Source organism: Scyliorhinus canicula, chromosome 16 (genome assembly GCF_902713615.1).
Source record: "Scyliorhinus canicula chromosome 16, sScyCan1.1, whole genome shotgun sequence".
NCBI lineage: Eukaryota > Metazoa > Chordata > Chondrichthyes > Carcharhiniformes > Scyliorhinidae > Scyliorhinus > Scyliorhinus canicula.
In genome coordinates this window covers 118,912,568-119,200,925 of record NC_052161.1, presented here as the reverse complement: position 1 = coordinate 119,200,925, position 288,358 = coordinate 118,912,568, and the positions used below count along the sequence as shown (strand labels likewise).

At 47.4% G+C, this 288,358-nt stretch overlaps 5 protein-coding genes and 1 pseudogene across 15 annotated transcripts in view; all 6 read right to left on the bottom strand.

The window, feature by feature from the left end:
* Positions 1-50,897: 50,897 nt before the first annotated feature.
* Positions 50,898-145,548, bottom strand: c1qtnf12 (C1q and TNF related 12). 5 transcript variants are annotated; one of them, XM_038821919.1, is made up of 9 exons: positions 145,273-145,548; positions 111,276-111,413; positions 102,513-102,629; positions 100,781-100,883; positions 92,930-93,111; positions 83,172-83,280; positions 75,699-75,789; positions 65,272-65,350; positions 50,898-51,966 (listed from the first exon to the last, which is right to left on the bottom strand). In XM_038821919.1, the coding sequence occupies exons 1-9, from the start codon at positions 145,411-145,413 to the stop codon at positions 51,868-51,870; spliced, it is 1,059 nt and encodes a 352-aa protein (XP_038677847.1). In that variant the 5' UTR covers positions 145,414-145,548; the 3' UTR covers positions 50,898-51,867. The 5 variants fall into 5 exon arrangements, with proteins under 5 accessions (XP_038677847.1, XP_038677848.1, XP_038677849.1 ...); XM_038821920.1 differs by having other exon boundaries at positions 102,519-102,629; XM_038821921.1 differs by having other exon boundaries at positions 111,276-111,398.
* A 13,382-nt stretch (positions 145,549-158,930) lies between these two features.
* On the bottom strand, positions 158,931-196,479 carry LOC119979712 (putative beta-lactamase-like 1). 6 transcript variants are annotated; one of them, XM_038822275.1, is made up of 7 exons: positions 196,243-196,479; positions 183,636-183,777; positions 182,587-182,696; positions 177,688-177,845; positions 168,122-168,369; positions 164,553-164,658; positions 158,931-160,438 (listed from the first exon to the last, which is right to left on the bottom strand). In XM_038822275.1, exons 2-7 carry the CDS (start codon positions 183,739-183,741, stop codon positions 159,466-159,468), a joined length of 1,701 nt encoding a protein of 566 aa, XP_038678203.1. In that variant the 5' UTR covers positions 183,742-183,777; positions 196,243-196,479; the 3' UTR covers positions 158,931-159,465. The 6 variants fall into 6 exon arrangements, with proteins under 6 accessions (XP_038678203.1, XP_038678201.1, XP_038678204.1 ...); XM_038822273.1 differs by having other exon boundaries at positions 183,636-183,780; positions 196,243-196,478; XM_038822276.1 differs by having other exon boundaries at positions 183,636-183,780; positions 196,260-196,471.
* On the bottom strand, positions 184,929-185,051 carry LOC119951103 (annotated as a pseudogene).
* Positions 196,480-204,858: 8,379 nt separating the features above from the next.
* Positions 204,859-244,370, bottom strand: ube2j2 (ubiquitin-conjugating enzyme E2, J2 (UBC6 homolog, yeast)). Its single transcript, XM_038821721.1, has 7 exons — positions 244,160-244,370; positions 234,075-234,205; positions 227,699-227,739; positions 222,338-222,440; positions 214,913-215,051; positions 207,891-207,971; positions 204,859-206,726 (listed from the first exon to the last, which is right to left on the bottom strand). The coding sequence occupies exons 2-7, from the start codon at positions 234,203-234,205 to the stop codon at positions 206,448-206,450; spliced, it is 774 nt and encodes a 257-aa protein (XP_038677649.1). The 5' UTR covers positions 244,160-244,370; the 3' UTR covers positions 204,859-206,447.
* Positions 244,371-256,123: 11,753 nt separating this feature from the next.
* Positions 256,124-263,151, bottom strand: mrpl20 (mitochondrial ribosomal protein L20). Its single transcript, XM_038773390.1, has 4 exons — positions 262,934-263,151; positions 262,665-262,775; positions 259,324-259,401; positions 256,124-256,520 (listed from the first exon to the last, which is right to left on the bottom strand). Exons 1-4 carry the CDS (start codon positions 263,018-263,020, stop codon positions 256,347-256,349), a joined length of 450 nt encoding a protein of 149 aa, XP_038629318.1. The 5' UTR covers positions 263,021-263,151; the 3' UTR covers positions 256,124-256,346.
* A 20,960-nt stretch (positions 263,152-284,111) lies between these two features.
* The window catches only part of LOC119950702 (ankyrin repeat domain-containing protein 65-like), a 10,826-nt gene continuing 6,579 nt past the window's right edge, over positions 284,112-288,358 (bottom strand). For both annotated transcript variants that reach the window (XM_038773361.1, XM_038773360.1), the window contains one exon: positions 284,112-284,976. In XM_038773361.1, the coding sequence (XP_038629289.1) occupies positions 284,584-284,976 (393 nt within the window). In that variant the 3' untranslated portion in view covers positions 284,112-284,583. The remainder of the gene's footprint in view (positions 284,977-288,358) is intronic.

The window sequence follows — 288,358 nt, the reverse complement described above, 5'->3', positions numbered from 1 at the left end:
ATCGGCCTCGTGCTGTTCATGGGGGCAGCCATCTTCAAGCCCGCACAACATGTGCGACTCATGGAGCCGCCATCTTGGCCATCCTCGCCCACGCGGCCTGCCACGTGCGACTTGTGGGGGCCGCCATCTTGGACACCATCTTCCTCGCCGCCTGACACGTGCAACCATCGGGAGCAGCCATCTTGGGACCACCCCAGCACCTCCGACCACGCCGGCTACCCGTACCTCAGCGTGGTCACCCTGGACCATATTCCCTCAACGTTATTGACGAATTCTCCCGCTTCCCCTTTGCAATCCCCTGCCCCGACATGACCGCTGCCACCGTCATTAAAACCCTATACAGTGTCTTCACCCTGTTTGGTTTCCCCCACGTACGTTCACAGTGACCGGGGCTCATCGTTCATGAGCGACGACTTCGTCAGTACCTGCTGGGTAAGGGGATCGCCTCGAGCAGGACTACCAGTTATAACCCCTGGGGAAACAGGCAGGTGGAGAGGGAGAACGCGATGGTCTTGAAGGCCGTCCTCCTGGCCCTGCGGTCTAGGAATCTCCCAGTCTCCCACTGGCAGGAGGTCCTCCCCAACGCACTCCACTCTATTAGGTCCCTCCTTTGCATGGCCACAAATGAGACCCCTCATGACCGCCTGTTTGTTTCCCCCAGGAAATCCACCTCCGGGGCCTCGCTTCCATCTGGGCTGAAGACACCGGGGCCCGTCCTACTCCGCAAACACGGTAGGAGCCATAAGTCTGACCCCCTGGAGGAGAGGGTCCAGCTCCTTCACACCAATCCCCAGTACGCATACGTAGAACACCCCAACGGCCGACAGGATACGGTTTCCCTCCGGGACCTAGCGCCCGCAGGTTCCACTACCACCGCCACCCTAACTTACCCTGCCCAACCTACGCTGACCAGTGCCCTCGCCCCTACATGGCACCCACACCCCCTCCCGCCCCCATTCCCCCACCGACCCACAGGAATGAGGCTCCAGAAGACATGCTCCCGGAGTCTGTGTCTGTGCCCGGACCGGCAACTTCACTACCCATGCCCGCACGGACGAGTTCGACACATGGGTCAGCTGCAATATCAGAGCTTTGGCGATCACAGCGCATGATCTGGGTGCCGGACAGGCTGAACTTGTGAACCCTTCACCCCCGCCGGACTTCATTTTTTTAACAGGGGGTGAATATGGTGAACGTATTGCTGTAGCAATTCACCATGTATGTGACTGTACCATGCTGTTGCCCATGAGGGCTCCACCTTTAGACCATTGCAAGGTATTACCTGTGATGTGTCATATTGGTGCCTTTGTGGGCTCCGCCCCTGGCTCCTCCCCTTGAGGAGAGGTATAAAGAGCAGTAGCCCTGTAGGTAGCTCTCAGTAGCAGAGCAGTCACAGGCAGGCACTGTTCTAGTCGATTAAAGCCACAGTTTACATCTGCTCTCTGTTTCGCATGAATTTGTGGTCGCATCACACAGTTAGACATAGAGGATAAAGGTGCTGTTCAAGGCCAGATCTTTGGAAATGCAGGCTTTTCATTAACAATGGGCCAGGCCAAGGTTGGTGAGAAATAGCTTGCTGCAAATTTCTTTAATATAATTGGAGCGAGTGCCAAACCAGTTGTCATAGAAAAGGCATACAGCAGGATTTTACTTACGGCGGGGCTTCCTACACTGAGGCTGAAAAGGTTGCCATAAAACGCATCCCCAATGTCGTTTACTGCTCTGCGTGTTAATTAGCTTGAGACGAGCCTACCACCCCCCCCCCCCTCCCCCACTCCCCTCTGGGGAAGTCCCGCCGCTGAGAGCTGCCGGCCAATGTGAGTGGCTGGGATTTCAGCAGCATCACCGGGGCTACATCCAATCTCTGAAGAAGAGGAGCCAGGAGTCGAACGGCAGGTAAATTGGGGGGGATTCTTTGGCAGAGCCTGTTTCGGAGGCCCCTTGGGGTTGAGGTGAGGGGTATGGTGGCTGGGATGCATAGACCAACTGGGGGAGGGCACAGGAGACCTGGAGAGGAGGCCTCCAATCAGAAGAGGGGGCCTGGGCAGAGCAACAGCCACCCCCCCCCCCACACTGCCTTTCCTGACTAACCCCCCATGGAGATATAGACTTCCCACCCATTGCCAATGTACGCCAAACATTTGTGACTAGGCAGAAGATGGCATTTAAGAGGAGTGGGTGCGTTTCTTTAGGCCTCACCCGTCGCCCGTTAAATTGTGGTTAGATTGGGGTAGACGGCAGGAAAGGCACCCATCGGGCCTCCCCACCACGTGGAAACCCACCCTCAGGAGACCATTGAATACTGCCCGACTGAGTCTGACCACAGATATTGTCATTCCAAACTGCAGGAGGTACCTGTTCACTTGGGTCCACCACAAAATCTTAGGACAAGAGTCACACCAAATTATCTGGGGATTTTACTAATCGCTGCTATTTAAACAAATGTTCGGAATAAACTGACAGAAAATAAACAACAGCTGAAAATCCTCGAGCAGATAGTGCTCACGGAAACCGGGTCAGGCTTTGAGACTCGGTCAGGTAAAAGGTTGGAGGGCCGTTTTCTTTGTCAGGACAAAAAAGGTATTGGAGCAAAAGGAGGCCAACAGGGAGACACTCTGGTACCGAATCGTGCATTGAACAGGATGTTCAAGCTTCTTCCAGTCTGTATACCAGACCATTGAATCAAAGGGCGAAAATGGATCTGTAGCTGTTGAAGCAAGTCGTTGAGGCAGTCAGTGAAAGGAAGGCAGTGATAATGGGCTTCAATTATCTAGTTATATGGCAAATAATTGAGCAACAGATAGAAGAGATGTGAGGGCGCCCTCCCACAAGCAGCCCCCACCACCCCACAAGAAGCATTCATTCCTACTCTGAATGGTTGCTTCATAATTGAACACGTGTGTGGGCCCGTCCTGGAGAGGATAATATCTTCGGCTTAGTGAGTCACAGTTGAGAGGTGACTGAGGGGTGATGGGGTTGGGCGTTTTGCTGAGTTGGGCCACCCTAATGTAAGGTTTGGGATGTGGGGTTGGAGACAGTTTAAGACGGTTATGCATTTGCATGAGGCTGAGTTTAGCTGGGTGAGGATTACCGCACCTGGCAAAGAAAACGAGACATATTCACACAAATCCTGCAAGATTGAGGGGTGGAGTAGTGGTGACATCGCTGGGCTGGTATTCCAGAGTCCCAGGTCAGAGGGTTCAAATCCCACCATGGTAGCTGGTGGAATTCTAATACATTTAATTAATCTCTGGGATTAAAAATTAATCGCAGTGATGTTATAATGTGACCATTGTAGCTGTCATCAGTTGTTGTAAAAACGCACCTGGTTCACTATCCCTGGCCTGGCCTACATGGGACACAGGGCCCACACCAATGTGGTTGACTCTTAAATGTCTGAGGTAAATCACTCAGTTGTGTCACAGAATCCATAGAAACCCTACGGTGTAGAAGGAGGTAATTTGGCCCATTGAATCTGCACCAAGCCTTCGAATGAGCACTCTGCCCATTTACGAGTGTCCACCCCGTCCTATCCCCGTAATCCCATAGCCTAACCTGCACATCCCTGGACATTAAGGGGCAATTTAGCATGGCCAATCCAACTAACCTGCACTACTTTGGACTGTGGGAGGAAACCGGAGCACCCGGAGGAAACCCACACAGACAGGTGGAGAAGGTGCAGACTCCGCACAGACAGTGACCCAGCAGGGAATCAAACCTGGGACCCTGGTGCTGTGAGGGCACCGTGCTAGCCACGTGTGCTACCATGCTGCCCAACATCTGGGGGTTTGTGCCAAAACTGGGAGTGCTGTCCTGCAAACCAATAGCTTGACTTGGTCTTACACAGAATCACACCTTGCAGACAATGTCCCAAACACCACTCAAAGGGAATTGTCCTGGAAGTCCTCAACATTAACTCTGTGCCTCATGAAGTCTCATGGCATCAGGTCAAATATTGGCACAGAGACCTGTTGGTTGCCACCTCCCACGGTTCAAGAAGGCAGCTCACCACCACCTTCTCAAGGACAATTGGGGATGAGCAATAAACTTTATCTATCCCTCTGAGGGGGCAAATCTACAATAGTGTAAGGAGCCTCCTGTTTAAACCCTGTTTGTTTCTTGTTTTCCCCTTTTCTTTATTTTTTGCTGTTACAATTTTTATCCATGGATGATTGATGGGCATGTGGCTTCAATGCAGACTTTGCCTTTAATTCAAGGAAGGGAGATCAGCGATGACTCAGTTTGACTGACTTGGCTGGCGAACAATGAACTGGCTCAAAATGCTGGGCTTTGCTGGTAACCAGTGGTGATTTGACCTGATTTATCTGGAATGTCTCTCTCCCCAGTAAGGCTGGGTTGCTTTTAGTCTCATTTTCGGTTCAGAAGCTGGGAGAAGCACCTCTGATTTTCTCTTTCAAAGACCTGAGGGATTCTCTCTAAAAATCCAGTGGAAGAACACTCTTTCCCCAGTCAGGCTGAATGTCGTATTAGTGAAACTGCAAAGCATTGAAATTAAAACTCGGGCTGGAAGCTCGGTTTGATGTGAGACAAAGAGTCTAAAGAGAGAAGTGGACCTTTGAGTTGAAGGCCCAGTTTTGCAAAGGCTAAAGTGACTCTCCAGAAGAAATCCTACTTTCTGCGGGTACTGAATGAATGTTGCTGCTAGAAGACCATCACCATCTGCACACTGATGGGCTTGATCAATCAGCATACTGGAAGGACAACCTGCTGCAAAAAAACAAATTGAAAGCATGCACTCTTATTTTTTTAAAAACTTAATCCTAATTATTTTACCCCTTTCCACCCCTCTGTGTTTGTCTGCCTTATGCGTGGGTAGAGAGTGGGACAGCAAAACGGGGGTAATCGTTTCCTTGCCATTATTCCATTGTAATTACTGTATATTTCATTTTTATTTTGGTAATAAATGAACAGTAATTGTGTTTCAGCATACAAACATGGCAACGATAATTATTGGGCAGCCAAGGGCCAAAGATTTAGAGAATTTTTATACAAAGTATTGGTTAATTCACTTTTGTTGGGGCTCCGGGGCCTGTGGAGCTGGAATCGACCATGGTCTAGCCCAGCGATGCCACAGTAGCACCGTGGTTAGCACTTCTGCCTCATAGCGTCAGGGACCCGGGTTCAATTCCAGCCTTGGGTGATTGCTTGTGTGGAGTTTGCATGTTTTTCCTGTGTCTGCGTGGGGTTCCTCCGGGTGCTCTGGTTTCCACACAAAGATGTGTGGTCGGCACGGTAGCACAGTGGTTAGCATAGTTGCTTCACAGCTCCGGGGACCCAGGTTCGATTCCCGGCTGAGTCACTGTTTGTGCGGAGTCTGCATGTTCTCCCCGTGTCTGTGCGGGTTTCCTCCGGGTGCTCCGGTTTCCCCCCACAATCCAAAGATGTGCGGGTTAGGTGGATTGGCCATGCTAAATTGCCCTTAGTGTCCAAAAAGGTTAAGTGGGGGTTACTGGGTTATGGGGATAGGGTAGATACGTAGGCTTGAGTAGGGTGCTCTTTGTAAGGGCTGGTGCAGACTCGATGGGCCAAATGGCCTTCTTCTGCACCGTAAATTCTATGATCTCTGATCTATGATCTTCTATGTGCAGGTTAGGTGGATTGGCCATGCCAAAATTGCCCCTTAGTGTCCAAAGATGTGTAGGTTAGACAGGGTTGAGGGGATAGGGTGGGGTAGTAGGCTTAGGCAAGGTGTTCTTTAGGACGGTCAGTAGAGACTCGATGGGTCAAATGGCCTCCTTTTACACTGTAGTGATTGTATTCAAAGAATCCTAAGGGTGTAATCGGGACTGAGTCAATTTGCACTCGGATGGTTTACAAAGTGACTAATGGTCCTGGCTACTTTCCATATCCAGCTACTTGGAATTGTGGTCCAGAAATCCCACCAATATTCTTTTGAAGTTACATCAGGAGATAGAGGAAGCCCTGCAGAACTTCCTGGCTCACAGCCTATTAGGAACCCAACATGGTTTCAGAGAACATAGGTGGCAAGCTTCATCTAGTTTTCTGAAGCTGTTCCTGGAACTGTAGCTGTCACCTTCCTGAATTGACCACAAACTTTCAATGACGTCCCCAATGTGCCCCCCACCCCCCCCCCCCCCCCCCCCCCCCCCATCCCCACCTCAATAAGGTCATTATGGCTCGAGCGAGAGTGAGCGTCCTGAGATGTTACATACTTAAGGTGCGATGCCTCTGAGGCGTGACACTAATGAACGGTGCGATTGTATGGACGAGCTAAACACAAGACTTTTAATTATATAGATTTATCTCAAAAGCAATGTGCTAAGAGAAAATGTCACCCTACGGAGTTGACTGCTATGGCAACCACAATGTGATAAAATGCCAAAGTGGTTTAATGATAAGCTGAACAAGAGATTATTCTTCCATGTACCTGATTAAAAAGATTTTTAGAAACATTTCCAGGCTGCAGACAGTGTAACGCACCAGACTGTATTTAACAGCACTTTTATCAAGATTGGTTCCCATGCCTTGCTACTCGGAGAGGATTAAAAACAAAAATTCAGAGTACCCAATTCTTTTTTTCCACTTAAGGGGTAATTTAGCGTGGTCAATCCACCTACCTGGCACATCTTTGGGTTGTGGGGGTGAGACCCATGCAGACACGGGGAGAATGTGCAAACTCCACACGGACAGTGACCTGAGATCGAACCCAGGTCCTTGGCGCCGTGAGGCAGTAGTGCTAACCACTGCGCCGCCGTGCCGCCCTGTTAGAGAGGAATTCTCAAGTGTCAGTTTCCTGCTTGGATTGTATATGAATAGCGTTGCAAAGGTGAGAAAAAATGGAAAGGCAGCAAAGAGAGGAAAAGGAAGGAACAGGAAAATAAAGGGAGGACGGAAGAAATCAGGAAGGAAGGAATTGAAGCTGCCTTTCCCAATCAGCTGGTTAATGTATTAACAAGAGGGGCCTCCAAAGTTCAAAGCATTATAATTAGTTATCCCTTATTAATTCTGATTTATTGTGCTTATCCCTCCTCCATTCTTTGAGCACACAAGTCTCTGTACTGCTCCTGAGTGAGTCACGACACAATATGGTGACAGAAGGAAGTTTTATAATTGACATGGAAAAATGCAGCTCAATTGAATCTTGATAAATATGGTTTAATTTTGGACAAGAATGTTATGCTTGGATAGGGATTTTGTAAAATTAAGGTAAAATTAGCCAATTATGGAATATTTGTATTACGGCCCATTGAATCTTTCGTCCGGCTTTTAAATGTAAAAAGAAATCTTATTTTTGCACAAATGATGCTGTCTTTAGCTGTAATTTTAAATTGGAACAGCTGCAGTAAGCAATAAAATGAAATATTGGCAAAACAAGAGCCTGGAATAAGAAATGCATTATTATTAGAATGAACGTCCTGTATGGTGGTCATAAAAAGTTATTTGCAACCTTAAGAAACAAAACTAGACCAATAGCTTATTAATTTGCAATTGGCAATATGCAGCTACAATCTGCAAATGGTTCAGTCTTTGTATTCCTTTCTGTAGCACCCAGGGATGGTTCATTACCCAAGTTCAGCAGGGGGAAAAAGGCAATGGGTTCCCATTATGTCAGGTCTCTGCTTCCTTCAGGATGTTCAGGGATTCCTGGGGCTTCCCTGGATAAGGAAAGCAGACCCAACACCAGGTTCCAGGTGAAGGCAGCCATGGGATTGAGGCAGAAAGGAGGGTTCCTTGATATATTGCAGGTCATTTTCTCCTTCACGTGTTCAAAGTATCTGCAGGGTTTTTATTTCCATGGGACATGGGTGTCACTGGCTAGGTCAGCATTTTTATTGGCCAACCTTAATTGCCCTTGATAAGGTGGTGGTGAGCTGCCTTTTTAAATCGTTGTCATCCAAGTCATGTTGGTACACCCACAGTGCTGTCAGGGAGTTCCAGAACTTTGACCCAGAGACAGTGAAAGGACAGATATGTGGATCCAGGTCAGGTTGGTGTGTGGCTTAGAGGGGAACCTGCAGGTGGTGGTGTTCCCATGTGTCTGCTGCCCAGATTATCCTTCTAAGTGGCAGAGGTTGGGGGTTTGGGAGGTGCTGTCGAAGGAGCTTTGCTAAGTTGCTGCAGTGCATCTGGTAGATGGTACACATGGCTGTGGTAGAGGGAGTGAATGCTGAATAGGGTGCAAATCAAGCGGGCTGCTTTGTCCTGGATGGTGTCGAGCTTCTTGAGTGTTGTTGCAGCTGCACTCACCCAGGCAAGTGGGGAATATTCCAGCAAACTCCTGACATGTTTTGTCGATGATGGACAGGATTTGGGAGTCAGGAGGTGAGTTAATTTCCACATAATTCCCAGTCCCTGACCGGCTAATATGAACCTGTTAATATTTTGTAAGGTAAGTCACAAAGCACAGGATGCTATTGGAGTTGGATTGATTAATCCTGACAATGTGCAGGCAGCACATTGAATCAGTGTTCTGAATTGTGTTTCAGGTGCAGCGAGCACAGCCTGTGATATTCATTGGCTGCACATATCTGCAGCGGACCCAATATCACGAATGGCTGGTGCCACTGATGAAACAGACCTACCAGGTGAGAAACTGAGGAGTACTAGGTCGAGGGAAAGGATGAGGAGTTGGAACTGGAAGAGGTGGAAGTGCAAGAACAAGAGGACAACCGAGAGGAAAGGAAGATATGATGAACACAGCCCCTTTCTGTCCGGACTCAAATCATTTATGTGCGATACATGAAACCTCATCACAACATATTGATCAACAGTCCCCGTAGGGCAGTACAGTAGCACAGTGGTTAGCACTGTTGCTTCACTGCTCCAGAGTCACAGGTTCGATTCCCGGCTTGGGTCACTGTCTGTGTGGAGTCTGCACGTCCTTCCTGTGTCTGCATGGGTTTCCTCCGGGTGCTCCGGTTTCCTTCCACAAGTTTCGAAAGACATGCTGTTAGGTAATTTGGACATTCTGAATTCTCCCTCTGTGTACCTGAACAGGTGCCCGAGTGTGGCGACTAGGAGGGCTTTTCACAGTAACTTCATTGCCGTGTTAATGTAAGCCTGCTTGTGACAATAAGGATTATTATTATTATCTCCCATCATTCACTAACTAGCTCATTGTTGTAAGAAGCATCAGCAAATTTGCATTCTAATCCGATTTCATGAATCAATCATTAAATAATGTATACAGAAATAAACAGATTAGCTTTCTGAATTCTGCCTGTTGCTCTTTCTTGTGCTCCAGCAAGAGGTTTCCCCAGTGATTCCAGTGTGGGTGGTGGAAGGTTACTGACCTTCAATTAAAGAGATTGCAGATGACCTTAGAGGATGACCTTGGGTTGCTGTGGGCCTGGCTTCAGAATGCAATATCTCGGTACGCACAGCCTGTGAGGGCTGGCTGGCAACGATAAGGCCACTGGTGGGGTGTCAGGGGTGGAAGCAGGAATGTTGTCATCCCAGGAAAGGGCATAAGGTTTCATGGAGCGCCCCATGCAGGCACTCTCTGCCACTCTCCTGCAGGGGGCGAAGCCTCAGCAATGCCGCTGATCTACCGGCGGACAGACTGACTGCCTGCTTGGATACCCAGGAAACCCCGTTGAACAGCCACAATGACAGGAACGTGCGTTTCCGAGGCATGGGTCTAAGGTTTCATTACCGCACCCAGACCATTGTCGGAAGCTGTAGGTGCTGTGATGGAAGGTATTTTAACTGGAATGCAAGTTGTGATACCAGCCATCAAATGCTGCACCCCGATGGGTTCCACACTGTCTCCCAAAGGGCGTGACTCCAATGTAGCTCACCCATCAAAATCCTCACCTGTTAAAAAGGAGGTGCATTGGGATTGCAAGACGTGGCGGGAGGTTTTTGAAAAATTAGACTCTTAGAAATGGCTGAAAGTGCGAGCACCAAGGTTATTGACAATGCCTTTGAGGTCTTTGTGCAAGATGTGCAAAGCAGCGGCAGATGACAGATGGCGAGGTTGTGCAGCAAGTGTATCCCATCACAAATCTTCATAACCACTCAGCTGAATACAAAAGGGCTCCTACAGAGTGTAATTTGAAGACACCAATGCTGTGCTCCATAATGTTGCTTGCGGCAGCATGGTTTCCAGTGATTCCAAACCAGAGTCATCAGCCCTGTCTTGAAGTAGCTAATCCTCCTCGTCCAGGACCCAGCCCTTTATTTGCTATGGTAGGTTAAATTGAGGGGGCACAGAGGACTGCCATGTATCATGACTATTACCAAGATTATGAGCATGTTCTGCTGTGGTGGTTTGAAATTACCTGGATATTTATGCAATGGAATAATTTAGAATACAGAGTTGCTAAAGGGTTATTGGGGAAATGTGGCATTAATGAAGGTCTGTATGTTTGAGAACCCAGCAAAGGATATAAACACTGGCTCTTCTCTAGTTGCCCATCCTTTCCCTAGGGACGCTAATATGCATTCTCCCCTAGCAACTAAGGCATCATGACTTGTCCCTGCCCAACCAAATATAGGCCTTCCGTATCATCAGCATTGACCCAACCTCCTTGAAGATTGGTCATATCAGCTTATCCTCAAATATTGACCTTCATTCTCTCCAACCTCTCCTACTGTCCCCGCTCTCATTAATCATATCCAAAAATGGCTACTTGAGTAATTGTTGCCATAGCTTTCTGTCTCTCTTCATTGTCCCATATACATCTGCTCTTTCAGCAGCAATAAGCTCTCTCTGCTCCTTCTCTATTGTCAACCAGCTCCCTGGTACCACTCCCTCTGGGTTCTGTTTGTCTTCGCTGGTTTCCCTGCTGCCCATGCAGTAATCTTCGGTGTGACTTGGGACAGCGTCTTGGCAATAACATGCAGAAGCAGTCATCGTCCTCAGGCCTGCAACTCTCTGTATCTGGACAAATCCACTATCGGTGGTTGCTAATGAATGTGCACAGTCTGGATTTGTGCCAATTAACGTAGGCGAAAGGTTCCTGTCAGTTTACTGATTATGCTGTGAGTAAATGTATGACAGCAGCCAGAATTAATCTTTCACAAGTCCCCAACCCCACTTCTAACTGTTGCGAAATGTTTATGGAGATGCTGAAAATCATGGATTAGTCTGGTTGGAATGGTTGCGGCAGGTTTAATTGGCCATTAAGAGAGTGCATCAAACGACCGGTTTCCTGTATTACAAATATGATTCATTGTCATGATCCACAGGCATTGTGATTTGTGATTGAATCATCACCCTTGTGCTCGGTGACATACACTTGCTGCTGAGCTACCAACACCTCGATTTTAACATTATTTTTTTGAAATAAATTTAGAGTACCCAATTCTTTTTTTCCCCAATTAAAGGACAATTTAGCGTGGCCAGTCCACCTATCCTGCACATCTTTGAGTTGTGGAGGTGAGACCCGATTTTAACATTCATGTTCAAAGCTCTCCATGGCTTTACCCTTCCACATCTCTGTTACTTTCCTCACACCCTACGGCCCTCCTTGATGTCTACATTCTTCCAGCTCCAACAAACTCAACCGTTGAACTCCAGTCCTCATTCACTCGAAAGTCTGTCTCCCAATTACTGAAACTGCAACGCTCATGTCCAACTCCATCTCTAGCGATGGTTGTTCATCTGGATGGTGATCCGAAAGGGGGGTCAACCCGTGACGCGGCAATGCAATTCAATGGCATGCATTCCTCATCATCAGGGTGTTCTAAGTGGAGGGTCTAGGCTCTGGGCTGGCGTCTCCCTCGGGTGGGGTGGTGGGTTTGGTGGCTGGCCCGCAGTTTCCTATCCCTGTGGCTTTGCCGGCCACAAGTGCCGCACCACCCTCCATCGATTCTGGCGAGATGTCCCACCTAGCTGTAGCGGACCTTGATCAACGGGCCTGGTCCCAGTGATGCTTGGGTGAAGGCGAGGTTCTGGGGGTTCCAGTTCTAGAGGGTGCTATGTGCCGGAATGGGGGGGCGTCCTATGCTGTTTACCTCCATCCCTGATATCCCTGGAGTTCCTGGACTCCCTTCTCCACCCTCTCCCATGAGAGGTAGATCTCAGCGGCCTTTTTTAGGTCCAGCAATGACTCAGTCAGCAATTTCCGCTGGGTCGCTGTCGCCATATTATTTACAGCGCATACAAGACAGTCGCATAGCATCTCGGGTAGGGATAGCCCATAGTAGCAAATCTTTCCCGATTTTCGCAATCACACCAAAAACTCGGTAACGGATTCCCCTGGGATCCCCTTGACTATACTGAATCGGTACCTCTGTATGATAACTGATGGCTTGGGTCGTAATGGTTTGCCATGAGCGCCACGAGGTCTTCGAACGTCTTGGGGTCTGGGGCCACGGGGTACATTAGGCTCTTTATGCAGCTGAAAGTGGGGGTCCCACAGGGGTCAGAAGTATTACCATGTGGCGATCATCCCCAAAGGTAGCATTCGCCTTAAAAAAAGTAACGCATACGCTCCGCGCACTGTGTCCATTCGCCTACACCCGCATTGAACATATTGACATTGCCAAAGAGCCGCCTTTTCAAAATGGTGCAGACCTTATTCTGCCGTGAAGAGAGGTGGCTGTGCTCCAAATGGTTAGCAGCGCCGTCTGTCGTTCTGCTTTTTCCTTGTCACCAATTTAGTAGTCACAGAGGAGTCTGGAAAAGAGAGTTAAAACAAATGGTTTATTACCAAAGTAAAGTATATACAAATAATAGTCCCAGTCCCAGCTGGGACTAATCTGCCGCTCAGCTCCTACCTGGGCCAACCTTTAATGTCCTGAGTTAACTATCCTGCAGATGAGCCTCCGTCACTCAGCAGGGGAGCCTGTACTCCACGATGCTCACGGGAGATTAATCAGTTTGTCCATGCGAGTCTTGTGGAGGCTATAACACTAGGACAGCTAGCTGTGACCTCCCAGTGCCGGAGCAAATAAAATAATGTTGAGGTGTAAAGATACAGCTTGCGGAGACTTCATTAATGAACAGAAACAGGATTTATTAATAAAGATTGTACAGCAGCCTCCCCCAACATGTCTCTGCCTAGAAGCCTGTCTCACCATGAGGTGATTCCACTCTCCGAGTCCCGATCGCTCGCACTGGCCATGTGGCCCTTACTCTGCTGTGTTGCCCTTAAACGGACAACCACCACACGAACATAAAGGTTTGGTGAGAGATATTTCACGTAACTAGGCAAATAAGGATTTGCGTTTATATAGTGCATATCATGACCACTGGACATGTCAAAGTGTTTTAAAGCCAATGAATTACTTTTAAACCATAATCGCTGTTGTCATGCAGGGAACACAGCAGGCAATTTGTACACAATAAGATATCAACAAACAGCAATGCGGTATTGACCAGATAATTTGCTTTTGTGCTGTTATTTGAGAGCTAAATATTGGCCAGGGCACCAGGGATAACTCGCTTGCTCCTCTTCAGAATAGTACCATGGGATCTTTCGCAACCTGCAGAGCAGGGAGACGGTTGAACATCCCATCTGAAAGTCAGCACCTCCAACAGTGCAGCACCCATGCAGTACTGCACTGGGGCGCCAGCCTTAATTTTCGTGATGGAATTGGACTTGGATCCACAAGCCTGTGATTCGGAGTTGAGAGTGCGACCAACTGAGCGACGGCCGACACCAGTTAACGGGGCAGGAAAACGTCCTTGCAGGTCAACAGAATTGAGGGGGGTGGATTGTGAGCTCGATCTTCCAACTAATGGCCTAACCAATTCTAGAACAGATTTCTTTCAACGGTTGGTTTCGTCGTAAATGACGCTTTTGACACAGCCACAGAAAAATAGGAGAACGGTGTCTCCGAATATATAAACAAGGGGTTGTATACTGGACTGCACAAAAATATAAAATTCCCTCTCACAAACATATCTCTTTGACTGCACCCTTTTCATCCATTCTCATGAGCTGTCCAGCAGAGTTTCCTTGGTTACGCAACAGAAGCAAGAGTCATTGACAGATATTCAATTCTATTAGGAATACTGACAAAGTATTTGTTAAAAAGAAAAGAGTGAATCTCATTCAGTCAGTTAACATTACAATATGTATATGGAACATTAGTCATCTGATATGTGTGACAATTACTGCCAGGCCCTGTTCCTGAATTTGCTATGTCGTCCTGGGTGTACCAGAAGGTTGTTGTAATAATAATGTTTATACTGTAGAGTGAATCATTCTGAGTTTGCTTCCAGAAAAGTTCTAACCTGCTCAGATGGAGCACTGAAATTCCTGTCGAAGGTGCTACAGAGAATGGGGGGTGAAATAAACGGTTCACCACCCAAATTATTCTGTATTAAGAAAGTTGTTGTGTGCTTGCTGTCTGAATGCTTTTGTTTAATCAACCGTATCAAATTCTAGAAGAGGCATTGTGGTGCAGTGGGTAACGTCCTTCCTCTGATAGAAGCTCCGGATTTGAGTCCCACCCCAGGACTGGATGGCGAAGGGAGGAATATAACATGGCAAACAAGTTGAATGACAATCTGCAAAATCCTTGCAACAAGTGCCAATGGCGGGCTGTAAGAGCAGGAGAGACTCCTGGTCAGCCATACCTGGCGTGAAGTGGTGCCCTTCAAGCTGGAAGCCTCTGGGGGCAGACCAGCAACCTGTTCCAGTAAAGTCACGCCATGGGAACAGATGAAAGTCAGCCCAGTAGGTGCGAGAAGTGAAACAGCAACAAACAGTCAAATTCGAGAAACTCTACCAGTCCACCATTGTCGGACTTCTTAAGGACCTAATATCTTGCAAATAAAATAGAGACTTGCACCATCGTGGGTAGGGATGGATTATAACTGAGATTGCATGAGTTCAAAAACTTGAGGAAGTGAAAGAGTGTTAATAGCACTCTAAAATGTCATTTACTCCTATAATTTACAATCCAGCTGTAAATATGTATCCTCAATCTACCTCATATCAATTGAATTGGGAGGACACCTCACAATATTAATACATTTTATTAACCTTTACATTGAGGTTCGGGTGTGTTCGTCACTGACCCTTCACTACGATCGTAAATAGATATTTGAACAGCTCTGCAGTTCCCAAAGGAAATGTAGCTTTAGGATTTCTTTGGTCACGGGTTAGAATGCAGGTGATCAGGAAATGGATAGCGAGCCGAGGAATGCGCAGCGATGAGGATTGGAGAAAGGAACAGGCTCTGGGGGAAAGTGGATGGACGAGAGAAGAGTAAAAGGAAGAAGAAGGTGGAGGCCATTATTAATGCCCTACCTTCCAGAAGTTTTCAAAAAGGGCTGCCCCAGCTCAGCTCACTACTTGGTGATGCCAGATAACCCAAATTCATTGATGTCCACATTTAAAGAATGCAACGAATGTCAAATGACTCACTTTGTCACTTTATAACAGTGGATCAGTCTTGCCTCTGAATGAGAAGGGTTCATGTCCTGTCATAATATATACCAGTATATCATGGTGCAGACACACACTGATGCACACACACAGGGACCAATCAACATGTACAAACACCGCAGCCAATCACCAGTTAGAATACACACACTATAGAGGCAGAGGGCGCCATGGTTCCCGCTCATTCTGGCGGCTGCCTCTGAGTGTAACAGGAACGTATTCAGCCCAGCACGGACTCACAACACGTGCTGAGAGAATCAACTCTTAGGCGGATATTAAAGCACTATTTGGCAAAGGAGTTCTTCTCATTGTCCTGGCCAATATTTATCCCTCAATCAAAATCACGGAAAAACATTTCTGCTCGTTATCACAGTGTTATTTGTAGTATCTTGCTGTGCACAAAATGGCTGCAGTATTGCCTACATCACAACAGTGACCACATTTTGAGAATTATTTCATTGAATGTAACGTGCTTTGCGACATCCTTGTGGAACTCACCATGCAAATGTAAGTCTTCTTTTTCTTTTTCAACAGCATTAATGACTGTCACAGAAATACGCACAGTCTGAACCAGCTGAGGGAAGTTGTTTCTGTGAGAGAAAGATAAAGGCAGGAAAAAGATGTAGTATAAGGGTATCTGGCACAGCAAGGGTTAATGTTGGACTGGAAAACAGTAAGATGTAAAGAGACACATGACCTGAGGCTACAGCCAGTTGTGAACTGGATAGAGACCTGTGTAGAAGCAAGCATTGAGTTAGGTCACCACCTGAGCTGTACCCTGTATATATATATAGCGACGTGTTATCCATAAACACTTAATGTTCAACTATTAAAGCCTCAGAACCTTTTAGTGAGACCTACTGAACAGGCGTACAATACAAAATGTATTAAAAAGATACAAGAAAGGGCGGCATGGTGGTGCAGTGGCTAGCACCGCTGCCTCATGGCGCTGAGGACCTGGGTTCGATCCCGGCACTGGGTCACTGTCTGTTTGGAGTTTGCACATTCTCCCCGTGTCTGTGTGTGTCTCACCCACACAACCCAAAGATGTGCAGTGTAGGTGGATTGGCCACACTAAAATTGCCCCTTAATTGGGAAAAACAAAGAATTGGGTACGCTAAATTTTTTTAAAAGATACAAGAAATTTATTTGTAGCACAAACACAATAATATTGAGTAACACCTCGCTTAGATACGGCATCTTACCACATTCCCAGGATATCTCAAACCAATGACTAATAGACCTTTTTCCTCTCAGCTGGTCTCTATGACAACCAGTTTTCACAGAAAAAAGTGGTTCTAACAGTAAATGCAAAAAACAAAAAGCTAACCTGCCAGATGGTGCCGATTCAGTGGTAACGTTGGACAAGACACCGATAGATCTTCTAGCAGTGCTTCAAATAGTATGATGGGATACTGTGTACGGTTCTGACTGATTGTCACACTGTGCAACGGAAAAGGGCAACCAAACTGGTGTCTAAAACATCCGTGGTACGGGATTGTTTACTCTGGAGCAGGAACAGTTCTGGGGCATTAGTGACAAAGGTCACGATTCTTGACAAAATGATTAGATCGAACCATCAAAATATTTCGAGATTGTCAGGAACTCTAGAATGAAGATGGTCCATGAGCTCAAGCTAAGAGGCGTGACGTTTCACAGACTTGAGTGTTTGCTGCTTTACACACTGGCTGGTGAACGTTTAGACCAGATAGCCTTGCAAAGCAGTCAAGCCGACTTGAGGGAGAGTCGTGCAGCAATTTTCAGGAATGAGCAATTAGTTTAAAGCACAGATCTATTTCTGTCATATACTTACCTATATTCAACAAGGGCAGCACGGCGCCACAGTGGTTAGCACAGTTGCTTCACAGCGCCAGGGACCCAGGTTCAATTCCCGGCTTGGGTCACTGTCTGTGCGGAGTCTGCACGTTCTCCCCGTGTCTGCGAGGGTTTCCTCACGTTGCTCCGGTTTCCTCCCACAGTTCAAAGATGTGCAGGTTAGGTGGATTGGCCATGCTAAAAATTGCCACTCACTGTCCAAAGATATTCAAGTTAGGTGGAGTTAAGGGGATAGGGTGGGGGAATGGTTCTGGGTAGGTGCTCTTTCAGAGGGTCAGTGCAGATTCGATGGGCTGAATGGCCTCATTCTGCACAGATATCCACAACACTGCAAGAAAAAACATTTTTTTTCCCTAATCCTTGCTGTTGTTTGACGATTTTGTAATTATTTTCCCCATTTCTGCGATTGGTTTTGGATGAGCGAAGAGAGATTATGTAACAATCTACCAGAAGAATCCAAGCCTAATCATTTTTGTTACTCAGGATCCATGTCGGATAATTTCTGTGGAATGCTATGAATCATTCCCAATGCTATTTCTAATGAACCTGACAGCACCTAAAACCTCCACAGCAGATCCTGCAAACTACCTGAGGATAGAACTGAAACATCCAGTCAAAATAATCAAAAAGAAGTCCCGAGTTGTTTGAAAAAAAGCTGTGTGCTGATTGTAAAACTGTCATTAGTATCTAGGCAGCTGTGCACCTGCCTGAATCTGGGAATGTGTTACCTGGAAGTAGATTCGACAGTAGCTTTCAAAACGGAATTGGATATTTATTTGAAGGGGAGAAAATTGCAGGGCTATGCAGAAAGAGCAAGAGAGTTGGACTGATGGGTAGCTCTTTCAATGAGCTAGCACAGACAGGATAGGCTGAATGGCCTCCTTCCGTGCTGGAAGACTCTTGTCCAGTGGAACATTGACTCCGTGTATCTGGGCGTCAAATTTCAGCAACTAAGTAAGACGTTCATAGAGTGAAGCTTTGCTGCGAGAATGTAAGGCAGTGCATTCTGCCTTAGCAAGAGTCGCACTAAAGTTAACTGGGAGGCTGTTTTGAGAACTGTACAAATTGTCATGAATTGTCTTTTGACATGAAGTTTGAGGGGGGTTGGTGGCAGGCAAGAAAGTGCAGTTGAGGACACAATCTGACCAGCCAAGATGTTACCAAATGGTGGAGCAGGGCCAAGGTACCAAATGGCCGCCTCCTTCTCCTAATTCGTAGGTTCAAAATATTTTCTGCATCCTTTCATGGGTTGTGGGCGTCATTGGCAAGGCCAGCATTCGTTGCCCGCCCCGAATTGTCCTTGAACTGAGTGGCTTGTTGGGCCATTTCAGAGTCAACCACATTGCTGTGGGTCTGGAGGCACATGTAGGCCAGACACAGTAATGATGGCAGATTTCCTTTGTGAACCACAAATGGTGTTTTACAGCAATCGATTCACAGTCGCCGTTAGTGAGGCTACTTTTATATTCCAGATTTATTCATTGAATTTCAATTCCAGCAGCTACTCTGTGGTGGGATTTGAACCCGTGCCCCCACATCATGGGCCTTTGGATTACCAACCCGTTGATGCTACCACTGCACCATGGTCTCCCCTCATTGTTACCACTGTAGAGCTTTTGGAAGAAGAGGAAGCGGAAGACGAACAGTAGATATTTATTGAAGCCAGCGATATGAAGCACCAGGTTACAAACTCAATATGGGCAAGTCATTGTTAAGCTTCCTTCTTCAAGTTTTTATTCACCTGATTCAATTCTTCACTCGATTTGTTCTTATTTTCTACTTGCTTTATCATAGAGTTCAGCTTATTCTATATTGTCTCATTGAGTTTTCCTTCTTCTTAACTACATTTTGTAGATTTTCGCAACTGTTTTTTTCCAAGTTTGCTCTCAGTCATTTTATCTTGTTGCTTTAATGTATTCTCCAGAGCTTCTATTCTTATTGCTGATTCCTCTTTATGTTCAATAGTTCCTAGTTTCTTTTGAAGTCTTTAATTTTAGCATTTCTTCTGAGAGGAATCCATCATGGACATATACATTTCACAAATGGAACCTTCATTTCTACTTGTCTTAACTTCAGCTAAACCCTATTTGGCTGCACTGTTGGTTGGAGATGCCTTCAAGGAAAACCCCAGGGTGACTGCTGGCTCTTGGGGGATGAGAGGTACCCGCTGAGGTCCTAGCTAAAGATGTCAGTATGGAGGCCTGATATAATGAGGCTCATGTGGCCACCCGTGTTGTCATTGAGCGGTGCATGGGCCACATGGCCACATGCGCCTCGACCGCTCTGGCGGTGCACTCTGAGAGTCACCTGCTTTGTGGTGATCTGCTGTGCCCTCCGCAACCTGGCACAACAGTGAGATGACGTGTCGGAGGTGGAGGAGGAGGAGAGACATGCTGTCTCATCTGAGGAGGAAGGGCCAGACCAGGAGGGACTGGCGGGTGAGCTCAGGGAGGAGCTGAGGGATGGAAGACAGGTGGCGGCGGCGAGGGCCTGGCATGCCCAGAGGACCAGGGAGGCCCTCATCCTCATCCTCGCCCACCATCTCACCCCCTCTCCCTTTCCACCCATCCCACCCTCCCCTTCATCTCCTCTCCCCCCTCCTGACCCACATCCCCCCACCCAACCATTCTGCCTCCCTCCCCTCCCCAACCACCCTGTTCCACCCCACCAGGGTCTGTGTAAGATCACTGCAGGGTGATGGGTCTGTGTTGGCAATGTCAGCGGGTCATTATACAAGGCAGCAGAGAGATGATAACTCGCTGTGAGGTAAGCTCGGGTGCACCTCAGTCTATGCCATAGTCTGACTCCTGTCTTTCTGCTGACAGTGCGCTCATACCCATCACCGGCATGTGATATGCCTCGGGGGGGGGGGGGCCTTCGATCTAGGAACACTGTGCCCGGGGGGCTGGGGCCGAGAGAGAGCAGAGGGCACCAAGGAATGGGGGGGTGCAGGCTGGCCCACAGTCCGTAATAACGTGACAGCGGTTTCACATATTTCAGGTTTAACGCATTTTAATGGTGTACAATTAAAACCCTAACTACAAATGGTGCCCCCCCCCCGTGCCCTCTCAGTGATTCTCAATCTTCCTAGCCCTCCGTGATGCGCCGCTACATCTGGGTGTGTCCCCAGGAAGCACATCAGAGATGGAGACAGCCTGCTGCTTTCCGTGTCCCTTGATACTCCTGGCGTGTGTCCTCTGGAAGGCTTTGGGCCGGATGAGCCCGGTCAACTAGTCGGTGGCACAAGCCTCGCCATGCCATCCTGTTCTGCCCGCTGACCTCGCTGTTGTCAGGAGGGGGAGGATCTGGAGAGCTGGAGACCACCGTCATCTGCCTGGTGGAGGGCTCCGGGTCAGCCTCCGGTGCTCCCTCCTCCCGGACAGTGGGTCTTGGGGGACACCTTCGGATGGAGGGGCACCTGGACTGAGCTCTGCCAGCCCTGGTGGCTTCCCATTGTCTACGCCATGGTTTCAACCACCTTGGCAATGCTCCTCCACTTAAGTGCCTATCAGGTGTTACTGGCTGACCTGTGCCTGACCCTCTGACCCCCTCTGGGGGGGGGGGGGGGGGAGTGATGTCTGGGGTTTGCTCAAAGGGAACTGTTTAAGAACTGCTCCCCCTCATTAGCGGGAAGCTGTCGGGCATGATCCAGGTGAATTAGCTGACGGGACAGCCATTTCTGACATGAAGTCCGTACAGCCCTAATTGACGTTAGATACCGGTCGTGGTGTCGCTAGGCCAGGCGTTGGAAAGCACCCGGCAAGTCCCACTCGCCACCAGACTTAGTGCTTCTCCTGTTAGATCGAGCCATTAGTCCCCCAAATGGAGAATCCTTCCCTAATTGTCGGGAAATCCGGGGAGAATCCTGCCGGCGTGATTCCCATCGCAAACTACCCACATATAGTCATTTTCTTGGAGCTTGGAGTGATTCCTGCTGGGAAAGTGGTGAATAGGACCAAAGATGCCAGTCAGTCCAGCTTCTTGGAGATCAGGGTGCCTTTTTTACAGAGCGCCTGATCTCCAGACATCCCTACAGCTACCCCGCCCCTCCTACCCATTGACAGAGACCCCTCCCCCTTCCATTGCTGGTACCATTGGTCAGTCCCAAGTGACTGACACCCGGCTATGGGGTCGCCAAAAGCCCCCCTTCATGCTCCCATAAATCCCCCCCCATTTCATGGCAATGCCTTCCCTTAGTTCCCACCCCGTGGCACCCTGGCACTGCCCACTGGTGAGGGGGGGGGGGGAATGGATCCCAGGAGCCGGGTGACTCCGACTAAAATCCGGAAATGCATATTTAAATGAATTCAAATACTCCTTTAAAAATGTGAGTTTGGCTGATGCCCAGTGAGGGTGCGTACCAGATTGAGCCCGGTGTTGTGGGCCGGGAGCATCATGCTCCATTCGGTGCATGGTGCGAACCCTGTTTAGGGGCTCTCCCGCTAATCTCTAGGAACAGCGGGAGAGCAACGTGGGAGGAGAATCGCGCCATTGCCTTTTTTTCCAAATATGTTCCACGGTTCCTTGTACTCAAAATCACAGCTCTTGCTTCATTTTTTTCTCTACATATTTCTAAGCGTTTGGCTGTACCGGCCAATCCAAGCTCGCTCCATGTCCGTTCCGCAGGGTCTGACAATATCGCAACATCTCACTGGACCCACTCGCCCAAAGACAGGTAGTCGGGGACTATTTTCTCTTCTTTGGACTTTCATTCAAATTGAATACTACACGTGTCGTCCCCTTCCAGTAGTCGTTGTCGGATGGAGTCCGACGCAATCCCTGTTACGAACGCGTCGCGCATCAGGAGATTAGAGTGTTTGGTGGCCGCGATGGCCTGACAGTCACAGTCCTGTACGAGTGGGATTAGGGCCCGCCAGAAGTGTTCGATTGACTCACCAGGTAGTTGAGAGCGAGTGGCGAGTACGTGCCTGGCGAAGATCGTGTTTGATTTCTGCACGTAGTTCTCTTTTAGGAGTGCCATTGCTTCCGCGTAATTCGGGGCATCCTGGATCAACAAGAACACGCTGGAGCTCAACCTGGAGTATAAAACCTGAATCTTCTGAGCTTCTGTCTGCGTGGTGATCGCAGCGTTGATGGAGGCCTCAAAACAAGCTAGCCAGTGATTAAAGTCCTTTCTGGAGTCAGCGACTGCGGATCCAGCTGCAGGTGATCTGGTTTGATTCTGATATCCATGTCTGAGAAAATCTGACTGTAATAAATTGATGCACGATCAATTGCATGAAAGACTCAGATTGGTACAACTGTGGCTTTATTAAAGTAAGATGTGTGGCCTCCTACTGCAGCTGGCGAAATGGCTGATCAGGAGGACACGCATATTTATACGCCTCCTTGTGCCGGAGCTAGCCTTACATCCCCTAATACAGGTGCACAGTGGTTCACCACAGGGTTACAGGCAGTGACATCATTAATCGATGGTTGCCTTGGCGCCAATGTAATAATTTCACGCTGCAGACTTTGTCAGGAACACAAAGGTTATTTATTAATAAGGAAAGACTCTACAGAGGCCGACAGGCCCTAGGTGGCCTAGAGCAGCCCACCACCAGTTGCACCAGTCTCTATGCATCTTCTGTCTAAGAGAGGACATCCCCCCACACCCCTGGGGTGATTACCTGCTCTCAGTCCCAATTGGTCCCTCAAGCCAGGCCTCTTCTACTGTGCCCTTAAAGCCTTAACAGGACAAACGGCACAATCATCACCGAAGAATCTGAGGACTGTTGTCGAGACGCCAACACCAACACTGATCAGCCATGACCTTATTGGATGGCAGAACAGGCACGAGGGGCCGAGTGGCCTAATTCTGCTCCTAATTCGTCTGTTATCTGACCAGCTGTCCCATCATTCTTTGGGATTTCAATGCTCCATTCTGTACCAGCGGCTGCCACTGAGAGCTACATTCGCCTCTAACCCATAAACACAAGTGTGCACGGGTACCAACAAGCGGGCACAATGCATGTCGCATGTGGCCTGAGCTGTCTGGCATGCCCAGCCCCCCCCCAACCCCCCCCCCCCCCCCAGCCCCCCGCACTTAGGTAATCCTCTTGTTCCATCCACATTGTCTGATCGCTATGGCCACCCATAGTTGTACCGGGTGGCGAAAAGAAAATGGCAGTATCTGGTACAAAGGCTTAAGTTGAGGGTGGCGGGGAGGGGTGGGGGGGGGGGGGGGGAATAAGAGACAAGTGAAGAAAATGGCTAAAATAAATAAAACTAAAACCTTTACATTGCTGCGACCTTTCCATGACCTCTTAGAGTTTCCTATTACCATAACAACCATCCAGGCAGGCATTCCTAACACCAGAAACACCAGAATTGAAATGCAGGGCCTGCCGACATACCCAAATGCTAATTAAAACAAGACGCAGCCAGAATAAGGCTGACGGTTATACCCACCAGAAGAGACACCGGGGAGCATATTCCCAATTTCCCCCTCTTCCCGCAACTGAAAACTAAGGGGCGGTGGGGGGGTGAAAATCCTAAATTCCTCATTTGTGTACAAAAGATTCCAATTCTATGGAGGCCTAATTGCTCTGGCAGTCGGCCAGAAGTGTCAGTCAGTATCAGACGGATCCTCTGTCATCCTTCTCCTTAGTCTCCGCAGCATTGTCAGTGTTGGCGCCTCGACAACAGCTCTCAGATTCTTAGGAGCCCCACTCTGTCTGTCTGCTAGACTGTTAGAGCATCATGTGCAGAGCCAGGTAGAGAGACAGCGAGCGGAATTGGATTAAATTGTAGTCAGAGACTTTAATGGTGCCCTGTCCATGTCTGCTGCTCCAGTCCAATGCTCAGCTAGCTCCCTTCACACCAAAGCACATTTCAACCAGGCCACTGACCCCGACAGTAATACAACAGCAGCCGATACTTCATTATACACTGACTGGAGCAGGAGGTGGAGGAATCCCGTACTCAACTCTTTTGCTCCACGATAGAGATGCAACCCGAGCGAGACAAAATTCTTTCAAACTTTAACTTTTAAAAAAAACGCAAGAGTACAGGCAAGCTGCCAAACGAGGCAGGGTCCAGGAACTCAGGCTGGGATCCATTTCACCAGATTGCACCACTCAGTCCTATCCTGTAGCCCCAGGAGAAGCCATTTGCATCTGTTGATCTGCACAACTTTATCAGTTGACAAGTGCAAGTTATGCAGCAGACAGACCCAGCAGATAAACCCCAGCCCTCTATGTAGAGGAGGACAAATAGGAGAATAAGGAAAGAAGTGGCTCCGATTGATGCACTATTGCGCTGAATGGTGCAAGAAGGACGTATTGGCCAGAGTTCTGGAAAAGAACAAGTTTATGCCTCATCATGAACAATCCTCTGGTCTTCTCCCCCAGATCCATCACTAATGCCCGCTAATATAAAAGCAAAATACTGCAGGTGCTGGAAGCTGAAACAAGACAGGGAATGCTGGAAAAACCCAGCAGCTCTGGCAGAATCTGCAGGGAGAGAAAACAGAGTTACCGTTTTGAGATTCTTCAGAGCTGAAGAGAGGGAGGAATGTGTTGGAGTGTGTACTCGATAAGAGGGGGCGGAACAGAGTAGAAAGCCAGTGATTACTGGCAGCTGGAAGAGATTGCAACATAGATGTGGCAAAACCTTAGAACAAGTGACAGGTGGCCCAGTGGGTTTTAACTTTGCACTGGGACAAAAAATGTTTGGGATATGTTTAAAAAAAGGTCAAGATGGAGGAGAAAGGTCACAGTCCAAAAGTTATTGAACTCAATGAGGGCTGTAACATGGCTAATTGGAAGATATGGGGTGGGATTCTCCGATTGATGACGCTGAAATTGCGTTTGGCGATCGGCCGGAGAATCCCTTCTTACGCCGAAATCCGGGGCGGTGCCGTTTTTCCGATGTTCCGTCCCCTGAAAAACGGCGTACTCGAGGGGTCCGAGCGGCCATGGACCCCATCATTCTGCGTCTGTATCGGCAGGTAAAGCCTGTGGCGTGGCTGCGAGCCCCCACCGGATGGAGCATCGGTGACCTTTTTGGTCGTAAGACCAGACGCATTCTCCGGACATAGCCGCAGAATCAGAGAACCCAGCCCAAGGTGCTGCTCCTCCAGTTGGTGTTGGCCTTCCCTGGGCAGTGCAGTAGACCAAGGATGGACATGCGGGCACGAGAGTTAAAATGGCAAGCAACAGGAAGGTCGGGGTCATGCATGTGGACTGAGTGACGGTGTTCCGCAAATCAGTCACCCAGTCTGCGTCTCGTCTCCTCAATGTAGAGGAGACTGTTACATTAACTATACCCCCTACATGTTTTCCCTCAATATTAATAGTCATAGATTTGATTTTGGGCAACAAATTATTCCCAAATCTCCCAAGGACATTGCAATCAGTTTCTTTCTCTGCTGCACATTTGCGTTCCGATGTCATTGTTTCAGGGCTTGACCTTGATGATATTGGAAGGAGAGATGGCTGGGCCCTAATCTTAAAATGCTAGCTCAGTAGACAGACCTGGTGCAGTGTCACTGCTCAGTGGGGGCTCACGGACTCGCCCACGGTGAATGTCCTGTTTTTTAGTCAGCACTGTCAGCACTGACTGCCAGCTGCCAATCAAATAGATTATTTCATCTGCAGATCTCTGGGGAGAGGGGCGAGCTGGAAGGAACAGATTGGTCTTCACCCTGTCAAAGTCGATGTCCTAACAAATCCATTATTGTATTTTCTTTCAGCTTGGCGGGGGGTTGCGAATGAGTAATGTCTGGACTTGGCTGCAGATATATGACTTTATAATAAAGGAAACTTGCTCTATTGCTGTTGTTGTGGGATTTTTTTAATGTTGAACTATTAAGCTGCTCATTATGCCAAGGATTACTAATTAGTGATGACTGAGAACATTGCCTTAGCCTCACTTTCAGAGTGCGGAGACAGAAGCAGCCTCGTGTTTTTGATCCCCTTCGAAATCTGACACGTGTTTCCTCTATTCTTTAGCAATGACCTCCTTACCTAGCTACAGTATTTGCCTGAAATTAGTCAGAAGAATGCTGTTGACTATTGATGTGACCATCAATTTACTCGAGACATGATAGGAAGTAAACTGTGGTTTTAATAGACTTACAACTGAGCCTGCCTGCGACCAGAAGAACTGAGGGCTGACTCACAAGGCTGCAGCACTTTATACTTCCGGTAGTGAGAGGGGCCATGGGCAGAGCCATGGGCGGAGCCAAGGGTGGAGCCCTGTACAAGCTCCTCATCTCCCCCTGTGGGCAGAGCCGCGCAACGGCTCACAGACAGAGCCCACAAGGACACAATGCTATATAGTGTGAATGCAATACTATACAGTGTGAATTACATGATGCACATTCACCACAACTATATTGTACAGTCCAGCCTTTCAACGCGGGCAAAGATAAAACAATCCAGCTCTGAACTTGGAAAGCTTTTCTGCGGAAAGGTGAATAATCACTTGATCTCCCATTCAGTAGATGCTGAAGGGACATGAAGCCGCATGCAGTGGGTTCAAAGAGGGAACGTTGGAATAAGAATAGGTCTTCACACTCTCGAGTCCAATCAGTGATTCGATTCGATCACAGCTGACCTGTATCTTGATGACATCAACCCCCTTGATGCCCTTGTCTAACAAAAATCCAGCTATATCCATTTTGAAATTTTCAATGGACTCTCTCCCCTAATAACTTTTGTTTTCTAGAAAAGGCTTCCAGATTTCTCACTATCCTTTGTGTAGAGAAGTGATTCCTGATGTCGCCCGTGAGAGGCCATGCTTTAATTTGAAGGTTATTCCCCCTTTGTTCTGGACTCCTCTACAGGAGTGAATAGCTTCTTTCCATCGAAGGTTGTCCAATTCAGGGCACCAAACCCGAAGGGCATTTATGGCAGCAGAAAATAAGCAGGTTCAACCACCGTGATCATGACCTGTGTAAAGTAAAACAAGAGACAAAGATGGCAAACTAAGAAAACTAAAGAAGAAACAGCATCCAATTACATTGTTACGAGCTCAAAGGTGACAGGTTTTCTATTGTAATGCCTTTATTGAACTGGATGTATGGCTGACTGCAGAGAGTCCCTCATGGCAGAGGTCACATGACTACACCAAACCATATAGTACATAGAGTCATAGTGTTTTACAACACAAATCGAGGCCCTTCAGCCCATCGTATCTGTGACGGCTATCACGCATCTATCTACTTGAATCCCATTCCAGCACATGGCCTTGTGCGCTATGGCGTTTCAAGAGCTCATCTAAATACTTCTTAAATGTTGCGAGGATTCCCACTTCCACCACCCTGTGGGTGAAAATGTTTTTCCTCATAGCCCATAAGTTGTTTGTATCCATGTTTTATCGATTCCATCTCACCCATTCCAAGCCATCACATGACCTTGTAACCCATTCTTTGCATTTCAATGTGCAGGATACGACAGCATTCAAGAATTCCACGTTCACATGTTTTAAGGCCACAACAAATTCTAGAGGAGCCTCAGTTGGACAGTGTCACAGTCACTCACCTCGTCCCAGGAGTGCGTGCAGATTGACCACGTGCGGGATTCTCCGTCCGCGATGCCTGAATCGCGAAGCACGATTGGACGGAGAATTGCCCGTTAGCCAAAAACCGAGGGCAGCGCTAGGTGCCCAATGGAATGCTGCATGCCGGCGTGGAATTGTACAGTAAACGCCATTGGCATATAATTAACGGGCCCGACCCAACAATTTCCAGCCCCCCTGTCTGTCTCCATCAGGAGGAATTATCAAAGGCGAGGTTCACTTGAGGTATGTAAAATCGGGAAACAGGCATCATGGCTGCTGAGGGAGAGAGAAGGGGTACAAAAAGTGTCCAACGCTGCTATAGTGTGCTGACAGTTGTGCCGTTGGCCGGTGAGTTTCTGCCAGCGGGTGGGGTAGCGGGGGGGGGGGGGGGGTGGCCAGTAGGTAGGCTGAGGGGTCGGGGTGGATGGGCATGGACCACCATTTTCACAGCCTGCAAGGCAGCCATGCAGCTGTGCACATTACTGACTGCCCACTGTTAACTTAACACCACTGGTTGTATGGGTGCGTCCCCAGGCCTCACCCCGAGGTACCCTCTGGCCCCAGCTGACCCATCAACAGCGCAACCAGTGCCATCTTCTTGGCTGGGATGAGGGTGGTGTGGGGGGTGGAGTGCCTATGTGCAGCCCCTGTTTCTCAGGCTCTGGAGTGCCAATCCTGACCCTGGCAAATTACACACCAGCATTTGTTGGAATTGCACTAGTTCCTCGTGACACCGGTGCTAGTTCATCCGGACATTCTGAATCGCTCGGGACCGGCACCGCTTTTGGGGCTGTAGAACTCACACGATTCAGTCCCGGTCTGAGCTCTTAGGCTCTGAAACAGCAAATCCAGGCCCACATTTCTATCAGTGCCCCATCCTCTCCAGAGGACTTTACTGCTGTATAATCAGATGCCACAGAGCGATACAAGTCACCACCTGGAGAACAGCTGCCCTTATCCAGTTCCAGGTGACATTCCCAAAGGTGTTGTGACAGCTTCTATGGAGCAGCTCACTGGGCCATGATGGATCTCACCAAGCACCATCGCCCCACCCCCAACCCCAACCCCACCATATCAGATCCAGCAAGAAATACCCATGATAAATCCCCTGAAAATCTTCAGGAGGGCAAGAGAAATTCACTTCTGTTTGTCGCCTGTTGCAGTGAAATTTGGTTGGGGGATGGTAATGGATTTTTAAAAACCACTCAAAATCAGCAAGCATTCACGCAATCCCCTTGAGATACTTCTGACGGGAGATTGATGGAAGGAATCCAATTCTGAAATTACCCGTGATAAGCTACTGTCATCATAGATTATCATAGAATTTACAGTGCAGAAGGAGGCCATTCGGCCCATCGAGTCTGCACCGGCTCTTGGAAAGAGCACCCTACCCAAGGTCAACACCTCCACCTTATCCCCATAACCCAGTAACCCCACCCAACACCAAGGGCAATTTTGGACATGAAGGGCAATTTATCATGGCCAATCCACCTAACCTGCACTTCTTTGGACTGTGGGAGGAAACTGGAGCACCCGGAGGAAACCCACGCACACACGGGAAGGATGTGCAGACTCTGCACAGACAGTGACCCAAGCTGGAATCGAACCTGGGACCCTGGAGCTGTGAAGCAATTGTGCTATCCACAATGCTACCGTGCTGCCCCTATCATTCAGTCATTTTCTTTTCATTCTACCATAACTAACCGTGGGCATTATTCTCTGTCGTTTCACTGCATTTAAGCCGTGAACTAACAATTGCGATACGATTTATTGTACTACTCTCTTTCAATCGAGCACTTAACTTTTCTTAACTTTCCATTTCTCACTCAATATTTTCTTCATTTCTAAAGATGTGAGTCAAAGGCTCTTTATAACTTCCTTCAACCCTCTGACCCATCCTTGAACCTTTGGATGGCTGAGAGGGGAGGTTAAATACCTTCCATATTATCCAGGAAATCCCACTTGAGGGGACATGACCATTCATGATGAAGCCTGATGACATTTTTAATCACATGCACCCTTTGCCAAGGTGTCATTCAACTGAATAGCCAGACGTCAGTGATTCAAATTGCCAGATTGTAATTATTTTGACAAAATACAGGTCTCTGATTCCATTTTATGCTCATTTTCACTTTGTTAGTGTCCAACAAAGTCAGCCCTCTAAGTTCAATGCGTGTCTTGGGTTTGCCTTATGCAATTAACCTTATCTACCCAAGGATGGTGTTCCATTAATCAGTCTGATGCTCTGAAGGTATGAGGCAAATCTTACTTAAGCTGCTAAGTAATAATTTTTTTTAAAAATCAGGCAATGCTAAGCTGTATGGGTCTTTTCTCCAGCATTTATCAACATGCAGACATGGGGTTTCCTTTAGGTTTGCGGTGAAGAAGGTAACTGATATCTATTTAAACATATAAAACACTGCTATTGAAAAGCTAAAAGCAGGCCAAGCTATCTGTAACGATATGATCAATTAGGGAGCTTCTGTGAACAACGGGCTAATGTTGTCTAATTGATGAAGCTCAGAAAGAGAACACAGGTTAGGGCTACGAGAGAAATGGAAAAATGACACAAGACTGCCAATGTGAGAAATGAGATGGAGCCTCAGTGAATGTAGCCAGCCATAGACTTAATGAGTTTACAATATTACAGTTACAACAGATTAAAGAGTGGTTTTAATTTTCCACCATTACTGCTCTGCAGTCAGTTAGTTCTCAAAACTCACAAAGGGGCGCGATTCTCCGCAAATGCGGCGAGTCGTAAAGGCTGCCGTGAATCTGGCCGTGTTTCACGGCAGCATCCGCGCCCCCTCCCGGGACCCGATCCTCCCCCCCGGGCGGGGCTAGCAGCGGGGCCCCGTGAAGCACGGCATCGCGGTCTTAGCGACCGTCGCTAAGTCCGCGCGCCAAGCGTCATGACGGCTGACGCGAACAATGACGTCATCACGCAGACCTAAAAAACGGCGAGCAGCGATTTGTGTCGTGGGGCGGCCATGGGGGGGGGGGGGGGGGGGGGGAAATAGCGGGAGGGCGTGTGCGTGTGTGAAAATTGTCGGGAAGGCCCTCCCGCTATTCTCCGACCCATAGTGGGCAGCGGAGAATCGCGCCCGTTGGGCAAATGACAGAAATTGGCCACCTTCAAAAGAAGACCCAAGAGGTGCTGAAACATGGTAGAATTCATTACAACACCAAAACCCTCACCCTACTTGAAGATTTGAGGAGTGTATTTCACCTGCCCCCCACCCAGTACCTGTGAATGTGTAGCGCCCAAGACAGAGTTGACTTTAAAATCAGTTGATTTTAGCTACTCCCTTTAACTGATGATCCCACGATTCAGAAGGCACTACATAGAATAATATCACATTGGATTTAAACTTCGGCCTGAATTTCATGCTCCTCTGCTGGTAGCATTTTAGGGCGGGGGAGGTAACGTGAAATTGAATGAACTGGATGCCCTCCAGGGAGGGCCCTCCTGATCGGAGCACTGCCCAAAAATAACAAAGAATAACGGGAACCTATCAACATCAAATCATAATGTGAAAAGAAAGGTTGAGAAAGCAATCCGACCCCTGCGGTGCCCACCAGGCACGGAAGGTCTCGATGGTGTCCGTGGACACTGCATGCTCCCTCTCCAGGGACACCCGGCCATGAATAAAGCCACAGAAGAGGGGCAGGCAGTCCAGTTGGACAACCGCCTCGGTCGCCTGCTGCTTGGAGGTGTTTATGGCGAGTTTCTCCAGGCCCAGGAGCAGCTTCACAAGGAGGTCCCACACTTACCCTGCCCCTCTCCCCCAACCGCAGTAACCCAAAACGTGTCTGTACTTCCGAGTTCAGGGTGCCCGTCCTGGCAAGTCCTATCATAGGCCCGTTCGCTGTGAGTGTCTCACCCTGGAGCCGGGGTGGGGTGGGAATACAACAGTTGTTACAGGAATGGCTGCCTGCCATAGTGACCTTTCTGCTATTTAAATTTAATGATTTGATTCTGGCCTGACAACTTCCATGACCTATCCAACTCCAATCCAAATATTCCAAGCTTTGAATATTTCTTTCAAGTTTGAAATCTTTTACTCAGCTATTTTTGCTGCTGCATGTTCCTGATGTCCTTTTTGTTTAGATTTTCCAGATGAAAAATATTATGATGCAGAGGAGACTGATGGTAAACGTAAGATAGATTTACTTACAAGTATTTACAATGGTCTGCATAATGCAGGATCTCACCCCCAGTGCAATCCTAACAGGGAGGACTTATCTCACCAGGCCCTGATGTGGGCCTGCTTTTAATCTTTGCTCATAATGAGCCCCGGGTGGTAGGCTTCCTGGCGAACCTGTGCTGCACGAGTCCCACTGGGAGATCAATGAAGGTTTCTCCATGGTCCTCGTGGAGTTTATGACAAAATTGCTGTCAGGTGAGACCAGGCCAATCTCTGATAGGAAAATTTAATGCCAATAACATTTTGCTTCTGGCACTTGAAGAGTTAATACCTCATTAAGGACAAGAACTGTCATAAGAACATAAGAACATAAGAACTAGGAGCAGGAGTAGGCCATCTGGCCCCTCGAGCCTGCTCCCCCATTCAATGAGATCATGGCTGACCTTTTGTGGACTCAGCTCCACTTTCCAGCCGAAACACCATAACCCTTAATCCCTTTATTCTTCAAAAAACTATCTATCTTTACCTTAAAAACATTTAATGAAGGAGCCTCAACTGCTTCACTGGGCAAGGAATTCCATAGATTCACAACCCTTTGGGTGAAGAAGTTCCTCCTAAACTCAGTCCTAAATCTACTTCCCCTTATTTTGAGGCTATGTCCCCTAGTTCTGCTTTCACCTGCCAGTGGAAACAACCTGCCCGCATCTATCCTATCTATTCCCTTCATAATTTTAAATGTTTCTATATGATCCCCCTCACCCTTCTAAATTCCAACGAGTACCGTCCCAGTCTACTCATCCTCTCCTCATAATCCAACCCCTTCAGGCCTGGGATTAACCTAGTGAATCTCCTCTGCATACCCTCCAGTGCCAGTATGTCCTTTCTCAAGTAAGGAGACGAAAACTGAACACAATACTCCAGGTGTGGCCTCACTAGCACCTTATACAATTGCAGCATAACCTCTCTAGTCTTAAACTCCATCCCTCTAGCAATGAAGGACAAAATTCCATTTGCCTTCTTAATCACCTGTTGCACCTGTAAACCAACTTTCTGTGACTCATGCACTAGCACACCCAGGTCTCTCTGCACAGCGACATGCTTTAATATTTTATCGTTTAAATAATAATCCCGTTTGCTGTTATTCCTACCAAAATGGATAACCTCACATTTGTCAACATTGTATTCCATCTGCCAGACCCTAGCCCATTCACTTAACCTATCCAGATCCCTCTGCAGACTTCCAGTATCCTCTGCACTTTTCGCTTTACCACTCATCTTAGTGTAATCTGCAAACTTGGACACATTGGCCTTGGTCCCCAACTCCAAATCATCTGTGTAAATTGTGAACAATTGTGGGCCCAGCACGGATCCCTGAGGGACACTACTAGCAACTGATTGCCAACCAGAGAAACACCCATTAATCCCCACTCTTTGCTTCCTATTAATTAACCAATCCTCTATCCATGCTACTACTTTACCCTTAATGCCATGCATCTTTATCTTATGCAGAACCTTTCGTGTGGCACCTTGTCAAAGGCTTTCTGGAAATCCAGATATACCACATCCATTGGCTCCCCGTTATCTACTGCACTGGTAATGTCATCAAAAAATTCCACTAAATTAGTTAGGCACGACCTGCCCTTTATGAACCCATGCTGCGTCTGCCCAATGGGACAATTTCTATCCAGATGCCTCGCTATTTCTTCCTTGATGATAGATTCCAGCACCTTCCCTACTACCGAAGTTAAGCTCACTGGCCTATAATTTCCTGCTCTCTGCCTACCTCCTTTTTTAAACAGTGGTGTCACGTTTGCTAATTTCCAATCCACCGGGACCACCCCAGAGTCTAGTGAATTTTGGTAAATCATCACTAGTGCATTTGCAATTTCCCTAGCCATCTCTTTTAGCACTCTGGGATGCATTCCATCAGGGCCAGGAGACTTGTCTACCTTTAGCCCCATTAGCTTGCTCACCACTACTTCCTTAGTGATAACAATCCTCTCAAGGTCCTCACCTGTCATAGCCTCATTTCTATCAGTCACTGGCATGTTATTTGTGTCTTCCACTGTGAAGACCGACCCAAAAGACCTGTTCAGTTCCTCAGCCATTTCCTCATCTCCCATTATTAAAACTCCCTTCTCATCCTCCAAAGGACCAATATTTACCTTAGCCACTCTTTTTTGTTTTATATATTTGTAAAAACTTTTACTGTCTGTTTTTATATTCTGAGCAAGTTTACTCTCATACTCTATCTTACTCTTCTTTATAGCTTTTTTAGTAGATTTCTGTTGCCCCCTAAAGATTTCCCAGTCCTCTAGACTCCCACCAATCTTTGCCACTTTGTATGCTTTTTCCTTCAATTTGATACTCTCCCTTATTTCCTTAGATATCCACGGTCGATTTTCCATCTTTTTTTTTTTTAATCGCTTATTGTCACGAGTAGGCTTCAAATGAAGTTACTGTGAAAAGCCCCTAGTCGCCACATTCCGGCGCCTGTCCGGGGAGGCTGGTACGGGAATCGAACCGTGCTGCTGGCCTGCTTGGTCTGCTTTAAAAGCCAGTGATTTAACCCAGTGAGCTAAACCAGCCCCTACCGTCTTTCTACCGTCCTTCCTTTTTGTCGGTATAAACCTTTAGCACTGTGAAAAATCGCTTGGAAGGTTCTCCACTGTTCCTCAGCTGTTCCACCATAAAGTCTTTGCTCCCAGTCTACCTTAGCTAGTTCTTCTCTCATCCCCTTGTAATCTCCTTTGTTTAAACACAAAACACTAGTATTTAATTTTACTTTCTCACCCTCCATCTGTATTTTAAATTCCACCATATTGTGATCGCTCCTTCCGAGAGGATCCCTAACTATGAGATCATGAATCAATCCTATCTCATTACACAGGACAAGATCTAGGACCGCTTGTTCCCTCGTAGGTTCCGTTACATATGTATATTGACTGGGATGTAAAGAGTTAACAAGTTAATGATAATGATTCTTACCACTAGAGGGAACCACAGATCAGTCATATAAATATCATGTGATTAGGGGATTCTGGGATTAGATTGGATAAGAGTTGGAAGAGAATTAGATGATTAGGAGTTAAGAGTTAGGAGAGAGCTGGAAGAGTGTCAGGCATAGAGAGCAGTTGTATACTTGACAGTTCTGTAAGTTAGAGATAGCATAGTTTTATATAATAACCTTCTACTTTAGGAATGTGAATGAATCGAGTCCGGGAGAAGCGGTGCTGATATCCAGATCACAATCCCACCTAACGGCCAGCTCCTTCAACTCGGCACCGACCGGCAAACCCAAAACTAATATGCCCTGCAAGCCGGACCAAACATCTACAGTACTAAGGAGATCATCACGAGCCAGATTGTCCAACCTGCAGCTCCAACTAAGAAGGCACCAGCCAAGAAAGCCAAGAAACCGAAAGCAAAGGCCGCTAAAGAGAAAGCGAGTGATTCGAGCCAGGAGCCTAATGGGGAAAATAAAGAGGCATGAGAATTGAAGAATGCTGGTGGGCATAAAAGTCTTGTCCAAGTCTGGAGAGTTTGCTAATCTCCTGTCACTTGTACAATTGAAAGGAATATTTTTATCAATTTTTATAAATGCAACATTTTTGTAGGTTGAGTGGATGTTGCGCATTTTTGCAGTGTGTTTTTGCTTTCTGGAGACTTTGCATACTGACATGTATGCTGAAGCTGCTTGAGATTAAACTTTCTTTGCTCCCTAAACCCCTAAATTCAACCATTTTCTATTTGTGCTGTCATTTGAAGATTTATTAATGTTGGTAGCTGTTCATGGCATTTTTTGCTGTCCCTGTGAAATAAATCATTATTCTTGCTTGACAATTGGAGAATGTGAAAAATGTAACATTTTAAAAATAACTGTTTTAAAGTGAAAATGTTATTTGGAATGTGTTTTGACTCCATTTACTGAATTCAATCCTATTTTGCCAAGTATCATGAAGTTTTAAATTTGCTACTTGAATAAAATTTGGATACTGTTGTAGCCACCGAAGTTGGCCATTCCCTCAATACAAAATGGAGGAAAGCAAAGCTTGCAGGGTAAAATGGACAAAGTTTGCAGCACAAGCAGGCTGCAACAAGCCACTGTGTATTCTGTCTGCTAAGAGAGCAGACAACACCGAAACAAACATTCCGCATACTAATGAAGAAATCTCCGGGACAGTTAGCATAGTAATGGAACGATCCCAGGGACAAAGGACACAAATAGGGAAGTGATTGCAACATTGTATGGGAAGCCAGACACCCCGGCACCAGCGGGGTTCGAAGACAAAGCACCTGAAGGCCCGCCCAGTAGTCGAGGGACAGCCTCAGTATTGGGGGGATTCAAACAAATCGATTGGGAAAAGACCCAATCGATCCCCAGCAGATAGAGGGTCCGCCCAAAAGGGCGCGAAGCCCTGGGACCTATAAGAGACAGGTCCCAAACTCAGTTCATTCTTCTTGACCAGCCCTCCTCTCTTGACCAGCCCTCTCGACCAGCCTTTACCGAAGAAGAACTTGACCGAGAGAGAGGAGAGGTTCGGACAGCAGCCGCCAGCAAGTAAATGTCTCACAATGATCGCTACCAGAAATAGACACTCCTGACCCCTTTTAACCCATACCAACCTGAAGTCTGTGGACCCAGTGCAGAGCAAGAGGCCATTGTCCCCCTGATCCGGCAGTTCCTTATTCAGATAAGTATTGGTCTATTTAGTGGTAGGAATAGTTTAGTCATCTTAGCGTGTGCATGAGTAGTATATAATTATATTATAATAAACTCATTTGTTTGAACTTACTAATTGGTGTATGGTTTTATTACTTTGAACTTGACCTTGAAACTTGTGGCGGTATCTTAACGATACCTGGCCACTCCAGAGCTAAGGAACGAAACAGAGCCAAATTGAGTGTTAAGCACACTCACCCAGAATGAGCAACACTGTTCTGTTTGGGGAATAAAAAAAGGAAGTGAAAGAATCTTAGTTAGTAGTGTAATACATTTATAGTTTGTTTGTTTGTTAACAATGCTTTGTGTTCTTTATTCAACACTATGCATCCGAGCTATCCAGGTAAAGCAGAATAGAGAATACAACATGGTACAAGGAGTGGACAACTTTAAATTTTAATGTACCACATTACAACAAGAACCTCCCAAGAAAAGGGCAAATTTAGATGAGTGGCTCCGCCATTGACATTCAGCATATCAATGATAAATTTTGGTAGGGTCAAACAAATGTGAGGTAATGCATTTTGGTAGGTCTAACATAGAGGGGAAAGATACCGGAAATAATAATAATAATCGCTTATTGTCACAAGTAGGCTTCAAATGGCAAAGATCTTAGGAATATAGAAAGTCAGAGAGATCTGAGCATGCAGGTCCACAGATTTTTGAAAGTGGCAACACGAGTGGACAAGGTAGTCAAGAAAACATACGGGATGCTTGCCTTCATTGGATGGGGTATCCAGTATAAAAACTGGCAAGTCATGCTACAGTTGTACAGAACCTTGGTAAGGCCGCACTTGGAATATTGCGCGCAATTCTGGTCGCCACATTACCAGAAGGGTGTAGAGGTATTGGAGAGGGTGCGGATGAGGTTTACCAGGATGCTGCCTAGTCTGGAGGGTGGTAGCTATGCAGAGAGGCTGAAAAAACTCGGACTGTAGAGGAGGCTGAGGGGTGACCTGATAGAGGTCAACAAGATTGTGAGGGGCAGGGATAGAGTGGATGGGCAGGCACTCTTTCCCAGGGTGAAGGGGTCAGTCATCAGGGGCACAGGTTTAAGGTCCGTGGGGCAAAGTTTAGAGGAGATGTGCGAGGCAGGTTTTTTTATAAAGAGGGTGGTGAGTGCCTGGAACACGTTGCCAGGGGAGATTGTGGAAGTAGATACATTAGCGGCATTCAAATGGCATCTTGACAAACACATGGATAGGATGGGTATGGAGTGATACGGCACAAGGAATTGCTGAGGGTTTTGGCCAAGGGTGGTATCATGACCGGTACAGGCTTGGAGGGCTGAAGGGCCTGTTCCTGTGCTGTATCGTTCTTTGTTCCTGTCCACACCTGGCCTGGTCAATAGCTAATGAGGTCTGATGCTCCCTTCCAATATCCAGTACTATCTAACCAGGGCTGGTGCTACTTAACCAGGTCTAGTATTGTATAATGAGTTCTGTTACCAAACTCTGGTACACTCTAACCTGCTCTATAACTGTCCAACGAGGTCTGGTATACCTAACCAGCTCTGGTGTGACATAGCTAGGCCAACTGCTGCCTGACCAGCTCTGGTACTACCTAATGAGATTGGATATTATGTAACCAGCTCTGATACTACCCGACCACGATACGAGTAAAAAAATATTTTATCAATGTTTTATACTTAGCGTGATGCTGCAAATTAACTAAAGTAACGATGCCATGACAAATCCAACATTTGGATTTAATTTCATGTTTTAACTTGATTCTAGGGAATTGAGCCTCTGACGCTCCATTAATATGCAGCCAGCAATAAAAAGATTGATGTCTTTGCATAGCTTCACACCTCCTAAAACAGGCTTAGTCCTGTCTAGTATCAACCGAGTGTGAAGGCCCCAAGTGTATCATGTTACTAAATATTTTAATGTGACAGCACGAGCCTGTCTCATATTTGCCCATTATAAAAATATTAGTTAGAGTCAGGGAGTTGGTGTCTGTGGACTAATTCAAGTTTTCTGGGGCAATTTTTATTCCCCCCGCCTTCCACCCCCGCCCCCATTGCTGGTTCACCCATGATTTGCCTGTTTTCGGACCACAGGTAGAACTGTTGGGATGTTGTTCAGCACAAGGGACCAGACACGGACAATGACATCTTAAATTCAACACGAGCTGCAGGAAGGAGCCAGTTAAAAAAAATGACCAAAAATGACTTCTCGGCCTTTTGGCTCAGATTGAGCGTGAGGTCAGGTGTCATGCCTGGATCTGGTACGTCTCTCTTGTGGGGACCAATTTGAATTGGTTTTCGGAGCAGGCAAGGAGATGAATTAGGGGTTCGCCCCTGTCCACGCTCTAAGCTTTGACTTTGTAACTCTGATAAAGGAATTAAGAGAAAGGACCATAGCACCGGGGTGTGCATAGTGGATTTTCCCAGACGGCTACGGTTACTGCATCACAAATCGGCAATATTGCATGGAGAATCCTCTAGGGAGGTGGCACAGATGTAATGGCCTCCTTCTACAACATTTTATCACTCAAAATGGCAGTTTTTAGCTACTCGCACCAGTTTTGGGGGGGTGGGTGTGTGGGGTGGGGGTACGGTCACCACTGCTGGAGTGATGGCAGATCATCAATAAAATGCCCAGCAGAGTTTTATTTTTTCCTGGAAGGGTGACTTGGGCAATCCTGTGGCTGTAGTCCATCCCTACACACGCATAAAGATTCATTGAGTCCGGGGAAAGGTAGCATTCGCCTATAATGTGGATGGAAGCTCAAGGAAATGGTGAAGAGTGGTGTGTGTGTGTGTGTGTGTGTGGAGTGGGAGAGCGATTCCAGTAAAAGTCTCACCGAGATTGGTCTCTCTTGGCCCCAGCTCCAACTCCCATGAGGTTAACCAGGAGGGGAAGCCACAAATTGCTTCCCTGCTCAGGCCCTTGGGTTAAAATGGCAGTTGTTCCTTGGGAGCCTGATCTGCAGGTTGGGAATCCCGATGGTTTCTGTTGGGTGTTGCCTTGCCTGCTCTGAACAGCAAGTCAGAATCGACACCAGTGGGAATTATAGGGTACACGGATGGGTGAGATCCTGAGTGATTTTGTCAGACTGCCACATGGTTTCCAGTCAGAGGACTAATTAATCCCTCCTCCAATTTAAAATATTGTTCTAACCTTTGTAAAAGTTACTCTCCTTCTGCAGAAGCACCATGTATACTGATTGCTCTGATGTAGCTGAAATGGGCTGCTAAGATATGAGGTTCTGTCGAGCCTTTCTAAGCACTTTTGTCAGGCGAAAGCGAATGCCAACTGATGCTTTCTGATCAAATCTCAGTTAGGATCCACCCTCTCCTTGAGGCTGAAACTGAGACGGTGCGAGCTAAAGTGTTCATCACATCGGGAGCCTAGCCAAGGGTGGAAAATAGAAATTGCAAATCCTAATTCCTTCCAAAAGATCCATTTGCCGTTGGTTAACCGGTCAGTGCATCTCACTGAAAATTGCAAGGGGTTAGGTCTTGCATCTTAACAAGGCATGTGGTCTCCCTGCTCACTGGGAAGAAGAGACATACTATGTGAGTCAAAAGTCATTAGGGGATCCCAGTGGTTGACCCATAAACCACTACGATGAAAACAACAACTCATGTTTATTTGGCACCTTTAAGCAGAGGAAAAAAATCTTCCAATGTGATTTGCAGAAGCACACAAAAAGTCAATGGATGTTAGGTCAAAGAAGATATAAGATGAATGCCCAGAAGCTTGGGTGGGCAGGTTTTAAAGAGGGTCTCAAAGGCCAAGATAAAGGTGGAGAGTTGGAAAGCTGTCAGGTGGGAATTCAAGAGAGTAGAGTCTAGATGGTTGGAGGATTGGCTGCCAATGGTGGGGAGGTGAGAGGTGGGTGTGAAAACAGACTGGAGTTAAATAAAACCATAAGACACAGGCGCAGAAGTAGGCCAATCGGCCCATCGTGTCTGCACCATCATTCAATGAGATCATGACTGATCTGGCAATCCTCAACTCCACTTTCCCGCCTTATCCCCATGACCCTTGATTCTCTTACTGATTAAAAATCTGTCTATCTGTTAAAGGAAGGGGTTGACGGGATGGAGGATGTTACAGAGATAGGGAGGAGTGAGGATTGAAGGGATTTAAACACAGATGGAACTCCTTAAAGATTGTAATGCATTTCACAAAAGACTTCCATGATACAATTGTCTCATATGTCATGCACTGTTTTACCCTCCACAGTGCACTGCAACCAGAGCTCAGCAAAAACCTTGCAATTATTTTATTCGTTCGAGAGATTAGCATTTACAGCCCATGACTGGATGCTCCAAGAAGATTGTTCAACGTTTAGAACCACTAGCAGTTTTATACAAACTATGGTTTGCTCAATCATTTCGGAGGACAACTGAGAGACAACTATAATGGTCTGGAACTGGAGTCACACATAGGCCAGATGGGATAAGGACAGCGGGTGTCAACCGAACATACAACATTGACAGACAGGGAAATACGCTGGATTGTCCATCGAACCTGTCCCTCAGCTCATGGTGGCTGGAGCATCCTGACTGCACACTAACCCCGCATTGGTGCATCTTCCCCCCTCAACCCTACCACAGTCATACAATCGCTTGACAGAGGCAAATCAAACTTCTGCACTGTAAATTCTATAGAGAGAAAAAAAAATCCCAGGACCATTAAGAGAAAAAAGGAATTAGAAAATCTCCCTTCAGTCTTCTCAGGCAATAATGAAAGAACATTAATGAACTCGTGGGGTTTTCATGTTTTACCTTTCAATCTCCAGAAGAACATTTTGAACCTGCCCAGAGGGTCAAGTGGATGCAAATTTGACTGCTGTTGTCATCAAACGTCAAGCGAACAGAAGCACGCCGATTTCGCCCTTCACTTCCAGCTCCACCCCCTCAAGACTGTGTTTTGCAGTTTTTCCTTATTATGAATGTAACAGACATCTCCCAAATAGCACAGACATAATGCTGACATGGGGGGGGGGGGGGGGGGGGGGTGCAGAATCCTACATGACACCTTCTCCTCTACTCCTGTCTCTACGGTAAATACTCCCAGGCCAGGAAGCACATCCTGGTGAGTGTGGATTTCGTAAGATCTACCCAGCTGAAAAAAGATACATTGTCAAAGCATTTTGTCTCGCATTTATTAGGATAATTGGCAAGAATAGCCAACAGTGCCGATTGGTTAGCAAGTGGACTCTGATTGTTGGAGGCATTGCCATAGAGGTTGCCCCAGTTACTGCTGACTGACATCTCCCTTCAGAGTTTGGTGAAAAGCTGCTGGAAATACTGCCATCGAAGGCACAAGACTTAATTTGTTGTGGAGTTTGGTTCCTCAGCATGTATTTATTTTTTGTCCCTTTGCGCATTTTTCATGATTTTGAAGCTTACAGTTTACGCCGAGATTGTGTTGTTTTCATTCAGGTTGGAAAGATAATCAATTGCTGCACATTTCCAATATTATTTGTTCCAATTTCAGCAGATAATCAATTACTGTTGGGGGGCGGCGAGGAGAGGAATTGGTTTTGTAGTTGCTATAGTTGCTAAAAAAAAAAAATCAAGGATTTAACTCCACCCTCCTGGATCATTCCAGTCAGTGATGTAGGCAATTGTAAATTGTCCACATTCCCGACAAATGCTGTCACCTTTCCCATCCTGGTGTGGCAGGGTTTGTAGGATGGATCCAAAAAACAAGCTCCCCAAGAACTTTGACATCAGAAGTAAAGCATGTTTGTTCATCTGAAATTATATTTATATTTTACCGTTGATGCGTTTTTAATATAAATTTAGAGTGCCCAATTAATTTTTTCCAATTAAGAGGCAATTTAGCGTGTCCAATCCACCTAGCCTACACATCTTTGGGTTGTGGGGCGAAACCCATGCAAACCCATGGAACCTGGGACCTCAGCGCCATGAGGCAGCAGGGCTAACCCGCTGCGTCACCGTGCTGCCGTTGACGCATTTTTAAACCAAAGGACTTGACAGGGTGGATGTGGAAAGGATGTTTCCTCTTGTGGGACAATTTAGAATGGTTCAAAAATAAGGGGTCGCTCATTTAAGACAGATGCTTGGAGATATTTTCTCTGTTAAAGGATTGTGAGCCCTGGGAACCAGCTTCCTCCAAAGGTGGTGGAAGTAGAGTGCGCAATCTACCGGCTGCGCTGCGCCAGAGCGAGTGTGCAACAATGCGGGGTGAGGCCTCTCCCGGGCTTTCCGATGGCCGCTGCACCTCGAGAAATCCGGCCAGATGGCTGGCATGGGCATGGTCTGGCTGGCCGTGCCAAGGTGGCATTTTGCCCACACCGGGGATCAGGCATGGGGCTGCTCTACCCATGTATGGGCCTGAGGACCCCCGACAGGTGAGTTGGGGCATTGGGGAGGGCCCAGGTGTTGCATTGAGAGTTCAGATCGGAGCATCATTTAAAAATGGCATCTTTTCTGCACTGAGGACCTCCGCTCGCTGTAGCTCCTCATTGCAGCAAATGCAGCTAAGTGTGGCCCTGGGGGAGGGGGGGGAGGAGTTTCCCACCAGGGCATGAAAACAAGACAAGAGTGCTGTAGGTCGCGGGATTGTTCCTTGTAGTGCCAGGAACAATCCCGCTAATCCCGCCCAGAATGACACTGTTTTATTTTGGTTAGATCGCGCCCACAGTCCTTGGAGATTTGTTAAGGCAGAGCTAGACAGATTCTTGATTGACAAGGGGGTGAAAGGCTATCGGGGGGAGGCAGGAATGTGGGGTTGAGGTTACAATCAGATCAGCCATGATCTTATTGAATGGCCGAGCAGGCTCAAGGGGCCTAGCAGCCTACTCCTGCTCCGAACTCATATGTTCGTAAGCAAGGTCAAAGTGACAGCCTTTGACATCAAGGCAGCATTTGACCAAGGGTGGCATCCTCGCAAAGCTGCAGTCAATGGGAATCAGGAGGAAAACTTTCCACTGGTTGGAATCACACCTGGCACAAAGGAAGATGGTGGAGTTTGTTGGAAGCCAATCGTTTGAGTTCCAGGACCATTGCAGGGGTTCCTCAGGTTATTGTCTGAGGCACAACCTTCTTCAGCTGCTTGATCAATTACCTTCCTTCCATCATAAGGTCAAAAGTGGGGGATGTCCACTGATGACTGCACAATGTACAGCATCATTCACTACTCTTCAGATACTGAAGCATATCCAGATGCAGAACACCTGGACAATACCCGGGCTTGGGTCAACAAGTGGCTAGTAACATTCACACCACACAAGTATGACCACCTCAAATAAGAGATTGAACCATTGCGCCTTGACATTCAATAACATTAACATCACTGAATCCCCTACTATCAACATCCTGGGGGGTTACCATTGACCAGAAACTGAGCTGGACTAGCCATATAAATACTGTTGCTTCAAGAGTAGATCACAAGCTCAGAATCCTGCTGCGAGTAACTCAAGTCCTGAGTCCCCAAAGCCTGTCCATCATCTACCAGGAACACGTCAGGAGTGTGATGGAATACACCATCCAGGACAAAGCAGCCCATTTGATTGGTACATCAAACATTCACTCCCTCCATTACCATCACACAGTGGCAGAGTGCACCACCTAAAAAATGCACGACAGCAACTCACCAAGGCTTCTTCGACAGCACCTTCTAAACCCACAATCACTACCATCTAGAAGGACAAGAGTAGCAGACACATGGGAACCACAACCTGGAAGTTCCCCTCCAAATCACTCACCATCCTGATAATATATCACCGTTCCTTCATTGTTGCTGGGTCAAAATCCAGGAACTCTCTCCCTAACAGCACCATAGAGTTGTTGGGAGTGAAGGAGGTCAATCGGCCCATCGAGTCCACACACACCCTCTGAAAGAGCACTCCTCCATCCCATCCCCGCAACCCCACCTAACCGTCACATCTTGCGTCACTGAGGGACAATTTAACACGGCGAATCCACCTGACCTGCACATCTTTGGACTGTGGGAGGAAACCGGAGCAACCGGAGGAAACCCACGCAGACACAGGGAGAAAGTGTAAACTCCACACAGTCACCCAAGGCTGGAATTGAACCTGGGTCCCTGGTGCAGTGAGGTAGCAGTGCTAACCCCTGTGCCATCGTGGGTGTACCTAAATCATATGGGCTGCAGCAATTCAAGTAGACAGCTCACCACCACCTTCTCAAGGGCAATTCAGGATGGGCAATAAATGCTGGCCTAGCCTGCGATGCCTGCATCCCATGAATGAATTTTTAAGAAACGCTTGACATTTGATTTTCCGACAAGCCAATCAGCTGAAAAGTTACTTCACCACTCATTACTCCATCCAACTCGTACAATCACCCACTCCAACAGTTCACGGATATTTTAATTGTGCAGTGTCCTAGTCACAGATAGGTTGAGATAACACTGTGAGCAGTGGTGTACTGATAGAGCTCGCTCTTCCATTATTGTTGAAACATGAACAGGGTTCATCCTGTACACAAAGCAGGTTCCTGCGAGTGTTCTGCACACTCAGAGGAATCTGGTTGCAGAATCTTGGTGATCTTGCAAGATTAGCGATGAGAATGTAGGCCCCTCTCATCTGGGTTCCCAGAGATACTTTGCCCATTCAATGCCCCTCTGGCTTTTTCTCTTTCAATTGAACCTGGCAAAAATATAGAGTGCAAGCCCAGGCATTTAAGATGTTGAGGCCTCAACTTTAATGAGACAAAACAAAATACACTTCAATTGATACATTTAATCACATTGTGAAATAGGTATTTTTGGAATTCAACCCTTTTATTACTTAACCTCCTATTTTTGGACATTGGAAATTTCAGTTACAGAGAAAAATTATTTTAGTCGACACCATGTCCTGAAAAGATTTGAGCGATTTTGAAAAAGTGCCACCCAATGGCTTAAACTGACAACTACATGTTAAAAAGCTGGAATGACTTCAATGGCGTCGAAGATCGAGAGGGTGAAATTAATGTCTGCCAGTCTTGCGAAATGGGATCAACATGAATCAGCACTCATTTTACATCACCATTAATTTTCTACTCCATTGGGATCAATGAGCCTGTTTGGACTGCTCGCATATGCCAATTTCATGTCAACCCTGGCGCACCCCCTCTGGCGCAACCCCAACCCCCACATGGCCATGAGATTATTGGAATTCCAGCTATAATGCCACCTATTGGAACCAAAGGGAATAGTTACTCAAAAGTGGACCAGTTCAGTGTGGACATTTTATCATGACCCTTGCGTAGGAATGTTTACATAGGATTTTCAAATGAAAGGGGTTGACAATTTTATGGTGTAATGGAGGATACATTATCGTGGTGGTATACTGTTTTGAGGCTGGTGGGGATAATTAAAGAACTGTAGTGAGAAGTTATTTAAAACTCAAAGAATGTGAATGAAAAATAGGATAAAACCGCAAAATTGGAAAATTTTGTACAATTATAGAAGATCTTGAATAAAGCAAATGGAAGTTAAAAAAGTGAAATATATAAAAGTGGATTCAAATGAATTTATATATGTTTGTATAATGCAAATATATATATATATGTATGGAATAAATATATCTATCTATAATACATCAGTAATCTTATATGTGCATGCACGCCTATTATAAACCTCCGTGTGAACAGTTATAATGGAAAATGCTTGTCATGCAGTAACTATGCCCATTTGAATCAATATTGCTGTTCCTGCTCACCAGCCTGTACCACAGAGAAACTGCTGCACCCCAACCAATTCTATCCCCTCCCATCCTAAATTGCCATAGGTTTGCTAATTAACCATAAATAATTACCTAATATTTCTTCATGTACCATGGTCCCATTATAGCTCCAGCAGAACCCATTAGCAAATGCTAGGTCCCTGTTCTGTCAGTTTCTGGCTAGCTCCAGTAGTACGTCCCTATAAGAAGTGAACCTCAATCCAGTCCTTAGATGCCAAGATGTGTGTGGGGTGGGGGGGGGGGAAAATGGATGTTGGGGACTCACTTCGCTGGGGTTCCTCCTACAGTGTCTCCGAAGAGATCTGACCTAATACTGGACACTACAGAGCGGTGGTGAGTTGTGCTGACCATCAGAATGGCCTGGGTGAGTGCTCACCAGATGTGGGTGTCTAGGTGAACAAAAAGAAAAAAAACCTCTTGTTTACATTAAAAAGCGCATTTATAATGCTTTTTGCAACTTTAGAACGGCCCAGCCAATTAAGTACTTTTTCAAAATGTAGTCATTATTGTAAGGAAGCAGAGCGCCATTTTGTGCACAGTAAGCTCCCACAAACAACAATCCACTAATGACCTGATAATCTGTCTCACTGATGCTGTCTGCGCAATAAATAATGGCCAGGACAATAAAGGAGAACGTCCTGATCATCATTAAAACAGTGCCACAGGAACCATTTCCTCCACCCGAGAGGACAGTCAGGAGCTCGGCTTAATAATGGCTTATTGTTACAAGTAGGCTTCAATGAAGTAACTGTGAAAAGCCCCTAGTCGCTACATTCCGGTGCCTGTTCAGGGAGGCTGGTACGGTAATTGAACCCGCGCTGCTGGTCTTGTTCTGCATTACAAGCCAGCTGTTTAGCCCACTGTACTAGCTTAGCAACTCACAGGAAATCTTCTCAAAGACAGTTACATTTTTAGGTCTCCTTACACAGGGGCTCAAGATGAGCTGGATGGGGTCAGCCTTTGCACCCTGTAGTGATCCACGGGAGGCAGGAGTTCCGTCACCACACCAAAGGGGCAGCACGGTAGCATGGTGGTTAGCATAAATGCTTCACAGCTCCAGGGTCCCAGGTTCGATTCCTGGCTGGGTCACTGTCTGTGCGGAGTCTGCACGTCCTCCCCGTGTGTGCGTGGGTTTCCTCCGGGTGCTCCGGTTTCCTCCCACAGTCCAAAGATGTGCGGGTTAGGTGGATTGGCCATGCTAAATTGCCCGTAGTGTCCTAAAAAGTAAGGTTAAGGGGGAGGGGCGTTGTTGGGTTACGGGTGTAGGGTGGATACATGGGTTTGAGTAGGGTGATCATTGCTCGGCACAACATCAAGGGCCGAAGGGCCTGTTTTGTGCTGTACTGTTCTATGTTCTAATATTTATTTACAATAACGATATTACAGGAGCAGCTACAAACAGTGCTGCTAGCAGTCCAGTCAACTTAAGACTGCTCACAAAGCCTACACAGGTGATTATATGGGCCCCCTCAATGAGCTATCATTGAGAGAGCTCATACTCCAATTGGCCAACCAATAAAGCCAATTGGAGTTCATTACACACCCAAAAATAGCAGATTGGTATTGGAAATTCCAAGAAGCCATGAAGCAGGTTGCGGCCAGATCCACCCTTAACGACACCGTTGCTGCTGACCACAAGCTAAAAGGTGCTTCTGCTGACACCCAGATTCTAGCAGGCCTGTGTCAGGTGCCACCACAACAATGAAATCAATAAGATCCAAGTATTACATAAAAGGATAGAATGTCTACCTTTAGAAAAGGGGCAGTGCACAGTAGATAGACAACTTGTATAGCTTGTTCATCTTCTGTTCAATATGCAAACATGGATAATTGAATCCTCTTGTGGAAACAGCTGCCTGTAACACCTCCAGGCGAACCTTCACCCAAAATGCTTTCCCACTTTTTCACTGTAACTGAGATGTAAAAGGTCCAAAGTAAGCTTTAAAAGCAAGTTTTCTAAACCTGTATCCTTTGATTAAAACTAACCACTGCAATGTCTTTTGTGCCTCGTAATACTTTGATTAAGGTTTGAGTTTCGAGACCTTGGCCTACCTCAAAACCCTGGGCTACATACAGTCTATTTTTACCTCACAAAATTTAAGTGCTTTCTGTGTTTGTTGCAGAGTTTCACAGTGTGCAATTAATGGATCAGCAGACACTGTTCCCTCATCCTGGAAGAATTTCGAGTGTGTCTTTTTTCTTCCCCAAAATCGCTTTGAAAGAAACAGGATGTGGGAGCAGTGTGTGATTGTGTGGTAGCTGTGGGAGGCTGATGCTGCAACTGGAAGAAGTGGATAGTGGTGACGGAATCTTCGGGCACCGGAGGTAGTTTTAGTGTGAGGGAGTTTTGGGGAGATAGGGCATTAGAAGACAATGCAGGGTGGTAAATAGGGGTCCTTGACACGGAGGCCTGAGCGGGAAAGGAGGGGTGGAATTTGAGATAGTTGAGAGCCAGAACAGACAACAGAATGAAATGCAAGCAGCAGAGAGAGAGGTTTAGGAACAAACAGAGAAAAGAACCTAAGAACAGAGAAATGGACTTAGAAGCAAACAGAGACATACAGAACAAACAGACAAAGGACTTAGAAACAATTAGAACAGGGCCTAAAACTGCAAACAACAGAGGGGGGCTTGATAATTAAAGAAATAATCCATTCAGCAGAGCGTGATTTCTCTTCCACCCCAGTCCCTGCCTCAGTAACACCTCAGACAATGAACGCTTGTAATTCCCAGTTACAAATCCAGAAAAACAAAAATCTGTTCAACAACCTTCACACTCTGTACAGACAGTGACTTGGGGCAAGGCTGGTTCAGAGCAGAACAAATTTTAAATGCTGTTCCCAGCTTGGTGAACTCATAGTTGGGACCCTGGGCATGAGGCCAGCTCACGTCCAGAGGGAAATGGAACCTCTTGTTTCTAACTGGGAACTTGCAGGCATACTAACTGATGACTGAAGATAAAATTGAAGCTACTGCGCTTGGGGACAAGGCCAGCATGAAGTCGACAATGAAACTGAAGGTGGATTGCCAGCTGGAATGTCAGCACACAGTCATTTTATTTGCAAAGTCACTGCAGAATCTGGGCGAAATGGTTTTCCTATTGCATCATTACTGGAGGCACCATCGAAATGCAGCTTGATCATGGTGTCAGGCAGGTGGCTGGGGTGGGAGAGGCTAAAGAAAACAAATGAGTCGTATTCTCCCCAGCAGGCCACTGGAAATGCTTATGGGCACAGACCAGCTCGACAGAGGAAAGACATTTAAAACATTCATCGAAGCCGGAACCTGCAGATTGGCCATTGAGGGACGAAGCAGAACTTAATTAGGGTACTGTTAGGAGACAGAATGGAGCTGAATGGTCACCTGAAAGGGCCAATCGAAGCGTGTACAAATTGCGAGGTAGAAAATGAAAGCCCAATTTTAACATAACCTGTCGAAAGCGAATGGGAACCTGCCCAAAGGGAATGGGAGCAGATTTAGCTGGTCGGATGCCCGCTCTAAACCCTTGCCCAATTTTACTCTCCAGTCCCACTGGACTCTCTGTGGCTCGGTAAACGTGACAAGAGGAGGCTGTGCATTCAACATACTTTTAACATATTATTTGGTAAATGTTGCATGCTGAGTCAGAGGGTTTCATGAGGTTTCTGTACAAGATTGGAGCAATAGATTACACCACCCCTCCCTCCTTATTCATTAACTGGGTGGCTGATGGTCATTTTGAAAACGAGACAAAGTTACAGAGAAGCAAATGGCAATTTACTTTAGGGAAGTGGCAACATTGGGCGGGATTTTCCACCCACCGCACGGCGCGTTTCCCAGCGGCGGAGGCAGCTCACCATTGGCCGCTGGCAGTATCTTCCAGTCCCGCCTATGGCTATGCCGTTTTACGTGGCTCGCACATCCCACTGCTGGGAAACCCGGCGCGGGGGGGGGGGAGTTGGGGGGTTTTGCCTTCAGCCAGACTGGAAGATCCCGCTAGCAGGAAGGATCGAAAATTCCCAGCCATTATTTCTAAAGGCAAAATTTGGGGAATTTATGTCAATCGTTCCTCCATTTATATAACAACATCGCTGTCTGGAATAAAAGCTTTGGGAATTCGATTGTTGCTTTACAAGGTTTTTAAAAAAAAATCAATCAAATATGGTGACGGGTAAACCTTCTTTCAACTCCTGTTTACATACATGGCTATATGTTGGGAAATCGCACGGTATTCATGTTCAGGATGAGCATTTACAGGACAGAAATAAGTTGTTCGACCTTATTGGTCTAGCCCAGTGGTTTCTGCTCCACAGAATGTATCAAACAGCTGGGAGGTGACCTTAACCAGCTGTTGAGGTCTTGAACAAAGTGGGGAAACTATCATAGTGATTTAAAACATTTTCCTTTTTTAAAAAAAACAATTTTGTTTGCTACCTTAGTGTGGACGTTAGTCATTTCAGGTAATCACAAAAAACGGCAGTTCTTAAACTTGAGTGATTTGTGGGGCAAAAATAATGTAGCGGCACCTAATCATGTAATAGAATGGTATCTTTTAGCAATGGAGTTTCCACTCGAGTACCATCGAGTGGCATTACAGGCAACAGTTCTAGGTTCATGTAACATTGGCGTTCCCATTGTTAATTGTTCACATAACAAGGTTTCAATGGAGTACACACAACACAAGATTTCAAAGCAAATATATATGGATAACTATGTGTAATATATCAAAATTGTACTTCAAAAATATTTGAAATTACAGCAAAGTGTCACAATTCTAAATTTTGGAGGGAAATGCCGAGAATAAAATGTGCTTTGCAACTCCACTTCCAAATCCAGACATTTACCCCTTCGGTCTCCTCAGCTCCTTATACTCAGCTGCACAACTAGTTTCAGATTAGTCTCTCTCATTGTTCAAGTCCTCTTTCGTCTGGACGTTTGCTTCGCAAGCCATTTGCATTGTGCCTCCAGCGTGTAATGGATGTTTTGTTCAGGACTCTGTGTGAAATGTCCGGTTTCTCTCCTCCATTCCCCAGGTGCAGCGTACCTCCTGCCTAGAGCTTCTTGTACCAGGTGGAGGCCTGCTAGCGGATCCAAAGGCCGCACCAGCGACCGAGGGTCCACTGAAACATCTCAGAAACTGCTGGGCAGCGATGAATTAAACCAAAGCCGCAAGATACATTAATCGCTGAGCGTTTAAAAATGCAGAATCAACGTTCCAATATTAAAATGCGATTTAATCAATAAAATTAATAGTTCTGTTGTCGCGAGGAGCTTTTTAAACACCATTTACAAGGCAATAGGAGCTCAAATGTGCATCCCTTGTGTAGCCCTTCTACTGTCATTTCTGGCTGAAGTTAGGTACAATAGCTTGAGCATATTGCAGTCCAGTGTTGCAGATGAAAACCTGCCACTGAGGGTGACATTGTGCATGTTTTTGAAGTAAAAGTTCTAATGAAACACGGATTTCTAAAAGGCTGATTGATGAAAGGACTAGATGGGCAGGGTGCAAAGTGAGCAGTTGTTGAAGGTAAAATCCCACCAGTGTTTCTTCACATCAACAGTTATATGAATCATTCCATCTCTGATTTGTTGTTTTTAAGAAAAGGATTGAGATTCTAATAACGTTAAAGTTGGCATCAAAGTTAGTTTCTTCTCAACAGGACGCAACTTGCTATACACCAACAAGTATCCCCATAAAATCTGATCCACTCTGGATTGAGATTGGGGCGCCAGCACTGTTGTCCACAAATATGGAGGTATATTGTCCAGCCTGAAAAACACAGAAAGATACATTAAGCTGAGCCACGGTAAAGCTTCTGTCCGCTGCAAATAGGAGCAATCTTTCTCTGAATAAAAAATGTTTTTCACCATTGATTTAAAAATATATTTTTTTAGGGTACCCCATTTTTTTTCCCAATTAAGTGGCAAATTAGCATACCCAATTCACCTACCCTGCACATCTTTGGGTTATGGGGGTGGGACCCACGCAGACACGGGGAGAATGTGCAAACTCCACACGGACAGTGACCCGGGGCCAGGATCGAACCCAGGTCCTCGACGCCGTGAGGCAGCAGTGCTAATCACTGCGCCATCGTGCCGCCTGATTTTAACCATTGATACTTGAATCACTGGTTAAATGATATGCATGTTAATTAAGGGAAATTTCCAGTTCAAGTGAAGTTAACTGAGAGAAATTGATTGGTGTCAGACTGCAGGCAGAATCACAGAATTGCTATGATGCAGAAGGAGGCCATTTGGCATTGTGCCTGCACTGGGCGTCCAAACTAGCATCATGACTTTGTGCCATTATTTACCTGCATGTTCCCCTATACCCTTGCTCACTGTTTCTATTCCAGTAATCATCTAATGCCCTGCTGAATGCCTCGATTGAACCTGCCTCCCCCACACTTCCCGTCAGTGCATTCAAGACCTGAACCACTCATGTGAAGAAGTTTTTTCTCACATCGCGTTTGTTCTTTTGCAAATTACTGTAAATCTGTGCCCACTCCTTCTTGATCCTTTTACGAGCGGGAACAGTTACCTCTATCTACTCTGTCTAGCCCCCTCATGATTTTAAACATCTCTATCAAATCTCCTCTTAGTCTCCTATTCTCCAAGGAGAATAGTCCAAACATCTCCAATCTATCCTCATAACTGAAGTTTCTCATCCCTGGAACCATTCTTGTAAATCTCAAAAGTCTCTCCAATGCATTCACCTCCTTCCTATAGTGTGGCTCCCAGAACTGCACACAATACTCCAGCTGAGGTCTAACAAGTGTCTTGTATAAGTTCAGCATAACCTCCTTGCTCTTGTACTCTATATCCTATTAATAAAGCACTAGGTACTGTATGCTCTATTAACTGATCTCTCCACATTTCAGTGGTACATCCGCCACAGAGGTCTTCAGTTCATGTTTAAGGGCCTAGATTGTACATACAATAATTATCTTGGCATTGAATGGTCATGTCTGTTGGTGACTGTCACAAAGAGGCAATAAGCCATGGTTAAACAGGGTACTCTTCAGGCAGATCCTTCTGGTTGAAAGGCGAGTGTAAGTCAGGACCATTTCTGGAGATATATGTCAGGACATTGAGGCCTTGCAGGCCCTCCTGGCCAACAGCCGACAAACCACTTCCAGAATTCCCCCTCAGTAGGGGGCCTGTCGGCTGCTAGGAAGATTCTACTGGCACCCCAATCAGTCTACAAATGGACATTTAATAAGCTGATTGGGGACCCAACGTTGGCAGGTGAGTAGCCTCTGCCAATGCTGGCCCACCTCCAGAATGATCACCTGAAAGTGGGGACACATCAGGCCACTGACCTGACAAAGAGGTACATTGCTCAGATATTCCTCCCTGTCCCGCCTGTCCCCACAGACGTGAGCCTCTGTCCCAGGGTCCGTTGTGTATTGTGGAGGACTGCAGCTAGGAAGCACGGAGGGTCAAACAATAATGGAACTTTATTTACAAGGTGTGTTTCTTCACTCTGGCAGTTTTCCCATGCCAGCGACCGGTGATGACATGAATATATTAACACACAGTGTTTACTGGGCAACTATCAAGACGCAATATGAATACATAACCTTCCTCCCCCTTTAAATCAAACGCTCCCAACAATTTCAAACAAGTGTACCATGAACAATAATCAAATCACAAAATTAACAAGTCAGATGGTTTGGAGGCCGTCGCCCTCGGAACGGTTAACAGTGAACCTCTGGAATTTGCTTCTTTGCACTAGTTGTAACCTCTACCGCTTACATCTGTGTACGAACGTTATCAGCGGTTGATTTTACTGGTGTCGATGTTGCAACTAGAGGTTGACTCTGTGCTTGGTCTGAAGATGGTGCTGTCTTCCTCAACAGTGTCTGTTGTTGTTAGGGTTGTAGGAAGGTTCAGGTCAGGACTCTGGACAGTTGAACCCGAATTTTCAGCAGGTTCCATTTCCGGTAGATCGGTTTTCTCGCAAACCGCTGGTCCGCATGCCTCCTCCATGCCATCAACTCTAGTCTGGACAGTTGACGAGACAGATCCAGTCTGTGCAAGGATTGTGACAGGAATCCATTCATCTGCTGTGGAGTAATTCCTGGCCAACATTCCTTGTCCTTGGTGGAAGATACGATGAGGGGTGTGATTTAACAGAAAGGAAACAGAGTTCCATGTCATGCACATTTAACTGGGTGCTTCCAGGCGCTGGCAACGCTGAGGACGACCACCGAGGCCACATTTAGTCCCACTTTCAGCTCTGCTTGCTAGTGGAGGAAGAAATCAGGGTGCCATTTAAAAATGGATCCCGATCTGTACTCCCCCCCCCCCCCCCTCTCCCAGCCCACCCCGGCCCCAGGACCCTCCCAATGCCCCAACTTACCGACGGCGGGTTCCTCGACCGCAGCCACCTGACAGTGTCATCTGGGCATTGCCAGTGTGCCCATGTAGCACTGCCAAGGTGTCAAGGTACCTCCCTGCCCTAAGCCCAACCACCCGGGGACCCCCGATCCCTCCCCTTCCCCCAAGTTCCATTACACCTAGTCCACGTTTCTGGAAACCAGTGTTAAACTGCGCCTGCTCGGGGTCTCCGAGGTGACGCCGTTCGATCCTGGGCGTCGGATAGACCCGGAATACACATATTCAAGTAAGGCTAACTCCCCATTTGAATATGCAGATCTGAATCCTGACCTCAATGGATGGGATCCAGTTCGTGACACCTCGCGAGGCGTGACGACATTGGTAAATCTTGAGAGGCCTCTCGCGCGATTTACTGGTGCCGTCACGTCCCGTGCGCGATGAGGCCAATAGACCACACCCATCGGTGTTTTGCTTTGCTTCCCTGCTGTGCTATCTGTCTTTGTTGTTTCTGTTGAACAATTCCTTTCATTTTCAGAGGTTTCAACAAATTGAATATTGAACGTAGTTGTCTCTTCATCATTAATAATGCAGGAGAGATTTCAGTCATTGAATGAGGGGTATTCTTAATACATCAGTAGGAATTGATTAAGGCGTTTGATCAGCGAACCTTGTTCCCTGGTTGCTCTCAATGTCATAGAACCATAGAATTTACTGTGCAGAAGGAGGCCATTCGGCCCACTGCATGTGCACCGGCCCTTGGAAAGAGCATCTTACCTAAGCCCACACTACCATCTATCCCCGTAAGCCAGTAACCCTACCTAACCTAACCTTTTTAAGACACTAAGGGCAATTTAACATAGCCAATCTACTTAAGCTGCGCATCTAAGGACTGTGGGAGGAAACCGGAGCACCCGGAGGAAACCCACGCAGACACGGGGAGAACGTGCAGACACCGCACAGACAGTGACTCAAGCCGGGAATCGAACCTGGGACCCTGGAGCTGTGAAGCAACTGTGATAACCATTGTGCTACTGTGCCGCCCATTCACCGTGCTACCGTGCTGCCCATGTGTGTTTCATGGTTTGAACAAAATATTCTGCTGGTCCGTTCATAGTAGCTTGGTACAGTGCTGACCTCATATGTTGAGTACCATTCTCTTTCAAAAAACTTTCAAATTCTTGGGAGACAAATTGAGGTCCGTTGTCGCTCACCAATTATTCAGTGAATCCAAACTTACTAAAGACTTCTCCTAGCGTCTTCATAATCTTTTGTGATGACGTTGACTTCATTATGGGGACTTCTGGCCTCTTTGAATGAGCATCGACCGTTACCAAGAACATATGTCCTTCAAAAGGTTCTGAGTAGTTGATGCATGCCCGTTGCCAAGCTTCTTCCGGCCATTCCAAAGGGTGCAGCAATGCTAATGGTGGCAAGTTTCGTAATTTCGCACATGAAGAATAGGTTCCAGCTTTATCTTCAATATCCACATCCAATCCAGGCCACCAGAAATAACTTCTGACTATTTATTTCACGCACACAGAACCGCAATGGCCCTCGTGCAATTTGTTTAACACGCGGTCTTCACAATGGTGGTGAATGATCACTCTGAGTCCCCAAAGAAAACATCCTGACTGCACAGCCAGCTCCAATTTTCCAGTGGGGATATGGTTTCAAGTCAGGTTTCAGTTCTTTGGAGAGTATCGGATCGTTCCTAGTATACTGCTTCACTTGTCCTGAAGTGGCTGGTGTATGGTCTACCTGATCAAAGCAGAGGATAATTCTGCTCGATTAGTTTGACAACTCTTTGACAGAGAGAAAACCGTGGCACCTAGATGAAATCCACACAGACACAGGGAGAACGTGCAGACCCACACAGACAGTCAGCCAAGGCCAGAATTGACTTGGGTACTTGGTGCTGTGAGGCAGCAGTGCTAACCACTGTGCCACCATACTGCCCTCAAGAGATGTTCCACTTTGTCTTTTCCAGTGACTAGGATGTCATCTAGGTAGCATTGAATTCCGCTTAGACCACTCAGGATATGATCCATTGCTCTTTGAAACTATGCCAGAGCTGACAAAACACCAATAATATGGTAATCTTTGATACTGAAACAAGCCTTTGTGCATCACAATTGTCAGAAGTTCCTGTGACTTCAGGTCTACCTGGCTCAGGTCAATTTTGCTAGAATTGTTGGATTCCTGCCAATCCCGCAAACAGCTCATCAATGTGGGGTAGTGGGTTTTGTTTCACACTCAACATTGGATGAACGATGACTTTAAAGTCTCCGCAAATCCTTTTTGATGACTGGTATTATTGATGTAGCCCATTCACTAATACTGGCAGGTTCCAAGACTCCTGTTGTTACATGTCAACCTCCACTTTGACCTGATAGCATAAGGTACCAATCTTGCCTTTAAGCATTTTGCTTGGCTTCCTTCTTTACTCTTCAATTTAACCGTGATATCTTTTATACTCCCCAGTTCTCTAACAAACAAAGAGTGTGCTTTAGTTTTGGTAAAGCCTGGTTATTCATTAGTCATCAAGTTGACTTCGGCATAATTCAGTTGAATCTTTTCTCACCATGTTCGATCCTTCAATGCTGGATATTTGCCCTTCACTACATGGAAAGACAAATCTGCTGTTTGCCTGTTAGGTTGCACAGCTGCAAATGTGGCCCTTCAATGGAGCCACTTTGCCAGTCTATGTCTTCAACACTATTCTTGAAGGTTACAAGGGAATGTGCCTGTGTTTTTCATTATAGACAGTCTCTGGCATCAGCAAGACTGTTGCCCCAGTATCATAGTCATAGAACATACAGTGCTGAAGGAGGCCATTCGGCCCATCGAGTCTGCACCGACCCACTTAAACCCTCACTTTCACCCTATCCCTGTAACCCAATTACCCCTCCCAACCTTTTTCTTTGATCATGAAGGGCAATTTATCATGGCCAATCCACCTAACCTGCACGAGTTTGGACTGTGGGAGGAAACCGGAGCACCCAGAGGAAACCCACGCAGATACGGGGAGAACGTGCAGACTCCGCACAGTGACCCAGCAGGGAATCAAACCTGGGACCCTGGCGCTGTGAAGCCACAGTGCTATCCGCTTCTGCTACCATGCTGCCCAACGTCCATCCTTACTGGCTGTCCATCTAACAGTGGAGTGACCAGCAATGGCTATCACATTCAGTGACAATTCAGCCTCCAGACTGCAGGTCGTCTCATTACTCTCAATCCTTTTGCACAGCATGAACACTTTTTCTTTTGTTCTGTTTTGCATGCTGTTTTGGTTTGCCTTGCTTTTTATTATCTTTGCTTGTAGTTTGCTTTTTCTTCCAACAGACACGCTCTATATGACCTTTTTTCCCCACAGCTTCTGCATATTATATCTTTGCACCAGCTGAATGCCTTGGTTTCACGTATCAGTGACATGAATGAGTTTCAAAACCCTTAGCTGTCGATTCACCCAACACTGTGTGTATTTGAGTATTGAAACTTAGTTGCTGAGCTTCTTTCGCAGCCAGCTCCATTGAAACAGCAATTCCCATGGCCTATTTCAGAGTAAGGCTAATCTCAGCTAGCAACTATCGCTGTGTTGCTTCACTTCACACACCATAGACCAATCTGTCCCGAAGTGTATCATTCAGCACATCACCAAACTCACAGCACTCTGGAAGTCTTGTTAATACTGCCACAAATTGTACAATTGATTCCCCCTCTTCTTGATGTCTTCTGTGGAATTTGAAGTGCTCTGCAATCACCAAAGGCCTCAGCAAATAGGGTGGTTGCAGGATCTCTACAATTTGTTCATATGTTTTACTGGAGCCCGGTCACATCAAGTGATAGATAGATAGAGAAATACAGCACAGACCAGGCCCTTCGGCCCACGATGTTGCGCCGATCTTTTGTCCTAGGTTAATCATAGAATTTTGGACAATTTTTCATGGCCAATCCACCCAACCTGCACATCTTTGTACTGTGGGAGGAAACCGGAGTATCCGGAAGAAACCCACGCAGTCACGGGGAGGATGTGCAGACTCCACACAGACAGTGACCCAAGTCGAAATCGAACTTGGGACCCTGGAGCTTTGAAGCAATTGTGCTATCCACAATGCTACCGTGCTGCCCTTAAGAAGTTAACCTACACTCCATTATTCTACCCTAATCCATGTACCTATCCAATAGCCACTTGAAGGTCCCTAACTTTTCCGAGTCAACTACTTCCACAGGCAGTGCATTCCATGCCCCACACTACTCTCTGGGTAAAGAACCTACCTCTGACATCCCCTCTATATCTTCCACCATTTATCTTAAATTTATGTCCCCTTGTAATGGTGTGTTCCACCCGGGGAAAAAGTCTCTGACTGTCTATCTATTCCCCTAATCATCTTATAAACCTCTATCAAGTCGCCCCTCATCCTTCTCCGTTCTAATGAGAAAAGGCCTAGCACCCTCAACCTTTCCTCGTATGACCTACTCTCCATTCCAGGCAACAACCTGGTAAATCTCCTTTGCACCTTTTCCAAAGCTTCCACATCCTTCCTAAAATGAGGTGACCAGAACTGCACAGAGTACTCCAAATGTGGCCTGACCAAGGTTTTGTACAGCTGCATCATCACCTCACGGCTCTTAAATTCAATCCCTCTGCTAATGAACGCTTGCACACCATAGGCCTTCTTGACAGCTCTATCCACTTGAGTGGCAACTTTCAAAGATCTATGAACATAGACCCCAAGATCTCTCTGCTCCTCCACATTGCCAAGAACCCTACCATTAACCCTGTATTCCGCGTTCACATTTGTCCTTCCAAAATGAACAACCTCACACTTGTCAGGGTTAAACTCCATCTGCCACTTCTCAGCCCAACTCTGCATTCTATCTATGTCTCTTTGAAGCCAACAACAGCCCTCCTCACTATCCACAACTCCACCAATCTTCGTATCATCTGCAAATTTACTGACCCACCCTTCAACTCCCTCATCCAAGTCATTAATGAAAATCACAAACAGCAGAGGACCCAGAACTGATCCCTGCGGTACGCCACTGATAACTGGGCTCCAGGCTGAATATTTGCCATCCACCACCACTCTCTGTCTTCTATCAGTTAGCCAGTTAGGATGCTCAGAAATCCTATCCCTCAGTACCCTTTCCATTACTTTGCCTACAACCGAAGTAAGACTAACTGGCCTGTAATTCCCAGGGTTATCCCTATTCCCTTTTTTGAACAGGGGCACGACATTCACCACTCTCCAATCCTCTGGTACCACCCCTGTTGACAGCGAGGACGAAAAGATCATTGCCAACGGCTCTGCAATTTCATTTCTTGCTTCCCATAGAATCCTTGGATATATCCCGTCAGGCCCGGGGGACTTGTCTATCCTCAAGTTTTTCAAACCGTGCAACACATCTTCCTTCCTGACAAGTATCTCCTCAAGCTTATCAGTCTGTTTCACGCTGTCCTCTCCAACAATATGGCCCCTCTCGTTTGTAAATACTGAAGAAAAATACTTGTTCAAGACCTCTCCTATCTCTTCAGACTCAATACACAATCTCCCGCTACTGTCCTTAATCGGACCTAGCCTCGCTCTAGTCATTCTCATATTTCACACATATGTGTAAAAGGCCTTGGGGTTTTCCTTGATCCTACCCGCCAAAGATTTTTCATGCCCTCTCTTAGCTCTCCTAATCCCTTTCTTCAGTTCCCTCCTGGCTATCTTGTATCCCTCCAGCGCCCTGTCTGAACCTTGTTTCTTCAGCCTTACATAAGTCTCCTTCTTCCTCTTAACAAGACATTCAACCTCTCTTGTCAACCATGGTTCCCTCACTCGACCATCTCTTCCCTGCCTGACAGGGACATACATATCAAAGACACGCAGTACCTGTTCCTTGAACAAGTTCCACATTTCACTTGTGTCCTTCCCTGACAGCCTATGTTCCCAACTTATGCACTTCAATTCTTGTCTGACAGCATTGTATTTACCCTTCCCCCAATTATAAACCTTGCCCTGTTGCATGCACCTATCCCTCTCCATTACTAAAGTGAAAGTCACAGAATTGTGGTCACTACCTCCAAAATGCTCCCCCACTAACAAATCTATCACCTGCCCTGGTTCATTACCAAGTACTAAATCCAATATGGCCTCCCCTCTGGTCGGACAATCTACATACTGTGTTAGAAAAGCTTCCTGGACACACTGCACAAACACTACCCCATCCAAACTATTTGATCTAAAGAGTTTCCACTCAATGTTTGGGAAGTTGAAGTCACCCATGACTACTACCCTGTGACTTCTGCACCTTTCCAAAATCTGTTTCCCAATCTGTTCCTCCACATCTCTGCTGCTATTGGGGGGCCTATAGAAAACTCCCAACAAGGTAACTGCTCCTTTCCTATTTCTGACTTCAACCCATATTACCTCAGTAGGCAGATCCCCCTCGAACTGCCTTTCTGCAGCTGTTATACTATCTCTAATTAACAATGCCACCTCTTTTACCATCCTCCCTAATCTTGTTGAAACATCTATAACCAGGGACCTCCAACAACCATTTCTGCCCCTCTTCTATCCAAGTTTCCGTGATGGCCACCACATCGTAGTCCCAAGTACCGACCCATGCCTTAAGTTCACCCACCTTATTCCTGATGCTTCTTGCATTAAAGTATACACACTTCAACCCATCTCCTTGCCTGCAAGTACTCTCCTTTGTCATTGTTACCTTCCCCACTGCATCACTACGTGCTTTGGCGTCCTGACTATCATCTTCCTTAGTTGCTGGACTACAGATCCGGTTCCCATTCCCCTGCCAAATTAGTTTAAACCCTCCCGAAGAGTACTAGAAAAATATGATGGCTTGCATATATTAATACTGCTTCCTGCAGTTATTAAGGCTCAATATAAATTCACAGCAATCCATTTTCTCTCACTTTGAGGTAACAATGGCATAATCAATAGCCTTTAAGAAACTGACCATATGAATTCCCAGCGCACAGGCATTTCGGTTCAATCTCTGCATCAATGTTCGTAGAGCTGCTGCTCTTCGACTTACTGCAAGCCCCTTAATGTTCCATATTGGGCAAAACAGCTTGGCTGCCATCTGTGAATTCCTGAGCACTTGTGAAGCCAGTAGGATTTTTGTTTAATGGTGCTCGGTGCATTGAAAAATAAATCACGTAGCAATAAGGCACCAGTCACCAGCCTGCGTGGAAAATTGGCTCATGCTGCAAACGTCTCCAATGCTTGCCAGAAACAACGTGAAAGCATAGAAATGAAGGGTCATGGTGACTTGCATTGCCAATGGCATGCCAACAGTAAATTTGTTCTGGGCTCCTTTATGTCCCTGATGGCATATCACTGGCATGGTCTTCCAGTCTAACCTCAGATTCTTCAGCACTGCAATTACCAATTATATCCAATGTGGTAACACTAACATGCTCCCTATGGATCCAGCACTATAACACCAACCAGCCACTTGAGGTCTGCCAACTGTTTTATTGGTTAGGTGAAAAACAAAATGCAACTTAAGGAAGTACAGCACTTGCTAAATGTTTGACACCCTAACCCAATCCAGAACACAAGAATTAGGGGCAGAAGTAGCCATTCAGCTCCTGGGGCCTCCTCTGCCATTTGATAAGATCACGGTTGATCTGACTTCACTTTCCTGTGCACCCTCCCTCTAAACATCAACCCTCAATTCCCTTGTTACTCAAAAATCTATCTAACTTAGTCTCGACGTTCAATGAGCCAGCCTCCACAGCTCTCTGGGAATGAGCACTCCACAGTCTAACAATCCTCTTTTGATGAGATTTGTTTCCTCATCTCTGTCTTCAATGGGAAAGACCCCCTAATTTTTAAACTGAGTCCCCTAGTTCTAGACCCCCCCCTCCCCCCCACCCCTCCCCACAACACACTCAGCATTCATCCTGGCAGGTCCCCTCAGGACCTTATGTAGTTCAATATGATCAGCACTCAATTCATCAAAACTTCAATGGATAGGCCTAACCTACTGAACCTCTCCTCATAAGACAACCCTTTCAACCCAGGAATCAGCCTAGTGAACCTTCCCCGAACTGCTTCCAATTAAATTATACCCTTTCTTTTTTTTAATAAATTTTAGATTACCCAATTATTTTTTCCAATTAAGGGGCAATTTAGCATGGCCAATCCACCTACTCTGCACATTTTTGGGTTGTGGGGGTGAAACCCACGCAGACACGGGGAGAATGTGCAAACTCCACACGGACAGTGACCCAGAGCCGGGATCGAACCTGGGACCTCAGCGCCATGAGGCGGTTGTGCTAACCACTAGGCCACCATGCTGCCCTCATTATACCCTTTCTTAAGCAAGATTGCCAAAATTGTACATAGTGCTCCAGAAGTAGCATGTACAAAAAACATCAATTCCCAGGCTTATAAGGGAGTCTGACTCATCTATCAAATCCTACCATTAAAAAATTTCAATTAATAAATCTGGAATATAAAGCTAGTCTCAGTAATGGAGATCATGGAACTATCATCGATTGTCGTTAAAAACCCATCTGGTTCACTCGCGTCCTTTCGGGAAGGAAATCTGCCATCCTTACCTGGTCTGGCCGACATGTAACTCTGGACCCACAGCAATGGACCCTCTGAACGAGGGCAATTTAGGGATGGGCAATAAATGCCGGTCTAGCCAGTGAGGCCCACATCCCATTAATGAATTTTTAAAAAGTAAACCTGCCACATTATAAGGAAAGATAGGTCTTACATTGTACATTTACTCATCCTGGTGCACATACGCCAATAGTGCTCCTGTCCAAGCTTCAAACTGCTCTTTGCACACTGAGGTATAGCTGACAAGAGTTACAGCTTTGGGTCATGTATCAACTTCAATCCCAAGAGGCCTTGAAGTAAAAAGGTACTCTAGGGCTGTTTAAATCAATTTAACATTGCACATTATGCAAAAAGAAAATTAAACTATAATCAATGAAAATAAATAAAATCTGAAAATGGTGGAAATTCTTAGCTTGCCCATCAATGTTTGTGAGAGAAAAGGCAAGTTAATATTTCTGATATCAACTCTTTGTAAGATCCATTTTTTCATAAATTTTTTACTACGTCAGAAACCTTGGGTTGAATTTTTGGGATGGTGTGGGAAACAAGGGCCAGGACTGTTTCCTGATTTTTGAAATATCCTCCTGGGACACGTGTGGAGGAGCAATGTGCTATGTCATTCCCAGTGATTTGCTGAAGGGGAAGGCAGGCGGGCTCTTGAAGCTGACTGGAAAATCCCAGTTGACCTAAATTGCCTACGACCAGCAAGGCTCTTAATACCTGCCTTGTGCGGGTGGGCGGCCTTGTTGGGCCTTGAAGCTCCCTCCCTCAAAATGGCTGGCACCAGAAACGCTATTGAGAAAGGGGCCCGTCGCCCGTACTCTCAGGCCCAGTCCGCCTCCATTCTTGATCATGACTACCCAAAAATCCCATTCCTTATCTTGAGCATAAAGTGGAGAGGGGTGGGGCTGCTTGGGAGGAAATGCAGGCAAAATCATAGAACGATAGAATTTACAGTGCAGAAGGAGCATTCATTAAGATTATTTTGCATGGATTGGCTGAAGATTTTTGCAGAAACGCAAATATTTTGGAGCACTGCCTATCGCAGGTTTGTCGACTTGCGATAATAAAATGCAACAGGGCAAAATAATGAGCCAAAATGGGAGATGCAAATTGTAACCTGACCGACATGGAGGGTCACGACTGTGTGTATCCCTCATAACAATGCACTAACCAACCTCCTGTGGCATTGCGCATGCCAGGTGAAAGGACAACAACGGGATCCTATGTTGTATTCTGTGTTATGAGCGTTCTGGATGCACAAGTGAATATTTCAATACATGCCAATTCTGAGACTTTTACTAGTGATTGCCAGAAATCCCTTGGGTGAATGTAATGGTATGCTCTGGGAATACTCGACTGAGCTACAAGGACCTCAGGACTGACTGCGTTTCGGATTTCAGATCATTTCGGTTTCCAGATACCGCATATAGGCCTAGGTTCACTTACATTACAAAAGGCTAGGCCAGCTTTGGTCTGAAATAAATTTAATGGCTCGAAAAGGACGATGTCCCACTGAATAATAAATACAGGGTACGGTCGGCGAGGTTCGTGTCAGCTCGGGTCACAGACTTCCCGCCGTGCTAAAGCTCAATGAGATTCACAAAAAGTGTGGCATTTGGATGTGTTCTATTTTTGGATTTACGGATAAATGACTGGAAGATCCTGCCAGAGGGAAGGGCCAGAAAATGCCCGGTGACTCAGGCTCAAGGGCTGAATGGTCTCGCCTATTCCTCTGTCCCATTTAAATATATACCTGCAACAAAACATTTGTAATACTTTATTTCTGCTTAATTATTCCAACAATCATTCAGTTCATCCAATATCTCTTTCTACCTTTACTTAACAATTTGATAAACCTTACTTGGTACAGATTTTGTTGAATCACTTGCCTCCCTCTTCCTAGGCCTTCTAGATACCATTCTCTACTCTGGAATTGGGAGTCACATCGATGCAGCTATGTCAATGAGTAAGTCCACTTTTGTCCCCACTCGGACGTCCCCCACAAGATTCACAACAACCCCCCCCTCCCCCAAGATTCACAACAATCAAGACTATTTTGTTCCATAGGCTGGTGTGAATTTAAACCTACCTTCAGTGTCAACTCTCATGCAGATGATCTTATGTTACCGATGTGTACTGACCTGTAACTGGAGTAGCCCATGCACATAGACTGTGAATATTTTGCTGTTGCTCTCCAGTCCAGCTATAACTTCGAGGGAGCTGAAGTAAAGGAGGTAAAAGATCACATCAGTATGCTATTAAAAGTAATGGAAAATGGAATGATGCAATCTGTGTGCCCACAATTATAACACCAATCGACTTAAAAAATAAACAGATGTATTGTTATTGGAGTCTTGTTTGAGAGAATAACATATTTCCCACATGTGGGGAGATCTGAAGAATTGAGAAATATCTGGGAAGGGAGTATAAATGGAAAGATTGTTGGAGGGAAAAAAAAAGTAAGCAACTGTATCAAATAATATACAACATGAGAGCGTCTGCAGACACAGTAAAGGTCAGATTCCTGTATAATTATGTGTTATGCTGTTCAGCAAAAAAGAACAATAAAAGATCGATTCACGTTTGTAATTAACTTGGCTTCAGGATTGTTCCAAACAAAATACAAAAAAACAGAACTAGCTTTTTTACCTGAACACCCTATTGGTAAGTGTGGCAAAAAACTGAAGGTTCTTGGACAATTTTGCACTTTCTTGTTGGTCACAGCAGTCATTGGGCTTGTTACTGTTAGCTATTCCTGAAGGAGGAAAAAACCCATCTCATACCAGTCAACATGCGTAGGTTGACTGCTGCTTTTACAGAACTTGGATGGAGACCCATCTGAAGGGTTATGTGCTCGAGATGAACCCATGAATTGAAATTATTAATTTCAAATAAAAGCATCTTGCCTGGATGCCTACAGTCCCTCTCTGTCTGGCAGCTTTATTTTCGGGGTAAACGCATTTTGAATCCTGTGAATGGTTTGATCAGCAAACAAAGGGGCAGCATGGTAGCACAGGTGGATAGCACTGTTGCTTCACAGTGCCAGGGTCCCAGGTTCGATACCCCGCTGGGTCACTGTCTGTGCGGAGTCTGCACGTTCTCCCCGTATCTGCGTGGGTTTCCTCCGGGTGCTCAGGTTTCCTCCCACAGTCCAAAGACGTGCAGGTTAGGTGGATTGGCCATGATAAATTGCCCTTAGCGACCAAAAAAGGTGAGATGGGGTTCTTGAGTTACGGGGATAGGGTGGACGTGAGGGCTTAAGTGGGTTGGTGCAGACTCGATGGGCCAAATGACTTCCTTCTGCACTGTATGTTCTAAAGTTCAGGGAAGTACGGGTTTTTAATTCCTTTTGTTCTGAGACCCCTTCGAAGAAACCTGGAACTGTACTTTGACTGAATTGCACCCAAGGGGCAGGCAGTCTGGAGTCACCATGGCTACATCCACAAGTCAGGCAGCTCTGTGGGTAGCAATATTTCTTTCTTCTTTTATGGGGTGTGCCTGTCGCTGGCAAGGCCCACATTTATTGCCCATCCCTAATTGCCACTGAACTGAGTGACTTGCTCGGTCATTTCAGAAGTGACCACTTTGCTGTGGGTCTGGAGTCACAGAGAGGCCAGATCATGTACGGATGGCAAATCTTGGTGTGCAGGGGCCAATTTCAAAGTGTGGGGATGATACAAAACTCCTGTGAGGAGTGCAGTGTAGAACTTCAAAGGGACACAGACAAGTTGGTGGAGTAGATAGATAGGTAGCAGATTACGTTCAATGCAGAAAAAAGGTAGGAAGAACATGTAGAGGCAATAGAAAATAAATGTAAAATGCTTAAGGTAATGCAGGAGCAGAGGGGCTGGGTGTATATGTGCATTGAATGTTGCAGGTCAGGTGGAGAGCAGTTAATAAAGCATATTGTATGCTGGGCTTTATTAATAGGGATACAGAGTCCAAGAGCAAGGATCTTGTGCTGTACTAATGCAAAGCGTCAGCTGGAGTACTGGAGTATTGACTACAGTTCTGGGAGCCACATTATAGGAAGGATGTGAATACGTAGGAGGGGGTGTAGAAAAGGTTTACAAAAATGGTTCCAGGGATGATAAACTTCAGTTATGAAGATAAATTGAAGAGGTTGGGACTGCTTTCCTTGGAGAGAAGAAGGCCAAGAGAATTGATACAGATGTTCAAAATTATGAGCAGTTTGGACAGAGTAGGCGGGGAGAAACAGTTCCCCTTTATAAAAGGGTCGAGAACGAGGGGCGGAATTCTCCCCCCCCACCCCACGCCGGGTGGGAGAATCGCCGGGGCGCTGCGCGAGTCCCGCCACGCCGCCCCGGCACCCACACGTGATTCTCCCACACCCCCCCAAACCAGCACGGCGACACACGGCTGGCCGCTCGGAGAATCGCCGCTCACCATTTGCAAAAGGTGAGCGCCGATTCTACGGATGGGCCGAGCGGCCGCCCCAACACAACAGGTTCCCGCTGGCGCCGTCCACACCTGGTCGCTGCTGGCGGGAACTGCGCAGGAACGCTGGGGGGGGGGGGGGGGGGGGGCCCTCCGATGGGGTCTGGCCCGCAATCGGTGCCCACCGATTGGCGGGCCAGCCTCTCTAAGGGGGGGACCTCCTTTCCTCCGTCGCCTCGCAAGATCCATCCGCCACCTTCTTGCGGGGCGGCCTCGGGGAGGACGGCAACCGCCCATGCGAGGGTGATGTCATTTTTCATTTACGCGCCGTCGCTTTTTACGCGGCGTCAAGGCCCAGCGCGCGTAAATGACGCGCGCCACTCCGAGCCCCCCCGGGGGCGGGGGAATATGGGGCTGGGAGGGGGCTCTGACGCCAGAGTGAAACACTCAGTTTTTCACTCCGGCGTCGGCACTTAGACTCCCGTTGGGAGAATTGCGCCCGAGATTTAAAGTAATTTGCAAAAGAAGCAAATGTGATGTGAGAAAAAACTTTGTCAAACGAGCGGGTCGGGCCTGGCATGCACTGCCTAGAAGTGTGGTGGAGGTTCAATGGAGGCATTCAAGACGGTGTGCAGAGGTACAGGGGAAAGGTAGGGGAATGGCACTAAATCATAAAGCTGATTTGGAGAGCTGGAGCAGACATGATGGGTCAATGTCCTCCTTCTGCACCGTAACAATTCTGTAATTCAACTTCCTAAAAGACATGAGTGAACCAGATGGGATTTTATTCACAACAATCATGTGATAGTTGTGGTCACCATTGCTGAGACAAGATTTATTAACAGAATTCAAATTTCACCAGTTCTCATGTCCAGGGCATTAGCCTGGGCCTCTGAATTACTAATCCAGTGACATTTATATATGCCTCCATCTCCCCATTACGTGTAGATAGAACATAGAACAGTACAGCACAGAACAGGCCCTTCGGCCCTCGATGTTGTGCCGAGCAATGATCACCCTACTCAAACCCACGTATCCACCCTATACCCGTAACCCAACAACCTCCCCCCCCCCCCCACCTTACTTTTTAGGACACCACGGGCAATTTAGCATGGCCAATCCACCTAACCAGCACATCTTTGGACTGTGGGAGGAAACCGGAGCACCCGGAGGAAACCCACGCACACACGGGGAGGACTTGCAGACTCCGCACACCGTCGAGGGTCAGATTAACGACGAAGGTTAATGCTGGAGAAATGCTTTTCTTGTTCGACATTTTGAGAGCAGAGAAGTTTGAAATTATTCTAAACCTATCCGCCTGTATTTGTAGTCCATTTCCTGTTTAATGTTCAATAACTTATCGTTAAGTCCATCACTGGAACAGCCCAATCATAGAATGTGTATTCTTTGGCCTACTGTAGAGGATGAGATGATGGGCTGCACATGTTACATTGCAGACTGTGACAGTACAGTGTTACGTATGCAAAGGAAATAAAGGCAGGTGAAATACTCTGTGGCAAGTGGCGAGGGAGAGATGAATTTACTAATTGCTGTTTTTCGGGAACTTGTGGGAAAATTGGTTGTTGTGTTTCCCAAAATCACAACAGTGTTAATACGTCAAAAATACACCTTATTGGCTGATGTGAAGGGCTTTGGGATGTCCTGGGTGATGAAAGGTTCTGTATAAATACATAAACATACTTTCTTCTTTCATTCTTCATGCGACAGAACTGACAGAATGTGAGGGATGAGTTAAGAGAAGAAGGATTGCCCACACAAATTGATATTTAAAAAAAATTGAAAACATGAGTGTGGGTGTGGCATTAAGTCTGTCTTTCCTATACGACAGGGGAGGAGGAACAGGAGACACAGCTGGTTGGCATTCCATTATCTTCCACATGACAGTCTGAGAAATCTATATAGGAATTGCTATGTAGGAAGTCCTTCTTATGAAGGCAAACTCTAGGTGGCCATTTTGCAGAAAACGGGATGCCACAAGAAGCAATTTTCCACTGCTGCTGAGATCCGATGAAGGAATACTCCCTGCTGAGCTTCAAGTGCTGTCTCAGGGGCTGGTTTAGCACACTGGGCTAAAGAGCTGGCTTTTAAAGCAGACCAAGGCAGGCCAGCAGCACGGTTCAATTCCCGTATCAGCCTCCCCGGACAGGCGCCAGAATGTGGCGACGAGGGGATTTTCACAGTAACTTAATTGAAGCCTACTTGTGACAATATGCAATTTTCATTTTCATTTTATGGAGTTTTATACTGTTGAACAAAGCAGCCAGGTTCAACTGCAGCCTGAATTTTCCTGCAGGTGGAGAGGCTCTCCATTGTACAGAAAATGGCTCTGGCAACCTGAACCTGAAAGCCCCCCCCCCCCCCCCCCCCCATCCCCCCAACCCCACCTTTCCACATGTGTGTGGGTAGGGTGGGGGATCGCGCACTTCAGACATGCATGTTTGACGCAGGCAGCTGTATATTCAACACAGCAGTTGCCTTTGTTCAGGTCTGATTTCCGCAAGGAGAGGGAGTGGGAAATACAACTTGTGCACATTAGACCTAGTCGGGGAAGGTCTAAAGTTTGCAGAGTTACTAGTAGAGGTACAGTACCCTTTTGGATAGGTCCAAGACACCTTTGAGATATGTTTGGTACCTTATGGGGAGGTAAGGTACACTTTGAAAGAAGTCATGTGCCCTTTTCGATTTTTAAAAGTAGATACAAATGTGCACAAAAAGTGGATAAACCAATTGGAACTGTCAAGTTAATTGAACCGTCAAGCTGTCAAGGGAACTGTCAGGCTGTCAAAGGATTTAAATCTCCTGGCCTTCAAAGCAGTGTTTGCTGTTCACTGTTTATTGACATAAGCCCGAGGGTTATCATTGTAGGATTAGTGCTGTGTTACTGATTTCACAACCTATCATTATCACAGTGGGATGCCTGTCAGTTCACAGGTTGATTGACAGATCAAAGTGCTTATAAAATCTTTGATATGAGGCTATGGATGCAAATGCTTGTTGTTAGAAGAGATTATGTAGTTGAAGGAGTTTAAATGTAGTTTAAATGTAGTGAATGGGATATCAATTAGAGTGGGGTTTTTTAATAGTAAATACATCAACAGATGCTGAAAACTTTATTTTATTTCCTCTCAGCATGGGTCTTGAGGTTTGCCAAGGACTGATATTGGGTGAGATGGTATGGAAGGTGTAAGGGCAAAGCGTGGTAGCTGGAGGATCAAGGATTGGCATGAGTTGGCACTAAGATTCCAGAGGGGCTATAAAGGTCCATAGGGATGGGTGGAGAAGCTCAGGAGGACATACAGGATATAATGGGGGCTCACTCGGGAGTGAAATTAAGACAAGCACATTTAACTTAACATACCCTCACTACTCACAGGGCATCAGCCTTGATTATATATATATTTATTTATTTATACTTCAGAGTGCTCAATTATATTTTTCCAATTAAGGGGCAATTTAGCGTGGCCAATCCAGCTACCCTGCACATCTTTTGGGTTGTGGTGTTGAGATCCACGCAGGCACGGGAGAATGTGCAAACTCCACACGGACAGTCCGAGATCGAACCCGGGTCCTCGGCGTCATGAGGCAGCAGTGCTAACCCAGTGTTGCGCCACCGTGCTGCCCCTAGCCTTGATTATTAACTGAAGTCATTGGGTAGGTCTCAAACTAACAGAGGTGAGAAGGCTGAGCTAGCTGATGGGAAACCACAGTGAGTTTGTTGCTTCCTATAAAACAACTGAAGGGTTTTGGGGGTCTCATTTTGACCTGACGGCTGTACCTTTAACTCCAGTCGCAATGCCAAAGGGTGTCGAAAAGCTAGCAGCAGTGACACAGGCGGACCGTGATTTACACAATACAAAGGTTTTGACTGTTTGAATAGCAAGGAGGAGTAGTTCAGAACAAATGCAAACCGTATGGCTTGTTCGATTAGGTGTACAATGGCCAAATGTGTCAGTTGTTCAAGTCCAGGAAATCCCATTAACTGTTTTGGAAAAATAGGTAAAGAGTTGCAGCTGCTTGAATCTTGGAAGTTGGGTTCAGGGACAGATTGGCCATCAGGCAATGAGCAGATTTTGCATTTGGCCCTGGAAATAATCCCGGAGTGCTGTTTGTCCTTCAGGATTCCACGCCCTTTCAGTGCAGCCAGTTCAACCCTGGTTAACAACTTGGAATTTCTGAGGGAACAGCTTCAGCCAGAATGTGCTCCTATAATAGTGGAAAATATTAGACGAGAAACGGCGGGGTAGTAGTTCAGCGTTAGATGCCAATCTTATTGTCGTTCTGTTGAGGCAGTCTGATAGCTTCATTGCACAATTTAAAAATGTGCTCAACATTTCAAACTTTAAAAAGAGATCTGTAATTCTGGTGTTTATCAAAAATAGGTGATATCAAGGAATTGATGGGACATTTCCTTATTTTGGGCGATTTATGTGGTTTGCTCCCGATAGCGAAATCCGGATTGCTCCCAAAAATGGTGAGAATATCATTAACCCTAATTTGCATGGGGGTTAGTAGCCTTTTCCTTTTTCCGGCATTCGGCTCCAGGGCACCAGAGCTGCTGCCCCAGTTTTCGGGGGGGGGGGAGGAGGGGGTTCCAGGTTTGGGGAGCCCCTGGGCTCGGTGTGAATCCTGCTGAGGCTGTCCTCGCTGTGTTTGTGGCACCAAGGCGGGCAGATGCCCTAGAAGGCAACAGCGACAACGCAGGCTGGAGGCGGCACCCCAAAGGACTGTTGCACACCCTGAAGATGCCACCGCCTATCAGGCTGAGGAAGGACCCAGAAGGGGAATCCATCAACGGCCCAAGGCGTACGGGTGTCATTGGTCATTCCATGAGTTGACAGACACCATATGCTACAGAAGACTACGTCTCAGCAGAGAGACAGTGTGGCACCCGTGCCATATTCTCCATTAAAGATGCGGAAGGCGTGCTCCAGGTTTTCCACGTTAGCAGTGTTGGCCTTGGTGCCACGCATTGTCAGCACCATCTCCTGCACCTCAAGACTTTGGGTCTCCTCCAATCGGCCTTGCATTTGCCGGAATGTCGCGGACACTCCCTCTTTAATCTCATAGCTCTGTCCTATCATCTGTATCAACTCTGGGAAAACATTGCCCACAGGCTCCCCATCTGACTGGGACCCATCTGAGTCCGGGGTTCCAGCAGACCACTGACTGCTGTCTCATTGGGATATTTCTGCCTCCACCTGATGTGCATCAGCAACTGTGTGGTGCCCACCAGATTGAGCCCCAGAAGCCTGTCCACTAATGTCACCCATGGAGGTGTGTGTCTCTGCGCTGGAGGAAGGTGGGGGTGACAGCTGAGATACCTTGATGATGATCGTCGCAGGGCTTTCCTCTGAGGTGGTCTCTTGGGTGGCGGGGGTTGGGGGGTAAACACCGGATGGCCCGGCCTCATCAGATAGAGATCCAGTGAGACAATGGACATGTGGTCGGTGAGAGGGAAGGATCATTTTGTCTGGCATGGACAACTCACTTGAGACAGGTCATCTGGGTGAAGGGGCAGCGAATCCTCACCTCTCTGGCACAGGCCCCCCTTTCGGCAACTATCCGGGGCCCATTCCTCATGGGGGTGAGGACTCAAATCTCTGGGACTCCTCCCCCCATCTTGACCCTTTCCCATTTATTATGGGCTATCTTCTCCTGGGGACAAAGAGAGGTCATTGTAAGCCGCACACTTGATGGGTCAGTGGGGTCTACAGCAGGTGGCATGTGTGGGCACCGCACTTGGACATGAAGGAGTTGTGCTGGTGGGTGCCAAGGGGCTCTGAGGAACAAGCTTGAAGATCGGATGTGGGGAGTGTGTGAGGTGTCAGCCAGTGGATTGTGGGGAGGTTTGGGAATTTGAAGGATGACAGGTGGAAATGATGCCGGGAGAGAGGTGGTAACTTACCCTTGCAGCTCGTTGGAGGTCGTTAAGTCTTTTTCCGACATTGGACAGCGGTCATCCTTGTCACGTTGCCCACACTGACAGCTGCTGTCACTGCTTCCCGGGCGGCATTGCTGCTTGTCCTCCGAACCCCTCAGGAGTCCCGCTTCTCATCTACTGCGTCGAGAAGCCTTGAGAGGTCGGCGTCACCAAAGTGAGGAGCAGGTCTCTGTGTTGACTGGGAGCGAGTGTGAGGGAGTGTTTAACAGCAGCTCCCCCTTGTTAGTGGCGAGCAGTTGATGCGCGAGTCGGGCGAATCAGACGGCGAGGGAGCCAGTAATGTCGAGAATCTCGTGAGGGCTCATTTTTGGTACTAAGCACCGTTGAATAAGGGCCGCTATCTCGCCAACATGAGCATCGTTAAACTCCCTGACAAATGTGCTCAAAACCGGACTTAACATTGATCCACTGAATCATGCCTGAAGTGTTCCCATCGGGACTGATTAGCGTGCGATTTGAGGTGCTATTCGGTAATAGGGTCAGGGCATGCAAATGGGCCAGCACTCTGCTGGTGCGAACTGAGAACAATTCCTGGCCCAGTGACAGTTGTAACCAATAGACTCAGAGTTAGCATCAAAGACCCTGACAGCTGAAGCTGTTTTTAAACGCTCCACTCACCACACGCTCACTGCAGCCACAAAGATGGCTCAGAGAAGACCTGCCCCCGCCAAGATCGGGAGCCCAAAGTCAATCCACAGCTTCAGGCCAGTAAGGAGAGGGCCAGTGAAGAGAGGAGGGACACCCTCTTCCCCAGGTTAGAACCTCGGAGGATGTGGCGGAAGCAGTCAGTGTTACCAGCCTCACCAGGAGGAGAGAGCTGGTGATTTTGAGGGGTTGGGGTTACTGGTTAGGCCTCTGCCCTGAGAGGATCACAGGACCAGGCAGGGTTCCAAAGGCCACACTGCAAGTGTCTTCTGGTTGGGGTGAGCTCTGCTAACCCTCTGCTTCCTCTACAGTTTTTCTGAGAGTATCAACACCTGGTGGACCCCTGATTTGAGCTTGGCCGTGCGCATCCACTTGATGATACAGCTGGGGTATGAGGCTGTCCAGAGGGATGGCCTGAGTGTGCTCCCAGATGATCAGAGGCTCTCTGAACATTTACAGGACACAGTGAGCACTCAGCAGTGTGAGCAGCCAGGAGCCTGTAAGTAGCACCAAAGGGGCGAGTTTAAATCCCGTACTGCAGCAAAGGCGGTCTGAGCCAGGCCACCCCGATCCCGATGGGGACTCGACTTATCACAATTCTCACTTCCGGCATCGCGAAGCGGAGAATCCCGGCCTAGAAGGTCTGACAAAGGAAGAAAATCTATGTATTCAAACCAGACGCTAATCCCTCAAGACGGTAAATTAGCATGCCAACCACTGTTTTAAAAATGCGAACAAAAGAATTTGCATATTAACTAACAAATCGCCAGAGTCAATGGAACTTCAGTAGGAAAAGAGAACTTTCCCGTTTCAGCTTTTCCATCCCTTACTTTAATTGTACATTAATTGTATACATTAAATGAAATTCACTTGAGCTTGTAGAAATAGACACAGACTGAAACTGCAGTTAAGTTCGGAGGTTTATGCTTGCAATCTGTAAATCTGCAAATGAACATAAATGTGTGTAAAGATGGAACACAAGAACATAAAGCAGTAGCAGACGTAGATCATACTGTCCTTCGTACCTGTCCCGCCATTCAGTACGATCAAAGTTGATCGTCAGCACCCCCCTCCCCTGCCCCACCCAAGACCAAAGGTCTTCCTATCAGCCCTAAATATCTTCAACGATGGAGCATCCACAGCCCTGTGGGGTAGCGAATTCCAAAGATTCACAACCCTTTTGAGTGAAGACATTTCTCCTCAACTCAGTTCTAAATGATCACCCCCCCCCCCCCCCCCCCCCCCCCCCACCCAAATGTTCCAGATTCCCCAGCCACGGGCAACACCCTCTCAGTGTCAAGCCCCTTCGGAATCCTCAATGAGATCACCTTTTATTCTTCTAAACTCCAGAGAGTATAGACCCGATTTATCCGCCTCAGACCACAGTTCTCTCCGTCACCGAACTGGCTTTCTGGAATAGAACAACTTCAGCCCCTTTTAAAACTCTCACATTTCAGCGGTTTCATTCATTTGGTCGGCCTGTACAGATATCTTGCCAAGAGTGAAGACGACACCCAAGCGAATGATCGGCGGAGTAAATTCAAAGTTACTCAGAATGCTTACATATTCCGTTGGCAGAGGGACTCGATGCAAATGAGCACTCGCACATTATCCCTCGGACGAAGTGGTCCTTTGCTCTTCATTTCACTGTGATCTGGGGCGGAGAGAATGAGAAGTCGGATGATAAAAGATCATTTTGAATTAGATACGCTGTGCTACTGTTCCAAATAAGAAAACATCGTGATTTCTGTTTCTTTTAATGAAAATGGAAAAATCAACTTGTAGCTCATTTTGAAAAACATATTTATTGCTCTTTTTCCATTTGCAAGCAAGACTTCACAATGTAAACAACATCCCTCGCTTGATCTAAACTCATGGTGAGAGACATTATGAGTCTACTGCAATTATCTTTCATTAACATTGTCTACCAGATTCTATGACACTGTCTGCATCGTGTAGACTTGCAGTCTGCTCCAAGATCTCTATCAATGTTGCTGAATGTAAGGGGATAATGAAAGCAGTGTGGGGGGAGGGACTCACCCTCTGATTTTCTCTTTCCTTGAAGGAATTTGCCTTGTCTTTGCCTGGTACCTGCTCTCTCCACAGCCAGACCCCGGAAGGAACTGGCTCGTGCGTCACGAATCTATTCCCCACCCCAGAAAGAAATACCACTCCACTCCCACTCTCTCAAATATCGCTCCCGTTCACGCTTATCTTTTTCTACACTGTCTGCCGCCCTGGTTGTCCATTCCACATCTGTGTAAGGCAGTTAAATCACACCTTCCCTCTCCCGAGGCTTCCGATGCAGGTCATCGCTGTGCGCATGCGCGGCCATGGACCCGGCCATTCTCCGGCCGTTTTACCGCGCGGGTGCTTTACCCTCACCGGTCCCAGAATCGGTGAGGGTTCAGCGCCAATTTTCGAGTCGTAAAATGCCACAGTTCCCACGCCGGCGTCGGTACTTAGCCGCAGAAACAGAGAATCCAGCCCAAAGTGTACATATTCCTGGTTAAAAGCGTTAAATTGTCCATCTATTTCCCTTCATATGATGCAATTTATCATTTGTATATTCCTCCCAACCAAGTGGGCTGGCCAACCAGGCAGACGGTTACAGCTCCTTTCGCAACCACTTTTTGATTCTGCAGTTTTGCCAGTTTTTAGTTCAATGTAGAGGCTTGCCACATCTTTTTTTCCCCTTCTAGACTAATTGTTTGTGTAACATGGCATAAAAATCCTTGCTGAAATATTAGAAGCACAGAATTAGTTGCCAGCAAGACCCATCGTCCTCAAGGAATTCCAATAAATGGTTAGGCAAGATCTCAAATTTTTCTGGATGTTTCCTGACCTTCCTGTGCCAGATTACTTCAACTCCTCATATCATAAATCCCCCGAATTGAGGAATCCTAACTCATTTGAGAGTGTCTCTCCTTGCCTCATGATCTAGCTACGTTTTCAATTACAGCCAGGTAAATGAACAGGATGTAATATTTGGTAATTAATGTAATGAACTGCCTTACACTCTATCAGCTTTTGTAAGTGGTTGTGAAGCATGTCAATGGATTTGGGGTTTCAAAATATTAAACAACTTCACGCTTTCAAGATTCTCAAACTAATCACCCTTTTAGACAGCCACTGAGCTGATCGTTTAAAGTGGGAGAAACAGTTCAAAGCATTTTGAATCAGGCAACAGGCTGATTTTCTTCATCAGTCAGCAGCCAGCAGAGATCCAGGGCTTTGTAAGATGTCTATTGTTGTGCTTTTGCATGTAGGAAATGAACAATAGTTTCAAAGATTAAGGTTATGTTGGGGGATCAGCCATGATCTCATTGAATGGCAGAGCAGACCCGATGGGCCGAATGGCCTACTTAGAACATAGAGTTCCTACAGTGCAGAGGGAAGCCATTTGGGCCAAAGTCTGCACCGACCATCAGAAAGAGAAGCCTACCTAGGCCCAAACCCCGCCCTATCCCCATAACCCCACCTTGCCTGCACATCTTTGGACTTCAGCTCCTATGTCTTATGGTCTAAGTGCAGGAGAGGTGTCTAAGATAAGACAGTTAAAGGTTCACTTTACCTTTGTGGGAGTTGTGATGTTGATTTATGGACAAATGGTAATGAGGCAGGTCCATGAAGAAGGCGAGCCAGCAACAAAACCGAGATGTAACATGTGGGCAATGTTTGGTTGCTATTTTATTGAGCATCCACACATAGAACTCACACTGGCTTGGTGTCTCATCTTCCTTTACAAATGGTTTTGCTGCTTGTTGCAAAAGGCTGTTAGTCTTCTATGGTTAGTGAATGAGGCATTTTAATGCCAGCCCACACCCTTTTCCAATATGGCTCGGTTAAAAACAGGCAAAGGAAAAACACAACAAACCTCCTGATAGCTGGATGAGCTGATTCACCTGGCTCAGTCCTCAATCACCCAGAATTGTCCCTGGTCACAAATCGCAAGACATCCCCAACCTTAATCACACAACCACTCCTCAACTGAAATAAAAGAGAAATCTCAAAGACAAACCCTCATCCTCCTTCTATTTCCACATCTTCATATCACACTTGCTTACCCCGTGCCTCTACTTTCTTAGCTGGCACCACAAAGTTGCCCATTTACCAACTCTGTTATCTTGACAACAGGGACACCTACGTCAGACTGTTGTTCATAGACTACAGCTCCGCCTTCAACACCTTTATCTCAACAAGACTAATCACCAAATACTGCAACCTCGGACTTGACCCCTCCCTGTGCAGCTGAATCCTTGACTTCCTCACCAACAGACCACAATCTGTCAGGATCAGCAACAACACCTCCTCCACAATAGTCCTCAACATCGGGGCCCCACAAGGATGTGTGCTCAGTCCTCTACTGTACTCCCTAAACACACACGACTGTGTGGCAAGATTCGACTCCAATTCAATCTATAAGTTTGCAGATGATACGACTGTGGTGGGTCCTATCTCAAACAACAACGAATCAGACTACAGAAGGGAGATAGATCACTTGGTTGCACGGTGTACCGAAAACAACCTCTCTCTAAATGTTGGAAAGACCAAGGAACTGATCACCGACTTCAGGAAGCATAGCACCAATCAATGGCTCCGAAGTAGAGATGGTCAATAGATTTAAGTTCCTGGGGGTCACCATCACCAACAGTCTGTCCTGGTCCAGTCACGTTGATGCAACAGTCAAGAAAGCCCAACAATGTCTCTACTTCCTACAGAAGCATGTCTGCATCGACTCCCACAAACTTCTGCAGATGTGCCATAGAGAACATCTCATCCGGCTGCATCACAGCCTGGTATGGCAACTGCTCGGTCCAAGATTGCAAGAAACTGCAGAGTGTGGTGAACTGGACCCAACACATCACACAAGCTTGCCACCCTCACATTTCTTCTGTATACACCTCCCGCTGCCTCAGAAAGGCCGACAACATTGTCAGAGACCCCTCACACCCAGGCTTTGCCCTCTTTCAGACCCTTTCATCAGGCAGAAGATCCAGACATAGGAACAGCTTCTTCCCCACAGCTACCAGACTCCTCAACAACTCTCCCTCGGACTGATCTGTTCCCTGTAAGAACACTATGAACGATGCCCTATGCTGCTCTTGTTTGGCCCTTGTTCCGCACTGTAACCAATCACTATTTGTTGATGCACCATTTGTCAATCTACTCTGTCGATTATTCTTTTGTCTACTATGTACGTACTGTGTACGTTCCCTTGGCCGCAGAAAAATACTTTTCACTGTACTTCGGTACATGTGACAATAAATATCAATCAATCAAAACCAATTGCTCATATGAAGTGCCCATAAGCCTGCTTCAGTTGCTGTTTTCCCCCCAGCTCAGCAACACCCATACATTCCCACCGCTAACGTTCAGCGTAATCAACAGCCTCACTGTCCCGGTGGCTCTGGAGTGGAGATCCTTCAATGAGCTTGTGGAACCATTAAAAAATGGTGTCCTGATCTCCAAGGCCCCAGATTGGATTGGATTGGATTGGATTTGTTTATTGTCACGTGTACCGAGGTACAGTGAAAAGTATTTTTCTGCAAGCAGCTCAACAGATCATTCAGTACATGGGAAGAAAAGGGAATTAAACAGAATTCAAGAAAACACATGAGAATACATAATAGGGCAACACAATATATACAATGTACTACATAAGCATTGGCATTGGATGAAGCAGACATGGGTGTAGTGTTAGTCAGTCCATAAGAGGGTCATTTAGGAGTCTGGTGACAGTGGGGAAGAAGCTGTTTTGAGTCTGTTCGTCCGTGTTCTCAGACTTCTGAATCTCCTGCCCAATGGAAGAAGTTGGAAAAGTGAGTAAGCCGGGTGGGAGGGACCCTTGATTATGCTGCCTGCTTTCCCCCGGCAGCGGGAGGTGTAGATGGAATCAATGGATGGGAGGCAGGTTCGTGTGATGGACTGGGCAGTATTCACGACTCTCTGAAGTTCCTTGCGGTCCTGGGCCGAGCAGTTGCCATACCAGGCTGTGATGCAGTCCGATAGGATGCTTTCTATAGTGTATCTGTAAAAGTTGGTAAGGGTTAATGTGGACATGCCGAATTTCCTTAGTTTCCTGAGGAAGTAAAGGCGCTGTTGTGCTTTCTTGGTGATAGCGTCGACATGAGTGGACCAGGATAGATTTTTGGTGATGTGCACCCCTAGGAATTTGAAACTGCTCACCATCTCTACCTCGGCTCCGTTGATGCTGACAGGGGTGTGTACAGTACTTTGCTTCCTGAAGTCGATGACCAGCTCTTTAGTTTTGCTGGCATTAAGGGAGAGATTGTTGTCGCTGCACCACTCCACTAGGTTCTCTATCTCCCTCCTGTATTCGGACTCGTCGTTATTCGAGATCCGGCCCACTATGGTCGTGTCGTCAGCAAACTTGTAGATGGAGTTGGAACCAAGTTTTGCCATGCAGTCGTGTGTGTACAGGGAGTAGAGTATGGGGCTAATTACGCAGCCTTGCGGGGCACCGGTATTGAGGACTATTGTGGAGGAGGTGTTGGTGTTCATTCTTACTGACTGTGGTCTGTTGGTCAGAAAGTCAAGGATCCAGTTGCAGAGTGGAGAGCCAAGTCCTAGGTTTTGGAGCTTTGATATGAGCTTGGCTGGGATTATGGTGTTGAAGGCGGAGCTGTAGTCATAAATAGGAGTTTGATGTAGGAGTCCTTGTTTTCGAGATGCTCTAGGGATGAGTGTAGGGCCATGGAAATAGTGTCTGATGTGGACCGGTTGCGACGATATGCGAATTGAAGTGGGTCAAGGCGTTCCGGGAGTATGGAGGTGATGCGCTTCATGATCAGCCTCTCGAAGCACTTCATTACAACTGACGTCAGGGCCACCGGGCGGTAGTCATTGAAACATGACGACTGAGAGAAAGCTAATTGAGGAGCTGGTCTTGGACCTGAAAAGGGCCATAGAACTGTCACTCTCCTGTGAGAATGTGGAAAAGGACATCATACTCCTCATCGTCCTCTGGGGAGATGTCCCGTCAGACCGTGGTGGCCTTGGCCATCAGGTCTGGCCACGATGTTGTTTTGGTGGTGACTGGGTGGTGACATCATACATCGTCAGGAGCACAGATCACGCATGCGGATAACCTCAACTGACCCCCGCTGTCTGTAAGCACTAGCATCCCCCTGTCAGTAGTAGACAAAGCCGTATTGACATTGAACTTCATGGACACCCTGCCCGTGACAGCCACACAAATCCACACATGGACTTAAAAGTGCCCTACGCTGGTGAATTTAGGCCACGTCATTCTACACAGCAGCCAAAGGAGCTGAGTGTCTATCTTGCAAAGCAGTAGGAGCTCAATGTGGAGGACGGCATCCTCCTGTGGGGAATCACGCAGTCATCCCATGTCCGGATCGGCGCACAATCTTATAAGATTTACATAGGGGACACCCGCGTGTTTCCAAGATGAAAATGCTTGGAAGAAGCTACGTGTCGTCGCCAGGGCTTTACTGCGACATCGAGCGAATGGTGCAGCAATGTGTGGCTGGCCAGGAACACCAGAAGCTCTCTCCATCAGCCACGCTCCGCTCTTGGGAGTGGCCAGGATGTCCCTGGGTGCGTTTGCATGCGACTTCGCCGGGACCTTTTTTGGGGTCAATGTTTCTGCTCCTTATAGACGCCCACTCAAAGAACGTGCGCTGAATGTCTTCCACCACCTCATGAATCACCGTGGAAAATAGCACCAATCATTCAGTGCCCACAGGATTTCAGAGATGCTTGCCACAAACAATGAAACCCCCCTTTACCAGCGAGGAATTCCAGGCATTTATTCGCACCAATGGGGTGAATCATCTCCGAACTGCTGCATACCATCTATTTAAATGAAGCTGGCACGGTTTTTATTTAACTATCGAATGTCGAGGCACATCACAACCAGGGCAGCACCGGCAGAATTGCTAATGGGCCGACGCCTCCGGATCCGCCTGTGTTTAAGTTTCCCAATTCTTCGCGGGTAGGTAGAAATGAAGCAGGGTCTCCAGAAGAGGTACCACGATCACCAAATGCATGACAGAGGTTTTAAACCCGGGGGACTGTTTCAGTTTGGAATTTTGGGGGCGATGTCCAATGTGTCCCAGGGACTATAGTGGAGAAAACGGGGACTGTTGCTTACACGGCAGGACTGATCAGAAGAACGTGGACCACCTCAAGGGCAGGGAAAGTGCCCTAGAAAAGCCACGCTAGATGAATCTGTGCCCACCCTGCCTGTTGTCCTTTAGTCACACCAGATCCCACTAGGGACCTATGCCCGGTCCAGAAGCACTTGGATGGCCGACCTCGGATATGGACACGGAACCCCCCCCACCCCACCAATATTGTCCCTTCGGCATTCTGCATGAAATAGGCACTCCCTGACAGATATACTCCCCTCGACTCAGCTACTAGAAGCACAAGCGTGGGCAAAATGGTGAAGGAGACCCCCACAGCAGTCCATTGGACTCGGACTTGGGGACTCAGACTAGAATAAGCCTGATGAGACCGATGGGGACGCTTCACTTGATCTGCCTGTAGAATATGAGAGAATATGTACTTGATGCTAACTTATTAAATGCTGTTTAACTTACCTTCTCAGGTCTCCTGGGCTTTTATAACCATATTGTCCAGTGTTGAATCATATTTGTTTTAAGCTCCACTTTGATAATACCAAGTATACAGTCAATAAAGAATCTACTTGCTTATATGCAGCATCTACATTCAGAATTTCCTGCATCATTTCACAACCCAATAGATTACCCCTGAAACAGAGCCACCGTTGTTCTAATTCTATTTACCATTCCTGCACTGCCGCTGGGTCAAACTCTTAGAGCTCCTTCCCTAACACACCACAGCGACTGCAGCGGTTCAGGAAGGCAGCTCCTCACCACCTTCTCAAGGGCAATTAGGGATGGACAATAAATTCTGGCCTGGCCAGCAAAGCCCTCATCCCTTGAACGAATAAAAAATAAATTATTGTTTCCCCGTTAAACAAACATCTAGTTGAAAATTATTGAGTCCTGAGTCGGCACTTACCAATGTGTACGTTGGCAGAAAACTGGTAGATGCCTGTAATTGGTGCTGTAAATCGCCCAGTTGACAGATTCATTCCAGCTCCTCTGAGGAATGCACCTTTTGCAGGTGGCTATAGAAAAACAAAATATGTTTTCGTAAGGACGTTAAATGAGACCAATGCAAACAATTATTGCCTATAAATCACCGTCAGCGCTACTAAATAGCAACAAATGTGTTGGCACCGTCTTGTGCCTGGCATTTTAAGGAGACATCAACAGGTTTATTGTAAAATAGGCTAGTGGCTCTATTGTGACAGGCAAAAGAATGCCTGTAATAAGAAATTGTTAATTGGCTTAGAATTTATTGCTGGCTTTATTAGAAACTTTGCCGCACTTTGGTTGATATTTGCAGTTAAGCGCAGACACATTTTTCATCCATCTGTAACCTCATTAAACTATAAAATGTTTTTTTTTATCATGCCTGCACATTTAATACTGTCTTGATTACAGATAAGCCCAAAATAAATGATCTTAAAATAAATAAACAACTGTGATTTAAGAGCAGGACCAAAAGAATCCTAGCTGAGTCCTGTTTACTGTCTGCTGGGGATAAAAGACTTATAATATTGTTCATGACCTTCGTAACCGTGGGGATGACGGGGACCAGAAGATTGGGTCACAAGCTGTCATAACCACAGTTAAAACATTTTCCCTCCCAAAGCATCATTCATTACTGGCCCGCTTACAGATCCTTCCGTTTCTGCAGATTCCCTCCACCCAAGCATGCTCCTACCTTAAGACATTTAGACGGTAAGCTACCTTCTTTTTAAAATTAATCACAGAGAGAGTCAAGAGCTGGAAACGCACAATTTCTGAACATATATTCCTGGTAATTCCTGAACATATATTCCTGATCTCGCGACCCCATCAGCCATCCCACCACCACCTCAGGATCTCATCGCCCCTCCCCCCCGCCCACTTACCTCTTCGGGGGTTCTCGAGCCCCTCTCACCCCACCTCTTAAGGGCAGGGTACACCCTGGCAGTGCCCCAACCAGCTTGGCACTGCCACACAGGTGCTGTCACGCCTGGTCCACATTTGTGTGGGCCAGTGCTAAACAGTGCCACGGCAAGGTCTCCCCGACCCGGCCGTTTGTTCCTGGGTCACTAATCGGGCGCAGACATATTTAACAATAAGTTAATCCAGATCACGACAAATCACAAGGTCTCGTTAGATCTTGCAAAGTCTTCCAAACGTCACAGAATCTGCACAGGCCTCTCGCAAGATTTAACAGCCTCGTCACGTCACCGAGTCAGGCGCGGCGAGTCCATTCTATCACGCCCAATATCTGAAAGTAATTAAGTGAAGGAGCAGATCTGAAATTACATCAATTGCGAACGTTTATCCGCTTGCAAATGTAGAAACCTCATCAACTGCGAACAGCAACCATTCACCTGACATCACAGAAGTTAAACCCTCATGGATCGAGTCAAACCCTCATGGATCAGTGATCGGCTAGCTCCAACGTGTGTTTACAGCAAGTGCTTGGCCTGTTAAGCACCCACTAATAAAATGTTGTTGGAAATTAACTAGTAACAGATTTCAGGAGGACACAAGACAGACACATGGCAGGTGAAACTGTGTGCAGAGATGCGAGAAACTATACAGTTTGGGAGAAAGGTAAAGAGGCAATATAAACTAAATGGTACAATTTTAAAAGAGGTAGAAGAGCAGAGAGAGGCAGGATTTCACACTCATCAACCTCTGACAGCAGCAGAACAATAATAAGACTGTTAGAAAAGCATGCAGGATTCTTGTCTTTACAGGGGCATGGAGTGCAAAAGTAACGACGCTAAGATAAACCATTGCGAATCCCCGATGAGGCCTCATGTAGAGTACTGTGCCCGAGTGTAGGCCCTTTAAAGGAAATCATGATTTTGGAGAGAGTGCAGATGAGATTTAACAGAATGGTAGCAGGAGCGTGGAACCCCAGGGCCGGGATTCTCCCCTGCCCGGCAGGGCGGGGGGTCCCGGCGTGATGGAGTGGCGTGAACCACTATGCCTGCGCCGGAGTGGTTGGCGCTCCGCTGGCTGGCGTGGAAGGCCTTTGGCGCCACGCCAGCTGGGGCCGAAGGGACTTCGCTGGCCGGCGGAAGTCCGCGCATGTGCCGGAGCGTCAGCGTCTGCTGACGTCATCCCCGCGCATGCGCAGGGGAGGGGGTCACTTCCGCCTCCGCCATGGTGAAGACTATGGCGAAGGCGGAAGGAAAAGAGTGCCCCCACGGTGGGCCCCGAACGCAGGCCAGGCCACCGTGGGGACACCCCCCGGGGCCAGATCGCCCCCCCCCCCGGGACCCCGGAGCCCACCCGCGCCGCCTGCTCCCGCCGGTAAGGCAGGTGCTTTGATCCACGCCGGCGGGAGAGGCTTGACAGCAGTGGGACTTCGCCCCATCGTGGGCCGGAGAATCGCTGGGGGGGCCCGCCGACTGGCGCGGCGCGATTCCCACCCCTGCCGAATCTCTGGTGGCGGAGACTTCGGGACACGGCGGGGGCGAGGTTGACGACGGCCCCGGCGAATCTCCGACCCGGCGGGGGGTCGGAGAATCCCGCCCCAGTTATGTGAAGCAACTATAGAAGCTGGGATTGGTCCCCCGAGAGCACTGAGCAGGTTAAGGGGAGATTTGATGGAGGTGTTCAAAATTCGGAGGTGCGTCGATAAAGTATATTGGGAGAAATTATTTCCATTGGCAGGTGAGTTATTAGTCGGAGGGCACAGGTTTAATATAATTGACAAGAAAACATATCCGTCAGTAAAATGAAAACATTTTATGCAGCAAATTTTGAAATGATCTGAATGCACTGCCTGAAAAGACAGTGGAAGCTGAATTAAATTTTAAATTGATCAGTTAACTAAAATAAAAGTCAAATGCTGCAGATGCTGAAAATCTGAAATAAAAACTGAAGTGCTAGTTAAACTCAGCAGACCCGGCACACCTGGGGAGAGCAGGCCCGACAGCACCTGGGGAGGGCAGGCCTGACAGCACCTGGGCAGAGCAGGCCCGACAGCACCTGGGAAGAGCAGGCCCGACAGCACCTGGGGAGAGCAGGCCCGACAGCACCTGGGGAGAGCAGGCCCTACTGCACCTGGGGAGAGCAGGCCCGACAGCACCTGGGGAGAGCAGGCCCGACAGTACCTGGGGAGAGCAGGCCCGACAGCACCTGGGGAGGGCAGGCCCGACAGCACCTGGGCAGAGCAGGCCCGCCAGCACCTGGGGAGAGCAGGCCCAACTGCACCTGGGGAGAGCAGGCCCGACAGTTTTGTTAGAAAGTGAAATTTTATCTTGTTGCCTTGAAGATGCCATCACCCCGACTACTCCCACCCAATGGGCTCTCAGTTTGACTGTCATACTGAATTCAATTGAATTTTAACACAATATTGTTGAACTTTATTGCATTCCACTCTTTCCTTTCATACTCCCTTCTCCTATTTCTTAAAACCCAGGATCCCACTCCTACAAATGTGTGTACCTGAACTCCTTTCCCATTTTGTGTATTCATCCTCTGCCTATTCTTGCAAACATACCATCTCATATTTTTATGCATAACATTTCGCTGATACCCACCTGCTGCAATCAGTAGCCGATCCATGACTTTCTGTAGGGATTTACAATCCTTCATACAATTTACCACTTTTGCAATCATTTTGCAAACATTGCTGTTATGCTCCCATACCCAAGTCCAGATCAGTTAACTAAAATAAAAGCCAAATGCTGCAGATGCTGAAAATCTGAAATTAAAAACTTAAGTGTTGGTTAAACTCAGCAGACCCGGCACACCTGGGCAGAGCAGGCCCGACAGCACCTGGGCAGAGCAGGCCCGACAGCACCTGGGGAGAGCAGGCCCGACAGCACCTGGGGAGAGCAGGCCCGACAGCACCTGGGGACAGCAGGCCCGACAGCACCTGGGGACAGCAGGCCCGACAGCACCTGAAGAGAACAGACCCGACAGCACCTGGGGACAGCAGGCCCGACAGCACCTGGGGACAGCAGACCCGACAGCACCTGGGGACAGCAGGCCCGGCAGCAGTTGGGCTAGAGTAGCAGAGTTCGTGTCTTGAGTCCGTATATGTCTTCTCCTATTAACAATTATTTTGTTTATCCAATTTCTTATCCACGCTGTCACATTCTATTTCATGCTCTGCCTTTGTTTTATTGAATAGCTCATGGACAGCACCTTATCAATTGCTTTTGAATATTCACATCCACGCCATCCTCTTCACTTCCTAGTAATCTCTTGGATTTCCACCCTCACCAATCCAATGGTTTACCATGCTTGCTGCATCTTTACTTTGCTCCAAGTTAGTCCAGAAGATGAATATCTCGATACAACTCTCCTCAGCTCACATTCAGTGAGTAGATTTATTTACTTGCAATGATATTAAGAAGTACACAGACTGTGCAATTCTTCATATTAAATCAATTAAAGTACCAGGCCGACCACGCTTGACCTGTGAACGTAGTAAGTCTCTTTGCTCCACAATCTACTTCACACGCCAGTGTTATCGCTCACTTTGCTCGGGGTGTTTTGGATGTCAAGGGCAGTCCTCTTGCCTCACCCTCTGGAATTCAGCTCTTTTGTCCACATTGGACCTAAGGCTGTAATGAGGTCAGGAACTGGCCAAACTATCTTGGAGACGAGACTTGCTTCTACCTAATTCTTCCTCCTCTCTTTTGCAATCTCTTTGCTCGGGGCTTTGAATGCTTTTGATTTTCTTGTAGCTTACCATGAATTCAATGCAGCTCGGACATGCCCAGCTTTCCTCTGGAACCAGCAGTTTAATTGTCTCTGGGAATCCAACAGTGAATGATTCACGGAACGAATTGTTATTTACTTCTCCCAAGTGAGGTCTTCTTGACTCAGTTAGCAACCGAACCAGCTTTGTAAACATACCCACAACCAGATTAACAGGGGTATTCAGCCATGCCGTGATTTTAAATATTAATTTATAGGATGTGGCCATCGTTGGTTAGGCCAGCATTTAATTTTCATTCCTAATTGCCCGTAAGAAGGTGGCCGTGAGCTGTCTTTTTGTACCGCGTGAGTCCCCATAGTGTAAGTACACCCACAGTGCTGTTAAGGAGGGAGTTCCAGGATTTTGACCCGGCGACAGTGAAGGAATAGCAATATCTTTCCAAGTCAGGATGGTGAGTGGTTTGGAGGGTAACTTCGAGATGGTGGTGTTCCCTGGTATCTGCTGCTCTTATCCTTCTAAACTGCTGGTGGGTTTGGAAGGTGCTGTCTAAGGAACCTTGGCAAGTTCTTGCAGTGCTGCCTGGAGATGGTACACACGGCTACCACTGTGCGTCGGTGGTGGACGGAGTGAATATTTGTGGAAAGGGTACCAATCAAGCGGGCTGCTTTGTCCTAGATGGCACTGAGCTGAGTGATGAGTGTTGTTGGAGCTGCACCCATCCAGGCAAATGTAAAGTATTCCATCACAACCCTGACTTGTGCCTTGTAGATGGTGGACAGGCTTTGGGGGGGGTCAGGAGGTGAGTTACCCGTCTTAGGATTCCTAGCCTTTGACCTGCTCTTGCAGCCACTGTATTAATATGGCTGGTCCAGTTCAGTTTCTGATCGATGGTAACCCCCAGGAAGTTGATAGTGGGGGGGGGTCAGCGATGATAATGCCATCGAATGTCATGGGGCAATGGCTAAATTCTCTCTTGTTATTGTTATCTAGCACTTGTGTGGTGCAAATGTTATTTGCCATTTGTCAGCCCAAACCTGGATATTGTCCTGGTCCAGGAGAATAGAAATCATAGATGTACACGCCTACAGCCCTGAGGACCTGGGTTCGAATCCCAGCCCTGGGTGACTGTGCGTGTGGAGTTTGCACAATCTCCCCGTGTGTGCGTGGGTTTCAGCCCCACAACCCAAAGATGTGCAGTGTAGGTGGATTGGCCACGCTAAATTGCCTCTTAATTGGAAAAAAAATAATTGGGTACTAAATTTATTTTAAAAAATCATAGATGTACACGATGAATAAAACTCATTGAAAACAGTTGTTCGTTTGTTGCTATGTTTCCCAAGCTGCTGGAAGCCTATTCTCCTGAATCAACTGAATTTCTTCACAGCCAACAACTCCCCAATTGGGGACTTGTTCCTCATTAAATCCGGTCTCCGTTGCTGCACCTAGATTTAAGACAGGAGTCACTAGTCGAGGCTGCAGAAAATTCCCATAGACCCCACTCAACCAGCAGCGAGGTGGAGGCTACCTGCAGAAAAGTGCTTGGTTCCCTTATCCCTTTCTCTCTTCTCAAACCTTCACGCACGGACGGCTTGGCAAACTGCTGCTGCATTGTGCTGCCACTCATCTGCTCCTGCTTATTCTTATCATTATGTGCTAATAATTGGCCATCGACCTTTCGTCAAGGGCCCACCAGACAACTCAGGAGTGAAATATCCACAGGCTACAGGAAGGGAAACCCTACTCCGGAACTTGAAAATACCAGGACATAAATCTCATGCTGCATTGCACAGATAGTGAGTTGGAAGAGTGTGTACTGAGTGATAGGTGTGATTATAAGTGAGCTGGGTGCAGGTTTCCAACGATAACCTAGGAAACAGTTCACCTGAGGCCAAGCTCATATCCCAACTCTGCTGAAGAGGGCACAAGTGCAGGTTTTAGATGTCCAATTTTTTAAAAATAGGAAAATGCTTTCTATAGGCCAGCTTTTGGTAAATGCACAGGAATGCCTGCCAGCTGATTGGTGAATGTTCAGCATAGGGTGCTTCTGCAACATGTTCGTGGTGGTCTACTTGCAACTTGTATGCAGTCCTGCACATGACATCTGAAATCGACCTCCTTCAAATGGAAAACTGGATTTGGGCCCTCCATGCAGTAGTCTCTGATGTCATCACATTATCTCCATTATCTCCTCGGCTTGGGACAGGCTGGGGGAACTGGATAAATAGGGATTTCAGTTCAGCACAGATGTCTCGGCTGGGATTCTCCCCTACCCGGCGGGGCGGGGGGTCCCAGCGTAGCAGAGAGGCGCCAACCGCTCCGGCGTCGGGCCTCCCCAACGGTGCGGAAAATTCCGCACCTTTGGGGGCTAGGCCCCCACCGGAGTGGTTGGCGCCACGCCGACTAGCGCCAACGGTTTTTGACGTCGCTGGCCGGCATCGGGGCTGGCCGAAAGGCCTTCGCCGGTTCGCGCATGCGCCAGTGCATCAGCTACCGCTGACGTCACCACCACCGCATGCGCGGTAGGGGGGTTCTCTTCTGCCTACGCCATGGTGGAGGCCATGGCAGCGGCGGAAGAAAAAGAGTGCCCCCACGGCACAGGCCCGCTCACTGATCAGTGGGCCCCGATCGCGGGCCTGGCCACCGTGGGGGCACCCCCCGGGATCCGATCGCCCCGCGTCCCCCCCCAGGACCCGCTTGCGCCGTCAATCCCGCCGCCACCAGAGGTGGTTGAAACCACCGCGGCGGGAGAGGCCTCTCAGCGGCGGGAGTTCGGCCCATCACGGGCCGGAGAATCGCCGCAGGGGGCTCGCCGATCGGTGCGGAGGGAATGCCGATCGGTGCAGCGCGATTCTCGCCCCCGCCAATTCCCGGGTGGCAGAGAATTCCGGCCACGGTGGGGGCGGGATTTTCGCCGGTCCCGGGCGATTCTGCTCTCCTGCAGATTGGCGGATATGCTGATCAAGCCACAGTGGCAATAGCGCAACGGGAGTATTACTCAATAAGGACAACACGTCTGCCCCTCAAGCAAGCCTGCCCTGATGCCAGAAGACCAACTGGTTTCCCTGACAACAGTCTGAATGGAATCATTGAATATAAAGGAACAAAAATCCTCCAACAAACCTGCCTTATTGGCCCAATTCTAAAAATATACAAGGCAAATAAGGTTTATGGAAATCATTATTGGCCAGTGAAAGTATGCCACTTGTAAATGTGTTTATTCTTGTTTGGTCAAGCTTGCAGTTTCATTCTAAGCATCCAATTGGAGTGTGGGAAGAAAATTACACACTACTTGACAAAAATCATATTACATTACATGTGCACGGCATCAGAATGGTATAATTTTCTAGGCAACGTAATTGCTTTGACACATTTCTGTACTATTTACTAGCTGCTAGAGAGCAGCATGTCAACTCCTGGGGACAATAGAAGGCAGGTTTATACCAGACTTCCAGCAGATCTCATTACCTTGACCAACACGGTGTAATTATCTTGAGTTGCCTTTCACAATGAAGTGCAACACAATCGAGTGGAGCCCAGTTATTATCATACCTTTTTTCATAATCCTCTCATTAATAACTTCAAAACATTAAAGCGTTTAAACTCTCTTCGCATCCTTAGAATGCACCCTGATTTAGAACACAAAGGTTCCTCTTGAATGTGATGACTTCGCCAAACGACAACAAGCTAGCCACACTATAAAACTGATTACACCAAGACAGCCAAATCCTTTCCCATGTAACAATGTGAAGGTCCTGTCATTAACTTCATTCATTGCCATGGGAGTAGCTCAAACTATTCCTTTAATCCCTTAATTTCAGCGCACCTCTATAAATTCAGCAGAAATTCCACAAGGCTCTCAATCCCCCATGTTATCTCTATAGTAAATCTCTCTACTTGAAATTCTGTTTCAACTCTTCCCCAGTGTTTTCACAAAGCATGCCAAGGTCAGTTAGTTGGCAAATTCCAAATGGATAAAACTTGTATGTCAATTTGCTTTACATTCATTCCAGATTTCTAAAAGCTTATCAGGGTAGATCTTGATTTGTACGATGGTGGAAAATTGGGCCAACAGTGTCGATTGTTTAACATCTCTCTCCATTTTTATTTTTACTGAGTGTAAAACTGCACCAATAAGCAGGCGGTAATTACATTGGCCGAGATTTTTGCCGACATCGATGGCAGGCGATAACTGGGCGTTGGAGCCGCAGCCAGTAATGGCGGCTTTTCCCACCATATAATGCGGGACTTACAATAAAAATAACTTGCAATCACGGGCTCCATGATGCATCGCTGGTGGGCGGCCTACGAGTCGCCCGCTCCCTCCCCCATCAAATCGGACACGCGATGATCCAGGCACTATTTGTAAAGATCGCCCCAACGCACAGGGAGCAAATGAGGAAAGTCTTCATCCAGTTGCGTCCCTCCATGGTAGCCCACAGGCATTAAGCTGGCAACCCCTGGCAATACCCTCTCTCTCCTAAGCGCTAAATGCACCTCCGAGTTCCCGTGGGTGTGTTGCTTGCCAGGTACACATCTTCTGCCATGATGCTGCTATGGATGAATGTATTGCCGTTGGGGTTGGGGGGGGGGGGGGGGGGGGAGAGAACGACGGGACCGGGGGGGGGGGGGAGAGACGTGGAATGCGGCTTCCGCCTTCTTGTGGTATTTTCTGCTCTCGTCACCGAACCCGACCAACACAAACTGGAACGAAAAACCCCAGCCATTATCTCTGTTGCCTAGTAACTCCACAAGTGCCCCATTTTCAGTGGGGAACAAACGACAAAACAGAACCTGAATCTAATCAGGCCCAAACAACCAAAATTCAACTGCTTGGCAAAGTTCAATTCACTAACATATCTTTGCAAATCGGTGCTGTTTGGTTTACGCGATAAGATTTCTGTTCTTTCCTAAATTTAAATACTCTTATCTTAATATTTATTGGTCCATGGTATATAATTTGCACTTTTTTGCTACTTCGCCCTTTAATTCCAGGAGATACCTGAAAAAAGGGCTTTAGACTTTCTTACCGTCTGGAAGTTCTGAAGTTCTAATAGAGTCTTTTTGTCCACAATAACAATCCCCTTCAGTTTGCAGTGAAAAGCTTCCTCTACTCTTTTGTATGGATGGGTGTCCTCGAATGGGAAAGACGATGGTGGACTCAAACTTGCATGGACCTCTGTCGTCAAGGCTGCCCGTCTCTCTGCTGCTTCTGAGAAAGGCAAGCAAAATCACTGAACAGTGCAAGTCCGACAAGATTACTCAAAAGAACAGGATGGAGTTGTGGCTAAAGCATTGTGTGAGCTTTTCTGCTTGTTCCATTATTGCATCTGGAAAGATATGGGCCTGAATTTCCATGCAGATAGAGAAGCAAATGGTGGCAAATGCACAAATCTGGAAATCCCGCCTACAAACTTGGTACATGTCATTTTTGTGGTGTGCGCGTGGTGGAGGTGGGGAGAGAGAGAAAATGGGAATTGGTTTTAAATTGCACATCTGTAGTTTGTGGGCAGGATAGCTGTCAAGAGAGATGTCAAGGCATTGAAAACTCCTGCCCTTTAAATATTTGAAAATACTCTCTGCATTGTTAAAAAAAACAATGCTTGCCATTTCACTATTTGTTGACATAAGACTTCCTGTTAAGCAATTAGTGCTGCATGATTGATTTAATAACCTACCATTAGCATGGTGGAGTGCCTGTCAGTTCACAGTTGATTGACAACTCCAAGTGATTATAACATTTGTGAAAAGTGGGACCATGAATACAGAGGAATTTAAGGAAGTTAAATATAGTGAATGAGTTTTCATGAAAGAGATAAATTGTGAATTCACCAACACACACATTAAAAAACTTTATTTAATCTCAACATGGGACTTAAGGTCTTCCCATTGCGGATACTGGGTGAGTTGGCATGGTAATTGTAAGGGAAAGGGTGGGCATGGGTTGGCATGAGATGCCACTAAGTGGCATTAGGGATATAAAGAGCCATGAAGAAAGGTAGAGGAACATAGGTTAACCTGGAGTGTATGAAGGGCCATAGGGGTTAGTTCTGGGGGGCATGAATTGGCATGGTTGGTGTGTGGGGCACAAGTGGGGGGATGAATGCTTTTTTTTTGTTTCATTCATTTTTTCGACAACGTCCTGGAGCACTGAGGTCAGCCTTTCGACCAGCCCGCCTCTGAACCTGGCAGCTTCTGAACTCTTTCTGGGGTGGCCCGCCGTGACTCCCGTTTTCACCCAGCCCCTGCATCCCCCGTTCGAAAATCCGAACTTTGGGGGAACCTTTACTGCGTCAGGGTTTTCAGAGCCGGGGAATATCCATGCTTGTGTTGTTAAAGTGCCTTCTGGTGTTACCATCTTCTAGATACTGTGGTCAGAAAGAAGAGTAAGGGACTGCAATGCAATGAGTCAATTGCTAATATACATGACTGGCATGGGCAAATCATAAAATGGCAGGCTTGGATCTTGTACCTCTGGGATCATGCTGGCTGGCATTTTGCTAATGGGTTACATTGCTTTCAGTGGAGGATGCCTTCAATCACAGCACAAGCTCTTGAACACACTCCAGAGATTCTCTATCCTTTATGTCATATGGTCCAGGAAAATGATTCAACTTCTGTATCCAAGCAAAACTCTTGCTTCTTAGTCCTTTAAAGTGAATAGTCTAAATGGTGTGTAGACTTCGTTTTAGGTGCGACTGACTAATCAATGTACTTTTAGAAGACTTGTGGGTTGCTTTTGCTGCATTTTGTTCAGTGAAATGTTTTTTTTCCTCATCCTTCCGTATTCCTCGAGTTGGGTGGGAAGCAATCTCCAGCCTGCACAAAGTGGCCGAGACAATCAATCGGTAATTGTTGGGCGCAGAAGGGAAGAGGGACATGTACCTGGGACAAGGGAATGCCAGCTTTCCTTGTGGACCCCAGAGGAACACGCGAGAACAAATGAAACAGGAGCAGGAGTAGACCATTGGGCCCCTGGAGCCTACTCTACCATTAACTGTGATCATGGTTGCTCTTCTGTCACAATTCCCACTTTCCCACTCCCCCCCACATATTCCTCAATGCCCTGAGAGACAAAAACGATCTGTCTAGCACTAAATATATTCAACGATGGAGAATCCACAATCCTCTGGCATACACAGTTCCAAAGGTTCACAACCGTCTATGAGTGAAGAAATTTCTCCTCACCTCAGTCCTAAGTGATCAACCCCCTTATCCTGAGACTGTGTGAGCCCCTTGCTCTACATACCCCAACCAGGGGAAACAATTTCTCAGTGTCAACCCTGCCAATCCCCATCAGGGTTTTGTATGTTTCAATGAGGTTACCTCTCATCAGTTGAAATTCCAGAGAGTACAGGCTCAATTTACTCAGTCTCCCATCACAGGAATTGGTCTGGTGAATCTTTGCTGTATGGCCTCCAATGCAAGTCTTTTTTTTTTGTTTTTTTAAATAAATTTAGATTACCCAATTATTTTTTCCAATTAAGGGGCAATTTAGCATGGCCAATCCACCTACTCTGCACATTTTTGGGTTGTGGGGGTGAAACCCACGCAGACACGGGGAGCATGTGCAAACTCCACACGGACAGTGACCCAGAGCCGGGATCGAACCTGGGACCTCAGCGCCGTGAGGCGGTTGTGCTAACCACTAGGCCACCGTGCTGCCCCTCCAATGCAAGTCTATCGTTCCTTAAATATAGAGACCAATACTGCACACAATGCTCCAGGTGACATCTTTTTAAAAGTCCTTGCACGACTGTAGTGATACTTCCTTATTCGCAGACTCCTGTCCCCTTGCAATAAAGCCCAACATGCTCTCGCCTTCCTAATTGCTTGCTGTACCGGCCTGCTAACTTTATGCTCCTTGTACGACACACCCAAGTCTCTCTGACCACCAATGTTTAGACTTTTTTTAAAAAACTAAACACGATCAATCTGCATAACTAGTGAAAATGTATCGAATTTACAGAGCAGAAGGAGGCCATTCAGCCCATCGAGTCTGCACCAGCTCTTGGAAAGAGCACCCTACCCAAGCCCACACCTCCACCCTATCCCCATAACCCAGTAACCCCACCCAACACTAAGGGCAATTTTGGACACTAAGGGGCAATTTAGCATGGCCAATCCACCTAACCTGCACATCTTTGGACTGTGGGAGGAAACCGGAGCACCCGGAGGAAACCCACGCAGAGACGGGGAGAACGTGCAGACTCCACACAAACAGTGACCCAAGCCGGGAATCGAACCTGGGACCCTGGAGCTGTGAATCAATTGTGCTAACCACTATGCTACCGTGCTGCCCTGAAATATAGCTCAAAATGGAATTTGTGAAGCATGTTTTCTATATCATATATACAGGCATGATGATGGATTCCCCATCAGAAAATGGCTGGACCATAAATGGAAGCTTGAATCAAGGGGCAAACGGGTTGCCCTCCATTTTATAATCTCCCACTGAGAGCTACCCATCCCAGATACCCCCTGGCCTGAGCTACCCACCCCAGATACCCCCTGGCCTGAGCTACCCATCCCAGATACCCCCTGGCCTGAGCTACCCATCCCAGATACCCCCTGGCCTGAGCTACCCATCCCAGATACCCCCTGGCCTGAGCTACCCATCCCAGATACCCCCTGGCCTAAGCTACCCATCCCAGATACCCCCTGGCCTGAGCTACCCATCCCAGATACCCCCTGGCCTGAGCTACCCATCCCAGATACCCCCTGGCCTGAGCTACCCATCCCAGATACCCCCTGGCCTGAGCTACCCATCCCAGATACCCCCTGGCCTGATTGAAATTCCGGGCTGATTGCCTATCTTACATTCACAAATCAAATGCCTCCTGAAAATCCATACTAAACAGGTACATCTATTCAATTTGTCAATCACAAACTGCCGTTTACAAATCCATGCTGATTCTCTCCAATTATCCAATGTTTTGTAAAGCACGCACTCTCCTCATCCTGTATTTATGGACTCAAGCTTGGCTCCCATTGAGGCAAGAATAACTCTCTAAAAATTACCTTCTTCCAAATCCCGGGATTCATTCCAGTCAGGTGGAGTGACTTTTCTACTTCTTGTCTCAGTCACATCTCCACCTGTCCAGGAAGGCAAGGGTCTGAGGAAGGTCTAAGCAGCTGTCACTTGGCTCCACTTGTGTGATTGGTCTGAGAGCTGGCTCACATCCTCACCTCTTCAACATCAAGAGTCTTGTCAATGTGACGTTCTCGTGGCTCAACTGAGGAGCAGTCTACGAACGTTGGCTGAGATTCAGACTTGAATTTTGAAGCTACCCTTCAGTATTAGGAGCATGAATAGACGTGCCTGTTTGAGTGTGGATATTCAGGAGGCATGAGGCCACTTTAAAAACATTTTAAAAAGGAGGCCATTCTGCCCTCCAAGCCTGCTCCCCCATTCATTATGATCATGGCTCATCATCCAACTCAGTAACCTGTTCCCGCTTTTCTCATATACTTTCATCTCTTTAGCCCGAAGAGCTATTTCTAACTCCTTCTTGAAAACATAAATTGTTTTGGCTTCAACTACTTTCTGTGGTCGCGAATTCCACAGGCTCACCATTCTCCGAGTGAAGAAATTTCTCCTCATCTCAGTCCTAAATGGTTTGCCCCGTACCGTCAGACTGAGACCCCTGGTTCTGGACTCCCCACCATCGGGAACATCCTTCCTGCATCTAACCTGTCTCGGCCTGTTAGAATTTCACAGGTTTACTGGAGATCTCTCCCCCCGCCCCCGCTTTCTTGCAAAATCCAGCGAATAAATTTCTAACCGACTCAAGATTCAACCCACTCAAAAACCTCGCCACATGCCACACAGCAGCGGGACGTGGGTGCAAACCTATCATTTTTGTGGCCAGGTTTTGTTTCTCGTTGTAGGGGTGCCAAGTATGAAGCTTGTGGTTTCCTTTCGAATAATGGGAAGAGTGAGTCACTCCAGCTGAGAGAACATTATTTTCTACTGTGTTCACAACACAATATGCTGTAACTTGTTATTATGTAAAGGTTTCCTTCATAACATGAATGGGAAACATCGCGAAGACTGTTTACTGAATGCACTGATAATACTGCAATTCTGGTTCTGAAGAAGTCACGGTCGACTCGAAACGTTAACTCTCCTTCTCCAGGGCAGCATGGTGACGCAGTGGGTTAGCCCTGCTGCCTCACGGCGTCGAGGTCCCAGGTTCGATCCTGGCTATGGGTCACGGTCCGTGTGGAGTTTCCACATTCTCCCCGTGTTTGCGTGGGTTTCGCCCCCGCAACCTAAAAGATGTGCAGGCTAGGTGAATTGGCCACGCTAAAATTGCCCCTTAATTGGAAAAAAAATGAATTGGGTACTCTAAAATTTTTTTAAAATCTCCTTCTCCACAGATGCTGCCAGACTTGTTTTTTCTCGCAGCTTATCCAACGTGGGTTAAGGATACAGTTCAGAGGCTTGATATCTGCCGACAGGTTATTGGATCAATGTAACACAATGCTACATGCTTCTGAACAACGCTGGTCAGAAGGGGCCCAAGACCTACCCCCTGATCCATGTTGTTCGTTAGTTGCAGCGAGGCTGGACGGATGGTCATTACAATTCAATCGACAAGATTTGGGATTGATCGAGGTATTCAAAATCTTGAAGGGTCTGGACAGAAAGGATAGGGAGAAACTGCCCAATTGGTGTGGGGGCACCAACCAGAGAACAAAGATGTCGGGTGATTGGCAAAAGAAGCAACGGTGACACTTGGCAAGGCTTTTTTAAGCAGCGAGTGGTTAGGATCTGGAATGCACCAACAGTGTGGCGGAGGCAGATTCACTAATGCCCTTCAAAGAGAATTGGATCATTATCTGAAGAGGCAACATTTGAAGGACGACAGGGAAAAGAAGGGGGTGTGGCACTAGGTGAATTGCTCTTGCAGAAGGCCAGCACAGATACAATGGGCCAAATGGCCTCCTTCTGTGCTGTACTCACTCCATCCTATAGGAACATAGCATTTGTACATGACATGGAGGGAATGCGGCAAAGGGTCTCCAGACTGATTCCTGGGATGGCAGTTTGACGTATGAGGAGAGATTGGGTCGACTAGTCCTGTATTCACTGGAGTTTGAGGGGGTTCTCATTGAAAGCTATAACATTCTGTCGGGAAGAGAAAATGCTGGAAAATCTCAGCAGGTCTGGCAGCATCTGTAGGGAGAGAAAGGAGCTAACGTTTCGAGTACGATGACTTTGTCAAAGCTAACTGACAGAGGAAGTGGGAAATATTTATACTGTGGAGTGAGAATGAAACATGAGTCATAGCCACAAAAACCCAGGGAAATCGGGTGCTAATGGCCACAGATAACAAGGGGAAAGAGTGTTAATGGCAGTCCCCAGAGAGAACAAAAGATGTGAAAGGTCAAACAGCAGAGAAACTAACATCAGAGGATGAACTGTAGATGTGGGGGGAGGGGAAGGGAGCAGCAAAGAGGAGAAAGGTGAAGGAAAGGTGGATAAGATTGGGGGAGGGTGGAGAATATATATTAAGAAAGAAATGGTAAAATACATATTTAAACCCCCCCCCCCCCAATCATATCCACCTTCATCCTCTGATGTTAGTTTCTCTGCTGTTTGACCTTTCACATCTTTTGTTCTCTCTGGGGACTGCCATTAGCACCCTTCCCCTTGGTTTCTATGCAACAAGTCATGGTAACACTTTAAAACCCCTTCAGGGGTTTAAAAACACTTTAGGGGCTGGTTTAGCACACTGGGCTAAATCGCTGGCTTTTAAAGCAGACCATGGCAGGCCAGCAGCATGGTTCAATTCGCGTACCAGCCTCCCCAAACAGGCACCGGAATGTGGTGACTAGGGGCTTTTCACAGTAACTTCATTGAAGCCTACTTATGACAATAAGCGATTTTCATTCTTCATTTCAACCGAGGCATACGGAATGAGTTTTAACCTGGTGGGTGGACAGGGTGGAGATAAAACCCAGGTTACTTGCCCGCTCTGACCTCAAACCTTTCCTGCCACCTTGACATTCTACTTTTGGCAAGCTGATGAAGCACCCTCTTATAATAGGGGGAAGCCTCCTGAAGTCCAGCAAATTGAGCTCCAATTATTTCAATAGAACCTCGAGGACATTTGAATGGAGGCCCACATGGATGAAGCAGGTAATCAACTGGCGGGAAGGGTGAAGAGGTCATCCAGCGAAGACCAAAAACTTTTCTTTGTGGGGCCAGGAAGAAAACAGTAGCCTCCCGCCCTGTCCCAAACTCTCCAACTAGCTGGGCTCTATCATCAAACCCCCCTCCTCGCCACTGATCCGAGGCTGGCAGGTTGCCAAGGGCCACTGGATCTCCCGCTGTTGACAGCCACTCCGCGCTGTCCACCCATCAAGGGAAGTGGCCCAGTAGCAGTCAAGTGAGGCTCAGAAGTTAAAATCACGGTCGTCTTGTGCTGCTTCTGATGGACAGCCCCATATCTGACTGGGACGCATCAACGAAGACAACGAGCAACTCTGATGGATTGCATCAAAGAAGAAGTGACAATTTAATTCTCCTTTCCTGATGCAGGCTGTTCGAGGGCACAGATATTGTAGAATCACCATGACATTTAAACAAACAGGAAGCTCTTGGACTTCTATCCCTACACAATACCACAATAGTTCTTCAAAGATCACAAACTAATGCGGATTCTTGAACTCCAGGCCAGGTTGTATCTGTCATAAAAGGGGGTAGAAATGAGCCCTGGGTACTAACACATAGGCTGCATCCAATAGTCAGTTCCATTGTCTTCATTAGAATTGACCATGGGGCAGGAGGTTATAAAAGGAACTTCTAGCCCGACAGCTCTGTTGGCAATCCATGTTACAAGTTACCCATAAGGGACACATTCACAGCTTACCTCTTATCATATCTTTAAATTCACGGAGCAATATCTCTTGCGTGACCTCAGCTCCGGGGGGCCCAGGTGGTCCTGGGGGTCCAGGCGGGCCAAAAAGGCTAGGCTGAGGAGTAACAAGTAGAGAAACTTCATTGGACAATAATCCTGGCTCAGTGTGCATAGAACATTCGCAATCAGGTCAAAAAGCTAAAAGCAAAGTAACTGCAATACTGGTTATGGGGCAAGTTTAACCCAATTTGTCTTGGGGCTGGAAAGCCACAGGATCAGGTAAAAGGCTAGCTTTTCAATATTACCCTCCAGCAACGTCAGTGGAGAGGAATCTCAGGGGAGGGTATAAAAATCCAACATTACACCCCAACACTCCAGTCTCCCCCGAATGGGCAAATTAGGCTTAAACTGTTCCTGAACCAAATTAAAATTATAATCACTTTACATTCTTCTTCATGTAATGGAGTTTCTTTTTCACCTCTTTACAGTATTAGGAAACAGTATTATGAATGTATCAATATAAAACGATCGTAAATTCTGAAATTACTTTAAATTTCTGTCCCCTGTATTTTTCTGCTAAGGTAAATAGGTGGTACCTATTTAATCGATCCAAACGCCTTATAATTTTGTTATCTCAATTAACTCACCCCTCAGCCTCCTCTGTTCCTAAGAAAACAACCCCAGCCAATCCAATCTTTCCCCATAGCTAAAGTTTTCCTGTCCTGGCAGCATTCTTGCAAATCTACTCTGCACCCTCTCAAGTGCAATCACATATTTCCTGTGATGTGGCAACCCGAACTCTATGCAATACTCAAGCTGTGATCTAATTAGCGTTGTATTGTTGAAAAGACAAACATTGTCGAAGCTTTTTATCTTGCACTCATCAGGACAATTCGCAAGAATACCAGATGTGAAGGAAACAACAATTTATTCTTCATTATCAAGTTGCAATCAGCATTCTCTTCTCATGAAGTATAGATTGTTGTTCCCTTTTGGTATTCTTGTGATTGTCCTGATGACTGTAAGATGAAAATCTACAAAGACACATGTCTTTTTCCAGCAATATTCAAATTCTGTACTAAAACAATTAGTGTTGTATACCGTTCTAGCAGTACTTCCCTGTTTTTATACTCAATGTCCCGACTAGTAACGGAAGGTATGCCATATGCTTTCTTAACCACCTGATTGGCATATCCTACTACCTTCAAGGATTTGTGGATATACACTTCAGTCTAAGTCATTCATATAAACTACAAACAAACAGGCTCAAAATGAGCCCTACAGAACCCCACTTGCCAGTCACAAAACACCCATCAACCATTACCCTTGGCCTGCGGCCACTAGGTCAAGTTTGCATCCAATTTGCCTCACGCCCCTGGATCCTAAGGACTTTTACCTTTGTTGACCAGCCTGCCGAGAGAGACCGTTTCAAATGCCTTATTAACACCCGCGTAGACCGCATCCATTGCACTGCCCTCACCCCTGGGGGAGGGGGCGGGTGAAGAAAATCGGCAGGGTTCCCACTCAATAGTGTCAAACCACCCCTGCTGCATATGTCCGTGGGCATTGATAAGGTTGGGTTAAACCATGTTACCGCGCCTACATTCACTGTCATAGCTCATACATGTTGGGTGGGGTACCTGATGCCCATGGAACTATATCCCAGTAGGGATTTGTGGTCTGGGAAAGGGGGAGAGATGAAACAAACAGGTGTAAAGACAAAGAAAAAAAGCATTAATGATACCAATACTTTCTTCCGGTTGGCCTTGCATTTCTTGTTTTTCTTGACTCCATCTCGCTGTACAAATTTTATCCAGGAGGAATGTGGATCCACTGGACGATGCTCTTGATTTTCTGGGAGCTAGAAATAAACAAACAAATTATCTTTCCTGGCATTAGGGTAGCCTGGATATCATTGTGCCTGGCCTGCCATTTCCTCAACTGTTACTGTATTGGTATTGGCTAAAATCAGCATCAAGCAATCAAAACAGGAAGCTAGAGGTCATTGCTCCATATATATTAACAGTGCCACCAGATAATTGCTCCGTATATATTAACATTGTCACTAGATAATTCTCCATATATATTAACATTGTCACTGATAATTCTCCATATATATTAGCATTGTCACTAGATAATTCTCCATATATATTAACATTGTCACTGATAATTCTCCATATATATTAACATTGTCACTAGATAATTCTCCATATATATTAGCATTGTCACTAGATAATTCTCCATATATATTAACATTGTCACTAGATAATTCTCCATATATATTAACAATGCCACTCGATCATTGCTCCATATATATTAACATTGTCACTAGATTATTCTCCATATATATTAACATTGTCACTAGATTATTCTCCATATATATTAACATTGTCACTAGATTATTCTCCATATATATTAACATTGTCACTAGATTATTCTCCATATATTAACATTGTCACTAGATAATTCTCCATATATATTAACAATGCCACTGATAATTCTCATATATTAACATTGTCACTAGATTATTCTCCATATATATTAACATTGTCACTAGATAATTCTCCATATATATTAACAGTGCCACTAGATAATTGCCCCATATATATTAACATCGTCACGAGATAATTGTCCATATGCATTAACATCGTCACGAGATAATTCTCCATATTTATTAACAATGCCACCAGATCATTGCTCCATTTTTATTAACAATGCCACCAGATTATTGCTCCATATATATAAACAGTGTCACCAGATCATTGCTCTATATATATATTAACAATTCCACTCGATCATTGCTCCATATATATTAATAATGCCACCAGATCATTGTTCCATATATATTAACAATGCCACCAGATCATTGTTCCATATATATTAACAATGCCACCAGATCATTGCTCCATATATATTAATAATGCCACCAGATCATTGTTCCATATATATTAATAATGCCACCAGATCATTGTTCCATATATATTAACAATGCCACCAGATTATTGCCCCATATATATTAACAATGCCACCAGATTATTGTTCCATATATATTAACAATGCCACCAGATCATTGCTCCATATATATTAACAATGCCACCAGATCATTGCTCCATATATATTAACAATTTCACTCGATCATTGCTCTATATATATTAACAATTCCACTCGATCATTGCTCCATAAATATTAACAATGCCACCAGATTATTGCTCCATATATATTAACAATACCACCAGATCACTGCTCCATATATATTAACAATGCCACCAGATCATTGCTCCATATATATTAACAATGCCACCAGATTATTGCTTATATATATTAACAATGCCACCAGATCATTGCTCCATATATATTAACAATGCCACCAGATTATTGCTCTATATATATTAACAATGCCACCAGATCATTGCTCCATATATATTAACAATACCACCAGATCATTGCTCTATATATATTAACAATGCCACTAGATAATTGCTCCATATATATAAACAATGCCACCAGATCATTGCTCCATATATATTAACAATACCACCAGATCATTGCTCCATATATATTAACAATGCCACCAGATCATTGCTCCATATATATTAACAATGCCACCAGATTATTGCCCCATATATATTAACAATGCCACCAGATCATTGCTCTATATATATTAACAATGCCACCAGATTATTGCTCCATATATATTAACAATGCCATCAGATCATTGCTCCATATATATTAACAATGCCACCAGATTATTGCCCCATATATATTAACAATGCCACCAGATCATTGCTCTATATATATTAACAATGCCACCAGATTATTGCTCCATATATATTAACAATGCCACCGGATTATTGCTCCATATATATTAACAATGCCACCAGATTATTGCTCCATAGATATTAACAATGCCACCAGATCATTGCTCCATATATATTAACAATGCCACCAGATTATTGCTCTATATATATTAACAATGCCACCAGATTATTGCTCCATATATATTAACAATGCCACCAAAGGGAAGCAAGGTGGCCTAGTGGTTAGCACAACCGCCTCACGGCACCGAAGTCCCAGATTCGATCCCGGCTCTGGGTCACTGTCCGTGTGGAGTTTGCACATTCTCCCCGTGTCTGCGTGGGTTTCGCCCCCACAACCCAAAAATGTGCAGAGTAGGTGGATTGCCAACGCTAAATTGCCCCTTAATTGGAAAAAATAATTGGGTAATCTAAATTTATTTTTTTTTTAATTAAAAAAAAACAATGCCACCAGATCATTGCTCCATATATATTAACAATGCCACCAGATTATTGCTCCATATATATTAACGATGCCACCAGATCATTGCTCCATATATATTAACAATGCCACCAGATCATTGCTCCATATATATTAACAATGCCACCAGATCATTGCTCCATATATATATTAACAATGCCACCAGATCATTGCTCCATATACATTAACAATGCCACCAGATTATTGCTCCATATATATTAACAATGTCACCAGATCATTGCTCCATATATATTAACATTGTCACTAGATAATTCTCCATATATATTAACATTGTCACTGATAATTCTCCATATACATTAACAATGCCACCAGATTATTGCTCCATATATATTAACAATGTCACCAGATCATTGCTCTCTATATATATTAACATTGTCACTAGATAATTCTCCATATATATTAACATTGTCACTGATAATTCTCCTTATATATTAACAATGCCACTCGATCATTGCTCCATATATATTAACATTGTCACTAGATAATTCTCCATATATATTAACATTGTCACTGATAATTCTCCATATATATTAACATTGTCACTAGATAATTCTCCATCTATATTAACATTGTCACTAGATTATTCTCCATATATATTGACATTGTCACGAGATAATTCTCCATATATATTAACAATGCCACTAGAAATTGCTCCATATATATTAACAGTGCCACTAGATAATTGCTCCATATATATTAACATTGTCACGAGATAATTGTCCATATGCATTAACATCGTCACGAGATAATTCTCCATATTTATTAACAATGCCACCAGATCATTGCTCCATATATATAAACAATTCCACCAGATCATTGCTCTATATATATTAACAATTCCACTCGATCATTGCTCCATATATATTAACAATGCCACCAGATCATTGCTACATATATATAAACAATGCCACCAGATCATTGCTCCATATATATTAACAATGCCACCAGGTCATTGCTCCATATATATTAACAATGCCACCAGATCAGTGCTCCATATATATTAACAATGCCACTAGAAATTGCTCCATATATATTAACAATGCCACCAGATTATTGCCCCATATATATTAACAATGCCACCAGATCATTGCTCCATATATATTAACAATGCCACCAGATCATTGCTCCATATATATTAACAATGCCGCTCGATCATTGCTCCATATATATTAACAATGCCACCAGATTATTGCTCCATATATATAAACAATGCCACCAGATCATTGCTCCATATATATTAACAATGCCACCAGATCATTGCTCCATATATATTAACAATGCCACCAGATCATTGCTCCATATATATTAACAATGCCACTAGATAATTGCTCCATATATATTAACAATGCCACTAGATAATTGCTCCATATATATTAACAATGCCACTAGATAATTGCTCCATATATATAAACAATGCCACCAGATCATTGCTCCATATATATTAACAATGCCACCAGATTATTGCTCCATATATATAAACAATGCCACCAGATCATTGCTCCATATATATTAACAATGCCACCAGATCATTGCTCCATATATATTAACAATGCCACCAGATTATTGCTCCATATATATTAACAATGCCACCAGATTATTGCTCCATATATATTAACAATGCCACCAGATCATTGCTCCATATATATTAACAATGCCACCAAATCATTGCTCCATATATATTAACAATGCCACCAGATCATTGCTCCATATATATTAACAATGCCACCAGATCATTGCTCCATATATATTAACAATGCCACCAGATCATTGCCCCATATATATTAACAATGACACCAATTAATTGCTCCATATATATTAACAATGCCACTCGATAATTGCTCCATATATGATAACAATGCCACCAGATCGTGGAGGGTACTGATCATAAATGCCATGCTACATTTTTATGCTTGTATGTCACCATGTGTATTGTTCCACTTTCATGCTCACCCATCTCTCGCAATCAAGGTTATGGTCACGGAGGTGTGGTTCCACAGGCACTGACAGGCAATTGCTTCCTTAACCGACCGGTCATTCAAATGAATGAACCAAAATAGCAAGAGCCATAGAATCCCTACAGTGCAGTCTGCACCGACCCTCCGAAAGAGCACCCTACCTAGGCCTATGTAACCCCACCTAACCTTTGGACATGATAAGTGGCAATTTAGCACGGCCAATCCACCGTACCTGCACATCTTTGAACTGTGGGAGGAAACCAGAGCACTCGGAGGAAACCCACGCAGACACAGAGAGAATGCGTAAACCCCACATAGACAGTCACCTGAGATTGGAAGCGAACCTGGGCCCTGGGGCTGTGAGGCAACAGTGCTAACCACTGTGACAACATGCCACCCTCAGCAAGCTATTTTTAAAAAATGTATTCAGGGGCTGTTAGAATCATTGGCTAGGCCAGTATTTATTTCCACCCTTATGTCCCTAGAGAAGTTGGTGTTGAGCAGCTTTTGTGATCTGCTACAATCCATGTAGTATAGGCACATCAACAGCACAGTTAGGGAGGGTAACTGTACTGTTGTGGTTTGATGCCACTGGTGGTTTACTAGGCCATTCCAAAAGGATGTTAAAAGTCAAGCATACTGTTGCAAGTCTCCAGGCCAGACCAATAAGGATGGCAGATTTCCCTCCCTGAATTACCTTGGTCAACCAGATGGTTTTTTGTGACAGTTTCATGATCATCCAGCTTTTTATTTCCATATTTATTAATTAACTGAATTTAAGTTCCTCCAGCCGCCATTTGAACTCTAGTCCTCAGAGCATTAGTCCACACCTCAGGAGCACTAGTCCAGTAAAATTATCACTGAGCTATCATCCCCATTATTAGCTCCCCCAGCGTCCACAAAAATACATTTTACAGCAGGAGTCACTGGATGGTAATCAAGACCAGAAGCTCTCCTTTACAGACGCCATGGCTAAGTGTACTGTTCCTTAAGCAGTAGGGATGTTCGCTGATAAATGTGCAAGGTTCGGCATCATTCGCAATTCCTCACATATGGAAACAGTCTTGTCGATATGCAGCAAGATCTGGGCAACATTCAGGATTGCACTAAGTGGCAAATAACATTCATGTCACACAAGTGCCAGGCAATGACCATCTCCAGCAAGAGAGAATCTGACTATCTCCCCTTGACATTCAATGGCAATACAAATATCAACCTCCTGGAAGTTACCATTGAACAGAAACTGAACTGGACCAGCCTTATATACACTGTGGCAAGAGAGCAGGCCAGAGACTGGGAGGTCTGTGGTGAGTAACTCACTTCCTGACTCCCCAGGGCCTGTCCAACATCTACAAAGCATAAGTAAGGAGTATGATGGAATACTCTCCATTTGCCTGGATTAGCGATGCTCCAATAACACTCAAGAACTGCGGCACCATCTAGGACAAAGCAGTCCACTGGACTGGCACCCCATCCACCTCCTCTCCGAATCAGTCTGTGAGCGCAATTCAACTAAATGGGAACAAAGTCTCACAGCGAGTGCGTTTAGCCGCAGCGCTGAGCAACACATGGCTATAAAAGGCCACTCGTGTTAAATAAGGGGCCTCAGTGGGGAATGCGCGACCGAGGCTGCACATAGCCCCATTTTCTACACCGAGAAACTCCTCAGTATAGCCAGAGATCAGGACACCATTTTTAAATGGCCCCAAACGTGACCCCCAATCCCAACACACTACGGGAGGTTCCCCCACACCCACCCACCCACCCCCCAAACACTTGTGCAGGGCACCCTCGGCCTGATCTCCAGCACACACAAAAATGGCAGCTTGGCACTATGGCAGTACCTTCACCAGGTGTCAGTGCCACAATGGTACCCAGGTGATCCCCTGGGAGATCCCTATAAGTACTGTTCTGTCGGGTCCCCATTTGTGGAGACCAGTACTGAACAGTGCTCACCCAAGGTCTCTGCAGTGAAGGGGATTGATCGGGTAACTCAGGAACCTGCATATTAAAGTGAGACTAGCCGTCTCGCTCTAATATGCAAATTGCTGAAAAGTGATCCCGCCCATAATGGCCGGGATTTACATTGCAACGTCTCACGAGATTGTGTCAGATCTCGAGAGGCATTGCGAGCCAGGTAAGTCCCGGGAGCGGAATGTTCCGGCTTCTATCGGCCACGCTGCGTCGCGGTGAGCTGCTCTCGGGCGCAGCGTGGCCGTTCGATCGCGCCCAATATTTGACATGGGAGGCCCACAGAAAGATTTTTAAAATGTCGTTAGAAACATACAGAGGCTGCCATCTTGCCCAGCAGAATCTGCTGGTACATTCCTTCATGGTCAAGGTGCCAGGCCTTTTGAACCCCCTTATGCCAACTCTACCACTCCCCACCAAACCCCCTGCTATAGCTGCCATAAAAGACTCCCAAACTTAACATTTTCTCATCCGACACCCGGGGAAGCGCAGCAGACGACAAAGAATTGTGACGATTGGATAGTTAATAGCTTGTTAATGATTTCAAAGTGGCAGGCGGGCTGCCAGTTCTGGCCTCTGCCTGCTTTATGCAATTTGGGAGCCCAGCGCAATGGCAACACTATGTCATCACGGCAGCTTTTTCATCATCACGGGGGTGGCTGCTTGCCCTACATGGGAATGTAAAATTCAGCCCCTTGTGTGTCTTGCCAGTCAAAAACCCCAAAAGGCAGACTTAATGATCATTAGCAAGGGTCTGGATTAGCAAATGCTGCAAGCACGTTTGGGTTCCATTTTCCAACCATTCAAACTCTTTGTTACAACAAATAAAATATTTTGCCATGAGCAAAATATGTAACACTTTAAAGGATTACATGTTATGGCTTCCTTCACCTAATGATACAGGTTCGAAACTGTCATTCCCTTTTTTGCAGGGGGCTGGTGAATGTACGTATTGCTGAAGAATTAAAGTTCTGTGTTGTTCAAGAGGAGTCAATATCAGGAGCATTCTTCAGGTGAAGTGAGGAAATATATAAATGATGAAGCATTGTCTCTAACTTGTTATGTAATAAGATTAAATACATTTAATACACGCTGAATATTTCAGAACGAGTTATAGAAAATGCTTCATCATTTATATATTAACAGAACTGTCATCAACGTCAAATGGTAAAAACAAAATAAATATTTACACTTTGGGCACAGAGGGAGCGCACGGCTCTCACAGTTGATGTTGTGAGCAATCAGCGCGCACCTCACTTCACTCGCCCTTGCTTTATGTGGGAATCACTTCAGTCATACCGGCAGGAAAAAAAACTACACAGACGGAAATCAGCAGAATGTGGTGACCCTTCGCGTGGGCAATGGTCAAAAAAATGTCTCATGGGCCACACTCAGAACCCAGATGGGCCGCAGGTTGCGCGCCACTGGCCTCGATCATAATAACAATGTAACTAAATTAAATTTGCATCTCAACTTATGAGTCAAATTTAAACAGGCTTCACATTACCCCATTGTTGGTAGTTTAGTTCAGTTTGGCACACATTCTTTCATGCTGACCTAGTGGGCAAAAGCCTTGAATAACCAGTTTCCTTCACTCCGAAGGATAATTTCCCATATGAGCAGCAAAGAGTGGGGAAGTCTTTGAAAGTTAAATCTTGTTTCCAATGAGGGGATCCACCACATTAGGAGTGAACGGCCGGTTGAGATCCAATTTATACATTTGAGGAAAAAAAACTTGTGACCCAGCGACTCCATCGAATGATACTCGCTGGCTGAGAAATTAAATCTGAGCTGCAACATCAGCAAACCTGAAAGCGACCATTTGAACTGCATTGACCCCTCGTAAATACGGAGCTAAATTACTGAAAAATGCTCTCACAGGCAAATGTGAGGAGAGGAGGGACAACATGAGGTACTGTTTTTATTGATCGAAGTAGCTGCGAGATTTTAAGCAAGGCATTGGCAAATGAACCAAACCTCCCTTGTAGGAAAGCCACTATCTTCTAGATATTTTCAGCACATGGTTTTTCTTTCCCATTTGCAGTGTTAATGAATTAGGGAATACTTTTTCAAATAATATAATTAAACTGCTTTGATAAATTTGACAGAAATGTGGTGGAATATAGTCCAATGAGATTTGTTAAAAATGTGTTTGGAACAGTGTAGACCTACAAAACCCGGGCCTATTCACTCGAGGAGCTTGAAGCTCAAGTCTACCAGCTACCGTTGTTGCCAGACCGCCATGGGGTGGGTGATGGCACCGCAGGGGAAAAGGGAAAACTCACATGGGTCGTCTCACCCTGCAACAAGGGTGCCACCTGTTGGATGGCCATGGATTGGCACTGGCGTCGGAAGTCATGAAGAAGTCCACGCTCCTTTCTTCCACCCTCCGGGCTGGAGGAGGGGGTCTGGAGGGAAGGACCCTTGAGATGGAGAAAGGGAGAACATAAATAAAGAAAAAAGGAATAAATTGAAAAAAGATTAGGAAAAAAAGTCAGGGGCAATTTCATTGTCAAAAACCAACATTCATTCCATATACGGCTGCAACGTCTCAAAAGGATAGAAGACCTTGTGTTAGGGCTTTGGAAATCTGCACACAAAGGAAGCAGAATGGCACACTATTTAGAATGGACAATGGGTGTGAAGAGGTCATGTGAATATTTGTGGGAGGAGCTCAGAAATCAGCTGAGACCCTGCCCTGTGGGCCTTGTGGTGGGGGCAGTGCTTCATGTGGTGTGGCTGTTCTGAAGCCAATGGTACTTTGAAAGGCTCAGGCTATAAACTACCAAGTTTACAAAAAAGTACAAGGTGCGCCTGCTGAGCTGTCATGTAAACTGCTTTGGAAGAACATCCTTCAATATTAGCGTTCAAATGGAAGTATGTTGCTAATTATCCATCCTCTAGACTACCGTCCTCTCGCTGATGGTTTCAGATATGTTGAATGTCCGTGACAGGCTCAGAGGTATTTGTCAACCCTTGATTGAAACAAATATTGAATCAACTCCCAAGTCAAAAGGAGCTACAAACCCACAGTGTGCTTCCCGTGAATACAGTAGGAAGACCCCTCCCTCAAACTCCTCACAAAACAGTGAGATTTTCCATTCAGACCTCTTGGCATTCTTTGGAAATATCTGCCCTGCAAATACGTTCCCTTAAATCAATTCACTCATCTGCTGAAATTTCTATTTTTAAAATATTTATTCCTGCGATCCGAGCATTTATTGCCCATCCTCAACTGGCCTCATAGAGGTGGAGGTGAGCTGCCTCCTCGCGCTGCTGCCGTCCATATGGTTGAGGTACGCCCAGGTTCTGTAGCTATTTTACACACCCGAGTGGCTTAGTGGGCCATTTTGGTGGGCAATTAAGAGCCAATTGGATTGCTGTGGGTCTGGATTCAATGGGCAAGTTTTTCCCATGATGGTGTATCTCGTCCAGCCACTCAGATTGTTGCCAGGGAATGCATCCCCATCAATCAGAGCAGCCCAAGTGCCAGTTAGGACTCCGAGGAGCGTTAATTGGCTGGAGATGGGACTTCAGTCCCTCACTTTGGCGGAAGTCTCGCCTCAAGGGAGCTGTCAGCCAATCAGCCTGGCCGGCAGCTCTGTAGTCGCAGCAGAGCCAATGCAGCAGTGGCCAGGACTGGGACTACAAGCCAGTCGCCAGATTCGAAGCCCGCGGGTCAAGGGCGAGGGCAGGGAGGGAAGATGAGGCAAGGGAAAAGGCAGTGAGGAGAGGGAATGGGGGGCTTGATGGAGAGGCCAGAAGGGAGGGGGAACCTGCAGAGAGCAGACTTTGGGCTTGGGGGAACCCAATGTGGAGTCCTTCCTTCCCACGCGAGGCCTGAGCAGGGTGACTTGCTGGGAATCCCCCTCTGCCCCTGAATTCCTCCAACCAGCCTCAAAATTGAAACCAGGTGGGAAGACACCCTTACATTGCCATGGTTAGCCAGCTAGGGCCTCAACTGCAGCAAGGGTGGACAAGCTGCCCTAGGCCTCATCTGTCCCACATAAAATTGCAGACAGATCAGGGACTGTTAGGAGTGCAGTGGAAAGGCTACCAGGGAATTTTATGACCCTCTCCTCCCTTGCCCTTCCCTGTCCGCAAATCCCTTGGAAAAAGGCCCTAATGGAAGTCAGATTGGGCAAGGACAGCACATTTCCTCCCCTGAAGATCAATAGAGAACCAGATGTATTTTTTTTAAAAAGACAACAATTTGGTAGTTTCCGATCAACGCATTTTATTCTGGATTATTGAATTATGTGAATTTAAATTCCCCAAGAAGCCTTGGTGAGATTTGAATGCAAGTCTCCACAGCGTTGGCCAGGTCTTTGGATTCCAAGTCCAGTAGCGTTACCCAGTGGTGCTGTCCCTCACAACTACCCAGGCTGCCAACTCTGCTTGGAAAAGGATGGACCATCATATGTGTGAAGTGTGGGAGAGCTTCCCTCAATGGGGCTGACCATTACATACAAACATATGAATTAGAAGCAGGAGTAGGCCACTCGGCCCTTCGGGCCTGCTCCGCTGTTCAATGAGATCATAGCTGATTGGATTGCAACCTCAACTCCATATTCTTGCCTACTCCCCTCCCCCCAACAAATAACCTTTCATCCGTTTGCTTATCAAGAATCTATCTAGCGCTGCCGTACAAATATTCAAAAATTCTGCATCCATCGCCATTTTATCTTTCTTTGTATACATTTTGATGTGTTAGGCAGGCTGGTTCGATGTGGACTGCACTTGATGCAGGGAAGCTAGAAGCAGACGTCTAACACTGGAGAAAATCCAACATTGTTTTATTCAACGATAGAACTGATATACATGTTCAGCTGTGGGTCGACACTATACTAAACTGACTGGAGACCTAGTACTAGCCTGACCAGACTTACTAGCTACCGCATGGTGTTTGCACTGGCTAGCTCGTGGACTCTGACTGTCTCAGTGGCTGGGTCCAGAGAGAGCGGGAAACCTAGTGCTCTCTGGCTTTATAGTGGTAGCGTCCTGTCTGGTGATTGGCTGCACTGTGTTGTGTGCTTACTGGTCGTCCTGTATGTCAATCACTGCCTGTCTGCACCTCATTATATACATGAGTGGATATTATGACATCTCCCCCCTTTTTGTTTATTTAAATAAATACTAGGGTGTGTGAGGGTACATATGTATATATATATGTCTGACTATATACAAAAAGGTGTCTAGATGAACGTATATACATAGGAAGGTGTCAATAGTGCAGATACATGGCAAATTAAATAATATTTACAGAGGTTAAATCGATGAAGTCACAAAATGTACAAGAGTTCAGTCTATAGATTGGAAACAATCCAGTGGACAGTGGGGTTGCCCTGTATGACAGCAGCGCCAGGTTGAAATCCGCTCCGCGCCCCCTATTCTCCCCTCCCGGCGGGGCTAGGAGTGGCGTTCCGTAACTCTCCGTGAAAAACGGCGAGCACCGGCCGATTCTTCCGAGCCGGGGGGGGGGGGAAAGCATTGCGGGGGGTGTCAGGGGGTCATGAAATTAGTTGGGGGCCCCTCCCATGATTCTCCCACCCGCCGTGGGGTGCGGAGAATCGCGCCCTCAGTCTGCAGCTTTGCACAGGAACCACTTTACAATATGGACCCCTTTCTCGGCCCCATTTGACTGCGGGTATTGGGGACTGGAGGTTACATGAAGGAAGTTGTAGGACTGTGCAAAATCAGACCATTCCTGGCTGTAAAAGCAAGGACCGCTGTCGCTCATTACCGTGAGCAGTATCCCATGCCTGCCGAACGTTTCTCTGCAGGCTTTGATTACCGCCTTCGACGTGAGGTCGGACAGTTTCACCACCTCTGGGTAACTGAAGAAGTAGTCAACCAGGAGTACGTAGTCATGCCCCTTGACGTGGAAAAGGTCTACACCTACTTTGGACCACGGAGAGGTCACGATCTCGTGCTGCTGCAACGTTTCTTTGGGTTGAGCTGGCTGAAACTTCTGACAGGTAGGGCAGTTGAGGACTATGTTGGCAAAGTCCTGGCTGATTCCCGGCCAATAGCCTGCCTCCCGAGCTCTGCGTCAGCATTTCCCGACCCCAAGGTGACCCTCATGGAGTTGGCCCAGCACCATAGCCCGTATGCTCTGAGGAATTACGATCCTGTCGAGTTTCAGAAGGATGCCTTCCACCACCGTCAGGTCGTCTTTTACGTTATAGAACTGGGGACATTGTCCCTTATGCCAGCCATTGGTAAGGTGCTGCATCACACGCTGCTGCAGAGGATCGTTGGCCGTTTCCTCACAAATTTGGACCACCCGTTCGTCAGAGGCCGGAAGGTTGGTGGCACACAATTGCACTTGCGCTTCTATGTGGCAGATGAAGACACTTTGTTCACACGGTGTGGTAATGGACCTGGATAGGGCATCTGCAACCATCAGCTCTTTGCCTGGCGTGTAGACAAGTTCGAAGTCGGAGCAGCATAGTTTAAGAAGAATTTGCTGTAACCGAGGTGTCATGTCATTTAAATCCTTCTGGATTATGTGGACTAGAGGCCTGTGGACCGTTTCTCCCGTGAATTTTGGCAGGCCGTAAACATAGTCATGAGACTTGACTATCCCTGTCAGGAGGCCCAGACACACCTCCTCAATCTGAGCATACCGTTACTCAGTGGGCGTCATGGCCCTGGAGGCATACGCCACTGGAGCCCAGGATGAGGAGTCATCCCGCTGAAGGAGCACCGCCCCAATGCAGTCCTGGCTTGCATCAGTTGATATCTTGGTTGCCGTGGCTGGGTCGACGAACACTAGAAACGGTGCTGTGATGAGCTTTGCTTTCAGCTCACGCCATTCCTCTTCATGCGTGGGCAGCTACTGGAATTCTGTCGACTTCTTGACGAGATGGCGGAGAGCCGTGGTGTGGGATGCCATATTGGGAATGAATTTCCCGAGGAAGTTGACCATCCCGAGAAAGCGGAGGACCCCGACTTCTTGTCCTCCAGGGTCTTCATGGCGTTGATCGCCGCGACCTTGTCGCCATCTGGCCGCACGCCCTGCTGCGAGATGTGGTCACCTAGGAATTTGATATCCGATTGACCAAATGAGCACTTGGCCCTGTTGAGCTGGAGGCCATGTTCATGGATTCTCTGGAATACCTTCTTGAGGCGAGCGATGTGTTCCTGGGGCGTTGTGGACCAGATAATTACGTCGTCAACATACACTCGCACCCCCTCGATGCCCTCCATCTTCTCCATGATGCGGTGAAATACTTCGGAGGCAGATATGAGGCCAAAGGGCATCTGGTTGTAGCAGTAGCGACCGAACGGGGTGTTGAACGTGCACAGCTTGCGACTGGACACGTCCAGCTGTATTTGCCAAAACCCCTTGGAGGTGTCCAGCTTGTAAAAATTTGGCATGAGCCATCTCACTGGTCAACGCTTCACGTTTTGGTATTGGGTAATGCTCCCACATGATGTTGCGTGTTTAGATCCTTCGGGTCAATGCAAATGCGAACCTCCCTGACGGCTTCGTTACGCAGACCATGGAGCTGACCCAGTCTGTGGGCTCTGTGACCTTCGATATGATGCCCTGGTCTTGGAGGTCCTGTAATTGCTTCTTCAGACGATCCTTGAGGGGTGCCGGCACATGGCGTGGTGCATGAATTACAGGGATGGCGTTCGGCTTGAGCAGGATTTTATATCGGTATGGGAGCGTGCCCATCCCATGGCTGTGGTACTGCATGATAATGTCATCTATGTCAGCCTGCAAGTTTCCATCAGGCGAGGCTGTCGCCGATGATGAAGACATGGTGTGGACGCGCTGAACCAGGTTCAGGAGCTTGCAGGCTCGAGCACCGAGCAGGGTGCTCTGTCAGGCCTGATGATTTCAAACCGCAGCGTCGCCTTCATCGCCTTGTTGGATACCCCTAGTTGACACGAGCCACTGGCAGCTATGGCATTGCCATTGTAGTCAAGGAGCTGGCAGGCCGGTGGAAGAATGGTTGGTCTGTCACGGATGGTGTCGAGGTTGGATTTTGAGATGAGGTTCGCCGATGCGCCGATGTCCAGTTTCAACTGGATGTGAGCCTTGTTAACTGTGAGGACAGCACACCACTCGTCGTCGGGATCCACACTGAGGATCGAGAGGCGTTTCACCATTGTGGTGGATGGCAGCGCATGTGTCATTCTGATGCCCACCTGGTATGGGGACTTGAGGCACTCAGCATCAGGGTCTGTTGGGCTGTCGGGATCGGAATCTGGCATGCCTTGTTGTATTGAACGGACACTTCTGCGCCGCAGCCGGGATCGCTGGTTGTTGGGCGGTGGAGCAGATCTGCAAAGGGCTGCGTAGTGGCCAAGCTTGCCACACTGTAGACACAGGTGTCCTTTTGCCGGACATTGCAGCTTTAAATGGGCGGAGCCACAATTCGGACACGTCATGATGCCGACATCAGTGCGTTCCGTGCGCCATCGCGAATGCGCAGTGCGGTCGGTCGACGTACGCACCTGCGCAGTCGGGTTGTCGGTCTCGTCGTCCACTCGGTCGTGGCGCGCATGCGCAGGGACCCGGGTAAAGCGTGCGAAACGGCCACTCTCCTCGCTGCTCAGGCCCTGCATCTGTGCGATGACCTGCACCCTTTCCGCCTCGTCGGAGGCCAGCTTTGCAGTTTCTGCCACCCTGATGTGGGAGTAACGATTCTTAGCAGGCTCATGGACAACGCACATCTCAATAGCGACAGAGAGGGTCAACTGTTTGACTTTCAGGAGCTGCTGCCGAAGGGAGTCGGAGTGTACCCCGAAAATGATCTGATCCCGGATCATGGAATCAGCCGTCGAGTTACATGACTGCGCTAGGAGGCGGAGATGGGTTCAGATTGACAGAAAAGGTTCATCCTTACCCTGAAGCCTCTGCTGGAAAACATACCATTCAAAGCTCTCATTCACCTCGATGTTGCAGTGGCTGTCCAACTTCAGCAGGACTGTTTTGAATTTCGTTTTGTGTTCGCTTTCAGCGAACGTAAGAAAGTTGTAGATGTGGATGGTGTGGTCCCCCACTATGGAAAGAAATAGCGCGATCTTCCTGGCATCCGATGCGGCTTCGAGGTCGGAGGCCCCGATGTACAAGAGGTACTTTTGCTTGAAGATCTTCCAGGGCCGAGGTTGCCGGAGATGCGGAGCTGCGGAGGAGGCTGGATGTTTTCCATGTCACCGGATGGCTGCTTGCTGTTCAATGCTGATTCACTCGAGGTAGGTCTGTCAATATCAGTATCACTCTGGTACCATGATGTGTTAGGCAGGCTGGTTCGATGTGGACTGCACTTGATGCAGGGAAGCTAGAAGCAGACGTCTAACACTGGAGAAAATCCAACATTGTTTTATTCAACGATAGAATTGATATACATGTTCAGCTGTGGGTCGACACTATACTGAACTGACTAGAGACCTTGTATTAGCCTGACCGGACTTACTAGCTACTGCATGGTGTTTGCACTGGCTAGCTCGTGGACTCTGACTGTCTCAGTGGCTGGGTCTAGAGAGACCGGGAAACCTAGTGCCCTCTGGCTTTATAGTGGTAGTGTCCTGTCTGGTGATTGGCTGCACTGTGTTGTGTGCTTGCAGGTAGTCCTGTATGTCAATCACTGCCTGTCTGCACCTTACTATATACATGAGTGGATATTATGACACATTTAAGGTACCAATTCTTTTTTTTCCAATTAAGGGGAAATTTAGCATGACCAATTCACCTACCCTGCATATTTTTAGGGTTATGGGGGGGTGAAACCCACGCAAACACAGGGAGAATGTGCAAACGCCACATCTATAGTGACCCGGGGCCGGGATCGAACCCGGGTCCTCAACGGCGTGAGGCAGCAGTGCTAACCACTGCACCACCGTGTTGCCCTTCCATCCACCGCCTTTTGTGGACGAAAGTTCCATTGACTATCAAACCCTCAGAGAGGATATTTCTTCTCATCTCTATCCTAAATGGGCGACCCTTTATTTATAAATGTTGTCCCTAGTACTGGATGCTCCCACAAGAGGAAGCATCTTTCCAACATCGGCCCTGTCAAGACCCTTCAGGATCATACATGATCTCACATTAATATTCCTTATATTAAGGAAACAAGATATTACATGTAAAACATGTTTTCCATTGCTTGCCTTTACATGCTCATCTGCAATTAAGGGAAGAATTGAGGTTGGGTGGGTGGGGGGGGGGGGGGGGGGGGGGGGGGGCGTGCTTGATGGTGTTGTGATACTGTGGCCTCTGCAAATTATTGGCAAGTTGCTGATGGTTAAAAATGTAGTCAGGGTAAAATGTCTTGAAATGGGAAACTAGCTTATCACAGTGCGGGGTCACTGCTATCTATAACATTGGCTGCCCTGGAAAGGGCAGCGATATTCTTCTGGCATTGAAACCCAGTGCCCAAAACATATCTTATCACCGGGTCTGGGTCTCTTTTAGAGGATTCCCTCCCTCAGGCCAAGAAGCAGTGTACCTCCTTTGCCAGGTTTCAAACAATAACCTCTCAACTCAAGAATTATCTGGGGCTCATTGCCCTGAAGGACCACCAGTCTCGGATAATACAGTGAGTCAAAGTATTTGAGACACAAAATGAAGACACAAATAAAAGAAAGAACCGAGTATAGCACAGATTCGATGGCCCGAGTGGCCTTCTTCTGTGCTGATCTTTGGTACCGTAACCACCTTCTGGACAAAAACGCTCCATTTTTTTCCACCGAGAAAATAGATATCCGACTTCTGTTGAGTGATCGCCACTGCATTGCCACTGAAATTACGAATTGTGTATTAAAAATTGAACATCAACATGGAAGACAACTTGTCTTGGGTTCAAAAAAAAGATAGTCCAAAATAACATTACTTTGGATTAACGTTGATGCATCTGGTACCTGCTGTCCAGCCCTGGCGTAGGTTTTTAAAGGCTAGCTCAGTTTCATTCAAAGATATCTGTATTCTCAAACTTTGGAAGCTCAAGTGAAACTCTGAACACTTATTCCACGTACATTATTCACAATGTAGTGTCATTTTAAAATTTGGATTAATTTGCAGATTATGCATTATTATTCCTTTCATCAATTTTCTTCATCAGTTTGCATAAACTGAATAAAAGACTCGTCATAAAAAGAAACTGAGGAACATTCAAAAAGAGCAAAACCCCATTCTAGCTTGTTCATGTAGGCTTGGCCCTCGCCAATTACATGGTGTTGAGGGATGAAACTACATGATCACTGTCCGCAAGCTAGGATTATCCCCCCCCCCCCCACATGCTCACACGCTCTTATTAATGCCTGCAGACAGCGTGCAGGCCATTCGGTCGAGGATGATTCGAGTCTCCTTGCTATATGGAAAACACACGCCATGTGTGCAATTTTGCATAATCCCCTTCATTACAGTGTTTCAATGCAAGCAATCCATGTCACACGGGAAGCAGGAAAACAACGTGGCTCGAGACTAACAACGCATGTTCCCTCCTGTACAGGGACGGTGCAACATGCATTCCAATCGTGTTGGCGTTGTGGTTCAGACTCTGTCGCCACAGAAACAGAACTCTCGCGCTTCAGGCAGTCTGCTGAAAGACGCGTTACAATATTGTTTGGTGTAAACCATACGAAGGTTTTATCCCCTGGGACTAGAATTAAATGAGCTGCTAATAAATCAAATTCCTGGCACAAGGCTGGGTTGAGAGAGGCTGTCAGCAAATTCTGCACAGGATGTGCCAATAAGGCAGAAAATATAAAGATACAACAGGAGAAATGAAGGTGAAAAGAACATGCACATTGTGACCCAGAATTCTGTTACTTCCCCAAGTAATAATTACTATTTAGAAAAAATAATTTGGCCGGGGTGCTCATGTTTTTAATTGCAGTGGAGAGTCAGGCTGTCCATTCGCTTATGCTTTGCGTAAACAGTAGAGAGTTTCCACCTCTGTGAAAATAATGACAGGGAGCTCTACCCATTTCACGTGGGCCTCTAAGGGACTGAGACAAGGGTCTCCCCTTGAACCAACGGTCTCCACAAACCTGCTCACACACAGACAGGGTAAACCAAAATCATAGGATGATGTTCAAGGTGGGGTTGTTGGGTTACGGGTATAGGGTGGATACGTGGGTTTGAGTAGGGTGATCATTGTTCGTCACAACATTGAGGGCCGAAGGGCCTGTTCTGTGCTGTACTGTTCTATGTTCTATGGTTACGATCTATTTGCACAAACAGCACCAAGACACAATGCCACGATTTGATCTAATAATAATAATCATCTTTATTGCCACATGCAGGCTTACAGTAACACTGCAATGAAGTTACTGTGAAAAGCCCCAAGTCGCCACATTCCGGCGCCTGTTTGGGTACACAGAGGGAGAATTCAGAATATCCAATTCACCTAACAAGCAAGTATTTCGGGACTTGTGGGAGGAAACCGGAGCACCCGGAGAAAACCCACGTAGACACAGGGAGAACGTGTAGACTCCATACAGACAGTGACCCAAGCCGGGAATCGAACCTGGGACCCTGGCGCTGTGAAGCAACAGTGCTAACCACTGTGCCACCACTTTTTTTGCTGAATGCTTTTCACCCGATACCACCTCGCTTATTCTTAGGAAGGAATAAAATGCTCCAATGCCCCATTGTGCTTTAAAATTATGATAAGAGGATCTTTCCAGAAATCCTGCCTTCCTGATGCAGAGATTTGAGTTCCAAATAAACTCCCATTTTAATCAGGCCGAGTTCACCGGTTGAAGGATTTTACCTGATAATGCACAAAGTATGAGTGCTAGGATCACTGTGATTTATAATGTAGATTAATGATTTGGGCTTAGCAACAAGAATTTCAAGATCAAAATTGGTGGATGAACACCAAACCAGGGAATATAGCTAACATTGTGGAAGAATGCGACACAAGGCGAGAAGATATTAGAACAATGGCAGAATGGTTAAGTGGCAAATGAACTTTAACAGGGAAGCGAAGTGATGCACTTTGGGAGGAAGGGAAGAAACATCACCAACACCGTAGAAATATGGTGAGAGAACAAAGGGATCTCGGTCTCGATCCAGAGGACATAATTTCAGAGTTAAGGGGTCACCCATTTAAGACAGAAATTAGGAGAAATTTCATCTCTCAAGAGGGTAGTGAATCTGTGGAATTCTTTACCACAGAGCGTCGTTAAGTGTGTCCAAGATGGAGACAGACAGATTTCTAGTCAGTAAAGAAAACAAGGGTTATGGGAATATGGCAGGAAAGTGGAGTTGAGTATTATCATTTCAGATCAATCATGGGGCAGCACGGTAGAACAAGTGGATAGCACTGTGGCTTCACAGTGCCAGGGTCCCAGGTTCGATACCCCGCTGGGTCACTGTCTGTGCGGAGTCTGCACGTTCTGCCCGTGTCTGTGTGGGTTTCCTCCGGGTGCTCCGGTTTCCTCTGACAGTCCAAAGACGTGCAGGTTAGGTGGATTGGCCATGATAAATTGCCCTTCGTGACCAAAAAGCTTAGGAGGGGTTATTGAGTTGCGGGGATAGGGGTGGAAGTGAGGGCTTAAGTGGGTCGGTGCGGACTCGATTGGCCAAATGGCCTCCTTCTGCACTGTATGTTCTATGATCTTATTGAATGATGGAGCAGACTTGATGGGCCAAATGACCTACTTTTTGCTCCTACCTCTAATGGTCTCATGGCCTTAACCCATTAAAAATAACATTGCAGATCAGCCAAACAATTAAAAATACTAACAAAGAACTGCTATTTATTTCCAGAGGTATAGAATTCTAACGCGACGTTATTCTTGATTAGGACCTTGGTCAGGTCAAACCTAGAGAGAACTGTGCACAGTTCTGGTCCCCGCATGATAAAAACAACATAGAGGCACTGGAGAAAGTGCAAATATCAGCACCATCACACCCATTCAGTTTGCAAAATTCAGTGTGTGCATGTCCCAAAAGTCTCATTTAACGTCTTGCAACCTTTTCTTAATTGTTATTGGAAACTGGCCAGATTGTTATCCATTCTCTCCACATGGCCACTTTCTTGTGTTCACTCATCCAACTGTCATGTCCCCTTTGCTTTTCATTTTGGCTATAGCGTTCTTGTTCGCACTTGCCCGTTTGAATCTAGATATCAAAAGGATTATATTTGCAAGCATCTTTCTTAATGGTTTTTATCACTGATACAGCGCGGTGTATATTTTTGCTGTGACAAAACAGTCGATATGTCCTCACCTTGTACCTCCTCCAAAAGACACGCCAACTCACATTTTCCCACATCAAATTTCACCTGTATTTATTGCACCAAGCTTGTCTGTGACAGCCGAGGGTCAATTGTGGTCCTGGTCACAGTGAACAATGACACCTACTTTAATATAATCTGCGAATTTTGATATTTTATTGTCCAAATTTAGATAATGTACATTTATACACACACGCAAACTCGTGTATGCACACGTGTGCACACACATCCATGTACATGCACACTCAGGCATGGTTCCAACTCAGCGGTTGTAGCAAATTGTGGTGGGGGTTGTAAAAGATGAAGTGGTGGCAAACAAATACGAAATGAATGCTGCTATCAGCATAAAATGAAGAGCTTCAAACAACTTTATGATGAGGTCAAAGATTGGCTGGATAGGGCCCTGTGCTGAGTAGATAGTCCTTCCCAGTCACCTTCCGAGGTCCCCACCATCACAAATGCCACTCTTCAGTCAATTCAAATCACTCCACATAATATTGAGGCGATAAGAACATAACAAATAGGAAGAACCTGTTCCGCCATTCAATAAATTCATGCCTGAACAAAATCTCCACTTTCCTACCCTTTCCCCAGATCCCTTTATTCTCTTAATCCAAAGAATCTTTTGATCTCGAGTATAACGACCTCTGGGGTTGAGAATTCCAAAGATTCACAACTCTCCGAGTGAAGAATTTCTTCTCACCTCAGTCCGAAATTGCCAACCCAATTATTCTGAGCCCTGGTTCTAAATGTCCCAGCCAGGAGAAATAGTCTCTATCCTGTCAAGCCTTCAAAGAACTTCAAGTGTTTCAATGAGATGACCTCTCATTCATGAACAAAGGCCGTAGATCCCAACAAAATGCCAGCTGCTGAACACTCAAGTACAGTTGCAAAACTGCCATCGACCTGACAATATGAAAAATAGGCCAGGTCTGTTTGCCAGATAGAAAAGGAATGAAAATGAAAAAAATGATAATCGCTTATTGTCACAAGTAGGCTTCAAATGAAGTTACTGTGAAAAGTCCCTAGTCGCCACATTCCGGCGGCTGTTCGGGGAGGCTGGTACGGGAATTGAACTGTGCTGCTGGCCTACCTTGGTCTGCTTTCAAAGCCAGCGATTTAGCCCTGTGATAAAACAGACCCAACCAGACCAACCACCCTTCTGTCAATCATCACAACAGTGAGGAGTCATCAAGCTGTCGTGCAGAACTTGCTCATCAATAACCGATTCGCTGGTGTTTACTTTGAATTTCAGCTGCACCAGGACCACATGGTTCCAGACCTCATTACGTCTATCCAATAGTTTCAACAAATGGAAAATCACAAGCTTTGTACGCCCAGAATTTCCAGAGAAGCACTCCCTATGTACATCATTCTCCACTTGGAGAGCCAGATCACAGAATCATACTTTAGAATTTTCCTATCTTAATGAATTTCTTTCCAATACTCTGATGTATTCACTTTAATTGTAGCTTTATTTAATGGTGCGATTTTCTTTTTCTGAATTAATTTGGGAGGGAGGAAAAACAGCAAGAGCTGCCTTGCACTGACCCACACATCCCAAACTGATACGTTATCTTGCCCCAGCACAACAATCTTATACTGACCCACACATCCCATACTGATACGTTATCTTGCCCCAGCACAACAATCTTATACTGATCCACACATCCCATACTGATGCAACCATCTCACAGCGGCAACCCCCCCCCCATCTCACACTGAGCCCCCATCTCACACTGACACCCCCCCATCTCACACTGCCACCCCCCCACCTCACTGACACTCCCACATCTCACAGACACCCCCATCTCACACTGACACCCCCTATCTCACACTGACCCCCCCATCTCACTGACACTCCCCATCTCACACTGACACACCCCATCTCACACTGCCACCCCTCCACCTCACTGACACTCCCCCATCTCATACTGACACCCCCTATCTCACACTGACACTCCCCCATCTCACACTGACACCCCCATCTCACACTGACACCCCCCATCTCACACTGACACCCCCTATCTCACACTGACACTCCCCTATCTCACACTGACACCTCCCCATCTCACACTGACACACCCCATCTCACACTGACACACCCCGTCTCACACTGACACACCCCCATCTCACACTGACACCCACCCATCTCACTGACACCCCCATCTCACACTGACACCCCCTATCTCACACTGACACCTCCCCATCTCACACTGACACACCCCGTCTCACACTGACACACCCCGTCTCACACTGACACACCCCCATCTCACACTGACACCCACCCATCTCACTGACACCCCCATCTCACATTGACACCCCCTATCTCACACTGACACCCCCATCTCACACTGACACCCCCCATCTCACACTGCCACCCCCCCACCTCACTGACACTCCCCCATCTCACACTGACACCCCCCATCTCACACTGACACACCCCCATCTCACATTGACACCCCCATCTCACACTGACACCCCCCCCATCTCACACTGACACACCCCATCTCACACTGCCACCCCCCCCACCTCACTGACACTCCCCCATCTCACACTGACACCCCCATCTCACACTGACACACCCCCATCTCACATTGACACCCCCTATCTCACACAGACACCCCCCATCTCACACTGACACACCCCATCTCACACTGCCACCCCTCATCTCACACAGACACCCCCCCATCTCACACAGACACCCCCATCTCACACTGACACCCCCCATCTCACACTGACACACCCCCATCTCACATTGACACCCCCCATCTCACACTGACACCCCCCATCTCACACTGACACCCCCCCATCTCACACTGCCACCCCCCCCACCTCACTGACACTCCCCCATCTCACACTGACACCCCCCATCTCACACTGACACACCCCCATCTCACACTGACACTCCCCTATCTCACACTGACACCCCCTATCTCACACTGACACACCCCCATCTCACACTGACACACCCCTATCTCACACTGACACCCCATCTCACACTGACACCCCCCATCTCACACTGACACCCCCCCACCTCACTGACACTCCCCCATCTCACACTGACACCCCCCATCTCACACTGACACACCCCCATCTCACATTGACACCCCCTATCTCACACAGACACCCCCCATCTCACACTGACACACCCCATCTCACACTGCCACCCCCCATCTCACACAGACACCCCCCATCTCACACAGACACCCCCATCTCACACTGACACTCCCCTATCTCACACTGACACCCCCCATCTCACACTGACACCCCCCATCTCACACTGACACTCCCCCATCTCACACTGACACCCCCTCATCTCACACTGACACTCCCCTATCTCACACTGACACACCCCATCTCACACTGACACTCCCCCATCTCACACTGACACCCCCCTATCTCACACTGACACACCCCCATCTCACACTGACACACCCCTATCTCACACTGACACCCCCATCTCACACTGACACCCCCCATCTCACACTGACACCCCCCCATCTCACACTGACACACCCCGTCTCACACTGACACACCCCGTCTCACACTGACACACCCCCATCTCACACTGACACCCACCCATCTCACTGACACCCCCATCTCACACTGACACCCCCTATCTCACACTGACACCCCCTATCTCACACTGACACCCCCCATCTCACATTGACACCCCCTATCTCACACTGACACCTCCCCATCTCATACTGACACACCCCATCTCACACTGACACCCCCCATCTCACACTGACACACCCCGTCTCACACTGCCACCCCCCCACCTCACTGACACTCCCCATCTCACACTGCCACCCCCCCACCTCACTGACACTCCCCCATCTCACACTGACACCCCCCCATCTCACACTGACACACCCCCATCTCACATTGACACCCCCCATCTCACACTGACACCCCCCCCATCTCACACTGACACACCCCATCTCACACTGCCACCCCCCCACCTCACTGACACTCCCCCATCTCACACTGACACCCCCCATCTCACACTGACACACCCCCATCTCACATTGACACCCCCTATCTCACACAGACACCCCATCTCACACTGACACCCCCTATCTCACACTGACACTCCCCTATCTCACACTGACACACCCCATCTCACACTGACACCCCCATCTCACACTGACAACCCCCATCTCACACTGACCCCCTCATCTCACACTGACACCCCCATCTCACACTGACACCCCCCATCTCACATTGACCCCCCCATCTCACACTGACACCCACCCATCTCACACTGTCACCCACCCAACTCACACTGACACCCCCCCAATCTCACACTGACACTCCCCTATCTCACACTGACACTCCCCATCTCACAGTCACCCCCCATCTCACACTGACACCCCCCCATCTCACACTGACACCCCCCATCTCACACTGACACCCCCCCATCTCACACTGACACCCCCCCCATCTCACACTGACACCCCCCCATCTCACACTGACACACCCCCATCTCACACTGAAACCCCCCCATCTCACACTGACCCCCCCATCTCACACTGACACCCCCCATCTCACACTGACATCCCCCCATCTCACACTGACACCCCCCATCTCACACTGACACCCCCTATCTCACACTGACACACCCCCATCTCACACTGACACCCCCCCATCTCACACTGACACACCCCCATCTCACACTGACAGCTCCCCATCTCACAGACACCCCCCCATCTCACACTGACACCCCCCCATCTCACACTGCCCCCCATCTCACACTGACACCCCCCCATCTCACAGACACCCCCATCTCACTGACACTCCCCCATCTCACACTGACACCCCTCATCTCACACTGACACCCCCCATCTCACACTGACACCCCCATCTCACTGACACTCCCCCATCTCACACTGACACCCCTCATCTCACACTGACACCCCCCATCTCACACTGACACGCCCCATCTCACACTGACACCCCCCCCCCATCTCACAGACACCCTCCCATCTCACACTGACCTCCCACCTCACACTGACACTCCCCCATCTCACACTGCCACCCCCTCATCTCACACTGACACCCTCCCATCTCACACTGACACTCCCCCATCTCACACTGACACTCCCCATCTCACACTGACACCCCTCATCTCACACTGACACTCCCCATCTCACTGACACTCCCCCATCTCACTGACACTCCCCATCTCACACTGACACCCCATCTCACACTGACCCCCCCATCTCACTGACACGCCCCAATCTCACACTGACACTCCCCCCATCTCACACTGCCACCCCCATCTCACACTGACCCCCATCTCACACTGACACACCCCATCTCACACTGACACCCCCCAATCTCACACTGACACTCCACCATCTCACAGCCACCCCCCCCATCTCACACTGACGCCCCCCCATCTCACCTCACACTGACCCTCCCCATCTCACAGACAACCCCATCTCACACTGACGCCCCCCCATCTCACCTCAAACTGACCCTCCCCCATCTCACAGACAACCCCATCTCACACTGACGCCCCTCCATCTCACCTCACACTGACCCTCCCCCATCTCACAGACAACCCCATCTCACACTGACGCCCCTCCATCTCACCTCACACTGACACTCCCCCATCTCACAGACAACCCCATCTCACACTGAAACCCTCCATCTATTCAGTAAAACTACAGAAGCAGCAGAAAGCAGAGATTTCACCAGATTACAATAAAATAATATTTGATTTCTCGCTAGTTCTTTAAACCATCCATAAAACCCACAAATATCACAAAGCATTGATAATTACCTTCATGTAGAACAGGGGTGGGCAAACTACGGCCCGCGGGCCGCATGCGGCCCGCCAAAGGTATTTCTGGTTAAATTTTTTTATTTTTAAAAAAAAATTTTTTTTAAAGGTTAATGGGTGGGGGGGCTGTTGGGTTACTTACTGGCATAGGGTGGATACGTTGACTTGAGTAGGGTGAACATTGCTTGGCACAACGTCGAGGGCCGAAGGGCCTGTTCTGTGCTGTACTGTTCTATGTTCTATATGAGGCGCCCAGAATCATAACCGGGTGAAGTAATTATTTTACTTAATATACTATGCGGCCCTTTGTGAATTGTGAATTTCTGAATGCGGCCCTTGCACGGAAAAGTTTGCCCACCCCTGATGTAGAAAGTCCGTCAAATGTGAACAAGCAGCCACAGCTCCAAAGCTGCGTGGTGGTGCAGCCAGCCACTAAAGCAATCCTGCTAAGAGAATCCACCATCCCACATTCTCCCTCCCCACACCTCGAATGCTTTGGAGACCAAAATTGGGTAATGATTGAAAAAAGATGCAAAGGTTTGTCAATTAACATAGGATTCAAAGCAAGCGAGAGGATTTCCTGGAACAATGTTCACACCCATGAGACATAGCACCGTATCCAAAGCACAAGGTTAGGTTTGCCCTCAATGGCTTGGGAATTAAAAGATAATTATCCCCATCTGGTTTTCACACCCATGCCTTTCACTTGTTTTGTCAGCTATGGACTTGGCAATGATCACATATTAGATGCTCCACCACAACGGATTTACTCTCCTTCAAAGTGATGTGAAGACATGAAACAAGTATTTCAGAGATCCTGGGTGCTTCCAGTAAGGAGGAAAGTGTTCAACAATGGGCCAATTACCAAAATTCTGATGATGATAAATTTATGCCCTCCAGTTAATAACTCAACAATTGGTGGAAACATTTTTTTCCTGATTCATCTGATCAAAACCACATGATTTCCTACCTCCCAATCTTGACAGATCGATTACCAGACAGCTCATGGAGCCACGGTTAAGTCAGAAAGAAAAGTACAAGGTTGACACCGAGGAGACCACTGTTGAGCCTTGGCTCATTACATTTCTATGTAGCAGCCAACAGTATCAATGGAGTGGATGTACAATGAGGTCCGCACAGCCATCAGGATTATCACTGAATTCACAATGGGCATCTTGAAGAAACACTGCAAACACCTAGGCCAATTGTACAGCTTTCCAAAATATATACTCACACCAAGATCCGCAAGGCCACAAGCCGCAGGAGCAGAAGTAGGCCATGATGTGACCATCAATTCACTCGAGACACGAGAGGAAGTAAACTGTGGCTTTAATAGACTTATAACTGAGCCTGCCTGCGACCAGAAGAACTGAGGGCAGACTCACAAGACCGTAGCACTTTATACTTCCGCTAGTGGGAGGGGCCATTTGGCGGAGCCAAGGGTGGAGCCCTGTACAAGCTCCTCATCTCCCCTGTGGGCAGAGCCGTGCAACGGCTCACAGACGGAGCCCACAGGGACACAATGATACATAGTGTGAATTAAGCATTATACATTCACCACATTCATCCCCTGTAAAAAAACCAAGTCCGGCGGGGGTGACGGGTCTACAGATTGAGCCGGGCCGGTGGCCGAGTCGTCCGCTGGGATCGGCGGAGCACTGGGGTTGCAGCCGCTTCGGATGGCTGTGTGCTGACGGGCAGTGTGGATCTGAGGGTGGACTCCGGGGGTTGTTCGTTCAGAGCTTCGTTCCTGACCAGTGCGATGGGCGAAGGGGGGGCGCAGGAAACCTGTCGGCGTGGGGGTTCGGGTGGGGTGTAGTGTGAGGGGTACCACGTCAGTGGTGGTGGATCCTGCAGGCGCCAGGTCCCGGAGGGAAACGGTGTCCTGACGGCCGTCGGGGTGTTCTATAAAGGCATAGTGTGGGTTTGAGTATAGCGGTAGTACCCTCTCTACTAGTGGGTCCGTTTTATGTGTCCGGCCGTGCTTCCGGAGGAGAACCGGACCCGGTGTCCTCAACCAAGATGGGAGCGAAGCCCCCGTGGTAGCACTCCTAGGGAAAACAAATAATCGCTCGTGAGGGGTCTGATTAGTGGCCGTACACAGGAGGGACCTAATTGCATGGAGCGCATCGGGGAGGACCTCCTGCCAGTGGGAGGTCGGGAGATTCCTGGACCGTAGGGTCAGTAGGACGGTCTTCCAGACCGTCGCGTTCTCCCTCTCCACCTGCCCGTTCCCCCTGGGGTTGTAGCTGGTAGTCCTGCTCGAGGCGATGCCCTTGCCAAGCAGGTACTGACGCAGCTCGTTGCTCATGAAGGACGAACCCCTGTCGCTGTGAACGTAGCTGGGGAGGCCGAACAGGGTGAAGACACTGTGCAGGGCTCTGATGACTGTATGGGAGGTCATATCGGGGCATGGGATAGCAAACGGAAAACGGGGGAATTCGTCTATGACGTTAAGGAAGTACACATTTCGATTGGTCTAGGGAAGGGGCCCTTTGAAATCAATGCTCAGGCATTCAAAGGGCTGGGAAACCTTTACCAGGTGGGCCTTGTCTGGTTTATAGAAGTGCGGTTTGCACTCCGCGCAGATCGGGCAATCCCTGGTGATGGCTTTTACCCCCTCGGTGGAGAAAGGCAGATTTCGGGCTTTGATGTACTGGGTGAGCCGGGTGACCCCCGGGTGGCAGAGGTCATTGTGGATAGCCTGTAATCGGTCGTCTTGCGCGCTGGCGCATGTGCCGCGGGACAGGGCATCTGGGGGCTCGTTGAGCTTCCCCGGCCGATATATGATGTCATAATTATAGGTGGAGAGTTCGATCCTCCACCTCAAGATTTTGTCCCGTTGCGAGATGTCGAATATGAAGGCAACCGATCTCTGGTCGGTGATGAGGGTGAACCTCCTGCCTGCGAGGTAGTGCCTCCAGTGCCATACGGCTTCCACAACGGCTTGAGCTTCTTTTTCGACTGAGGAGTGCTGAAGTTCTGAAGCGGAGAGGGTTCGGGAGAAGAAGGCGACTGGTCTCCCTGCCTGATTCAGAGTGGCGGCGAGAGCGACCTCTGAGGCGTCGCTCTCCACCTGAAAGGGGACGGATTCATCCACCGCCAGCATGGCGGCTTTGGCGATGTCCTCCTTGATGCAGTTGAAGGCCTGGCGGGCCTCGGCTGACAGTGGGAAGAGTGTGGTCTTAAATAGTGGGCGGGCTTTGTCCGCATACTGGGGGACCCACTGGGCGTAATAGGAGAAAATTCCAAGGCACCTCTTGAGGGTCCTGGAACAGTGAGGGAGAGGGAGTTGCAAGAGGGGGCGCATACAGTCCGGGTCAGGCCCCAGGACCCCATTTTCCACGACATAGCCGAGGATGGCTAGTCAGGTTGTGCGGAAAACGCATTTCTCCTTATTGTATGTGAGATTGAGTTTCTGGGCGGTTTGGAGAAATCGGTGTCGTGGTCCTGCTGGTCATGGCCGCAGATGGTGACGTTATCCAGATACGGAAACGTGGCCCGCAGCCCGCACTGGTCCACCATTCGGTCCATTGCTCGTTGGTCCACCGAGACCCCATTCGTGACGCCAAAGGGAACCCAGAGGAAATGGAAGAGGCGGCCATCTGCCTCAAACGCCGTGTAGTGGCGGTCCTCCGGGCGGATTGGGAGCTGGTGGTATGCAGACTTCAGGTCCACCGTGGAGAAGATGCGGTACTGGGCGATCATGTTGACCATGTCTGCAATTCGGGGGAGGGGGTACGCATCGAGATGTGTGAACCGGTTAATGGTCTGGCTGTAATCAACCACCATCCGGAACTTTTCCCCAGTCTTGACGACCACCACATGAGCTCTCCAGGGGCTATTACTGGCCTCTATAACTCCCTCACGTAGGAGCCGCTGGACTTCGGCTCTGATAAATACCCTGTCCTGCAGGCTATACCGCCTGCTGCGAGTGGCTACGGGTTTGCAGTTAGCAGTGAGATTAGAGAAGAGTGGAGGGGGTCGATTTTTAGAGTCGCTAAGCTGCATATAGGGAGAGGGGGTAGGGGTCCGCCGAAGCTGCGTGTGAGGCTTCTAAGATTGCATTGAAAATCGAGCCCGAGTAGGAGGGGGGCGCAGAGGTCTGGGAGTACGTACAGCTGGAAGTTAGAGTAGCTGGCGCCCTGTATTGTTAATGTCGCAACGGTGCGCCCTTGTATTTGAACTGAGTGCGAACCCGAGGTGAGGGAGATAGTTTGCCGTGCTGGGAAGATATGGAGCGAACAGCGTCTTGCCAGGTCTGGATGAACGAAGCCCTCGGTGCTCCCGGAGTCGAAAAGGCACGGTGTCTTGTATCCGTTGACCTGAACGGACATCATTGAGCTTCTGAGGTGCTTTGGCCGCGACTGGTCCAAAGTGACTGCGTTGAGTTGCGGGTAGTCGGTGGTTTGATCAGCAGTGCTGGAGTGGCCACGTGATGACTGTCCGCGGATGTCGTAGTCGTCGAGATGAACATCGGGTGATGGCCAAGATGGCGGTCCCCATTGATCGCACGTGGCGGCCGATGAAGAAGATGGCGTCCAAGATGGCCGCCCCGTCGATCGCACGTGGCGGACGGTGAGGAAGATGGCGCCCAAGATGGCGGCCCCATGACTCGCGCATGGCCGGCCGCGTGGGGGAGGATTGCCAAGATGGAGGCCCCCATGAGTCGCACATGTCGGGCGGAGGCGGAGTCGGCAGACACGCTGCAACATTGCGGGGTCTGCGGGCCTACGAGTTAGAGGGGCGATTGCTCTGGATAGCGGTAGAGTTTGAGGGTTTAGATTTAGACAAGCATACCTTAGCAAAATGTCCTTTTCGACCGCAGCTGCTGCAGGTCGCGTAGCGGGCCGGACAGTGCTGCCGTTGGTGTTGGGGCTGACTGCAGAAATGGCACGATGGCGCTCCATAGTGGGCGGGTGGCCGCGCGGCGCAGACCTGGGGCAGTCTCGGGTCGGGGGTCCACGATGGGGTCGCGTGGTCAGCGGGGAACGAATTCAAACTTTGAAACGCGACCTCCAGCGAGGTTGCTAGCGTTACCGTGTCCTCCAAGTTCTGGGCCCCTTTTTCGAGGAGACGCTGGCGCACGTAGTTAGACCGGGCCCTGAACATACACATCACGGACAGCGAGTTCCATATGCTGGGAGGCAGTTACAGCCTGAAAGTTACATTCCCGTGCAAGAGCTTTTAGATCGCGCAGGTAGTCCTCTAGCGACTCTGCGGGGCGCTGGCAGCGGGTAGTGAAAATATGCCGTGCGTAAACTTCATTTACAGGCCGCACGTATAGGCGGTCGACTATAGCGAGGGCTTCGGTGTACGAGCCGGTACTATCGAATTGCGTAGAGATGCGATGGCTCACCCGTGCGTGCAGGAGACTGAGTTTCTGCTCTTCAGTAGTAGCGGAGGTAGTCGACGCAGCCAGGTAGGTGGAGAGCGACGCCTCAGGTAGGCCTTGAAGCACCGAAGCCAGTGTAGAAAGATTTCCTTCGCTTCTGCGGCCTGCGGGTCGAGTTCTCGTTGATCAGGTTTGAGGGCTGATTCCATGGTGGTTTATTAAGACTATTAAATTGATGTGACCATCAATTCACTCGAGACACGAGAGGAAGTAAACTGTGGCTTTAATAGACTTACAACTGAGCCTGCCTGCGACCAGAAGAATTGAGGGCAGACTCACAAGACCGCAGCACTTTATACTTCCGGTAGTGGGAGGGGCCATGGGCGGAGCCACGGGTGGAGCCCTGTACAAGCTCCTCATCTCCCCCTGTGGGCAGAGCCGCGCAACGGCTCACAGACGGAGCCCATAGGGACACAATGATACATAGTGTGAATTAAGCATTATACATTCACCACAGGCCATTCGGCCCGTTGAGTCTGCTCTGCCATTCAATGAGGTCATGACTGGTCTGATGTGATAATCCTCATCTTCACTTTCCCGCCTTATCCCCATAACCCTTGATTCCCTTACTGATTAAAAATCTGTCTATCTCAGCCTTCACCATACATTACCACCTCGTCACTGCAGCCCTCTGCGGTAAAGAATTCCACAGATTCACTACCCTCAATGAAGAAATTCCCCATATCTCTGTCTTCAATGGGTGACCTCTTACTCTGAAATTATGCCCTCTGGTCCTAACTCTCCCACAAGGGGAAACAACCTTTCAGCATCGACCCTGTCAAACCCCCTGAGAGTATGTTTCAATAAGATAACCTCTCATTCTTCTCAACTCCAATGAGTACAGGCCCAACATACTCAACCTCTCCTCGTATGAAAATCCCTCCTTACCCAGGCTCAGGCGAGTGAACCTTCTCTGGACTGCCTCCAATGTCAGTATATCCTTCCATAGATAATGGGCCCAAAGCAGTTCACAGTATTCCAGGTTTGATCTAACTAGTCTCTTGTATAGTTTTAGCAAAACTTCCCTATTTTTATATAAGGCCAACATTCCATTTGCCTCTCCTATGACCGGCTGAACTTGCATGCTAGCTTTTTGTGACTTGTATACAAGGGCCCCCAAATCCCTCTGTGCTACAGCTTTCTGCAGTCTTTCTCCATTTAAATAATATTCTTTTTTATCCCAATTAAGGGGCAATTTAATGTGGCAAATCCACCTACCCTGCACATCTTTGGGTTCTGGGGGTGAAACCCACGCAAACACGGGGAGAATGTGCAAGCTCCACATGGACAGTGACCCAGGGCTGGGATCGAACCCGGGTCCTTGGCGCCGTGAGGCAGCAGTGCTAACCATTGCGCCACCATGCCGCCCCTCCATTTAAATCATATTCAGCTCACAGTGTGCTTCATTGGTGTAATGTCCGGCCTCGATTAGATGGAAAAGGAAGCATCCACACACACACGTACTAAACCAGGCAACGACAACAAAAGGCAAGGAACAAGTTGAATAACCTTATTGCGTCACATCTGTAAACAGCTAAAAACATATGGGAGACTCTCCTCGAGAGGTGCCTGCCAAAGTGCTTCTTCCACCCAATGGTTGACCTGGGTCACACCACAAATGGTTGAACATGCCATACCAAAAGATGGTCAACCACTTGGCGCCAGTCCAGCCACAGATCTACACAAGCAAGTTATTGAGCCAGCACAGCAGGATCATTCATCAAACAGAGAAGGTGGAGAAGGTCCACTAAACGGGGAGGGGTTTCAGAAAAACTCAATGACTAACACTCAGATATCATAGACCCCAAAACCAAAAACAGATGGGGCAACAGTGTGTTCATTCTTGGAGGACCAGTTGGATCCTGGATATAAATGCCAGGTTCATGTCTTTTCCGGTGTTGATGTATTTTAATTATGGCTATAGTTCAGGCATTGTCAAACTCGCGGGCGCGACCCGCAGGTGGGTCGTGGGCGGATGTCGGGAGGGCCGCGGTGCTGTCCGTCGCGGCGCTCCCGATCGCGCAAATCTGCGCGCAACAGCCGGCTGTTAATAACGCCAGCTGTCATTCATGAGGACCAGACGGGGTTTGTGAAGGGAAGGCAGTTGAATACGAACGTGCGAAGGCTCCTCAACGTCATTATGATGCCGGCTGTGGAAGGGGAGGCGGAGATAGTGGTGGCATTGGATGCGGAGAGGGCCTTAGATAGGGTTGAGTGGGAGTATCTGTGGGAGGTGTTGGAGAGGTTTGGGTTTGGGGAGGGGTTTATCCGTTGGGTGAGGCTGCTCTACGAGGCCCCGATGGCGAGTGTAGCCACAACTAGGAGGAGGTCGGAGTACTTTCGGCTGTACTGGGGGACGAGACAGGGGTGCCCCCTGTCCCCCTTGCTCTTCGCGTTGGCGATTGAGCCCCTGGCCATGGCGTTGAGGGAGTCAGGGAACTGGAGGGGTCTGGTGCGGGGTGGGGAGGAGCATCGAGTGTCGCTTTATGCGGACGACCTGTTGCTGTATGTGGCGGACCCGGTGGGGGGGATGCCGGAGGTGATAAGGATTCTTAGTGAATTCGGGGGTTTCTCTGGGTATAAGTTGAACCTGGGCAAGAGTGAGTTGTTTGTGGTGCATCCGGGGGATCAGGAGGAGGGGATTGGTAGGCTCCCATGAAGCAGGCAGGGAAGAGCTTCAGGTACCTAGGTGTCCAGGTGGCTGGGGGGCCCTGCACAAGCTCAACTTCACAAGGTTGGTGCAAGCAGATGGAGGAGGACTTTAAGAGGTGGGATATGTTACCGCTGTCACTGGCGGGGAGGGTGCAGTCCGTTAAGATGACGGTGCTCCCGAGGTTTTTGTTCCTGTTCCAGTGCCTCCCCATCCTTATCCCGAAGGCCTTTTTTAGGAGGGTCAACAGGAGTATTACGGGATTTGTGTGGGCGCATGGGACTCCGAGGGTGAGAAGAGTGTTCCTGGAACGGGGCAGGGGTAGGGGGGGGCTGGCGTTGTGCAACCTCTGTGGGTACTATTGGGCTGCCAACGCAGCAATGGTGCGTAAGTGGGGAATGGACGAGGAAGGGGCAGCATGGAAGAGGATGGAGGTGGCGTCATGTGTGGGCACGAGCCTGGAGGCGCTGGTAACGGCGCCGTTGCCGCTCCCTCCAACGAGGTATACCACGAGCCCGGTGGTGGCGGCTACCCTCAAAATTTGGGGGCAATGGAGACGGCACAGGGAGAAGTGGGGGGCTCGATGGAGGCCCCGTTACGGGGGAACCATCGGTTTGTCCCAGGGAGCTTTGATGGCGGATTTCTGGGCTGGCATAGGGTGGGGGTTAGGAGGTTGAGGGACCTGTTTGTGGAGGGGAGGTTCGCGAGCTTGGGGGAGTTAGAGGGGAAGCCTGGGCTCCCCCCTGGGAACATGTTTAGGTACATGCAGGTTAGGGTGTTTGCCAGGCGGAGGGGTTCCCCTTGCTGCCTCCACGAGGGGTGCGGGATCGGTTGCTCTCGGGGGTGTGGGTTGGAGGAGGGAGGATTTTGGACATATACCGGGTGATGCAGGAGGTAGACAAGGCCTCGGTGGAGGAACTGAAGGGTAAATGGGAAGAGGAGCTGGGTGAGGAGATTGAGGAGGGGACGTGGGCGGATGCCCTGGAGAGAGTGAATTCCTCCTCTTCATGTGCGAGGCTTAGCCTCATACAGTTCAAGGTGCTGCATAGGGCCCACATGACTGGGACGAGGATGAGTAGGTTTTTCTGGGGCGAAGACAGGTGTGCTAGGTGCTCGGGGGGGCCCAGCGAACCACGCCCATATGTTTTGGGCGTGTCCAGCGCTGGGGGAGTTTTGGAAGGGGGTAGCAAGGACGGTGTCGAGGGTGGTGGGATCCAGGGTCAAGCCAAGCTGGGGACTCGCAATTTTTGGGGTTGCGGTGGAGCCGGGAGTGCAGGAGGCGAAAGAGGCCGGTGTTCTGGCCTTTGCGTCCCTAGTAGCCCGGTGGAGGATCTTGCTCCAATGGAAGGATGGGAGGCCCCCAAGTGTGGAGGCCTGGATCAATGATATGACGGGGTTCATTAAATTGGAGAAGGTGAAATTTGCCCTGAGGGGATCAGTACAAGGGTTTTTCAGGCGGTGGCAGCCTTTCCTGGATTTCCTGGCGGAATGGTAGGGAAATAGGCCGGCAGCAGCAGCAACCGGGGGGGGTCTGGTTCGGGGGGAGGGAGAACTGTGTACATGGGTTTGTGGGATTTGGCGGGTGTTATTTCTTTCCCTTTTGTTGCTTGGGTGTTCTTTTGTTTTTTCTTTTGTCTGTAGTTGCGTTTGAAGATGGGTGGGTATTGCTCTTGGGGCGTTACCGCGGTTGTTTTGTTAATATAGTTGAGATGTTTATATTTTGCAAAAATTTCAATAAAAATTATTTTTAAAAAAAATAACGCCAGCTGCAAGCGAAAATGTAAAAAAAATGCGGCCGCATTGCGCATGGGCGCCAGATCATCTGTGCGCGTGCGCAAATCTATGCACATGCGCGCCGATGATTGGGCACGTATGCGCAGCACGGCCGTTTTTTTTTAAATGGTCGCAGCTTTTTCTTTTACAAGTTTGGTGGGGTTTTATTCATTTCTTTTATTCATTTATTCTTTTTTCATTTATTTTATTCATTTTATTTTTATTTTTTTTACAAGTTTGGGGGCGGGGGGTTTATTTGATAAAATTTTACAGGAAAAAAATGCATAGCTGTAAACTCCATACTTTCCGACACCGGAAGGCTTCACCTTCATCCAACAGGTTCCATTGGAGGAGCGTGTACGAGGACCAAAGGGACCCAAAACCATTTCCTCCATTTTTGTCAGCTGCAAATAAGGTAAGAGAAAATGGTGGGTCACGCAGGTCGGCCAGTGTGGGTCGTGAAGGTCGGCCGGTGTGGGTCGCGCAGGTCAGCTAGGTTGGGTCCTGAGGTTGGCCAGTTGGTTAAAATGGCTCCCCGGAAAAAAAGTTTGAAGAACACTGTGAGAGTTAATACAAATCCAGCAAGCGTTTACTGAAATAGCAACAGGCAATGTTGTACTTAAGTATGGTTTAATTGTGATTACATGGGCAGCACGGTGGCGCAGTGGGTTAGTCCTGCTGCCTCACGGCGCTGAGGTCCCAGGTTCGATCCCGAATCTGGGTCACTGTCCATGTGGAGTTTTCACATTCTCCCCGTGTTTGCATGGGTTTCGCCCCCACAACTCAAAGCTGTGCAGGGTAGGTGGATTGGCCACGCTAAATTGCCCCATAATAGGAAAAAATGAATTGGGTAGTCTAAATTTATAAAACAGAAAATAAATAATTATGGTTACATGTCAAAAATGGTTAGCGTGCGTGAATGTTGCGCTGGATGGTTCTAAAGTTACAAGCTTTATCTAATTGCATTTCTGTTTGGCAACACATCCACAAAACGTCTGCTTCCCTTTGTCAAAAAAGTAGATAAAAATAGGGTCTATTTCCAGAACCTTCTTCGTTTACTAGACTGCCAAGGTCATTTAGACAAAAGAGCCTCGTGAACATTTGATTCATATTTCATATGAACTCCTTATTTAATGATACGGTTTGGAACAACACACTGTTACTGAAGGACATGTGAAGACTGGACTATTAACATTCTCAGTGCCAGCTAACAGTACTTTGTCATCTCACTGGAGCCCTCCCCAGCGAAGCAATTAATTTAATTCCAAGAGACCAGTGTAACTATGGAGATGGGGAGGGGTCAAATGAGCTGTATGTTATAAAGCCAGATTTTCTCATGTACCAGTATTGGGTTAATTCACTTTATTTCACGGAGCCAGCTTGCCCTGACACCGGAGAGGCTCACCATACCCAAACTGTGCTCCACCAGCTATAGGCAAAGCTCCATATGATTTTGGTAAATAGCTTCCGTATAGACAGAACAGGACATTGAAAAGGGCAGCATGGTAGCACAGTGGTTAGCACAGTTGCTTCACAGCTCCAGGGTCCCGGGTTCGATACCCGGCTTGGGTCACTGTCTGTGCGGAGTCTGCACGTTCTCGCCGTGTCTGTGTGGGTTTCCTCCGGGTGTTCCGGTTTCCTCCCATAGTCCAAAGATGTGCAGGTTAAGTGGATTGGCCATGCTAAATTGCCCTTAGTGCCCAAAAAAAGGTTGGGTGGGGTTGCTGGGTTACAGGGATGGGGTGGGAGTGTGGGCTTGGGTAGGATTCTCTTTCTAAGAGCGGGTGCAGACTCGATGGGCCAAATGGCCTCCTTCTGCACTGTAAATTCTATGAGATCTCATGCATAACAAGGGCGTGAAGCCAGAGAGAAGAGTAGGGCTCCACCACTTACCCAAGACAGTTATTGGAGAATTAATCTGGAAGCCAATGCCACCCCCCTCCCCCAATACTGATCCTTCTCTCCCTCCGACACTGAACCTCCCCCCCACACCAACCCAGAAATTGACTGATAAATTCAAAAATGGCCAGATTACTTTTGATTCTATCTTCAGCTTTCTACGATGGCCCAACGGACAGTCTGTTCTGAAGGGGGGGTTACCCAAACACAAACCCCCACTGCGGCTGGATGACCCTGAATCACACAAACAGGGCATTGAAGAGGAATTCCTCTTCCCGCTTCGTTTCCATGAATAGGTTGGCTCCACACCCTAGTGGAGTCACATTCTCTAGATTCCCAGGGCAAGAATTGGATTGTGCACCATTTTATTTCCTGAGTTTGGCATGGAGGATGGGAGGGGGGATAATTTTAGCTGATTTCGGAAATGAATTTGCTTAACGGAATAAAAAAGTAAAATTCTGTGGATGATGGGAATGCATGACCGAAAATTGCTACTTCTGGATCTGTTGTCCTGGATCTCTGTGGAAATGCTAATGCCCCAAGAAACTAACATGATCCAGTAACTGCTGAAGGGTTCTACGCTGTAGTCCCCTTCTCTGGGAGGTCACCCTCTTCTGAGAGCATTGCATTTGTGTGCTCTGTTCCGTTTATCTTGCTCCACAATGGACAAGTGAAACACAGGCAGGCCAAGGGAAAGGTCATGTTGTTCTGTTTTTTTTAAATGAGATTAATGGAAGATTTTGTCCTCACACTGTTATTGAGGCCTCTCAAATCTCACCTGCGATTCAATGCCAATCAAAATTGGCGTTTCTCCAATAGCTTTGGCAAACTCTTCCCCCTGCCAGAGCCATGTCATCTTTGAGGTTGAGTTTCTGCTTTGGGTGTCATGGATAGGATTCATCGCCCCTGCCCCATGATGCATTTGGCAGTGGGGGCATTTAATAGTGCGGGTGGTTGGAGACCCTGCTACCTTCCCATCCCTACCCCGATTAGCATCCTTCCTGACCTGACACCGCGTGGGACTCTTAGTGGGCAGTCACCCCTTTTTTTTTGTTAGCTCTGAAGAGTCATACGGACTTGATACATTTGGTGGAATTCACCCTCCCCCCCCCCCCCCCCCCCCCCCCCATGTGGTAGCAGGGCAGGATGGATGCTCACAGAACTTCCTGGCTGGACAGCTAACTGCCCCCATTGCCAAACTTACCGTGGGGGAGGGGCATTAAGTTCCACCCCTTGGGTGCAATGTCCCCATGACAGTCATTTAGGCCAGTAAAGATGGCAGATTTCCCTCCCTAAAGGACATTAGTGGCTTTTTTGAGCACCATAGCAGCAATCCTGAAGGTGGCCTTGAAATCCTGTCTGTTACTTGCTGTATTTGGGATGTCGGACCAGCCGGAGTTGAGGACGGGGGTGGGGGTGGATGCATTGGTATTCACATCGCTGCTGACCCGGCGATGAATATTGTTGAACTGGAGGTAGGCAGCGCCACCCAGTGCTGCAGCATGGCAGGGTGATTTAATGGAATACATGACCCTCGAGAAGGTTCTGTTTGTGGTGAGGGGGTCGATCAATGGGTTGTATCGTAGATGCCAGCCATTTATTTTGCACTTTAAATAGCCAGTCACTGTTAGCTGTTAGTTTGTGTGTGTGTGTGGGGTGGGGGGTTGGGGGATTGATTGTTTGTCATTCTTGTTTGAGATTATATTTGGGGTTATATTGGGGTTCATTTTACTGTTGTTTCCTGTCATTTTTGATTTTGAATTTTGATATTGTGTTGTTGCAAATCTTTGATACAAATGTTAAAATTTCAATTAAAATATTTTCAAACAAAAAAGGGCATTAGTGAACCAGATTGGTATTTACAACAATCGATGATATATCTCATGAGGCTAACTTTATATCCCAGATTCCTTAACATTTGTGAGGGATTTGAACCTATGTCCCCAAGCATTAGTCTGGGCTTCTGGATTGCTAGTCCAGTGACATTACCACCATTCCACCATCTCCGTACAGAAGGTTTTCTAAAATGAAATCTTGAAATGTGAAAAAGTACTGCAGAGACATCAACACCATCTAGAATCCTTTAACAATAATGTAATTTTGAAGATGTCAAACTTCTTGAGACCTGCATATCAAGACAGGCCTAGATTATCTCATGTAACGTAACATAAAGACGCTTGGACAGAAGGCCATTTCTGCCTTCATTCAATTCTGAAATAAAAGCAGAAAGGACTGGAAACAAAATCTCAGCACGTCTGGCAGCATCTGTGGAGGGAGAAAGAGGTAACGTTTCCAGTCGGTATGACTCTTCTTCACAATTGAAGTCCTCTGAAGAAGATTCACATTAGGCTCAAAACTTTAAACTCTGATTCTCTCTTCACAGATGCTGCCAGACCTGCTGAGCCCTTTCTGCTTTTATTTGTGATTGTCAGCCTCTGTAATATTCTGCCTTTATTTTAACAAATTCAGATCGCTCTCAGATGTTGATATTGCACTTTCTCAATGCCCTTACTTTCTCTCCATACCTGATTATAAAGTTATTACCCAGGATCTTTTGGAATGCTGTAAATCAGTTTACCATCTGTCATCTCTTGTGGGAAAACATCCACATTGCGGGGATGGTGCAAAAACAACGCAGTGTGAAATTTGACGTGGAAGGTGATGCAAAATGGGCAGTATCGGATCGACGGCCCGTCGTGCACAGCACCTGATATTCAGTCCACCGCAGTCAATTACTATTCCTTATGCATCCAGTCCTTATAAAGAACATACAAAATAGGAGCAGGAATAGACTACATGGCCCATTGAGCCTGCTCTGCCATGCAAGACAATCGTGGCTGATGTTGGGCTTCAACCCCACTTTATCACCTGTTCTCCCCCCCCTCCCCAAATGCCTCAATTCCATGAGACACCAAACATCTGCCCATCCCAGCCTTAAATGTATTCAACAATGGAGCATCCACAACCCTCTGGGATAGAGAATTCCAATGATTCACAGCCCTTTGAGTGAAGAGATTTCTGCTCATCTTAGGCATAAATGACCAGCTCCTTATCCTAAAATGACCAGCTCCTTATCCCTTGTTCCAGATTCCCCAACTAGGGGAAACAGCTTCTCAGTAAATACCCTGCTGGGCCTTTCACAATCTATGAGTGTTTCAATGCGATCACCTCTCATTCTTCTAAATTCCAGATAACGTACATAGAACATTACATAGAGTTAATTTACTCAGCCTCTCCTCAGTAGACAACCCTCTCATCCCAGGTACCAGTCTAGTGAACCTTTGCTCCTACGCCTAAAAAGCAAGTATATCCTTCCTTAAATATAGAGACCAAAATTCACACAGTACTCCTGACGAGGTCTCACCAAAGCCCTGTACAACTGTGTGGGCAAGACTTCCTTATTCCTGTGCTCCAGCCCCTTGTAATGAAGGCCAACATTCCATTTGCCTTCCTAATTGCTTTTGCACCTGCAAACTAACTTTGTATATTCCTTATACAAGTACACCCAAGTCTTTTGAAACATCAACATTTGCAAACGTTGTGCTTTTAAAAAATATTTTGCTCTTTCTGTTCTTACAACCAGCTCCCTACATTATACCCCATGTGTGTCCCATTCACCTAACCTGTCTACATCTCTTTGCAACCTCAGAGTGTCCTCCTTAGTTGCACATTCACCTAGCTTGGTGCCATGAGCAGACTTACATACATTACTCTCTGTCTCTTCATTTAAGTCATTAATACAGGTTATAAACTGGAACGACTCTGATCCTTTTGGCACTCCACTCGTCACAGCCTATCAACTTGAAAAAGCATAATTTATCTCCGATTCTTGTCCACTAACCAATCCTCTATCCATGCTAATATATCAACCACAACACCATGAGTCATTCTGTTGCATTAACCCGTTGTGCGGCACCTTGCTGAATATCTTTCCGTAATCCAGGTATATACATCTACTTTATCTCACTGGTTACATCCTAAAAAAAAGTCTTAATAAACTGCTCAGATCAGATTTCCCTTCGCCAAAACATGTTGACTCATTGTCATCATCACACTGTGCTTTTCTCAGTGAATTGTTTAGACTCTCTTAATAATATTCCCCAGCACTTCTCCCGGTGACTGATGTCAGGCTAACTGCATCAGTTCCCCGTTTTCTCTGAGAGCAGTTCGCCCAATTGAAATAGTGAAATAATGCTGGACCCAGACCCCCTCAGGCACCACCCTGGTGCCTTCCCCTTCCTCAAGTCAAGTATATCTCAGCGCCACCAACCCCCCCCCCCCCCCCCCCCAACCCCCCGCTTCAGCACTTTGCTGACAGAGGGACGACGTGCTGGTAACTGAGCCGATCTTAATACTCGATATTTGCAGAGAGGTTTTAATTGTTTGTTGACCTGGATGTGAGAGGAGTCGATCGAGAGAAACCTAACATATGAGAGTACTCACATCCCCCTGGAATCAGGACTGAAGCTCGGAAAAGGGACAGGCAAACGCAAAAGGCAAACTGAATAACAACCCCCCTCCCCACCCTAATGTCTTAACTCTCCACCCCAGGGCACCTTGAACTCACCTCATCGCTGTTGGTCAGGGTGGTGTTGTATGGCTCGGTATGCTGGTTAGTCCTGAGAGATTTCTTGGCCAGAGCCTGCCTGTGCAGGGCTAGCTGGTGCCACAGGAGGATGGTCACGATGGCCACTCTCCAGGCGTCCATCGTCAACCCGGATCGGCTTTAGGGGAGGGATGGGGGGGACAACACTGAAAAGAGGTGGGGTGGGCGAAGAGCGAAGCCTTCAGCTGCGAGCAGTCCTTACACGTGGGTGAAGAAGGAGCAACATCAGGTGGTCCGCCCCCCCCCCCCCCCCACTCCTTCCTCCTCCTCCTCCTCCTCACAAAACAGTAGCTCCAGGCGTGTCGACCTTTTAAAACCAACTAGATGATTCTTTTAAAAATAAATACGAGCGTCCCGTTGCATTTGAATCTGGGGAAGGAAGACAAAAATTGGGAAGTTTTCAGAGAGTGAAGAGGTTGCTGGATTGATCGGGAAGCTGAGTGTGGCTGCAGAGATGTCCGGTGTTCACACACACTGAGCTAGCTGCAGCCTGGCTGTGTGGCTGGTCACTCAATCTCCCGCCAAGTCAGTCTGGCTGGTTAATGGGGATGGCCGGGGGGGTGGGGATGTCCTCCTTTCTGCTGACTGTCGGTATCCAGTTAACCCGTTGGGGGCATTTCTCCTCCACGGTGCTTCCAGCCCATCAGATGAAAGTCTCCCGCACAGAGCCCGGGTCCAGTGACTGGGAATCCTGTCATTCCCGATCCCCCCGCCTCCCACACGCCGCCTTAACCCCTTTCCAGTCCTGCCTCACCGCCCCTCACAGGACAACAACAAACAAAAACAAAAAGCGACGGGGAAAGTCGGGAGAGAGAGGGACGACGTTTTAAAAATAAGAATCTGCCTCTCAAGAGTAAATCCTCCTCGATTTAAATCGCATCCGGAGACGGGGAAACGGCGGTAGCTCCGACAAGCACTTTAACACTGAGAGGCGGGTTGGATTTTTTTTCTGTTTCCCTCCCTCATCCTCTCTCCTTCCCTCCCTCCTCTCCTCTCTCCTTCCCTCCCTCCTCCCCCTCTCTCCTTCCTTCCCTCCCTCTCGCTCTCCTTCCCTCCCTCCTCCCTCTCTCCTCTCTCCCTCCTCCCTCTCTCCCTTCCCCTCTCTCCTACCCTCCTCCCCCTCTCTCCTTCCTCCCTCCTCACCCTCTCCCCTCCTCCCCGTCTCTCTTTCCTTCCTCCCCCTCTCCCTCATTCCCTTCTGCCCCCTCCTCCCTCCCCCTCATCCCTCCCCCTCACTTCCCTCTCCCTCCAACCTCTCCTTCATTCCCTTCTGCCCTCTCCTTCCCTCCCTCCCCCTCTCACTTCCCTCCCTCTCTCCTTCCATCCGACCCCAATACGTCTCCATCTCTCTTCCTTTTTGAAGGGTGGACGGTGGGGGAGAAGGAGTCTGTTTAATCCATAGACGGCGACACTCTGACCCTTTCGGTGGTGGTGGGGGGGGGGGGGGGGGGGGGAACTTTGCCTCCAAAGCTCTGACTACTGACAGTCCCTCAGCTTTTCTTTTCTCCACCCTGTGTGGGGGGGGGGGGGGGGTCCATTGTTCCACCCCCCCATTGAACAATTGGCAACTCACTCACCCGCCCCACTCCAGTACACTGTGTAAATCTTAAACCTTTCTCAAATGTTTCTTTTCAAAAGACAAGCACACAATGCCTTAAATCGTCTCCGCGCACGTTTTCCAAAGCTCTCCCTTTTCGCTAACCGTGATACCCATTCTAGGAGCGGATTCCTCCCATTGCAGCACCAACTAGAGAATCTCCAATTACATCTTTTTTCAGATTAGGTATGATTTCGGTTGCGTGAAACATATGTAACATAAGAGTTTTAATCTTTTCCGACCTTCCATAGAATCCCTGCAGGGCAGAAGGAGGCCATTCGAACCATCGAATCCGCACCCACCCTCTAGAAGAGCATTGTACCCCAGGCCCACTCCCCCGCCCTATCCATGTAACCCTAACCTTCACATCTTTGGACTCTGAAGGGGAAATTTTAAAATGGCCAATCCGCCTAACCTGTACATGTGGGTGGTACGGTGGCACAGTGGTTAGCACTGCTGCCTCACAGCAGCAGGCACCTGGGTTCAATTCCAGCCTTGGGGAACTGTTTGTGGAGTTTGCACTTTCTCCCCGTGTGTGCGTGGGTTTCCTCCGGGTGCTCTGGTTTCCTCCCACAGTCCAAAGATGTGCAGGTTAGGTGGATTGGCCATGATAATGTGCCCCTTAGTGTCCACAGATGTGTAGTTAGATTAAGGGGTTATTGGGATAGGGTGAGCGAGCGGGCTGGCCTGAGTGGAGTTTGCTTCCAGACGGTCGGTGTCGACTCAATGGGCCGAATGACTTCCTTCTGCACTGTAGGGATTTTATTCTATGATTTTTGGACGTCTTAATACATGTTTTGAAAAATGACAATTCTGCGTTTCATTTATGTAAAATTTTATTGATTTTTTTAAAAAAGGGCAAATTGTTCCTGATCATTTCTGCAAGTATTGATTATGGGTCTATAAATAAATTCATTTAGTGAGACAGAGTGTACATTTAATCCGGTATTTATTTACTTTTGTTGGTAGAGTGCAACCATATATTAAACTGCGTAACCTGTTTTAAAAAAAAACCAAAATACTTTAAATAACATCAAAAAAATGTTTTTTTTAAATGCCCAATTGATGAGAATTAATTGATGACCATTGGACGCTATCTTTCAACAAAGACTTAAAGTGTGCTGGAACTATGTGAGTGCCTATCTGAAACTTGACTTCCTGAGAGGTAATTCCACCATCTCCAAGATTTAAGGAAACACATCCCAGAGTTTCAGTTCTAGGAAATCGAGTGTGTGGGGAAATGAAACCATGTGTACAGTATGCATGCAGTATGAAATTCAGAATTATATAGTGTACATACAGCTAAGTGTTTATTGTACATGCAACAAAGTATATGGTACATACAGTTAAGTATATGATACAATAAAATATATGGTACAGACAGCTAAGTGTTGATCTGGAGTCACATGTAGGCCAGACCGGGTAAGGATGGCAGATTTCCTTCCCGAAAGGGGCATTAGTAAACCTGATGGAATAAATGTTTCATGGTCATCTTCATTACTGAGATTAGCTTTATGGAACGAAGGAGGTTGAGAGGCGACCTGATAAAGGTGTACAAAATTATGAGGGACATAGAGAGAGTAGATAGTCAGAGACTTTTTCCCAGGGTAGAGGGGTCAATTACTAGGGGGCATAGCTTTAAGGTGCGAGGGGCAGGTTTCGAGGAGATGTACGAGGTAAGTTTTTTTGCACAGAGGGTAGTGGGTGCCTGGAACTCACTGCCGGAGGAGGTGGTGGAAGCAGGGCCGATAGTGACGTTTAAGGAGCATCTTGACAAATACATGAATAGTATGGGAATAGAGGCATACGGACCCCGGAAGTGTAGAAGATTTTAATTTAGACGGGCTGCATGGTCGGCGCAGGCTTGGAGGGCCGAAGGGCCTGTTCCTGTGTTGTACTTTTCTTTGTTCTTTGTTATTATTATTTAATTTAAATTCCACCAGCTGCCATGCTGGGGTTTTACCCCAAGCAGAGCATTAGCCTGGGCAACTGGCTTCCGAGTCCAGTGAGAATACCACTACCCCAACATCCCCCATATCCTTTTGTCTTGCACCATCAACCCTTTAATCATTTAATCTCTCCCACTATCTCAGAGCTTCCATCTTATTCTTTGTTTCTGCCTCTGTACTTGCTTACAACCTGGTCCATCCCCAACTTTTTCCAATTCAGAGCAACGGACTGAAACTTTAATTATTCCCTCTCTTTCTCTTCAGATGCTACCTGACCGTCTTAGTAATTGGGCATTTTCCGATTTTGATTTCAGATTTCAAACATCTGCAGTATTTTGCTTTGCTTTTGTGGTCACTATGTGCACTGGATTTATGCTGCCCAAAACTTAAAACGTTTAACAGAATGATACTCTTAACCAAACCTGCAGCCATGCGTCCGGAGTCTATTTGAGGTGTAATTGGGAGAAGAATAGCTTGTGATTCTGGGTCTGTTTATTTGGTTGATTAGATACCTTTAGTGGTGGGGTAACCTGGTGTTTTCCTAGTTTTAGTGAGGGATGATCGAACGTTACCTGAGAGCTGCCAGTCGCCCTCATGAAACCAGGCAATAGCTCAACTGGGAGGTTCTTCCATATCAAAGGCGCTATAGAAATGCAGCCTGGCTTTATACTGTCAAATTCTAAAAAACCCCACCAAAATAATAAGACCATAGGACGTAGGAACAGAAGTAGGCCACTCGGTCCATCAAGTATGCTCCACCATTCAATTAGACAATGGGTGGCATGGTGGCATAGTGGTTAGCACTGCTGCCTCACAGCTCCAGGGACCCGGGTTCAATACCGGCCTCGGGTGACTGTGTGGAATTTACACGTTCTCCCCGTGTCTGTGTGGGTTTCCTCCGGGTGCCCCGGTTTCCTCCCAGTCCAAGGATGTGGAGGTTAGGTGGATTGGCCAAGCTAAATTGTCCCTTCGTATCCAAATAGGTTAGGTGGGGTTACTGGGTTACGTGGGTAGGGTGAGGTGCCAGCTTAAGTAGGGTGCTCTTTCCAAGGGCCGGTGCAGACTGGAGGGGCGAAAGGCCTCCAATGGGCAGCACAGTACTGTTGCTTCACAGCTCCAGGGTCCCAGGTTCGATTCCTGGCTTGGGCCACTGTCTGTGCAGAGTCTGCATGTTCTCCCCGTGCGTGGGTTTCCTCTGGGTGCTCTGGCTTCCTCCCACAAATCCTGAAAGACGTGCTGTTAGGTGAATTGGACATTCTGAATTCTCTCTGTGTACCCGAACGGGCGCCAAAATGTAGCAACAAGGGGCTTTTCACAGTACCTTCATTGCAGTGTTAATGTAAGCCTACTTGTGACAATAAAGATTATTATTATTATTCTGCATTGTTGGGATTCTATGATTCTACCATCACTGCCCTGATATAATCCTCAACTTCCACTTTCCCGCCTTATCCCCATAACCCTTGATCCTCTTACTGATTAAAAATCTGTCTATACTTGGCCCAATCTGCAATTGTGGGCATGTTAATCTGAGAGAAGCTTTGCGCGGAATTTATTTTACCAGATTCAAGGAGCAGATTAATGAGCAAAACATCCAAATGGAAGGATTGGGATCCGCTGCATCTGACATCAGAGAGATGTCCCTCCCGCCACTGCGCTGGAGACTCAGCGGCAGTGTTGCAAGGGGCTACAATTTTGGAAATATATTATTTTCCCCCCAACTCGGAAAGAATTATTTTCAAAGCCATTTTTTGTTTTTAAATCGCACACACCAGAATCCAGCGCTCCGTTTTCCAGGAAACGATTTGTGTTTAATGTGAATGGAGATTCCCGCGGGACTGAGTCGTATTTATGATGAAGACCATTCTACAAAGCTGAGCAAGGTTATTGTGATCAGGACCGTCCTCTGCTCGCCTCGGGTCCGGCTCGTTGGTGGTCGATTGGTTCAAAATAGTCGCCACAATTATTGTTACAAGGTTGGGAAATGGACCCAAAAGGGCTCGTTCCGTATTTTTAAAAATCGATTTAATTCTTTAGCTTTGTTATTGCAAAGGAACATCGCTCTCTGCTTGGAAGAGTACAGACGTCCCTCTTAAACAGAAAATAAATAGCAGTCAGCCACGCGGCGGCCAGAGAGAACTTTTTTTTATCAAACACTACCATCTACAGGCTGAAATGTAAATCCAAGTGTACAGGCCACCTACAACTAAGTGTGTAGCCAGTTAAACGGTTACATTCTCAAGTCATTAATTAAAGGGAAATGTGTTTTAAAAATCTGTATTGGGTTTATGTTAATTGAGTTTTGAAAGCAGGGAGACGCTGTTCCCAGTGGCAGGACGTTCGACATCATGAGGACAAAATATGAAATAATTGTTGGCAGAACCAGAGGAGTTTATTTTACTGAGTTGCCCTATTCCTGAAGGCACTGCCTGAAAGGGTGGTGAAAGCAGATTTAAGGAATTGGATACTGTCTGAAAAGGGACAAAAAAAAAATCCTGTTCAAAGATCCTGCATAAAGACATTGAGTCACAGAGTTTGACAGCAAAGAGAGAGAGAGAGCTCTTCGGCCTCTCGTGCCTGCGCCGGCCATCAAGCACCTATCCTAATCCCATTTTCCAGCATTTGGTCCATATTCCATGGTATTTCAAGAGCTCATCTAAATGCATCTTAAATGTTGGGAGGGTTCCCACCTCTACCAGCCTTTTAGGCAGTGAGTTCCAGATTCCCACCACCCTCTGGGTGAAAATGGTTTTCCTCAAATTCCCTCTAAATCTCCTGCACCTTACCTTAAATTGGTGCGCCCAGGTTACTGACCTGAGCAACTAAGGGGAAAAGCTTCTTCCTATCTACCCTATCGATGTCACTCATAATTTTGTACACATCAGGTACCTCAGTCTTCTCTGCTCTAAGGAGAGCAACCTCAGCCTAAACAGCTTCTCTCCATAGCTGAAACTCTCCAGGCCAGGCAATATCCTGGTGAATCTCCTGTAGACCTTTTCTACTGCAATCACATCCTTCCTATAGTGTGCCGACCTTAACTGTACACAGTACTCTAGCTGTGGCCTAACGCATGTTTTATACAGCTCCATCATGTATTCTCTGCTCTTAACTTCTGTGCCTTGGTGAATAAAAGCAAGTATCCCATACGCTTTTTTTAACCACCTTATTTAACTGTCTTGCTGACTTCAGGGACCTATGGATATACACCCCAAGGTCCCTCTGGTCCTCTGAACTTCCTAGTGTCCTCCCATTCATTGTGTATTTCCTAGTTTAGCTCAGTTGGCTGAACAGCTGGTTTGTGACACAGAGCGAGGCCAGCAGCACAGGTTCAATTCCTGTACCAGCTGAGGTTATTCATAAAGGCCCTGCCTTCTCAACCTTGCCCCTCACCTGAGGTATGAAGACCCTCAGGTTAATCACCACCAGTCAGCCCTCCCCCCCCCCTCACAGGTGAGAGCAGCCTATGGTCATCTGGGAACTATGGTGACTTCATTCCCTCGCCTTGCTAATCCTTACAAAATACATCACCTCACACTTTTCAGGGTTAAAATCCGCTTGCCACTGTTCTGCCCACCTGACTAGCCAGCCTATATTGCCCTGTAATCAATGGCATTCCTCCTCCCTATTTACACACCACCAAATTTTGTGTCATCTGCAAACTTACTGATCATACCACCCACATACCCACCTATATCATGAATATACACTACAGCCAGCAAGGGACCCAGTACCAATCCATGCGGTGCACCACTGGACACAGCCTTCCTGTCACAAAAACAACTTTTGACCACCACTCTTTGCTTCCTGCCACCATGCCAATTTTAGACAAGTTGCAAAATTGCCCTGGGTCCCATGGGCTCTTACTTTCTTAATCAGTCTCCCATGCAGGACCTTGTCAAAAGCCTTACCGAAGTACATGTAGACTACATCAACTGCACTGCCCTTATCTACACACCTAGTCACCTCCTCAAAAAATTCAATCAAATTTGTGAGACACGATCTCCCCTTGACAAAGCCAAACTGACTATCCTTGATTAATCCTTGCCTCTCCAAGTGGAGATTAATTTTGTCCCTCAGAAGGTTTCCAATAATTTTCCGACCACTGATGTTAGACTCACTGGCCTGTATTACCTGTTTCTTGCGTACTTCCCTTCTTGAAAAATGGCCACGTTAGCTGTCCTCATTTGAAAATTAACATCAGAGCCCCTGCAATCTCCTCACACAGAAGCCTAGGATACATCTCATCTGGGCCTGGAGATTTATTCACTTTTTAAGTATGCTAAAACCACTAACACCGCCTCCTTCTGAATGATAATCTGTTCAATTATATCACTGCCACCTCCCTGCTTTCCATACCTACATTATCCTTCTCCAGTGAATACAGATACTCATTTCATACCTCACTTGTATCTTTTGGCTCCACACATAAATTGCCATTTTGGTCCCTTATTGGCCCTACTCTTTCCCTATATACTTCTAAAACACCTTGGAATTCTCCTTTACTTTCCCACCAGTGTTTTTTCATGCCCCTCTGCACTCTCCGAATTTATTTTCTCAGCAGGTTCCTGCATTTTCTATACTCCTCTAAGGTATCCACTGTTTTCAGCCCCCTGCATCTGCCATAAGCCTCCCTTTTCTTCCTTACCTAATCCTATTTTTCCCTTGACATCCAGGGTTCATGAGAAGTCAAATGGCCTTCTGTGCTGCCTGATTCTCTGCATGACTCCCAATGCAACAATCCCGTTCTACCCACTGGACTAATCTGTTGATGTTAAAAAGAAAGCAGTCCATCCATGTAAGCCTATCGCCTGAGATCTGGTCCTCTGTGAATTCAGTCACTGTTTAATGCATTAACTGGAACGGCAGGATTGTTGTATGAGGAGAGATTGGGTCGACTGGGCCTGTATTGACTGGAGTTTAGAAGAATGAGAGGGGATCTAATTGAAGCGTGTACAATTCTGACGGGACTGGACAGACTGGATGCAGGGACATTACTTCCTCTAGCTGGAGGTCACAGCCAGAAGGGGGTCACAGTCTCAGGATACAGGGCCGTTTGAATAGACAGGAGGAGAAAATTCTTTGCACAAAAGGGTGATGAGCCTCTGGAATTCTCTACCTTTGGAGGCCAAGTCACTTAATATATTTAAGAAGGAAATGGGTCTAATTTCTTGACTCTAAAAGGTGTCAAGGAGTATGGTAAATGATCAACCATAATTATACTGAATATCGGAACAGGCTCCTAGGGCCAAAGGAGCTACATCTGCTCCTGTGGTCTATGTTTTCTATGAATGCAACACTTGTTTACTACTGCCCCTGGGTCCCAGTGCTCTGGATGTCAGTGCATTGCTGTCCCTGGGTTCCAGTGCTCTGGATGTCAGTGCATTGCTGTCCCTAGGTTCCAGTGCTCTGGATGTCAGTGCATTGCTGTCCCTGGGTTCCAGTGCTCTGGATGTCAGTGCATTGCTGTCCCTGGGTTCAAGTGCTCCAGGAGATGGTCACCCGTGCAGTGCTGAGAAGATTCCCTTTGGCTTGGTTGCTGCCCTGGCCAACAGTGACCGCTGCAGCAGGTTAAGATTTGAACTACATGGGAAGCAGGGAGTCTCCAGCAATGGGAGTAGCAGCAATATCTCTACCCAAGCCTCACTGACCCATTCCAACAAACCACGGCTCGGTCACCATCCCCAGTAAAAACACCCCAGCTATCCCAGTCACAGTTTGCCTTTGCCTGCCTGTCTTTGACACCAGACAACACCTCCGATTCAGAACATAACCTTAACCTCCCTCTGCTCACACAATCCTAATACCATACAGATGTGGAAACCACTTGATTTAACAAACTCGTCCATGCAGAAAGATCCTAAAATCACCCATTGCAGCATCAAATTGTTTCTTAAATACTTCCAGACTCTGTTTCCTCTACTGTCTGGGATACCAAACCTGGAGCGCTACACCCGGCCTGGGACGCTACACTCTATCTATACTAGTGCTCTCTATCTGGGGTACTACACTTGATCTGGAGTACTGCACTCTTACCTGAAACATTATTCCACATAGAACATAGAAGAGTACAGCACAGAACAGGCCCCCCGGCCATCGACGCTGTGCTGAGCAATGACCACCCCACTCAAACCCACCCCGCACCCGCAACCCAACAACCCCCCCCCCCCTTAACCCTACTTTTTAGGACACTACGGGCAATTTAGCATGGCCAATCCTCCTAACCCGCGCATCTTTGGACTGTGGGAGGAAACCGGAGCACCCGGAGGAAACCCACGCACACACGGGGAGGACGTGCAGACTCCGCACAGACAGTGACCCAGCCGGGAATCGAACCTGGGACCCTGGAGCTGTGAAGCATTTATGCTAATCACCATGCTACCGTGCTGCCCCGTGCTGCATGTTGATCCTTTGTGTGAAGGATTTCCCAACATTATTCCAAAATTACCATTTACTGGTTTGAACTTGCATCGGTATCCTCTTGTTTCAATCTTGAAATGTAACTCAACCATATTCATTTCTCTTTAAGACTTCTCCTTTCCAGTCTGAAAAGGTTACGCTTCTCCTGCCATGTTACCATTAATTCCATTGGCTTTAATCATTTTTGCAATGTCGCCTGTGCCCCTATATCCAACATACTTTGCAAAACCAGATATGCCACATCCACTGCCTTCCCTTTGCCTGTAGATCTGGTGATTTCCTCAAAATATTTGATTAAATGAGTCAAGCACGACCCACTTTTTATAAATCAATGTTGAGTTACACCCATTGGTGACAGTCTCCATAAGTATTCGCTAATATTTTCCTTATTTGGTTTCCTGCAGGTTTCTTATTAAATTGGGACCAACTTGTCGAAGTGACTTACCCCTTTTATGAACTTTCATTTCAGTTTTGGTGCAAGTACGATTTCTGAAAAATATAGAACTATGAGAAGTTCTACCATTACAAATCTCTCGCAGTATTAGGGGTGCAGCCAATCCCAGATTTCTAACTTGTTGGCGCTGGGAAGGCCAGTAATTAGGCTGGGACAGGACGAGTTGGTTACCAGCCTGATTCCATAGGGAAAAGCTTCTGCGCACCCTAAATACAATGCCAAAAATTGTTGAATCCAGAGTAAGGATTTCCAAATCCTATGTCCCTGGTCAAGGACAGATTAGCAGCCAATACTTTCATTGGGATGGGCCTGCATAATGACCTTTTTGGGGCCCAACTTGGAGGTGCAGACCTGGACTACTCAGATAAAATTGTTCAGATATTATTCCTCTCAGTCCCCTTACCAGTGGAATTTATATCACAGCTACCAGCCCCAGTGGGGGCGCAGATGTCCTTAATAATCTGGTTCCTGCCAAGAGCACTGGACAAGGCCTTGGGGCCAGGTACTTATAGCAGCTAATAAAACTGGAGGGTGGAATTCGTATGGACTTCAAGGCCCCTGCTGGGTATGTCGATAATTGTGAGTTTTCTCAAAACTACGAAAATCTGTCTGGGTCAACACAGGGGGCCATTGCCGGGGACAATCTGAACATTATGGCAGAATCACAAGACCACGTTTTCTGGGCCATTATCTTTCACGCCCTCTGCAGGATCACTACATCTACAAGTTCGAATCAATTTTATTTATTGACACAGATTAGTACAGTCCTACAAATACTAAAGATGGCACAGACACACTGGAGGATGAAATAACAGTGTTAAAAACAAAAGTGTCGAAAGTGGTGTTCTGATGGCGCAAAATCACCATCAAGTCTTCACCATGGAGTCTTGGTTCTGGTTAGTCAGGCGAGCATTCATAATTTTAGACCTTATTATTTATCAAGATTGAACAATGTGGACTGTGGAATTTTTAAAATGTTTCACCAGATCACTTGACTACTTTCAGCATCGCTTCAATGTCCTGCTAAATCTTCACTTCACTCCACAAAAACAGCACAGAGGGGCTCCTTCCAGCATTTTGATTCAGCAAGAATCGTGTTCTTTCGGCGAAAAGACAGACATCCCACCCAATGACGTATTGCTACAGAAGGTGAATGCAGTTCTAATTCACATCCCCACCAGCAGTTAAATGCTTCACCTGTAACTATTGGGAAGCATAAAGGTTTAAAGACAAGGGTTAATTATTGGGCTGGATTTGTGCATTGCTGAGAAGTGGACAGTGGAGTGGTGATGTGTGTGTTAGTGGTGGTGGCGGGTAGGATGGTATGGGGGGGGTATATGTCATTGGATTTTCACAAGGATAAGTGTTGTTTGTAACTTTTATACAAGTCACTGAGCAAATCTTTCCAAGGTGTCCAAGATTGCAAACAACACTGAACTGTGCACAGTGGTCAATGATGCAAACCTCTGTTTGGTATTAATGGACAGAAGAGATGGCAAAGTGGAGCTTAACAGTAAAATTTTGACCAAGTAGAAAATTCAACAGTGCAGACTGCATATTTAATACTAATGTTTGAGGTAATGGAGCAGAAAACCAGTACAGTTTAGGTGGATTGGTGATGACATAACAGTGTTGACATACCTAATTAATTCATCGACTGGGATATTCAGAGGATGTGAAAGGTTCTTTATAAATACAAGTTCATAGAAGTCTTCTTAGAGCAGTAGACAGTGAGTCAGTCTCATAAATACAAGTTCATTTGCTCAGTTAGGCCGCTAAAATGGTCAGTTCTGTCGGTGTTCGCAGGCATAGGATCATAGTATTTACAGTGCAGAAGGAGGCCATTAGGCCCATCGAGTCTGCACGGCCCTTGGAAAGAGCAGCCTACTTAAGCCACGCCTCCACCCCATCCCAGTAACCCCATTTAACCTTTTTGGAAGAGCAATTTACCATGGCCAATCCACCTAACCTCCACATCTTTGGACTGTGGGAGGAAACTGGAGCACCCGGATGAAACCCACGCAGACAAGGGGAGAGCATGCAGACTCCGCACAGACAGTAACCCAAGCTGGGAATCGAACCTGGGACCCTGGAGCTGCAAAGCAACTGTGCTAACCACTGTGCTACCATGCTCCCCTTAGTTTAAAAAAAATCAAGTAAAATGTCCGGATCGTTCATTTTAGCTGAGCTTGGTGAGATTTCATCTGAAGCACTTAATTCAGTTTTGGTCTCCATGTCACAAGTAAATAGAGGAAATCCAGAGGGATGGAGTGATTAGTGAACTTTTAGAGAGCCAGTGTGTGAGGAAAATCGGTTACTCTGTGTGTTTACTCCTTGAGGAGGGGACACCGCAAGAGGATTTGATGAGGTCCATAACATTTTCAAAGACACACAAATATTAGATTTGCAATCTTCTGCTGTCAGGCACAGGAAATAGGGATTAGGGAACACAATTTAATGTTAAAGGGATCAAAATAAATTAGGCAATGTTACCTTGAGCAGGAGAGGGAATTTGGGCAACATTGCCAGCAGGGCTGAATAGAAAACCACACCAAGGTTTTAAAAAAATAACCCGTAGACGACGGTGATGGATTCTCCCGCCGCTCGATGAATGAGTGTTCAGTAAGGGGATCGGGTGTTCACTGCTAGGGTTGGTGTCTTGTCAGGTGCGATGTCAAACCAAATCTGGATTAGCAGATCCGACTGCAAATGTGAATTCCAGTCAGCAATTAGGATTCTAGACAATTTGATCTGGAACCACATGGGAGGTGTGAAAGGGTAGGCTAGATCAAGCCATTCCTATGTCACTGGTGTTGTTGAGATATGCACAGCAAAGTTGCTGGCAGCTTGTGGGGTACTGGAGACAATCACTGTCAGTCTGATGATTATAATGGAAATGTGCTCAACCATTACAAGTGGGAATCCCAGCACAACGGAAATTGACTCGACTCTCAGTCATCCAAAAGGTACAGGACCCAGCGGTATTTAAAATCAAGCTTCATGACTTTACTCTGTATCCTGATCCTATCTTGCAGAACAAAATGACATTAAGAGACAAGTACGAAAAGAAAGAGTACACTTCATAGATTCCCTACAGTGCAGAAGGAGGTCATTCGGCCCATCAAGTCTGCACTGACCCGCTCAAAGAGCACCCCACCTAGGCACACCCACCCCTCTCCTATCCCCTTAACCCCACCCAACCTGCACATTTTTGGACACTAAGGGGCAATTTAGCATCGCCAATCCACCCAACCTGCACACCTTTGGACTTCTTGGGAATGTTCATTTGCTGCTTACTTCCTATCGGTTCCCAGAGATGGGGGTTGATTCTGGACCAAGTGACTCATAGAAAAACAAAGCTGATATCTGTTTGAGAAGAAAGCTGGAAGGTTATAGAGATTTTAACAGCATTTCTTCGAGGAGGTAAGCAGAAGAAAGGCAGGCTGGGAATGTCTCTGGGGCTACTGCTTTTCCGCCGCTGTATCTTTACCACAGGAGCACCCCGAGGGGGCGGGAGTGGGAGCAACTCCAAGGAATTTTCCTGACCTGGTGCTCCATAAAGTAGGGGATCCACAGATGGTGGGGGCTCATGGTAGAGTGATCATAGACGGTCTCTGCAGGGAGAAGGTTTGATTGACCAACTGGCCCTTTTCCAGAATTTCTAATGTTCCGTAACTCTATTAAAAAGTGCCTTTTCAAATGTTCCTAAAGTGGCTCCGTGATCTGTCTGTCAATTCTCAAAATTTCGGTTTTCGACTCATGCGGAGGATATTATACGTATTAAGACCCGGAGCATCAAAGCCAGTAGACAGGCCTTTCCTGTTGAACTGGAAGAAATTAAACAATTGTCCATCTTGAGCTTCAAGTGACACTGAAGCTGTGCTGAATTTCAAGACACAGGGGTATTCTTTCTCAAATACAATTTGAAATACCCTCTCTTCTAGATAACACAGCTTGATGGTCCGATATCTCTCGGGTATCAACTTTTCAATATGAGGGCCAAATTGCTGCATCACTAATACTCCATTCTTATCCTTCTTTATCTCGTAAAAGGTCAAGTTTGCAAATGTGTAGTAACCAACATAAGGCTTGGAGCGGGGCGGTGGAGAAAGAATCTTGTTGCTCTGTCGAAAGGCAGACTCTATCGCCGGAATGAGATAGTTATAAACTCCTGTGGTCAGGTCGTTCTCTTGGGGTCGGGCACCTGACATTAAAACAACGAATCCTAGTTTGAGCTTAGGAACCAGGGAGAATGTAGCCGAATAACCATCCAAGTCACCATCTTTTTTAATGATATCATATCCAAATAGTTCACTGATTTCCCAGGGCGTCCCTGTTTTGCTGGCGAAGTAATCCTCAGAGCACCTGAACACAGGAGTAAGCATCATTTTGATGGTGTCAGGCTCCAAGAGATGTCTGTGAACAGCTCCCAAAAGCACCATAGCTAGTTTGGCCAGGTCGGCGGTGGTGGAATACATCTGGCCAGAGGGTCGGTACCAACCCAGGTTGTATAGCTGCGCTGGTTTACCGTTGCTGTAGACACCGACCGCCAGCTGGGAACGGACCGAGTGGGTAAACTCAAAGCCAGTATTCTCCATTCCTATTTTAGCTAAAATATTCTCAGTAATCCAGCACTGATACTCAGATCCAGCAACTTTATTGGCCAGAGTGTGAGCCAGGAGCGAAAACGCCAAATTACTGTAATGGCATCTAAGAAAGACAGAATAGCCATTGTTACTCAGACATTAAAACACTTCTTGTGATTGATTTTGCATATTTGCTTCTTTACATAAACACATTAAATAAAATCAAAATTATGCAGCTTCTCGTCACTCACAATATAACATAGGTCAGCGTGCACTTTCTGTTGTGAATTACATGTGCCTTATTTTGTTATTGTGCCTTATTTTGTTATTATAAAGTCCTAAACCCACATTTAGAAAGGGAATTGCACTGTATACGTGTCACTGATTAAGTAATCTGGACAGCACATCACCCTATGTCCTTCAATTGTTTCTCAAGGTCCAACAATTTCTATTCCTCGGTAATGAATTCCTGCTGAAAGTGAAACAGAATGGGGCTTCTTACCACCAAGTGCTGGACTCATCAGAAACACCAAAGTCAACTGATTTAAATATTGCTGGGCAGAGCAAAGAGATAGCTTCCATCAACAATTGGCCCAAGGAGCGGAGCAGGGATTGAGGGCCTAAGGGGATAACTGGCAGTGGAAGCAACACCGCCAAGTTCAGAACAGAGGGCAGCTGAGTTTACAGAGGGTGACATATATGAAAATTAATCACTCCTTGTCCTCGAGGTAATGATGGCAGAGTCCTCACAGGCGAAGATCTTCCAGTGTGCATGGAGGAGACAATCACAGAATTGTTACGACACAGGAGGCCATTTGGCCCATTGTGTCTGTACCAGCTCTCCAAATGAACATAATGATTTAGTGCCATCTCCCTGCCTTTTCCTCGAACCCCTGCACATTACTTGAATAGAAACAATTATCTAATGCCATCTTGAATGCCTTAATTGAACCTGCATTCACCACACCTCCAGGTTGCGTGCTCCAGACCCAAACCACTTGTTGTGTGAAAGAGGTTCTTTCTCGCATCACATTAAATGTGTGGCCTCTCGTTCTCCATCCTTTAACAAGCGGGAACAGTTTCTCCCTGCTTATTCTGCCCAGTCCCCTCATGAAACAGCTCCATTGTAAACGGTTTCTGAGGCCGCAAATGCCTTTACTCCACTACAAGCAAAAAGAAAGCAGAAGTGCTGCACAGCCACCTGAGGAAATTGCAATCGATTGCAGAACAGCATTGACAGCAGCAACCTCAATGCAGCAGAACAGTTTACCCACCTAGGTGGTGTTATCACAAGTAATGCCACTGTTAACAAGAACAATCAACTGTCAAAACCAACAGCTCCTTTAACCACCTTAAAGTGGGTCTGTGAAATAGTTCACTACGTTTCTCCGTCAATATTCGAGGATGCAGAGCAGTTGTCATCTCTACCCTCTTATATGGGTACAGAAAACAAACAACTGACTGGAGTGACTATCAGAATATTAGGACTACATCACTGACACTGAAGTTCTCAAAAGAGCCTTGCTGCCTTGCATTGAATTCATTTTCTTATAACACCCATTGTCCTCATGCAAACATTTCATCTGATGGGGCTGATTAATATCCTGGTGACCCGAGTAGGTACCTTCATTCACAGACATCCCTTTGAAGGTTCCTCCCCACCTTCTTCATTCCTTCCAACTCCTTTCTTTCCCTTCAATGTCAATGTTGGCTGCCTACACGAAATTGGATTTTGCCTCACCTCATGCATTCTTGCGAGGAGACTCTTGTTGATTTGGCTACGAAAAGCATTTCTCGGCATTGCAACCTATCGTCTTGTATTTGCATTCAAGATACAAGACAGAAAGGAGCACTGGATAAAAAGGAGGGAAACAAGTCAGAAGAAGGTGCACATCTGGGATAGATCATCATCCAGTGCATCATTGACCTTTTCTCCGTGAATGTAGTCTAAGGCACTGAGCCTGCAGGTTAGATTTTGGAGGTGAGTTGGGGAGTGGGGGGGGGGGTTCCTCTTTTGATAACAAGAATATTGGCAGTACATATATGTATACTGACAGCACAGGCTCTTTCAGGATTCACAGCAGATAGCTGGGGTCATGATGCAGTGTAAAGCCATCCTCTGTGATCAGCAATGAAAGAAAGCAAAATAAAATCCATCCACACCGGTTGACAGCCCGGGAACATCATCTGCTGCCCCCAAGCCCTCCAACCCCTGTACAAAGACAGGTTGGTGCATCAACATGGACGCAATGACAACTGGATGTTAGATCTTGGGGAATTGTTTGGAGACAATGATAGTGAGTGGCTTCCGAGATCTTCCAAGTACCGTCACTCAGGGTCTGCAGGCCCCCACTGGAACCATAAGGTTAGGTAGTCTACACACTTGCAGATAACGTCTGCGCATGAAGCCATCTTCCTTGTCCAAGTTATGGAACAGCAGGTATTCTCAACTGCCTTTGGCAACACTTGGACCACAGTAGATTATTTATCTACTATTAGCTTAATGAAATAACGGACCCATCAGAAACACCAAAGCCAATTAATTTAAATGATGCTGGTCAGAACTAAGGGATAACTTCCATCAACCTCGAGGAGAGGAGCAGGGAGAGGGTCTAAAGCGGTTACTAGCAGTGGAAGCAGCACCACCAGGTTCAGCACAATGGTTACCACTGTTGCTTCACAGCTCCAGGTTCGATTCCCGGCTTGGATCACTGTCTGTGTGGAGTCTGCACGTTCTCCCCGTGTCTGCGTGGGTTTCCTCCAGGCGCTCTGGTTTCCTCCCACAAGTCCCGAAAGATGAGCTTGTTGGGTGAATTGGACATTCGGAATTCTCCCTCAATGTGTCCGAACAGGCGCCGGACTGTGGCGACTAGGGGATTTTCACAGTAACTTCATTGCAATGTTAATGCAAGCCTACTTGTCACACTAATAAAGATTATTATTAGCTAGGTTTACAGAGGTTGACATATATGAAGATACATCACTCTCTGCCCTCAGGGTAATGATGCCAGGTTCCTCACAAGCATCTGTATGCGAGTGTAACCCAGCCAAATTAATGCTTGCAGTAAAAGGCAGAACTAAGTGCAGAAAGACCAAAATGTTCTCAGCCTTAAAAGCAAAACTTCAATGCAATACCGCAGCCTATCTTTTATGAAGCTTGCCTAAATTGGTCTTACTTACCCAGCAGTCACATGCCCAGTGAAGTGGCGCTGCTTACGAAGCTCACACATGCTCCAGCCCCTAAAATTACCTTGTAAAATTGGATCTACTAAGTAAACTGATGCACAAGATTCTGTTACTGGTTCTCCCACATGCTTAGGCTAATGTTAACGTCTCGAGCCACAGGTGTGATCTCACAACGTTGTTCACGTGCGTGTAAAGTGAGTCATTGCACATTATGCTGAGTGGTGCACAGTGACTGCACCATTCAAGCTTAGAAACTTTATTCAGACAGAGCAAAAATAACACCAATGTAAAGTACCTCTCTGCTTTAACTCAATTTGTCTCAGATGTGGGTTAGTTGCAACATCAATCCATAAGTGACACCATAACTCATGACTGAGGTGCAACTCCCACTGTAGAAGGAGAACATGTACACATTCCACCTAACACTCACTGGATATTTGTCTGTCAGTATAATCACACTGGAGCCTTGCAGATCAGTTATGGAAGCAGTAAAATCCCAATCAGATATATTGTGAAGCAATTTTTGTATTTAAATTTATTTTTACTCCATTCTTAAAGTTACAAAGCCAATGCACAGAGTGGACAGAGCAAGCCCTTTCTCCGAAAGCTGATTCAAATTGAATCCAATTCATGGTTCCCACAAGAGAGCCATACAAGATCCAAGGGGACAAGAAAAGGCAACGCACCTCATCTTGGGCTTGATCTGACGCTTGATTTTAGCCAAAAGGCCAAGAAGTGCCTGTGATGAAAACCAGATTACAAGTGCTTTTGCTTGGTTTTCCAGTGAGTTGCACTATTCACGCCCCCCCCCCCCCCCCCCCCCCCGCCATTTTGTATAAGATGCCGTTATGCTATTTTCATAAGAGGCTTCATCAACTATTTGTACAGATTAAAGATACAGTGGAATGTTTCACTAGATAAGGACAATTCATTAGTTTTGATTTTATTTTTTAAGTTCAAGAAAAGCCTATAAATTCTTATTGGTCATCAAGTGTTGACAACGTTTAAAATGTCATACTTTGTGCTGGAGGATGACATAACTAAACTCAAACCTTGTGCCAGGATCCGCAACGAGTAAATCGTCCTGCAGAAGAGTCAGTGCCATTTCAGTATTTCCATCCCAGAGCAGACTTGTTGACCTGAGTCGCCTGGGTAACCCTGCAAATCAGTTAATGGAGGATTTAACTCTCTCTGTAACCAAAGCCAACAAAGTTCACAGGAGCCATCTCAAATGGAACACCATCAAAAACTTTAGGTACGCTGTTCATGATCAGGGAATTGGAGGATTTGAAAAGGTGACAAGTAAAGAAACCAATTTTGTTGAAAAAGAAAACTCATGGAGCTGTTAGCGGAATTTGGGGGCTTCTCGGGCTATAAGTTAAATTTAGGCAAGAGTGAGGTATTTGTAGTACACCCGGGTGATCAGGAGGAGGGAATTGGGAGACTCCCATTTAAGAGGGCAGTGAAGAGTTTCAGATACCTGGGGGTGCAGGTGGCCAGGAGTTGGGGGACGCTCCATAAGCTTAATTTTACCAGGCTGGTGGAGCAGATGGAGGAGGAATTTAAAAGGTGGGACATGGTACCGCTATCGTTGGCGGGTAGAGTGCAGTCCGTCAAAATGACGGTTCTCCCGAGGTTCTTGTTCCTTTTTTAGTGTTTGCCCATCTTTATCCCTAGGGCCTTTTTTAGAAGGGTGACTAGCAGCATCATGAGCTTTGTTTGGGCGCATGGGACCCCGAGGGTGAAGAGGGTCTTCTTGGAGCGGGGTAGAGATGGGGGGGGGGGCTGGCGTTACCCAATCTCTCGGGGTATTATTGGGCGGCCAATGTGTTGATGGTGCGCAAGTGGATAATGGAGGGGGAGGGGGCAGCATGGAAACGGATGGAGAGGGCGTCCTGTGGAGATACAAGCCTGGGGGCCCTGGTAACGGCGCCGTGGCCGCTCCCTCCTACGAGGTATACCACGAGTCCGGTGGTGGCGGCTACCCTCAAGATTTGGGGGCAGTGGAGGCGACATAGGGGAGAAGTGGGGGGCTCGATGGAGGCTCCGTTAAGGGGGAACCAGAGGTTCGTCCCGGGGAACATTGATGGGGGATTTCAGAGTTGGCACAGAGCGGGCATCAAACAGCTGAGGGACCTGTTTATTGATGGGAGGTTTGCGAGCCTGGGGGAGTTGGAGGAGAAATTTGGGCTCCCCCCGGGGAACATGTTCAGGTATCTGCAGGTAAAGGCATTTGCTAGGCGGCAGGTGGAGGGATTCCCTTCGCTTCCTGCGAGGGGGGTGAGCGACAGGGTGCTTTCGGGGGTCTGGGTCGGAGAGGGGAAGATATCTGATATCTACAAGGTTATGCAGGAGGCGGAGGAGGCGTCAGTAGAGGAGCTGAAAGCTAAGTGGGAGGGGGAACTGGGGGAACAGATCGAAGACGGGACATGGGCTGATGCTCTGGAGAGGGTTAATTCTTCCTCCTCGTGTGCGCGGCTTAGCCTCATCCAATTCAAGGTGCTGCACCGGGCCCACATGACTGGGACGAGGATGAGTAGGTTCTTTGGGGGTGAAGATAGGTGTGTCAGGTGCTCGGGGAGTCCAGCGAACCATGCCCATATGTTCTGGGCATGCCCGGCACTGGAGGAGTTCTGGAAGGGGGTGGCGAGGACGGTGTCGAGGGTGGTGGGATCCAGGGTCAAGCCAGGATGGGGACTCGCGATTTTTGGGGTTGGGGTGGAGCCGGGAGTGCAGGAGGCAAAAGAGGCCGGTGTGCTGGCCTTTGCGTCCCTAGTAGCCCGGCGAAGGATCTTGCTACAATGGAAGGATGCGAGGCCCCCAAGCGTGGAGACCTGGATCAATGACATGGCGGGTTTCATTAAGCTCGAGAAGGTCAAATTCGCCCTGAGAGGGTCGGTACAAGGGTTCTTTAGGCGGTGGCAACCTTTTCTCGACTTTCTGGCTCAACTATAGGGTACAGGGACAGTAGCAGCAGCAACCCGGGGGGGGGGGGGGGGGGGGGGGGGGGGGGGGGGGTGGGGGGGGGGGGGGGGGAAGGGGGGGGGGGGAGGGGGGCCGACAATGACTATGTTTGTTTATTTAATTTTAATTTATTTTTAAGTTCTTTTGTTGTTCATTGGGGTTGGGGGGATGGGATACATATGGTCTGGGGGTGTTACAGTTATTATGGGTTATTTTGTTGCATTTCATTGTTTGTCGTTATGTTTTATATTTTCTGTAAAAAATTCCAATAAAAATTATATTTAAAAAAAAAAGAAAAAGCAAACTCGACCTTTTTCATTCATTCTTGGCATGTGAGCAGTATTAGCAAGGCCAGCATTTATTGCCCACCCCCAATTGCCCTCGAGAAAGTGGGCCTTCTTGAACCGTTGCAGCAGGTGTGGCACAGGCAAACCCGGTGCTTTTGCAGTATTGGTGTGTGGTAACTAAGAGTCAGCCATATTTTTTTACATAATGAAATATTACAGGACAAAATCAACTTGGCTGTTCCATTGTCTTCCACCGGGTGCCTTGGAAGAGTGGGTATGAAGTTTGTTTCTGATAATGCCAACTTTTCGGAGCTATGCCAGCATTTCTGAAATGATTTGTGAGCTTAACCAAGGATTTTGTTAGCATGTTCGCAGGGTTCTATACTTTCATGTTTTGCAATACCACCTGAATTTTTCAAGATATGTAGTTCACGGAGGGAGAGCACAGGGCTAAGGTGGACCCATAGGTTAGCACACTTCACAGGATGGGTGTTCCTGAACTTCATGCTAAATTTCCAATATATCCTTCGGAGCTGGTAATGCTCTTCACAGGGGTGTCATGTGAGAGTACCTTTAAGAAATGAGTGTTTATGCAATGTACCTTTAAGAAATGGAGCAGCTCATATTACTGAAGTGATGTCAGAGGGTGGGGGTAGCTGAGTTGAGCTCACTTCTGCTTATTGGGAGTTTTATTTTCAGTTTGAGAGAGAGCAGCTGAAAAGTGCCTGGCTGGTTTGCTGTGAGCTGTTTTGAAAGGAGAAAGCTGGTTTGAGGAGAAAGCTGGGAATGTTTGTGCGTTTTGCAAAAAGCTGCAAGAAAAAACAGAACTAGTCTGTTGATGTCTGAAAATCCAAAGACGATAAATATATTGAATGTAACCTCATGTCATTTGTTAAAGGGGATTTGAAGGAACATTTTGAGGGATTATTTAGTGTTGTATTATTTTCGGGGTTATCTTTGAAGTAAAGGGTGTGAAGAGATCCAATGTTTATTTTAAAAGGTTAATTTGAGTTCATGGAATAAACACTGTTTTGTGTTTAAAAAAACCACGTGTCCATAATTGTAATACCACACCTGGGGAACAAGCCATGTGCTTCAAAAGCAACAATCCATTAAAGGGAGAGGTTGGTTTAACTCCATGATACATTTTGGGGTTCTGAAACCGCTGTTCCCATAACAGGGGTAAATATATACAGCCTGCTTATAACGAGCTAAGGTGTGCACTGGGCTCGTTTTTTTGGCGAACTCCATGTTAATTCTGTTTCTTGACCGAACCCTGCTCCTTTTGAAAAGTAACTCGGTAATTTTTAATCGCGTGGGCGAAAGCAGCGTTTTGCTTGAGGACATATTTTGTAAAATACTTTCCTTACCCGACAGTTGACTGGCCATTCGTTTCAACGTCACAGATGATACTTTTGCAGTGGCTTCCCCTCGCTCAAGAAATGCCAGGTCTCCTGCTTCATACTGATGTTCTAATCCTTTTGAATTTCCCAGTGGGTTTTTAACTGTAAAGTTTTTGACATATTTTATCAGTGGATCATCCAGAGATGTAATTTTCCCATCCTGCCAGAGTTTGTACAGCATGATAGCAGGGAATATCTTGGAAATGCTCGCAATCCTGAAACAAGAGAAGTCGCTTTGAGATTTTCACTGAATTTGATATCGCAATGCTTTACACATTGACTGGTGTGAAGGAAGAATTTCATAAGTACATATTATAAATATGAAAGTGTGCAAAAGAAGTTGAATTAACTCTTGCTGTTCCACTTTGTTCTTCCGATGAAGAGGAAAAAGGTTTGCTCCTAATTGTGACAAGAGCTAAGCAAACACCTTTATCAATACACTGGCGATGGCATCTGCATCCAGAGGCACAAGAGCTGCTGCACCTGGATGTCCAGAAGTGCTGTCATCATGGTTAACATAGGTTAACCATTCTCAGAGTGACCTCTGACAGTTCATGAAACCTACAATATCTGTGTTACCACTCTTGTCCAGATCAGTCATGTGTCCCTTCATCAGATCATTTATAACACTGAGTTTAGGATTACTATGATATTCCTTTGCATGTCCATGGTTTCATGTCTCCCCAGTTAGATTTGGCCTCCCTAATTGGCATCTGCCTAATGCCTAGACCAATAGTTATTTGTACTGTGTCACCTTCTCAAGGGCAACTAGGGATGTGCGGTAAATGCTGGCCTGGCCAGCAACATCCATACCCTATAAATGAATTAAAGAAAATAATGCATTATGGCTGGAGTACACCAGGTCTCATCCCCTGGGGTTTTAATCTGATGTACCTCCAGGATTTGAGTTGTGAATACTTACTCATTGGTCTTTGAAGCAGTCGCTGGGACCCCAACAGTTGTAATGTGGTACAGTACAGTGAATCGCTCCATCACCCAACTGCTCCAGAGTCTTTTACTCCCAGTCAAGCAACCATATCCCCAGATCTTCTGGAGTCACTTTCAGAATTCAATCCCATAAAGATTATTGCACTTCCAGTGGTGGCCATGCGCAGGTAGATCGTGTTTTCGGCAGCTCCCGCCGCTAATGGACTAACTGGCCCTTTCAAGGAGCTTTGACAGCCCCTTTTTGATGCAAACCTGTGGGCAAATGACGCTAAAAGGCTCCCCACAGCAGTTTGTGGAGGGGCCCAGGAGCAGGGCGGCCAAACAATCGACCAGCGCGAAACGTCAGGAAACGGACGCGGGATCAGAAAATGGCGGCCGGCTTGGATCAGGTAGTGTGGGCCAGTGGTCGCGGGAACAGCAGGAGTTCCTTAGAAGCTACTTTGGGGACCTGAAAACGGAGATGCTGGCCCCAATGAAGGCCTCAATGGAGAAAATGGTTGAGACCCAGAAAATGCAAGAGAAAGCAATCAAGGAGATTGAGAAAAAGGTCTCAGATAACGAAGACGAGATACTGGGCCTGGCCGTCAGGGTGGAGGCACATGGCGCCCTACACAAGAGGTGGCAGGAGAGGCTGGAAGACCTTGAAAACAGGTCCAGGCGGCAGAACCTGCGCATTCTGGGCCTACCTGAGGGTGTGGGGGGGTTGGACGCGAGCGCATTCGTGACCATGTTATTGGGGTATCAAGGCCAGAAGCATTCCCTCGGCCTCTGGAACTGGATGGGGCGCACTAGTCCTTGCAAGGAAGCCAAAATGAATGAACCGCTAAGGCCCATGGTGTTACGGTTCCACCGCTTCTCAGATAAGGAACAAGTCCTGCGATGGGCTAAAGAGGCGCAGAGCAGCAGGTGGGAGAACAGCATAATCCGCATCTACCAGGACCTGGGAGCACAACTGGCCAAGAGGCGCGCTGGATTCAACCGTGCTCGGACGGCCCTCCACAGCAAAGGGGTGAAGCTGCATCCAGCGAGGCTGTGGGTCACGTATCAAGATCGCCACCATTACTTTGATACACCGGACGAGGTGTGGAATTTCATCAAGCAAGAAAAGTTGGACTCGAACTAAAGGACTGCTACACTGGGACGTTACTCTAGTGGGGTTGGTAATTGTTTTTTTTTTAAAAATAATTTTTATTGAAATTTTTACAAAATATAAACATCTTAACTCTATTAACAACCACCCGCGGTAACACCCCATGAACAACACACCCCCAGCTTCAAGAGAAACTTCAAACAAAAGGAAAGAACAAAAACAAAAACCAAAAAAACCAAAAGAGCACCCAGCCAACGAAAGGGAAAGAGATATCACCCTCCACAAACCCATGTGCACAGTTCTCCCTCCCCCCAATCCTTACAGCCCCCCTCCCGGGTTGCTGCTGCTGTCGGCCTATTTCCCTACCTTCCGCCAGGAAGTCCAGAAAAGGCTGCCACCGCCTGAAAAACACTTGTACTGATCCCCTCAGGGCAAATTTCACCCTCTCCATATGAACCCCGCCATATCAGAGATCCAGGCCTCCACGCTTGGGGGCCTCGCATCCTTCCATTGGAGCAAGATCCTCCGCCGGGCTACTAGGGACGCAAAGGCCAGAACACCGGCCTCTTTCACCTCCTGCACTCCCGGCTCCACTGCAACCCCAAAAATTGCAAGCCCCAGCCTGGCTCGACCCTGGATCCCACCACCCTCGACACCGTCCTTGCTACCCCCTTCCAAAACTCCCCCAACGCTGGGCACGCCCAAAACATATACGCGTGGTTCGCTGGGCTCCCCGAGCACCTAGCACACCTGTCCTCTCCCCCGAAAAACCTGCTCATCCTCGACCCAGTCATGTGGGCCCTATGCAGCACCTTGAACTGTATGAGGCTAAGCCTCGCACAGGAAGAGGAGGAATTCACTCTCTCCAGGGCATCCGCCCATGTCCCCTCCTCAATCTCCTCACCCAGCTCCTCTTCCCATTTACCCTTCAGTTCCTCCACCTCCTCTTCCCATTTACCCTTCAGTTCCTCCACCAAGGCCTCGTCTACCTCCTGCATTACCCGGTATATGTCCGAAATCCTCCCTCCTCCGACCCACACCCCCGAGAGCACCCTGTCCCGTACCCCACGTGAGGGCAACAAGGGGAACCCCCCATCTGCCGCCTGGCAAACGCCCTAACCTGCATGTACCGAATCATGTTCCCCGAGGGGAGCCCAAACTTCCCCTCTAACTCCCCCAAACTCGCGAACCCCCCCTCCACAAACACGTCCCTCGACCTCCTAACCCCTGCCCTGTGCCAGCGCAGAAATCTGGCATCAATGCTCCTTGGGACAAACCGATGGTTCCCCCGTATCGGGGCCTCCATCGAGCCCTCCCATTTCTCCCCTGTGCCGTCTCCATTGCCCACAAATTTTGAGGGTAGCCGCCACCACCGGGCTCGTGGTATACCTCGTTGGAGGGAGTGGCAACGGCGCCGTTACTAGCGCCTCCAAGCTCGTGCCCACACAAGACGCCGCCTCCATCCTCTTCCATGCTGCCCCTTCCTCGTCCATTACCCACTTACGCACCATCGCCACGTTGGCAGCCCAGTAGTACCCACAGAGGTTGGGCAGCGCCAGCCCCCCCCTATCCCTGCCTCGTTCTAGGAACACTCTTCGAACTCTCGGAGTCCCATGCGCCCACACAAATCCCGTGATACTCCTGTTGACCCTCCTAAAAAAGGCCTTCGGGATAAGGATGGGTAGGCACTGGAACAGGAACAAAAACCTCGGGAGCACCGTCATCTTAACGGACTGCACCCTCCCCGCCAGTGACAGCGGTAACATATCCCACCTCTTAAACTCCTCCTCCATCTGCTCCACCAACCTTGTGAGGTTGAGCTTGTGCAGGGCCCCCCAGCTTCCCGCCACCTGGACCCCTAGGTACCTGAAGCTCTTCTGCCTGCTTCAATGGGAGCCTACCAATCCCATCCTCTTGATCCCCCGGATGCACCGCAAACACCTCACTCTTGCCCAGGTTCAACTTATACCCCAAGAAACACCCGAATCCCCTAAGAATCCTCATCACCTCCGGCATCCCCCCCACCGGGTCCGCCACATACAGCAACAGGTCGTCCGCGTACAGCGACACTCGATGCTCCTCCCCACTCCGCACCAGGCCCCTCCAGTTCCTTGACTCCCTCAATGCCATGGCCAGGGGGTCAATCGCCAACGCGAAGAGCAAGGGGGACAGGGGGCACTCCTGCCTCATCCCCGGTACAGCTGAAAGTACTCCGACCTCCTCCTATTTGTGGCTACACTCGCTATCGGGGCCTCGGAGAGCAGCCCGGAAACCCGTCCGGCCCCGGCGCCTTACCCGACTGCATGCTCCCCATCTCTTTGGCCACCTCCTCCAGCTCGATCGGCGCCCCTAGTCCCTCCACCTGCTCCTCTTCCACCCTCGGGAATCGCAGCTTGTCCAAGAAGCGCCAGATTCCACCCCCCTGCACCGGATTCAGACCGGTTCAAATCCCCATAGAAGTCCCTGAAGATCCCATTGACATCTACCCCCCCTCCGCACCACCTTCCCAGCTCTATCCGTCACTCCCCCAATCTCCCTGGCCACGTCTCGCTTCCGGCGCTGGTGCGCCAACATCCTGCTCGCCTTCTTCCCGTATTCACACACAGCCCCCTGTGCTCCCCCCCACCGAGCCCCCGCCTCTCCGGTCGTCAGTAGGTCAAATCTGGCCTGAAGGCTACGCCTCTGCCCCACCAATCCCTCCTCTGGGGCCCCCACACATCGCCCATCCACCTGCACCATCTCCCCTATCAGTCTCCCCCTCTCCCTCTGCTCCCCCCTCTCCCTATGGGTTCGGATGGAGATCAATTCCCCCCTCATCACCGCCTTCAATGCCTCCCAGACCGCCCCTACTCGAACCTCCCCGTTATCATTGGCCTCGAGGTACCTCTCGATACACGCCCGAACCCTCCCGGCCACCTCCTCATCTGCCAACACCCCCATGCGCCAGAGCGGACGTTGGTCCCTCTCTTCCCCCAGCCCGAGGTCCATCCAGTGCGGGGCATGATCCGAAATGGCAATGGCGGAGTATTCCACATCCTCCACCCTCGACACCAGCCCCCTGCTCAGGACAAAAAAAAATCAATCCTCGAGTAGGCCTTATGTATATGGGAGAAAAACGAGTATTCCCTGGCCCTTGGCCTCGCAAACCTCCAGGGGTCCACCCCCCCCCCCCCCCCTCTCTCACCCTCCCCCCCCCCCCCCCCCCCCCCCCCCCCCCCCCCCATCTGGTCCATGAATTCCCTCAGCACCTTAGCCGCCACCGACCTCCTACCCGTCCGGGACTTGGATCGATCCAATGGGGGATCCAGCACAGTGTTAAAGTCTCCCCCCATGATCAGGCCCCCCGCCTCCAGGTCTGGAATGCGGCCCAACATACGCCGCATGAACCCCGCATCGTCCCAATTTGGGGCATAGACATTCACCAACACCACCCGCTCCCCCTGCAGCTTGCCACTCACCATCACATACCTCCCGCCACTGTCAGCCACCACCTTCAATGCCTCAAACGACACCTTCTTCCCCACCAGGATCGCCACCCCCTTACTCTTCTCATCCAGCCCTGAGTGGAACACTTGGCCCACCCACCCCTTCCTCAGCCGGACTTGGTCCACCACTCTCAGGTGTGTCTTCATCCGCCTTCAGTACCTTCAGGTGCGCAAATACCCGGGCCCGTTTGACCGGCCCATTCAGCCCCCTCACATTCCAAGATATCAGCCGGATCCGAGGGCTCCCTGCCCCCTTCCCCTGACGATTAGCCATACCCCATCCCTTGCCCACCCCGGCCAACGTCCCACTCTCTGCCCCCCCCCCCCCCCCCCCTCCAGCACCCCCTGCGTCCTCCAGCTCCTTCCTGACCGTTTCAGCAGCAACCCGGTACCCCCCCCCCCTCCCCCCCCAAGGCTAGGACCCCTCCTAGCCGCGCCCCCCCCCTCTACAGCACTCCCGTGAGCCAGCTAACTTCTGCTGTCCCCGGCGACTCCCGCCCTACTTTCGGCTCCTCCCCACGTGGGCCTGCCCCACCTCCATTGTGCCCGTCAACGAGTCCACCCTCCCCCCGCTGGGGGGTTGGTAATTGTTGAGTAGCCGGAGGCAGCGACATTATGTTGTTTCCTCTTATTTTTGTTTGTTCCCTGTTTCTTTGGGCATGTTTTCTGCTTTTGTAGAGCTCGGCCGCAGAGAGCGGAGAGGGGCTCTACACGTAGGCTGCTCTCCTGGCAGCTGGAGCCGTGTCTTTGATATGGCCGGGTTTGTGCTCGGGGTTTGCTGTTTGTTTTGCTGGGGGGAGGGGGCGGAAAATGTTTGATGGGGGCCGCTGAAGCACATAAGTTGGGCTTGCCATAGGGAGGGAGGGGCCCGCAAAATGAGGCACCTGAGTAATCGGAGACAGAAGCGGGAGCGGCCGGGGTCAGCTGACTCATGGAAGCGTAATGGGGGGAAAGCCAGTATCAACGGGTGCTTGACTTGGGGGTTTGGGATCACGGGGTTGCTGGGAGGGGGGGAGGGGGAAAGCTGCTTGGCAGACAGAAAAGGTACCAACATGGGGGAACAGAGGGAGGGGAGTGCCGCCAATGGGAGGGCTCGAATAAGCGGGGGACGCGGGGTCATGGCTGGCCGAAAAAGGGAGATGGCTAGTCAGCAGGGGGGGGGGGGGGGGGGGGCGGTGTCAGCCCCCCATCCAGGCTGATCACGTGGAATGTGCGGGGCCTGAATGTGTCTCGCACCTAAAGGGGTTAAAGGCAGACATAGCCATGCTACAGGAGACGCACCTAAAACTTGCGGACCAAACAAGGTTGAGAAAAGGGTAGGTGGGCCAGGTGTTCCATTCGGGGCTGGATTCAAGGACCAGAGGAGTAGCAATCCTGGTCAGCCAACGGGTGGCTTTTGAGGCAGGGAATATTGTCGCTGACAAGGGGGGCAGATACATAATGGTCAGCGGGAAACTCGGGTGGTGCTACTGAACGTTTACGCCCCAAACTGGGACGACGTGGAATTTATGAGATGCACGCTGCATAAAATTCCAGACTTAGACTCACACAAGCTGATTATGGTGGGTGACTTTAACACAGTTATAGACCCTGTACTGGACCGGTCAAACTCCAGGTTGAGGAAGCGACCTGCGGAGGCTAAAGAACGGAGGAGATTCATGGAACAGGTGGGGGGTGTAGATCCGTGGAGATTCGCCCGACCGAGGCCGAAAGAGTTCTCTTTCTTTTCCCATGTCCATAAAGTTTACTCCCGTATAGATTTCTTTGTGATGAGCAGGACGTTGATCCCTAGGGTGATGGGAATGGAATCCTCAGCCATTGCAGTCTCTAATCATGTTCCACACTGGATGGATTTGCGTCTTGGGGAGGAGAGAGGTCAACCCCACTATGGAGACTAGATGTGGGGCTGCTGTCAGACGACGAGGTTTGTAGGTGGATAAGGAGGAACATCAAGAATTACCTGGAAACTAACGAAACGGGGGAGGTAGCGGCGTCCACGGTGTGGGAGGCCCTGAAGGAAGTTATCAGAGGGGAGTTGATCTCTATCAGGTCCCACAGAGAGGAGAGAGAAAGAGTGGAGGGAGAAAGGTTAGTCAGGGAGATACCCAGTAGACAGGAGCTACTCGGAGATCGCTGAGATGGGGCTACTGAAAGAGCGCCGGAGGCTGCAGGCGGAATTCGACCTGCTGAGCACTGGGAAGGCGATAGCACAGCTGAGGAAGACCAAAGGGGCTGTCTACGAATACGGGGAGAAAGAGAGTAGAACGCTGGCGCACCAACTTCACAAGAGGGAGGCGGCCAGGGAAATACGGGATAAGGAGGGCAACACAGTCATAGATCCAGAGGGGGTGAACAAAGCTTTAGGGCGTTTTACAGTAAATTGTATGAGCCTAAGTTTTTCACATTGGTTAATTGCACCCCAGGCTCCTCAAACCAAGATACTTTTAAAAACATGACTGCAGCAGTCAAACACACTATAACCCAGGCTTTTAACCCTTACTTCACCAATCCTTATAATCCAAAATACCTAAAGTCCTACACACCAAAAAGAAAATTTCTTTACAAATGACTTAAAATAGAAATCAAATACTAAATATCGATAAGTAGCTGCCTAAAGAGAATGAGTCAGAAGGGGGGGGGGGGGGAGGGAGTGGGCAGGGGGCTGTAAGGAGAAGTGGAATAAAATGGAAGGAATAAAAACAGAAAATGCTGGGAAAACTCAGCAGGTCTGCCAGCATCTGTAGAGAGAGAAAAACAGAGGTCGGGGTTTCCCTGCCCTTCCCACCAGCCGGACTTCCGGTCCCGCCGAAGTCTGCCGCAGCCACCCTGGCGGCGGGTTGGCCCACGCAAATTGCCATTGCCTTTGGTGGAACCGGAAGAACCTGCCAGCAGCCAATGGCGAGCCACCTCTATCATGGAAAATCCCATCGCGACAGGGTTGGAGAATTCCAGCCAACGTTCCAAGTCCGTTCTTCTCCAGAGCTGAGGAAGGAGAAAATGGACAAAGATATGGAGCGTGGTTCCCCAGGGAATTTATCTTTTGTGCTTTTTCTTTCTGATATACAGAAATGGCCAGGATGTGATGTCTCACTTCAAATTAGCTAAACGTCCAGGCGATGCCAAGCTGGGGCGCATTTTCAACTCAGGAGCTCCACAGAGTACGAGCTTCAACCGGTCAATGGCAAGTGAAGGTCAATACATTTAGACAGAGTAACAGAAAGTATAGAATCCTAGAAGGAGGCTCTTCAGCCCATTGAGTCAGCATCAACCCTCTGAAAGAGCACCGTGCCCAGGTCCACTCCCCCCTGCCCCTTCCCGTAACCCCACCTAGTCTTTGGACATTCAGGGGTAATTTAGCATGGCCAATCCACATAACCTACACATCTTTGGACGGTGGGAGGAAATCGGAGCACCCGGAGGAAACCCACGCAGACACAGGACAATGAGCAAAATCCACACAGTCACCCGAGGCCGGAATTGAACCAGAATCCTGTCGCTGTGAGGTTGCAGTGCTAACCACTGTGCCACAGTGACACCCCTGTAGACTACTTGGTTGTAAACAAACCTCCTGGAAGAAAAAGTTGAAACAAGCACTATGTCAGAACAGAGAAAGTAACCCCAGACAATAAGATATAATAAGGCTGTAGGATAATGGAGCACCGTTTCAGAATTCTGAAGGGCAAGTTTTGGATTAATGACTGGGACTGTGAATTTTACAGAGGGAGTGATCAACATCTGCATAGGATTGTCATGAAGGATGGTTTAAATTTGGTCACAAGCTCATTTAAGATGCAGCTTGTACTGCAATAGGACGATTTGGTAACTGGGAAATCAATGGGCTGAAAGGCTTCCTTCATTGAAACCCATCTGGTGATTTGCAAAATAAAATCTTTTGTAAATAAATGTCACTTATGGCTTGGCTAGGGAAACCTTTCAGAAGCAACATGGAATTATTCATCGATTTGTTTCCTGTGGTAAGCAAGATTGGTTTAAGGTGATCTATTAGTTACCTGTAAACACTATATTCATTTGGTGGGGGTGAAAACTCGTCAGATACATTTCTTTTCCCAAAATTTCCAGTCCACAGCACAGTATCATTATATATTACAATGGCCGAAATGGATGGCAGACTCATTGCATGGATTTGATGGCGTAGCAGAAAGTCAACCTGCAAAAGACAATTATTTGACTAACTTTTATTTCTGAATATTCAAAGGCAAAAATAAATACAGGCCAGGTTTTTTGGGTTTCCCTTCCTGCCATCCGAGAAGCCAACAGCAAACACAGTCTGTGTTTTCCCCCCTATATTCTTTCACGGGATGCGGGTGTCGATGGCAAGACTATCTTTTGTTGCCCAGCCCTAACTGCCCTCGACTTGACTAGGCTAGCTCAATTCAGAGGCTTAAGAGCCACATGTAGGCCAGATCAGGCAAGGATGGCAGATTTCCTTCCCTGAAGGAGATTAGTGAACAAGATGGCTTTTTACAACAATCAATGATAGTTTCATGGCCACCATTACTGAGACTAGCTCTCAATTGCAGATTTATCAACAGATTTCAAATTCCACCAGCTGCAATGATGAGATTTGAACCCATGTCCACAGATCATTAGTCTGCGTCTCTGGATTATTAGTCCAGCAACATTACTACTATGCCACTGTCACCTCATTCTTACTGATACTTCCTGCCCACAGCTGTTTCACACTCCAACAGGTGTTAATTGGCTGGAGGCTGGACTCCCACCCACCCACCCACTCAGGAGCAAGTTCCACCTCACAGACCAGCTCTCTGGTCTCAGCAGCTCCAGAAGCTGCCTCTGGACAGCACTGGGACAACAACCAATCCTCAGAGTCTATGCTAAAATCCGGGAGTCTAGGAGCAGGCAAGTGATGGATACAGAACTGGCGAGGTCATAGAAGGCAGAGAGTAGCAATGGAAGGGTGCTTTTCTGATTGGAGGGCTGTGACTAGTGGTGTTCCGCAGGGATCAGAGCTGGGACCTTTGCTGTTCGTAATATATATATATAAATGATTTAGAGGAAAGTGTAACTGGTCTGATTAGTAAGTTTGCAGACAACACAAAGGTTAGTGGAATTGCGGATAGCGATGAGGATTGTCAGAGGATACAGCAGGATTTGGATTGTTTGGAGACTTAGGCGGAGAGATGGCAGATGTAGTTTAATCTGGACTAATGTGAGGTAATGCATTTTGGAACGTCTAATGCAGGTCGGGAAGAAACAGTGAATGGTAGAACCCTCAAGAGTATTGACAGTCAGAGAGATCTAGGTGTACAGGTCCACAGGTCACTGAAAGGAGCAACACAGGTGGAGAAGGTAGTCAAGAAGGCATACGGCATGCTTGCCTTCATTGGCCGGGGAATTGAGTATAAAAATTGGCAAGTTATGTTACAGCTGTATAGAACCTTAGTTAGGCCACACTTGGAGTATAGTGTTCAATTCTGGTCACCACACTACCAGAAGGATGTGGAGGCTTTAGAGAGGGTGCAGAATGGATTTACCAGAATGCTGCCTGGTATGGAGGGCATTAGCTATGAGGAGAGGTTGAATAAACTCGGTTTGTTCTCACTAGAACGACGGAGGTAGATGAGCGACCTGATAGAGGTCTACAAAATTATGAGGGGCATAGGCAGAGTGGATAGTCAGAGGCTTTTTCCCAGGGTAGAGGGGTCAATTACTAGGGGGCATAGCTTTAAGGTGTGAGGGGCAAGGTTTAGAGGAGATGTACGAGGCAGTGGGTGCCTGGAACTCGCTGCCAGAGGAGGTGGTGGAAGCAGGGACGATATAGTGATGTTTAAGGGGCATCTTGACAAGTACATGAATAGGATGGGAATAGAGGGATACGGACCCAGGAAGTGTGGAAGATTTGAGTTTTGACGGGCAGCATTGTCGGCGCCGGCTTGGAAAGCCGAAGGGCCTGTTACTGTGCTGTACTTTTCTTTGTTCTTTGTTCTTTAAGTGTGGGGGTCTCAGGGCGGATTGGAGAAGCCCCGGGGGCAGGCAGAGAGAAGCGTGGGAAAGGGAGTACCCGCAGGGGCTAGATGCCTGATGTTAAAAGGAGGCTGGTGATGGAAGTGACCCCCTCCCCCCACCCCCCAAAATTTTGGAGGGGTCAGGGCTCGAGGGAGAGTGGTGGGACGTCTATAGCCCATCAGTGAGAGAATGTAAAATTCTGCCAATAATTTTGGTGTTGTGAGAAATGTGCTAACTTCTCAGTGGATAAGGCAGATCTGACTTTGTGTAATAGTGCAATTATGTAAAGTGGGCCGGTTTAGCTCAGTTGGCTGGACAGGTGGTTCCTGATGCGGAGCAAGGCCAGCAGCGCGGGTTCATTTCCCATATCGGCCTAGGTTATTCATGAAGGCCCCACCTTCTCAACCATGGCCCTCGCCTGAGGTGTGGTGATCCTCAGGTTAAATCACCACCAGTCAGCTCTCCCCCTCAAAGGAGCAATGGTCATCGGAGACTATGGTGTGTTATAGTAAGTCGGAAGTCTGTTTTATACTTCATCCATTTTTTAAAATTTCCAATGAAGTCAAAGCATAATATAGACAAAATTTCTGCTAACTGCTTACTATTCATTATTCTTCATCAGTCTTCTCTCCTCAAGGTCACCTTTCACTGAATCCTTTCTAACCAGATTCTTTCATGGTTCCACAGACTAGATGCTTCCAAGCAATGATTTATGAATATTTCCCAACCCTTTTATTCACAGTCTTTGCCAGTAGAGACTTTCCTCATGTTAACTCAATTGCAAAGTTCCATTAACCTAACTGAAATCAGAATCCTCTCATGTTGCACTTACATTTGCTCTAATCTGCATTATCCAGATTAATGTCGACCTGCCATATCTCAACACTAATACATGATAAATCTTGTATTTTACTTGTGATTCATTCACACAGATTTATGTCCTTGGCAATACAACAGCAATATCACAATTCAGGATAATTTACAAATGACCCCAATCTTGTGCTCCCCCCCCCCCCCCGAAGAAATTAAGCCTCGGAAAAGCACATTGTATGACTGCATGCAATTCTGTGGTTCAAGTCACATGAATAATTGGTACAAGTTCATTGCAACAGCAACTATCCTCAGGAACAAGAGTAAATTGGAAAGCGCCTAAAATTTAAAGACATCTACATAAAAAGTAAAGTCGCCATAGTCTCCGGTGACCATAGGCTGCTTTCCCCTTTGAGGAGGAGAGCAGACTGGTTGTGATTTAACCTGAGAATCACCACACCTCAGGCGAGGGGCAAGGTTGAGAAGGCAGGGCCTTCATGAATAACCTCAGCTGGTACGGGAATTGAACCCGCGCTGCTGGCCTTGCTCAGCATCATGAACCAGCTGTCCAGCCAACCGAGCTAAACCGGCCCCCACGTAGAGACTGAATCAACGACAAAATATTGTTCCGGTCTTTATAAAGCTTCAAAATAGATCAGAAAACGTTGAGCCCTTGCCAAAGGTTGTATGGCAAGGGATGGGGGAGTGGAGGAGAACGAATATGAGGGAAAAATGAAGGAAAAGCAAACCCAATATGCAGGCATATTATTAAGTCAAATGGGCAACTGATGGGGAGGCACACAACATGGCCTCTTGGTCGGTGGCTGGGAGATTGGAGCTGCTGCAGCATATGGTCACTGTGGGGAGGATTATGCAATATGGAAATGCAGGTCTGCCACCCTAAAGGGCAGCAGTGCAACATGTAGGCAGTGGCCAGATGTAACTGTCTGTATAATACATAGCTGCCAACTGCTAGACTCTGCATTTTTACAAACCTTGCCGCCCAAGTAAAGTTGCGTGCATCAAAAATGATGTTGCCCCTTGAAAACAAGGCCTGTCAAATGTTGGATACATTTTGTCTGATACACTTAATAGAGTCTGTTAAGGAAATGGCAGTGTATGTCGATGAAGGAAAAGCAGTTGTCATTATGTATACAGATTTTCAAAGTGTTTTAGAAGATGCTGCACAGGAGAGATTCTGGATAGAATTAAGGCAAATGGCATTAATCTGGGGCTGGTTTAGCAAAGTGGGCTAAATAGCTGGCTTGCAATGCAGAACCATGCCAACAGCGTGGGTTCAATTCCTGTACCGAAAAAAAAATAAATAAATAAATAAATAAATAAATAAATTCCTGTACCGGCCTCCCTGAACAGGCGCTGGAATGTGGCGACTAGGGGCTTTTCACAGTAACTTCATTGAAGCCTACTTCTGACAATAAGCGATTATTATTATTAATCAGGGTGCGAGAGGATGGATGGGAATTCCAAGGAAAAGTAAACAGACATTTTCTTAATGATTTAGGAACTGAAGGGATGTAAACAGTTAGATTCTGCAGCCTTCAATGTTGGGATAAATGCTCTGCTTGTTTAAATAGGTGAGGAACGCCAGTCTTCAGCCAATTTGATTCACCCCACATGATATAAAGAAACAGCTGAAGATCGCTGGATCCTGCAAAGGCTATGGGGCTTGACAACATTTTGGCAATAATACTGGACACTTGTGCTCCAGACGTGCCCTTAGCCTATGTGATGAACGCAAGATTTTAGATATATTGGATTATAAGTATTCTGTGTTTTTGTTTTTATAATTCTGAGGTTTTGGGTTAACAAATAAAATTCAATTAATCTCTTGCTACATTTAAGAAATCCCCTTCTAATTAAAACTGTGCTTTTCATTCAAATTTTTCATTGGAAACGTGTTTTTGGGTCTCATTATTGTACCCAAATTCTTCACTCTTTATATTTTTGCTTCCTTCAACTTGCCGCAATTATGCCTGCATGTGAGAACCTTCCCAAAGATGAGCTGTTAGTGTAAACATCAAAGTTGACCAGAGCCTTACCCTGAATCCGAGATTTTCCAACTGCTTTGAATAGCGGGCACAGTGACTAACCTTTTCAAGAGCTTCTTTTAGAATGGGCACAGGGTGCACCAATGGCACAGGTTTGGGATGCCTGGGGCACATCTGAACTGGGTCAAGCCCATGAGATGAAGTAAATTCACCTGAAATAAACAGAAAAATAACCCGGCAAGGGATATTCATTTGGAGGACTCAAATTCCCAGAAAATAACATTGTTAACTGAGCCGTGAACGTAATTCTTGATCCAACTTAGTAATGAGCCTCAGCGTGGGGCAGGGGCGAAGGACAGATCACAGATTAATGGAGATAGCAGCAGGGAAAACAGCTAGAGGCTCTCTCTTGGAGACAACTGTCAGCTGGAAATTGGTACCCTATAATGCTCATCATGGGTGATAGCATCCTCTCACTTCAGATTGAATAAGTGATGGGTCAACAGTCACACCCCTGTATCTTGAGCACACAAATCCGAGCTGACACTCCTGAGGGAGCACTGCACCAATGGAGGAGATATTAAACCAAGACCCAGTTTTCCCCCTCGGGTGAACGCAAAAGATCCCAAAGCACTATCCCGGAGAAGAGCAGGAGAGTTCTCTCCGGTGTCCTGGCAAATATTTATCCTTCAATCATAGAAATTATAGTGTAGAAGGCAGCTATTCGGCCCATCGAGTCTGCACCACCTTTGGAAAGAGTACCTCACTTAAGCCCACACCTCCACTCCATCCCAGTAATCCCACCCAACATTTTTGGACACAAAGGTGCAATTTTGCATGACCAATCCACCTAACCTGCGCATCTTTGGACTGTGGGAGGAAACCGGAGCACCAGGAGGAAATATACGCAGACACGGGGAGAACGTGCAGACTCCGCACAGATAGTGACCCACACCGGGAATCGAACCTGGGATCCTGGCGCTGTGAAACAACTGTGCTACCATGCCACCCACCAACATTACCAAAACAGGTTACCTGGTCGCCACATCTCCTGCATCATGGCAGTGATTAGACTTCAAAGGAAACAAATTAGTTCATAGGCTGTATAGGCATCCCAAGGTTGCGAAAGGCACGATATAATATACACTTACCCCTGCCTTGCTTTGGAAGCTTGTACTGCCACACAAAACAGCAAGTCATGGAAATGGAGACAATTATAAAGAAAGCCATGCCAAGATGTGGCCATTTCAAATCCATAACGAGGACTTTCTTCACACCTTTCCCAAGAGCACACTGCTGCAAAACAAGAGCAGATTTGGATACAGATGTTCTTGATCACTGGCTACTCCATTCCTACTGTTGCTGAATTTTAAAGGAAACTCCTGTAGAATCTGAAAGTGTACATGCTTTGCTAAACTAGTTGCGACGGACGAGATGTTCACAACAGTCTTTAGCGTGGCACAATAGCAGTGGTTAGCACTGTTGCTTCACAGCGCCAGACTCCCAGGTTTGATTCCCGGCTTGGGTTACTGTCTGTGCGGAGTCTGCACGTTCTCCCTGTGTCTGCATGGGTTTCCTGCGGGTGCTCTGGTTTCCTCCCACAAGTGCAGAAAGACATGCTGTTAGGTAATTTTGACATTCTGAATTCTCCTTCTGTGTACCCGAACAGGTGCTGGAACATGGAGACTAGGGGCTTGTCACAGTAACTTCATTGCAGTGTTAATGTAAGCCTACTTGTGACAATAAAGATTATATTAAATCAGCCTCATGCCGTGAACAGAGCAAACTTTGGAGACTGCCTGAGACTGTTGTGTGGCAGAAAAAAATAGAATCCACGTTGGTCAATGCATCACATACCAGTGATATACCATGGACCAATGTATGAATACAAAAGGTCAAGTCTTTAATTTGGATATGCAAGCACATATTGCAGTACATTCATTCTAACCTATGCCGCATCAGAATAAATAACAGAATGATAATTCTCAAAGCAACAGTTTCTAGTGTTAATTTTGCAACATATATCCATGATACTTATGCAAATGAAATGTATCAGCGCTCCCCACAAAATGAGTGAGTGAGAGACTGCAGGTCTGGTGTGCTCGGTTGGATGTTGTGATTTTTATTCAAGCTTTCACATTTCACGATTCAAATGCGGTTTTTTTAATGTGAAAAGTGAAGCTCAATAACCTCAGGCATGACACACAGAAATAAATAGTTAGCATGGGAGTGTCATGGGATAGTTCAGGATTTGAAGTGCACAAGAGTGAATGTTTTGCAGGAAGGATTTAGAACAAAGACAGTGAGTTCTGAAGGCACTTTTTTTTTTCTTTTAGAAGGAGGCCATTTGGCCCATCGAGTCCGCACCAACTCTGAAAGAGCATCCTACTTAGGCCACCCCCCTGCCCTATCCTTGTAACCCCACCCAACCTACACATCCCTGGACACTAAGGAGCAATTTAGCTAGGCCAATCGCCCTAACCTGCACATCTTTGGGAAAGTTTTCAATAAGCAATAATCGCCTCGGTTAAACCTCATCGGCCACGATACTGCCGCTGCGCAAAGCTTAACCTGCACATCTTTGAACTGTGAGAAGAAACCGGAGCACCCGGCTGGAATTGAAACCCTGTCGGTGAGGCAGCAGTGCTAACCACTGCGGCACGAGGCCTATTTTAGTTATTGCCCAATTTGTTTTCTAGGGGTTCCGAGAGCGTGCCCTACTCCCAGGAAATGTTGGTTTTTGACAGTTGTATGTAGTGTGAACCTAAGCCTTTTGAATTGAATCATAAGCATTTGTGCCATTGTCAAAGATGGCTTATATTTAGTATGGAATAGCCGTTTGTTCGAATGTAACAAGAGCTTTAGCTTGAGGCTAGCTCAGGATGGAGAGGATTCCAGGCGACTTCGTCAGTGATCGAAGAAAAAGCCCTGATCAGGCTTCGAGAGCGGTCAGAGAGGAATATGAGCATTGATTAGCTGGTGATTTCCTTAAGGGATAGCTCAATGGTCACAGGCCTGAATTATTTCAGCCACAACGCAGCCCATGTTTGGACCTTTCAAGCATCAGCAGCAAAGACATATATATGTTCTATAAATTCCATTGCCATTTAAGAGAGACGGTAAGAAAATTTAAATGTTATTATGTTTAGTGAGAGAAAGCAAGGTGGTGTCTTTATTATTTCACTTACTCAGGAGTAGAGAAATATGTATTTCACTGTGAGAGGACATAAGGGGTGGCAGATTTAAAACAGCAATGAGGAATTAATTCACTCAAAGGGTTGTGAATCTGTGGAATTCCCTACCCCAGAGTGCAGTGGACACAGGGACATAGAACATAGAACAGTACAGCACCGAACAGGCCCTTCGGCCCTCAATGTTGTGCAGAGCCATGATCACCCTACTCAAACCCACGTATCCACCCTATACCCGTAACCCAACAACCCCCCCTTAACCTTACTTTTATTAGCACACTACGGGCAATTTAGCATGGCCAATCCACCTAACCCGCACATCTTTGGACTGTGGGAGGAAACCGGAGCACCCGGAGGAAACCCACGCACACAGGGGGAGGACTTGCAGACTCCACACAGACAGTGACCCAGCCGGGAATCGAACCTGGGACCCTGGAGCTGTGAAGCATTTATGCTAACCACCATGCTACCCTGCTGCCCCTAAACATTAAACAAATTTGAGGAGATGGATAGGTTTTTAATTAGTTACAGGATGAAGGCTTATGGGGAGCGGGCAGGAAGGTGGAAATGAGATCAGCCAGTATCGTATTAAATGGCGGAGCGGACTCGAGGGGCTGAATTGCCCAATCATGCTCCTAAAATGTTGTATTGTTTACTGTTCATTCATCTGCCTGACAAAAATAAAATCACTTCAAAGACTCAGTTTGGTAGGAGCATGTATCCAATATATTAAAAATTACAAATTTGTATTGCGCTTCTCATGACCACTGAACATTCCAAAGTGCTTGACAACCAATATTGCACTTTTGAAATATTGGTCTGGCTGTAATGCAGGAAACAGAGCAGCCAGCAAACTCCCACAACGTGATCATAGATTCATCGGGCATGGTTCTCCCCAAAAATTCCAGAGTTAATTTAAGGTGGGCTTTTGAGGGAGTTTTCTGCCGGTGATTTCCCCACCGCTATTCACTTGGTCACTATATGGGGCCCCGGGGAGTTTCGCACCGGTTTAGCCCACATTTAGAATTTTTTTTAAGCACTGGGGAATCGGAACTCAGATCGGGCCGCCATTTTGAAAGGGTGCCCTGGTCTCCAAGTGAGCTTCCGAGTTCCCCCACATACAGGCAATGTCACTGCCCCCCCCCCCCCCCCCCCCCCCCCACCCACGTATGGGCAATGTCACCCCCCCCCCACACACACACACACACAAATGAGGACACTCCGCTATGAGGTCCCTGGAGGACCCCTCTTCAGTAACCCCCCCCCCCACAAGGCCCCTTAGTGCACCCCTCTAACCTCCCAGAGGCCCTTACTTCCCTGCCATCCACACCCCCACCCTTCAAACCCTACCACCCTCATTTCATGGGCATGGCCCCCCCGCGGTCCCTGACCCTTGGCTGTGCCACCCTGGCACTCAGACACCCTGGCACCCAGGCTGTGCTCCTGCTGGCTTGGCAGTACTAGGGTGGCGATGCCAAGGTGCCCACATTCCAGGGGGAGGGCCAGGGAGCCACCTAGCATTTACCCTGATCACCCAGGGGTCTCCAATGGCTTGGGAGACCACGCAGATGCCGTTCTGACTGGTCCACGTTTGTGTGGAGTAGCACTGATTGGTGCCTGGCTGCAACCTCCCTGGGGAGGCCGGAGAATTGTGGGAGGCTGGTGGATCCTGGGCAGGTAGGTCGTACGTAGGCGTTTGGTCATGCCCGTTTGGTTCAGCGTTCCAACTTAGATGTCTCACGGGACTTCGGTGAATCTGACGAGGCACGGAGACTGTCGGGAGGCTTGATGGAGGGCTCTCCCAGGATTCTCCAGCTGCATTGTGCTCTTGCTTGAGCGCAACGTGGCCGGAGAATCGCGCCCATAGAATCTACAGTGCAGAAGGAGGCTATTCAGCCCATCGAGTCTGCACTGGCACTTGGAAAGAGCACCCCACTTAAGCCCACGTTCCACCTATTCCCATAACCCAGTAACACCACCAAACATTTTGGACACCAAGGGCAATTTAGCATGGCCAATCCACCTAACCTACACATCTTTGGACTGAGGGAGGAAACCAGAGCACCCAGAGGAAACCCACGCGCACACAGGGAGAACATGCAGACTCCACACAGATAGCCACCCGAGGCCGGAATTGAACCCGGATCCCTGGAGCTGTGAAGCAACAGTGCTAATAACTGTGCTATCGTGCCGCGCTAAAGACTGTTGTGAGCAACTCATCAGTAGCAACTGGAATTGAATACAAAAGTAGGGAGGTTATGCTTTGGTTGTTTAGGGCATTGGTGAGGCCAAATATGGAGTATTGTGTACAGTCTTGGTCTCCTTATTTAAGGAAAGATGTAAATGCAATAGAAACAGTTCAGAGAAGATTTACTATAAATGATACCATAAATGAACGGGTTGTCTTACGAGGAAAGGTTGGCGAGGTTAGGTTCGTATCACTGGAGTTTAGAAAGATGGAGGCGATCAAAACCTTTAAGATCCTGAGGGGTATTGACAGGGTGGATATGGAGAGGATGCTTCCTCTTGTCAGAGAATCTAGAACTGGAGTCACAGTTTAAAAATAAGGAGTCACTCATTTAAGAGAGATGATAATTTTTTTCTCTCACACTGTCATGTCTCTGGAACTCTCTTCCTCAAAAGGCAGTGGAAGCAGAGTCTTTGAATATTATTAAGGCAGAGCTAGATACATTCTTGATCAATAAGGGAGTGAAAGGGCAGCACGGTGGCGCAGTGGGTTAGCCCTGTTGCCTCACGGCGCCAAGGTCCCAGGTTCGAATCCCGGCTCTGGGTCACTGTCTGTGTGGAGTTTGCACATTCTCCCCGTGTTTGTGTGGGTTTCGCCCCCACAACCCAAAGATGTGCAGATTAGGGGGATTGGCCATGCTAAATTGCCCCTTAATAGGAAAAATGAATTGGGTATTCTAAATTTAAAAAAAAAAATTAAAAAAAATAAGGGAGTGAAAGATTTTCAGGGTCGGCAGGAATGCGGGGTTCAGGTTACGAGCAGATCAGCCATGATCTTACTGAATGGCCGGGGGGGGTGGGGGGGGGGGGGGGTGCTAAGTGGGCTCACTCCTGAGACTTCCGGTGGCTGTGATGGATCAGTAAGTCACACATTTGGAAGCTCCCGTTTTAAAGAGATTTTTCGGCTCTTTTGAGAGCCCAAAACGGAAATTTTTCGACGTCTCCCGGTGGGGGAAGGTGTGCTGAACGACATTCCCTGCAGTCCATGACTCGAACTCGGAGTGGAAAGGGGGAAAAAACAGCAGCAGCTCCTCAGAAAAAACTGGGGAAGGGATCCAAGATGGCCGCCGGAGGAGCCCCAGAGGATTGGAGGCTGTGGGCCCAGGAGCAACAAACTGATCTCCTGCGCTGCTTTAAAGAATTCAAGGATGAAGTACTGAGCTCTCTGCAGGAAACGAACAGAAGGCTGTCAGAGATTCAGTCCACCCAGGGTGCTGCCATCAAGAAGTTGCAGACGCAGGCCATTGAACGAGAGGAGGAGGCCGTGGTCCTCGTGAGTAAGGTGGAGGGGCACGATGCACTCCACAAGAAGTGGCAGGAACGCTTTGAGGAGCTGGATCACCGCATGAGGCGGAAAAACCTGCGGATCTTGGGCCTTGCAGAGGGGCTGGAGGGATCGGACCTGACAGCCTATGTGGCTGTAATGCTGAATTCGCTAGTGGGGGCCGGATCTCTCCATCTGCCCTTGGAGCTGGAGGGAGCGCACAGGGTGCTGGCCAGGAGGCCCAAGGAAGATGAACCCCCGCGTGCGGTGCTGGTGAGGTTCCACCGGTTCAGTGATCGGGAGTGCGTGCTGCGCTGGGCCAAGAAGGTGAAGAGCAGCAATTGGGAGAATGGGGTAGTGCGGATCTACCAGGACTGGAGTGCGGAGGTGGCTAAGCGGCGGTCCGGATTTAATCGGACGAAAGAGGTGCTTTATAGAAAAAAGATAAAGTTCGGAATGTTGCCGCCCGCGCGCCTGTGGGTAACTTATTTGGATCGGCACCATTATTTCGATTCCCCGGAGGAGGCGTGGGCCTTCGTGCGGACGGAGAAACTGGACTTGAACTAGGGCTTGGGGGTTGCGAGGTCGGCTGTAAGATATTAGTGCTGGATTCTGCTGTTGCTGTGTTCTCTTTTTCTTCTGTTGTTTTCTTCTTGTTTTAGTACTTTTGCAATTTTGATATGGTTATTTACGGAGGGGTTGTTCTGCTATGTTTTTGTGCTGTGGGACATTGTTTGGGCTGTGTATCTTGAGGGGAGGGTCGGGGGGGTATGTTGTATTCTATGCCGGAGTGGGGGTATGGAGTGGGGCTGATATTTGGGAGCTGCGTCAGAAGGGTGTGGTGGGGCAGTGCGAAAGCGCGGGCTTTCCTCTGGTTTCCCGCGCTGCGGGGCTGGGGGGGCGGAGATGGTGACGGGGGAGGTGGGGCCTTAACTGGTTCTTCCCCGCGCTGGAGCGGTGCCAGGAGGAGGGATAGATTGGGGAATGATCCCACTTCGGGAGGGGTCGGGCTATTGGCGGGAGTTTCCGGGGTCAGCAGAAGTTAGCTGACCCACGGAAGTACAATGGAGGACGGTTCGCGGCTGGGAGGGTTCCTAGCCTGGGGGGGAAGGGAGGGGGGAAAGGGGAATACCGGGTTGCTGCTGGTAGGGTCAAGAAGGAGCTGGTGGGGGCTGGGGGGACAGAGGTGAGGGGTTGTCGCTATGGGGACGGGGTCGAGCAGGGGGTGCTGGCCGGGGGCGGGCAGTCGACGGGCTATGGCTAGTCGACGGGGGAGGGGGGCGGGACGCCCTCTGATCCGGTTGGTCACCTGGAATGTGAGAGGGTTGAATGGGCCGGTGAAGCGGTCGAGGGTACTGGCTCACCTGAAGGGGCTAAAGGCGGATGTGGCAATGCTTCAGGAGACCCACCTGAGGGTGGCGGACCAGGTCCGCCTGAGGAAGGGATGGGTGGGGCAGGTTTTCCACTCGGGGTTGGATGTGAGGAACCGGGGAGTGGCGATTCTGGTGGGGAAAAATGTGTTGTTTGAGGCATCGGAGGTGGTGGCGGATAAGGGGGGTAGGTATGTGATGGTTAGGGGCAGGCTACAAGGAGAGAAGGTGGTACTGGCTAGTGTGTATGCCCCAAATTGGGACGATGCGGGCTTTATGAGGCGTATGTTGGGACGGATCCTTTATCTGGAGGCGGGAGGTCTGATCATAGGGGGGGGACTTTAATACGGTGTTGGATCCTTCACTGGATCGGTCCAGCTCTAGGACGGGTAGGAGGCCGGCGGCGGCCAAGGTACTGAGAGGGTTTATGGATCAGATGGGTGGAGTGGATCCATGGAGGTTTGTGAGGCCGAGGGCACGCGAGTACTCTTTCTTCTCCCACGTACATAGGGTCTACTCTCGGATAGATTTCTTCGTGGTGAGTAGGGGACTGATTCCGAGAGTGGAGGAGGCCGAGTATTCGGCCATTGCAATCTCCGACCACGCTCCGCATTGGATAGAGTTGGAGATGGGAGAGGTGCGAGACCAACGTCCGTTGTGGCGGTTGGATGTGGGGTTGTTGGCGGAGGAGGAGGTGTGTAGGAGGGTCCGGGCAAGTATTGAGGGGTACCTTGAGGTGAATGATACGGGGGAGGTTCAGGTGGGGATGGTCTGGGAAGCCCTGAAGGCAGTAATTCGTGGGGAGCTGATATCCATCCGGGCACACAGGGAGAGGAGCGAGAGGAGTGAGAGGGATAGACTGGTGGGAAAGATGCTGGAGGTGGACAGGAGGTATGCAGAGGCACCAGAGGAGGGACTGTTGGGGGAGAGGCGCAGCCTGCAGGCTAAATTTGATTTGCTGACCACTAGAAAGGCGGAGGCACAGTGGAGGAAGGCACAAGGGGCAGTGTACGAACATGGTGAAAAGGCGAGTAGGATGCTGGCTCATCAGCTGCGTAAGCGGGATGCGGCTAAGGAGATTGCTGGAGTGAGAGATAAGAGTGGGAATGTGGTGCGGAAGGGGGTAGAGGTGAATGAGGTCTTCAAGGATTTTTACGGGGAACTGTACCGGTCGGAGCCAACGGGGGAGAGGAGGGGAATGGAGAGGTTTCTGGACGGGCTTTCTTTCCCGAAGGTGCAGGAGGAGAAGGTGGAGGGGTTGGGTGCGCCGATTGAGCTGGAGGAGCTAGTTAAGGGGATCGGGCAGATGCAGTCAGGGAAGGCACCGGGGCCGGATGGGTTCCCGGTGGAATTTTATAAAAAGTTTGTGGATCTAGTGGGCCCCTTGCTGGTGCGAACACTCAATGAAGCGTGGGAGGGGGGGGACTTTGCCCCCGACGATGTCACGGGCGCTGATCTCGTTAATGTTAAAGAAGGACAAGGACCGCCAGCAATGTGGTTCATACAGGCCCATATCTCTCCTCAACGTGGACGCTAAGGTGCTGGCAAAAATCCTGGCCACCAGGATAGAGGACTGTGTGCCAGGGGTTGTGCACGAGGACCAGACAGGTTTTGTGAAGGGAAGGCAGCTGAACACGAATGTGCGGAGATTGCTGAATGTCATTATGATGCCGGCGATTGAGGGGGAGGCAGAGATAGTGGTGGCACTGGATGCGGAGAAGGCCTTCGATAGAGTGGAGTGGGGGTACCTATGGGAGGTGTTGGGGAGGTTTGGATTTGGTGAAGGGTTTATTAGATGGGTGAGGCTGCTATATGAGGCCCCGATGGCGTGCGTGGCCACGAATAGGAGGAGGTCGGAGTACTTCCAGCTTTACCGAGGGACCAGGCAGGGTTGCCCCCTGTCCCCCTTGTTGTTTGCACTGGCAATCGAGCCGCTGGCGATGGCATTGAGAGATTCAGAGAGGTGGAGAGGCTTGGTGCGAGGTGGAGAGGAACATAGGGTGTCGTTGTATGCCGACGACCTGTTACTTTATGTGGCGGACCCGGTGGGAGGGATGCCGGGAGTGATGGAGTTACTAGCCGAGTTTGGGACCTTCTCAGGTTATAAATTAAACTTAGGCAAGAGCGAGGTGTTTGTGGTGCACCCTGGAGACCAGGAGGAATTGGTAGGCTCCCGCTTAGGCGGGCAGGGGAGAGCTTTAGGTACCTGGGGGTGCAAGTGGCCAGGGACTGGGGGACTCTCCACAAGCATAACTTTACCAGGCTGGTAGATCAGATGGAGGAGGAGTTCAGGAGGTGGGACATGCTGCCATTGTCGTTGGCGGGGAGGGTGCAGTCCGTCAAAATGACAGTGCTTCCGAGGTTCTTGTTCCTTTTCAGTGCCTGCCCATATTTATCCCCAGGGCCTTCTTTAGGAGAGTGACTAGCAGTATTCTGAGTTTTGTGTGGGCACATGGGACTCCGAGAGTGAGGAGGGTGTTCCTGGAGCGAGGAAGGGATGGAGGTGGGCTGGCACTGCCCAACCTTCTGGGGTACTATTGGGCAGCCAATGTGTCAATGGTGCGTAAATGGGTGATGGAGGGGGGAGGGGCGGCGTGGAAAAGAATGGAGATGGCGTCATGTAGAGGTACGAGCCTGGGTGCCATGGTAACGGCACCGTTGCCGCTCTCCCCTAAGAGGTTTACCACGAGCCCGGTGGTGGCGGCGACCCTAAGAATCTGGGAACAATGGAGACGGCATCGGGAGGAAACAGGGGGCTCGATGGAGGCTCCACTGGGTGGCAACCATCGGTTCATCCCGGGGAACATGGATGGGGGATTCAGGGGGTGGCAAAGGGCGGGCATCAGCAAATTGAGGGACCTGTTTATTGGCGGGAGGTTTGCGGGCCTGGGGGAACTGGAAGATAAATTTGGCCTTCCCCAGGGGAACATGTTCAGATACCTGCAGGTAAAGGCGTTTGCTAGGCGACAGGTAGAGGGATTCCCTTTGCTGCCCTCGCAGGGGACGATGGACAGAGTGCTTTCGGGGGTGTGGGTAGGAGAGGGGAAGGTGTCTGACATCTAATAAGGTAATGCAGGAGGTGGAGGAGTCGTCAGTGGAGGAGCTGAAGGCTAAATGGGAGGAGGAACTCGGGGAGCAGATAGAGGATGGGACTTGGGCGGATGCCTTGGAGAGAGTCAACTCTTCCTCCTCATGTGCGAGGCTTAGTCTCATCCAATTTAAGGTGCTGCACCGGGCCCACATGTCCGGGACTAGGATGAGTAGGTTCTTCGGGGGTGCGGACAGGTGCACCAGATGTTCGGGGAGTCCTGCGAACCACGCCCATATGTTCTGGGCATGCCCAGCACTGGAAGAATTCTGGAAGGGGGTGGCGGGGCCGGTGTCGAGGGTGGTTGGATCCAGGGTCAAACCAGGGTGGGGACTCGCGATTCTTGGAGTTGCGGTAGAGCCGGGAGTGCAGGAGGCGAAAGAGGCCGGTGTCCTGGCCTTTGCGTCCCTAGTAGCCCGTCGAAGGATTCTGTTACAATGGAAGGATGCAAGGCCCCCAAGTGTGGAGACCTGGATCAGTGACATGGCGGGATTTATAAAATTGGAAAAGGTCAAATTTGCCCTGAGAGGATCAATACAAGGGTTCTATAAACGATGGCAGCCTTTTCTGGACTTCCTGGCTCAGAGATAGGTAACTGGGTCAATAGCAGCAGCAACCCGGGGGGGGAGGGGATGGGGCGAATGTATATGATTGTTAATATTATTGATATTTTCGGTATTTTACTAAGGTGCGTCAATGTTGTATAAAATCAAAATTTCTCAATAAAAATTATTTAAAAAAAAAAGTGGGCTCACTCCTGCTCCTAAGGCATATGTTTGTAAAGTAAGGAATCTTTGCCTTGATCTCAGGGTTTCACTACATTCTACGCTGATAGTGGCAGGAAATAGAGGGATCCAATGTACCTCAAAGTTCTGTAATTCGTTCTTTTGGTTAGTTTAACTCGAACCAGTAAATGATTGCTGCGTGGACATTATTGCATCAATGCACATGGTGTAAAAAAGGATCCCCTCTCCAGAGTCATAGTGATGACATCTCCCTTCCAGCAGGCAGCTATCCTAAGCAACGTGTAACAGAAGCTGTAGAGGACATGTAGACAACAATGGCTAGAACAAGAGTTTCTGATCCATCCAGCCTATCCCACATAACTGCAAAGGTTTGTGCATCACAAAATATACACTCTTCACCCCATTCCTAACCAGGCAAATTCCTGGGAGCTGCACACCTGTCTCAGAGGAAATTGAAGCTAGTCCAGAAAATCACCCTGGCCCTTATTTCTTTAAAAATAAATTTAGAGTACCCAATTCTATTTTTCCAATTTAGCGTCAATTTATTGTGGTTGATCCACCTGCACATCTTTGGGGTTTGGGGGTGAGGCCCAGGCAGACACGGGGAGAATGTGCAAACTCGACACGGACAGTGACCCGGGGCCGGGACCGAACCTGGGTCCTCGGCGCCGTGAGGCAGCAGTGCGAACCAATGAGCCACCTTGCTGCCCTCTGGCTCTTATTAATGTCGTGTAGTATCTACCTTTGGTACAAGATGATCTCTACCCCAGGCAGGAACAGACCCAGCTATTTCTTACAGAAATTCCACGAATCTGTGTCCGTCACATAAGCTGGGGACCTGTTCCAGAGGTCTGCTATTCTCTGGAAAAAGAGCCACATCTTGGCATCTAAACCAGTTCTGGCCTTACATGACATGAGATCATGACATCTGATCCTCCCTAACCCATTTAATTGGAGCACTCCATCTACTTGAACTCAATCTGCTTCCTTCACCATCTTGTAAACTTTGACCAAATCACCCCAAAACTTTACAGAAGCATAAATATAGAGTCCTAGCTCTTACCATCTTAACTTAAAACTTAAGAATTTTCAAATTGGGAAATGTGATGGCTCTCCACTGCTTCAATATTACTGACCATCCTCCATTCAATTAATGTCAGCTGAACAGTGCTCGCCCCCACGCCAAGAACAGATTTTACCAAATCTGGTTCCATAAGAGACTCAGCTTCGCCATTAAATTTCCAAATACATTTTATTTTTAGCAGATACAACATCAATTAATGGCAATACTACCCTTCTCACCGAAGAAGCTAAGGACAAAGGTATCAAATGCAGATCACCGCGTAAAAGCAAGATGAGGTAAATCAGGAAGTGTTTTAAAACGTATTACAAATATTAGCACTGTTAAATAAACCTGCTGGATATAAAACTAAGCATCCACTCACATCTGCCCTCATATGGCTCATGTAGAAGTCAATGGCTTACACGTGTTGTAAAATGTGTAGGCTTTATTTCACTCCCCCACTCCAGCTATACCGGAGCACAGGACAAGCTATGCTTTAGATTCATGTGAATATCCTGTGCATAGCTCTATTAAAAAATACTTAAAAGCATGAGCATTCACCAGCTGTTCATCCAACCCAATTACCTATGTTTTTTTGTAGATCCAAATTGTGTAATCACACTTAACTACATTTCTTATCAAAGCTTACCATATCTTTAATGCTCAGATCCCAATGTCTGGAGTTCCCAATATGCCAAACGGCTGCATTATTAAAGTATTAACTTGCTATAGGAAAATAATGTTTATTTTTTTCCACATTTTCTTCTGTCACTACCAACAGGAACTCACCCAATGTTGTGACTTACTCGGTGACAAGACGAAGGTATCTTCAATAAAATGTCGTAGAATTGAAGTTTAAATCACAGGGTATTTGTATTGAAAGGTTGTAAATGTATTGACTCTGGCAGTTTCAGATCATGGTGAATTATTGATGCACTCTGCTCTCTCAACTCAATTTCTCCTCTCCTGACGTCATAATCCATGGGTTTAGGTCTTAAACCTACAAGTGGGAAGCAAAGTCTTTAATCCTCCCATTTAATTCACTTCTGCCTGCGTAGATAATTCTCGAGAAAAAAAAAAGTAAAGCATTGCTTCACTGTTGTTACACTCATGTTGCATCTGAAATCATGCATTTTGTCTGTGGCACTTTAAAAAAAATAAATTTAGAGTACCCAATTCATTTTTTTCCAATTAAAGGGCAATTTAACGTGGCCAATCCAGCTATTCTGCACATCGTTGGGTTGTGGGGGCGAAACCCACGCAAGCACGGGGAGAATGTACAAACTCCACATGGACAGTGACCCAAAGCCAGGATCGAACCTGGGACCTCGGCGCCGTGAGGCAGCGATGCTAACCACTAGGCCACCGTGCTGCCCGTCTGTGGCACTCTTAATTAATATTAGAAATGAACAGCAAATCTCGTCTTCCAACTCATACATTCCACATCAATCGATCAGCACACTGCAAGAATGTTTTGAATATGTTAGGTGGACTGGCCACGCTAAAGTTGCCCCTTAATTGGAAAAAAATAATTGGGTACTCTAAATTTTTTTTAAAAGTTTTGAATATCAAAATTTTGGCACATTTCAATTTCATTTATAAGCTATTACGTGCAAGGTTTTGATTTTTTGGTAATATTGGACAGTGAGACTTCAAAATGAGAAGGGGCCAGGGACCTTAAATGGAAAAATGGTTACAGCGAGCTAGATTGAAAACACGCACATCAGAAGGTGCTTTTAAATAAGAAAAGACAAGATTGGGGTTTTGTTAGAAATAGAGATAGTTTAAGCAATCCATGTTTTACTGATGCCATAGGGACAAAGAACCAGTATCTGAACAAGGTACTGGTTCACTGAAGTTAAAGAAAGGGGCAGGGAGGCTCCCAGTTAAAGACAGAGCTGCAAGGTGCAGTCCCAGAAACATCAACTGGCAAGAAGCCAGGTATTTGAAGCAATCCTAATGTGGTGATACCTTAATGCAGCCTGTGAAGCAGTGATGTTCTGTTGGCGTCATTGGGTGGCTGGGAGACTGCGTGGAAGCTCGGATGCACGTGGCGATCTAGAGCAGAGACTTCTGAAAGAGAGGCTGAAATCCTGGATGTGGGTCCTTGGTGAAGGCAATTGAGAGAAAGCGTTGTGTGGGGGAAGATTTTTAAGTGTGTTCTTGGAAACCTGTGTGTGAAAGCTAGAGTTCCGTTGGGACCATTGGCTCAGTGCGATAAGCATCTGGTGGATTTGATTAAAAATCCACATTAGTTGTTTTGGGTGGCATCTGCCACTTGGTTTCAGAGTGTGGTGCGTCTGACTACATTACACGTATTGGTTTAAAGGGATTGTATACTTACGGAGAACATTAGAGCACAAGGGTTATTTTATAACTTCTGTTATCGTTACAAATCGGTGTATACCTGCAAATCGGTGTATACCTGCAATGATATAGCTGGGTTGAAGGGGTAATGTAGCATATTCTAGTTAACCTTTCATGTTTAATAAATGTTTTATTATTTTGGTGAAAGTTAATCGGCAATCCTGTGACTCTGTTCATCCATGTCTCTAAACAAGAAATACAAGTTGGAATCTGTTGAGCCAGGCTCCATTCTGGGACCCGACTCTCCAGTGGGATCAGCTGGGATCGCAACTGTTTAAAACCTCAACAGTGTACAAAGCCCAGTTTAGAAAACAAAATACCAAATGGGCTTAAAACCAAACAGAAGAATGAAGTTTATAAAGTAAAGGGATTGCAAGACTAAATTACACAGGAGGATTTAAAAGACAATTTAAAAAAAAATCAAGCCCAATGATTTTAAGTGCGAGGGCTCATGTCTCTGATCCTCCCTTGTTAGAGCTTCGAATCCTTGGGAGCCTGTCACAAAGTGGAAAGGGAGGTGTGTTAGCATGGTAAAATGGTCTAGCACTCCACTCAGTTTAGGAGTCAGCAACGAATCACATAATTGTTACAGTGCAGAGGAAGGCCATTTAGCCCATCATGTCTGCACCAGCTCTCCAAATGAGCATGACTCAGTGATGCCCTTAGAAATGATTCTTTGCGTGAAGTGCTTCTTGCCATCACTCCATAAACTGTGCTAGCTCTATTTTTTCAGATGACGCTCCTCATTATGAAATTCCCCCACCAAAGAAAATAGGGTAGAGAGAAACCACCAACTCTTGCGGTGTTTCAAACTGGAAGTGTTCTCTTTCAATGATTCAAGCTGACGCTGCATGATGTTTGACAGGCCGAGGATGCTCTTGGTTAAGGATTTGTTTACTAGCTTTTTAATGTGATTTCCCTGGCATTTACTGGTCAGGTTACTTAACCGCCTACTGATACTATCTCCTGTCCTTACATAGTGGCTTTGACACCTGATCTGGCACAGGTATTTGTTGGGCAGCTAACAACAAAACTGCAACACGTTTTAAAAATATATTTTTTATTCAGAAATTTTCATTACAACAAAGTAACAATACAGCAAAGTTTCATGGGAGTGCCTCTTTCAGAAATGTTTTTGTCTTATCACATGGCTTCAGTGATGTCATTGCGTGGGTGGAGCTGGGCTGTGGCTCTGGGAGTTGGTTTTACTTTCGCTTTGGTTTGGAGCAGTTGTGGGTCAGGTGAACTCCAGGATATACTTTGGGTTTTTCTAAACCCTGGCCCATAACAAAAGCCCAATACAAACTAAGCCCACCGAACCCCAGTGTACCCCCCATCCCCTTCAGCCGTCCAGAGAGAAAGCAAAACATCAACAAAAAAAGACAAACCCCACCCCCAACAGCTGACGCTAACCAGTTCCCTGAAAAAGGAGATAAAATGCTGCCACCTTGAGTAGAGCCCTTCCACTGACCCTCTCATGGTATACCGGATCTTCTCAAGATACAAAAATTCCATCAGGTCCCCAGTCAGGCTGGGGCCATAGGCAACACCGGCGACCTCCACCCAAGCAGAACTGGTCTCTGGGCTATTAACAAGGGGAAGGCTAGGACATCTGCCTCTGTCCCCTGCTCAAATCCGATACTCAAAAAACTGGCCACTAAAGGCATGGCTCCAGCTGAACACCCCAAATCACTGGCATAGTGTCAAAAAAGGAGACCCAGGAGCTTATAAACTTGGTGATTCACCAGCCCCCTTAGAACTGTTCACACCTAGGCTGTAACCAGAGCCCTCCAGCCCAATCCTATGCACAAACTGTCCTCCATCTGCCCCACATGGAATCCAGATCCCTGAGCTACCCCTGCACGTTATCAATATTTGCCGCCTAATGGTAACATAACAGATTAGGTGGTGCCAACCCCCTGACTGCCTATCCTTTTGCAGCAATGTCCTACAAACCCAGCCCCCAAAAAGTAAATATCAATGTATTGACCCTGCAAAAGAAAGCATTGGGAAGAAAGACTGGGAGACACTGGAAGAAAAACAAAAACCTCGGGAGAATATTCATCTTCACCATCGGTACCCTTCCCGCCAAGGTCAGAGGGGGGGTTCCCGCTCTTTCAAGTCAGCATTCACTCCATTCACCAGTTTAGCAAAGTTAAGGGGGGGGGGGGGGGGGGGGGTTGGGAGTTCACCGGGAAATATTCACTTTTGCCCAGATGCAGCTTGCACCCCGAAGAGCCAAAACTCCTGAGCAGCTTCATTATCTCCTCTACATTGGAGTGAGTCCGTGATATAGCAGCAAAACACCCGGATACTGTACAAGGACATTCTATGCTCCCTCCCCCCCCACACTGTATCACCCTCCATTTGGGGGGGGGGGGGGGGGGGGGGCAAACTCAACGCAATGGCCAGCAGCTCAATTGCTAAGGTAAACAAAAGCAGGGACAATGGACACTCCTGCCTTGTACCCCTATTCAGTTGAGAATAACCCGAGCACATTCGCAGTGGGGGGGGCCCTGTACAAATTTATGTTATAAATTTTGACCCAAATCCAAACCTTCCAAGGATTTCAAAGAGGTACTCCCACTCCAGCCGATCAAACGCTTTCTCAGCTCCATCGAAATAATCACCTCTGGCTCGGGCCGCAAGGAGGGCGACAACACAACATTCAACAATCTCCGAATGTTGGTCAACAACTGCCGTCCCTTAAAAAAAACCAGCCTGCTCCTCAGAAATCACCCAGGAAAGCAGGGCTCCAAATGCGCAGCCGACACCTTAGTGTCAGCGTTTAACCATGAAATAGGTCGATACGATCCACATTCCATGGGATCCTTGTCCTTCTTTATGATTAAGGTAATCGATGCCTGCGCCAAGGTGGCCAGCAACATGCCCAGGACACTGAATCATTAAACATATCCAGCAGAAGTGGGGCCAACATACACGCAAACGGTTTGTCAAATTCAATAGGGAATGAAATGAAATGAAAATCGCTTATTGTCACGAGTAGGCTTCAATGAAGTTACTGTGAAAAGCCCCTAGTCGCCACATTCCAGCACCTGTCCGGGGAGGCTCGTATGGGAATCGAACCGTGCTGCTGGCCTGCTTAGTCTGCTTTAAAAGCCAGCGATTTAGCCTGGTGAGCTAAACCAGCCACTTCCGGGCCCATCCGGACCCAGTGCTTTGCCTGTTTACATTAACCTGATACAGTTCATGACCTCCTCCTGTCCCATCAATGCCTCCATCTTCTACCTTCTCCCCATCTCCAGCTCCGGGAAGGTCGACCCGTCCAAAAACTGCATCTTTGATGATCTCTCCTCTGGGGGGCTCTGACATATACAGCTCCAGGTTGAAGGCCTTGAAAGCCTCGTTAACCTTCTTTGGGGCAGAAACCAACCGCAGCCCAAGTCCCTGATCTGCACTGTCTCCCAAGAGGCAGCATGCCACCACAGCTGGTGTGCTGACGGATAACTAGCCTTCCCCCCCCATACTCACAAAAGGTCCCCCTCGAAAATTGCAGCAGGCTCACCGGCTTGCTCGTTGACAAATTGAATACCGTCTGCAATTTCTTTCTGCTCGCCAACAACTTCCATGTCGGGGCAATCGAGTTTGGGTAGCACAGTAGCACAAGTGGCTAGCACTGTGGCTTCACAGCACCAGGGTCCCAGGTTCGATTCCCCGCTGGGACACTGTCTGTGCGGAGTCTGCACGTTCTCCCCGTATCTGCATGGGTTTCCTCCGGGTGCTCCGGTTTCCTCCCACAGACGTGCAGGTTAGTTGGATTGGCCATGCTAAATTGCCCTTAGTGTCCAAAAAGGTTAGGAGGGGTTATTGGGTTACAGGGATAGGGTGGAAGTGAGGGCGTAAGTGGGTCGGTGCAGACTCGATGGGCCGAATGGCCTCCTTCTGCATTGTATGTTTTATGTTCTACTGGCGGTCCACCTCGAGGAATTCACCAATCTCTGCCTCTCCACCCTTCCAGATTTATCCTTATGCGTCTTGTAAGAGATTATCGCCCCCATAATGACTGTCTCCCACCGCTTCCCAGTGTGGAAGGCGAGACGCCCGTATTCCTGTTAAGCTCAGCATACTCCCCAATGATGGAGGGTATATCATAGAATTTACAGTGCAGAAGATCATTCACCCAATCGAATCTGCACCTCCACCCTATCTCCGTAACCCCACATAACCTTTATTTAAAAAATCATGGCCAATCCACCTAACCTGCACATCTTTGGACTGTGGGAGGAAACCGGAGCACCCGAAGGAAACCAACGCTAACACTGGGAGAACGTGCAGACTCCGCACAGACACTGACCCAAGCCGGGAATCGAAACTGGGACCATGGAGCTGTGAAGCACCTGTGTTAACCACTGTGCTGTGTTGCCCATCATCTCTATAAAGTAGCACCTGTGAGGGATGTCGAGCTGCGTGAAAATTTTCAATATCTATAACATTACAACTTCAATTACAGCATTATCTCCAATTACAATAGTTACTGTGGTAGATATAGTTCAATTGGACCAATCTGCATGTAAACATTTTGATGTTACATGCTACTCCATTTGCATTTGATGGGGCCATGTCATGGTTGAAATAAAGCTCATGAAACTTGATGCAGCACTGCCACACGTTGCACACTAAACAGATGATATGTTGAGCATTCTTTTTATGATACCTGCTCTCCCATGCCCCAACCATGTGTCAGTGGCAACACAGGCTATGGAGGTCTCAGTTATAATTCGCAGTTTGCACAGTTGAACGATTTCAGCCCAGGGTGACAGTCAGGTGGCTACAAGTGGCCTCAGTGCCTCTGGGTCCAGGCAAAGGCAAAATCAGCAACAACACAAGTTCCTGGTCAGGTTCATGTCATTCTGCTGGAAAGCGCATGTGTGAAAGTCAAAGAACCAAATTGGGCTGCGGCTCCTACAAGCCCAACCCGATGTACAAATCTCCAGTGACACATTCTGTCATTGCTACATTTAGCAAACGGAAACAAGAGAAAAAAAGAGCTTGCAATTAACAAATAATCTCTCTTAATAATGGTGAAGGATTAATATTGTCTAAGACATAGCGAGAACTCTGCTGCTCTTCAAATAGGGATTGTTTGCATTCATAGGGCAGACAACCTGATCTTACCCAAAAGAATTGAGGACAGACCAGGCGCAATGCAAGAGTGCTAAATGACTGGGGGGGGGCAGAGGAATGGTCTAATGGCAGCGGAGTGTGTGAACGTGATGAACAAGCATATGCACGAGAAGCAATGAAAAGCCCGCACGGATCATCAGCAAAACGAGAGGATGCGAGTGCAAATGCAGCAAAGAAGAGCATGCGAGAAAGCAGATACTGAAGCATGGCTACAAGGGCAGCAAAAGTTGAGGTTTATAGTGTCTAACCCATGTTACAGCAGAGCTGAAGATTTGCATTTATATAGCACCTTTCGCAACACCAGTTTCAAAGCTCTTTACAGCCAACTCAGTGCAGTGCTTTTGAAAGTGCGGGTATTGTTGCAATGCTCGAGACACAGCAGCCAATTTGCACATAGTGAAGCCCCACAAACAGCAATATGACGATGACCTGTATTTTAACCAACGTTGGCTGGGGATAAATATTGGCCAGGATTCCGGGGAGAGCTGTTCAGCTCAAAGAAATAGTGCCATGGACTCTTTTACGTCCACCCGACTGGGCCATAGTTTAACATTGCATTTAAAAGAAAGCATCTTCATTAGCACAGCACTCTCCCAGTACTGTATTGGTGTGTCAGCCTAGATTTTCTGTTCCAGTCTCTGTAGCGGGATGTGAAACAGAGGAGTGCTTAAAAGGGCAAGCTCAGTTTGGTGAAGATTTCAAATAACCCATAGTAGTTTATCTGTGACAGTAAGAATTACAGTTGACAATTCCCATGACTACCATCTCTCAAGAGACAGGAAACCAAACTCAAGGCAATGGTGGCAAAGGAAATGGCTCATTTAGCCAAAAACTCCATTGCCTACAAGACCAAACAGGTGCATATCTGGAACTCAGAATCAGCAACAATAATGAGACCATGCGGATCAATCTTGACTCAGCATCAAAACTGTGCTGTCTGACCTGGGACAACATAAAAGTGGAGTGAAAATTACTTATGAATTACTGACCTGTCATACTAACCTGGACAAGAGACTAAAGCACAGGCATTGTACGGAAATCTTCCCGAGGGATGGATAGCGAAACCTGTACAGATGTAGCTGAGAAACAATGTTCACTAAACAGCAGAAAACAAGCTTTAATTATTTTGATTATATCAAGAACGGTTAACCTGTGTTCCAGTGAAAAAAAGTCCAATCATTTCTGCTTAATTTTTCAATGCTGAACCTTTACAGTGCCTTTCCCATGGTTCAAAAGTCCTCACCAAAAGTGTTGAGTGTACCATTTTTCCCACCAAATCTAACACATTCCCCCCCAATCCCATTTAACCTTTCCTGACTTTGACTAAAAAAAAACTTGTAGCCCAGATTTTAAAAAAACTTCTATCCCTCCACTCTTTTAAAGATCTTTTACCTTTCCCCTCCAAAACGTACCACTGCACATTTCTCAGCATCGAATTACTGACATCCATTCATTTGTCCCTGTCTTCCTTCACCATTTGCCAGGTCACTAACTTGGATTTCTTCTGCAAATTAGTTTCTTCTGCTATCTCTGCACAAATTGTTTAATGTCTATTGTTAAAAAAAAGAGTTGTCAGCACAGGTCGCAGGAAACGTTGCTTCCATCAATCCATAAAAGCACCCATCACTGCTCTCTGCTACGCATCTCCACCTGAGTCGATTAAAAAAAAAGGGGAGGAAAATCTGGTACACAAAGGATCAGTTGCATTTCTAGTTTCGTTTGTGATAAAGAATTTATTGATTTGAAAACAAACAGATCAGAACATAAACCTACCGTATACTGAAGTCAACTCTTTTTTTAAAACTTCAAAATAGAGCTTTCTGGGCAAAAAACATCAATGGTTTCCAGATTGTATAATTTACATTGAAGTTTGCAGTTTTACTCTTATTTTAAGGGGGAGTGGGGAGGGGGCGGGTGGGGATACAAATTTTTAATAATCTTGTGGATGATGCGGGCTTACAAGGTTAACTATTAATGTTCGAGAGTTTAATGAATTTGCATTGTTCTTCCACTGTTCAGTTTCCAATAATTCCAAAATACAAAGTCACATTCTCAATTCCAGTATAGCTTTCAAGAAACACACTTTCCAAAGGCTTGACAAATATTTTGTACATTATAAAGTAGAACGATAGAAACTTAAACGAATGACAAACATTTCCTGACTCAATATTTTCAGAATAAAATTGTGGACTTTACACTTTATCAGTCTCCTTCTGGAAAATAAGTAACAAATTCTGGAAGATTTTTAGTTCATTTCAATGACATTAAAGACAAGAAATGATATTACTAAGATATCCTGTCAAGATTTATTGATTTACAAAGCAGTCATTGCTATTATGCACAACATGCTCATTTCAGATTAACAGCTGAGTGGGACGGGTATAGTTATATTCAGGAAGTTACTTTAATTTAACAAAATGACAATGTGTTCAGTCAAATGAAAATCTAATTTAACTTCTATTGCTTGTTATAAATGATATTTAACAGTATTCTAAATACCTTATTTTAATGTTTAAAACCAGGATGAAGCATGGCAAACACTTTCCTGTTAGATCACCTGGCAATTGTCATTGACTGCCAAGTCCATCAAAGTTTTACACAGCTTTTTTTTGTGGAAAAAGTATTGGAAAATTCTAAAGGTATTGTGCAAGAGGAAAGGCAAACTTAACATCTTCCAGAAATAACTGAATAAGCAGCAAATTATTGTCCATTAAAGCACTATTTCCAGCGATGCAAGTGATGCGTTTTGAGTATCTTTTCTTTATGCAGGTGAATTACAAACCCCCTCCCCCCCGCCATAAATAATGGTTTCTGTAATTATTTTGCCAAAGAGTTACCCATAAAACCTAATGAGAAAAAGCCTGCAATCAGATTGTTGGAATGTGCATAAGGTCTCGATTTGTCAGGAGGTCACTTATTTTACACTGGACGACCAACACTGCACTCTCACTTTTCCAATTTTGTTGAAACAAAAAGCACTTGAGTCCACACTCGGTTTTATCCAGTTAAGCATATAATTTTTGCATTTTGTTTTTATTCCAGAAATGCTTCCAATATACTCAAATACAATATAAATACATTAAAAAGTCATTTATGTTGAGCTATAGATTTTTGATCATTGTGAAGTAAACAATTAAAATCTGAAAATGCTGCTGCAAAAGATGCCCCTTTTAGAAATAGCACTAGTTTCAGATACACCATAATTAAGAGGCATAATATTGGTCATCCACTGTAAAATATGCATGACCAGCAGAGTAAATCTGAACCCTCGCATATTCTTGAACTATTTATTAGCTCCGTTGATCCATACATCTGTGAAAGAAAACCATAGGCTCTAATTGGTCACTTTTTTTGTACATATACAAATGTAATTTTAATTACATCACTCCAGCGCACAGCCTTACTCTTCCTTCCTGCAACGTTTCCACTAAAGGAGTCCGATTTGTTTGCAAGGTTGCAATGATTTGGTCTCTTCCGCAGCTTTATTCTTGTGCTATGCTTCGTAACACATACTTCACTGTGTAGGCAAAGGCTGCAAAACCAACAATGACGAACAAGTTTGCTAAAGCTCCCCCTAGGAGTCCATGGTTTCGGTTGGCCTGTTGAAGGCCTTGGTGGTTGGCAGCCGGTAGCACGGCATGGCCATTAAGAAGCGGCATACCATTTTGGTGCACTTCACCATCAGGGATAACATCTGGTAGAGGCAGGGCCTGAGCCCTGTTACTTAGTTCCTCTTGTGCTCGTTGCTTTTCCTTTATTTCCTAGAGATATGAGAGAAGAAAACTAAATGTCATTAAATCTACCTTATTGTGAACCCTGTGGTTTCTTCTTCTTTGCCCTGTTCTTTCAACCCTACTTTCACCTCATCAATGTTCTTCTGAGAAAATATTAGTCCCAAAAGCCTGATCAGTGATGGACAACCTAGGCTAGTGAGTGTTCTTCACCTCAGTGAGCTGCTAGATTAAAATCCGGCTTGTTCACTAACAATCAGGCTTGTGGGCAGCACAGTAGTAGTGGTCAGCACTGTGGCTTCACAGCAGCAGGGTCCCAGGTTCGATTCCAGGCTTGGGTCACAGTCTGTGTGGAGTCTACACGTTCTCCCCATGTCAGAGTGGGTTGCCTCCGGGTGCTCCGGTTTCCTCACATAAGTCCCGAAAGACGTGCTTTTTAGGTGAATTGGGCATTCTGAATTCTCCCTGTGTACCTGAACAGGCGCCGTAATGTGGTGACTAAGGGCTTTTCACAGTAACGTCATTGCAGTATTAATATAAGCCTACTTGTGACAATAAAGATTATTGATTTTAACCACGACCCCATGAGTAAGATTAAATATATTTAATACATGCCGAATATTTCATAACAAGTTATAGAAAATGCTTAATTATTCATATACTAATAGAACTATGTACTTCAAAAGATAAAAATAAAATATTTACACGTTGAACACAGAGGGATCGCACGGCTCTCACAATCAATGTTGTGAGCAATCAGCACGTACCTCACTTCACTTACCCTTGCTTTATGTGCTATCACTTCAGCCATACTGGTAGGAAATAAACTACATGGACGGCAATCAGCGGAATGTGGCGATCCCGCGCATGGGGAATGGTCAGTAAAATGCCTTGTGGGCCCCATTCATAACCCAGGTGGGCCCCATGTGGCCACCAAGCTGCAGGTTGACCACCACAGCTTTATCAGCTTACTCAAGGTGACTGATGTAGAATGATAAAGGTGTAAAGACCCATCAGAAGTCCTTTAGTTTATCAAATAGTAAAGTGACATGAGCGAAGAGAAAGCAATTGCAAACTTTTGCTTATTTCTACTACCCACCATATCAACATATACAGATTCTGTGTACAACATGACTGTGAGTTTACACAATAGATTGAATATGTTGCTCATCCTGAAAGCTTATAAACACTTACCTCCACTAAATCTGGGAAGAGCTCACAAAACACTTTATCCTTTAGATTAAAAGCACTGCTTTGGGCAGCAAGTTGCCTTTTCTGTGGAGGTAAAGATACAAAATATGGAGCATTACTTTGGATTCAGTCAAGGATCAGTATAAACTATCACAAGACAATGTGACTGAATTGTCAACTGAAATAAAACGCTTCAGGATTTATGAAGACAATTCACACTTGACTGTAGTAAAATCTTTTGCACTCCCGGCTCTACCGCAACTCCAAAAATCGCGAGTCCCCACCCTGGTTTGACCCTGGATCCAACCACCCTCGACACCGTCCCTGCCACCCCCTTCCAAGATTCTTCCAGTGCTGGGCATGCCCAGAACATATGGGCGTGGTTCGCTGGACTCCCCGAACATCTGGTGCACCTGTCCTCACCCCCAAAGAACCTACTCATCCTAGTCCCGGACATGTAGGCCCGGTGCAGCACCTTAAATTGGATGAGACTAAGCCTCGCACATGAGGAGGAAGAGTTGACTCTCTCCAAGGCATCCGCCCAAGTCCCGTCCTCTATCTGCTCCCCGAGTTCCTCCTCCCATTTAGCCTTCAGCTCCTCCACTGACGACTCCTCCACCTCCTGCATTACCTTATTAGATGTCAGACACCTTCCCCTCGCCGACCCACACCCCCGAAAGCACTCTGTCCATCGTTCCCCGCGAGGGCAGCAAAGGGAATCCCTCTACCTGTCGCCTAGCAAACGCCTTTACCTGCAAGTATCTGAACATGTTCCCTTGGGGAAGCCCAAACTTATCTTCCAGTTCCCCCAGGCCCGCAAACCTCCCGCCAATAAACAGGTCCCTCAATTTACTGATGCCCGCCCTTTGCCACCCCCTAAATCACCCATCCTTGTTCCCCGGGATGAACCGATGATTGCCACCCAGTGGAGCCTCCATCGAGCCCCTTGTTTCCCCCCGATGCCGTCTCCACACTCCCCAGATTCTTAGGGTCGCCGCCACCACCGGGCTCGTGGTAAACCTCTTATGGGAGAGCAGCAAGGGCACCATTACCATGGCACCCAGGCTCGTACCTCTACATGACGCCATCTCCATTCTTTTCCACGCCGCCCCTCCCCCCTCCATCACCCATTTACGCACCATTGACACATGGGCCGCCCAATAGTACCCCAGAAGGTTGGGCAGCGCCAGCCCGCCTCTATCCCTCCCTCGCTCCAGGAACACCCTCTTCACTCTCGGAGTCCCATGTGCCCACACAAAGCTCAAAATACTGCAAGTCACTCTCCTAAAGAAGGCCCTGGGGATAAAGATGGACTGGCACTGAAAGAGGAACAAGAACCTCGGAAGCACCGTCATTTTGACGGACTGTACCCTCCCCGCCAACGATAATGGCAGCATGTCCCACCTCTTGAACTCCCCCTCCATCTGATCTACAAGTCTGGTGAAATTATATTTGTGAAGAGTCCCCCAGTCCCTGGCCACCTGCACCCCCAGGTACCTAAAGCTCTCCCCTGCCCGCCTAAGCGGGAGCCTACCAATTCCTTCCTCCTGGTCTCCAGGGTGCACCACAAACACCTCACTCTTGCCTAAATTTAATTTATAACCTGAAATGGTCCCAAACTCAGCTAGCAGCTCCATCACCCCCGGCATCCCTCCCACCGGGTCCGCCACATACAGTAACAGGTCATCGGCATACAACGACACCCTATGTTCCTCCCCACCTCGCACCAAACCTCTCCACCTCTCTGAATCCCTCAACGCCATCGCCAGTGGCTCGATTGCCAGTGCAAACAACAAGGGGGACAGGGGGCAACCCTGCCTGGTCCCTTGGTAAAGCCGGAAGTACTCCGACCTCCTCCCATTCGTGGCCACGCACGCCATCGGGGCCTCATATACCAGCCTTACCCATCTAATGAACCCTTCACCAAATCCAAACCTCCCCAACACCTCCCATAGGTACCCCCACTCCACTCTATCGAAGGCCTTCTCCGCATCCAGCGCCACCACTATCTCTGCCTCCCCCTCAATCGCCGGCATCATGATGACATTCAACAATCTCCGCACATTCGTGTTCAGCTGCCTTCCCTTCACAAAACCTGTCTGGTCCTCGTGCACAACCTCTGGCACACAGTCCTCTATCCTGGTGGCCAGGATTTTTGCCAGCACCTTAGCATCCACGTTGAGGAGAGATATGGGCCTGTATGAACCACACTGCTGGGGGTCCTTGTCCCTCTTTAAAATTAACGAGATCAGCGCCCGTGACATCGTCGGGGGCAAAGTCCCCTTGTCCCACGCTTCATTGAGTGTCCGCACCAGCAAGGGGCCCACTAGGTCCACAAACTTTTTATAAAATTCCACCGGGAACCCATCCGGCCCCGGTGCCTTCCCTGACTGCATCTGCCCGATCCCCTTAACTAGCTCCTCCAGCTCAATCGGCGCACCCAACCCCTCCACCTGCTCCTCCTGCACCTTCGGGAAAGAAAGCCCGTCGAGGAACCTCTCCATTCCCCTCCTCTCCCCCGTTGGCTCCGCCGGTACAGTTCCCCGTAAAAGTCCTTGAAGACCTCATTCACCTCTACCCCCTTCCGCACTACATTCCCACTCTTATCTCTCACTCCAGCAATCTCCTTAGCCGCATCCCGCTTACGCAGCTGATGAGCCAGCATCCTACTCGCCTTTTCACCATGTTCGTACACTGCCCCTTGTGCCTTCCTCCACTGTGCCTCCGCCTTTCTAGTGGTCAGCAAATCAAATTTAGCCTGCAGGCTGCACCTCTCCCCCAACAGTCCCTCCTCTGGTGCCTCTGCATACCTCCTGTCTACCTCCAGCATCTTTCCCACCAGTCTATCCCTCTCACTCCTCTCGCTCCTCTCCCTGTGCGCCCGGATGGATATCAGCTCCCCACAAATCACTGCTTTCAGGGCTTCCCAGACCATCCCCACCCGAACCTCCCCCGTATCATTCACCTCGAGGTACCCCTCAATACTTGCCCGGACCCTCCTACACACCTCCTCCTCCGCCAACAACCCCACATCCAACCGCCACAGCGGGCGCTGGTCCCGCACCTCCAACTCTATCCAATGCGGAGCGTGGTCGGAGATTGCAATGGCCGAATACTCGGCCTCCTCCACTCTCGGAATCAGTCCCCTACTCACCACGAAGAAGTCTATCCGAGAGTAGACCCTATGTACGTGGGAGAAGAAAGAGTACTCTCGTGCCCTCGGCCTCACAAACCTCCATGGATCCACCCCACCCATCTGGTCCATAAACCCTCTCAGTACCTTGGCCGCCGCCGGCCTCCTACCCGTCCTAGAGCTGGACCGATCCAGTGAAGGATCCAACACCGTATTGAAGTCCCCCCCCCCCCCCACAAAGTTCATTTTTAATGCATTATTGAGTGCAAACTATTTATCAAATATTGAAAATGATGGGTCCTCTCATGCTTCTACCCAGAATGCAACAGTACAAGCAAAAGTAAGCCATGACCATTTGATCACAACATGGGTTGAATCTAAATGTGCGATTGTCTCACCCAAATGGGCAGCCAGCATAAAAGAATACACCTTAGCACTTTGGGGCCTCACGGTAGCATGGTGGTTAGCAATGCTTCACAGCTCCAGGGTCCCAGGTTCGATTCCTGGCTGGGTCACTGTCTGTGTGGAGTCTGCACGTCCTCCCCGTGTGCGCGTGGGTTTCCTCCGGGTGCTCCGGTTTCCTCCCACAGTCCAAAGATGTGCGGGTTAGGTGGATTGGCCATGCTAAATTGCCCGTAGTGTAAGGTTAATGGGGGATTGTTGGGTTACGGGTATACGGGTTACGTGGGTTTAAGTGGGGTGATCATTGTTCGGCACAACATCGAGGGCCGAAGGGCCTGTTCTGTGCTGTACTGTTCTATGTTCTACCTCCTACACAAAGCTAAATTTCAGTCCTCAACGCTCCCTCCTCACAATGAACAGGCTTGCGCCATTTCAACTAACTCTGCACCATGTCCATTTGCAACCAGTGCAAACTTTTGGGGTGGACAAACGAAGCTAGGGAGCACACAGTAAGCAGGAGTATATGAGAGACCTTGTGAGTGCATGTACACAGTACAGGTGGATAAGGTGGTAACGGAAGCATATGGAATAGCTTCCTTTACTGGAAGAGGTATTGAATACAAAAGCAGGGATGTAATGATGGAAGTGTACAAAATGCATGTTAGGCCAAAGATGGAATTTTGTGTTCGGTTAGAACATAAGGACTAGGAGTAGGAGTAGGTCATCCGCCCCTCGAGTCTGCTCTGCCATTCAATGAGATCATGGCTGATCTTTTTGTGGACTCAGCTCCATTGACCCGCCCGCTCACCATAATCTTTAATTCCTTTCCTGTTCAAAAATCTCTCTATTTTGCCTTGAAAACATTTAATGAGGTAGCCTCAACTGCTTCACTGGGCAGGAAATTCCACAGATTCACAACCCTTTGGGTGTAGAAGTTCCTCCTCAACTCAGTCCTAAATCTGCTCCAAAAAACAAAACAAAATACGAGATATATATTCTTCCCCAATATGAAGTATTAACTAGCACCAGAATGTGCCTTGTGAACGGAGTCAACATTGTTTAAACAAATCTGCATTAATTTTAATAGTTGCCACTGTAATAATTTTTCTCCGTCCTAGTGCCAGAAAACATGAACAGGTTATCCAACTCCCAGAGAACCCACAATGTTGCTTCGCTGGTTTTGAGTTGATGCAGAACCAACTTTGCTGTATGAGCCAGAGGTCTTTTTTTGGCAAGCTAGCAATGAACGCATCGCTGAATCTACCGAATGTGTTCGCAAGATTTCTTTCTAGTACATTCAACGGTCACAGTATGTCCTGCTCCAAAACTTGCAATGGGTTTCTGTGGAATCTGCCAAGTAGCATGCATAGCCAAGCAGGTAGAAACCAAAGACTGGGTTTATTTTGACATGCAATAACCTCCACTTCTCAAAGGGTCACCCTCCCCAACCAGCACCTGCACCCAGGTTGGGGTTTACATACTGGTGAGGTTTCACCTTGTTAAGGGGAAAATTCCACCCCCTATCACCGTGGAAGTTCATATTCTGTGGAGGTCGCAGCAATCTGGTAGTCCTTTACTGTGACCTCCACGGGGTTATAGCACTCCTCCTCCTCCACAACCCTCCACCCCCAGAGGCATGTACCGAACCGCAGAGCGGGGTTTTCGCACGGTGTGCCTGGGCTGGGCGGGAGCCAATTGCAACATATCCATCAGAATAGGAGCTGGGCTGGGCCTCTTCTGGCATCTCACCATCTGAATTACGTCTCTCCACAGCTGGCACAACCAGGAGCAACTGCGGCAATACGAGTGGCCCGGGTAGGGATCGCCGGAACTGGATCCGGGGCATCAGGAATGCGGCTGCAGATGGTCCATATGTTGATTTGGCTCGTCTTTCCCCCACACCTGATAAGAGACTGGACCAATCTGATGCCAGGGATCCACGGGGCCCCTTCGCAAAAGTTCTGCACGTGCACCAGATTCCCGAGGGTGGATATGCGCAAAGGCGTACGTCGTTTTGTGTCAGCCTTGGTCCTGCCCTGGCCCTGGAGGACCTTTCCGCCAATGCCTGGGATAACTAAACTCAACCGGGTGTGGAGGCGGTGACCCATCAGCAATTCGGCGTGAACAATCCACGTCGTGGCGTGTGGTCTTCCAATAGCAGAAGAGGAATGGTGCCAGCAGAGTCTCCCAGGAACCAGAGATCTGTTTCTTCGCTCCAAGTGTAAAAGTCTGGACCACCTGCTCCGCCAATCCATTTGACACTCGATGGTATAGGGTGGTGCGCACATGTCTTATGCCATTTACCAGGAGCTGATGCAGACAATAGGGTGTGGCTGTAATATTCAGAGGGGGATGTCTGCAACCCTCCAGCGGGACAAAGGACGGCCTGGCCAAGCCCATCCTCGTCACCAGTGTAGAATCCTCAAAAGTAGTACGCATAGACAATCAGGTAGAAAACGAAGACCGTGTTTATCTCGATGTATAATAACCTCCACTCGAGGATCACCTTGCTAAGGGGGTGAAAATAAGGATGAAATGCAGGGGTGAAAAGGAGGATGAAATTCTAAAATTGAGGCATTTGACAGTGGCAATGTCACTGGACTAGTAATCCAGAGGCACAGAATAATACTCTGGGGAAGTGTTCACAATTTACGACAACGGGTGGAATTTAAATTCATTTCATAAATCTGGAATAAAGCTAGTCTCAGTAATGGGGGCCACGTAACTATCTTACGAATGTTTTTAAAAACCCATCTGGTTCACTAATGTCCTTTAGGGATGGAAATCTGCCGTTTTCACCTGGTCTGACCTACATATGACTCCAATGTAGTTGATTCTTAACTGCCCTCTGACATGGCTGAGCAAACTACTCATTTCAAGGATAATTAGGGATGAGGAACAAATGTTGGCTTTGCCAGTGACACCCACATCCAATGAAAGAATAAGGAAAACAAATGTAGAACAGAGAACATAGGGGTGATAGGTGAGAAGGTCTTATCACGACTGACAACTGCAGAAGGCAGACTGTAGCATAAAAAATGGTTTACACACACCTGGAAAACAAGGGGTCGAAGAAGAGTACTTATTTTCTTTGCTCTGTTCAAAAAAAGGTTTATGGGACACTAGCTTTACTAGTTGAACAGTTGAAAATAGCTGGATAAACGTCCAGATGTGCTGGCTATCTAAACCCACTTGCTGTAAGTCAGCCAGTTTTCAGTTTCCCCATCCCCCAGTTCATCAAAAACAAGGCACTTCAATTGAATTACACCGTACTTTGGCTGGGGAAGAGTTATAGTCAATACAGAGAATGAAATTACAGACAGACCATCCTTACCTCCTGACATGGGAGACTCTGAGAAAAGGAAGTTGGAGTGGAAGAGGATAAAAATGTAATTTGAAAGGCACATAACATCATTCAGTTCAAAGTTCAAAAGAATCTGCAGCATGACAATGAAAATCTTCTCTTGAGTAATGAATGGAAGGAACTTACTGTATATTCTGAAGTTTCAATACTGCCCAATGTAGGCCCTTTCTCTACCATGAAGCTAAGGAGACCCGTCAGAATTGTAGACACAGACCAGGCTGGGTTCCAGGTATCGGGATGGAAATCAGTGATTGAAAGACATAACCTGCAAGGTAAAGGTCTTTACTAAAATGGTGTTTATTTTTTCCAACAAGGTTTCACACAACTCAAAATCTCTTTTGACCATAGACACCCCAAAATCAATGAACTGGCAAATCAATTTCTCACTCGGGGTATTCTAGTCGATGTATCATTAAAAACGTATTTTCATTTGGGATTTCTCGATGGATCAATTTAAAGGTATTACTTTTTAAGGTAATGCTTAACAACCTAGCTGGATGCCAGTCTACAATCTCTTACATTGCGAGATTCTGATCTCAGATAGGGATCCGGAGGACCAATGATGTGACTCTAGACAGGGAGGCAAGGGGGCCACATCTTCCAGTGACCATTACAGAGCCTTAGCAAAGTTATGGAGGATCAGCTCCAAAGCTCTTTGATGTACTAGATTTTGAGGGACAAATAGAATGGAAAATGTAGAAATGTGGAAAATAAACACAATATTTTAACGGGCATAACTTGTTGCTCCAGAGGTCTGCACGTTCTCCCAGTGTCTGCGTGGGTTTCCTCCGGGTGCTCCGGTTTCTCCCACAAGTCCCGAAAGACGTGCTGTTAGGTGAATTGGATATTCTGAATTCTCCCTGTGTACCTGAACAGGCGCCAGAATGTGGCGACTAGGGGCTTTTCACACTACCTTCATTGCAGTGTTAATGTAAGCCTACTTGAGATACTAATAAAGATTATTATAGGAGAGATTCTTCTTTTATAACTTTCTATAGGTCAGCTGAAGGTAAATGCATTAAAGACGCAGGCGCTTAATTAGGAGCCCTAGTCTCCCTCCTGTGGCATAGTGGTATAGGTCACTGAACTGATAAATCACAAAGCTCTGGGGTTCCTGGTTCGAATCCCTCCATGGTTAATGGTTAAAAAAAATCAGCAGTACTGATAGTGAAACAGGCTCGGTGTGCTGTATGGTCTCTTCCTATTTGCCAGATGGTACCGTGGCTTAGTTGGTTAAAGTGTCTAGTAAACAGGAGATGCTGAGTTCAAATTTGTCTCTAGCAATTTGGTCAATTAATGGCTTTAACTTAAGAATGAACAGTATTAAGAATGAACGGCATTGAAAAAAATACTCATGTGCAAATGATCAATGTTACTGTTGGAGCTTCATAGGAGTTTTAATTTAAAAAAAGATTCTAAACAACTGGTTGGGGGGAGGGAGGGGGGTGGGATTATGGTAACTTCAAGTTATGTTGTTTATGAGAGCTCAGGTGAAAATATTTATTATATATCTTTGGCCAAATAAATAGGTCCCCTGATTATAAATCTATGGTGCATGGGTCACATTCAACAATTCCAAAATTGTTTTTTGGTGCCATCTCAGGTTGTTAGTTGTTTTACAAAACCTCTGCAAATGTCTAGTGGCTGTGAATGAATGATCAAATTGCTGAATGTAGGTGCAAGAGGAAAATGGGAAACAGTGGAGTCTTCGAAAATATGAAACGGTGGAGTGGACCCATGGTAGTCAGTGGGCGAAGGCATTCTAAGTGCATAGGGTGTACTCCCGAATCGACTATTTTGTGATGAATAGGACATTGGTGGCGGGGGTGGTCGGTTCGGAGTACTCGACAATTGTGGTTTCAGACCATGCGTCACATCGGGTGGACTTCCCGGGGGGGGGGGGGCAAGTAGGGCAGTTGAGGAAAGCTAAAGGGGCGGTCTCGGAGTACAGGGAAAAGGCAAGTAGGCTGTTGGTGCATCAATTGAGGATGAAGGAGGTAGCAAGGGAGATCAGCAAATGAAGGATAGGGGAGGGGAGGGGGACACGGTCTTGGATCCAGTGGGGTGAATGGGGTGTTCGGGGACTTCGATAAGAGAATGTACGAGTCAGGAGCCCCTGCCAGGGTTGAGGGAATGAAGCGTTTTTTAGAGGGGTTGGAGTTCCCAAGGGTGGAGGAGGACCTGGTGGAGGGATTGGGAGCCTCCATTGGACTGGTGGAGACGTTGGAGAGTATGGGGCAATGCAGGCGGGGAAGGCCCCGGGCCCGGACGGGTTCACAGTGAAATTTTACAAAACGTTTTGAGGGGGATTTGGGGCCCCTGCTGGTAAGGGCTTTTAATAAGGCGAGGAAGTAGTGGGTGCTCCCCTGACATTATCGCAGGCCTCGATCTCCTTAATTTTAAAGAGGGATAAGGATTCGGAGCAGTGTGGGTCCTACAGACCAGTTTCGCTGTTAAATGTGGATGCCAAGATCTTGGCCTCAAGGATTGAGGACTGTGTGCCGGGGGTGATAAGGGAGGACCAGACAGGGTTTGCTAAGGGGAGACATTTGTCAACCGATATCAAGTGGCTGTTGAATGTGATAATAATGCTCCCGGAGGGACGAAGTGTGGAGGTGGTGGTCACCATGGGTGCGGAGAAGGCCTATCTGTGGGAGGTTCTGAGGCGTTTTGGGTTTGGGCAGGGATTTGTGGATTGGGTCCGGTGTATAAACAAACCGGGTGAGTTCGGAATATTTCAGGCTGCACTGGGGAACAAGGCAGGGATGCCCACTCTCCCCACTGCTCTTTGCCTTGGCTATCGAGCCATTGGCAATGGCGTTAAGAGCATCAAGGGACTGGCGGGTGGGGGTGGAGAATAGGGTCTTGCTGTACGTGGACAATCTGCTGCTCTACCTTTGATGGGAGGGATTATGGGTAAATTGGAGGAGTTAGGTCACTTTTCGGGATTTAAACTCAATATGGGGAAGAGCGAGGTTTTTCCGATTCAAGCAAGGGGGCAGGAGAAGAGGTTGGGAGAATTGCCACTTATAGTGGGGGTGAGCTTTCGCTATTTGAGTATTCAGGTGGCGCAGGGGTGGGAGCAGTTGCACAAGTTGAATCAAGCGCGGTTGGTGGAACAGGTGAAAGGGGATTTCAGGAGGTGGGATGTGCTCCCGCTGTCGGGACGGGTGCTCCCGCTGTCGGGACGGGTGCTCCCGCTGTCGGGACGGGTGCTCCCGCTGTCGGGACGGGTGCTCCCGCTGTCGGGACGGGTGCTCCCGCTGTCGGGACGGGTGCTCCCGCTGTCGGGACGGGTGCTCCCGCTGTCGGGACGGGTGCTCCCGCTGTCGGGACGGGTGCAATCGGTGAAGATGACAGTCCTCCCGTGGTTCTCGTTTGCATTCCAGAACCTCCTGATCTTCGCTCTCACGGCTTTTTATAGGAGGGTGAATGCACTGCTTTTGGGGTTTCTTTTGGGCAGGTAAAGCCCTGCAGATGATGAAGATGCTGCTGGAACGGAGTGGGGGGGGGGGGGGGGGGGGGGGGGGGGGGGGGGGGGGGGGGGGGGGGGGGGGTTTAGATCTCTCAAATTTGATGAATTACTACTGGATGGCGGATATTGCCATAGTTAGGAAGTGCTGCCCCAGGGGCTACAGGACAAGAGGGTGTCAAAAACAGTGGTAGGTGAGGATAAAGTATCAGAAATTAATAAGGAGTTGATGGATTGGGAGGGAGCCCCAATAGGGGTAGTGAAGCGTCACTGGGAGGAAGAGTTGGGTCGGGAGGTGGAGGCTGGGGTGTGGGAGGAACCATTTGTGGTTGGTGAACATACATGTCCCTGTCATGTGCAAGGCTTAGCCCTATACAGTTCAAGGTGGTCCACAGGGCACATCTGACTGTGGCCAGGATGAGCAGGGTTTTTGGATGGGGTGGAGGATAGGTGTGGGCAGTGCGCGGGTGGGCCCGCGAATCATGTTCAAATGTTTTGGGCCTGTCCGAAGCTTGGGGGATTCTGGCAGGGGTTTGCCGATGTTATGTCGGAGGTCCTGAAGGTGAAGGTGGTCCTGGGTCCGGCGGCCTTTGGAGTGTCAGAAGACCCGGGAGTCCAGGGGGCAAGAGAGAGGCCAATGTCTTGGTCTTTGCCTCCCTGGTAGCCGGAGATGGATCTTATTGGAATGGAGGGACTTGGGGCTACATAAACCGTGGGATGTAGGTGAGTGACCTGGCAGAGTTTCCTCGGCTGGAGAAGATAAAGTTTGCCTTGAGGGGTTTGCCCGGAGGTGGCAGCCGTTCATAGACTTCTTTGAGAATAGTTAAGATGTCAGCAGGGTGGTGGGGGGCATGGGGAGCGGGTGGGTGGGGTGTTAGGTATTTATTTGGTTTGCAGCCCTGTTGGCTTGTTTTGCTTTAGGTTGTGTTTGATGTGTAAATATATATATAATGCCTCAATAAAAAAATTTTTTAAAGAAAATATTAAGACACTACTACACATACAAATGTGGATCAAGGAATTATAAAATAAACTGCAGACAATGAGCCTTTTGTTTTTGGAAAATAGCATTAGCTCTGCACTTCTGACTTTGTGATAAATATAGAGCATAACATTCAGAATTTACAGCTCACTGTTAGGTTTCTTTAATATCAGCAGCACACAACAGGCTAATCACAACCGGTGAAATTTAGACATCAACAAGAGCAGTAATTTTGGTTTAAACTAATCAAAAGTGAAAGTATCTTTGAATCTTGATTAAAGCTAAAGCAAGACATGTAAATATTTGCTCGTTAAACGTGGTGTTCTAATCTGCAGATTATTTTTAAGAAAACACAGTTAAATTGAAAATGTTAAACTAGGACAATACAGGTATAAAAGCCGTGCTTTTCAAATCTATTTCAAAACGATAAATGCTTCAAAACCCTAATAATGCTCAGAAGTTGGATTCATAGCTGAGGAAATGCTCACACTAACTTTTTTTTAAAATTAGGTACAAACATAGTGCTGTTAGGGAGAGAATTCCAGGAATTTGACTTGATAACAGTGAAGGACATTCGGTGTGCTCCAATGTCCTCTGCTCAGCAATTGTGGATAAACAAAAGATTCTACAGGGTGCTCCACTTCTCCTATTTTTTCTTTTTCCCATTTACAATTCCCTTACCATTAACTGCCTCTTCCCCCAGTCCACATGCCAAACATCAGCAAGAAGATGAACCAAGGCCAGCAGGCCTTGGGGGCAGCAGGGTAGCATGGTGGTTAGCATAAATGCTTCACAGCTCCAGGGTCCCAGGTTCGATTCCCGGCTGGGTCACTGTCTGTGTGGAGTCTGCACGTCCTCCCCCTGTGTGCGTGGGTTTCCTCCGGGTGCTCCGGTTTCCTCCCACAGTCCAAAGATGTGCGGGTTAGGTGGATTGGCCATGCTAAATTGCCCGTAGTGTCCTAGAAAAAGTAAGGTTAAGGGGGAGTTGTTGGGTTACGGGTATAGGGTGGATACGTGGGTTTGAGTAGGTTGATCATGGCTCGGCACAACATTGAGGGCCGAAGGGCCTGTTCTGTGCTGTACTGTTCTATGTTCTATTAAGGCCGTAAGAATTTCTAAAAATTATGTCTATTAAAGTGTTGCATTATTTTCCACATTTTTAGTTCCTCCATTCTATTCCTCCCTCAAAAGCAGTGACCCTCGAGAACTTTGCTATTGCCACGTAGTTTAACACTGGGGGATGATGAGAAGCCACCCCCTTTCTTCCCTGGGGGTCATTGCTACCTTACAGCAAGCCAGGTGATCGGCACCTTAAAATAACTAGAGTCTTAATTTCCTCTTTCGGTTTGGAAAGTGATTCATCTACCTCTCCACCTCTCCCTAGCTTCGGTGAGATTGGGAACGGTGTGAAGAATCAACTGGGGTTCAACCATAGAATGTACAGTGCAGAAGGAGGCCATTTAGCCCATTGGGTCTGCATGGCCCTTGTAAAGAACACCCTTACTTAAATCCACGCCTCCACCCTATCCCCGTAATCCAGAAACACTACCTAACCCGTTGGACACCAAGGGGCAAATTTAGCATGGCCAATCCACCTAACCTGCACATCTTTGGACTGCGGGAGGAAACCGGAGCACCCAGAGGAGACCCACGCAGACAAGGGGAGAACATGCTAACTCCACACTGTCACCCAAGGCCGGAATTGAACCCAGGTCCCTGGAGCTGTGAGGCAGCAGTGCTAACCATTGTGCCACCCTAACTGATTAGAAACTAGTCTGGTTTCAAATAATAAAGTAATCTTTTAAAACAGTTTTAAAAATAGTGCTTTGGTAGCAAGCTAGCCCAATGCAGACTTTAAACTGGTTACAGCCTGCTGAAATCAGCCCAGCTGCAATTATAATGGAACTCACATTGCTGCACCACTTCAAAGACAGACAAGCTACCTGGGTTAGATAGACTGATTAATGAATGGCAGAGGGGTTAGAAACAATTAATATTGTTAACCAGGCTGCGAGCAGGAGGCTGCAGTCTGACGGAAGAAACAAAACTATTGTTTCCTGTAGGGAGTTTACACTGTTTTGCAGGGTTAATAATGGGAAACCCCTATATCAGGCAGACTGTGTGGCTTTAAAACTTATTTGTGATTTGAGTGATATCATAATTCACATTTCCAAGTCAAGGTTTAACAAATTTCTGTTTTGCCAAACATGGACAAGCTGGGGCTAGTCAGATACACTTCATTGCTTAAGTCAACATACAAGCTTTTTGTCACGGATGTGTTGCAGCTTATGAGCATTAAAGTTTTGAAACACCATGATTTTTGAAGTAGATTTACATTGCTAAAGGGAAATTATTTAACGCGATCTGGTGAAATCTACAGTTTTTTTTTGCTCCTGATTGATTTCACTTCTTCGTAAACCTAATTTATAGCTTATAGTTCAATAAATATGGTCAGTCAGAGATTTGTCAGGCAGAGAGCTCTGGAGAATATGAAGCATCGTGTAACATTTCCAGCCAACCTAACAGTAGAAAGAGGAATTATCATCAGCAGCAACATACTAAATTTTCAGGTACTTTCTATGTAAGGAAACGGTTTCGTTCATTGGAACTGAGCGCTTGGTTATGAAGTAGCTGTGTTGGTAGTGGGGAAAGTGTCTGGTGAATGCCCGAATTAAAACATGGACAACTTCTACGGTTGACGTGGAAAAAAAAACAATGCTTCCTTGTGTGCATTGTATTATATACTGCCCAAGTCATTTCAAAAGGTGTGAAAAATGTGCAAGAATTTCAGCAGCATTGGTTAAATGTACCAATGTTGAAACTATTGTTCGAATTCATGTTTATCAATGACTCCACAGGATTGGCCTAGACCATTGATAGGGTTTGAGGGCTGCTGTGTGCCAAAACCCGGAAATCTTATGATTCATTTTTGTACAAATACAGCAACTGTAAATGCTATTTCAATGTGAATAACCAGAGGTAAAACCCAGAACTGAAGAACAGACAACAGCAGAACCACTAATGCCTCTGTCATGTACTCTCCAAGTTCTTTTACTATGGCTAATGAAAGCTCTAAATCAGTTACAAAATCTCTTACCGTGTATTGCATTTGAATCTTCCATTTGGTGTAATCATATAAATACTAGGGGGTTTAAAGGGAAATTCTCTGGGGAAAACTAATTTCCCATGATAAAGACCGCCTAGGTTAAACAGAAAATAACAGCAATATTAGAATCTGTATATATTTCACTTTCACATATCCCGCAGTCAAAGATTTAAACGGAGCACCCTTTATTGAACAATGACTTTGATCTTGTCAAAAGTGGAGCAGAAAGAATTTTAGTAGCAAAGCAAATTACTGCAGATGCTGGAAATGCAAATTAGAAACAGAAATGCTGGAAACACTCAGCAAGTCTGGCAGCACCTGTGGAGAGAGAAACAGGTTGTTGATCTGAAACGCTATGATTCTCTCTCTCTCTAGATGCTGCCAGACCTGCTAAGTACTTCGGGCACTGTTTTCATGTTGCAATGAATTTGAGCTTCAGCAACAGCATAATTGCACATGGCTAAATGCACGACAAGTACAGTCAACACTATAATATTTTCACACTTGAACAAGGTTCTGTGGTTCATTACAGAGTTAGTACCGCAAGTTCAGAGAACGCTGCAGATGTTTTCTTCTATCTCTTGAAATAATCCAGAGCTATTAGGAAGCTTTCCTTTCCCATCAACCCCATTCCACCCCCCCCCCCCCCCCCCCCCCCCCCACGGCCTCACTTTCAGGAGACACTAAATTATATTTTAAATATTATTTCGCATTCACTCAGATGAACATCCTCAACCTACATCAGTAGCATTGGTTTCACTGGTATCCACCTGCAACCAGGCACATACAATTCTTTCATTTAAGAAATGCTTTCTCCCCCACAACCAAAACATTTCATAGCAGGAATACATTGCACAGACTGGAGATTTAAAAAATGACATCTCATTCATAACTTGGACGACAATCAGATCAAACTCTCTTTCGAGTTAGTCCACCCATGATATATCCCACACGTGAACTAGCCTCCAGCCATATCTATTTCTACAGTGAGTGAAGGCATTCCTATAGCCCTGGAAAGGCTCGATTTCAAATTCAATACACAAAATGTAAGTTCTCGGTAGTATGGCTATATAATATTTATTGTGAAGAAGCCTCATGTCCCAGTTTCCTGATTGGTTCATTCTTTGCTATAGAAAAAAAAAGTTTAACAGCAACAATCCACAATATAAATAACAAGAAAAGAAACAAAACAAAAAAATTATATACATAGTGCAAATTCCACCACTCTCTCCCACAGGTCCTGCCATTACTTACCCCCATACAGTACTCTAACCTAATTTGCCCCCCTACGCTACCCCCCCCCGCTTCTGCTGACGTTTAATTATCGAAGTTTAAGACGACGAATGGTTGCCACCTCCGGGCGAACTCTGACATAGACCCCCTCATGGCGAACTTAGTTTTTTTCCAGACAAAGGAAGCCTGCCATGTCTGAAAGCCAAGTCTCTGATTTTGGGGGCTTTGAGTCCCTCCATGTCAGCAATATTCGCTTCCAGGCTACCAGGGAAGCAAAGGCCAGTACATCTGCCTCTTTCTCCTCCTGGATTCCCGGGTCCTGCGATACCCCAAAATTCGCCACCTCCGGATTCATTGCCACCCTCGTATTTAATACCGTGGACATGGTGTCAGCAAACCCCTGCCAAAATCCCTTCAGTTTTGGACATGCCCAAAACATGTGGACATGATTCGCTGGCCCTCCCGTGCACCTCGCACATCTGTCCTCCACCCCAAAGAACCTGCTCATCTGGGCCACCATCATGTGAGCCCGGTGAACAACCTTAAACTGGATCAGGCTGAGCCTGGCACATGTTGCGGTGGCATTGACCCTTCCTAGCACATCCGCCCACACACCCTCCTCCATCTCACCCCCCCAGCTCCTCCTCCCACTTAAGCTTCAACTCCTTGATCTGCATCTCCTCCGACCCCATAAGCTCTTTATATATATCCGAGGCCCTCCCCTCCCCTATCCATCCTCTAGAAACCACCCTACCCTGAATCCACCCCTTAAGGGCAGAAGTGGGAAGGTTGGCACCTGCCTATAAATACCGGAGATCATTCCCTCCAGCCAACGCAAACTTCTTCTCCAGCTTCCTTCTATGAACAAGTCCCCCGTCCTCTCTATTCCCGCTCTCCGTCAAATACGGAACCCCCCATCCATCCTCCCTGGGACAATCCCATGGTTATCGCAGATTGGGGACCACACCGATGCCCATCCGCCCCCACATGTCTCCTCCACTGCCCCAGATTCTCAGGGTTGCCACCACCATTGGACTTGTGGAGTAACGCGCCAGCGGGAACGGCAGGGGCACCGTCACCAGTGCCCCAAAACTTGTGCCCTTACACGAGGCCACCTCCATGCGCACCCACGCCGGCCCACACCTCACCAGCCACCTCCTAACCATGGCTATGTTAGCCGCCCAGTAGTAATTACTGAAATTCGGCAGCGCCAGCCCACCGTCTCCCCGATTCCGCATGAGCATTGCCCTCTTCACCCCCGGGGGCTTGGCCCCCCCCCCCCCAACAATGCCTTATTAATCCGCTCATTTTGAAAAGGGACAAGTACCCGGAGCTGTGGGGTTCAGGAGGGGTTTTGTTGACTGGGTTAGGCTGCTGTACCGGGCACCGGTAGCTACTGTATAGACAAATAGGAAGACGTCGGGATATTTCAGATTACACCGGGGGACGAGGCAGGGATGTCCTCTCTCCCCACTGCTGTTTGCGTTGGCGTTAGAGCCGCTGGCGATTGCTCTGAGGGCCTCAAGGGGCTGGTCCGGGGGAAAGGGGGGTTGGAGGAACACAGAGTCTCGTTGTATGCGGATGACTTGCTGCTGTACGTCTCTGACCCAATGGAGGGGATGGGGGAAATTTTGGGGAATCCTAGGGGAATTCGGACGGTTTTCGGGTTACAAGCTCAATATAGGGAAGAGAGAGTTCTTTGTGGTGCAGGCGAGGGGTCATCGGGAGAACTACCGTTTCAGAGTGGTGGCGAAATCATGGCCTGTGACATTGTCTGGGGTAGAACTCCGCTTTCCTTGACCTCGTTAAAGACTTTCAACAACACTGGCCCCAATATCCCAGAGAACTTTTTATCGAACTCGACTGGGTACCCGTCGGTCCCAGGGCCTTCCCCGACTGCATGGCCTTCAAGCCCTTCATTATCTCCTCCAGCACGACCGGGGCCCCCAGCCCTTCTACCAGCTCTCCGCCACCTTCGGGAAAGTCAGCCCATCCAAAAAAGTGCCTCATCCCCTTCGGCCCCCCCAGGGGGTTCCGATCTATACAGCCTACTATAAAAGTCCCGCTCACCCCCTCAGAGTCCCCAACTAAGTTCCCATTCCCCATCAATCATTTTCCCTATTTCCCTAGCTGCCTCCCTTTTTCTGAGCTGCTGTGCAAGCATCCTACTGGCCTTTTCCCCGTGCTCGTACACCGCTCCCTTCATCTTCCTAAGCTGCTCCACTGCCCTACCTGTAGTTAAAAACTAAATTCTGCCTGCAGCCTCCGGCGTTCCCTCAATAGCCCCGCCTCTGGAGCCTCCGCATACCTCCTATCCACTTGTAGGATCTCTCTTACCAGTCGGTCCGTATCTGCCCTTTCCATCCTGTCCCTGTGAGCCCGGATCAAGATCAGCTCCGCTCTCACCACTGCCTTCAGCGCTTCCCAGACCACCACTTCTGAGACCTCCCCCTTTTGTTTACCTGCAGTTAGTTCAGCATGCACTTCCTCAATCTCTCGCAGACTGCTTCGTCCGCCAACAGCCCCACATCCAATCTCCAGTGCGGGTGGTGCTTGCCATCCATACTGACCTGCAGGTCCACCCAGTGCGGAGCATGGTCCAAGATCGCAATCACCGAATAACCCGTGCCCACCACCTCCGCCAACAGGGCCCTGCCCACAACAAAGAAATCTATCCGGGAATAGACCTTGTGAACGTGGGAGAAGAAATAAAATTCCCTGGCTCTCGGCTGTCTAAATCTCCACGGATACACCCCCCACCCCCCCAACCTGTTCCATGAACCCTTTCAGCTCCTTTGCCATTGCTGGCATCCTACCGTTCTTGAACATGACCGGTGCAGGCCTGGATCAATAACCATGTTGAAATCCCCACCCATAATCAGCCTGTGCGAATCCAGGAATCTTCCCCAGCACCCGCTTTATAAAATCCCCATCGTCCCAATTTGGCACGTATTGTTGACCAACACCACCTTCATCCCCTGCAGCCTTCCACTGAATATGATAAATCTCCCTCCTACATCTGAGACTATCCTCTCCACCTCAAACGCCACCCACTTATTGATCAAAAATCACAGCACCCCCTTGTCTTAAGAGTCCAGGCCCGAGTGGAAAACCTTCCCAAATCAGCCTTTCTTCAACCTGACCTGATTTACCACCTTAAGATGTGTCTCCTGTAGCAGTACCACATCCGCCTTCAAACTTCTAAGGCGTGCAAACACACGAGCTCTCCTCACCAGCGCATTGAGCCCCCGGACGTTCCAAGTGACCAGCCTAGTTGTGGGGCAAAGTGCCCCCCCCCCCCCCCCCCACCCCCCGCGCCAGTCAGCCATCACCCTTCTTGGGGCCCCCCTCTAGCCCGTACGCCGCACCTCCTCCGGCTCCTCAGTGACCTTCCATCAAAGTCAAAGTTCCTCTACCATCATAACCTGTGACTCCCTCCTCAGAGCAACCACCCTTCACTCATTCTCCAGGTTTTTGACTGGCCTCTTCACTCGCTTCCTATTCACACACACCCTGTGGGTCCACTCACTGCCTGACCTCTGCTGCTTAAATTTGGGAGATACACTTCAAATATACTATTTCCTGCAAATTCCAGAAATGGTATGAGAGCACACGTGATAGTCTTCATACTTACTGCTTTAAAGCCAGTCACTTTCATTGTTGCATCTTTAGCTGGTAGGGTGGCAGTATTAGTTTAAAAGTTTAATGGTTAAGTTCAAAATTTGGACATTGCAAAACTCCTTTTTTTTTAAATAAAAGCAGCAAGTCCATTTACTAATAGAAATTAAAACGCACCGTCACAGTGACAACAGTATTTGCCCATTCCACAAATGGGGGGCAGAAAATCACCTAACACACAACTTGCACATTGCATTTGATAAGTGGAGGATAAAATATTAAATGATGAGGAGTCAGAACCATTAAGAAATGAAAATGTAAATGTTGTCATTCCTGGCAAACTATAGAATGTCAAAACTGCGCATCAGTCATTAAGGTTGTACAGCAATCAGTTTGTTCTAAAATGCTAAACAGGACTAAAGAACGTGACAAATCAAATAGAAAGACATTAATATACCAGTCAATTATCAAATCAGAAAATACAGCAACATCAATACATACCGTCATAAGGTGTTTTCTCAGGGCCCCGTACCACGTAATGCCTAGCAAGAGATAGTAAATGTTAAGGAATCCATAGTTATCCACACATGGCATCTTGAAAAGAGCCACTCTGTGCTTAAATTTAGCACAGATTGGTATTTTGCAGTGCAATAATACAATAATTTTGCTGCATTTTGGTACAATTGCACGGTGTTTCGGAAGCCGTTAGAACTTGTAAAAGTTGTTCTTAAACCTTTGACTAACATTTTTATTCCTGAGTATAAAAGGAGCAGAGATTGTTGGTGACTGTGGAGAATCAAAGCAGAGAGTAAAACTTCTCAAATCTGTGGCTTTGCTCCAGATTTTTTTTCTTCTTGTAAATGGCTTGACAACGGTTTGCAGAAATAAACAATGGCGTTACAGACAGGCGCAGCTTTTACCTTCTGTAACGGTGAGCTGTTACACCCTCAGCCAGAGCTGTTCAACACATTAGTGACTAGTCACGTTGTGATATGGCAACACAAACTTGGCTAATTTTGACCAGCTAATAAAAGATAAGTAACAGATTCCACCATCAGGCATGTGATCTCAATAACCATGTTTGCAATGTGTACGTGTACACTTCAACCTGTTTTCTTAAGTAAATAAGCACATGGGAGTACATTTATTTGAACCAGAAGGCTGTTTCCACTAAAATTAGGTTGTTTCCTCTAAAATTAGTACCAACAAGAGGGAGAAATATACACGACCTCATTCTCACCAACCTGCCTGCCGCAGATGCTTCTGTCCATGACAGTATCGGTAGGGCTGCACATCGTATGGAGACAAAGTCCCATCTTCACATTGAGGATACCCCTCCATCGTGTTGTGTGGCACTATCATCATGTTAAATGGTATAGATTCAGGTCAGATCTAGTAGCAACTCAAGACTGGGCATCATGAAGAGCTGTGGGCCATCAGCAGCAGCAGAGTTGTATTCAATCACAATCTGTAACCTCATGGCCCAGCATGTTCTCCACTCTACCATTACCACCAAGCCAGGGGATCAGCCTTGGTTCAATGAAGAGTGCAGGAGAGCATTCCAGGAGCCACACCAGGCATACCTAAAAGCGAGGTGTCAACCTGGTGAAGCTACAAAACAGGACTACTTGTGTGCCAAACAGCATAAGCAGCGAGTAATAGAGCTAGGCAATCCCACAACCAAAAGATCAGATCTAAGCTCTGCAGTACTGCCACATCCACCTTTGAATGGTGGTGGGCAATTAAACAACTCGTTGGAAGAGGCTCCACAAATATCCTCACCCTCAGTGATGGAGGGACCCAGCACATCAGTGCAAAAGATAACGGCTGAAGCATTTTTTTTTTTTTTTTTTTTTTTTTTTTTTATAAATTTAGAGTACCCAATTCATTTTTTCCAATTAAGGGGCAATTTAGTGTGGCCAATCCACCTACCCTGCACATCTTTGGGTTGTGGGGGCGAAACCCACGCAAACACGGGGAGAATGTGCAAACTCCACACGGACAGTGACCCAGAGCCGGGATCAAACCTGGGACCTCAGCGCCGTGAGGCTACAGGGCTAACCCACTGAGCCACCGTGCTGCCCGGCTGAAGCATTTTTAACGATCTTCAGCCACAAGTGCCGAGTGAATAGTCCATCTCGGCCTCCTCCGGAGACCCATGCATTACAGATGTCAGTCTTCAGACAATTAGATTCACTCCACGTGATATCAAGAAACAGCTGAAGGCACTGGATACTGCAAAGGCTATGGGCCTTGACAATATTCCAGCAATAGTACTGAAGATTTGTGCGCCAGAACTTGCCATGTCCCTAGCCAAGCTGTTCCAATACTAAGATGTTCCAATATAGCTACAATACTGGCATCTACCCGACAATGTGGAAAATGTAACAGTTATGTCCTGCACACAAGAAACAGGACAAATCCAACTGGCCAATTACCAGCCCATCAGTCCACGCTCAATCATCAGTAAAGTGATGGAAGGAGTCATCAACAGTGCTATCTAGCGGCACTTACTCAGCAATAACCTGCTCATAGACGAACCGTTTGAGTTCAGCCAGGATTACTCAGCTTCTAATCTCATTAGAGACTTGGTTTAAACATGGACATTAGATCTAAATGCCAGATGTGAGGAGAGGTGAAAATGAGTGCCCTGGACAGCATTTGGCAGAGTATGACATCAAGGAGTCCTAGCAAAACTGGAGTCAATGGGATTCAGGGATAAACTCTCCACTGGTTGGAGTCATAGCTCAAGGAAGGTGGTTGTGGTGGTAGGGGGTCAATCTTCTCAACTCCACAACATCACTGCAGGAGTTCCTCAGGGTAGTGTCCTAGGCCCAACCATCTTCAGCTGCTTCATCAATGACCTCTCATCTATCATATGGTCAGAAGTGGGGATGCTCGTGGATGACTGCACAATGTTCAGCACCTTTCGCAACTCCTCGGATAATGAAGCAGTCCTGGACAATATCTAGGCTTGGGCTAATGAGTAACAAGTTAACATTTATGCCACATAAGCCAGGCAATGACCCTCTCCAACAAGAAAGGATCTAACCATCACCTCTTGATATTCAATGGCATCACCATCTCTGAATCCTTCACTATCAACCTCCCGGGGTTTTCCATTCACCAGAATCTGGACTAACCATATAAATACTGTGGCTACCAGAGCAGGTCAAAGGCAAGGAATCCTGCGGAAAGTAACTCGCCTCCTGACACCCCAAAGCCTGCCTATTATCGGCACGGCACAAGTCAATATTACAAGTGTAATAGAATACTCTCCACTTGCCCAGATGAGTGCAGCTTCAGCAACACTCAAAAAGCTTGACACCATCCAGGACAAATTGATTGCTTGATTGCTACCCTTTCCACAAGCATTAATTTACTCCATCCACCACCGAGGAACAGTAGCAGCAGTGTGTATCATCCACAAGATTGCCGCAGGAAGTCACCAAGGTTCCTTAGACAGCACCTACCAAACCCACAACCACACCCATGTAGAAGGACAAGAGCAGCAGATACCTGGGAACCCCCACCACCTGAAGGTTCCCTTCTAAGTCACTCACCATTCTGACTTTGAAATGTATATCACTGTTCCTTCACAGGCTATGAGGGCTGAAGGGCCTGTTCCTGAGCTTTAATTTTCTTTGTTTTTTTGTTTTGTTCACTGTGGCTGGGCAGAATCCTGGAACTCCTTCTCTAAGAGTTGAGTGGGTGTACCTACACCTCAGGGACTGTAGCGGTTCATGGCGGCAGCTCGCCACCGCCTGCTAAAGGGGAACTAGGGATGGCCAATAAAAGGTGGCCTAATCAGCAACACCCACATCCCATGAATTAATTTTAAAAGTGGCAAAAACTGTTTTGGAAAATTGCACATTGCACTTGATTTTCAGAGGATAACTAATTAAACGATAATTTTTTTTAGAGCAGAAACACAAAGAAACCAATTTAAATTTGGTCATTAGCACCTAACCGTCAAGCAAACCGCACATCAGTCAGAAAGGGAAATGCCTGGCATCTGTGCAGCAACTACTTTATAATAAAATGATAAACCAGGACTAAAGAATGTGATTAATCAAGCCATTTCCATGGGGCAACACAGGTTTAGGGAAAACAACTGATCTCAAACTGCTTGCAGTGGAACAGGATTCCTACTGCTCTGTCTATCAAGCCACAAGGCAAAAAAAAATCAACACAAAACTGCTTTGACCATGCTGAACTATTCCACAATTAAACAGTTGCATAGAAAACTACTGTACAGCATAAAAGGAAATTTATAGTGCATATACATGACTAAATTACATCTAAAATTCCAACAACTCTGCTAAAGCCTTAGAAAGATGGTATTGGGCAATAAATACAGTTAATGGGAGTTCTATAGATAAGATCATAGAATTTACTGTGCAGGAGACCATTTGGCACATCAAGTCTGCACCGGCCCTTGGAAAAAGCACCCCACTAAGCCCACACCTCCACCCTATCCCCATGACCCAACATAATCTTTAATAACAATAATGATCTTCATTGTCACAAGTAGGCTTACATTAACACTGCAATGAAGTTACTGTGAAAAGCCGCTAGTCGCCACATTCCGGTGGCAGGTACAGAGGGAGAATTCAGAATATCCAAATTACCTAATAGCACGCCTTTCGGGACTTGTGGGAGGAAACCGGAGCATCCGGAGGAAACCCATGCAGACAAGGGGAGAACGTGCAGACTCCGCACAGAGAGTGACCCAAGCCAGGAATCGAACCTGGGACCTTGGAGCTGTGAAGCAACAGTGCTAACTACTGTGCTACCGTGCAGACATACAACTAGAGGTCATAAATCACCAGTTTTCTACTGGATCCCCTTTAATGTAAAAGCGGCCTCACTGAAAATAACAAAAGTAAATAGAACATGAACATTCTTGATACCTTGGTAAACAATGAGGTGGCAGCATGGGAGTTGTCTCTCACTGAAATTTCCCTGTAGTTCCATTAGCTCATCATAAAAACACAATCGGCCCCATTCCTCACACTGGCATAAATTCACAAAATGTGCCTGTGGAAAATTCCATGGAAACCCCCTCAAGAGAACATTGTTCTGATTCCAAGCAATGTGACGCTTCTGATGCTCTAGCCTCACAGTAATTAGCAGCGGGCAATCTATCCTCACATTTTAGACAGAGATCTTGGAGGAAGCTAATTTTAGCTGTCACTCCGCTAAATGAGTGTGAATTGTGGAAGGAAGGTTGTGGGGAGGTGAGGGAACGGCACGAGGCGAGTTGCTCATTTGGAGAGCCGATGCAGACACGATGAGGCCAAATGGCTCCCTCCTGCGCCATAGCAATTCTGTGATTTCGCAGCCCAAAACTGGTCATTCACAAAACACAGTCACCAACAGCATGCAGAGTTTTGTAAAGCAACAACCTGTAACCACATGATTCACCATATCTCTTCCATCACCATCAATCCCACAGATAAACCTCATTAAGTGAAGAGAATTTCGAGAGCGACTCAGGAACAGCACCAGGCAAAACAAAAACATTCAAATCTAGGGCAACAGGTTTATTTTGAACCTTTTAGTTAAATGGAGAATGTCAAATGCTAAGTAAAATAATTTTGAAAACGCATTTTGTTCAATCTGATCAGTTCAGGTTCTGTCATTGATAGAATTTCAGGACTTGGCAGTGACCGATCTAATCTCAGTTCGAAAGGTTTCAAATTTATTTTTAGGAATGAGGTTGGTTCAGTTTGGTGGTTTATTTTGCTCAGTGCCTATAGTTCAGGGTCGATTTATTTTAGCCACTCTGAATAAAATTAGAGCAAAGCAATGAAAGTGTGTCACAGAAATTCATCTTCAGACAATGTCGACACCAGCGTGGCAGAAACTGCAGGCTGGCTGCACTGCTTTCAGAAGGACCGAGGGAATAATTGAAAAAGAAGCACAAATTATAACAAACCAACAAAAGGAATTAAAATTAGCTGCAGACGAAACTGGAACCCCCCCCCCCCCCCCCAGAAGGTTCATTAGATTGAGCACTCAGCATATTCAAATAATGCAACGAAGCAATCAACAAGAGCAGCTAAAATAGTGGAGCCTAAATATGGGAAGCAAGCACCATAGATCATAGAATTTACAGTGCAGAAGGAGGCCACTCGGCCCATCAAGTCTACACCGGACCCTGAAAGAGCACCCTACCTAAGCCCACACCTCCACCCTACCCTGTGACCCAGCAACCCTACCTAATGTTTGGACACTGCAGGGAAATTTAGCGCGACCAATCCACCTAACCCGCACATCTTTGGACTGTGGGACGAAACCGGAGCACCCGGGAGGAAACCCACACAGACATGGGGAGAACATGCAGACTCTGCACAGACAGTGACCCAAGTCGGGAATCAAACCTGGGTCCCTATTCGGCATCCTTCATGCACTGGAGTCAAGAGGACAGTCACATGGCTGTCCCCTGGTGTTAAAAGTTTTTATGCTGGAGGAAAAATACTGGAGAAAATTCCACTTTCTGGCTTTGAAAGGAAGTTATCTTAGAGCTGTACATGATAGTAAACGCCATGGATATAGCTGGGAAAATAGTTACGAAATTGTGACAGTGGATATGGGGCCACATATTCAATTCAGTAAAAGACAAATTTACTTTTAGGTTCCTCACGAGTGATCAATATACAGAATGGACTCTCAGATAAAGATGGGGAGGTGAGAAGACAGGAATGAATTAAGGACCAACTGGAAGCTGCATTGTGCAGTGGAATTTTGGGTCTTTCTGCTACCTTAACGAACCAAGATTGGCCAAATTTGCTTCTTCATCTTTAACCACTGTGATGTTGAGCAAAGTACACACGATTAGGTAAGCAAATTTCTTAATACTACCTGTACTTACCATTCAAGAATATTAGATGGGAGAGGTTCAGCACAGATATAAGGCACTGGGTCTTTCTTTATTCGAAGATAGTCCTGTTTCAGTCTCTGTGTTGCTGTTGTTGGAGCTCGCTTGTTACTGTTGTTGCTCATCTAAGTTTGATTTAAAAAAAACAATCTCACTAAGCAGTTGAAATTTTTTGAAAGTTATATTTTGTATTATTAGATTTAGCTCAAAGAATTAAAACAGGATTGCCAAGCTATTTCTCCAAGGAATATATATATATATACACACAAGGTCAGTTCCAGACAAGATGACTGCGCTGGTCTTCATTAAGAACTGATGAGACAGAACACAATAGAAATTCCATTTATCAATGGGTACAGTTCAAAAAGTCATTGGGTGTGAAGTACGTGGAGATGGGTGTGAAGTACGTGGTGATGTACTGAAGACACGATAAAGTACGAAAAAAGAAGTTACATAAATGCACATTATTTTCTTCTAGCACATGGATGGGGAGTAATCTGGATGTTACTACCATTGGAATCCTACTCAATTCGTGAAACTGCCTTCTGTAGGACCATATTGGTGATGTGGCAAATCACGAGAAGGATAGTAACAAACTTCAGAACATAGATTAGTGAAAATGGGCAGACATAGGGGAGTTGCAATTTGATCTGGTTATATTTTGGTTGGAAGAATGAGACAAGGAAATGTTAAAGAGGAGGCAAGAATAGAGATGTGGAGGGGTGGTGGTGCTGGCTGGGTGTGCGCGGATACAAATCTTGTGAAGATATCAGGGCAAGATGAGACGACTGCTAAAAGAGCAGTGTACTCAGTCTTAATGGAGGCAGAGAACAGAAGCAAGGATTTTCCTCTAAACAGTGATAAAACACTGGTTAGGCCTCAGCTAGAGCAGTGTGTTCAGTTCTTGACACTGTACTTTGAAGAGGATGCTCGGGCCTTGTGGAGAGTGCAGGAGAGATGTACTAGAATAGTGCCAGGGATGGGGCATTTCAGTTATATGGAGAGACTGGAGAAGCTGGGTTTGTCCTCCTCAGAGGAGAGGCTAAGAGGAGATTGCACAGATTTTCAAAATAAGGAGAGACTGTTGGACAGCGGCATGGTGGCACAGTGGTTAGCACTGTTGCCTCACAGCATCAAGGATCCAGGTTTGATTCCGGCCTTGGGTCACTGTCTGTATGGAGTTTGTACATTCTCCCCGTGTCTGCGTGGGTTTCCTCCGGGTGCTCCAGTTTCCTCCCACAGTCGAAAGATGTGGTTAAGTGGGGTTGAGGGGATAGGGCGGGGTGCTCTTTCAGAGGGTCAGTTCAGACTTGATGGGCCGAACAGCCTCCTTCTACACAGTAGGGATTCTATGATGCCAGTGGTAGATGGGTCAATAACTAGAGACGACAGTTTAAGAGCGGGACTGGAGAGGAGGAAGCCATTTTTTTGATAAACATCCGGAGTTGTTGCGATTAGACATGCTTTGCCCGAAAGGGTGGTAGGAAACAATCATAATTTTAAATACTTCAAACTTTATTTGCATTTTCAAATATTTTAAAGTTTTAAAAAAACAACAACAGGGCAATGAGGACAGAGCAAGTATTAATTGGATAGCTCCACAAACAACCAGCAGAAACATGATGGGCCGAAAGGCATCCTACTGTGCTGTATCATTGTTTGAACTCTCTACTCAAACACATGTAGTCCCAATATCTCAACCCACCCAAATTAACTAGCCTTTCCACTCCTGGTGTAATCCCAGTGGTTTTATACTGTAGGCTCTCCAATGCTTTAATGTTCTTCCTATAAAAGCGGGTCCAAGAGAGCATACCAGACTCTTAAATGTGGCCAACCCACCATATAACTTTCTTAACTTCTTTTCATTCATCTGCATTGAAGTAATAGCTTCCACAAGTCTGTATTCTGCCATGCCATCCTCCTCAAATCTTACAGAATCATCCTCACTGTCTGCAACCATTTTATTTGTGGTTAACATCCAATTCCAATATTTTTCTGATCCGTAAGTCCAAATCATCTAAATATTCAGCAAACAAAATGGGGCTGATCAGTGACCCTGGGATGCACCATTTCCAACTCATCTCCAATCTCAGTAATATCCACTCTTAACTAATGCAGTTTCTTGTTTATCTTCTTTTATACCATATGTCTGTATCTTGTGATGCCTCATCAAATGCCTTCTGAAAGTATATCTGCCACATTCACTTCACCAATCCAATCAAGCACGTTTTCCAAAAATAATTAAATCTATCAAACGTGACTTGCTTTCACAAGCCTGCACTACTTGATCTTAATGGATCCATGCCTTTCAAAAAGCTAACTAATTTAATCTGGAAGTATGGATTCGAAGTATGTGCCCACAACTGGTGCAGAGACTACCTGATCGCTAATTATCTGGTTTATCCTCCTCTCCATTCTTGAACAGAGGTGTTACTTTGGTTAAGTCCATGTCAGAATACAGGAGGGAGATAGGGCTAGAGAACATAGTGGAGTGGTGCAACGACAACAATCTCTCTCTCAATGCCAGCAAAACTAAAGAGCTGGTCATTGACTTCAGGATGCAAAGTACTGCACACACCCTTGTCTGCATCAACAGGGCTGAGGTGGAGATGCACATCACCAAAAATCTGTCCTGGTCTACCTACGTTGAGGCTACCACTAAGAAAGCATAACAGCGCCTATACTTCCTCAGGAAACTAAGGAAATTCGGCATGTCCACACTGACTCTTGCCAACTTTTATAGGTGTACCATAGAAAGCATCCTATCTGGCAGCACGGTGGCGCAGTAGGTTAGCCCTGCTGCCTCACGGCACCGAGGTCCCAGGTTCGATTCTGGGCCATTGTCCGTGTGGAGTTTGCACATTCTCCCCGTGTTTGCGTGGGTTTCGTCCCCACAACCCAAAGATGTGCAGAGTAGGTGGATTGGCCACGCAAATTGCCCCTTAATTGGAAAAAATGAATTGGGTACTCTAAATTTATAATAAAATAAAAATAAAAAAAAGAAAGCATCCTATCTGGCTGCACCACAGCCTGGTATGGCTACTGCTCAGCCCAAGACCACAAGAAATTTCAGAGAGTCGTAAACACAGCCCTGTCCATCACACAAACCCGCCTCCCATCCATTGACTCTATCTACACCTCCCGCTGCCATGGGAAAGCAGACAGCACAATCAAAGACCCCTCCCACCTGGCTTACTCACTGCACAGGGCTAAATCGCTGGCTTTGAGAGCCGACCAAGGCAGGCCAGCAGCAGGGTTCAATTCCCGTATCAGCCTCCCCGAACAGGCGCCGCAATGTGGCGACTAGGGGCTTTTCACAGTAACTTCATTTGAAGCCTACTTGTGACAATAAGCGATTTTCATTTCAGTTCATCTTCCATCGGGCAGGAGATACAAAAGTGAGAGAACACGCACAAACAGATTCAAAATCAGCTCCTGTTACCAGGCTCCTAAACGACCCTCTTATGGACTGAACTGATTAATACTTCACTGCTGTATGCTTCGCCTGATGTCTAGGTATTTACATTATGTACCTCATGCTGCCCTATTACGTATTTCTTTTCATGTACTAAATGATCTGTTTAAGCTGCACGCAGAAAAATACTTTTCACTGTACCTCGGTACACATGACAATAAACAAATCCAATCCAATCAGCATATCTAAAGAGATTGAAAAACGGTGGTCAGAGCCTCTGTGACACCTCACTGATTTCCTTCTGTAGCCTTGGGTGGGAGTCATCAGAGCCTCACGAGGTGGCCTAGTGGTTAGCACAACCGCCTCACGGCGCTGAGGTCCCAGGTTCGATTCTGGGTCACTGTCTGTGTGGAGTTTGCACATTCTCCCCGTGTCTGCGTGGGTTTCACCCCCACAACCCAAAAATGTGCAGAGTAGGTGGATTGGCCACGCTAAATTGCCCCTTAATTGGAAAAAATTATTGGGTACTCTAAATTAAAAAAAAAAAAATCAGAGCCGCACGATTTGTCCACCTTGTCCTCTACTCCTTGCTTCAAAAGCAGTTATCTCATCAGATTTGTTCCTCTTGGCACCTCTACGTTCTCATTTTATATTAAAAAAATTATGCCAAGTATTTAGTGGCTCTGAGACCTCTCCCTTAGCATTTCTCTAATTATTCTTTCAACTTTTAAAAATCATTTTAGCGGCCCTCATGAATTTGTTTTGTTACCTGCTAGCCTTGTTCATTTTTTTTCTTACTCCTCCTAATCTCTTCCCTTTGCTATATTCCCCAGTGATTTTCTTTAATAAGCAAGCCCTGTTTCTATGTATTTACCCAGTTTGTTTATTTCTCATTTGCTTTTCCACTGAACTCTATTAATTTGTGCTTGCCTCAAATTTGCGTCTTATTTAAAGATCTCCCACTGTTGATCACACATCCTGTTTGTTAACTTCCTTATTGGCTTAATTTGCACCAGATCAGATTTAACTTCACCGAATTTTGCATTTTGTAACCCAGTACCCTTAGCTTTTGCTTCACTGACTGTTTTTCCTATTTTTAGTCCGAACCCAATGCTGTTGTGATTAATTTTCAATTGGTCTCCACTCTCTGACGAGTTATTTACCCAGCCTCGTTTCTCTGAAATTAAATCAGCAATGCTTCATTCCTTGTTGGCCTTGAAAGATACGGATTTAGAAAGTATTTGTGGACACACTCTATAAAGTATTCTCCACTCCATCTGCACTCCTTTCATACCAGTCTGTTGGGAACACTAAAAACACTCAGCAGAACTAACAGAGAGGCAGCGTAGGGTAGGGCAGCACTGGGAGCTAAATGCTCCAGCTTAGGAAATATCCAAGAGGGAAACATGTCAGTCAGACAAGAGAAGGAACAACGATATTAATTAAGGATTTCATTACAGCACTGCAGCATAAACATAATGGTAACTCTGAATCTATTTGGTTAGTTAAGGGAACTCATACTCTTGTGCACACATACACGCTGCCTGAAGGTTAGAGAAGGAGATATTTAGACAAATTAGAGAAAAAAAAACAAGGAAATAACAGGACAATAATAATAAGTGGTTTTAATTACTTCAAGATAGACTTAGGTAAGAGAAAGGAAAAGGGCAATGAAGGTGAGGGGTTTGTACAATGTGCCCATGACTGCTTTTGAGATGAGTTAATTTTTACTCCTAACCGCACTGAGGCAAGTTCCAGGAAATAATATGGAGGCAGTCAGTAACGCAAAGATGGGGGTCCTCCAAAAGCAGACACCAGAATTTGTTAAATTAAAGGAAGCAATCAAAGGTAATTGCACTTCACTGGAAAAATTAAAATAGAGTGGTTTTGGACAAGGTTCATCCCAAGCAGTTCTGTGATGCAAGACTCTGTTCCTCTGGCTGTTCCCAGGGATATACACAGAGACAAACATCGACTGCTGCTCGGAGAAAGATATTCTTTGGTCTGCCCGAAACTTGTTGCTCTTCTAGTGCAAAGAGGTGTCCCTGATCAAATGCTGCAGACGGGCACATTCTAAAGCCCAGGCTTCGTGCTGAGGGAAGCACTAAAGCTTGGGGCAGCCGCTGCACAGGGGGAAGGTCATGTTCGAAGACCTTTCAGCCATAGTGCACTGAGGGGAGGGGCGCTCTACAGAACCTCCTCGGGGTCTATGACTCACATTGAGTGTATATAGTGAATATTACATGTATGATAAATGTATTGAAGCACCCCAGAGTGCAACCTGATCTATGCAGACAACCTAGATACCATTGCACCATTTGTAAAGGCCATTTTGAAATGTCTGCCATGTTCCTTTGGCTGTACTGAAACACCTCAACAGTGCAACCTGACCTGTGCATAAAACTGGAATATTATTGCACTCTGATGGCCATTTGAAATGTTTATAATGTTCTATCAAATATTTTATGAATAAAGTAAAATGTCACGGAGATAAAAATCCTGATGGGTACGAAACGTTCAAATCAGGGACAATTTGCAGGTGGTGCAGTTGGAGCTGGAGCTCCTCGGATGTGGGATTTTAAATTAAAATAATTTAAATTTCCTCAGATTGGCATTAAATTTCATCTACTATCTCTTTGCCCAGCCCCACATCCCCTGAAATTGCTTGCAGTCCTGTCTGTGATTAACCACTCTCCCGGTTGTTTAAAAATAAATTTAGAGTACACAATTCATTTTTTTTCCAATTAAGGAGCAATCCACCTCCCCAGCACATCTTTGGGTTTTGGAGACGAGACCCACGCAGACACAGGGAGAATAATCCGGGGCTGGGATCGAACCCGGGTCCTCAGCGCTGAGCCACCTTGCCGCCCAATGCTCCCAGTTTTCTGTATTGGCTGCGATATTAGAATTATGGACCCTACACTGAGACTAGGGAGTGTAGGAAATAGAGGGAATAAAAGAACAGATTAGGAAGGTGAAGAGAAAATGAGAAAAGACTAGCAGGGAACGGACATTAATGGAATTAGCAATTTTGGTAAAACAGATAAAACAATAGTCAAAGAAAGCATCTTATCGAGAAATAGTACTTTGCTTTGATTTTTGCACACCAGTGTGATAGTGGAAATGAACAATCCAAGCGAACAATCAGATGGGATAACTATAGATAAGGAATGACTGGAAAAGAAATTGGTGGAATTCAAATAAAAGGAAGCAACATTTACCCTGATTGCTGTGTTCTGAGATTCATGCTAGGTTAGAAATGGACCACACACTCAAACATTGTCTGATATGGGAGTTTTGTTACGGGTCTTCAAGGGCAAACTTGCATCACTTTTGTCAAAAAGAAATAAACCAGGTAACTACAGACCTGGCTTAATATTAAGAGGCAGGCCAAGTGCCAAAATATTGTGCAGATTATTAACATTCATCAAGACAGACACGACTTAGCAATACAGATTTGCAAATGGAAGTCATGTCAGGCAGGTTTTATATGTTTAAGATTAATAGTGTAGTGATTAAGGAAATGCACAATATGGTGAATGGACCCCCCCTCCCCCAACCTCAACAGGAGGGGTTTGAACAGTGGTGTGCCTCCAAGGTCACTGTTCTCTTCTGAAAATGTAGGGGCCATAATTCTAACATTCACAGCCAATACAAAAAACAGAGAGCATGGTTAATCACAGAGAGGACCGCAAGCAATTTCAGGGGATGGGTTAGTAGGCTGAGCAAAGAGACGGTGGATGATGTTTAATGATAAGTGCAATTTGGTAAGATGATGAAGCACACTAAATGATAAGGAGACAAAGGAGTTCAGATACACAAATCTTTAAAGTGTGACAACAATTAGATAAAGGAGTGAGAGAATAGAATAAACAGGAAGAGGAGAAGACCACACAGCCCATTGAGTCTGTTCCACCATTTAGAATGATGGTGGCTGATATGGTTTCCCATACTCCTTGATTCCTCGAGACTGAAAATCTGTCTATCGCAGCCTCAAATATATTCAATGATCCACAACCAAAAGATTCAAATCCAGGCATCAGTCCTTAAAAATGGAGAGCAACACTGTGTAATACTCCAAGTGCGGTCTCATCAAAGCCCTGTACAACCAGAGCAAGACTTCCTTATTCTTATACTCCAGTCCCCTTGTAATAAAGGCCAGGAGAGCATTTGCCTTCATAATTGCTTGCTGTCTCTGCATGCTGTGTGTTCCTTACAGGTGTACACTCAAGTCCTATTGAACAACATTTATAAGTTTCATGACTTTTAAAACATATTCTGCTTTCATATTCTTATGGTCAAAGTGAATGACCTCACAGTTCCCCACATACTCCACCTGGCACCCTGTTGCTCACTTACTTACACGTCTATATCACTTGGGAGCCTCTTTGGGTAACCTGTGAGCTGAACTGGATCCTCTTTTTTTTATGAAGTGGCATTAAATACAAAAGTTTTCAGCCAATGATCAGCATGATGCAAAATCATCTGTCTGAAGACCAAACTTTAACTCTACAACGCCAGCCAAAACCTCACTGTGACGCTTGTGACATTGCCCGTCAGCATTCAGAGGTGTGGGGTATGGGAAAAGCTTGTTTTACCAAGGAGCTTTCCAGATCATTCCAGTGCATTGAAATATTATGAACCATTCTGAATTGCCTATCTCGGGGAACAGGACAACAGAAAATAGTTCCCAACAATTCTGCTGGTACATGATCTGACCCGGCCTAATCACGAAATGTGAACCATATGTTAAAGTAAAATCTTAGCTAGATGCTGGTGGGCTAGCTTGAAGTGCGGGGGGGGGGGGGGGGGGGGGGGGAAGCCATTTTCTTTACACTACCACAGCACAATTGCCTCTGTAAGTAAGAGTGGAATGAGCACCCAAACTTCAAAAAACTGCATAACTGGAGATGATCAACACGAGCAGGAAGTTTCTCAACTGATTATTTACAAGATAATGCTAGGGACAGCAGGCCAGGTTGCTTAATCTGGTAATCATTCAGCTGAAGCCAATACTGTAATCATGATATCGCCAATGAACGTGAAGTTACTTCATGCACCGATATTGACAAATGTCCTTGTCGATCTTAAACATCCCAAGATCAGCCCCTACACCTTCTTTTGAATAAACAAAGCACCTTGTATTTTCTCATCTCTCAGGTACTATTTTATGAACGTAATTACCCTATTCCAAATTTCTGTTTCCAGAGCAGTACAATGTTTGAGATGGACTAGAGTCCTCTTGAAATTGTGCACTTTCCCTCTTTTAATGCTGCTTGTTCTAATCACAATTCCGATTGCACCAACCTTTAACAAGTTTTCCCTTAAAAGCCTCAGCTCTCTCCCCTAATATTTACTGCAGAGCGCATCAGCCCTTCCCACCAACATTCAGATTTACCATTTATAAATTGGCCCAAAATACTCTGCTTCCACATCCACGATATAGCCACTAGAAACAGCAGAAGACCAACACCAAACCCCAAGATGCTCATTCCTTCAGTATCCAATACCATTCCTTTGACGAATGCTTTCCCTCTCAGCCGATACCTACATCCAGGATAACCTTGCATTCTGGTGTCTCAAGCTGCTGTAGCAATCTTTAATGTGGCACTTTACCAAAGACTTTCAGAAGGTCCAGGTAAACTATCATCAGCGGATCAGTTAGTAGTACATTCCCCTTGAGTCAAAAGGCTGTGGGTTCAAGTCCCATTTCACAGAATCCCTATAGTGCAGGATGCTGTTCGGCTCATCGGATCTGCACCGACCCTCTGAAAGAGCACTCCACCCAAGCCCACTTTGCTGCCCTATCCCAATAACTCCTTAACCTCACCTACCCCTTCCTTTGACACTAGGTAGCAATTTAGCATGGCCAATCCACCTAACCTGCACATCTTTGGACTGTGGAGGAAACCAGAGCACCCAGAAAAAACCCAGGCCGACACGGGGAGAAAGTGCAAACTCCACACAGTCACCCGAGGTCGGAATGAACCCAGGTCCCCGGGAGGCATTAATGCTAACCACTGTACCACCGTGCCACCCTAGTGAGGCTCAACCACAAAAGTCTAGGCTGACACTCGGTGCAGAATGGGGAATGCGGCACTGTCAGAGGTGCTGCCATTCCACCGAGCTGTTGTACGAAGACTCTTAAGGTGGTACCAATGATCCCAGGGCACTATTTCCAACCAGAACAGGGATTCTCTCCCCAGCCCTGGCCAATATTTATCCCTCATCTAACACCACAAAAACAGATCACATTGCTGTAGTGGGAGCTTGCTGTGCACAAACTGGCTGCCACATGACAACAGTGTCGACGCTGCGACAGTAATTCACTGGCTGCAAAGTCCGGTGGTCCAAAGGCGCTATATAAATGCAACTCCAGCCAGCTTTCCCAATCCCTGCTCCGGGCATCACCGCAGATGGGCCGGGCTGTCCGGCCTCACCCTTTGGGAACCCGGAGGGAGATGATTCCCGATGGGAGAGGCGGACATTTCTTATGTTTCCAATCCGCTGCGAGGGCCAGGGTCGCTGATCGCTCAGCCCCGGCCCGCTCTCGGCAGTCACTCCCCATCCCCGCCCCGGCCCCACGGTCACTCCCCGGCTCCGGGCGGCCTCTGGAGCGGAGGCCGGATCCCTCCCGCCGCGGAGCCGGATCCCCGGCCTTTACCTCGACCTGAAAGCCGATCCAGCGCCTTCCGAACGGGACCCCGGACCCTGGCCGAGCAGCTGCACCGCGGTTCCTCCAGCGGGATGTCGCCGCCCCTCTTTCCCCGGGTAAATAGAGCCAGTCCCCAGGCGACAGCAGAGCGACGGCGGCGCTAATATGGCGGCCGCGGCCCAACTGGTGCAGCAGAAAAACCCGTCCGGGCTCCCGGCTCAGCGGCTCCCCCTGGCGGCACCTCCCGCTTCACACCAGCAGCTCACTCACTGACTCCCCCTGGCGGCGCTTCCCGGCTTCACACCAACAGCTCACTCACTGCCTCCCCCTGGCGGCACCTCCCGGCTTCACACCAGCAGCTCACTCACTGCCTCCCCCTGGCGACGCTTCCCGGCTTCACATCAGCAGCTCACTCACTGCCTCCCCCTGGCGGCGCCTTCCAGCTTCATACCAGCAGCTCACTCACTGCCAGGGCCGGTGCTAGGAATTGCAGGCCCAATTAGAAAAGTGATGGCGGGGCCCCTACTCTACAAAAGTAAAAATTTATGTATGTTTATATTTCGTGTAGTATGCTCGTCTTTAACCGAAAAAAAACATTAAATGCTTGATATACTAAAATTTTGAAACTTACTTACCCGGGCGGAAGGATTTGGCGGCGCAGGGCTGAAGGATTTGTCGACAGTAATGCGGTGCGTTCCCCAAAAGTAAAAACTACCCTATAGTTCCTCTTAGAATACAGAAAAGGCTTCAAACGGTAACTCTGTCGCCGCTGGCGTGGGGCCCCCTTAAGATGCGGGGCCCAATTTGATGAAATTGGTCAAATAGGCTTAAAACCGGCCCTGCTCACTGCCTCCCCCTGGCGGCGCCTCCCGACTTCACACCAGCAGCTCACTGCCTCCCCCTGGCGGCGCCTCCCGACTTCACACCAGCAGCTCACTGCCTCCCCCTGGCGGCGCCTCCCGACTTCACACCAGCAGCTCACTCACTCCCCCACGCGTCGCCTTCCAGCTTCACACCAGCAGCTCACTCACTCCCCCTGGTGGCACGTCCTAGCTTCACACCAGCAGCTCACTCACTCCCCCTGGTGGTACCTCCCAGCTTCACACCAGCAGCTCACTCACTCCCCCTGGTGGCACCTCCCAGCTTCACACCAGCAGCTCACTCACTCCCCCTGGTGGCACCTCCCAGCTTCACACCAGCAGCTCACTCACTCCCCCTGGTGGCACCTCCCAGTTTCACACCAGCAGCTCACTCACTCCCCCTGGTGACACCTCCCAGCTTCACACCAGCAGCTCACTCACTCCCCCTGGCGGTACCTTCCAGCTTCACACCAGCAGCTCACTCACTCCCCCTGGCGGTACCTTCCAGCTTCACACCAGCAGCTCACTCACTCCCCCTGGCGGCGCCTCCCAGCTTCACACCAGCAGCTCACTCACTCCCCCTGGTGGCACCTCCCAACTTCACACCAGCAGCTCACTCACTCCCCCTGGCGGTACCTTCCAGCTTCACACCAGCAGCTCACTCACTCCCCCTAGTGGCACCTCCCAGCTTCACACCAGCAGCTCACTCACTCCCCCTGGCGGTACCTTCCAGCTTCACACCAGCAGCTCACTCACTCCCCCTGGTGGCACCTCCCAGCGTCACACCAGCAGCTCACTCTTTCCCCTGGCTGGACAGTTGGTTTGTGATGCAGAGCAGGGCCAGCAGCGCAGGTTCAATTCCTGTACCAGCTGAGATTATTTATGAAGGCCCCACCTTCTCAACCTTGCCCCTCGCCTGAGCTGTGGTGATCCTCAGGTTAAAATCACCACCAGTCAGCTCTCCCCCTCAAAGGGGAAAGCAGTCATCTGGGACTGTGGCAACTTTACCTTTACAGTCCACCTCATATACATTGAAGGAGAGACATACAAACATATGAATTAGGAGGAATAGGCCACTCGGCCCCTCATGGCTGATCAAATTTTAACCTCAACTCCACATTTCTTTCTACCCCAATAACCTTTCACCCCCTTGCTTCCCAAGAATCTGTCTACTTCTGTCTTAAAGATATTCTAAGCTCTGCCTCTTTTATTTTGATGAAGAGAATTCCAAAATCTCACAATTCTCTGAGAGAAATCTTTTCCGCATCTCAGTGTTAAATGAGCGACCTCTTATTTTTAAATAGTGCCCCCCTGTTCTAGATCAGTGTTTTTCAAACTTTTTTCTGAGGACCCATTTTTATCAACCGGCCAACATTCTGGACGAATGTTTATCAACTGGCCGAACTTTGTGACCCACCATTTTCGGTTACGTTTAGTGCGACAGATAAGCCTACTTGGTCCTCATGATCTCACTTGCTCTTGTGATTCAATGTTACATTTCTGTATGGGTTGTTCATCAGAGGCCCTGGAGCTCACACCACCACTGCTTTGCCCTGTTGTGGACCCTCCTGAGCCACTCTTTCCAGCAGGTTTAGTTGTGAGATCCGGGCCTGTTTGTGTCTCCGGCCCTCTCTTCCTTATTACGAAACGATCTATTAAAATTTTTTACAGGCCCGTTGCTTGTTTGTTGCTGACAAAATGGAGGAATCGCAATCGCGCCCAGAGCACGGGACGTCAGTGTTCGGGCCGCGTAACCTGTTCTCTAATGTCGCTTCAGGCAGGAAAACTGCATTGAATTTTTAAAAATCTTCTCCTGGGTCAGGAGGAGGTGGTGTTTCTCGCTGGACTCTGGGCATGCGCACTGATGAGTGGGCACGCATGCGCAGCACGCCTGCATTCTGAAAGCCGGTCGTGGCCGGCATTTTTAAAAGCCGGCTGCTGAGGCCGTTGCGCATTAATTCCTGCAATCGGGATCGCCGAGACGGATGGCTCCCCGACCCTCTTGAAAACCGCCTGTGACCCACCCGTGGCTCGTGACCCTGACTTTGAAAATGATTGATCTCGATTCTCCCACAAGAGGAAACAGCCCCGTCAGGACCCTACAGGATATTACACGTTTCAATCAAGTTCTAAACTCCAGTGGATACCGGCCTAACCTCTCCAGCCTTTCCTCATTAGACAATCCACCCATTTCAGCTATTAGTTTGGTAAACTGAAGGCTCTGGTATATGTTCAGCATTTCCTGTGCTTGGGCAGCCATTCCTCTCAAAAGGCCACCATTGATGAGGAGATCCAACACTTACACAACTGTGCCAGTGGGTGTTTGACAACAAAGGCCTCTATCAGTCAACGGAAGGTTACACAGACGTCGTCACCATGTGCGGTACTGCAGTGAGACCCGGACTGTTCATCAGTGGCTGGTAAGAGCACCAGAGAAATTCCAGCAGCCACCCACTCCTTTGCTTTCAATGGGAGGACCGTCGAACAAACGTGAGCGCCCTCCTTGAAGCCAGCTCCATAGGTATTCTGACAAAATCCCGGCAGCAGCAACTTTGATGGACTGGCCACCATGGTTAAAAATCCCTTCTGCCACCAGCTCCTGTCCTCTCCACGTTCTGGAGGAGGGCAAAGAAACCGGTTCAAAGACACTCTGAAACTCCCATTGAAGCAGCACGGCAGCATTGACATTCATGACAGTGGGAGGAGTTTGCGACCGATCTTTTGAAATGACGACGACTTTCCCATCAGGCTGCCTTGTTCAATCAGATGGAGGCCCAAGGCGGAAACCTGGGACTCTTAGGGGACATCATCCTTGAATCGAGGGAGAGCCGTCCATTCGAATGATGAATTTGGTCGAGCACTGAATCTCGGTACTTAATTGGGCAGCTAAAAGACATTAATGAACCTGATGGGTCTTTACAACAATCAATGATATTTGGTCACCATTACTGAGAATATCTTAATTTCCAGTTTTATTGATCAAATTTAAATTTCAGCAGTTGTCATGGTGGGATTTGAACCTAAGTCCCCAGGACATTAACCTGGATTGCTAGTCCAGTGACATTACCACTTGGCCACTGTCTCCTCAGCAAACCCGGCATGTGTTTCCCGCAATTCATGTCTGTGCCTCTAGGTGGCACTTCTCCATTAGGTAATGGAGTGGAAGTCAGAAACAAGAAAGCAGTCACTTTATTGGGAGTTTTCTATAGACCCCCCAATAGCAGCAGAGAGATGGAGGAACAGATTGGGCGGCAGATCTTGGAAAGATGCGGAAGTAACAGAGTTGTTGTCATGGGTAACTTCAACTTCCCTAATATTGACTGGAACCTCTTTAGTGCAAATGGTTTAGTGTTTTTCAACCTTTTTTTCCGGGGACCCATTTTTACCAACCAGCCAACCTTCGGGACCCAACCTGGCCGACCTTCGCGACCCATGCCGGACGACCTTCACGACCCATGCCGGACGACCTTCAAAACCCACGGCAGCTGACCTTTGCGGCCCATGCTGGCCGACATTCGCGACCCACTCCGGCCGACCTTCGTGACCTACGGCAGCTGACCTTTGCGGCCCATGCTGGCCGACCTTCGCGACCCATGCCAGCCAACCTTCATGACCCACACCGGCCGACCTTTGTGACCCACGCCGGCCGACCTTCGTGACCCACGCCGGCCAAACTGCGCGACCCACCATTTTCTCTTACCTTGTTTGTTGCTGACAAAAATGGAGGAAATGGTTTTGGGCCCATTTGGCCCCAATGGTCCTTTTGTCCCCGAACTTGAAAAAAAAAGGCTGCGACCATTTTTAAAAATACAGCGCACTGCGCCTGCATGCCCGATCTTGACATGATCAGGCACGCATGCGCAGTGCGGTCGAATTTTTAAAATCTGTTCCTGGCCATTTTGAAGCATTATTAAAAGCCGGCTGCTGTGGCTGTTGCGTGCGGATTTGCGCGATCGGGAGCGCTGTGACGGACGGTTCCGCGACCCTCCCGACACCCACCCACAGGTCGCGCCCCCGAGTTTGACAATGCCTGGTTTAGATGGAGCAGACTTTGTCAGGTGTGTCCAGAAAGGATTCCTGACTCAATATGTAGATAGGCTGACTGGGGGGGGGGGGGGGGGGGGGGGGGGAGGCCATATTGGATTTGGTGCTTGGCAATGAACCAGGCCAGGTGTCAGATGTCTCGTTGGGACAGCATTTTGGTGACAGTGACCACGACTTCTTGTCCTTTACCATAGTCATGGAGAGGGATAGGAACACACAGCATGGGAATGTATTTAATTGGGGGAGGGCAAATTATACTGCCATTAGACAGGAGCTGGGGAGCATAAATTGGGAACAGATGTTCTCAGGGAAATGCACAACAGCAATGTGGGGGTTGTTTAAGGAGCCCTTGCTGTGAGTATCGGATAGTTTAGTCCCACTGAGACGAGGAAGGAATGGTAAGGTGAAGGAGCCTTGGATGACAAGAGAAGTGGAGCTTCTAGTCAAAAGGAGGAAGGAAGCTTACGTAACGTTGAGGAAGCAAGGATCTGGCACGGCTCTAGAGGGTTACAAGGTAGCCAGGAAGGAACCTAAAAATGGACTTAGGAGAGGTAGAAGGGGGCATGAAAAAGCCCTGGCGGGAAGGATTCGGGAAAACCCCAAGACGTTCTACACTTATGTGAGAAATAAGATGATCAGTGTGAGAGTAGGGCCGATCAGGAATATTGGAGGGAACTTGTGTTTAGAGTCTGAGGACATAGGGGAGGTCCTAAATGAATATTTTGCTTCAGTATTCACTAGAGAGAGGGACCTTGTTGCTCATGCGAACAGTGAACCAGGTTAATAGACTCAAACAGGTTGATATTAAGAAGGAGGGTGTGCTGGAAATTTTGAAAAGCATTAGGATAGATAAGTGCCCAGGGCATGACGGGATATACCCAAGGTTACTACGGGAAGCGAGAGAGGAGATTGCTGCGCCGTTGGCGATGATCTTTGCGTCCTCACTCTCCACTGCAGTAGTACCGGGTGATTGGAGGGAGGCGAATGTTGTTCCCCTGTTAATGAAAAGGAATAGGAAAATCCCTGGGAATTACAGACCCATCAGTCTCACGTCTCTGGCGAGCAAAATATTGGAAAGGATTCTGAGAGATAGGATTTATGATTATTTAGAGAGACATCGTTTGATTAAAGATAGCCAGCATGGCTTTGTGAGGGGCAGGTCATGCCTCACAAGCCTCATTGAATTCTTGAGGATGTGACGAGACACATTGATGAAGGTCGGGCAGTGGATGTGGTGTATATGGATTTCAGTAAGGCATTTGATAAGGTTCCCCATGGTAGCCTCATTCAGAAAGTTAGGGAGCATGGGATACAAGGAAATTTGGCTGTCTGGATACAGAATTAGCTGGCCGAAAGAAGACAGCGAGTGGTAGTGGATGGAAAGTATTCCGCCTGGAGGTCGGTGACCAGTGGTGTCCCGCAGGGATCTGTTCTAGGACCTCTGCTCTCTGTGGTTTTTATAAATGACTTGGATGAGGAAGTGGAAGTGTGGGTTAGTAAGTTTGCCGATGACACAAAGGTTGGTGGAGTTGTAGATAGTGTTGAGGGCTGTTGCAGGTTACAGTTCTCTGTCCTGAGGGACTAGCATCTACTTCAGCTATTCTCCTTTTTATAATAGCTCTTCTAATCAGTTTTTATACTCCTGGCCAGTTGTAGATGTTTCTCTTCCCAGACCAAGTGGTGCATAAAGCAGACTTCCATCTGTTCCCAAAGCGAGGTTTTTCCTGGAACAGGTCACTAGTCTGTCACCAAAGGCTTATAACCTGAGGGGTGCCATCCGCATCAAGCATGGCTGATGGGGAATCTCTTCCATTCTTATCGCCAGCTATCGGCATGTGTTGGAAGGATTTTGCAGGTTGAAACTCAACCTGTTGACCATGTTATCAATGCACCTTCCTTGGCCATCAAGTCCTGGAATAGGACTCAAACCCGGAGCTTTTGGCTCAGAGGCAGGGGGCGACCCACTGCGTCACAAACAGGCCATTGACAGGATGCAGCGCTGGGCTGAGAAGCGGCAGATGGAGTTCAACCTTGATAAATGTGAAGTGATTCATTTTGGAAGGTCGAATTTGAATGCTGAATACAGGGTTAAAGGCAGGATTCTTGGAAGTGGTGGAGGAACAGAGGGATATTGGGGTCCACGTGCATAGATCCCTCAAAGTTGCCACCCAGGATGATAGGGTTGTTAAGAAGGCGTATGGTGTGTTGGCTTTCATTAACAGGGGGATTGAGTTTAAGAGCCGCGAGGTTTTGCTGCAGCTTTATAAAACCCTGATTAGACCACACTTGGAATATTGTGTCCAGTCTGGTCGCCTCATTATAGGAAGGATGTGGATACTTTGGAGAAGGTGCAGAGGAGATTTACCAGGATGCTGCCTGGACTGGAGGGCATGTCTTATGAAGAAAGGTTGAGGGAGTTAGGGCTTTTCTCACTGGAGTGAAAAAGGCAGAGAGGTGACTTGATAGAGGTGTACAAGGTGATAAGAGGCATGGATAGAGTGGATAGCCAGAGACGTTTCCCCAGGGCTGAAATGGCTGTCATGAGGGGACATAATTTTAAGGTGATTAGAGGAAGGTAAAGGGGAGATGTCAGAGGTCGGTTCTTTACACAGAGAGGGATGGGTGTGTGGAATGCACTGCCAGCAGAGGTGGTGGAGTCAGAGTCATTAGGGACATTGAAGCAACTCTTAGACAGGCACATGGACAGCAGTAAATTGAAGGGGTGTAGGTTAGGTTGATCTTAGATTAGGATAAATGGTCGGCACAACATTTTGGGTCGAAGGGCCTGTACTGTGCTGTACTGTTCTATGTAATGCGGAAGGAGATCTTTCACAGGCACGATGGACCAGCTAATACTGGATATAGTCAGTAATTGACATTCAGCTTCTGTACATTAGTCAGGGTACATGTGCCCCTTCAATGTCCAGCCCCGCACTGACTGTCCGGCTCAAATAATCGGATGTCACATTCACCGTTGAATCCCACCCAAGTGACCAGCTTCCCCAAGACTCCAGTGACAAGCCCCAGGAGCCCCCGCCAGATCTGTGGCCCAGTCTGTCTGAGCAAATGACTGGCTTGGTGATACCCACAAGAAAATGTTGCGTTGACCACTCCTCTGGAATTCCAGACAGGTGCACATCCTCTTCAGGGGAGAGGGGAGGAAGAGAGTTAAAGAGCAAGAACGAGAGCCCAGAGAGGTGTGCAGGAAAAAGTGAGGAAAAATTGGCTGAAAAAGAGGGGGAAGAACAGAGGGGGCAATGAAATGATAAATAGTGGGGGTGGGGAGGGGGGAAGAGGCAGAGGTAACAATCGGACAGACACACATATACAATAAAGGCAAAATATTGTGGACGTTGGTGAACTGAAATAAAGACAGAAAGTGCTGGGGGAACTCAGCAGCGTCTGTGGAGAAACAGAGTTTATGTTTCGAGTCCAAGGTGACTCGACTATGGAACTGGAGAGATGTAGAAATGTGATGGGTTTTATGCTGTTGAAAAAGGGGAGAGGGCGAGGTGGAATCAAAGGGTAGATCAGAGATGGGTTAGAGGATGGGAGGATTAAATACCAGGATGCCATGGAACAAAAGATAAAGTGAATGGCAATAGTAAAGGGTAAAGAAACAAAGCATATTTCTAGAATAGGTGTTACTTTTCTAATTCATTTGCGGGATGTGGGCGTCGCTGGTGAGGCAGCATTTATTCTGGAGTGTTGTTGGAGCTGCACTCACATTCCATTTGACGGTAGCACAGTGGTTAGCACTGCTGCCTCACAGTTCCAGGGACACGGTTTCAATTCCGGCCTCGGGTGACTGTCTGTACGGAGTTGCCACTTTCTCTCCGTGTCTGTGTGGGTTTCCTCCCGGTGCTCCGGTTTCCTCCCACAATCCAAAGATGTGCAGGTCAGGTGGATTGGCTATGCCCCATGTCCAAAAGATTAGGTGGGGTTACTGGGAGGTGTGTGTTTAAGAGTAGGATGCTCTTTCCAAGGGCCGGTGGAGACATGATGGGCTGAATGGCCTTCTTCTGTACTGTATATTCTATGAATCTATGACTTGTGCCTTGTAGATGGTGGACAGGCTTTGGGGGGGGGGGGGGGGGGGGGGGGGGTCAGGAGACAAATCATGCGCCGTAGGAATCCTATCCTTTGACCTACCCTGGTAGCCACAGTATTAAGTCCAGTTCAGTTTCTAATCAATGGTAAACCCCAGGCTAATGATTGTGGGGGATTCAGTGATGGTAATGTCATTGAATGTCAAGGGGTGGTGGTTAGATCCTCTCTTGTAGGAGATGGTCATTGCCTGGCATTTGTGTGTCGCAAATGTAACTTGCCACTTGTCAGCCTCAGCCTGGATATTGTTAATAGTAGAATAAAGTTCAGCTCAGCCTGAAAGCAAAACAAGTTCCAGAATGGCACTTGGCAAAAACAAAATTCAAAATGGGGGACAGGGATCATGGTCCAAAGTTGTTTAACTCAATGTTGAATCCAGAAAGCTGTAAAGTGCCTATTCAGAAGATGAGGTGTGTGATGGGCTTCCCTAGAATGTTCCAGTAGGCCAAGGACAGACGTGTGAGCATGAGGACGAGATGGTGAATTGCATTGGCAAGCGACAGGAAGGTCGGCGTCATGCTTGATGACCAAATGGAGGTGTTCCGCAATGCGGTCAGCCATTCTGCTTTTGGTTTCCCCAATGTAGAAGAGGCCACATTGTGAGCAACTAGCACTGTAATTGAATTAAGTACAGGCAAATCGCTGCTTCATCTGGAGGATAATCCTTTGACTACAAAGACAGGTGGGGGGAGACAGGTGGAGGGGGGGGGGGGGGAGTGAGGACAAGGAGAACATATTGTGGTTCTGGGAGGGAGGGTCGAGGGCAGAAGTGTGGGAATTGAGTGAGGCACGGTTGAGGGCACTGTCAACCACTACAGGGAAAGAAATACACTTGACACATTGCGTGCCGACTCTGCGATGCCCAATTAACTCCCACATCCCAGTTTTATACCCCAGAACTAACAGATGTACAAAATGATGAGCAGCCTACACTTGTTTCCACTGACTGAGCAATTACCATGGGGCATAGATTTAAGGTGATTGGTGGAAGGATTAGTGGGGACATGAGGAAAAACCTTGTCAAAGGGTGGAAGGGGCACCTGGAATTCACTGCCCAAGTTGGTGGTTGAGGCTGAAACGGTACCTGGATCTGCACCCGAAATGCTGTAACCTGCAAGGCTGCGGACCAGGTGCCGGAAAATGTGATTAAAATTAACGGCAAGTTTCTTTTTTCTCCTTTTTGGCCGGTGCTAACACGATGGGCTGAATGGCCTCTATCTGCACCGTAATCTTTCTACAGTTTAAACAACTGACTTGCCTGGGACTCATTGCGAGTAATTATTGTGAGTGAGTAACTATTGCAAGTACTTGATGCGAGTGAGTAATTGTTGCGAGTAATTGTTGTGAGTAACTATTGTGAGTAATTATTGCGAGTAATTGTTGCAGAGTGAGTAATTGTTGCGAGTGAGTAATTGTTGAGAGTGAGTAATTATTGCGAGTAATTATTGTGAGTAATAGTTGGAGTGAGTAATTGTTGCGAGTAATTATTGCGAGTAATAGTTGGAGTGAGTAATTGTTGCGAGTGAGTAATTATTGCGAGTAATAGTTGGAGTGAGTAATTGTTGCGAGTGAGTAATTATTGTGAGTAATTGTTGCGAGTAATTATTGCGGGTAATTGTTGAGAGTAATTATTGCGAGTAACTATTGTGAGTAATTATTTAGAGTAATTGTTGCAGAGAGTAATTGTTGCGAGAGTAATTATTGCGAGTAATTGTTGCGAGTGAGTAATTATTGCGAGTAATAGTTGGAGTGAGTAATTGTTGCAAGTGAGTAATTATTGCGAGTAATAGTTGGAATGAGTAATTGTTGCGAGTAATTATTGCGAGTAATATTTGGAGTGAGTAATTGTTGCAACTGAGTAATTATTGCGAGTAATAGTTGTAGTGTGTAATTGCTGCGAGTGTGTAATTGCTGCGAGTGAGTAATTGTTGCGAGTGAGTAATTGTTGCGAGTAATTGTTGCGAGTGAGTAATTGTTGCGAGTGAATTTATTGCGAGTAATAGTTGGAGTGAGTCTGAGTTATCTCTGCTGAAGAAAAGTTGAATACTCAAGACTGTAAGAGTCATGGTCCAGCTATTCGAACAATGGTTTGAAAATCCCCGACCATAATGTTGCAGCAGCCCCATACATTCCCATGCTGCTAAAGTGTTTTAGCTGAAGGACACTGACATTGTGTAACAGCTACCATAGAATGATGATGACCTTGGGTTAGATACTCTGCTGCACACAATAAAATGCAGGAAGTGATTTTTGTGAGTGTTCCTGACAAGGCCAGCATTGATTGACCATTCCTAATTCAGCCATTTCAGAGGGCAGTTAAGAGTCAACCACATTGCTGTGGATCCGGAGTCATATGTAGGCTAGACCGGGTAAGGATGGCAGATTTCCTTCCCTAAAGGACATTAGTGAACCAGATGGGTTTTAAAATGACAAATCGATGATTGTTTCATGGTCACCATTACTGAGATAAGCTTTTCAATTCCAGATTTATTAATTAAATTTAAATTCTATCAGCTGCCATTGGTGGGATTCAAATCCACATCCCCAGAGTGTTAACTGGATTACTCGTTCAGTGACATTGCCCAAATGCCACCGTCTCGCCAGACTAACTGGAGCAGAATGAATTATAGTTTGGGTTACAGTGGAACAGTAATGCAAGGGAGCAATGAGACGGACTTGGGCAAGGATACCGGAGATTCCACAAGCAGTCGTCTCACGGAGTCCCTTACTCGACTGTACCTTGCAGGAACCTATAATTTCCATTTGTGCTACTTTTGTAAGCTTGGAAACAATTATCGTTTCAAACGTGATCAGATACATTCACTCATTCTATAGAACCAGAAAACCTCATTGACTATCAGCGAACCTCAGCATTGCAAATACACCCACTCTCCAGCCAGTGTTGCTGCTACCCCACATCCTACTCCCCTCCCGCCACCCCAAAACTATTGTTTGCAATTCATGGCATTTCACTACAAAATTTTATTGCAAGAATTTTGCACACAATAATTATCAGTCAAGCCCGCATTGGAATGAAAAAACCTTGTCAAATAATCCACACAGAAGACTGCTAAAATCTTCTGACTTGAGGCAAAGACAGTCTGCTGTAAACATTTTGATAATGTGATGGCATTAACAGTCAGTTGGGTAAGAAGGATTTGCGGCAATTATTCATGCACATCCCTTTAGTCAGAATGTACGATGCGTGAAAATATGCCGGTGGGTTCTGTACCGTCGCCCAGTGCATTGCTGAAGCCCTCTTCCCTCCTTCGCTTAGCCAGGGCTGCCAGGGACTTGAACGTCTTCGGTTCATATATGGCCAGATCCGCGAGGACCTTCCTGTTCAGCTCCACCTGGCACTGCCAAAGAGAAAGAAGCGGTTTAACTATCGAGAAAGCACCTCGTCCAATTTACACAGCTCCCTTTACCTTCGAGTCTCGGGCTGTGAGACTTGTTCAAATGGAGATGCATGTGCAGTCAAGAGAAACTGGAAGCATTTGCCGATATAGCGAGGCGCTAGAGTCCCTACAGTGTAAGAGGCCATTCGGCCCATCGAGTCTACACCCTCTGAAACAGCACCCTATCTCGGCCCAATCCCCCACCCTAATCCTAAGGGGCAATTTAGTAATAATAATAATAATCTTTATTATTGTCACAAGTAGGCTTACCTTAACACTGCAATGAAGTTACTGTGAAACTCCCCTAGTCGCCACACTCCGGCGCCTGTTCGAGTACACCGAGGGAGAATTCAGACTGTCCAATGCACCTAATAGCATGGGCGAAATTCTCCCCCCCCCCACGACGGGTGGGAGAATAGCGGGAGGGCCTTCCCGACTTTTTTGACGCCCTCCCGCTATTCTCCCCCCCCCCCCCCGCCGAAATCCCGACAAGAATCGCTGCCGCCGTTTTTTTTACGGCCGGCAGCGATTCTCAGCTGTTAGAAGGGCCGAAGTCCCAGCCCTTTACGACCTTTTTACGAACGGCAAACACACCTGGTCCTGCCGTTCGTAAAAACGTCGTGACAAACTCGCAAAAAATAACCATGGCACCGATTGGCACGGCAGTACCACGGCCGTGCCAAGGGTGCCATGGGCCCGCGATCGGTGGGCACCGATCGCGGGCAGCGGGCCCGATGCCCGCGCACTATTTGTCCTTCCGCTGCCCCGCAGTATCAATACGCGGGGCGGCTGAGGGGCAACCCGGCCCGCGCATGCGCGGGTTTCGCGCAAAAACGCGATGACGTCACCCGCGCATGCGCGGGTGGAGTCTTCCCACCTGCGCATGCGTGGCTGACGTCATATGACGCGTCAGCCAGCGCTAACTCCGGCAAGCGGGCTTAACGATTTTCGTTAAGCCCGACTTGTCGGAGCCTCCGACGTCGGGCTGCTAGCCCCGACAGGGGACCAGAATCGGTCCCCCATCGGGAAGGGGCGCGCTGCCGTAAAACCCGCCCGGGTTTTACGGCAGTTTTACGATTTCTCCCGTTTTGGGAGAATTTCGCCCCATGACTTTCGGGAGTTGTGGGAGGAAACCGGAGGAAACCCACGCAGATACAGGGTGAACGTGCAGACTCCACACAGACAGTGAGCCAAGCCAGGAATCGAACTTGGGACCCTGGTGCTGTGAAGCAACAGTGCTAACCACTGTGCAACTGTGCCGCCCGTTTGGTCAATCCACCTGACCTGCACATCTTTGGACTGTAGGAGGAAACCCACACAGGCACGGGGAGAAGGTGCAAACTCTTCACAGTCACCCAAGGCTGCAATTGAACCCGGATTCCTGGCGCTGTGAGGCAGCAGTGCTAACCCCTATGCCACCGATGTTAAATGCACTGCAACAGTAGATTTAAAAATCCACAGGAAAACCTCCATGGCCAACTCCAGCTGAGAATTTTGGAAAGTTTGTATAGTGCTTGGGCCCTCAAACCTAACCTGCTATATTCCATATGCTGTATTCAGCTCTGAGAAGAGAGTCATGCTGGACTCAAAACCCGAACGGTTTCTCTCTCCACAGACGCAGCCAAACCTGTTGGCTTTTCCCAGTATTCTCTGTTTTTATACGCTATATTCTCAAGTTACTTCTGAAACTTTAGTTGGAGGTAGCACGTTGTACTTTGGGTCTCCGTCGAACTTTGTGTCGACCTTGCCGTCAGCAATTTAAGTCTTTGTATTGGCTCCGTCAAGCCACACAACTTATTCCACCCCCCAAGAGTGCTCATAGCCCACCCTGCTCTCGAGCAGAAGCCCGAGAGGGAACTGAATTCATTCACCCGAAGGTCCAATCTTAGCCGTCATTTCGAAACTGCAACTATGAATTTCTTCTATACCTGCATTCCAAGTATTTTTTTTCTTTTTAAAAAAATGTAGAGTACCCAATTCATTTTTCCATTTAAGGGGCAATTTAGCACGGCCAATCCACCTAACCAGCACATCTTTGGGTTTTGGGGGTGAGACCCACGCAGACACGGGGAGAATGTGCAAACTCCACACGGACAGTGACCCAGGGTCGGGATTCGAACCCGGGTCCTCAGCGCCGTAGGCAGCAGTGCTAACCACTGTGCCACCGTGCTGCCCTGCATTCCAAGTTTTACATGTCAGCCATGTTGATGGCACCCAGTGTGACCTGGATGTTTCTTCTCAATGGACTGCACAGGTCGGAACAAAATAAATGATGGTTCCCGGATCTGCGATGCAATTTTAGTTTTTCTGCACTTTTTCGATTTTACGTGACAGAAAGATCAGTTACTATGCACAGGTTTTGTATTTACAATGCTTTCCACAGACCTTCAAAGCAAGTTAGCTGTTAAGATTTGGAAGTGTGCTCCCTTTTCGCTGTTCAAACCATCATTGCTGGCAATCTGTGTACAGCAAGGGTCCCAAATTAGCAAAGTGGATAAAGAGCGAATTAATTTGTTTCGGCAGGGCTGATTGAAGGGTGAATGTTGGCATGGACACCGGGAGAACTCCCACTGAAGTGACAGCCTAGCTTATGTGCTCAAGTCCTGAAGTGGGGCCAGAATCCATCGCTTTCTGATTCAAGAGGTGAGTGCTGCAAACGGAGGCAAATTCAACATACCGGTCAAAGGAATCCTTTACCGCATAGCAAAATTAAAAGTGTGCCACGCTAAAAATCTGGTGGAATATTTATAGGCTGAACCCTCACCTTAATCAGGTTACTGATCAACGCAGGATATTTCATTCCATGCTCACGCGTGGCTGCTGCAATCCTGCTTATCCAAAGCTGAAACAGAATAAAACACTCTTTACCATTTTTCTTTCAACTACAACCTTATTCTAAACTCAGGATGTTTCGAGCAAGTGAATCTTCTCTGCACGTAGATGTGTTGAATCGTCTCCTTTATTTGTGCTCGGGTTTCTGATTGGAGAGGCAGTGCATGCTGAATGTGGGTTTGGGTTCAGTTGGAGCCAGGGTTCAAGGATTTTGGTTGTTCTGGTTTTCAAATACATCAGAATGGGGCTGCCCATTGCCACAGTCTGACGGGAAATCCAAAACTGGCGTGTACATTCTGAAAGGCCGTTGAGTAGATTAGACATAGACCAAGAGAAGTGTGGAGTGACGCATTTTGGTAGGAGGAACATGGAAAGACAATAAAATGAAGGGTAACATACTTAAGGGAGTGCAGGAGCAGAGGAACCTTGGTTTGTATATGCATAGAAGGTGGCAGGACAGGTGGAGAGATCAGTTAGTAAAGGATATAGTATTCTGGGCTTTATTAATAGGGGCATAGAGTAAAACAGCAAGTAGGTTATGCTGAACTTATACAAGACACTAGTTTTTTCTTTAAAAAAAAATGTTTTACGGGATGTGAGCATCGCTGGCTAGGCCAGCATTTATTGCCCATCTCAAGTTGCCCTTCAGAAGGTGGTAGTGAGCCACCTTCTTGAACCAATGCAGTCCCCGAGCTGTAGGTACACCCACGGTGCTGTTAGGGAAGGAGTTGCAGGATTTTTCCCCAGCAACAGTGAAGGAACAGCAAAATATTTCCAAATCAGGATAGTGAGTGGCTTGGAGGGGAACTTCCAGGTGGTGGTGTTCCCAGGTATCTGCTGCTCTTGTCCTTCTAGATGGTTGGGGTTGTGGGTTTGGAAGACGATGCCTAAGGAACCTTGGCGAGTTCCCGCAGTGCATCTTATAGATGGTACACACGGCTGCCATTGTTCATCGGTGGACAGCACGGTAGCACAAGTGGCTAGCACTGTGGCTTCACAGCGCCAGGGTCCCAGGTTCGATTCCCTGCTGGGTCACTGTCTGTGCGGAGTCTGCATGTTCTCCCCGTGTCTGTGTGGGTTTCCTCCGGGTACTCTGGTTTCCTCCCACAGTCCAAAGACGTGCAGGTTAGGTGGATTGGCCATGCTAAATTGCCCTTAGTGTCCAAAACGGTTAGATGTGGTTATTGGGTTACAGGGAGAGAGCGGAAGTGAGGGTTAAGTGGGTCAGTGCAGACTCAATGGACCGAATGGCCTCCTTCTGCACTGTAAGTTCTATGTTCTATGTATGTTCTACGGTGGAGGGTTTGAATGTTTGTGGATGGGGGAGAAATCAAGCGGGCTGCTTTGACCTGGGTGGTGTCGAGCTTCTTGAATTTTGTTGGAGCTGCATCTCAGCTGGAGTACTGTGTATAGTTCTGGGCGCGACACTATAGGAAGGATGTGAACCTATTGGAGAGAGTGCTGAAGAGGTTCCATAAGAAAGGTTGCAGGATGAAAAACTTCAGTTATGAGGTTAAATTGGAAAGGTTGGGACTGTTCTCCTTGGAGAGAAGGTGGCTAAGAGGAGAATTGATAGAGATGTTCAAAATCACGAAGGGGCTGAACAGAGTAGATAGGGGAAAATGGTTCCCGCTCATAAAAGGATCACGAACGAGAGGACAGTTTTAAAGTGATTTGCAAAAGAAGCAAACATGATGCGAGAAAAGCTTTTTCACATGAGTGGTTCAGGTGGGAGAGGCGAGTTGTCTCACATCTTCTAAAAAGTACCTGGATGAGCATTTGGCACGTCATGACTTCAAGGCTATGGGCAAAGTGCTGGCACATGGGATAAGGTAGTAAGTCAGGTGCTTTTCATGTGACAGTGCAGACTCGATGGATCGAAAGGACCTCTTCTGCACTGTGTATTTCTGAGATTCGGGGTCTGGAACGCACTGTCTGGAAGTGTGGTGGAGGCAAGTTAAATTGAGGCATTCACGAGGGCATTGGATGATTATTTGAATAGAAACAATGTGGGAATTCAGGGAAAACAATTCAGAGAAAAGGCAGGGAAATGGCACTAAATCGCGATGGTCATTCGGAGAGTCGATGCAGACACGATGGGCCGAATGGCCTCCTTCTGAACCAGAACAATTCTGTGACAAATCAATCAGGACTCCCCTCAACACCTTCTAACAACAATTGCGGAGAACCTTTCAGGAACTCATCAATGTCGCCATTCAGTACTTGGCAGAGCTGACTGCCACCATGAGGGCACAAATCACCTGCACCCTGGAAACAGACAGAATGATGAGGGGCACTGTGTAACAGCGAACCCACTTAGGAAAAGTGACAGATGTAAGGGGCAATGAAGTCAATTAGTTGACCGCTCTTTGTATCAGCTGTTTTATGAAGCAGGGACAGTATTTCAGCAGTGTGGAACATCTGCAGCCGGAACCTGCAGGTTTACCAGAACGAAGAGCAGCCCTAGGTGTCCACATTTCAACCCATGAAAACACAGATAAGAGAGACTGTTCGAGTGGTCAAAATCATTCTGCACAGAAGCCTCACATCTACCATTCAACTACTTCTTGATAGAGGTCATTCCAATCCTACAGATGTACAAACCTGCAATGCAACCCCCCCACCCCAGCCGCCTGCCTAGTTCCCTGCGGAGCCCCCCTCCCCATTTAACAATTTTCTTTTCTGCAGTTACTCAGCAATTTCCTGGTTACCCTGATTATCCCTCGCCACAATAAAATCACCCTTTTGCCAGATTACAATGGCAGGTTCAAGTCATATTCTACAGCCCACCACCTGGAGGTTCCCCTCTAAACCACTCACTATCCTGACTTGGAAATCTAGCGGCGTTCCTTCAGTCACTGGTTCAAAATGCTGGAATGGCCTCCTTCTGCACCAGAACAATTCTGTGATAACCCCCTCCCTAACAGCACTGTGGGTGTACCTGCACCCCAGGGACGGCAGTTCAAGGAGGCAGCTCATCGCTACCTTCTCAAGGGCATGTGGCGATGGGCAACAAATGTTGGCCCAAGACGGCTAAACCCACAGCTGGTAAACGAGCAAAAGAAAAAGGCCCCATTCTCACATCATTGCTGAAGGGGCAGCAGCCCTGTGTGCACCATCCCCACTCAATGTGCCTCTCCCCAGGCCATGACCTTGCCAGTGGTCTGCCCAGCCCAGCAGCTCCATATGCACCCTGTGCCCTCTCAGTGCCCCGGCTATGTGAGCCCTCGCCTCCCACCCCAGCTACCCACTGCCATCCAGCCCGGGATTTACCATCCTGATGTTCCGCTTCTTGAGCTTCTTGGCCTTGGTGGAGTAGAGGAAGGCTCTTCGCACGGCCCGCACAGCCAGGCTGTAACATCGGTTCTTCCTGCCTCGGAAATGCTGCCGGAGACACAAGAGAGACTGGAATGAGAATCATCCTGAGGGAGGGGGTGTCCCCACAGGGAGCGGCCAATACGCCAGGCCGGGGATCCGGACAACCCCAGGCCTCAGCTCCACATCCCCCCCCCCCCCCCCCGCGGTCTCCCCCAGCCTCTCACCCGCGCGTGTTGAAGGATCTCCTGGCGCCGCCAGTAGCGGTCGGGGCCTCGGTTCCGGATCCAACGGGACAGCGACAGGAAAACCATCCGGCTTTCGGCCTCCTGGGTGGGAGTGTACTCTCCCCCTACCTCTCCTCCTCCCCCGTTATCAGAAGCCCAGCCTCAGCCCTGCCCCTCGCTCTGACTCCCCCCGTGTGCTGGCGCTGAGGGGGCGGAGCCTGCACTAATGTATCAAATGCGTGTGAAATGATACATTTTAAACATAGAACGATACAGCGCAGTACAGGCCCTTCGGCCCTCGATGTTGCACCGACATGGGAAAAAACTAAAGGCCATCTAACCTACACTATGCCCTTATCATCCATATGCTTATCCAATAAACTTTTAAATGCCCTCAATGTTGGCGAGTTCACTACTGTTGCAGGTAGGGCATTCCACGGCCTCACCACTCTTTGCGTAAAAAACCCACCTCTGACCTCTGTCCTATATCTATTACCCCTCAATTTAAGGCTATGTCCCCTCGTGCTAGCCACCTCCATCCGCGGGAGAAGGCTCTCGCTGTCCACCCTATCTAACCCTCTTATCATTTTGTATGCCTCTATTAAGTCACCTCTTAACCTTCTTCTCTCTAACGAAAACAACCTCAAGTCCATCAGCCTTTCCTCATAAGATTTTCCCTCCATACCAGGCAACATCCTGGTAAATCTCCTCTGCACCCGTTCCAAGGCTTCCACGTCCTTCCTATAATGAGGCAACCAGAACTGTACGCAATACTCCAAATGCGGCCGTACTAGAGTTTTGTACAACTGCAACATGACCTCATGGCTCCGGAACTCAATCCCTCTACCAATAACCTGTAGCAAACATGTCACCATTATCAGTCCCTCACATGGGCTCCATCCTACGCTCAAATTCACCTTTCAAATGGAGCAGTCCTAATGAACTCCCTTTTCATTGACGTGAACAGGCCACTGCCAGGACAATTTGTGACCCCTACAGGGGGCCAGCATGGCGCTGGAGCCGTTCACGCCACTCCAGCTGCCGATTCCCGCACGAACTGTGCACCGTGGGATCCATGCATGCACAGGGGCACAGGCACCAACGCGCAAATGACCTCCTTCAACGCGCTGGCCCCGAAGCAACATGGCGCAGGCTACAGGGGCCGGCGTGTAGGAAAGGAGGCCCCCAGCCAGAGAGGCTGGCCTGCCAATCGGTGGCCCCGATCACGGGCCAGGCCACATCGGAGGCCTCCCCCCAGGTCAGAATGCGCCCTTCCCCCACAGGCCACCACCGGACCCTTCAATGGCCAAGTCCCGCCGGCTCAGAGCAGGTTAGAACGCGGTGGGACTAGTTTTTTTCTCACGGCCGCTCGGCCCATCCGGGTCGGAGAATCGCGGGGGGGGGCCGCGTGGAGCGGCCCGCGACCGGCGCCGTACCAACCACGCCAGTGCTAATGGTGCCGATTCTTCGCTCTGTGGAGAATCGCGTGCTGGCGTCGGGGCGGCGTGGCCCGGTCACGGGGATGCTCTGGTCTGGCGCAGGACTGGGAGAATCCCGCCTGTTCTGCCTATCACACAATGAGTAATGTGGTATTTGAACTTCAGTGCCAGTGTGGCACACTTGCATGTATTGGAAGTTACATGTGTTAATACACGGGGCCCTATTTGCAGACAGAAAGAACATGTACACACGTTGCACCTGTTTCAGCCACACATAGTAAGTGACGGCCATTCGCTGGTTTATTCCTCAGGGCAATGCCTTGACCAATCAGAGTCAAAATGTCTGTTTCAATAACAATTAAAATTGCTGGAACTTTTGCACCATTTAAAGCACACAAGTTAGGCTTTGTTTCCCTATTCAAACTGTTTCTCCTGCAGCTTTGAACAATAGTCTGCCTTTTTTTAACATTGATTTCTCTATAATTAGCCATTTAAGCACTTTGATTTTTAAACAATATATTTCAACTTCAACTGTGAGAAAGCTTTATACCAACTTACTTTCACTTTCCTTCCATCTGGTGCTGAAACTCTCATCCACATCTTCATTAGCTCCACATTTGATGATTCAAACTCACTCCTGGTTGGTCTGCCACATTCTACTCTCCTTAAAATTGAGGTCATCTAAAACTCTGCTGTCAACCTCTAAACTCACATCAAGTCCCATTTCCCTGTGCTTGCTGACTTTCATTGCTTCGTGGTCAAACAACATCTTGATTTTAAAGTTCTGATTCTTGTTTCCAAACCACTCGATGGTCTTGCTCCTCCCTGGTTTGGCTTGAAGCCCTTTAACCTGCATTTTCATTGGGCTCAGTGAGGTTTCACTTACCTGGAGATAGTTAGTATTTAGTTCTTCTTAAACTATTTATTTACAGTACAGGTCACGTATCCTTTATCCGTAAATCTGAAAACCCAACACATCCAAATATCACATTTTTTTTGAAGCTCATTGACCTTTAGTGCAGGAAGTGTGGTTGTTTGTCTGAACCTTGCTATTTTTGTGGTGATTGTGTCAATATGATATTTGTAAAAGTACCTTGCATTTATTATTCAGTGACATATTTCCAGCCGTTTCATTTACTTTTGATTATAGCTAGCCACGGCTTAGGCTATTGTAATGTAATCCAATCGTAATGCAGTATCTGAAAACCAAAATGATCTCAAATCCAAAATGTAATTAGCATTATCCGATATTCTATTTAAGACCTCATGCTAAGTACATTGTTCCCAGGACACTGTATTCTTTCTTCTAAGTTTTGGACCAGGCAAGAAAAGCGGTGTGCAGCTCGCCAGCTGAAAGAGTTGGTTAAAAAAAAATACCCACCCCACGATGGATATGGAGACAATCCACATGCACATGGGGGTATCCACCCCCCCAGAAGTAAATGGGGACACCCCACCCCCCCCCCACAACATGTAATGTTCTTGTCGGCTGGCCTGATTTATATTACAAGAACACTTGTAGCTGAAGCTATAAACTATTTATTAACATTAAATGTGGGTAAACTATTTACAAGACAACAGATGAATAACAGTAAATCATGCACGAGCAACTTCCTCCAACCAGTCTTGAGGTCAGCTGACTGTAACATTCACTTATATACTAGTGAAACTCCAAGTGGTCAGTCGGTGAATTACAACACAACCATGATATCACTACACCACAGACATCGGGAAACTCTACCTGTCCACATGGAGTTCCACAGAGGGAGCCCTGGCATTTCCCCTTGGGACTGCACCCTGCCTCAAAGAGAAAAGGTATGGAAATGCCACACACTTGGGTTTCTCCCAAACACGATGCAAAGCTCACACAACACAATTAAGCCCCCGCACACACTCTGCTGACATCCCTACAGATCGCCTGGCGTTCCACCACAGGGTTCTATTACTTTGGGCGGCACGGTAGAACTGCTCCAGGGTCCCAGGTTCGATTCCTGGCTTGGGCCACTGTCTATGTGGAGTCTGCACGTTCTCCCTGTGTCTGCGTGGGTTTCCTCCGAGTGCTCCGGTTTCCTCCCACAAATCCCGAAAGACGTGCTTGTTAGGTGAATTGGACATTCTGACTTCTCCCTCCGTGTACCCGAACAGGTGCTGGAATTTGGCGACGAGGGGATTTTCACTGCAGTATTAATGTGAGCCTACTTGTGACAATAAAGATTATTATTAAATACATAACACCCCTCCGCCTTTACTTCTTTAGTCCAAACAACAACTTCCCTGAATGTTTAAACGACAAACCCAATTATACATTAGATACATTACTTTGCACCATTATCTTTTGTCGTATATGCAAGTTAATAAGACAGTCTCTCAGGTGGATATCTATTTTTGTTTGGGTTGTACTCGATCTTCTGGAACCTGGCTACTCAAGGCCTTTGAAGTGTCTTCTTTTCCTTCTATTGGTAATACGTCTTGTGAAGTTACTTCAGCATCCGTCTCCATTGGTGTTGAAGATTCTTTAGAAACAGAATGTGAACTGGTCTCTGGCCTCTGTTCAGAAGTATCGCTGCTTAGATTTCTCGATGCAAATACTTGAGAAGTTTCAGCGATTTCACTTCATAAAGCGAGCAGTTGGTCAGTCTGACATCGCCGAATTCTCTTTCTTTACGATGTCTGTTATTGGACCTGTTTTTGCTGGGATAACTGCAGGTACCCACTTCTCATTTGGTCTGTAGCTTCTTGTTAATATTCGTTCTCCCTTGAGTGAATAGACTTTTTTTAGTTTTGTCCCCTCCTGACAATCTGTGCTTGTTGTTATCATTTGACATTCTCTGAAGTATTAGGCAGTTTCAAGTTCTTAGCTTTCTTTTGAAAAGCAGCATTGCTGGTGAACAGTGTGTCAGCGCAGGTGTGGTGTTTTGATATGATATCAGGAAGTTATTTACTCATCTTGACAATGTACCTTGATCCTTTGATACTTTCATTGAGTGTTTCAGTGACTGTATGAATCACTCAGCCATTTCATTTGTTTCAAGGGGGGTACGGAGCTGTGTTGATGTGCTGTACACCATTTCCTTTTAAGTAGTCTTTAAACTCCTTGGAAGTGAACTGAGTTCCATTGTCACTTACGACCTGCTCTCATCTGCCAAATCTCGCAAATATTTAATCCAACTTCTCAAGTTTGTTCTGTCGTTGTGGATTTCAGAATCGCTACTTCCGGCCTTTAGAATGTGCATCTACAATAACTAGGAACACGTGTCCCTCAACTGGGCCAGCGTAGTCTATGTGTATTCTCTGCCGTGACCAGGTATATGGGTTACAGCGGTGGAGTGTTCCTTAGTTTGGCACAGGACTGACAATTCCACACTTTCTCTTCGATTGGCGCGCCTAATCCTGGCCACGAAAAATAACTGTGTGCCAGTTCCTTCATCGTCATCGAACCGAGATTTCCCTCATGTCGCTGGTCAAGCATTTTATTACGCAAGCACGGAAGAATAAGCACTCTGTTTCCCCAGACTAAAAATTCACTCTGGACTGTCAACTCAAATCTTCTTGTGATGTAGGGCTTGAGATCTGGAGTTTTATGCTATATGTCTGTCAACGTTCCTTTTTTGGACCATGTCCATAACCTTCCCCATCACTGGGGGTCTCTGTACGTCTGTACTTGAGATGAAATCACAGGTACATTATCCACGTGTGAGAAATATAGGATGTTGACAACATTTTCTTCAGGTTCTTGCTTGAGTTGTAACAGCAATCTTGACAAAGCATCAGCATTTGCATGTTGCTCCGATTTAGGATATGTAATATCATAAGTGTATGCTGATAATATCAAAGACCATCTCGGGAACCTACTAGCTGCGAAAGAAGGAATACCTTTATGATGCCCAAAGATTGTTGTCAATGGATGGTGACCTGTCAAGAGAGCAAAATGATATCTATAAAGGTAGTGTTGAACCTTCTTACTCTGAACATGATGCTCAAAGTTTATTTTTCTAGCTGAGGGTAATTTGTTTCTGCGTTAGTAAGAGTTCATGAAGCAAATGCTATTGGTTGTACCTCAAAGTGTGTAAAGGCTTCAATCGCGTTGATAAATTTGGGAAGAATTTACAGTAATAATTTATTAATCGCAGAAACCTCAGTTTTGTCACATTTTGAGGAGTTGGTGCGTCTAAGATTTCTTTCACTTTTTTTGGTCCTTTATGCAAGCCATCTTTATCAATCATGTGACCCAAGTAGTTTACGGATGTCTTGAAAAAGTCACACTTTTCCTTTTTAATTCGGAGATTATGTTTTGTAGACATTAGCTTCCAAGTTCTTCAAATGCTCTTGTTCACTTGAACCAGTGATGAGGATGTCATCTAGATAACACTGCACACCATTCAGCCCACTCAAAGTTTGATCCATGGACCTCTGAAATAGAGCATGTGCAGATGTTGTCCCAAATAGAGGACTCCTGTAACGGAACAGACCTTTGTGCATCACGATAATGAGTAGTGGCTGTGATTTTGCAACCACATTCATTTGTAAATACCTCTGTGATAGATCTACTTTACTGAATTTATGACTTCCACAACGCCCAGAGTCTTCAATCAAGCGGCAGTGGATAGTGATCTGCGCACAATACCAGGTTTATAGTTGTCTTAAAATCTCCACATATCCTTATTGAACCATTTTGTTTTAGTACAGGAACTATTGGTGTAGCCCAATCACTTGTAGTAACTGGTTCAATGACTCCTGTTTGGACAAGTCTTTCTAGTTCTTCTTCGACTTTTTCGCCTGATGGCGTACGGTACTGTTCCGGCTTTGAGACATTTTGGCATAATGTTTAGCTTAATTTTGAGTTGGGCTTCAACTCCTGCCATTGATTGTTCCAAAATCCCAGTGATTTTTCAAGCACTTTTTAATACATTTCCAAAAGTTGCTCTAGGTCATTCTTTGAATCAACCCGCTGATTCACCACTCCCCAGTTGAGTTTGATTTTTTTCCCAACCATGCTCCAGCAAATAAAGCAGGAAAACATCCACAGACAACGTGGAAAGACAACTCAGTTGTTTGTCCATTTACTTCACTTTTACCATAATGTATCCTTTTAGTGGTACAACCTCTTCTGTGTATGTCCGTAAGATTACATTAGATGGTTTTAATGGCAGATGCTTCTGATTGTAGATTGTCTCAGGTATCAGTGAAACAGCACACCTGCATCCACTTCCATTTTGACTTGGTTACCATCAAATTTTGGGAATACCCAGAAACATTTTTGATCGCCCCTTACCAACAAGACGCTTTGCTGGATGTACTAAATTTTGCTGAAGCATAAAAGATTTACGCCTTACCGAACTGAGAAATGTTACACCCATTAGGTCCGCAGTGTTTGATTAGCTATGAGATAAAGTTGAACTCTCTCTTGATACAAGTTTCATCACCTTCATCAAATGTTTCCATGGCGCCACCTTTGCTCGCCATTTTGTACACTGGACCTCAGGGTCCATACCAATTTCAACCTTCCTCCATTTTTTTAATGTATGAAATAAGGGATCTCCTAATCCACAATGATAAAAAAAAATTTTCTTGCCTGGACTACTGTTTATTTTATTTGAGTAGTAGTTTGCACAGAATTGGAACGACTTCTGAATCCCTGTTCACGCAACCCATTTCACTTTGACACGTGTGTGGTCCCTGCAGCCTGGAGCCTATTCGCTTCCAGCAGCAAGCAAGTTTTTGAAACTTTTGTTCTGACTTACGGTTGTGCTTCGTTTTTTTTTCAAACCTTCCTGCATCAGCGGCTTTTCCTTCGATCAACGTTTGAGTTCAGTCCCGAGAATCCTCTCCTTCGTTCTCGTCACTGTTTTCACTCTCCTCGTTGACTTTTTTAGTGCCTCGCCAGTTCTCTTTTGCCTCAAACCCCATCGCCAGTTTTCTCTTTTGTTATATTCTCAATGTGCCTCAAAGAGAAACGGTGCGGAGGTGTCGTGCACTTGGGTTTCTAGCAAACATGGTGCCAGGTTTATTCAGGAGATGTTGCTCATACAATACAAGATGGAGACCTGAAGCCCACGCAAAACCTCTGCTGATGTCATGACAGATCATGACATTCCCCCAGAAGGGATGTATTACTGACATACATTACACTTCACAAGTATGATTCCTCCACCTTTAGTGGACATTATTTCAGGAGCATAGCCCCAAGAGCTGGCATTCCCTGGCTTTCCTCCTTCAAAACACTTCCTAAAACCTACCTGTTTGACAAAGCAATTGGTCATCTGACTTAATATCTGGTCAGGGTGGAATGCACTGCCTGGAAGTGTAGTGGTGGTAAGCTCCCGCTCATAAAATAATCAAGAAGCGAGAACACAGATTTAATGTGATTCGCAAAAGAAGCAAACATGATGTGAGAAAAATGTTTTCACACAGTGAGTGGTTTGGGGCTGGAATGCATTACCTGCAAGGGTAATGGAGGCATGTTCAATCGAGGCTTCAAGAGGGGATGAGATGATTATTTGAATACACACAATATGCAAGGGTATGGGGAAAATAGCACTAAGTCACGATGCTTGTTTTGAGAGCTGGTGCAGACACCAAGGGCCGAAAGGCCTTCTGGGCCGTAACGATTCTGTGATTCTGCAGCTTGATGCACGATCAATCACTACTGAAGCGAGACTGTAATCCAATTGAAGGCTTTAATGAACAAGTAGTTACCCCAGCAGCTCTGGTACAGAATGACTGCTGTGGGTGAAACACATATTCTTATGCTCCACCTGCTGGGCGGAACCAGCAGGCAGGTTCTACCACTCATACTACAGTATAAGGTACATCCCACCTAGGTACCGCGATACCCCTAATATAGCTTACCACATTCACCCCCTGTTTAAAAAAGAGTCCAGCGGGGGTGGTGGTCCTACATTTACAGTGGTACAGGTTATAGCCGTACCCTTCGGTGCCTTTACATGCAATACACATATTTACAGACAATTATTTACAAGTTCATTTTACAATGAAACTATCAGCCGGTCGGGGGCCCTGATCGTTCTCTGCGATCGTCGCAGTCCCGGTGGTGATGCTGGCGTCGGCTCGGGTATCCGTGGCTCTGGGAGCGTGTCATCTTCAGCTTTATTGCATCCAGATGGAGCCAGAGAGAGGACGGATCCTCCTGGGAAGGGGGCTGCGGTGGTGTGCGCCGGTGAAAAAATGGTTGGGGTTGGTGGGGGGGTGGGGGTGAGGGTGGGGATCCAGCGGGGGCCAGATCCCGGAGGGAGACCGTGTCTTGTCGGCCGTCGGGGTGCGCCACATAGGCATACTGGGGGTAGCATGGAGGAGATGTACCCTCTTGACCAGTGGGTCCGACTTGTGGGCCCATACGTGTTTGTGGAGTAGGACAGGTATGGGGGCTGCCAGCCATGTTGGGGGCGAGGTCCCCGAGGAGGACTTCCTAGGGAAGGCAAGGAGACGTTCATGAGGTGTTTTATTGGTAGTAGTGCACAGTAGTGATTGGATGGAGTGAAGTGCATTGGGGAGGACCTCCTGCCATCGAGACACTGGGAGATTCTTGGACCATAGGGCCAGTAGGACAGCCTTCCAGACCGTCCCGTTCTCCCTCTCTACCTGCCTGTTTCCCCGGGGGTTGTAACTGGTCGTCCTGCTGGAGGCAATGCCCTTGCTGAGCAGGAATTGACGGAACTCGTCATTCATGAAGGAGGACCCCCTATCGTTATGGATGTAGGTGGGGAAACCGAACTGGGTAAAGATGCTGTGGAGGGCTTTAATGACAGTGGCAGCCGTCATGTCGGGACAAGGGATGGTGAAAGGGAACCGGGAGTACTCATCAATCACTTATAAGAAATACGTGTTGCGGTTAGTGGAGGGAAGGGGCCCTTTGAAATCCACTCTGAGGCGTTTAAAGGGGCGGGAAGCTTTCACCAGGTGCGCTTTCTCTGACCTGTAGAAGTGCGGCTTGCACTCCGAGCAGATTTGGCAGTTTCTGCTTACAGCCCTGACTTCCTCGATGGAGTAGGGCAGATTGCGGGTTTTAACAAAGTGGAAGAACCGGGTGACCCCCAGGTGGCAGAGGTTGTTGTGGAGGGTCCGGAGTCGGTCTACTTCTACACTGGCACAAATGCCGCGGGACAGAGCATCAGAAGGCTCGTTGAGCTTCCCAGGACGATACAAGATCTCGTAATTATAGATGGAGAGCTCGATCCTCCACCGTAAGATGTTATCATTCTTAATTTTGCCCCGCTGTGTGTTGTCAAACATGAAGGCTACCGACCATTGGTCAGTGAGGAGAGTGAATCTCCTGCCGGCCAGGTAATGCCTCCAATGCCGCACAGCTTTGATGATGGCTTGGGCCTCCGTCTCGATGGAGGAATGGCAGAAATCTGAGGCATGGAGTGTACATGAAAAGAAGGCTACGGGTTTGCCCGCCTGACTGAGGGTGGCAGCTAGAGCTAAGTCTGATGCTTCGCTCTCGACCTGGCAGGGGAGGGACTCATCGATTGCAGTCCCGGCGTCGCCCTGGCGATGTCGGCTTTGATGCGACTGAAAGCCTGGCGGGCCTCTGCCGATAGGGGAAAAACTGTGGACTGGATTAGTGGGTGGGCCTTGTCCGCATAATTGGGGACCCACTGGGCGTAATAAGAAAAGAAGCCCAGGCAACGTTTCAGGGCCTTGGGGCAGTGGGGGAGGGGAACTCCATGAGGGGGCGCATGCGTTCGGGATCTGGGCCTATGACTCCATCATGTACTACGTAGCCGAGGATGGCTAGGCGATTGGTGCTGAACACGCATTTATCCTTGTTATAGGTTAAGTTAAAGATTTTTGCGGTATGGAGGAATTTGCGGAGGTTGGTGTCATGGTCCTGTTGGTCGTGGCTGTAGATGGTGACATTGTTGAGGTATGGGAACATGGCCCACAGACCGCACTGGTCAACCATTCGGTCCATCTCCCGTTGGAAGACCGAGACCCCATTTGTGACACCAAAGGGAACCATTAGAAAGTGGTAGAGCCGCCCATCTGCTTCGAATGCAGTGTACTTGCAGTCTTCCGGGCGAATGGGGAGCTAGTGGTAGGCTGATTTAAGGTCTACTGTGGAGAAAACCTTGTATTACGCTATCTGGTTGACCATTTCAGATATGCAGAGGAGCGGGTACACGTCAAGCTGCGTAAATCCGTTGATGGTCTGACTGTAGTCTATGACCATCCTATGTTTCGCCCCGGTCTTTACAACCACCACTTGTGCTCTCCAGGGGCTGTTGCTGGCCTCGATAATGCCTTCCTTTAGTAACCGTTGGACTTCCGACCTATTGAAGGTCCGGTCCTGGGCACTGTACCGTCTGCTCCGGGTGGCGATGGGTTCGCAATCGGGGGTAAGGTTTGCAAACAGGGAAGGCGGGTTGACCTTGAGGGTCGCGAGGCCGCAGACAGTGAGGGGGGTATGGGGCCGCCGAATTTGAACGTTAAACTTTGCAGGTTACACTGGAAGTCCAGTCCCAGGAGTGTGGCAGCGCAGAGATGGGGGAGAACGTAGAGTCGGAAGTTATTGAACTCCACGCCCTGGACCGTGAGGTTGGCTATGCAGTACCCCGGAATCTCCACAGAGTGGGACCCGGAGGCCAGGGAGATCTTTTGTTTAATCGGGTGTACAGTGAGAGAGCAGTGTCTTACCGTATTGGGATGGATGAAGCTCTCTGTGCTCCCAGAGTCGATCAAGCAGGATATCTCGTGCCCATTGATGAGTACCGACGTCGTAGCAGTTGAAAGTGATCGGGGCCGAGACTGGTCCAGTGTCACTGAGGCAAGTTGTGGCAGAAGCTGAGAGATCTCGTCGGGTGATACAAGGCCACCCGAGTCGGGGTCCTGAGTCGTCATCCAAGATGGCTACCCCCATGAATCGCACATGGCCGGCTGGGAGATCTCATCAGGCGATACATGGCCAGTCTAGTCGGGGTCCTGAGACGTCATCCAAGATGGCTGCCCCCATGAATCGCACATGGCCTGTGAGGAGAGAAATGGCAGCGGGCCCGGTTCGCCTGTGGAGACAGCGGCTGCCGACCGGGCCTGGCATACTGCCGCAGCCCTTGCAGATTGCAGATCGGGCCGGGCAGTGTTTCCGGGAGTGTTTGTTTTGCCCGCAAAAATAGCATCGCCCCCCCCCCCCCCCCCCCCCCGGGGTTTCCTGGCTGCAGCACGGCACAAGCTTGTGGGCAATTTACGGGTGCTTTGGAATCGGCCGCGGGTGGGGTCCACCCTGTCCATGCGGGTGCCGCGGGGTCAGGAACATAGGCCTGGGCGTTGCAGGAGGCTACATCTAGGGAGTGCGCAGGTTTCCGTGCCTCTTTAAGCCCTAGCGTGTTATTTTCCAGCAGTCGCTGATGGATTTTAGAGGACAGCATGCACGCAACAAAAGCATCCCGTATTAAGAGTTCGGTGTGGTCATTGGCTGAGACTTGTGGACAGTTACAGTTTCTACCTAACACTAACAATGCACGGTACAAATCGTCCAGTGATTCCCCTGGGATCTGCCGTCTGGTAGCTTTAAGATGCCGAGCGTATACCTGACTCACAGTGCGGACGTAGTGCTCTTTTAACAAAATCATTGCGTCCTCAAAACCGTCTGTGTCTTCGATAAGGGTGTAGATTTCTGGGCTCACCCTTGAGTGGAGGACTTGCATTTTCTGTTCCTCCGTGGGGGTAGTCGGGGCCGTCCTGATGTACCCGTTGAAACATGCCAGCCAATGTTTAAAAGTTGCTGCTGCATTTGCCGTGTGGGGGTTGATTTGTAGACACTCTGGCTTGATGCGGAGAGCAGCCATTCTTCAATTTTGTTCATTAAATTGATGCACGATCAATCACTACTGAAACGAGATTGTAGTCCAATTGAAGGCTTTAATGAACAAGTAGTTACCCCAGCAGCTCCGGTACAGAATGACTGCTGTGGGTGAAACACAGACTCTTATGCTCCGCCTGCTGGGCGGAACCAGCAGACAGGTTCGACCACTCATACTACAGTACAAGGTACATCCCACCTAGATACAGCGATACCCCTAATATAGCCTACCACACAGCTCAGTGGCATACTTTGTTTCATAATGCTCCTGGGGAGCCTCTTGGGATGTTTCATTGTGTGGTCTTTATAAATAATCAATAGTGTAGGTGAAAATCAACTCAAATTTTAGAGGCTCTTGGTAGGGCAGAGATGACAAGGCCAACAACAGAAATAAATCTAGGAATCTACCGTGCGGTTTAAGTGTAGGCTCGTATACACTTCAAAACTCAGTAGAATTTAAGTTACACTTCTCGGATGCAAAATAAAAATATTTTATTGTGTCTATTGATTATAATTGAGAGATTAAGATCTTCTTGTGGTTACAAATCAAATGCTCCCAATAAAGCCCTTGCCAGCAAAATATGTTTTAAAAATAATTTAGAGTACCCAATTATTTTTTCCAATTAAGGGGCAATTTAGCGTAGCCAATCCACCTATCCTGTCCTGCACATCTTTGGGCTGTGGGGGTGAAACCCACGCAGACACGGGGAGAATGTGCAAACTCCTCACGGACAGTGACCCAGGGCCTGGATTCGAACCCGGGTCCTCAGCGCCGTAGGCAGCAATGCTAACTACTGTGCCACCGTGCCGCCCCTAGCAAAATATGTTAAGAGAAATAATTGGCTTTATGCTTTACAACAGATTTAACTTTCAAAATACAGTAATGGTTCTTGCTCAAAGCAAAACAGCTTGCGCAAAGTTCAAGAGTTAGAGTGGAAATATGAAAATACAAAATAAGGATAGCGAGTAGTCAGGTAAAAGGTATAGAGTAATCCAGGATGGAAAATGGCTTCCTGAACCTCTATTTTTCAGGAAAATGTTATCAGTCTGACTCCATCTGTCCCTACTCCTGCAATGTGCTGATTGGCTTGGATGGGTTTCAAATGCATTTCGTTAGATGGTTAGTTGTAAATCATTATTCTGGGGAAGGTGGGACCTGTACAAGCAGGACGGGTTGCATCTGAACCAGAGGGGCACCAATATCATGGGAGGGAGGTTTTCTAGTACTCTTCGGGAGGGTTTAAACTAATGTGGCAGAGGAATGGGAACCGGATTTGTAGTCAGCAACTAAGGAAGCCGATATTCAGGACGCCAAAGTGTGTAGTGACGCAGTGGGGAAGGTAACACTGACAAAGGAGAGTACTTGCAGGCAAGGAGATGGGTTGAAGTGTGTATACTTCAACGCAAGAAGCATCAGGAATAAGGTGGGTGAACGTAAGGCATGGATCGGTACTTGGGACTACGATGTGGTGGCCATCACGGAAACTTGGATAGAAGAGGGGCAGAAATGGTTGTTGGAGGTCCCTGGTTATAGATGTTTCAACAAGATTAGGGAGGATGGTAAAAGAGGTGGGGGGGGGGGGGGGGGTGGCATTGTTAATTACAGATAGTATAACAGATGCAGAAAGGCAGTTCGAGGAGGATCTGCCTACTGAGGTAGTATGGGTTGAAGTCAGAAATAGGAAAGGAACAGTCACCTTGTTGGGAGTTTTCTATAGGCCCCCCAATAGCAGCAGAGATGTGGAGGAACAGATTGGGAAACAGATTTTGCAAAGGTGCAGAAGTCACAGGGTAGTAGCCATGGGTGACTTCAACTTCCCAAACATTGAGTGGAAACTCTTTAGATCAAATAGTTTGGATGGGGTGGTGTTGTGCAGTGTGTCCAGGAAACTTTTCTAACACAGTATGTCGATTGTCCGACCAGAGGGGAGGCCATATTGGATTTGGTACTTGGTAATGAACCAGGGCAGGTGATAGATTTGTTAGTGGGGGAGCATTTTGGAGGTAGTGACCACAATTCTGTGACTTTCACTTCAGTAATGGAAAGGGATAGGTGCGTGCAACAGGGCAAGGTTTACAATTGGGGGAAGGGTAAATACAATGCTGTCAGACAAGAATTGAAGTGCATAAATTGGGAACATAGGCTGTCAGGAAAGGACACAAGTGAAATGTGGAACTTGTTCAAGGAACAGTTTCTGCGTGTCTTTGATATGTATGTCCCTGTCAGGCAGGGAAGAGATGGTCGAGTGAGAGAACCATGGTTGACAAGAGAGGTTGAATGCCTTGTTAAGAGGAACAAGGAGACTTATGTAAGGCTGAGGAAACAAGGTTCAGACAGGGCGCTGAAGGGATACAAGATAGCCAGGAGGGAACTGAAGAAAGGGATTAGGAGAGCTAAGAAAAATCTTTGGCGGGTAGGATCAAGGAAAACCCCAAGGCCGTTTACACATATGTGAGAAATATGAGAATGTCTAGAGCGAGGGTAGGTCCGATCAAGGACAGTAGCGGTAGATTGTGTATTGAGTCTGAAGAGATAGGAGAGGTCTTGAACAAGTACTTTTCTTCAGTATTTACAAACGAGAGGGGCCATATTGTTGGAGAGGACAGTGTGAAACAGACTGGTAAGCTCGAGGAGATACTTGCTAGGAAGGAAGATGTGTTGGGCGTTTTGAAAAACTTGAGGATAGACAAGTCCCCCGGGCCTGACGGGATATATCCAAGGATTCTATGGGAAGCAAGAAATGAAATTGCAGAGCCGTTGGCAATGATCTTTTCATCCTCGCTGTTAACAGGGGTGGTACCAGGGGATTGGAAAGTGGCAAATGTCGTGCCCCTGTTCAAAGAAGGGAATAGGGATAACCCTGGGAATTACAGGCCAGTTAGTCTTACTTTGGTGGTAGGCAAAGTAATGGAAAGTGTACAGAGGGATAGGATTTCTAAGCATCTGGAAAGACACTGCTTGATTAGGGATAGTCAGCATGGATTTGTGAGGGGTAGGTCTTGCCTTACAAGTCTTATTGACTTATTTGAGGAGGTGACCAAGCATGTGGATGAAGGTAAAGCAGTGGATGTAGTGTACATGGATTTTAGTAAGGCATTTGATAAGGTTCCCCATGGTAGGCTTATGCAGAAAGTAAGGAGGCATGGGATAGTGGGAAATTTGGCCAGTTGGATAACGAACTGGCTAACCGATAGAAGTCAGAGAGTGGTGGTGGATGGCAAATATTCAGCCTGGAGGCCAGTTACCAGTGGCATACCGCAGGGATCAGTTCTGGGTCCTCTGCTGTTTGTGATTTTCATTAACGACCTGGATGAGGGAGTTGAAGGGTGGGTCAGTAAATTTGCAGATGATACGAAGATTGGTGGAGTTGTTGATAGTGAGGAGGGCTGTTGTCGGCTGCAAAGAGACATAGATAGGATGCAGAGCTGGGCTGAGAAGTGGCAGATGGAGTTTAACCCTGACAAGTATGAGGTTGTCCATTTTGGAAGGACAAATATGAATGCGGAATACAGGGTTAACGGTAGGGTTCTTGGCAATGTAGAGGAGCAGAGAGATCTTGGGGTCTATGTTCATTTGAAAGTTGGCACTCAAGTGGATAGAGCTGTGAAGACGGCCTATGGTGTGCTAGCGTTCATTAGCAAAGGGATTGATTTTAAGAGCCGTGAGGTGATGATGCAGCTGTACAAAACCTTGGTCAGGCCACATTTGGAGTACTGTGTGCAGTTCTGGTCACCTCATTTTAGGAAGGATGTGGAAGCTTTGGAAAAGGTGCAAAGGAGATTTACCAGGATGTTGCCTGGAATGGAGAGTAGGACTTACGAGGAAAGGTTGAGGGTGCTGGGCCTTTTCTCATTAGAACAGAGAAGGATGAGGGGCGACTTGATAGAGGTTTATAAGATGATCAGGGGAATAGATAGAGTAGACAGTCAGAGACTTTTTCTCTGGGTAGAACAAACCATTACAAGGGGACATAAATTTAAGGTAAATGGTGGAAGATATAGGGGGGATGTCAGAGGTAGGTTCTTTACCCGGAGAGTAGTGGGGGCATGGAATGCACTGCCTGTGGAAGTAGTTGAGTCGGAAACATCAGGAACCTTCAAGCGGCTATTGGATAGGTACATGGATTAGGGTAGAATAATGGAGTGTAGATTAATTTGTTCTTAAAGGCAGCATGGTAGCATTGTGGTTAGCACAATTGCTTCACAGCTCCAGGGTCCCAGGTTCGATTTCAGCTTGGGTCACTGTCTGTGTGGAGTCTGCACATCCTCCCCGTGTGTGCGTGGGTTTCCTCCGGGTTCTCCGGTTTCCTCCCACAGTCCAAATATGTGCAGGTTGGGTGGATTGGCCATGCTAAATTGCCCGTAGTGTCCAAAATTCTATGATCTATGATTAACCTAGGACAAAAGTTCGGCACAACACCGTGGGCCGAAGGGCCTGTTCTATGCTGTATTTCTCTATCTATCTATCTATCTATCTATCTATCAATGTGCAATATAAAATCGGATATGTTGCATTTGTAGATGTTTATGTGTGTTGGAATGTGATATATCCTTTTAATCAATTCTAGTTTTCACTGGTTTATTGCTGACTGCGCTACTATCTGTATTCTGAACAATGGTGTGTTCATGTAGTCATGGCGACCTTGATCAGTTTGTGGTATGGCTGCATAGCTTTTGCAATTCTGTGCATTAGAACAATGGTCAGTTTATAATATCAGTAAAACGTTGCATAAGCTTTAGCTGGCTTCTGAATGTTTCAAATTCTGTGCTTTGCAAATTCTGCAAGCTGTGTGTATTTGTAATCTAAGGTATGCTTGAAGTTATATGATGAAATCCATTTTAAAATGGATTTTAAACTGGGCTTTAGTATACATTAAAAATGGCTAAATCAATTACCCTTTTACCAATCAGAAATAGCCAGTTTCCTTCAATGTTCCCGGGGAGCCTCTTGGGATGTTTCATTGTGTGGTCTTTATAAATAATCAATAGTGTTGTATGTAGTGCAAGAACCAGCGGTGAAAATCAACTCAAATTTTAGAGGCTCTTGGTAGGACACAGACGACAAGTCCAACGACAGAAATAAATCTTTATCTGTGATATAGTCACGCAGTTGACCCCAAGAAAGAGTTTTACACTTTATTCAGGCAGGCCTTTAACCAAAGTAATTAATATTAAGGATTTGAAGCTTCATCTATTGGAGGAGCTATGGTTATAACCCCTGAAACAGAATCTGACCTGGAAAATAAACAGATTTTTCTCTATCCAACTTCACATTTAAAAAATAAACAACCTGCTGCTGCAAAAAAAAACCTTTCCAACCAAAAACACATGAATGCTAAACATAATATTTTAACTCCGGGTATCACTTCTGATTTTAATATGTAGCATAATTGTCTGATCTCAACGGCGATGTTGTGAGTCCAGAGTGTCTTGGGTTTATGCTAACCACTGCAGCCACACTTCAATTGTGCGTGATTTCCGTTGGCAAGTAGATTTTTCTTATATCAGTTTGTGCATGCTTCTTCTGGGCTTCATTTGACACTGGGAGCTGGAGTTGGGGGTGGTGGGGGAGGGAGAATACTGCACGAGCAACCCTTTAAATGTGATGTTGGCCTTCTCAAGGCTGCAACTATTTTAGCAAGGTACTCGGCCAAAGGCTGTTTGTTGTATAACATGGCTGGCAAAACTCCATCTCGCACTGGAAGTGTGGGGCAGGAAATGGAATCTGACGGTAAGTGATGAAGTAACGCAGCATTTGACCTCCTAGCTGGTGAAATGGAGCTGGATGCAATAAGGGATACCTTTTTTTTGCCACTCCAGAGTACAGCACGGAAGAATGACTGGCAGGAAATGGCTCCAAGCTCAATGCTGTTTGTACACACCTGGGCTAATAAAAGACATGGAAGAAGGTGGCATACCTTAACAAAGTGGCTAAGAGTAATACCCCTAGTAACCTAGTAATTAATTTACTAGGTTCATGGCCCAACAGTAGGTATGCCACAAGTGGCCTATTAGTGCTCCTTCGGAGGGTCAGTGCACGTTCGATGGGCAGAATGGCCTCTTTCTGCACTGTAGTAAAATCCTTGGCACACTAAACACTTTACAAGGGCTTCACACGTCAAGCTTCTGTAAAATGACTGAGCTTCATGATGCATGAATGCTTAATGACTCTCATTGACATTAGCTCCATCACAGCTCTGTCACTGTTCTGAGTAGATTGGATAGTTAGAATTAGCTTCATTATAATATACCAACACATTGGTTAAATAGTCAGTTTTATTTTTTGTCACTGCATTAATCTTACAATTACAATTAATTCTAAATCTTTGATTGACTTATGCATGTATTGATTAAGTTTCAGTACAATCAGCTCCATTAGTACAGAAGTTCAAACACTCAGTGATTGTAATGTACTATAGTGTAGTCACATGTTGTCTGTTTTAGGCAAAGGCATTGCAAACTCCAACACCCCTGTGAGCCTAAAGTCAGAGATCTTGATACAGCCTATGCCAATCAGGTTGTAGCAGGGGAAATTAATAGAGTTTTAGTGTAAAAGAAATAGAAACTGGCTGGGGGACTTATATTACTTTCTTTGGCGGGAAAAGGTCAAGTATGAATAAGGGGTTCAGCAGAGGGCTTCGAGACAAGAAGGGGATGTTCGTGGCCGCGTTTGAGGAGCTGTTCGTCGCGGTGGGTGAGGGGGGCGGAGGGAGGAGGGGGGCGAGGGAGGAGGGGGGTGAAAAAGGGAAACATTTGTACAAATTGGATAGTTGTGTGTTGGGGAATTGGTATGTTTTGTAACCTTTTATGTAAGTTTGTAATAAAATACATTTAAAAGAAGGTAGTGTGGAGCTTCAATATTGCTGAAAAGAGAGGCATGTTGCGGAAGCTTTTCATCTTAAACTCATCAGGGCAAACACGAGAATATCAAATTTCAAATGATCACAGCAATTTGTACTACAGGAGGAAAGGGATGCTAATTACCTGCCAAGTCAACTCTGATTGGCTGAGGCATGGTCTGTTACGAATGCCTTAAGAACATTCCAATTAAATGTCAAATTGAAGTTAAGTATCCAATAATTGACACTGATATGTAAAGGGGTTGCAGGTGGCACTTCTGGTGGTGATAGAGCTTTGTGGCGAGTGTGTTCAAGGAAAATAAAGGTGTTTGGGAAAGGAGCAAAACTCTTGACTACTCAACAGCAGCTAGAAGCTAACATTGCCGTGGAGAAAGCAATGGTGAACCATAGGCTCCCCAAGTTCCTGGGTAATTCAGCAAAGGCACAAAGCTTGAACATATTCCTTTTGTTTGCAGAGAATGGGTCCCTGTGTATGAATGTGTGTCACTTCTAGCAAATGTAAATGAGCCATGCTATGGGCTCGACTGATTATCTTAAATTGGTTGTTAGTGTAGCTATTGGAGCACTGAGGATTCTTCAGCTAGTGCTGCCAAATCACAGATTCACATCTAACAGTAGATGTTTCCTTTTGGTTTTTGAAAGCATGGGCTGACTGATAACGGTCACTACTTTGCCTTTTACGAGCAACTGCAGGAAGGCGCTGTTTGATTTGGCCAGCCAATCATTGGGACATAGTGATTACGTGAGTGCTATTTCCCAATAACAGATGCTGACCCAGTCCAAAAAGACATTCTGTCTACCACACAATTGAGTAACGTTACAGATGAATTTCAGTGCCAGTGCGATGGTGGGTATGTAGGTCTATATGACTATGTCACGACAATCTCTTTGCTGGCACCAACTGCACCCAATACAAAGGGGACAGACCTCAATTAGAGGAAGAACATACCTCAGAGGATGGTGCTAATGAGTTTGTTGAAGGTCACGGGTGAGAAAGAGCAGGTGGTGGGGACAGAGGGGTTGAATAAACTTGCGTATTGCCAGGAAGGAAGTTAGGAAGCACAGCAGGGCAATGACAATGGGGTAAGCATGGAATGTCCCATTGAAGTGGGATTTCCACCATCTCCTTTCCTTTTCTGACTCTTCTCCATTGTGAGGTTGGGATATTAAGGCAAGGTCATGTGGCACAAGGGCTCGTGGTGTAGAAGATGTGCTGCTGTATATATGGTCGGGCATTACACAAGGGGCGGGATCTACTGGCCAGGTTGCGCTCGAGCGAGAATGCAACATGGCCAGTAGGTGCAGGGAGAGGCCTCTCGTGGGCTTCCCAGCAGCCTGTAAACCTCACGGAATATATCCAAGTCCTGTGAGGTGTCAGAATCAGAATCCCACCCAAAAGGGGCATGACAAAACAGCGCGCGCCTATGTAGGTTTTAACCTACGTAGGCGAGCTTAACCGGGATCTACCGGCCTGCAGCCGGGCGCCATTCAATACTGGTCCACACACACATGGACCAGGTGGAACGGCACCTGGAGGGGGTTTCCCAGGCCATTGGAGTCCCCTAGGTGGCCAAGGATAGTGTAAGGTGGCCCCCGACCCTCCCCCTGGTACGCAGGCAACTTGGCACTGCCCAGCTGGCATCTTGGCACTGCCACCCTGGCTGCTCAGATGGTGCTCCCAAGTTGGTCAAGGCACCAGCGAGGCCATGCCCATGAAAGGAGGGTGGAGGGGCTGTATGACGGGTGAGGGGATACAGGGCAGGTAAGTAAGGGTCTCTGGGAGGTTGGGAGGGTTGTGGGTGAGATCCTGGAGGGAGGTTCCTGTAAGGGGATGTGGGGGGGGGGGGGGGGGGGCTGATGAGGTGGGGGCCCCAAGGGTTCCATTGTGGGGTGTCCTCACTTGGAGGTTTGTGGAGTAGTGTCCATGCGTGCGGGGGGGGGGGGGGGGGGGGGGGTGCCATTGCCTATGGGTGGGAGGGGGGGGGGATCCACAAGCTCACTTAGAGATAGGGGCACCCTTTCAAAATGGTGGCACGGTCTCTGAGTTCAGCTCCCCAGTAATCAAAAAAATTCTAAGTGTGGGCTCAACTGGTGAGAAACACACCCCAGGGCCCAAAAAAGTGACAAAGTGTCATTGATTAGCGGTGGGGAGCCCACCCACAAATTAATTTAGAAATGTTTCTGTTACGTTCCGTCCAAGGTATATTGGTGCACAAACAATGGGCAGGGTTCTCCACTCCCCAGCTGCGTATTCCTCGGCGGCACCGGGATTCTGTCATCCCACCGCTTGTCAATGAGGATTTCCCATTGTTGCCAATACACGCGGGCGGGGATTTGCTGCCGCAGTGAATCACAACTGCGGGAAAATTCCAGCCTGTTTTTCAGTGCATGGCATTGTGAGCAGTAGTGAATCTGTGCGAGTTACAGTGTTGTACAAATTACAGTGGTGTGTGATTTATGATGCTGTCCAGGCCATAGTATTGATTTCAGTTTAAAGCCAAAACCATATCGCCATTTATGTATTTCAATAAGCTAAGAGATTTTTTGAAAGGCCTGTGCAGATGCCACGTCGAGTGGAGTCTCATTCCACTGACTCGTGGCAAACACATTTGCACCTTTGCTCAGCAGCAAGTGGATGAACCGCTCATGACCCCTTTCCATGGCGAAGTGGAGCGGGGTTTTCTTCAGCCTGCCTCTGGCCTCTATGTCAGCTCCGTGCTCGAGTAGGAACTCTGCAATTGCTGTGTCTCCCCTCTCTGCTGCTCGATGAAGTGCAGTCATGTTCAAGCTATCTCTGATGTCCACGCTGGCCCCTCGTTCTGTCAGGAGCTCCAATATTCTGATGTGACCTATTCTTGCTGCAGCTTGGAGAGCTGAGGCTCGGTTACTATCTGCAGCCCCCCGTGCTAGTAAATCTGTCACTATCTGCAGGAAACAAAAAATAAAACACTAGCCCCAGGCAGTAGAGATGTTCAAAATCCCGAGTGTGCTGGACAGAGGAGATGGGGACAAACTTTCCTCACTCGTAAGAGGATCAAGAACGAGAAGGCACAGAATTAAAGGGATTTGAAAAAGAAGCAAATCTGATGTGAGAAAAAACCTTTGCACATAACGAGTAGTTCAGGTCTGGAACGCACTAAGATAAAAGCAAATTACTGCGGCTGCTGGAATCTGAAACAAAAACAGAAAATACTGAGCAATCTCAGCAGGTCTGACAGCGTCTGTGGAGAGCGAACGAGGCTAACGTTTCGAGTCTGGATGACTCTTTATCAAAACTGGACAAAGAGTCATCCAGACGCGAAACACAGCTTCGTTCACTCCCCACAGATGCTGTCAGACCTGCTGAGAATGTCCAGCATTTTCTATTTTTGTCTGGAATGCTCTGCCTGGAAGTGTGGTGGAGGCAGGTTCAGGGAGGCAGTCAACAGGGCATTAGATATTTATTTGAATAGAAATAAAGTGCAGGGTTATGGGGGAAAAGACAGGGGAATGGCACTAAACCATGGTGTCTGTTTGGAGAGCTGGTGCAGCACGATGGGCCGAATGGCTTCCTTTTGCTTTTGAACACTTCTGTGATTCAGTATCTCTGCAGTACTTTATTGAGAAGGGTTGTATGGAATCATAGGATTATTACAGCACAGAACGAGGCCATTCAGCCCGCGCGTCTATGGTGGCTCTCGGTAAGAGCAACTCAACCCCACTCCCCCTCATCCTTTTCCTGTGGGTCTGCGAATGTTTTCAGGTGCTTTGCCAGTCCCCTTTATAAAGCCCTGATTGTACCTGCCTGCACCACCCTCTCGGGGAATGCACTCTGGGTCCTTTACCTGGGTTTTTCCATGACTCTTTATTTGTGCTTCCAGGAACAAAGCAGTTGCCATCGACAGCCATCCAGAAACTGAAACTTAGAACATCCGGGGCTGGATTCTCCGATCTCCCACCCGCGTGCTTCCCAGCGGCGTGCCGTCCGCTGGCTATGGCCTCATAAGGGCAGTGTGTTTTCAGGCGTGAATGATATCACCAAAACTGTGAAGGTATCTCTCTGACAGACCTATGTTTGCAACACATTCCCACTCCCAACTTTCCAGAGAAATGTGATCTAAAGGGGATAGAATTTAGCACAGTTTAGCTGTAAATTATAGGTATGGAGCTCTTGTGGCATCGTGGGTACTTCCCTGTCTCTGAGCCAGTCGGTCCGGGTTCAAGGCCGACTCCGGGACTTGATAGTCAAAGGAAAGTGGATTCACAATGTAGCCAATCACAATGTATCAATTTGTAAATCCTTCCAACCCACACCAATGTCAGGTGGTAAAGATGGGAGAGATTCCTGGGTGTGATGACCAATGAAGTGGAAGTTCTTAGTGTGAACAGAGTTTATTGATAACAGGGCACAATGCACAGAGCAGCCGCCTTACATCTTCACCGTATGGCTCCCTGATGTATTCTGCCCCAGAGGGAACCCCACCCTCCATGGCAATCACCCGCTCTCAGTCCCTATTGGTCCCCAGAGCCAGGTCACCCTCCTCTGCTGTGCTGTCTTAAAGAGACAGGCACCTCAATCCACTACACTAGTCACCCCTTTGTCGCGAAGAAACTCAGAGCCGCTACCATCACTACTTCATGGCTCCATGACCACAACATGCATGTAAAAGTCCACATTGCCACAGCAACCCTTGGGGATGCCAGATTGCTGGAGGAGATCAATGGCATCGGGTTTGATCCCTATTTTGGTTGGGGTAAATTTGGGAGCTGCCTCCTTGCCGTCCCCCATTGTGGAGGTTGTGGCATTGTGGGTCAGACCTGCTTTAGGGCAGAGAACTGCAGAAGAAATTCGAGATGAGCTAGGCTCTAGTATTTTAAAGAACGTTGGTTTGAAGTGCTGGGACATACTGAAACTAGATAAGCGTATGTGTGGTCCATCCCTTTCAATGTCTCATGAACACAGCCTTCATATAGAGTTTGCAATGTTAGCACAGGAATTCATTGTCTCGACCAGTGTTTCTCAAACTTTGCGGAATGTTTCTGACCTCCCAAGAATACTGAGGAATCCCTGAGAAACATTATTATTGTTGAAGAGCCAAACCACAAAAAAAAACGATTGTTTTTGTGCAACACGTACAAACATACAAAAACCTAATTTATCAAAGCCTTTTTTCTCTCTCTCTCTACGTTTACTATAATTAACAAGCTCTCTTGTTAAATAATTCACTTGGGTCTCACCATTTTATCATGTTTAATGGAAGGTCTGTTGCTGCTCCTTTAAATGGGAAGAATGCTGCTGGAATGTTAGATTCTCATGTTGGGCACACACACACAAATGTGCACACACACGCATCTCACACACACACATCTCCCACACTCACTTCTCCCACACACACACACATCTCTCACATTCACACACACACTTCTCCCACACACACACATCTCCCACACACTTCTCCCACACACACACACATCTCTCACATTCACACACACATCTCACATAGGGGCCTCACGGTAGCATGGTGGTTAGCATCAATGCTTCACAGCTCCAGGGTCCCAGGTTCGATTCCCGGCTGGGTCACTGTCTGTGTGGAGTCTGCACGTCCTCCCCGTGTGTGCGTGGGTTTCCTCCGGGTGCTCCGGTTTCCTCCCACAGTCCAAAGATGTGCGGGTTAGGTGGATTGGCCATGCAAAATTGCCCGTAGTGTAAGGTTAATGGGGGGATTGTTGGGTTACAGGTATACGGGTTACGTGGGTTTAAGTGGGGTGATCATTGTTCGGCACAACATCGAGGGCCGAAGGGCCTGTTCTGTGCTGTACTGTTCTATGTTCTATGTAATAAGTCTATCTCCCACACACTTCTCCCACACACACACACACATCTCTCACATTCACACACACACACTTCTCCCACACACACACATCTCCCACACACTTCTCCCACACACACACATCTCCCACACACTTCTCCCACACACACACAACTCTCACATTCACACACACACACTTCTCCCACACACACATCTCCCACACACACACATCTCTCACATTCACACACACACATCTCCCACACACTTCTCCCACACACACACACATCTCTCACATTCACACACACACATCTCCCACACACACACACATCTCTCACATTCACACACACACATCTCCCACACACATCTCCCACACACATCTCTCACATTCACACACACACACATCTGTCACACTCACATATATCTCACACATATCTCTCACACACACACATCTGTCACACTCACATATATCTCACACATATCTCTCACACACACACACATCTCTCACACACACAAACACT

Bases quoted from the DNA above. Each gene is read 5' to 3' on its own strand.
- c1qtnf12 (XM_038821919.1), bottom strand. From the start codon at position 145,413: ATGGACGCCTGGAGAGTGGCCATCGTGACCATCCTCCTGTGGCACCAG. The intron at 111,414-145,272 runs GTGAGTTCAAGG...CTCCATCTCAAG, and splicing joins CCCTGACCAACAGCGATGAG to GGTCCTTCCCTCCAGACCCC. The intron at 83,281-92,929 runs GTAAGAAAGTCT...GTTTTTCTATAG, and splicing joins AACTTCAGAACTTCCAGACG to CCACCTGCAAAAGGTGCATT.
- LOC119979712 (XM_038822272.1), bottom strand. The intron at 168,370-177,687 runs GTAACTAATAGA...CTCTTGTTTCAG, and splicing joins AATGAATATAGTGTTTACAG to GATTGCGAGCATTTCCAAGA. The intron at 160,439-164,552 runs GTTTGAGTTTAG...TGTCTTTCTTAG, and splicing joins GTTGCGGATCCTGGCACAAG to ATGCCATTACAGTAATTTGG.
- ube2j2 (XM_038821721.1), bottom strand. From the start codon at position 234,205: ATGAGCAACAACAGTAACAAGCGAGCTCCAACAACAGCAACACAGAGA. The intron at 222,441-227,698 runs GTATGTATTGAT...TGTTTAACCTAG, and splicing joins TGAGAAAACACCTTATGACG to GCGGTCTTTATCATGGGAAA. The intron at 207,972-214,912 runs GTAAGTTCCTTC...TTACCTCCACAG, and splicing joins TTGAAACTTCAGAATATACA to AAAAGGCAACTTGCTGCCCA.
- mrpl20 (XM_038773390.1), bottom strand. From the start codon at position 263,020: ATGGTTTTCCTGTCGCTGTCCCGTTGGATCCGGAACCGAGGCCCCGAC. The intron at 262,776-262,933 runs GTGAGAGGCTGG...TGTCTCCGGCAG, and splicing joins AGATCCTTCAACACGCGCGG to CATTTCCGAGGCAGGAAGAA. The intron at 256,521-259,323 runs GTGAGGGTTCAG...TCTCTTTGGCAG, and splicing joins TGATCAGTAACCTGATTAAG to TGCCAGGTGGAGCTGAACAG.